The sequence below is a fragment of the Leuresthes tenuis genome, unplaced genomic scaffold (genome assembly GCF_036924035.1).
Source record: "Leuresthes tenuis unplaced genomic scaffold, fLeuTen1.0.hap1 SCAF_5, whole genome shotgun sequence".
NCBI classification, from domain to species: Eukaryota; Metazoa; Chordata; class Actinopteri; order Atheriniformes; family Atherinopsidae; genus Leuresthes; species Leuresthes tenuis.
Window position 1 is genome coordinate 20,346,455 of NW_027325359.1, and position 237,089 is coordinate 20,583,543.

At 38.9% G+C, this 237,089-nt stretch overlaps 5 protein-coding genes across 10 annotated transcripts; 3 read left to right on the top strand and 2 right to left on the bottom strand.

The window, feature by feature from the left end:
• The first annotated feature begins 11,733 nt into the window (after positions 1-11,733).
• Positions 11,734-86,718, top strand: met (MET proto-oncogene, receptor tyrosine kinase). Of its 2 annotated transcripts, XM_072386431.1 has the most exons (21): positions 11,734-11,994; positions 13,558-14,758; positions 38,674-38,877; positions 46,043-46,171; positions 46,454-46,630; positions 48,776-48,933; positions 49,555-49,669; positions 50,475-50,611; positions 50,892-51,056; positions 51,456-51,555; positions 62,078-62,287; positions 64,691-64,840; positions 72,493-72,646; positions 73,205-73,339; positions 74,510-74,764; positions 77,129-77,209; positions 79,838-80,019; positions 80,134-80,243; positions 80,843-81,008; positions 81,146-81,282; positions 84,056-86,718. In XM_072386431.1, the coding sequence occupies exons 1-21, from the start codon at positions 11,966-11,968 to the stop codon at positions 84,339-84,341; spliced, it is 4,281 nt and encodes a 1,426-aa protein (XP_072242532.1). In that variant the 5' UTR covers positions 11,734-11,965; the 3' UTR covers positions 84,342-86,718. The 2 variants fall into 2 exon arrangements, with proteins under 2 accessions (XP_072242532.1, XP_072242533.1); XM_072386432.1 differs by lacking the exon at positions 73,205-73,339.
• Positions 86,719-94,591: 7,873 nt separating this feature from the next.
• On the top strand, positions 94,592-116,050 carry LOC140307512 (F-actin-capping protein subunit alpha-2). Its single transcript, XM_072386433.1, has 10 exons — positions 94,592-94,664; positions 107,411-107,474; positions 109,399-109,450; positions 109,748-109,811; positions 110,694-110,900; positions 111,468-111,547; positions 113,483-113,561; positions 113,997-114,068; positions 114,293-114,355; positions 114,930-116,050. Exons 1-10 carry the CDS (start codon positions 94,626-94,628, stop codon positions 115,068-115,070), a joined length of 861 nt encoding a protein of 286 aa, XP_072242534.1. The 5' UTR covers positions 94,592-94,625; the 3' UTR covers positions 115,071-116,050.
• A 1,046-nt stretch (positions 116,051-117,096) lies between these two features.
• LOC140307517 (suppressor of tumorigenicity 7 protein homolog) lies at positions 117,097-175,244 on the top strand. Of its 5 annotated transcripts, none has more exons than XM_072386442.1 (16): positions 117,097-117,208; positions 126,724-126,759; positions 144,500-144,582; positions 146,386-146,545; positions 149,922-149,976; positions 150,390-150,505; positions 150,623-150,698; positions 154,932-155,086; positions 155,257-155,354; positions 155,545-155,674; positions 162,784-162,856; positions 163,335-163,437; positions 164,127-164,277; positions 164,487-164,579; positions 166,561-166,703; positions 174,496-175,244. In XM_072386442.1, the coding sequence occupies exons 2-16, from the start codon at positions 126,738-126,740 to the stop codon at positions 174,589-174,591; spliced, it is 1,554 nt and encodes a 517-aa protein (XP_072242543.1). In that variant the 5' UTR covers positions 117,097-117,208; positions 126,724-126,737; the 3' UTR covers positions 174,592-175,244. The 5 variants fall into 5 exon arrangements, with proteins under 5 accessions (XP_072242543.1, XP_072242544.1, XP_072242546.1 ...); XM_072386443.1 differs by having other exon boundaries at positions 166,564-166,703; XM_072386445.1 differs by having other exon boundaries at positions 155,560-155,674; positions 166,564-166,703; positions 174,496-175,243.
• A 4,195-nt stretch (positions 175,245-179,439) lies between these two features.
• Positions 179,440-193,053, bottom strand: wnt2 (wingless-type MMTV integration site family member 2). Its single transcript, XM_072386452.1, has 5 exons — positions 192,777-193,053; positions 191,913-192,133; positions 186,534-186,811; positions 186,009-186,273; positions 179,440-179,863 (listed from the first exon to the last, which is right to left on the bottom strand). Exons 1-5 carry the CDS (start codon positions 192,857-192,859, stop codon positions 179,658-179,660), a joined length of 1,053 nt encoding a protein of 350 aa, XP_072242553.1. The 5' UTR covers positions 192,860-193,053; the 3' UTR covers positions 179,440-179,657.
• A 2,325-nt stretch (positions 193,054-195,378) lies between these two features.
• Positions 195,379-228,424, bottom strand: asz1 (ankyrin repeat, SAM and basic leucine zipper domain containing 1). The gene is made up of 13 exons (XM_072386451.1): positions 228,332-228,424; positions 227,331-227,433; positions 226,177-226,299; positions 221,955-222,066; positions 211,640-211,751; positions 211,339-211,473; positions 211,017-211,135; positions 206,973-207,045; positions 206,425-206,481; positions 206,128-206,240; positions 203,508-203,613; positions 203,087-203,200; positions 195,379-195,788 (listed from the first exon to the last, which is right to left on the bottom strand). The coding sequence occupies exons 1-13, from the start codon at positions 228,422-228,424 to the stop codon at positions 195,582-195,584; spliced, it is 1,467 nt and encodes a 488-aa protein (XP_072242552.1). The 3' UTR covers positions 195,379-195,581.
• Positions 228,425-237,089: the final 8,665 nt, after the last annotated feature.

A 237,089-nucleotide genomic window follows, 5' to 3' on the forward strand; every position in this document is an offset into this window, starting at 1 on the left:
ATATATAAATAACTTAACAGTGGAGTTTTTGTTTGGCTTTACTTGTGATATTGAGTCATGGCAAATCTAACTGTGTAATAACTTAGAGCAGATAACTTGGTGACTGTTTTCATTCATGTGCAGCTCAGCAACCAGCCAGATGAAGCTGTAATATAAAATATATACACAAATACAAAGTTGGATAAAAAAATAATAAGAAAAACAATTTCCACGAGCAGGGCCCTCCAAACCCTCAGCAATGTTTAAATCTGACTGTGTTAGTACCGCAAAATGCCTGCAGTGCTGCTCATACAGAACAAAGGCTTTTTTTCCATGCCTTCCATGCAAGATGTTTCCATGGTTACTTGAGAAACAAATAAAAGTGTGAGCAATGCTCATAAGGCTGCCTCAGTTAACTGTACTGAAGTTGATTTACACCAAAAGCAATCACATGCTTACTCAGCTTGGCGGAAATTTTGACTCTAATTTGTATTTTTTCAACAATTACATTTTAAAAGTCAAGTCAAGTCTCTTTAACAATTTTTTTTATTACTACTGCCAGGATTGTGTTTCAGTTTATGGATAATAAATAGGTATTAGCCTAGCCCTAGTGATCCTTTGATTACCAAAAGTATGTATACAAAAGAGCCATATAAGACTAAAGCAAGTCATTCCAAAACTGCAGGAATTCATCTGATGCTTTAAAGGCCTCTTGTCCTCCCATTACAAGCACATTTCAGAAATTGGCTGCAGGTATTTCATTCAGCTAGGAACACTTGGACAATAACATGGCTCCTTTTGCACTTCATGAAGTTAGGGTTTTTGCAGATGATTCAGGCTATTCCACAACAAACTGGGAAATAATTTCTTCTCAAGACTGGCTTTATGAACGAGAAGACTATGACACAGGCTGAGGTAATAGCTTTCCCAAAGACTTTTCTCAAATTTGGAAGTGAATTGACTTAAGACAATTTGCAAATGGCAATAGGCCTACTTGAAAACATGAAAAACAAAACAAAACAAAAAAACAGACAAGCTTTTGGCCACGGAGTATGTACTACAGGTTCCTAAGAGGCTCTTCATCGGGCTATTTTTACTTAATGTGTTACTTTAACAATCCATTATCCAATTTAAAAAGCTTTAAAAGCATTTATGTTCATGTACAATAGTATTACCTGCCATTGTTTGACACTATACTGTATGTCCGAGCATCTTAGCAAACCAGGATATGCATCCTTTAAAGTCATTTGTTTCTTTTTGTTAACATTAGAGTCCCATATTGGATAGAGCCAGTATATTATCATATTATTCATTGGCAGAATATTTAATATCTAGATGGGCAGAAAATTCTGGAAAAAAATGATCAGAAATTAGTTGTCATACTGTTATGATACTATAATGATACATGTAAGAAAGATTGGGTTAAACTGGGCCTACAATGCATTGTAGATAGAGTGTAAAAAACTTTTTAAAAATCTACTCAAAATAGTAAGACTGTCAAAGTATTTACTACAACCCCTGGACATTGCTGCTTTAAAAGATACATTTGAAATTACTCTTATTCAAATGTTGAATATGTATTTTGGAATCTTGGAGTTTAGGGCTTCCATATCTGAGCACGATTTCAGAATTTTTGAGGGGTTTTTGTTTCAAAGTCTCAAGACACTTTTTGGAGATTCTAACTTTCACAACATTACACTCTAGTGGAATAAACTGAGAAGTGCATTTGTTTTATGTTGTCTGAAGTGTTTAGATTTAGAAATATTGATTAAGTTGTAGTGTCATCTTTATCAAAATCCCAAGAGACCTCCATTGTTATCACTCAAGGACTTTAAAGTACTGTGAAAGAAAAGTCTTGAGCTACCTCTCATTTCTTTTTACATTGACAGGATACTGTGAAACCGGAGCAGCAAATTATCGAAACATGAAAATAAAAATGTAAATACTTTATATAAGGCAAACATAATTTGTAGAATTCTAATAAGCTGAAAATCAACCAACCTTTTTTTGTCTTAACACAGCCTAAATCCTCTTAGACAAGCTTTCTTTTAATATTAGTAAAGTAGTGTTCTTGAAGGACATGCCAAAGCTCCTCTTTGTTGGCTGCCTTTTGTTCCGTTCTCTGTCAAGATGACACCTACAATGATGTTGAGGCCAGACTCTGGGGAGGATTCATCACTCCATAAGACCTGTTGCCACTGATTTTCAGTCCACTTCTTCATTTGGCATACCTCAGCCTTTTCTTTCTGATCCTCAAGAATGCCTTCTTGACCGCCACCCTTCAATAGAGATAATTTTTGATGAGGCTTCAGTGTAGAGTAAATGGATCAACTGAATGGTCAGATGCATCTCTCAAGTCCTGTATCCTGTAGCTTTTTTCCTCATTTGTAAGGACATCACTTTCAAATACTGTTCATCTGTTCTAGATAGTTTTTTAGGTCTGCCACTTTTCCAGTTAAGGAGACACTACACAGCAGGCTGAAATAGGCCAAGTTTTCTACTAATAGCTCTTAGAGAATCACTTTGTCAATGCATAAATACTGTTTTATGACAGTCAAATTGTGTTATCTTTGGTATTTTTCATATGTGTGACAAATTATATATCTTTGAGACAAGCAAAGTTTCTAAGGATGCATTCTAAGATTGTTTCTTTTCTAAAGTTGTACAGACTCAACAGTGATTCATCCTTTGAGCTAGGTGCTTTTCATGATTAAGTGATTCCCAGATCAGTGTTAAGTGGCTTATAAAACTAAGAAATTACATTCCTCTTAAGTCATTCAGGTGTATGGACATGGACTGGCTTACAGTCATGAAATTTATTAATCACTTGTTATTTTTTTTAATTTTGTTTGTTCTTTTGTTGGCTTCCTCAAGCAGCTATGTAACATATAAGCGATGAGGTGGACATGGAATTCAGTCTGTTCTTCCCACCTGTGGTCGGAATGACTAAGTGAGTGTTAGAGGTGTTTCTCAATGGAAAGATTGAAACTAGGTGACATAAACATTACAGCTTTCAGCACCTGTGAAAGGAGGGCTGGGGCATGAGCAGCTGTTTTCTCTCAGAGCAGAAAACATCAATCATGAGTGATTCTGTGTGGTTTATTGCTGTCAAAATATATCAAGTAGAGACATTCACTTGCTCTGAAGTTGATGTTTAAGAGTATACATACATACACGTTAGCTGTGAAGGCTTTGTTTAGGTAAAATATTCTAAGACCTGACCCTGAGACTTCTGTCTGTTGAGTTTATGATATGTTTACTTTATTCAACCATTATTCTGTCTCTTGACAGAGGTAAAGATGTTTTTCTGTCTTTTTTGTTCTTTTGGGCTTGTACTTTTCATCTATTAAGGTGAATATATTTTTCGGTGGGAGCTGACAGGAATAAAAGGTATTTAAATTAGCACACTAGTTGAAGATGAAGTGTTTAATCCATGAGCACCATGTTGGGATTTCAACCTCGTGTGCATTACATCCTGATAAAGGATGAAATGGATAAAAGAAAATGCTATCACAGAGTTTAATCTCAAAATGTCAACATTGTGTATATTGTGAAATTTGAGAAACTATTTTTAATGTTAATGAATTTGTACTTTTGGATCATAAATCAACACAAATGCCTGATGATAAACTAAGGTGTTTTATGATGCCTCTAAAAAAAAATAAATAAATAAAAATCCATTCTTTCCTTTAATGAATCCAGCACAGGATGTCTTCAAACATACAAATACAGAAATAATATCAAAAGGTGAGGTGCAATGCTACAAATACAACAAATACAAAGTCGTTGATTTTATGGATTACAAAATGTATTGTATGAAAATATCTTTGGATAGGTGTTAAAACATGAGCAGACCCTCGCAAAAAATACAAGTAAATTCATAGGTAAAGATACTAATTTAATTTATACTAATTTAAGTAATTTAATTTATACTAGTGTAATTCAAACAAATTAACTACTTACATATTTGAATTTTGTTTGTTTAGAACTACTTTTGTTTGGAGTCTGTATAATTTAATTGAAGCATGTTCCGTTTAAGCTGCTTTTCAGTTCAGCAAAGTAAAAGTGTTATTTGACTTACTACAAACTCTTGTCCCAAACAGGGAGGTCATCCACCTCATAGACAAGGTGTTACAACATTCCTATAGACTGTGAAAGTGCATATTCACAAAATCATGGAGTCTCAAAAAGTCCTCAAACCAGCCCATCTAACACCAATAATCATGGCAGGGTCAAAGTAAAAGGGCCCAGTTTATTTTTCATTGTGGTGTTTGATGAAGCTTCTGACGTGCAACTGCAGGACTGTTTGTATTGTACTGCTGCCATGTGATTAGATTATCGAGTACCTGCATGAATAAGCATGAGGATTGGTATTAGTAGGTTGGTATTAGTCTCAGTAGCCCAAAGCTTTTGCTGGTTTCAGAAATCCTTTCTGGTCTTCCTCTATAAACAAGCATCTTCACCATTTTCTTTTCTTGAATACACAATTATTTTCTTGTTTGCAAGGGTGAGCTATTGCTGCTGCTGATGGTTGACCATCAGTGTGCGCTGACTGACTGCACAAGTGTCTGCAGTCTGGGAAATCTCAGTCCATCCTGATGTGTTGACAGAAATCTGCAGCTGAGACATCTGAGGGTTTTCATAAAGCCAGTTTCTCGAGTCTAATCATACACAATACCCTCCATGGTCTCAAGCATGTCCTCTCCTTGTGTGTTTTCAACAAAAAAGAAAAAAGGGGTTAGGGAAGCTGCTGCTGGCATGCTTTGTCCCGATCCCACATACAAAGAGTTCCAGGCTGTTTGCCTGCAGGGTGTTATTTTTTGGATTTTTTTTTTCATCAAAGACAGAAATCAACCAAAAATTAATCTTTGTTCTTTTTTTTTTTATTTGAAATTGATACCACCTGCATGTCTGCATGCATGTCATAGCTTTTTGGCTGTTTTTTTTACACACAGGGCACATGAGTCTTTTACTTCATGGTTCTATTATCTGTGTGAGGTTGTTTTCGGCATTGCTGGGAACTTCTGGGCTACCAACATTAAGCCCAATGAAACACTTACACTGTATGTTAATGATATGCGGTATTAAATTCCCTTTATCGCCCCCCAGGGTGTTTTTTTTTTTTTTTTGCTTGGTTTATTGACAAGTTTACAGAGGCTCCTTTGTAAGCAGACTTGAAATGTAAACACAACTTTACACACTCACAGAAAACACACATCCAACATTTCAGAACAATCTGAGAAGTTTTTGGCATCATGCTTTGTCAGCTGTTGCAGCAGTGAATGCTGAGACTGATGAAGTGTGCTATGACATCAAGCAACAGGAAGGCTGGCAAAGATTCATCTCCTGTTCACCATACCAACCCCTTTACAGATGTTCCTCGCTCAAGCACACCTGGTTCTCAGTCAGTGACTGTGCTGTTTGAAAAGACACATCACTTTGACCAAATCTCTGTTTCGGTTTTAAGACAGCTCAGTACAATAAAGCTGAATATGTGGTGTCTTCACCTGTTGACTCTGTGTCATATTTTGCTGCTCTTGGCTAACAAAAGATCTTGAACTTGGATACGCTCTTAAAATACTTTTCTTTTAAAGAGCCCACACTTGTTATGCACATTTACAGGTTTATATCTGTATTAAGGATGTCAACCAAAATAGTTGACCTGCTTTGATGAAATCAAAAACATTATTTTTGTCGGTATGCAGATTGCTGCAGCACCTCTTGTCACTTTCTGTCTGAAAGGTTAAGTTTTAGCCTCCTGAAAGGTTCAGTCTGCAGTAAATGGTCAAAAATTGTAGACTGCAAGACATCTGCTTAATCTTTGATAAATGCCAAACTAGCCACAAGACAGGAGTTAAACAAATGCTTGTCATGGAAACATAGATAACTAACTGTAGAAAAACAGACTTCAAATGAGTTTTGGCAAGTCAAGAATCTTTTTCTTCTGTGTAAGAAAATTACTTTGTGATTTGTGACATTGTCTAATTAAATAGAAATAGTTCAAAGAAGTATGTGTTCTGACACCAAAGGCAATGCACTGCAAAGTATGCTTTTTATAGTCTGTTGGGGGATTGCTGATTATCTAAAAGCAGATGCTGGAATGCAGGTTTGAGGACATTAAGGCACATAGAAGTAATTTCTGCATCATTAATCCTGGTTCAATCTTGAAATGATTTCATAGTTGACAAAAGTTGAACTGGAGAAACTTGCTGATGTGATATTTGACTTTTGGCACCATTTGACTTTTTGTTATTTGTTCTGATGAAAATTAGCTAATTTAAGAAAAGTGTCTTTGTCCTGCAAGTTTTTCAAACAAAGCATTCAATTTTTTTTTATTATTGTACTGTCACAAACTTTAACATTTGACTTGTTAACTGAGGCCTGTAGAGTCTGAGATGTAGCTCGTGTGTTGTTTTCAATTCCTCTTTGAGGTGGCACAGATTTTGTTTTTACAGTTACGGATGATCAATTAATCAAATACATTTGATCAAAAGCATCAGACTGCTACTTAGCCTCTTAAATCGTATGGTAGTTGTAAGGGTGGACTTAGTTTTTCACAAACTGCTTTTGCATTATGGTTTAGTTTTTGTTCAGTAAATAGTGACACCTTTTAATATCTCATGTTCATCTAAGGTTGCATTTTCATAATTTTAAGACCTGGTAAGAATCAGATTGTAATATCATTATGTCATGTTGTGCAAAAACTTACCAGTGAAATACTGTGGTGGACTGTCCACCTGTTAAAGATGTATCCTGCCTCTCGGTCAATGACAGCCAGGATAGGATCCAGCGCCCCCCATCCTTGTGACCCTGAACAGGATGAGGTAGGTGTGGAAAGTTTATGGATGGATGAATGGATTGATACAACTGAAAGAGCGTGTACCTTCTTTTCAACATGAACAAATATATGTTGGTAGCAAATGTACATGCAGCATGAAGACTGAATGCTGTGCTTTGATTTCACTTGCACTTCAGTTTGGTATATTCTAGTCAAAGCTTCCAGCTTCTGAAAGTTTCCCATAAAGATGACATAGAAACACCAGAGGGGGGTGGTGGTGGAAAAATCCATTCTTCTACATTTTGCAACTTAATTTGATGACATTGTAAAAACTACATGTCAAAGGGAATAAGAGGAAGGAGAATCTTGTGGTAACTCCAGTCAAAGTTCTTTAGCAGTGGACAAAGCAGAAGTGCTATTAAAGTGAATTAAAGATGCTCTGCTATGTAGAAATTTTAAAATAGTTAAACTATGTGGAATTAGTTTTGAAGAAGCAGTGCCTGCCTTCTCCGGCACTGAGACAATCCCTTCTCTGTTATATTTATACCTCCTTTGATGGCCTTCAGTGACTCTTGATGTGAGCTGTGTTGTGACTCCATTCAAGACAGATTATCAGGTACTGATGCAGAGCACAACTTATTGACTGAGAGCTTTTTTGCCAATCTTCTGCCGTAACCACTTCCTGCGATGAATCAGGCTGTAGTCTTTTGATTTCCTTTGTGGCTAAGAAACGGGTAATGGAAGATGAGAGTATTGATCCTTCATTCTGTATATGAGAATCTGTTGTCTGTCTGCTGTACAGTGATTTGATTAAATGTGAGGGAACACAATCACCAAAAGATGAGGAAAAATTTTAGTTGAGGCAACAAACAATATGACCATCAATGAGAAACATATTCAGTCACAGAAGAATAACAGTGGTGAAGGTAATCCTCTAATCCTATTGACAATCAAACTATTTCAAAACGTCCAGAGAATTTGGTTTCAAAGGCTGAATATGTGAACAAATTTCAGCAGTTCAAATGACCTATACATTTTAATGCTTTTACTTTTATTCCAAAAATGTTCCCATTAAATGGAGACTGGAAATAAAGCACACACACACACACCTATATATACACGCAATCACAATTTTTTTCTCTTTTTTTTCCCCTTTTTTCGGTTGTCCTGTCCAGCATTATGGCAGCAGAATTGTAGTCTGAATACCTTTTATGCCAAACAGATTTGCTTTGCCAAGGGAAGTTTTATAAGTGTAAAGCTCCCCTTGATTTCTAAATATTTTTACCATTTATCTAGACAACACCAGAATAAGATTAGAAATAGTGAAAAATAAGCTCTCATTATCCCTTATGATCTTGCTGAAGAGGCCTGATTGTGAAGCTACACATGACACAGTGATGGAGGTGCTGTGCACTTAATCATCACTTTCTTTGCAGGCTAAATGAACTGTGAGAGTCCATCTGTAGGATGAAGGAGGCAGGACCTTTGGTGGGTCAACAGCATCAATCAGAGTTTACTGTCCTTATCAGCAGAGTTTGTATTGACCCGACACGTGATAAATAACCTCCACCACGCAAGCTTTAGGTGCATAAGAACTGGTCGACAGCAACACTTAAATCCAGACGGAAAGTTTGCAGCCCTGTTCCTCCCTGATGATGCCACATTTTTGTTTGTGAGATTACTCTCTTCACTTTCCATTTATTAGTTTGTACAAAAGCCTGACCAAAGGCGCCGTCAGTGTGTCAAGGGACAAACAATTTCTGTTCACCTCTAGTACCAGCAGATGGCGCCACAATGAGTCACATCTATGCTGCTGGCATTTTTAAAGGGATATTTTCTAATTCTGCTTTTGTAAAAACTATCCCTACAGACGTTTTTTTTCCCATCTTTTCAAGGTTTGGATTGTTATGTTAGGTGAGAGAACAACAAAACATTACAACCATGAAAAATGTTGATGTTGGCATTGAATGTTGATATAGCTCTGTTATTGTCTGTATAAGTTTTGTCTGAATGGGGTTGACTGGGGTTTAAACCAGCAACCCTCAGCTTGAGAGATGACCACAACATTTGAGCAAAATCCCTCCCATAATTATCTTAACTACTGTGCAGCCTCTATTGCATAAAACAGATACACAAAATAAAAACAAGTTGTTTCATGTTACAGGTGCTGTGGTTGTGTTATGCAAATCATTCCTGAAGCATGTGTCATACTTTGAGGTTACCACATTCTGTGTGCTAGCATGTGTGAGGTTCACCACAGCGCTGATATTTTCCCTCTTCTCCTTCCTTCCTTCCTGTTCCTCTTCTTTGCTGCTGCTCCCCAACATGACAACAGCTTGGGCCAAAACTGAGTTCACCACCACAGGAGCCACACAGACACACCCCTGGAGTATAAACTGAAACACAAAGACACACCCTGTCTAAGACACACCCCTTGGCAAATGCGTCAGATACGCCTTGAGGTATGGCAAAACAGTTCATCCTAAGAAAAGGCAATTAATATGGTTAGCAAGGGACTCGGTTTCTCATTAAATGGCTGAAAGTGGTGACCTTTTCATTGCTGTCTCCCCCACACAAAATCAAAATCCAGTAAAACAGCTGGATTTCTGGGCCTATTTGATACTAATTATGCTTAAAGTTTGTGAGCCCTCAATGCTGGCATCTCTGCTGGTTGCCTGGCAGCTTCAATGGCTGTACTTCCGTGAATCATGCCAGGAAATAGACTGTTGCATAAAACCACAAAAGCATGAATTGGTGCCTTCGGGTTTTGATTTCTGAAGACGAAAGACAAATATTTTAATCAGTGATTGTGTTTTCTGAGCTCTGGTTCAGAGTCTTTCTAGTGTGTGTTCTGCTCTTATGTTAACAGTTTATTTTCTTTTTTTTTTTTTTTAACTCTATATCATTCTAAATTAGTATTTTTCTTCAGTGCTCCTCTGAGGTGAAATAAAGCTTTATGATGCGCACAGCCACTGGTTGATGACTCCGGTGTGATGTCAGAGGTAACAGAAGTTGTCCACTGGGAAATGACTGAGTTGGAAAACCTCTGAGAATGAATGGAAAAAACATCTTAAAGTCAGTGGGACCATTCAACTTTTAATATTCAGAAAAGGAGGAAGAGAAAGGAAACTATTACTCTGTAATGACACTTTACACGACTGAGACTCACAGCAACTTTTAAGCTGAAGATGTCACATAGTCCATCTGATCACTCACCTACTCAATGGAACACACTCATACTCTGTCTGTCAGCCACCGTCCTCGGCAGGTCCTTACGCATTTACTTTGCATCAACACTCTGTTATCAGGCTCTGCAGTCTTCACTCCAAGTGCCCTCTTTTGAGGAAGTGGAACAAAGGAATTTTTTGTGCTGCCCGCTGTGATTCATTGCTGACACACACACACAAACACACAGAGAAAGAGAGAGAGTTGGTTTAGCCTCTACAACTTAGCTCATTATTTTTGGCTGAGTGAGACGTTTGAACATGAAGACCAGTAGTCTGACTCAGAAGGCTGCTGGAGGAGAGTCAGGTGGAAGCAGGGGAAGAAAAGACCCTCCTCTACAAAAGGTCAATCGGACCAGCACTTTTTTTCCTAATTGCCGCACAGTGTTGGATGACTAAAATAAACAAAGCTGTAATCAAGTTTTATTGGGTTGAAATTCTTTCTATGGACACAAAAATGTTTAATAAGTGCCTTCAAACTCAAACTTTCCCAGTTCTACACTCTAAAAAAAATGACACTGGTTCAACTAAGCCATTATTGAGTATTTCCCATGAGACTTTTAAAGGCTGGACTAACTCAAGTAGTTTAATACAATCAACATGATTTGTTTTGTTCTCTACAAGCTTAATTATGTTGCACCAACTCAATTTTTATGTCAAAGTTTTAGTGTTAATAAGTGGTCAAACTACTCCATTTAAGTTGCTATAACTCCTTTATTTTAAATTTCTTCTACTCAGAAAAGTCCATGCAAATTGTTACTTCAATTTTATAGAGTATAACTAACTTATTTCACTTAAGTCATGATAAATTAGACATGGTAATTCCAGTTTTACTGTCAAAATGTATTTATTGTAACCAACTTCATGCATATTTCAAGGTCCTGAAGAATGATCCGAAGTTTGGCTTGAGACGTTGGAGCATCTGTATGTGAAAACACATCACTTAAAGAATTGTTCCATTTCAATGAAAAATGTCATATACTCACCCTTATGCTGGTGGAAGGTGGAACTTTTTTGAAGCCATAAAATCTTTCTGCAGATACAGAGGAAAACAGCTTGCAGCATTCTTCCACAAAAAAGATTTTTTTCAATTGTGACTACCAAAAAATGTTAAATTTCACAAAGTTACTTTGAAGACATAAAAGCTGAGGACAAAGCACGCTGCGGACATTTCAATTTTACTGTTGTGTAACTGGACTGAGCGCTGATAGTTACTTGCAATTGCACATAAAATAAAAAGTAAAGTTAATCAAACCCTGACCTTCACTCCTTGCAGTCTCTCCCTGGCTGTTGCTGGTGCAGTCTGGCAGCATAAAATGGCCGTTGGTCACATTCTCTGCTTTAATACGTGCACAGATAGGAAGCTGCACTAACTTAAAATTATAATACAATATTAACTTAATTAAAGTTTCATTAACTTAATGCTTTTCCTTGTTAAGTGAAGGCAGAAATGCTTATCCAAAATCTATCTATTTCTGAGTTAAGACATCTTTCTTCATTTTTAATTTTGATCAACTTCTTCAAATAAGTTATCAACTTACTAAAACAATGGACATGTAACAAATTATATTTTTTTACGCTGAAAAAGCTCATGTTTTTAAGTCTAAACTAAACCTCTAAGAGTCCGCCTCGTCTTCACGGACCAAGGAGCCTGTGAGGCACCTGGACTCGTCACGCGGTGCTAGTGGAGACCAAGAGGCGGGGCTTCACGTACCACGAGAAGGGTTGAGATTTGAGCGCAGCAGCGGGTCTCCAGTGGATGCAGTCAGTGTAGTCAGAGTAGAGTCCCACGAGTTACGACGAAAGAGCCACTACTCTTTGTAACTGATTTAAAGCAGTCAAATCTTTCAGAGAATTTTTTTCTCTTGGATCTTTTTCCCTAAAGAGCGCAAAGAAGAATCCCTTGCACTCTCTTTGGACTATATGAGAAAGTCAAGAAGTCTCATTCTTGAACGAGATCAGCGGAACATGATTTGAATTAGAGATGCGAACAGCGCTCTTGCCCACTAACAGGTGAGTTAATCTCTAGATCTTTCTCTTCCCCACCCCCATTAAATCTTTCACTTTTCATTTTAAAAAGCGCAGAGGTGGTCCCTGACCCTGTAAGTCCAGACCATCATCTCCTCCTTTTCCTCCTTTGAATTTAACAGCCTGTTTTGAAATGTTTTTTCTGGCTCGCAGTACCATGCCGCCAAGTGTTTTCTGAGACCTTTCGCCATGAGTCACTTTCCTTTCAAACTCTGAACATTATCAATGCTTTCCTCTCCTCTTTTGTCTTTTGACAAAAAAAACAAAACAAAACAAAAAAACGCAGCCGTGCAACGAGAGTGTCATTTTTGGTGTTCTGTGCAGGTGCGCATTAATGTGCCCCCTGTTACTCATCATTTTCAAACAAAACAAGTTACGTGTTATCTTCCCCTTCCCCTTAATAATAGAACTTACCTTTAGTATTGTCTATTATTTTATAATGAAATTATGGTTTCAGGTTTCGTCTCCAATACATCCCCAATTTTACTTTCATTTTCTATAATGCCACCTATCCTCACTCAGTTGTGCTCCAGGTCTTTGCCAGCTGTATTTTTTTGATACGTTTGTCCATATTTCAGCTCTGTCGACGTAACAGTCTTTTTAGTAAAGTACTACAGGTATTATAAATGAAAATTGTGTTTTATCCCTCAGATTTGTTGTAAAAATGAGCCCTTAACAGTTAGACATCAGGCATATATCAGTCAAAATGAGCACACAGGGAATCCCAATAAATAAATGCATAGCTTATAAAACCCAAGCTTACTGTGCTGGATGTTATTGCCCTGTTTTGGGTTGCATCTGAGAATCCTGTTAAAACCGCATCCACATAGGGAGCATGCAAACACACATTTAGCAAATTCTCTGTTGTGGCTACCCCCTCTTTCTCTCGAGAGTGCTCCCTTCACTTAAAATCATCTCCCAGTGGATTACCATTTAGTCAGTGGGGTTATTTATCATTTTCTGGACGGTCCCCCTTGCTTTCTCCCTCCCACCTCTTTTGTTTTAATTGAGTTTATCTCCCGTCCCTTGGGCTCTTGCTGTCTAAACTTAGGCCTGTGGTTGCTTTGCCCTGTAGAGCGGACTCCTCTCTAGGTGATTCACTGCTTTGCCTTGCACTCTGGTCACTTGGGAATAGAGCGAAGCATCATAGAGGTGCTCACTCAAATCTTGCTGCGGCTTTGTTCAAGGACAGTGGTGTCACACGTGAATGTTACCACGATAAGTAGGCTGATATAAAACTTCTTTGTCACCATTAAAGCCTCCAGTCACTCAAGTATGAGTATAGGCTAATCACTGATTGTGGTGAAGTGAGTAAACCCTGGCTTTAGCCTCTGACACAGTTATATTTATGAGACTGAAAGGGAAATTCAATGTTCCACTTGTTTCTTTTCAATAGATCAGCACAGTTTGCAGCTTTTTACAAAAATTCACACTTCAGAAAATTGAGGCCAGTTATTCAGAGATGTCTGTGATGAATGCTTAAGGTCTTTGTGTTCCAACATAGATGTTTTACTAACTCATTTCTCATGTCTCTTATTTCTGGAACAGGATGAATCTACATTTGCTTCATATCATAATGTTACTGTGGGCTTTGTGCCCCAGCATGCAGAGCCGGTGTGGAAATTCTTTGGAGACCACCAAACTCAATCTCTCAGTCACTTATGAGCTCCTAAACTTCACTGCAGACTTTCCAATCCAGAACATGGTGGTGCTGGATGGGATCATTTATATTGGTGCTGTCAACAGAATCTACGCTTTGGCCCCAAACCTTACCAAGCTGTCAGAGTACCACACAGGGCCACTGCTTGCGAACGAGACTTGTGGCCAGACACAGACGAAAACAGGCAGTGGTGGAAGGGTTGACAACCACAACATCGCTTTAGTGGTGGAGAACATTTACGACAAAGGGTTGTACAGCTGTGGCTCAGCAGATAATGGGGTGTGCCGCCGTCACGTTCTTGATGAAGACAATATGCTAAAAACTGTGGATGAAGATGTCTACTGCTTCGCCGACAAGGTGAGGCCAGGCGAGGGTCAGCCTGGTGACTCAGATGTTGTTGTGAGCCCATCAGGCTCTCAGGTGCTTAATGTGGAGAGCAATGTCATCAAGTTTTTTGTTGGAAACTCAGAGATCCCAAGCACAGGAAACGTATCAGGCAACGTAACAAACCCCCACACCATCTCTCAGCGGAAGATGAAGACTAGCCAGAACGGCTTCACTTTCTTCTCAAACTTTTCACACATGGACCTGATTCCATCCCTCCGTGGAAACTATTACCTGCGCTACGTTTACTCCTTCCACAGTGGACCGTTCACTTACTTCCTCACCGTGCAGAGGGTTAGCAGGCATTCTCAGGCCTACCACACCCGCATAGTCCGCATGTGCTCCTCAGACTTTGTGATTCGTCGCTATGTGGAAATGCCCCTCGAATGCATCAGCACAGATAAGAGGCGACGACGCTCCGCTGAAGACGTGAAGGTGTTCAACATCCTTCAGGCCGCCCACGTCACCAAGGTGGGCAATGATGTGGAACTGCTTAAGCAGCTAAAGGTGGACGAAGGTGACGACGTGCTGTTTGCAGCCTTTGCTCGAGGGAAGCCGAACTCTCCGGAGCCGACCCCTAACTCGGCCGTCTGCGCCATGTCCCTGAAATACATCAACAGCATGTTCAAGATGTACATGCAGAGTTGCAACACAGTAGAATTGTATCACTTCACTGGATCAGACAAGAAGTCCTGCTACAATGTGGTAAGAGCTGGGAGAGGGCTGGTACCTACGGTTACAGGCTGACATTCCTACATCTCGCCAGTCCGACTTGGGCCTCCAATTGTCGGAATGGCAACACTTAATATTTCTATCAAACTTCCCGTCATTCCGACACTTTTTTCCTCCTATGGTCTGAATGACGGTATGTTTTTTTGTTTGTTTGTTTTGTTTTGTTTTTAACATACTGCCTTTCCGACAATTCCTTTTAATAGCAAAATGTCACTTAGAGATTGGTTTTACACGTAAGGGGAGCTGAACATATAGCTTTCATCCACAAACCAATGTGGGAGAGCCTGAAGACGCATGTGCCAGATGCACAGAGGCATGCGTAAAACACCAATTGTGACCACTTCATGCTGTTTAGTTGATATGTTAGTTTTAGTTGACATGTTTGTAAGCCTTTTTTTCCTGGATTAAATTTTCCGAAGTTGAAACAAGTGGCATTGGAGTGTGTGATTGAAAACCACCACGGTCTGCTTCCCGTTCAAGGCATCTCCTCCTCCACTTGCCAAGACTTTGTGTTTTTAATCACGCTCATCTGTAAACATGTGATAAAACATGTAAAATGCATGAACAGAAAGAAGGAACTCACCTTTTGAGTAATCCACATTTCCTTATACGGAAAGCCGTGTCGGAATAGTGGGACGTTTGCATGTCGGAATAGCGGGATGTCGGATGGGGGGGTTGTCGGACTGGCGGGATGTCGGAATGGGTGTTGCCACTCGGTGTCTACTATGCTGAGGCAGCCATTGTAGAACACCCACTGAGTATTTGCATTTCTTGAAGGGAAATGCAAATGTTGCTTTTTCTCAACTTTCAAAAAAATGTGTCGGGACAGTAACATTTGTCTTGGAAATCTCTTAGCATCTCTTCGTGATTTTTAACCTTCTCCTTGAAGGCTGACACATCCACAAATTGGGATTTGTTTGTTTACAAATAGATATTATGAGACTTGATTAGATCAATTCAAATCAAATTATTTCTGTGTGGATGTTTTGTAGATTGAATAAATTGAAAATTCCTGCAACTCTGTTTAATGTGGACTGCTGCAATATCTCCTACTGTATTGTCACGCACTTTTATTGCTCTTTAAAGTGATTTCTCTTGGTGATACCAAGTTGGATTATCATCACGATACAGTTTTACTATGTACCTTAAGACACAGGAATTAAGCCTCTATCAGTCATCTGTGTGTATGCATGACTTAGTTTTTATAATTTGGAATCATAGAGCTTGGCTTTTCATCTGCTTTGTTGGCTGGAGAGACTTTCTCAGAAACTGGGTGGTCTCAGGTACATACAGACACTATGTCTGCTTTGTTCCTGTTCAAGTGCCCTTGAGCAAAATGCTGAAGCATGACCTGGTCCTGACTCTGACCTCTGACGCCTGTGGTCATGGGTATACATGTGCATTGACCCGATTACAGTCAGGATCATATGTTTGAGGGTTCCTGCAAATCTGTGTGTGCCAATTCTGTATCCACTTAATGCTAATGAGTTGATTGTTGGTCGTGTCCAGTTAAAATGTTGTTCAGTGGTTCTTTTTTCATTGTGTTCAGGAAAATTACATTAGGGTGAGAGTGCCGAGCTTCAGCTTTAAGTTGAGGCTGTTCTTGTCCATATTTGGTGAACAATGTGTAACTTGTTGCCTTTTTTGAACAGAGTACCCCATTACTCTCGTGGACAAATTTTCAGTGTAAGGATTCTAGATAGACACAGAGGGCAACCAAGAAGATTTTTATGACCAAATAGCGGAATATTCTTGTCTGGATAAGTCAGTTACCTGACCTGAGTCCAACTGATAATGCGCCTCAGTTGCAGAGAAATAGACTGGTGCCCAAAAACCAAGAAATGAGAAAATGATGGATGACGTTACAGGCCTTGCATACCAACAAGAGACACCTCATACAATCACTGACTAGATTTGATTGGTTTCTCTCAGTTTATTTGATTTCTTTCCAAGTATTTTTGCCTTGAAATTCAGCACCTTACCTTTGCAGTTATGGTTTAATTTTTAATCTAATGTGTTGAGAAGTCTCCCTCCCCTGAGTGCTGCTGGAAAACAGTTTTGACTCTGCAAAGCCTTCCTGCTTTGCCTCTGCCCTCCAATTCATCAACAAAAGGCCCTGTCAATCAGCTAGATCATCTGATCAATAATGACACCAAGTTAACTGCTAACCACTAAAGGCCTGTCAATATTTGTGTTTGAGCTGCCCCCTGTGTGACTTCATCTTTACTTAACCTCAGCATCAGTCTGAACTGTACTGTTAATCAAAAAAGTCATTGTCTGGTCATTTAATTTTAGAATGCACTCATTTTAAAGGCAAATATCAAGGAAGTGATCTGAAGGCTGACCTCCGTTTAAACTCCTAAAACAGACTCAAACCAGCTTTTTAATTGCATGTAAAAACATCATGTGGTGGTTGGCACATCAGTGCTGTCTTGATAGCTATCAGTGGAGATCCACAGGGGAAAGTGAGGAATGCTGGAAGCTTGGCGTTGATGTTTGGGGGTTTGAGGGGTTAGGAGGCAGTGCATATCTGACTCTCAGCGAGCCATGATGAATTGCTCTGGGATAACAGGGCATCAGCAGCTGGGCGGAAGATGATCCTCCCGACCCGCTCTGGCAGCCCGCCATGCTGGTGAGGCATGTTCCTCCTCCTCTCAACCTCCACCTGTTACTAACACCTGTGAGAAAGTGGAGGTGGCATCAACATGGAGCCTTTTTTAATGAGGGTAAATGTAGATGGGGTCATTTTGTATTGTCTTTTATCAACCTTTTTTCAGCATCAAACTACCCTTTGACGGAAATCTGTGTCAAAAAATTAGATCATGTGATGCATGATTTATAAGAAACACTTTAAAACTCCATGTTTCATGGCAAAATTGTGACTTTAATTGGGGCACAGAACCACAGAACAAACCACAGACCGTCTGGCTCTAAGTCTCCCTTTGGTGAACAGATGTGCAATATTTCTTAACCACAAACAAAGTTGGGAATGAGCAAAAGTCAGAATGAGCTATCTGCTGTAGACTGATAACTCACAAGGTCTTCTAAGCTTCTGTGCACAGGATCAAAGCAAACATCCTTCTTTTGCAAATCAAACAGCTCATGTCCCTCTCCACACTTCTATAATAGGAGCTGTATTGTAGCATGGGACAAGAGCAAACCTGAAGCCCCAAACAGTAATTGTCAGTCTTCAGTTTTTGACAGTGACTGGTTGCATAAAAACTACTGTTTTGATCACTCTGAATGAGAGTGTACAGTTTCATTATTAGACATTCTTTCCTTTTGACTCACTTGATTATGGGGTGACATCAGTTTTTCTGCAGCATCTCTGTGCCTTATAATTATCAGCATAGTCCTTCTGTCTCTAACACTTCTAAATTTGATTTGTCTGCAAGTTGGATTTGAAAGTTGATTTTTTTTTTTTTGTAGCTGCCGAATACTTGACTCCATTGTCTCTGTTTGGTGCAAAGACAATTGGCACAAAATCATCTGTTTCAAAACATCTCCATCACATAGTTTAAAACTCCACATGTGCAGACGCATCAGGTCAAATGTTGAATAGCTGCTGCCAAAAGAGCTTTTCATCTTTGTCTGTTTTCCAATTTTGCTTTTATTGCTTTGAGTCTTGCTTGTAGCCTCCTGTCCTCAGCTGCCAAGTAGAGAAGCAAGCTCTGCACATTAAAAAGCACTGAACAACCATCCACCTGATGCTCTTGCTGTCAGTGTGGAGTGGAATGATCTAATCATAGCACCACCTAGATTTATGACTTGTATCCAGTGGCATATGGCAGGTAGACATTCTGTTTTCATTAGGTTAGGGAGAGATAAGCACGGCCATAAATTCATGAGAGTTGTAAAAGCTCAGAGGATACATACTTAAGAACATATGAGGTTATTTTTGTCATTTGCTTCACCAAACTGTGTGTTCCCGATGGAACACTCCCACTTGGGATCTGGATGGGGTTGAAAGCTCAGAGTAAGAGCATGTTTGAAGTTTTTAAGTGGTGGTTGTCATCTCAGATGTGCCTCTCAGCTCCATCTCAGGCAGTAAGATTTGATAAATGTTGTAATGATGAGTGGCCCTCTTTTCAGATGTCTATGTGACCAAGTAAATCTGCTTTTTTTTTTTGTAGTTTCTTTGGGGCCATCTCTGCCTTCAGGCTCCTGTCAGTTGCATGAAAATGTAGTAACAGATTAAAAGACATCTTATCTTTGCCAGAAGAAACTGACTTACTGGAATAGAAACATATTTTGATTGCCTAATTTAGATTTAATTTTCTTCTAGAGGAAAATGCACTTAAGATTAGCTCCTATTAAAATAGGAATAGCTATATTAAATGGTTTAAATGCTACACAAAGAAGTAAATACTAAAAGTGGTACACATACTAAATTTTGAGAAATTAATAAACTAGTCTTTCCAAGTATGTATGCCTGAATTAAATCTGACTGACTAAAGAGTTAATGTGATCAGCCTAACCACATTTTTCTGTGGATCTTCACCCCTCACAGAAATTCACAGATATCAAAAGCCCTCTTTTAGCTATTGATCCATCCCACAGGAAATGCTTTGGTCTGACAGTATCACTTTCAAAACAGACATGTAAAGCTATTTTCCTGGCTAATGTAGCGTGCAGAGCCATGACGAGGATTTGGAGCCCTCCCAACCCGCCTGGCATCCATTCCCATCAGCCCCATTGAAGGAGCAGGAACCAGAAATAAAGAACAGCCACATTCGGGGTCAGAATTATCATCTGATTACCATTGATTTGAGAAAACCCACCAAATGCTGATTGCTTTTAAATCGAATCTTCAGCTTGATTGATTATAGTGTGTGCATGTAATATAATTCCAGCGAGGGAGATGCTTTTGACCGACAGTCATTTTAATTACACTGCTTGTTTTAATGAACAAGTTTCAAATGCTTGCATGAAAAAATGCCAAACAAGCAACCACAGAGGCTCTTTGATTTTATGTAATGTCTGTGATTATAAAATAGAATAAACATCTATTTTTGCAAGTTCAAGGACATATTTGGCTTTCCAGCTAGTTATTTGGTTACTAGATAAGATACGACTTTCGATTTACACATAAAGACATTTGAGGCTGCACAGTGGATAGCACCGTAAACTGAATTTTATATTATCATCAGATAAAGGCTCTTATGTCTTTGTCCTTTGAGATTGTGAGACCTTGTAAAAAATAAATAAATAAAGATTTTTAAAAAAAGCAGCATAAATTAATTAGCCTTGACATAACTATATGGAAAAAAAATCAAGTTTGATTTGTTGAAAAACAACACAAAAGCAGAAAATAAAAAAGTCTGCTAAACACACATGTTGTCTTTTTTTATTGACAAGCATTTAGAAGCTTGCAAGACCTGTATCTTGAGAAGCACTTTGATTAGACTTGTCTCTCCTGAGATAATCTGAAAACCCTTCAGAGAGTTTCTGAATATAACTTAAAACCCCATTTCCACAAATGTTTGGAAGCTTTCTAAAATGTCACAGAAACCTAAATTTTAGATTTGTTTGTTCATCTCAATCTTTATTTAGCATACACAAGTATAAGCGTCTGAACTGATCAACTTCAATATATCTAGAAAATCTAAACAAAGCTGATGGCAGCAACACATTAAAAGAAAATCAGAAGAGAACTATTTTCTCAGAACATGTGTCAAGATTCAAGATTTCACCCAATTAAAAAGTCTGTGGTTGTCATAGTATGACTCTCCTTCATGGTGTGCCATACCTTTTCAATAGAAGACAGGACTTGACTGCAGGCAGGCCAGTCAAGCTCACACACTATGTGTTAATGAAGCTAAACTGTTGTAAGTCGTACAAGATGAGATTTTGCTTTGTCTTACAGAAATGACCACTTACTTCTTGGGAAACAAAAAGAAGCTGCCATGATTGGGGTTGTATTTCTCTCCAAAATTCCAATTTACTTCTTGGCATCAATGGTACCCTGACATAAATGGCATGCTATGGAGACTGATACATCACCTTATAGATGTTGAAAAGCCAAAGTTCTTTCTAATTTTGAACTGAGAAATTTTTTTTTTAACTGATGGATGAGATATAATTAGGCTTCAGGTGGTGAGCCATGACCACTTGCGTAGTAAGTCTTCAGCGGATGTTCCTTTTAAACTAGAAAAGTGTTACTTGATAATTCGATAAACTTTCCTGTCTTTGTCTCTTTCTCAACTTCTGAGTGTCTTACTAGTGTTAAAAATTAGATTAGTTTATAATTTGTAAATACAATTAACTTGGTCAGTGACGACACCAAAAATGATTTATTTTGTGCTTGTGTTCTATCAGGGTTCAAACATTTAAACAAATTCAAGGGTTTGTTACATTTTATAATTTTAGAAAGTGTATAAAAATAATTTTCATATTCCTTATTAAAAGGACTGTTATTAAAACAGTCCTGTGTTGATATACTCAAGGAGCGAAACAAAGATAAGGTGTATACAAAATTTGTAGGAACATGTGATAAAATCATCATTATTTAGATACTCGAATGTGTTTCTATCAGTTTCCTTGAAGCTCAAACACTACATGCTTCACAAGTCGAAGCATAGATCCAACATCCTTGTCTGTCATTTGACACGTGTTGTAATTTGACAGCAGTAAACTGATCAGTCATCAGTTTGAGTGTCCCTCACCTCTCATACATGTGTGGTAGTTTTCCACTGGTGTAATGAGTTCAAGTGACTAGACCCACGGCTGCCTGACAAAAGGAAATAATACAGCAAATCTCTCAGTTGTGCTGCTGATTCAGGGTTTTGTTGTAGATGTCATGGTTTTCAGTCCCACATGCTCGTACCTGTTCATGGCATCACTAAGCTGGTATTTGTTTGCCTGAACATGAGCCAGATGTGCAGATGTAGTATAGTAGCATCAAGTCTACCATCTATACCAGAAACAATTACTTCTACTCCTGCTACTATTTGAAATATTTTTTGGGCATTTTTGCCTTTCTTCATACAGTACAGAGACAGACAAGGAATGTGTGGAGAAAGAGCTGGAGAACAATCTACAGCAAAGAGAGTTTATCCAGAACAATATGAATAAGATGAAGGATGAGCATTTTTTGTATGGTGTATGCCACTTTTTGTCTCTATGTTCACGTGTTGTAATACTCTCATTTAATTAAAAAAGTTGAAAGTTGTCAGATCTTCCTCTATGTTTATAAGGTATCACTTGCCTGGAATATTACATACTTATTTATCACTATTGGCAGTCAGAATATGCTTTATCAGTCACTGAAAATCTACCGTTTTCTTTACAAGCTGTGATGGATTTAGCTCTCAAAGGATTTTCCATTCCACACACAAGTAACAGATGTTCACAGGGAGACGTTGCAGTAGAAGAATTACAGCACATATCAATTATATTATGGCAGCATGAGCATAAAGTAAGGAAAAGAAAAAAGAACATGACACAAGGCACCACCATCCCTTACAAATTCACAGATGTCGCAGATTGTGTACTGCATGCCCGAGCCTGTCCATGCCACCGCTAAGCTGGGAGCAGTATGTAACAAAAGAATGGGAGTACTACGTTCTTGTCAGGTCCTGTCCAATGTGTTTCATGGGTCTGTTTTGATAGAGGACAGTGAGTGCATGTTTGTAATGAGTACGGGATCAGATATGGTGTGTCCTGGTTAGATGCTTGTAGCTCCTAACACATGCTAACACACATCCACTGATGCCCACATGCACTCACACGGAGCAGAGGTAGGAAAACATGCTTGTTTGTTGACATCTGATGACATCAGTAGACGTCTGTAAGAAAAAGAACAAATTCACTGTGTAATGTAGCATATACTTACATTAAATAAATCCTTACATTAAATTATTAATTTGTTAATTAATAGATTATTATCTAGCAATACAACCTTCACTAATAATCAAAAAGTATTGTTTAGATTTAACCAGATATTTGCTATTGATGCAAATCTTAAGGGATCTTTTGAAAAGCTGCAAAAAAGAAAAGTGAATCAGTGACATTTCTATTAACTCACTTAAGGAGAATAAACTAAGCTATTAATGTCACTAGACATCGGTGGCATAGGTTACACAGTAAATAAGTAGTTGTCTTCACCAAAAACACATTTTAAGGAAGAAAACAACAACAGCTGTGGTGGACATGCACAAGAGGAAAATGAAGGGAGCTCTTCTTCAGTAATTTATTCACTGTAAAATGTCAAATTTAAATCTAATTTATGTGTCCTCATTGTTATATAATATTTAAACTATTATTCAAGATCCTGAATCTCTTTTAGTTGTTGAGCTGTGTCATATTAATCTTTACCAGATCAGATGCAGATTACTAAGTTGTTTACATTCCCCCTTAATGCACATCAAGTTTTCTTAAAAACAGCCAAAAACCACCTCAAGTGAGTGTGTAAACTTTTTTTTGGACATTTTTCCATATTATTACTGTTTCCATTTCCTTTTTCCCTTTCACGGCTTCTAAATTTAAATAAAAAACAGCTATGGAGCCCCAGCAACTGGTTAGTCTTCTGCAAAAATCTAAAGGTGTTAGCCATTTAGCCCAGAAGGAATCTGTTGTCTGAGAGCATATTTTAACCCAAATCATGAGTTTTTGCAACCTGACTGAGGAGCTAAACCTTGAACTCGGACACTGTATTGCCTAACCTGAAGCAAATAGTCATCATACATAAACAGTGAGTGAAAAGTAAAAAAAAAAAAAGAATCGGTGAATTAATAAAGGAACTGAAGACTGTTGTGAATTTGAACAGGAGTCTTATGAGTGAAAGCACTGAGCCTTACTTGCCTCATCCTCCTTATGAGGAGTTTGTGGCTTGTTCAATTAAATGCTTCATAATGACGATACAAAATGGTGAAAGCAGCCTGTCTATGGGCATAGTAATAAGATATGGGAGGCAATTTCAGCATGTTAAATATATTCATGGTCTTTTTCAATTCGGACTTTTACTGTATTATTACATTATATTGACCCCATGATTAATTGTGAAAACATTGGTAATCACAATGTTCATTATACTGAAGACATTGCAAAACTGCTGCTCTTGTCTGTAAGGTCTAAAAACTTTTGCATGCCCTGACGCTGCTATAATAGTGAGAGCTGGCTCCTCACTCCACACTCTCAGGTGGGCTCCTTTATCACCCTGCAGCGTCATGGCACACCAGGAATAAAAACAAACAAAAAAAACAAAACAAACATTGTATCTTAAGTCACAGCTTACTTAAATTGAGCCTCTAAATAGTCTTGATGTACTATGAGCTGTTCCAGTCATGACGAGCCACAGATCGTGCTCAAATAGAACATTAATCTCGATCGATGCTCACCTTTGTGAATAACGAATTTCACAATTCTTTGATTGAGCAAGAGGAAACCCACACAAAAACTTTTAGAACAGCGGAACAGAACAGGCGAAGACTAAGAACACTGCCCATCCAGCAGCTCTATTGGCAGCAGTGTGAGCCTGTGCATGTTAGCAGGCATTTCCTGACGATTTTCTACATGATTTCACATTAGCTCAATGCCATGGTGTTTAGTTTTGAACCGGCAGAGTTAATCATTAGCTCGGGGGTTCAGTTTCTTGTTTTGCTGCAACGCTGCAAAGGTAAATCTTTTTACACAGACTTTTGTATGCACATCTTATCTCTGTTTCTAAGATAAATAAAAGAGTAGTAAATATGCAAACCGTCAGTGCCTACAAGCTGTCTTTCAAGAAGCACACTGGGAAATCACCATCAGCCAAATCAGCCTAATACTGTACAATTTAGGACACAGCTGCTAAGATTTTTATTATTTATTATCTGTGAGATAAACATCCATCACTTGTTTCTGTTTATTTTTTTGTTTTGTTTTGTTTGCTCTTCTTGTCTATCTAACTTCCCAAATGGGATGTTTAGCTTTCTTTTTTCTCCATATTTTTGGATATTAAATATGTTTTAGACTTACAGTCTTAGTCAATCAAAGCAAACAATTTCACCTCTTATTGTACATCTTTTTATTGTTGTTCCATCTGTCTCTACAGCTGGCAAATTGCCCTTTTCCTCACTGACTGACAGTATTTTTCAATTCTATTCTCAAACTCTTTCGTTTTGAGAAATAAGAGTTTAATAGATTACATTTTTAACATCAGAAACAGTACAAACAGGTACTGGATTTCATGTTTTTTAGAAATATGTTCATGTAATTTTTCTTCTTGCCTTTGCTTTTGCTTTTAGTATCTTTAGTAATATTGGAACCTGTTCTACCTCTTGTAGACTTGCTTTTGTTTTCTTTTTTCATAAAAACTCATTTCTATAAACTAATTGATTAATCTTTTGTTGAAACTATTTCTTTGCTGCAACTTCCAGATATACATTATGTATTGGATTTTTTAATCCATCCTCTGCTTTGGTGGCTGATGTAACGCTGGGGGGGGGGGCTCTTTTTCCAGCCAATTACACAAAGTGCTTTGGTGATCTTTGTGGCAGAGTCATTTCATCTCTCTGTTTTGACACTGTTGCAAAGTAGATACTTTCCGCAATTACCATCCTGCTGACTGTTTCATCTCTGATTTGATTTCTTAAATGCTTTCCTTACAAGCACAGAGCCACTTGCCAGCAGTGCCACAAGCTATTCATGATACACTTGTTTAGTGTCAAATACGGAGGAGCTTTGCTCTGCTGAGCTTATGAGTCAAGGGCTCCAAGCTATTTCCTAATCAGCCGCATGCCTTCTACTTTTCTATTTCATCACATGGTGATATCCTGCTCTCGACTGCAATGAGGCATGTGGATGCTTATCTGTCTGCTCCAAATGAAGGACCAAAAGCAATATCCTCTCCTCCTGCTGTCCTGAGCAGCGGCCTCACCTCGACCTCTTTATTTCCATGGCTCTGGGTCCTTCGTTTTGTCATAAAGTTTGAATCTGCCCATTTGAAAAGCTCATGATCGCAAAGTTCACTGGAGCAGCAAATGATCCCAACAGACCTGCAGCAAGAGATCTCATCTCCATATTATTCGAGCTTTGGGACTTCTTGTAGTAGCTGCACAGATGGAAACCAGCGACTTTGTCTTGGAGATGCATGTTTACTCAAAACAGTCGATCGAAAGTGACAACGGGGGGCGCTTGTTTGGCCAACAGGAGTGACTTGAGGTTTAGTGTGTTGTCCAAGATAAGTATTAAGTTTATCAATCCCTGCAGCTTAATACTGAATCTCTGAAAAGTCAGTTCACACAAATGATGTCATACATTTTCTCTTTCACCTCTTGTCATATCACGTCAGAATGCTGATGGATTTATTAGCCCGAACTGTGGAACTGCCTTCGTCCTAACAAAGAGGATAACGATTGACTTTTAGTTTTGAAAAATTACATTTAAACTAAAGTGTCCATTCATCTACATGGTGTTGATTTACAGACAAAATTGCCCATTTGAATTTCAAATGGGCAGATTAAGAAATTCAGTGACAAATATCTCAAAACCTAGCTTGTGAAAACAAAAATGTCTTACATACCGCTAGAGATAAGGGAGAAGAGAAACACTACAACTCAAAAAGACTACTTTCATTTGATTGAACTGACCCTTTAAGTATATATTGGTTTGCTCATTTTCTTCCAGATGCAGACTTTATCAGTGATTGCAGCATGTTTTCTGAATACAAGCGTAATCAGTGAAGTAACCTACCTATGTTCTTACTAAATGGAAGTGGACACCTTTTCATTCCACAGGAAAGTTTCACCTCAGATGAGGACTAATCCCCCCCATTCCATTCGACCAGTAATCCTCACACAATGCAAGCAAGGAATTTAATGTATATGTCTGAATGTGTACTCAAGTAATGGAGGTAAATGGGGAACAGATCCTGCTTTCCATCTCTCTGTCCACACACTTGTATGACTTTTATCACTCTGCTGTGCACCCAAACAATACCCCACAAACACAAAGGCTATCTCTTAAATTCCTGAGACAAGGCAGACATTGTCTCCACAGGCTTTGATCTTATAGTTCTTAACGGTGATCATGGCTTGAGTCATACAGCAAGAAGAAGGAAAGCTCACACCTGAGTAGCCTGAGTAGCTTTCCTTGGGAATGAGTTGTGTGTTTTACGGTTAAAGGCCTGAATTTGTGAGCAGTGTGAGTCTGACAGGATTGTTTTGGGCTATTTTGTATAAAGAGTCCTAGAAATAGACCAGAAAAAGTAGCTTTCCTAAACAGCTTTGACAGAATTATTTCTTGCTATGTTTGCAAATTTGGCTGAATTGTTAGTGTTGTTGTTTTGGAAGAATTCTGACTGCAGGTTCTTTCAAGTAAAATAACTATTGTTATTGTTTGGTTGCATTACTCACCTTCAAACGTGCTAATTTTTAAAAATATGACATGGAAGCAAGCCTTCTTAATGAAGTCTACATGTGGAGCTGGCTTCAGGTCCTGCAGGTAGGTAGGTAGGTGAGTGAGTGAGTGAGTGAGTGAGTGAGTGAGTGAGTGAGTGAGTGAGTGAGTGAGTGAGTGCAAGCAGATACAGCGAAATTATTTAGACCCTGATCACTAAATATTGTTGATATATGTGTACAATGGAGGATGAGCAACACTGTCAAAGCCTGAAGCCAATTTCCAGGATTTTTACAAGTGTGAAAAACCAGAACAAAATGCATTGTTGCTCTCATGGTCAGCTCTCTGAGAACAGGCTTTCTTGTTAGTCTCTCGTTTGCTTCCTCATGCAGTCTTGAGGCTCACAAATGGCTGCCACCTGCAAGCTTTCACAGCATGCTGAGAAATATTTTATGATAGCTTCATAAAGATTTGCTTCTATAAAAAGAAGTGTTCTGATGAGGTTTTGACTGTGATTCAGTGGGTTTTCTGTGGGGGTTTTTTAGCTGCTGGAAAATTACATTTGCACTTGATGAAAAGGAACAAATGTGAAGGGCCGTGCGGCTCAGCAATAAAAGGCATGCTTCCTGTCAAGAACATTCTCCTCCACATTCTGTGCCACATTTCATATTCCACCCTAGCACTCCCATCAGTTTGGTGGTAGTCGTCTGGCTCTGATCTCAGCTCTGCTCTGTGTGAGCACAGTTAGTACAATGCCTGCTGGTGATCTCACCTCATCGGGAACTGTGCTGAGGTGAGGAGGCCTGTGTGTTCAGACACTGTGTTGACCCTCAGTTGATATGCTGCCTTGCTGCTGAAATGCAGGCAGGTGCTGTCTACAACCTGAGGTTATCTGGCTGCTCCTTAACGGCTGCTGTTGAGCCACAACTCAACTGGCTGCTCTTTCCCCGCCTTACCTCATGCATCAGGAAGCAGCTCTCTTCGCCTCTCATATCTGAAAAAAAGAAGCAGAGAGACACACTTATAGTCATGAATGTTTTATGCTTTAAATGGTAGCGAGAAGGCCTGAAGAGCCTTTTTTTTTGGCAATTTCTGCTCAAAATGAAAGATTTACTGTGAACATTCAGCCAAGTGTCTGCACTGGTGGCTGGATCTGATTATTCCAGACTGCTAGGAAGCAGGAATAAAAAAATAAAAAAATTAGAAAAGACAGACAGATTCAGGCTAATAACTATTAAAAATATCAGTATATATCTTTTTGGAACTTTGGTGCCTATCCCAGCTTAAAAATGAGCAGAGAGTATTTTTGACATTTTCAGTAAAGCACTTTTTCCTCTGCACGACACAACAGCTGCATTTTAAAACCACCCTCTGACTGCAGTTATCAATGGAAAAGAGTAACGCTAATGCTAATAAAGTCATGTACATAGATGATTGGTTGCTAACTCCCCAAAGCGGCGTGGACAGTAAATCAGCCTCCCCTTTACGTCCATGTGTCTTTATAATCAAGTGCACATGTAAGATAGCAACTTCAGTAAATACGACCACTCAGCTGTCAGATTGGAGATCAATGTGACCTCAGAAGGACAGTAATGCTCTAAAATAACATCCTGTGTGAGTTATGTACAGGCTGAAAAGCAAGGCACTATTGGACGCTCATTTGCACTCCCCCCAAAAGAAGACATTTTGTCATTACTCATTTAGTTACAGTGCAATGAGAAAGTATTAGGACAGGGTGTTATCCACAACTAAATGTATCCACATTACATTTGTTATCCTCTACAAAGATCTACAAAATATTCATCTGAGGAAAATGTAAACTCTTTCAAATGATTTAAAACATATTTTGCTTTTGAATGCACTTGAATAGCTATGTAGACATGCTGACAGTTTTGGCTTTATTCATCTTTGTTTTACAACTGTCTCTGAGATGAATGCCTATGCAGTGGCTGTTACTAACCTTTTTTTCTGTGGTGGTCCCAATATTGGGGGGAAAATAAATTAAGTAGAAGAAGTACAAAGCAGAAAATTCAACCGGAGGGCTTTTCTAACTTCTATCTACAAGGAAAATTTTCTTGTGAAATCCTCTCAAAGCAAAGATGGACAATTCCTTAACTTCTCCCACTTGCATTCTGTACAAGGGTCACTGGCACAGCATCCTCGCAGCAGATGTCCCAAATATCGACATGACCTCAGTATTTAAACAAATAAAAGTCAAGAAGAAAAGAATGGGTCCAGCAGGGGTGTTTTACTGTATTTCTCATGTGGAAAATGCAAGCCACGCATGACAAGCCTGAGTTTATATGGAGTAATGTATCTCCTATGTCTGAAGCGTTTATGAAACACCTAGGATAGGAGCCTCATGGATGTTGCACTAATCAAACAATGTAAGACAGACTTATCTGTTAGGTAAATGCCACATAAATAAGTCTGATTGGATCATTCCAGTGACTTGGAATGATACAAAAATGTTCTCTAGATTTCTTTTCCGTCTGTAATTTGCAAGAATGTATTAAGGAGTTGACCCAGCTAATTCCCTTTGATCTGCAGACTGTAACTTAAGCCGCTTTGTCAGTCTGACCAAAAGGTATCAAAGTCAGCTTTATTGTTAATTCTGTAATACATACTCAGACATATTCCAAATTGAAATTTCGTGACTCTGTCTCCTTAACAACACAGTAAAAGTGAAACAGTAAACACTAAATAAAAAGTCTTAGTATAAGAAAATATCAGAAATTTTAAAAGAAGTATAAGGAGAAAAAGTATAAAATAGTGTAAAAAAGTAGCAAAAATGGTAAACTATAAGTATAAAATATAAAGTATAAATACAAATAACAGACTGTGGATGCAGTAAATGATGTAGTGGCGGTTTCAGAATGCTATGCAATGTAAACAATTGAGCAGTATGTAACAATAGCTTATAACTGGTTAGATGGATAGATTTATTATGACAGACTCAAAGGCCATGTCACATAAAGAAAGCAATAAGATTAAAAGAAAAAAAAAGAAGAAGAAAAGTACATTAGAGAAAATACATAAAGACTCCTAATCTTTTAGGAGGCAGTCATACCAATGTTTTCCGAAATACAGATGTATATCTCACTGCATGTTTAATGTTAGTCAGCAGTAAGATAATTCTATTATTGGACTCATTTAGTCAGCAAATCCATTTATACATAAGATTCCTAAAAACAGTCATCAAAGAGCTGACATTAACAGACAAACAGTTCACTGGCACTGCTCCATCTGGGCTTCTTTAACAAAAATCTTAGGGCATCATTATAAGCCACCTTCAGTCTCTGGAGGCTGGCTTTTTTATAACTGCACCATAAGTGTGCCGTATACAGAGAAGCACAATATGATCTAAACAAGTTCATTTTAACTTCATTAGAACAATATCCAAATTTCCGAGCTAGGACATTAGCTTGAGCATATAACATTCAAACCTGACGGTAAATGTCCTCATCTGATAGATGAGTCAGCACATGACCGAGATATTTTACTTCATTTGAGATGTTCAGTAAGATCCCAGACAGCTTAAAATTAGGGAAAGCCCTATATTTGTCTTCTTTAGTGCGATATATCAGAATTACACTTTTTGATGGATTGAATTTAACGTCATGGAGTTCACTGTATACTGAACACACATAAAGCAGCTTCTGAAGACCAGCTGAACTTGGACTAAAAAACACTAAGTCATCAGCATACATCAAATGGTTTACAACAAATGTGTCTCCAACCATACAGCCAGTTCTACACAGATTTAACTGCTAAGAAAGGTCACTCATATAAAAATTGAACAATGCAGGGGATAAAATGCTTCCTTGTCTGACACCATTACTGACCCGAAAGGGTGCAGACACACTGGTGTCCCACTTAACCTGCATGGTTTGATTAGCATACCAATATGACAGATACACCAGCTTGACTCAATTTTAGAAATAGATTGCTGTAGTTTACACGGTCAAAGGCCTTTGTGGCATCTAAGAAACACAGAAAAATCGTAGAGTTCTTGCTATTGTAATTACTCAATACTTCCTTTAGACCATATAGGCACAGATCAGTGCCAAGGTTTACTATTATTAATATTTTTGACCTCTTTCCAAAAAGCTTTTGTGTCCTTACCTACCAGCTTTTTAGCCAATTAATCAGCCCTCACGGTCTGCTTGTTCTTTCTAATGAATCATATAGCATTATTTATATTTTGCATTTGTCACCTTTTTATGTTCAAATATAGGACCCTGTCTAGGTTTACCTGGAAGAGCCCAAGAAGTAGTAGCTTTGCAGGGTTCAGCATGATATTGAAACATATGTGTTCCAGCCGGGCCTAATTTTGATCATAGCATTACGTACAGGCAGGTTAGCCTCCAACAGCGCTTTAATTGTATCAGAAAATAACACGGATATGGCAGTTTCATGCTGAATATCTGAGCAGTTGCGCTCTCCTGAAGTCCACAACAATCTTTTTTGTCTTCTCCACATTCAGGGAGAGATTGCTGTGCCTGCACCAAGAGGTCAGACAGCTCACCTCACTCCTGTAATTTGTCTCATCGTTGTTGCTGGTGAGACCCACCACAGTATATTTGCAGAACACCTCTGGAAAGCTCTTCTCAAGAATGTTCTGCTGCTTTTTTTAAAGAAGTGAAATCAAAGCAATTCTCTGAGAGCAGCTGTAGTGTCTGTTGGACTCCATCACTGAACTCAGTGGTCCATCGTTCTTTGCTATGTTTTGAATCGCATGAATCCTCTATCTTAGACAGGAAGAGAAGAAAAATGTGTTGATTCATGCAGGACCAGAAGTAGCTGTGTCAAGCTGAGGGGAAAAATCCTCCCCGACTGTGTGCTTAGAGATGATATTTTAGTCTTTTAGAGGCGGCGGATAAGATGGGGGATGCAGAATCATCTCTCACCCAGCCAGGTTTCATATCATTAAGGTGGTTAAGTAGCGCTAAGAGTCTGGACAGTGCTTTGCTCCTATGTGAGAAATACACATACCAGCAGATTATTTAGGATGGACTGTACAAGTTTGTATGTGGAGGGAGGTAAAGGAAATAGAAAAAAAGAGTGGAAGGTGTTGGCAGAACATTTTTTGTTTGTTCAGGAAGTGATTTGTTAGAACAATAATGAAAATAATCATGCCGTCTTTCTCACTTCTTCCCTGCTGGAATATAGCTTCCATCATACGCTTGAAAACTTTCATAAAATGGGCATGAACTCTGAAATGCAAATTCTTTGTTGTGAGTGTGAAAAACGTAAGCTTGGACTTTATTTTTGTTAAAGTATAGGATAAAACAGTCAGTATAAACACTATAGTCGTTGTCTTCGTGGAATGGTCAGTTAACTGTGCAGCCTCAAAGTCTTAGATTAAAGGAATACTCCAGCAATGTGCAGTCTGCTGATTTAGTTTAACTCTGAGGACAGACAAGACCTTTTATTCTGAGAAAAGGAGCATGGGATGGATTACAAGATTTAAGGAGATCATACAGGTATGAACGAGCATGCCACTTTATAATTTTAGGGACAGAGATGGTACAGAAATCAGATGAAGGGTAGCTAAAATTGGTGCGAAACTGTGTTTAAATATAATATTTTTTTATCTTGGCTCTATAACAGGACAAGATATGCTTTAAAGCAGAAAAAAATTACAATAAACCTTTAGAAAGCATAAAACTATGTTATATTTGCCCTACATAAGGACAATATTAGGTGGTGTGACAAAAAATATGTAATTTACCTTATTTTGTGTGTTTTACTTCTCTGTTTACATTTTCATGTTTTCATATTTACAGTTTCATGAATGTAGTGCGATTGCCTCAATTGGGCTCTCTTACGGCAACAATTATTTACTATGTCAGATGTAGCTGTGTATTGACATTCTCACAGAGAGCACCTTCTCTCTGGTTCGGAGTGGATCTTAGTGGATATGGGTCTCTACAGCATTGTGAAAATTGAGTGAAGATTTGTCTTCATTGAATACGCCAAATCATTCAGCTATAAAGCCTCACACAAAAAAGACATAAATACCAGAGTCCACATTGGAATGGTTTTCCTTAGATAAAGTGATCTATGACCTGTTTGAAGGCTCCCAAGTTAGCTTTACTTTTTAGTTTAGATTCCAGTGCGACCCTCAGTGCTTTTCTAAAGTTGTATATTGGACCTTTAGAAATTGTGGGAGAAATGTGTATTTGCTGAGATTGATGATTTCTAAGAAAGAACAACAGAGACACAACTAATGTGTCTGCTGGATCTGCTGACTAATTTTCTATTTTTTTTTAATACAATAAACTTCATCTATCTATTTTTGACAAATTGGGCCTGTTAGTCCACATTTCATCTGAGATGTATTTAATTAAAAAAATCTTGTACATTATCTGATTGTGTAACCACATCTGATATACAGTAGCAGTACAAATCACTACCATAAATGTGTATAATTTGACTAAATGAATGACTTGAATGTATGAAATGTAAAATGATGACATCAAAAGGCTTGCTCATATATTGAAGGGGTTGGGTTAGGGCTGAGGAATGAAACGGTCTCTATATTTATTATTTATTATATTATATGGTTATGGTCAGTTAGGAGCCATAGCAAACTTTAGATGGACAAGAGGAGAGTAAGCATGCTGTATACCGTATGCTTCCCCCTGACTTGGCTTACTTACTTGAAAATGACCCAGTGCAATTGACACATTGCCATGCTAACTTTTGGTTATATTACAAAATTTTGTGAAACCTGCTTTTGTTCTGCATTTACTGTACATGTAAATATCTCACTTTTCATACACAGAGCAAAGATATCACTGTTGTTCCTACTTTGTTCCCATGGGGCTGATAAAAGAAAGTGGTGGAATTCTACATGAAGGATGTATTTGCACTGCACTGGGACATTCACAGTTGGCGTGAGAATAGTTTCTACTTTAGGAAACCTTAAATCTAAATGCTAAATCATTAAATGAAGCCAGGGGTATATGATCTGTGTAACTAGCAGCATGCATACTTTCAAGTTAAATGTCTTGAACTGTCAGTCTAAAAAAAAGCAGAGTTTTTGTTTCACTTTAGTTTTTTGTCTTTTTTTCATATTTCAATGGGATTGAAATGTTGTGTCTATAACTTTTGCAATAGCTGTGAAAATTTCCGCTGTCTCATCTTCAAGAATAAATATTTTATATGAAAAGTACCAAAGTACTAAATCATCAAAATCTGTTATGCAAACAGTAATTCCTATTTGTATAAAGATAATTAAAATATGTCCTAACAGCCCTGTCAGGCTATAGAGACTTAAATTTATATGTAATTTATTTAGTTCATCTATATATGTACATATATATATATATATAAAAAGTCTTCACTTTAGAATATTCATTTATTCTCCATGTTTTCTGTTGGACCTGTTCATGTGTGTAGCCATTTTCTGCCCATGGCGGTGGCCTCCTTTGCAAAACAGAGCTATAGTCCTTCTTTGCATCCTTGGCGCCATGCAAGGTCGAGGCCAGCTTCACTATTAGTGCTAGGGTCGTTCCACGCCTTATTGTCAGCTTTTCTTACTCATTGATTGTCCCCAGCAGTGTAGCACCACATGCACACATGTTAAAATACATTAACACATGACAGCATGCACTTGTTGCCACCTGTGTATTTAAACACTCACACATCACGTTTTTTACAGCAACACAGAGTCAGGTTGCAGAGTATTATGCGCCTGAGTCCAGGTGGGGTGCTGTAATGCATGTTCCAACATTACAGCACCCTGCCCCCTCCACACACACACACACAAGCATATGTGCATTTCACATTCTTTCGCATTCCGCTCTCTCTAAAAAACGCATTTCCTCACACCCTAACAACAACCAAATCTCTCTAGAGTCCACCATTACACAAACAGTCGACAGGTCTGTTATTCCAGTGAGGGAGTCAACTGAGCGGTCTGCGAGAAAGACTAAGTTTGTACATGTGTTCAAGCCTCCACATCACGCTGTGTATTCTTGAACATTAGGAACTCTACCTTTGCCCTATTTTGCACTGCAGAGATAGTATTTGTATCCAAAGCAGTTTTTGCCAGTAACCTATTCCATGGTTTATAATTCAGGCATTAGTGCGTTTATTCACACAGGACCTAGGAGCCACAGTGTGAGTAAGAAAATTACATTATGCTACACAGATCACCTTTCACCCCCTCTTTTTACTGTCCCAAGCAGTGCCGCAGGCTTTGGCAGCTCCACAACACCGAAATCCTATCGCAGTCCCGTTGTTCTGGGGACAATGGCTGCTGGTTAAGTATGGGGCAAAAGGGTGTACAATATCTCCAACATGTACCCCACGGTGCTTGTTCTATAGCTAAAAGTCACATTTACAAAATGGCCTAAAAGATGTAAACACGGAAGCACTTGCTAACTCAAGTTAACTTCAAACTGAGGTCATAATCGATATGCTATTTTGATAATGACTATGAGAGATGATTGCTTTGTACTGAAGTACTAAAGCTGCATGTGAAATTATATCTATTAAAACTGAAATTGAAAAACCATGTCATTGAAAAGTGGGCAAGATTGTGTCAGTGCAGTTTTGATGAATATGTAACAGGTTCCACAAAATCTTGTATATTTTATGAGAGACCCAACATCTGTTAAAAACTGGCTTGTTTTCTTCCATTTGCAGAGATGACTCTATAAAAAAAAATTCAAACAATGTTTAACCCTACCCCCAAGCATTTCTAAATTTATAAACTCTTGGAGCGATAACTGTGGAGAAACTGATGGACACGCACATGGCCAACTGCAGCTAACCACAGACTGAGCCTTCCTATTATTCTGTCCGCTCAGAGGATCTTGTTCTAATAGATAAGCATTCACTCAAAGAGGTGTAGCATCAGTTACGTAAACTTATTATTTGTGATGGTCAGAACAATTAGCAGTCATCGGAAGTCTTCTGCAAAGAACCTCATGCGCACCCTCTGATGACATTTATGCCATACTCTCTGGTTGTGGACATTGAAGGAATAACAACCCTACCATCTCGCTGTAAGGCCCAGTTAAAGAACCTTTATTTTACCTATAAAGATATCGTTTAAACTTGGGAGGCTTTTTGTAAAAAATAAAAATCTCCCTTTGAATGGCCAACGTTAATTGCTGTTTAAATTCAGTGGCCTTTCTACTAGTTGGTGGCTCATTTATTCTTAAATCAAGAGTATATAGTAAAGTCTTCATTAACTTTTTGGGAAATTTCACCCTCTGGTGGAAAGCGTTTTCCTTAGTGGCACGTGTTAATGTGACGCCCTCTAAAACTCTGTCTTCACAGTAAGAAACATTCAAGGATAACAGCAGCAGAGCTTCAAACAAAGCTTGTCAAAACAGCCTTTCCACTGTCCAATTTCGTTGCCTTGATCCTCAGCAATACCTTACCAGAGACAGAGGAATGCCTGCTAGACCGTTTCAGTCCTTCATCCTAACGTCCTTTTCTGCTTCAACAAACATCCCGAAATCCTGTTTGTTTGCTCTGAAAATAATCAGCCTGGGGCCTGTTTTTTGATCAGTGTGGCATAATCTTTCCAGTAATGACGTCTCTGTGGGCTTTAGTTTTTGAGAAGTCAGAAGAGTTTTTTGGCTGAATCCCATGTTTTTCATATGTGCTCAGTGCTGGCTGCTCTGTTTGAAAAGTGCAAACAGGTGTTGTGATGTATCATATTTTAGACATTTCCCGGGAAAGGTAGACATTGTAAAGGTGTTCTTACGGATACTGGGCACACATCCTGCCATTGTATTCAAATAAGATATCTTTCATCTGCCTTTCTCTCAAATGTCAGTTTTGTCCAAATCATCCAAATCATGTCCAAATCATCATCCAATTCTTTATTAGCCTCAGTCACAAACTGTTATTTCTTATCCCTTTTGAGCTACTCTTCCTTTTTAAAGCAGGGTAATTCAGTACAGATCAGCTGGATTCACCACCACCCAGCTGTGCATTTGGCTTCAAAATATTCAACCTTTTTGCCAGCTTTCAATATCTCCCACATTTCATTCTGTTTAACTTAGCTATTGCCTCTCAAACTGCAGCCTCTGGCCTTGAGGGTATTTTAATTTAACCAAGGTTTGTTGCTGCGTGCTTGTCAGTTAGCCAGGTTTCTATGCCTTGTTCGCCTCTCCTCTTCATGAGGTTTCATACGTCTTAGCTAAGTCATCAAGAAGAAGAAAAAAAAAACTTCCCTGATTTATTACAACCCCATTGTTCTCCTCATCTTCAAAGCTTGCCTAAACAAATGATGCAGTGAGGTTTACACAAACCACAAATAATGGCCCTGTGACCCCAGGAGTCAGTTGGTAGAGGGAGAAAGAAATCGTGAGAATTTAGGCATTGGAAAGATACATTTTAGGCATTTAACACAGAGTGAGAGCACATTTTCTATAAAATCTTATGATAATTCTACCTGTGCTCCCCCCACCCCCTACCCCGTCTTGTGACGCCAGTGAAGAGGTCATCATCCACTGAAGCAGAGAAAACAACCAAAGGCTGAGGCCTGGTCAAGTAGTCAGGTCAAGGACCTTAAGTGCCACAAGAGGCCTGCCACCTTTTTGGTCATTAATAATTAATGAAACCTGAGGCTGGGACAGGAGGGCATGACTAAACGCAAAACCAGACAGAGCAGTAAGGGGTGGGTAATGGAGAGGGTGTGTGTGTGTGGGGGGGGTTCTTTGATAAAGAAAGTAAGGCCTTAGATCCAACTTTGGCCACAGTCTGTACTTTCACTGTATGCTTCAGAGGATCCAGACACAACAATGTGCACAGCCCACCGATATTTGAAAACCAAAGAGGGGAGATGGACAGAGACATTTAAATCCAAAACATATGTGAGGATGCAGATGCACAGAAAGAGGAGTTTCCCAGTTGAAAAAAGTGGGGTTTCCCAGTTGGAGAAAGGAAAAACTGTTCATGGAATGTAAAACAGCATGGAAGTCTCCTTGCTGTTTCCCATGAAATTGGGCAGTCCTCAATCCATTTTCTACAAACTATGTTTTTGTCCTAGAGGTACTATCAGGCCGAGACCTCCATTACGAGCTCAGCCTGATGAAAGGGTAGCCAAGGGGGGCTTTGAAGGTTTAAATCAGAATCCCTCCCTCATTGGGTCAGATATGAAAGGAGATAGTTGAGCATGATATTATAATGAGTTTTTGGCAGGATGTGTTTGCTTGAATTAATCCAGTTTCAGTCTTAACTTCTCTGCATTGTAATCAGCAGTCTTTCGTGTTCACTCCAGATTTTACACTACATATGTGTGTCCTTGAGGATGTTTTTTTAAAATCTGGTAGCTTGTATTAGTTATCCTATGTTTCGTGTTTTGTTTTGTCTCTTGTACGTTCAGTTAGTCGGTAACTTTGTGTTTTGAAGCTCTCTCTTGTAAATGAGACCCTGGGTCTCAATGAGATTTTACCTGTATAAATAAAGGTAAATAAAAAAAAAATGTTTTAAATGTTGAACATGCTGACGTTTCTTGACTTCATCTTATGTCATATCACTATCATGTTGTAACCACAATAGAAAGCACTCTCTCACTGATGTCTCTGGTTTCTTTATAGAGTTCTTCAGATGACTGTGACCCCCATGAAGGAATCCATGAAGGGAAAGAGGGCATGTATCGCCTGCAGGTGACTCAGTTTGTCCACAGGTTGGAGTACTTGCACAAAGACTTGACAAACACATTGGTCACCTCAATTACCGTGGTTCCAGTTCATGGTCGCACTGTAGCATACCTCGGAACAGCAGATGGACACCACATACAGGTAAAGAAGTCAATAGGAAGTTTTCCTGTAAAATTATAGTAGTTTGACATAAACAAAGACTAGTGCATGTTGTGCTTGAGGGATTTTTGGGATACAACACAGTCAGTTGCAGGTGCCTCTGTTGGAGACAGATTGGGAGAATCTATGACCCAACACCAGAATCTGTTTGCACAGTTTGCTTACCATTGTACTATGTTCAGTGAGCCTCCAAAAAAGTCCATGTTCCAGTCTGCCATTTGAGCAAACAGAGTCCCTTTTAGCACATCAGTGTACACACCAGCATGTAGCCCGTTTTCCTGATGGTGTGTTGGCAGCTTTCAACATTTTTTACACAACATGTCAATACTGTTTCTTTATTTTCAGTGGGCTGATGTCAGTGATTCATTTTAATGAAATAGGACTATTCCCTCTGCTTGTACTCATGCTGAAGAATCAAATGTCAGATTTTTGATAGCAGAGAATCTTTTTAGACATATGCCAACATGTGTGTAAACTGATTTGTGGCATTTAAGTAATTTCTATCATTTCTTTGATAAATGTTTTAAGCCATAATTTATATCCAAAAGTAATTTCAAATGCAGTATAGATTCAAACCCATGTGCTGGGAAGCTTAGGAATGATTCTTGCAGTTTTTTTCATGACTTGCACATCAAATAATTTCCTTTGTTTTAGTGCCAGTGCACCTGCAGTTCATATGAGGATTTGACCTTCTGTTGGTCCGTTAGCTCCATTTGAGTCTTATTTGCAATGATTATCAAGGCGAAATATTGCAGTTTGACATTTAACTTAATTAACCCAGTGTGACAAGCTGGTGTTGCTGTATTTCAGAGTATGAGTCACTGTATTGACCTTGCTTTGCTATGTAGAGTTAAAGATATTTCTAACAATGCAGTGGCAGAGTGATACGCAGCAAGCCATGTTGCATGGTGCATCAGTAAGAAACTATGGTGAATGGAATGAAACACTTAAAGTAAAAGCTGAATTACCTCACGTGTTTTTGTAACACAAGAATGAAAAGACGTGCTTAGAAAAAAAAGCAGCAAGGGAGACATGGAAAAAAAAAAAAGGGAATGACAGCTGCATGGAAAGGCAGGGAGGGTTAAGACGGTGGTAGTGGGGTGCAAGGGGGCTTACAAGCTGAACGGCACGTTAATGGTGAACGGCAGGCTTCGCTGACTCGTTCCCTCACATGGCATTTTTTACTCGCTGAGGGTCTCGTGCAGCTGTTGCTGTGTGTTTTTCTAGCATCAACCACCACTCAACTCCACTACCATATTGCAGTTTTTTTGTGGATGGCTGAATTGGCTAAAGTTAATTGTTTCAGCTTAAATTTTGATGAGAAGTCCAGTTGTCATGCACTGCAAAACTCACTGCTCTGAAAACCTCTTTTTTTTCTCTTTTTTTTTTACTAAAACAAACTTGGTTTAGAGAAAATTTCTGGAAAAGATATTTTCGATTTTTGTTTAGGAAAACTTTTTATATACATAATATATAATTCTTTGTTTTATAACATTAAACAAAAAGGACAGAGATGTGTGACAGCATGAATTGAACAAAGATTTTTTTTGAAGGTTTAATCGATACTAGTTACATAAGAATGGCCCCCATGTGACTCCGTACAGTATGAAGCAGGTATCATGAATCTGTTGATGGATAAATATTACTAATATTATTGATATTGGAGTCCAATTGCTTGGCATAGTTTCTGCTCAGATTGTCAGGTATACCTTATTTTCAGTAAGATGAGTAAACTATTTTTCAAGAAACACAAGTATACTGAATTTTCTAAGCAAGAGACAGAAATTAAATGCCAGAACAGCTATTGTAAACATAGTAGAGGCCTTAGAAATAATTTTAAGGTAGCATAATGTAACTCGCCTCAGCTCTTACAGTTAGTGGTAAAGGCTAGGTAATATAGATATGTTTTCAACAATATGTTAATATTCTTGCAGACCAGTAAATCAGAAGTCGAGTCTCGCTATAGGAGAAAGGGGTATTAGCAATTTGCATTGGGCGATGAGTAAAGAACTCACACGATCATTATTCACGTGGTGTTTTGTTTTGTTATGGAAAATAAAATACAAAGAATCTATTAAAAAAAAACACTTGAGATATCAAGAAAACAATTCACACACTAAATCCCCAAGTCATTTACAAATCATAGTTCTGTTTTTTTTTCTTCTGGGTGGCTCGCCACAACCACTGAGTTTCCCTTCCCCTTACAACAAAGGAAGAACCTCAGTAATACATATCTCCATGCAGTCTTGGAAACAGGAACCCATACCATAAAAAATACCCGAAAAAATAATCACTCTTACTGTGAATGAACTGAACACATTTTCCAATAATAACATGAAACAAAATGGCTGAACCATCACTCGTCTGCTCATTTTTTTCTTTTTACCGCCACTCACTCTCACAAGAAACACACGAGGCGAGGGAAATGCAATTAAGCACATTAACATAAACAATTTTTTTAAATAAAACGTACATGAAAATTAACGCCTCTTTACCCCATAGTAACACTACCATAAGCACATTCTTTACTCCAAATGAGACAATATTAACAAAGTTTACTCACCAGAAGCTCAATCATTACATACACACACACACAATCTCCAGCACAATGCTGTCAAGGCCCCTGACTCATGTGCGAATGCAAAATAAAACAGTTCCCCTGGGGAAGTGCAGTTCTTATAAAGAAATTCGAGGTGGACAGTTCTTAGAACAGCGTTCTTAGAACATCTCTGTCCGAATGTGGCTAATGACGAGTGGGAACTAATGAGCCAAATCATGAGGCCTGGAGGCCACCTACTGTTAAGAACTTCTGAGGCAAACGCATGGACGTCACTCGTAGCTCACACAGAAAAGCACGATTGGCTTGAAACTTGTCACATGAAAATGGAAATGCCTTCAGGGTTCACAAAAAAATCCGACAGACCGTTGCGACAGGCTGATTACAACCAATTACAACCACACATCCACAGAATGGTCAAATTATCGTATATTTGGCCTTTTTTGGGATTATTGATCATACATCGTACACAGGGCAAAATTATTGTACAAATATGATAATTATCTGATAACACTGATAACACACGACTACATGTACACCCTGACGGCGCCTGATTGGTTACTTTACATCTTGTGAACTCCTCATGTCACCTGAATCTTTGACAGCTGTCAGCTCACTTGCAGTCATAACATATATAAAACCAGTTTTTTGTTTTTTGCAGCCATCTGCCAGCTGAGGGCAAAGACACTTCTGCTGGCAATGGAAAAACATTTAATCGCCACATTTTACATTAATTTACATTGTGTTTAAAAAAAGGTTTGGTTTAGTCCCACTTCCTTTGGTTCCAGGGAATATATTGAGGTTACTTATATGCACCCGAGTAGTTACTGATTTAGCTACTTAAGAAAATGTTTCCCTGAGAATTTAATTTTGACTTATTTTTAGTTTAATTCCAGATAGTCATTTAGGGCTGCATAGTGGTGGGGTGATTAGCACTGCTAACTTACAGCAAGGTTTCCAGTCTGTTTTTTTAGCCCAAGATTCTCGATGTTGTTAAAATGCTCTCCTTGTGTATTTTCTCTGTGTACCCCTGCTTCCTCCCACAGTCCAAAAAGCATGTTAGGTTGATTGTTGATTAGAAATTGACTCTTGGAGTGAGTGAATGTGCATACTTGTTTGTCTCTATTTTGTCCCTGTGATGAACTGATGACCTGTCCAGGGTGTATCCTGCCTCTTGCTGATGGCAGCTAGTAAGCTATTGCCCCTCTGTGACCCTGAATAGCATGAAGCGATGATTGAAAATGAGCGATAAAATATTTACTACCTGTACACTGTATCATTTGTGGGTTTTTTTTGCTCTTTACACATTAAGATGTTGCCTTGCTCCCAGACTGCAATTCCCAAGTGTGACCAAGTGTGCACTGTTTCATTCACTTTTCCAGCCCTAAGTTGCAAAGGCATATATTTGATCTAGTGATTGTCCAGCCACCTGCTGCATCAGTCCAAATCTAGGCAACAACAAAAATATGTAAGAGGGGGTCGTCTTTGTCACTGCAGCTCATTTCATTGTTAGTACGATAAAAAGAACCTGTCAACTTTTCATGGATTTCAGTTTCCTGGTTGGTCCCAGTGGATATAGCAAGAGAGAACATGGAGTAGAAGCAGGGAAAGAAAGAGAGCGGTGTTTGTAACCCCCCCCCCCAAATGGAGTCCATTCTGGCTCAGGAAGTGTTTCCCTCGACTTCAGTTAGCCTACTGTGGAAATAACACAGGGTCCGTGTTTAGGCCAAACTTCCCCCCAGTCTGCTTAATACAATAAGCTGTAATTTACACTGCTATTACCTCAAGAGAGATGCCTGTTGTGTGGCTCTGTCCCCAGCGGAAAGCCACGTATTATACTAACTGTTACAAAGCTAACGTTGATCATGGGGCTCAAGCAGTGGGAGGAATGATGCTGGAAAGCAAGACATTTTTTTCAGATGTGTTTCAGATATATACTCAACGCCCTGATGTATAATAACTTATAATAAGAGCATGAAGCAGTCATTAGTTTTAGTTCATTGTGTAGTGTTTTTGCCCAGTGCAATTAATCACACACATACCACAACTCTTCTCTCTGTGCTTCCTTCACAGTGTGTTGCAGGCAGCCAGGTGTGTGTTATACTACGTAGGATTAGTTTTTGCTGGTGACATCTTGACACGGTGCTTTGTTTTTTTTCATAGGATGAGCACTGAAGTTCCATTTAGACACACACAAAAAAAGTGTGTCTATCTATTTGTGTGTGAGTGCATATGGGTGTGTGTATAATTTAGAAGGTCTCATGTAACCGGAGTAACCACACACCCCATTAGAGACCCTGTTCTGTTCAGTTTGCTCCAAGGCCTGTAATTGTAACGTAACCACAAGTGATAAATGCTGTTCCAGGTGTGTTGACTGCATGTGTGTGTGTGGGTATTTGGAAAATTCTGTGGATTTGTCATTGCGTGTGTATGAGTGGCAGAGCTCTTGTTTGAATATGTGTCATATTTTTTTTATGTGTGTGAAGCCAATCTATCAACAACAATCTCTCTAACAATCTATATTTACTCATGAACATACAGTAAGATGCAGGTAACTCCCAAAACTGGCAAATGCACACAATATTATATGAATTATGAAATTAGTTTTTGTGTTTAGGCCTCAAAAGTGTGCTTGTAGCTGTTTCAATAGCACACAATAGGCAGTGCAGATGGATACATGTTTATATTGTGTAAGTTTTCTCCAACTTCACCTTTAGTGACACCAACTAAACCCTAAATAGTTTTAATTAACCATTAAACACAGGTCATGTATGAATGGATACATGTGGCATTTCCAGCATTTGTGTTGGAGATCCTTCGCTGAAATGACTTAGAATTTGAACAAATGTGAGACTTTCAGAGCGTTCTGTTGGCATTAATAGAATCTTGCTCATCCAACTATAGTGCAAATACTGAAAATAAGTACTTGCTACCATCCATCAAAAGACAAAATTCCCACCTACCAACAACTAAATATTACTATATATAAATGCCCTGCAGCCAACCACCCAGAGCTACATTTATAAAGAGTTGTGAAACCATCAACTTCATTATGGGGGACAGAGCTTTATAAAATGGCACATGTTACATGTCAGCAAGTTTTCCCAAGTATTCCCATTTCGGTCACAAACGCTCCATGCAGTTATATAGATTACTGTTTTTACTTGAGTAAGCTCGCTTCCCAGTCCATTCTTTTTTTGTTCTATTTATCTGAATGCTCACAAAATCATATTCATTGAATGGCTTTGGAGTTTTTCAAAGATACTAAAAAGTTACTGCAAGCTAGCCTTACCTGCTTCTGTTTCTTAAACTAAGTTTGTTAAACTTTACTAACTTAAAGCTTCTGTTTCTCCACAAGATACTTCCTTCTTAACTTGAAAGTGTTAGATGTGTTACGTTTTTAAAACTGAATCACTGTCAATAAGCTAGCCTTGTCCTGTGTACACCTATATGCATGCCGGTCACGTCTCTGCTCAATGCCCTTCAGCTGCCTCTCAAATGAGACTGTTGTCCCACAGACTGACTCTAACTGCAGAAGTTTGGACTGCAGCTGGCGTCAGTCGTTCTTGTTCTGCTCTGCATACTTGCTGAGCTTGGTCGAGCAGCACATGAGTCAGTTATCCTCCTGTTGTTGGTTCTGGTTGATTTCTTTGGAGAGTAGAAAAAGGACAACTAACTCCACCTGCATATGTGCAGAATTTACGTTTGCACATTCGCAAGAGACCGTGGTATTGTAACCCTAAATGAAACAAAGATATAATCTGTGGTATTAGTTACTGTTCTTTTCATGATAAAGCATTAGTAAATGTCTGTAGTCAAATGTAGCTTTTAAAGCTATTTGTGTTTTAGACCAAAACACTGGGGTGTGTGCAATGATAAAACACTGCTTTACACTACAAAATCTTATCAAATGGGCCAAACTCCAGGCAATACACATGGACAGATTACATTTTCGGGATACTTTTTTTGCACCAAGTAGCATCCAAGGTGCCAGGGTAACTTTCTGATGTCTACCAGTTTTTCTATTGTTAAATATTCCAGACTAAGATTTCCTTTTTATTTAGTTCTCGGCTTTTATCAGCATGTCACAGGAACGAAATGAAAAGTTGCAACTGGAAAAAAGATCCCACCTCCTAACCAGCTATCATCATCTGACCTTTCCTTTTACTTTGCAAAAAAGGGTAGGGAGGAGCAAACACCCAATGTCTTTACCAGGTGTCGTCATGCTTCATGCATAAGTAGCACTGGTTATATTATTTTTTCTAAGTATATGATATTGAGATATTTTTAGATGCTGAATATTCTAATTAAAATAGATTAAATACATGTTCCAAATGTAATTTAATTGCCTAAATTGCAGTATTATTGTGTCCGGATGGGGTAGTATTATTGCTACAGCACTAGAAAATTTCAAATGATGTCTTGTAGGTTGTTTATTCATTATTATATATATCACATATTAAGGGTTTCTTGCTCTGTTTCAACAAATTGACCTTGATTTTGAATTTTTCAGTATCCACTGATGATGGGCAGTGCCCCTTTTACAGTATTTTTTTCTAGCCCTTTGAACATACCCTCTACCTCTTCAAGGTACAGTTCTCCCGATTTACCTCTCCCCATGTGAACATCCGACTGGACACGAGACCCGTGTCTGCCAGTGTCGTACTGCTAGATGCTGACCACTCAGATGGAGCTCTGCTGATGGCCACAGGGAACAAGGTACGCTGTAAGCCACTGAAACAGGACAAACGTCCATTGATTGTGTATTCTAGATATTAGAAAAATGGAAGTTAAAAAGTTGGAGCATGCTGATGACGTATTGGCATAACGGGGTTTGGCAAATTTACTCGGCTAGAATTTAATTCTTGTAGATTATTTTTTTACACAAGTAAGACGATTACAAAAAAATGGTGCTGAACCAGCAGAAAAATAATATTGATGTGCTTAAATGCTCTTCCTTCATCCAAACAGTTTTTATACTAAATTCTGTCCACTTTCTAGATCACTAAAATTCCACTTACTGGCCCCGGCTGTGATCAGCTGACCACTTGTACGTCGTGTTTGCTGTCATCAAGGGTGACAGAATGCGGCTGGTGCAATGGACGCTGCACCAGAAAGAACCAGTGTCTCCCCTCCTCTGTGTGGACTCAGGACTACTGCACACCTGTCATCACAAAGGTAACCACAATTACTTTTCGTTTATCAGCACATCTACATCATAATGTTGCAATTTAATGATTTCTAGCCACTGTCATGAGTTTGACATCCAAGTCAGTTTGAGATTATTCATCCTCATTTTAAAACTGAGTGTGTCTATATTTTCAGATGTCTCAGTGTCTCAACACTGCAAATAATCTGAATATAACAGCAACTTTCCATTACTTTGCAGCTTCCTCCTGATTGAGTCTGCTGAGACACCATCATGAGTTCAGATATTATTGAAACTGTCTCTCACTCCTCCCTCCTGCCAACAGCTCACATAACTTGTCTGTTGAATCTTGGATATTCATGGGTTTGCAATGTATTTGTGTAACATTTAAGATGGTTATGGTGCTTCCTGAAAGGCAGACGTTTTACAGCTGGGCTTCCTACTTAACACTGCTCTGAGAATGTGCAACTTTACTGAGACAGTGTGACTGCTTTTCATTCTATCTAACTTTATTGCTCCACCCCATGCTGCTTGACTGTCTCCATGTAACAAAAAAACAACATCCAATCTCCAAGGCAATAAATGCAGCAAAAATGTGTTAGCAGGACAAGAAGCTGTAAAAATGCTTCTGTCTCTCATTTTTTTACAGGCAAAATTTTTAAAAGACTATGCACTATGTAAACGATGGATGGATTTTTCTTTCTTAACCCTCAATGTAGGATGCTGTCTTCCAAATGTTACGGTTTATTCGCTTCATCACATAAAAGAAATGTTGAACTGCTAAATTTATTAAGTGCTTACGAATAGGTGTTTAAACTGCCATTAGAAAATTTGAAAAATACCAGTATATCAGAAAGGATAATAATTAAAGTGACAAGTATTTCAGAAACAAATAAAATGTGCTCCAAATCCCCAAATTGAGACTCCATGTAAATGGAGGGGAAAAAAAAACAAAATGCAATCATTTTCAAATCTCATAAACCAATATTTTATTCACAATAGAACATATGAAAAATATTAGCTCATCATGAATTTGATGGCAGGAACATGTCTTAGAAAAGTTGGGGCAACTAAAGACGTAGTACTGAAGCAAAACAGCTTAAGTAGCATGTTACAAGTTATTAGGTTTATTGGAAACAAGCCATCATATAGACACAAGGCCTCATAAGTGAATATGGGCAGACTTCAGAAGTCTGCAAAATAATAAAAATGATGTTCCCAAATGTAATTGTTTTGAATTCATGGAACATATCATTTACAGAACATAATATCATCAAAAGATTCAGGGAATCTGGAAATATCTCTATGTGCAAAGGACATTTGTAGCCAAAAATCACTATTGGATTTCTATCATTTTTCATGATCTCAGATGGCACTGTATTAAAAAACTAGCACAATTCTGTCATGGAAATCTCTCATTGGACTAAAAGACAATTCCAGAATTCATTGTTTCTAAAGACACTGTCCCATCCACAAATGCAGGTTAACCCTAGAACACTAATGTACATTTTTCCAATACCATCACTAAAGTTGGATGTATTTTACCCGATATAATATTACCCCCAAACAAAACTTGTCTTCAAAATATATTAAAACACAGCAAGAAATGGCAAATTTAAGTACTCTTTTTTTTATCTCCAGCTTTACAATTCTTCATAAATAAAAAAAAAAGTAACTACAAAAAGGTTCTAAAATTAGGGAATCGTTCATGAGCTTCATGAAAAATAGATGAATAATTCAGCTGGGAACTTGTTCTTCGGTCGACCTGTTCCTGGGACATGTGCATCACATGGGTGAAAATCACCTGACTTTAGTGTTCCAGGGTTATAGCTCTTACATGCTGAGAAGAAGCCAAGATGCAGAAACACCACTGTCTCTTCTGGGTGAGGGCTAATTTAAAATTAACTGAAGCAAAGTTAAGAACTGTTCTGTGGTTAGACAAACTGAAATTTGAAATTTCTTTCTGGAGATAATGGACACTGACTCCCTTGAACTAAAGAGAAGAGGGACCAACTGACTTGTTGTAAACTCGGTTCACTGTTGTTAAAAGAAAAGGGGATGCTGAACAGTCAAACGTTCAAACAGTTCATTGTATTTTGTTTACACTTCCATTTTACACAGCATCCAGAAAGGAGGTGAACATTTAAAATGCCTGTTTTTTGTGCACTTGTTAGGTGTTTCCAACATCTGGGCCAGTCCGCGGCTCTACTGTGGTGACCATTTGTGGAAGTAACTTTGGCTTTGACAAGACAGAGGACTTCAAGGCCTCACTGGTCTCGTTGGAAGTGGCGGGAGCCCCCTGCAAACTACCCAGACAACATAATATCAACAAGTATGTGTGTTTGAATCTGTATGTGTGTGTGAGAGAGTGTGTGTGTTTGCCTCTGGGAGCAGACATGTCTTTAGGTTTGCATGTGTATGTGTTTCATATGAGTGCAAATTTTGTTGGCGTTCTGTTGTGTGGGACAAAAGTACTGTTCCTGCACAGTATCTGCAAAGCCAACTTTTCAGACGCAGAGAGAGACACAGTATGTGTAAAAAGGAGGATGGGTGAGACCCGTACACTGGCATCCCATAAGGGAGCAGGTTTAATAGGGGTTATTGTGCTTAAGGGAGATTGTTATGAGAAGTGCCCCTCCCTCTCTCTTTTTGCTGCAGCAGGCCACATTCAACACATGATTGCCTTAACTGAAAAATTGCTGGGAAAAATCGCTGAATCCAAACTTTCCACTCCACTGGAGCCATGTCTCATTCTAGAGTCCTTTTTTGCTACAAACAGCCTCATTACAAGCTGATGGAAAAAAAATATAAACACTGCCCACACAATCCCAGATGAAGATTGTGTCTTGCATTCCTGCAGGGTACTGCTTGATCATTGAATTAGGCTAAATGCTGGGAGCTGTGAAAGGGTATAATGCCTGGTTTGTGTGTTGTTTGGGGGGGGTGTTTATAGATGGACTGAGATCCAGTGTTCCCCAGTCTTCATTGGGAACTTCACCCCATCCGGACACACAGTGAAGGTCACCAGTGGTCACAAGGAAGCCAAGATAGAAGGTTTTACATTTGTGGTAAGAAGTGTGTTTGTTTGTTTTTTTTACAATTTTTGGTACAAAATCTGTATATTTCAAAAGTGTTGAAATATACATGTTTGGCATGATGTATGAAACAACAACAAAAGAAAAAACAGTGCCTCTGTACAGTGCTGATTGAAAAATCCTCCTGAGTTTTGAGTTTTTCACATTCTGTTACCTTTCAGGCACCTCTCAAAATCGATTCTATTAAAGGGGAACTCCGGTATTTTTAAACCTAGACCTTATTTCTGGCATGAAATACGTTTATCTACTCACCGAGAACAGTTTGGCGAAAGTCGGCGTCCTTCGAAAGCTATTTAGAAAACTCGCGATCAGCGTAAAGTTAATTGGTTAGAGTTAATTGGGCAGGGACGATGCAGCCTCTAAATAAGGCATTATCTGTCTTTATTTCACCAATACTTTAAGAAGAATGAATGATCGAACGTGTACTATAGCTCTGTTAGCACATAGCTACTGTTATGTGGCTACTTGCAGCTATAGGAGAGCTAACAGATGTCTCGATTCTGCCATTGCTGTCAAAGGCTTACATCAATGGGGTATTTCAGTCTTTTTTTTCATGACTGTACAAAAGAACAGTTTTTGAAGATGAGACTGGAACAACAAAATGTTAAAAAGGCTCTGAAAACTTTCCAGCAACACCGCATAGATTACTGGTGAAATATACTCGTGCTTATTTTACTGTGACAGTCTTTAGTCCATTCATACAGTCAGTTTAAAAATGGATAGGTTGGACTTCATAAACATAGTCTTTATCAAATTATCTTCTTGCGTCTGCATCAAGGAACCAGTAATCAACGAAATCTTCCCCACTTTTGGCCCAAAATCTGGAAACACCATGTTGACCATCAGAGGAGCCTTCCTGGATACAGGAAATGAGCAAGAGGTGACTGTAGGAAAGTCGATCTGTAAGATCCAGAGGTCAGTATACACTCTTTCTGTCTTGCTCTTACAGTTCTAGTGTATGCCTCATGCTGTCCATGATGTCCTTTTACTTTGAACATTCTTATTTTTGTTTCCTCTTTTTCTTACTGTGCTACGTTTCCCCATTCAAACAGGAGGAATTTTTCCGCAGGACTAATGCAATAGAACTGCACGAATAGCGACTTGGACAATACCTTCTATTACCATACCCAACACACCCAAAACAACAATAAATTTGTGTTGTTTTTCATCCCTCAATCCTTATCTCCACCATCAGCTTGTCGTCTACCATGCTGACCTGTAAGACGCCTCCGTATGCCGTTCCCTCGGAGCAGCCCATAAAGCTGACCGTGGATTCAGTTGAGCTCTATGCCCCCATGATGTTCACCTACAACCAAGAACCCATTATCAACAGCATCCAGCCTTCACGCTCCTTTGTGAGGTTAGAATGATATTCATTCAGAATTTGTTTCAGTTTGATTTGAAGTTTATGTCCTAAAAGTCTTCACATCTGAGTTGTGGCCAGCACTGAAGGACTTACACATTTGTTTCTTCAAGGAATGTTTTTTATATCCCTCTTTGTAAAAGTCACCTTGGCTAATCTCCTTTGAATTTGAGTTCATGCATGTTTCTGCACCTCACAGGAAGTAGAGAGAGAAAGAGGAGATATTTTGTGGATGGTCCGAGACAGATTAATGCTTTAGTTTTACAGCAGTAGGAAACGGGTGGGAGGTGATGAGTGACTAAACTCCTAACGCTAACAGCAGGTCCCTCCCAGTGGGAATCTCCTGTGTCTGTGTCTGATGCAAACGCAAATCCGTTCTCATCCCCCTCACTGTAGCGGAGGCTGCACGGTATCGGCTCATGGCTTCTTCCTTCAATCCGGCCTCCAGCCCCAGATGGTTCTCACCACCGGTCAGGATGCTGCAGTCTTCCATGTGGTGAGTACCAGACAGATTCTGATTCAGTATTATTTGTGATCTTTACACAAATGTTGGTACATTTAAATCCTCTCTGATAAATGCTTCCCTAATTCCTTTTGGAATTCAGGAATATTTCAGGTTGCATGTAGGTTACTTTGCAAACATTTTTCACAACATGCCCAGTTCCTAAAAAAAGACCAAAACCAACCTCAATAAAAGACTGGAAAATTAAATGGTGAGGAACATGTTGAACATGTTGCTGATCAGGTAAATTGACAACAGGTCAGTAACATGATTGGTTATAAAAAAAAAAGAGCACCTGTGAGAAGCATCTCTAAGAAGTAAAGATGTCATTACAACCCCTGCATAGGCTTAGGGACACCTTCAGAAATCATTGTCTGTGGACACAGGTCATCATGCCATCCACAAATGCAGGTTGAACTGTGATCATGCAAAGAAGAATACACACGTGAACATGATCCAGAAATACTGTCATCATCTCAGGGCCAAAGTAATTTGGAATTAACTGAAGCAAAGTGGAAAATTGCTTTTTGGTCAGATTAATAAAAAATGTATATTCTTTTTGGAAATCATGGATGCTACATCCTGTAGACTAAAGAGCATCAAACTTGTTATCAGTGCTCAGTTTTAAAGGCTGCATCTCTGATTGTATGGAGGTGCATTAGTGCCTGTGAAACTGGCAGCTTACACATCTGGAAAGGCACCATCAATGCTGAAGATAAATCCAGGTTTTAGAGCAACATATTGCTATTGCATATTTAATGACGACAATGCTAAACCATGTACTGCACCTATTACAACAGCATGGCTTCATAGTAGAAATGTCTGGGTGCTGACTGGCCTGCCAGCAGTCATCAGTTGAAAACGTTTGATGCACCATGAATTATAAAATACAACAAAAATGACCTGGTACTGTAGACGAGCTAGAATCTAATATCAGACAAAAATGGGATCACAATACTCTCCCAAAGGTGCAACAGCTGGTTTCCTCAGCTCCCAGGTCTTGGTGGACTGCTGAGTACTGCTGCACAGTGGTAAACATGGCCCTATCTCACTGTTTTTAAGAGTTTTAGCTGCCATTAATATTAACACAAGCAAGTAATTTTTCATGAAATACTATAATGTCTCACTTTCAACATATCATATATGTTCTATGTTTTATTGGAATAAACCGTTGGTTTATGAAATTCACAAATGATGGCATTCTTTTTATTTATTTATGTTTTACACAGCATCTCAACTTTTTTGGAATTCAGGTTGCAAACCAAGTGCGGATATAGTTCCTGCCTGCTACAATGTCAGAGCTGAAACATCAGCACTGAGCAGGCCTCATCACATGCTCAGTATCAGTATTTGCTTTTAGGCTATTTATTTTTGTTTGGATGCTGTTTTCACTGGATCTGCTTTTCTGTAGCAGTTCAAATGAGAACGAGGAATGAAAATTAATCTTGACCTGATTCACTATTTTGGATAGAAGAGCCATAAATAACACCATTAATAAGACTATTAAAGCTTTCAAGAAATGCGTCTTTCCCTCCTTGTCATGTGCATACCTTTCTGTCATCTTTCAAACACCTGTTTAAACATCCCACTTATATCACAAATAAAGCCATTGTTTCAATATTTGTGGTGTTTGAGATGCAGTAGAAAGGCAAACATAAATATGGCAAATTTACTTTTGATTCCTGACTTAGTTCCTGAGTTTAGTTGAGGCTTTGCATATCCTGGATCCATTTAGTTAAATGATAAAAAGAAAACCTATTAGTGATGATGTTGTATAGCAGGCAAAGTGGAAAAATAAACATTTCACTACTACAAAGTCACATGAATGGTATTCTCATTATACATACTTGCCCCCTCCAGAAACGATTTAGAAGAAAAAGAATTCCTGACAATGGAAAAGAGCTACAGTTTCAGACAGACATGAGAGGAAAGGAAATGGAAAATCCACAGTCTGATGTGTAGGATCCAACTGTCACCTCTGACTCACGCACAGTAGCAGAAGTGAAGCCTTTAGGATGCTCTGGCACTCCTCACCTCCGTCAGGCTGTATTTTACTTATTGCAGGGAAGAGATTCACACATTCACATATTCACGCCTGAAGGACATCGTATCTGTCTCAGCCCAACCACTCTTTACAGCATCAGTCTGGAGCTGTTTCAAATTATAGAAGCTGATATACACCGTGCTTTCACCACACTGTCTGCAGGCCTTTAAAATCTCTGCTATTCATGTAGCTCAATTATAAAAGCATTGAAAAGGGAGTTGAATCCACATAAAATGTCACCTAGGTCATAATTCAAAGGCAGCTGAGCTTGGTTTCAACTCTTTCTGTCTGGCTCCATTCATCAGGCCCTGTGCCAAAGTGACTGTAGTTTACTTGTGTATACAGCATTAAATTACCTGAACAGGAGGATCGTGCATGAACAGAGGGACGGCTGCACAATGTCATCTTTCATGATAAAACTACTTGCACCCAACATGCTATGCATACATTTTTAGGAGTACATATCTGTACATATACATATATTTATGATTTATCTTTTGGATGTATTAACATTTTTTTTTTCAATTCTCCGGCAGAAGTGTCATTCATAATAACTGTCATCTTTAATTTTGCTTATTTTTTCACTTTGAAATGTTTCAGATATTTGAAGTTCTATATTTCTCTTGAGAAATTTCCCTTATTCTTGATTCATTGAGATACTGACAGAGACAAAAACTAAGGGATTTGTTTCCTTTTGGAATTTCAATGAGATTACCTGGTGGAATGAGGTTCAGCATGCTTCCCCATGTCTGTGTTTTGGAGCTTCTCTTGACAAAAGGACATAAAGCTTTACGGGAAGATAAAGACCTCCAATTCATAACACAGACACACCATTTAAAGGGGGGAAAAGAACAACAGGCCTTTGACCAGTCTTGTGCTGTGTCAGCAATCTTTTCATGTTACAGCCAGAAAAGACTCAACACTGTCCAAAGTAATAATACTGATCACAAAACTCCCCAGCACAACTTTCTGACATTCCTATACACAGTCATAGAAACTAATGTCTAACAGATTGTTTTTTTATTGCAGCTGCTGCTAAAATTATACTCATTTGTCTTATTTTCAAATAGAGAAATTAAAAAACAAGAAAAAAATGTGTCTTCTTCTTAGGCCAACTTTATATAAGCAGAACTTAAACAGAAATTCCACAAAAACAGCTATAACATTGTCTAAAGCAACTTTTTCTCTACAAGTAAGGTGACGTCGCAATTACAAGTATCTTAAGTACGCATTCTGTTAGAGTAAAAGTGACATGTTTCCTGGTAAGTCATAAACAAGCAACTCTTCACATACAGGGAAGGTATGCTGTTGTTTGTTTGATGTTTACCTTTGGGTTTCAGTTTGAGAACAAGCAGTAATGATAGTATCTGATAATAATACACTCAGTAAACACACACTTACAGGACACATACTCTCATGCAAAAAGACTTCCAACTCAAATCCTGGTTAGGGAATATTCCTATAACACTAATCAGCCTTTCTCTCAGATACACACATGCACAGACACACATGAGCGCGCACCCCCCCCCCCTCGTCTCATCTTACAGACCCCCTTTCCCTGATCATTGACCTGTGTTCAGGTCAGTGGTTGATGGGTCTCCAAGGACCTCTGGCTACTTTACACACAACCACGAAAATTAGACGGAGGTTTGAGGCTGAATTGAGGTTTATGGCGCAAAAAAATCACGTTAATTCCTCCCTAGGTGTTTTTATCAATGCCTATTTGATCAATCAATTTCCACCCGTTCCAGTGGAGCTGCTCTGAAAGACAGCAGCAGGCGCTTTTTTCTGCACCTGGATGCGTCCGCATGGGAAAGTGTGCATCTGTGTGAGTTGAAGCAGTATGTTTGGGCGGCTCTCTGAGGATAAGAGTTAACAAAGACAGTTGAAAATTTGCTGTTTTAGGGCTATAAAAAGTTGTTTATATTGTACTTGTTAGAGTCTTCTAACATTGCACTGACCTCCCTCAGAGACAAGTCTGGGTTTTTTTTCACAAATTTCATCAGTTTAACTCATGGTTGTGTCTGTTTCACCACTGAAAGTTAATAAGTAACTAGGAGGAAGCAAAGACATTATTGCTGGAGTTAAGTGAAATAATGTAGACAGAGTCCAAAATCTCTCAAAAAATTCTAACATAAGCCACAAGCAGTAGTTGGTAAAAGTTTCACAACGCAGTGTGTTGTCTTGATACAGTACAAAACTGAAATATCACCTTACTGCTCAGAATTGAGTTACTATCGAAATGCTATACTAGGGAGTAGTGACGGACAAGGAAATTATTCCTGTCACAGACATTGTTTGCTCTCTGATTTAGAATGTTGATTAGGTCGCACTTTTTTGTGATCAAATCACACACAGCATCACTACTATTTTCATACAAACTTTCACTTCAGCTTGGTGGATGTTTACAGCATGTTGTGTGTAACAACACATCCAGTTCTAAATTCTTGTACAGTGAAGCCTTCAGTGTAACGAAAACAAACACCAAACATGCACCAACAACACATGTAATATCAGTGCTGAGATAAAAATATCACAGTTTTAGCTAAGTAGCTAGCTTTCATCACTTGGCATGGAAGTGGTCACTGTTAGTGCTGCTTATGTTTATTTGTCTGTTGGCAAAATTAATCTAAAAGTTGAGGATGGTTTGGCTTAAAATTTTCATCAGAGGCAAATGTGGCATGGCCAGACATGGAGGTGCAGAAAGGTGCAAAACACAGAGGGACTGCAGGAACTGCAAATGTTTGAACTCTCCAGGCTATTTGATGGTCAGGTTCTCATATTTTTTCAACATTCTCATAAGCCTCTTATTCTGATGTTACACTAAAGCTACAGCATTACTGGTTGTAATGTCACCTGTGGTATTTGAATAGTAGGGTCAATCAGGATTTAGTAACCTCGGGAAGTGTTACCTGGTCCTCCAGCAGAGGAGGTTTACACAATGGTAGTCATCGTTCAGTTCCTTTTCAAGTAAGTAGCACATGATGCTATTATGAATGGCTTTAAGATGACTGAAAGACAGCATGTCAAAATTTTCCCCGAGTAGTTGTTTTTTTTCAAACTTTCAAACTTGACCAAGACACTAATCTTTGTGGAAGAGAGAATGCATGAAGTGAAAGGCTTGTGTAAAATAAGTATAATTTCTTATTATTTAGAGAGGGATCATGTGCCATCGAGCACCAGCTGTCGCTTGTTAAATTCCTTCCAGTAAACGGGATGAGTTAGGGCTCAGCCTGGGAAGGGACAGTATAAGTGTCTTATTGTCTTAACCCTTGAAAATAGATGCAATGCTCTCTCACAAACCAACATCCCAGAGGTTTCCATCCCTAGCAAACTTGGAAATGTGAGCCAGCCTGTCATCCCTACAGAGGGATGTTCATAAACATAAATTAGGGCCATGCGATAAGTCTCCAAGAGGCCATTGTTTAAGAATGACGTTTGCAGTGTCCAGAATGTGTCCTATAAAAGGACAAGAAGCTATGAAATGTTCACACCAAAACAGGGTGCAGAGAAGAAAAAGAGCCACTCCAAAACACCAGCAGAGGTTCAGGGGTCTCAGCTGGAGCAAAGCATAAAAAAACAGCCAGTGTTGACTTGATATCTACCCTTGAGATCTCCAGCAAAGCCTGGTCTCAGCCAATCTCAGCTTTCCCACAAACATGAAAGAGTTTTTTGTTACAATCTGTCGTGAAAAGCTGGCATGGTTACATAGCCAAAGGAGCCTGCATATACACCCAAAAAAAGTGATCTGTGAATTTTCACATTGTAGTAGTGCAGCCCTTTCCTAACACAAAGCTCAGGGAGTGGATTTCATGATGCCAGCTTTGCTTTACAGAGCTGCACTATTACAGATATTTAAGTTTAACAAGAGGCTTCACCGTAGCCAGACACCTGTTGCTTGAACTCTCAAATGGTTTGTTTTGTGTCAGTGTTCTCTTCCTATCGCTTCCCAGAAGACTAAATCCTTCCAGCTGACACCTGAACGCCTCTTGAAGCTTCTTTCCTTTCTCATGCTCCCCACAGCTGGGGGTAGCCTTAGAACAGGAAGTCAATGAAGGTGAATGAGTAACATTTTTCCTTGGGTCATCAGTAATTCATTGCCCCTAATGTGTCCAGTGGACCTGTTGATTGGTTGACTGTGTTTTAAAGTTTACGGGATGAAAGTAACTAATTTTGTCATTGTAAAATGTGAAATTTCCTTCCAAGGGAAAAAAGGCTAATTTCTGTTGTTTGTACATATCAAACCGTGAGGGTTGTTATCTTTAGACCTAAGTTGAAAGATTATTTATTTATTTGTTTGGTTGCAGGTATTGGGTGAAACAAATATAAATAGATATAAATAATATAAATATTTTTATTATAAATGAATATGAAATAAATAGAGAATCCATTTTGATGAGATTTACGCTATGCTTTATCAATAAGGCACAGGAGTTCAGACCCATTAGCACCCTGTAATGGCAGCTACAGCTCCTTATTAAATATAAATTTTTGCTATGGAAGGTTCCTAATTGTGTGAACTGACATGGGAGTATCAAAGTGATCGATTTCTCTAAATCCTAAGGAAAGGAGCTTCATTCTGAAACAACAGTTTTGTTCTGTTGTTTCTTGCAATTTTCCAAGCAGCACAAAGTTGTGGTAACAAGGATTCATATAAATTATCACAGGAGGAGGATGATGAGTGCCTGTGACAACAATATTTTTCAGTTTTGTGAATATTTTCTCCTTTTTTTTAAAGACCAACCTTGATAATGAAATAATATTTTTCACTATATCTTATCACACTTATATGATACAAGTGGTAGAACCTCTGTGAAACAACATGATAAGATTGCATTAGAGAAGGCATCTAAAGCAGTTTTTGTACAATATCCCTTGAACATTGGTAGCTTTGGTGATCCTGAGCCACATCGCAGTTACGTGTAAGTGCGTTTGTATTTTGATTGTAGCATGGTTGTCTTTTTCCTAGTCCTTTTAGATTTCTCCTGCCATCTTACTTTAACCTCATGGCATGTTCAAGCGAGGTTCAAAGAAAAGAGCTGAAAAAAAGATAAAAGGAAGTACAATTTTTTCACTATTTCACCATAGCCACAAACTCGTGTGGCTCTGCTTGTAGATGATACTGGCAGATGGATGGTTCATCTAGTCAGAGTTAGAGTATTTTTAAGTGCCCGCTCAGTTCCAAACTGACAACTTTTTCTATATAACATCTTGGAAACTCTGTCTAACAGCTTTGCTTGAACAGCTGCTCTGTTAGAATCCAGTATGGATTCATGTCATACTTCTTGATTCATATTCAATACTTAGCCTACAAAGTACCAAGATTCTCATGAGATTTGCCTCATCACAATCATGAGAATCCATCTGACCAGGCTACAAGGTGTATGAGAAACTATAGTTCAGATCAATCAGTATCCTTATGGCTATTGGTGAGTTTTAGATGTGATGACAGTCAACAAAAATTACTCTAAGAGAGGTGGCAGATGTTGCTACGTTATCAGTTGGTCGAGAACTGGAGTATTCCTTCTCTCAAAGCAAAAGAAAGGTCCTGAAGAAAATCTGTTTTCTCTGATCTCCTAATTTGCTAACCTCAAAATTCTTTACTCATCTGTTTCTGCGTCCATCTTAGTGTAAAACTGAGAAGTTAACTTCTGGAGCAGTCTAACTTTATTGAGATGAGAGAGAAGTCTAAATTGATTAATGTTTAAAAAGTCAGAAAAGAAATAGATACAGCACAAAGTTTTTTTTCTATTAAAAAAGGAATGGGTGCAAAGTTCATAAAGTGTAAAATCAAGCTGTGAAACAGCTGGACCAGAGACATTAAATCCATAGCAAATGATCACACAACACAACATGTTAGGAAACAGAAGAAAACCACTCTGGTATAAATCACTCTAGATTTGACAAGCACTTTTGTATGTGGGAGCTCCGTTATGACTTGGCTTTTTTGCAGGCTGTTGCCACTAATGATCGTTCAGGGATGGTGGAGATTTGGGGATGGCTGCTTCTCTCATCACCCCACAGTAAACCTCTTGGCCTGCTGGCTGCCCCTCTCACGCAGCAATTGTATTTACAGCTGCTCCCACCTATAGCCCCTCACCTCCTCTCCCTAAATGAGAGGAGACATCGACTGAACAATGAAAACTGACTGAGGTTTCCTTTAATTCACTGGATATTTTTCCTTTTGCTGCACTCATGCGATGGTGGTGTGGGTGGGAAGATGGCGGGGTTGCTCTGCAGTCCAGTTCTATTTGTTCCTTATTGGTATGCGTAGGAGGGGGGTTAATTGGACTGCTTTTGTTAAGTGACCTAGTGCCCTCACACAAACGTACACACACATTTGATATAGTTGTATGTCTTTTATTTGTTTTTGATGTGTTTGTGTTTTTGCAATATATTTAAGCATTTGCAGATGTACATAACGTAGAGAGTGTGTTTGTGTGGGTCCATCTGGCCCACTAAGGAGTCAGATTGGCAAGTGTACAAGGAATTTTCAGCCATACTTCAACAGAGCCACTGCTACTGCAGTCAGTGTAACACTCCAGGGAGTAAGATATCAATCAGAGTGCTGGAAGTCACACTTCAGCCAGTTTGTCAAATGAGTCTAAAAACTTTGGAGAAAAACCTGTTTTATTTCATGAACAGTATTTTTCATTTTATTTAGTTCATCTGAAATCAAATTAGAAAAACTGTATTGACATCCTTTCTATTAATATTCTCAGCATCTAGAAATAAAATAACACATTGGGAACAAGGGTCATGACTTCTACACTACCACATGTGTAATGTTAGTCCTCACTCCTATATAATCTTTTTAAGGTTCATGACCCATACACGCTTTTCTTACCATTGGTTCCTTTATCAGCTGGCACTCTGTGTTGAAACCTACACCTATTTTATTAAACCCTAAATCACACAACAAAGATGTGTGCTGACTTAAATTATGCATGTATTCCTCCAGTTGAGGCACAAAACTCTGTGATCAGATCACTGTAGCTTATTCATAAGGAATTATGAATAATTGTACTATGAGGTTTTCTTTTCGGGATAATAAACATTTTCATCCTATTTTGGGGTTCGGCATAAAAGCATCTGCACCTGTTAATTCTCTCATAAGAATGTCCCCTTTGTTTGTTTTACCCATATATCACATCTTAGTAATATTGTTGCACAGAAATCTATCCATAGCCGCAATCTATATTTTAGAAAAAAATTAGTAAGTTGAACATCAAGAGGTTTTTATAGAGTGTGAAATACACTGAGAAAACACAAATCTCATGATAATGAATGAACAAAAATTCTCCCTTTTTGGCTGAATAAGTGGGACCATGTAAACGCCATAATTTACCTTAACTACTCACTAGAAAGATATGATCATTACTGGTTGCTTTAACAGTATTTTATCTGCATACAGAGTCTCCACTCATCAAACAGAAGTGGTACAAAGGTTGACTTCCCATGTTGACCCAAGGGTGCATATGTCTTTGCTACCTAGAAGATACACACTGGCTAACATTAGTTGCCACTGCAGAGTGAACATCAACAATATTGTTTCAGCACACGGACAAACAAATAGGCTAAGTGCACTTGTGTATATCTGTGTGGGGGAGTATTGATATTTGCAGTGTGTAATGAATGAACCACAGTTTCCACAGCTCTCTTTTCAACTCATCAGAAATGTGAAACCTGAGTATGGAAGCCGACAGAACATAAACAAAAGGCAATCTGCTGTGATGAATGCTGATTGACAGGCAGATTTATGTATATATCTTTTTATATACACCACTGGCATGTTAAGTGTAGGGGTAGCTTGTGCGGTTATCATCAACAGCAGCTTTTAAAATTGGTGGGCTCATTTATTTCACATGTCCCTGTAAATTTGCGTCTGTTGTTTTTGCCTCTGGGAGCTTTAACACAGATTTATTTAGTTATTAGGGCCCGAGCTGCAAGCAGCGAAGGCCCTATTGTATCTGAAGGCGTTACTATTATTTTTCTTTTTTAGAGGGGGGGGGGCGAGCTGCAGGTTGCCCTATTGTTTTTGCTATTTTTAGGGCCCGAGCTGCAAGCAGCGAAGGCCATGCCAATTTCCACAGCTTGCATATGATTGAACTCCTATAGATTTACTGGTAACATTTTCAAACTTGGTCAGGTTACTCTTCAGCCATGGGGGATTAAAAGTTAGGAGAATCTTTTCCAAAGTCTGAAGGGTGTGGCCGTGGCAGAACCTCAAACTTTGAATCTGACGTGGGATACAACTCTGTTGTGCCCTAAGGCCTTGTGTGTAAACACAGCAGTGGCTGCGAGCAGGTGTTGTCCCATATAATGTGTTGAGTATTAAAGTAACTGCCAAACTTAGAATCACTGCAATTTAAGTTTGTATATGGACTGAAAGCTGTTCTGTTTGTTTATGTAAAGTCAGAGGGTTCAATATATCCTTGTCTCTCTGTGGTCCCAAACATGTCTCCTCTTTAGATCTGTGTGTATGGTGAAAACCGTACCTCCATCCAGTGCACCACGCCATCCCTGGCTAAATTGGCCTTGCAGCCACCAGTGGTCACCAAGGTCGCATTTGTCCTGGATGGCTACTCTACAGATCAGTGGGACCTGATCTATGTTGAGGACCCACTGTTCCAGGACCCCAAGCTAACCTCCAAGGACAACAAGAGCATTGTGGAGCTCAAAGTAAGGATGCTTTTACATTAAAACAGCAACATCGTTTGCATTTATTTTCTACATAAGTTTCACAAAATAGCCCTCGCAATTTTGTAATCCAAACAGTAGAGGTCATCTACAGAACTGTAACCTTTGGTAAAGTTCTTGCTTTAAAGCTATGCTGCAGGAGAGACACTGGCAGAAACAGGTGCAAAACTCAAGAATGCTGCAGAAAATTGTCCTGTTTATGGATGTTAAGTAATAAAATCTCTATTTATGAGCTGTAGAAAATTTCAAAAGCTAGACAAAGTGCCCTGCAGAACAGTAAAAGCAAGAAAGGAGAAATAATAGAAACCAAACAAAAAGATATACGGGCACCAGTCTGTGATACGTGGCAAATACTTATACTACTACTAATACTAATACTGCTAGTCTGCTGAGTTTTCCTTTGGAGCCAAGTTCATGTCTGCTGGCCGGTGCATTTTACCTCATAATCTTCACACACATTCACACATACAGCTGGCCAGGATCCAGGTCAGGCTGGGAAGGAAACAATACAGAAAGAAAAACAGGACATGGAGTCTGTTTCCCATCGTATACACCCTCCACCCCAACCTCCCTATCGCTCCTCCACTGCTATACCTCTCTATGTACACTCTCTTTTGACTTGTATTGTTCTTGCTGTGGTCAAAGCTCTTGACATATTAATGCTACTTTTCAAACAAGCCACCGGAGTCCCCAGTGCCTGTTTTTGGAACACAATGAAATACATATTTCTTCCCCTTTTTTTTTTTTGGCTTTTTGACTGCGACAGTTCGTGGCAGCTGCTCTGAACCTCTCGCAAGGGATCCTGGATTTTTTTTTTCTTTTATTCTTTTCCCAGACATGACCTTGGCCCCAGTGTTAAACCCACCAGCAGCCCAAAATCTTCAGCCCATTCGACCGAGACAAACCTCCTGTTTTTATTCAGGGGAGGAATTGGTATGAGACATCCCACCGAAACAGGCCACATTTAACGGCATCTGATAACCCTGCTCTGCAATGGCCTTCAGTAAAGGGCGAATGCTGGGCTCATTTAGTGCCATCTGATAAGTCTAGCCCCGAAAATTCAAGCAAACAAAGGAATATTTACATCTAACTGACAGCTCTACAACACATGAAAGGCAGAGGTTGTTGGCTTTGGAATAGAGTCAAGCTCTTATCACTATCAATCACTATACAGAAGACTGAAAAGAACTCTCTTCCAATTATAATCCTGACAGTTTATTTAGAGGGATTGTTATTTCTGTGACACCTTTATTAAATTCAGCTCCTCCCTACATTCTGTATGCTGTTATCACACGTAGAGATGGGAATTACTCACGATAATGTTTGTATTATATGAATGTGTTTTGTCTCTGCATGAAGCTTAATTGCAAGCACAAGTGAGTGAATTAGTGAGTTGTCCTGCTGTGTGTGTTGACTGACAAAGTGCCGTGTGTTTGCGTGAGAGAAAAAGTGTGCATTTGCAGGAACAGGTGCAAAGCTCCACTCTGTGTCAAATTGGAAAATCCCAAACTGTCACGCAAGGAATGTGATCATTCTCTTTATTGCCCTCTGCTACGCTCAAACAAGTGTGTGTGTGTGTGTGTGTGAGAGAGAGACCCACACACACGCTCAAATAGTCTGCAACTTTGTATGCTTCCAGTCCAATCTCAGAGGGGGTGTTTGTTGTTAAATTAAAGTGTGATATCATTACAAGCCTAATTAGTAGTTAAAAGTACTTGTTTAAAGTTAAGTTGCATGGTTAGTTTTAGATGTTACAAAATACATGGTTAGAGTGAGAAATGTATACATGGTTAGGAATTAAATGTAAGCATAAACTGTTCATGAGTTGCAATTCTCATCATGTTGCAGGGATTTGTCCTACAGAGAATAATCACCTATGGATATGTTGCTATCCTGCAATTTATAGCCATGGATTGTGGCATTACTCTGTTTTGAAGATATGAGCAAACACACCTATAAGTTCTGTAACATTAGTTATTTAAACTGCAAAGAGCAAAATCTCTTCAAACTACTGTATCCCAAAAATGAAGGCAAAGTGAACTTTGGGAAAAATGCATCTCGTGCCCTTCCCGACCAACAACGGGGAGCTCTGATAACAGAGACATCACTGGGCATTGAGTTGTAATCCAAATTTACGTTGATTAAAACATGTTGTTGGTTTGAGTTTCAAAGTAGAAATTAACAAAATTTATCTTTTTGATCTTATCAAGGCATTCTCAAATGAACATCAACCCTTAGGCAGTCTTTGGTCTTGCATGTCTCTCTCTTCAATCCTTCTTTCCTTCCTTCTCACCTATCTGTTCTTTTTCAGTTCTTCTCTCTTCCTAATACCTTGTTCCCTTCATCTCACCCTGTCTCTCCTCTCCCACCTCCTCTGTGCTGCAGGGTGATCGGATGGACAAGGAGGCAATGAAGTGTCAGGTCCTGACTGTTTCCAACCACAGCTGCGAAAGTCTGACTGTGGTAGGAAACACCCTTGAGTGTACCGTTCCCTCCGAGCTGCAAACCACCACTGCCAAGGAGCTGCAGGTGGAGGTGAGACACACCCTCAATGAACATAGATATCGACACATGCAGTGTTTGGATTCCTAGTACACCACCTCTCCATCAACTGTTCAACAGTACATACACAGTGACACTTTAATTAAGACAGCCTTTTGTTTAATGAAACACTCAGGTTACCACAAGCACACAAACACACCCCAACCAGAGGTTTACACACACATCCATTCACATATGCACACAAGTGCTCTCCGTTCCACTCCATAGAGGTTTTGTTCCAGTGTATCAAAAAACAAAAACCTCTTGTGTGTATAAAGTGATATTTTTTGATGACAGCATAGAATGTGTGTGTGTGTGTTTGTGTGACAGTTTTCTCTTCCAACATATAAATAAAGATAACTGTTTATTAGATGGTTATGATACCTGTGCACTCATGCCCTCTTCTGATAAGTTTTCACAATTTCCTCAGGCCTTTATGAAATGTCTGTGACATTATTTGGTAAAAATACCACAGTGATTCAGTTCAACAGCACTCTTTTCAACTTGGTCTGTACTGTCCAGAAAAGTCAGTTTTAATGGGTGTAGCAAATACTATGCTCCATCCCCTCTCTTCCACAGGATGTTCCTCTTTTGAGATCAATTGTACAGTTTTGCACTATCATGCAAACTGAAATTTGGGAACATATTACACTCAATAACTGTTGAAGCTTGTTATGGCCATAAGATAGAGTATACAGCCTGAACACTCACATTAGCACACACAGCAAGCCAAGCTCACACTACTGCAGTCTACAAAAAGCATCCTCACATAGCTCTGCCGGTTCTCCAAATTACTCAGTGTGCAGGGTTATGGCGACGACGTCCTCCGTGAACTGATTTGCTCTGTAGGCAAACTGGTACGGGTCAAAGGAGGGAGGAAGGCAGTCCCTGATGTGTTGGGAAAACAGTCGCTCCAAGCACTTTATGACTACAGATGTGAGGGATATGGGTTTGTAGTCGCTGAGGCTGTCTATGGCAGTTTATTTTGGGAATGGGAATGGGAATGACGGGGGAGGCCTTCAGACAAGGGACAGTAATGTAACAGTAATGTGTCAGGGACATGTTGAACAGCTTGCTGAGGATCCCTGCCAGCTAGTCTTCACATGTTTTGACCACTGCCCCCCGGATACCTTCTGCACCAGCAGCTTTCCTGGGGTTCACTGCTGTCAGATGTTTCCTCACCTCGTGTTCCTGGAGAGAGAGAGGAGGGATGTTGGAGTCTTGGAGAGGCACTGTGAGCAAGAGTGTGGTGTGGTGGCACAAAGCGGGCAAAGCTGAACAACTTCATCCCCTTTGCCCGTGCACTGCTGTAGCTGCTGGAGGATGAGGGGTTCTGACCTCTTTAGTTGGCTATGGCCAGGATGCCCCTCCACATCTGTCGTGGGTTGTTGTTCGTCGGATAGACCTTTATCTTCCTCCTTTACGCCTCCTTTGCCTCTTTGATGTCTCTCCTCAGGTTGACTTTGGCAGTGATGGACAAAGAGCTGTCCCTCCCTGAAGGATGACTGGATAGTGTAGTGGTATGATTGCCACCTTCTGTGTGGGAGACCTGGGTTCAAATCCCCTGCATGAAAGGCACTACCTCCAATACCTCTACACTACCTCCTTAGGCAAGACCCAGATGCATTTTTGGACAGTCACATTTTACACATCACTTTATGTAAACTCAAACAGTCTTTGCGTGTCTCTTGAGGTCCTGATGTCCAAGGTTGTTCCACTTTGTGCTGGCAAAGCAGACGCTGAAGGAGTGGTGTCCCTCTATAAGCATGCTTAATATTGAAATAAACACGATCAAGTGTTTTATCCACACTAGGACAGTTGACATGCTGGTGTAACTTGAGGAGTACAGTTCGTAAATGTGCTTTTGTTAGTCCGATTCTTTCATTGGAAGCCCAAGAATAAGCTAGAGAACTCTTAAGTTAAACAAAGTATTTATTAGTGGTCACATATAAAGTATGGAAGCGCTGGACTCAGAGGGACAGAGCTCTCGCAGGAAATCCATCCAGCCCAAACCCCGATGTCTGGAAAAATTTTATCTCACAGAGGTTGTACTTACATTCGACAGAGTATAATTGGCCAGTTTTTTAGTGACATGAGCAGGCCAACTACCGTCCTCGTCATGTTCTTTAGATGTGATAAACAACAGGTTTGTGAGTGTTGTTTTAGGCCTGTATCTCCTGTACCAGACCTATCTGACCTAAAAGAGACGTTTTATCTGACCCAGTTATTTTGTCTTGTTGTGTCTTCTTAAAGTCTTGGACCATTTAAGGTCATCTATTGTGTAGTATGATCAGAGTGGAAAAGTACAAAATAGGAACATGGCTTATTTAGAAAAATACAAAATATGAATGCATAATGTCTAAGAACAAAGCCAATTCTAACACTTAAAATCCCCCACGATTATGTTGATGCCGTCAGGATGGGCCCTCTGTTATTTGTTTATCATGTGGTGAAGATGGTTTCATGCCGAGCTAGCGTTAACACCTGGTGGAATGTAAACGGCAGTAACAATGACCTACTGAGGCAGACTGAACAGCCGGTGAGCAGTGGCTGTCTATTATTGTGCTCTTTGGCCACCAGAAAATCCCTTTAGAATATCTAGAATTATTACTTGCCTATTGACAAAAGCATATGCAAATTCTTGTAATAGATGGTAACAGGCTTACCATTTACTTATCCTAACCTTAGTTACTAGAGTCGAAATGCCTATTTGTGCCAAGACTGACAATGAAACAGATATTGGCCGCGTTTCCCAGATTCGCCAGATTCGCTAAGAAGCTCTTAGCGCTAAGATCCTTCTTAGGATCAGTCTAAGTTAGCACTTCTTAGCGAATCTGAGAATCGCAGCCATTGTTATTCAAACATCTGCTGAAGCTGAAAATCCATAAAACCACTCATAATGCATTTATATGAAAATTCTTCACTGTTTATATTATCAAGCTTACAAAAGGATTTCATTTCACAGCACCTGCTTCTGCAGGACAAAGAGGTTGACCTGCCACAATAATATATAGCTAATAATATAATGATATATACACTGATGAAAGATGGTAAGTTAAGTGCTGCCTTTTGACTTATCATGGTTATTTCGTGTAGATTTGACTTAATCTATTACTACCTAATACCATCATAACATTGTTTTATCTCTAATAAATTCTTTGTCTGAAAGCTGAGAAAAAATAAAGACAGAAATGCTAAAACAGGTTAAAGACAAACTGTCTGGGATGAGCCATCACAAGGCAGTAAGACAGCTCGTCGGCCCAGTTGAGCTCTTCATTATATGTTCTGGAAATTTGTGGTAAACACCACTTTCCTTCAACGTACCAGATAATTCAAAGAAAACTTCAATAACAATTTCATAAAAAGCAGCTCAGGAAGAATTTATTACACAGTGTGCTGAGTGAAGGGGCTCAGCAACCAGCTGCCCACCTTGTCACTTAAAAGTAAAGTCAAACTATTTCAGACTTGCAAGAAGGGGATGTACAATAGGGAAATAATATGGGACCACCCCTCCCAGCGCACACAATCTTCTCATAGACTTTTCTGACTGATAAAACAGATCTGTTAACCTTCACCATGCTCTTCAACTCTTTATTTTAGTTTGTAAAAATATGGTTGATAAAACAAATTATCACTGTGAAAAGACAGTTAGTGCAGTTACATGCTTGCCATCGGATTGGATTAATGGTTAAATTAAAATAAGATTGAGTTATTTGGTTCATGTAGACACCTTAATCTGACAAGAAATGGAATCGAATCGGGTTACTTGCGATCGAATTATGAACCCGAGATAACTCGATCCAAATGCCCACTGAACTTGCATGTAGACGACAGTGGATTGGATCGAGCGTTCTGCGCATGCTCAAGATTTTTTTCCGCAATCGTCACCCGGAAGTCGAAGGAGACAATATTACTGTTGTTGCCGCCACCGTCGGAAAGAAATAAACAACGCGATGGAGAATGCGTCGTTGTGCATCGCGTTTGTGCCATTACCATGCTCATCACAAACTGAATGTAGAGGAACATAGCTTCATCTTGCTCTTCGTTTGCCATCTTTCTCGAATGCCTTAGTTTTGTTGTTGTTGTTGGTGGTGAAGACGTCAACCGGAAGTGGCTATATTAGCGATAATTGAAATGGGTACAGCGCTACCTATCGTATTGGGGTATGACATACTTTGTGCCAGTTATTCGATTCATTCACCGCCATATATCCAAGGATAATTACCCTTGTTCAGATAAGGAGTATAACCCAACTATAGCTATAATCGAGTTAATCTCATCATGTAGACCCACTGACTATTGTTTGCTTTCTGTTAATTTATTAACGAATTAATTAATTTATTAACGAACACACAATATTCATAACTTCCCATTACCAGAAGCTGAAAAGAGTGAGGACCCAATGAAGCATTTCAGGCCAGTTTTGAACCATGAAGTTTTAGAAGAGGTGGATTGTACTGAAGTAAATCTGAACAACCAAATACTGATTTCCTTAGTAACCTGTTGTTACTGCACTGTCCCAGGAGTCAAACAGCAATGTGTGAAATCAAACTGAAATAGGAAGCTTAGACCCAGTAAGAGAAAAACATTTTTTATATAAGTTAGCCTTGGAAAATGTTTAGACCCTTTCACTTCATAAATATTTTCATTTACATTAACTCATTTATCAGTCATTTTTATCCAAAGCAATGTACAGGTGAGGAAACAACATTAAGATGAGTGGCTGAGCTCCTCTGTTTGGTATATGTCAAATACAAGGAGGAACAGTGGCAGGTTAAAGAGGACATCTTTTTTTCAGGTTTAGCTGACGATGGTCATTCATGTGTCAGAGAGACTAGCTAAGTTTGTGCTGAAACTATGGAGTCATCTGGCAGGAATAATTGATGCAGTAGAGTATCATCCGTATAGCAATGAGAATGGGAAGCCATGCAAATAGATGACCTCACCTAAAGAGGTGGTGTTTATTGCAAAGAGAAGGTCCCAGTACTGAGCTTTGAGGAATCTCAATCGAGCAGCGATGGAGCACTGATGTTTGTCCATGTCATGTTTATGTTTATGCATTTAGCAGACGCTTAAAAGAGACTTACATTGGTAGCCAGTCAGGGTAAGGGGGTCTTGCCTGAGGACCCCTACTGGAGGTAGTACCTTTTAGCAGGGGATTTGAACCCTTCTCACCCAAATGAAAGGTGGCAATATTACCACTACTACACATTCACATTTAACTGGAACTACAATCTACAGCTCATCTCTCTCATTTATCAAATAATTCAGACAATCACTTGGTTTTTTTGACAGCTTCTTAGATGTCCTTAATTTTTCTTGTGAAATTCTTAAAGCTTTTGACAACAAGATTCTTACATCTTATCAAGAATTGTTCAGACGAGCAGGGTGCACCTGACCACAAGGTTTTTTATGTTTTGCTTTTTTCCTTTTTAATAAACATTTTACAAAAGTGTCGCGACTTACTGTTGAGTACAGATTTTATCACTACACTTACGTAAAGTAAGAAAAAGTATGAAAAAATGGATAAAGGTGTCTGAATACTCTCTGATATTCTGATATTGCATTGTGAAAATAAACTATTATACCATGCAGATTTTATTTAAAACCTTATTTAGTGAAACATGACTCATAACCTGCAGTCTTAGAAGTTCTTGTGAATTTTAGCATCTTTGTTTGAACATCTTTCTGAACATACTAATGCATTAAGCTTGTTTCAAAATGTCCAATGTTTGTAATATAAACTATCATAAAAAACTGAGCCACAGACCCCCTCATGTCTTCCTCTGAGATAATACTCAGGGACCGTCTCCAGACTAAATGCTATCAGGCTCATCACCGTTGACTTGTGAACTGAAAGCCTTTATCTCAGGGGAGGGTCAGCCACATATCCCCAACCTCCAGACATGCCCAGACAGTCTAAATTACCCACACGCATACACATGGACATATATCGTCCCATCTGCAGCAGGCTGTAGTAGAAACCTCATTTCCACTAAACCTAATAATGACAGAAGCAATATCACTGATGTAATCTGCCCCCAGACAGTGGTAGCAGACAGCATATGTTTGTTTGGATGGTTGTATAATAGCATATGTCTGAATGCCAGCATGGTTTGCGTGTACCCTGTACATGCCATCCATTACATACTGAATGCGTAATGCGTCGTTGTGTCCACAGCGGTTTATCAAAGGTAGCTGATTGGTAAATATAATCTTTAAAAAGTTTTGCTTTTTTTAAATATAAAAAAAATAAATGTGTATAAAGGGCAAGAGCACAAGCCTAAGCTGGACATGTGTGAGTTCTGATCCCTCAGAAGACACAGCATCAAGAACTATCATTCTTCAACAGGTGATTTACCTGTTGAAGAATGATATGGCCACGTGAAAGCCACATGGCCAAGGGATTACTGTGGGAAACCTTTGGCAAACACTACAATACAGACAATACATTAACAAATACCACTTCAAACTTTGCTGTGCGAAAAGAAGCCTTATGTTAACCTTGTCCAAATGCAGTATAGACTTCTCTTGGCTCTGAGGCATGTGGGATGGACACACATCCACAGTGGCAACGTGTATTATGATCAGATTAATCAGTATTAAAGATCAAGGCAACAACATTTCCAGGCATGCATGAACACGCAACCACAATCTCCACACAGGAAGAAAAGGGTACAAGCACTTCACCAGCCTCATCTCTGGGACGAATTAACATATGAAATGCTTCAGTGCATAGTGTCTTCAATGCCTGAACGTATTTTACATGTTATGACATCGAAATGACAACATCAAGGAGTGGTAGAAGTTTTCTGACCCCTTCCGCTTAACTTTGTTTTGGAATGTGTTGCAGATATGAAATGCAAAAATAGATGTATTGTAACAAATTAAATTGATTTAATAAAAGAAAACATGAAATATCTTAGGTTCATACTGTCTGCTGTGAAGTAAAAAAAATCTATACATTTTTTCTTCTTTTTGGTATTTCCCATATTGTTACAACTTTGTCTTATTTAATGTTGTACATTAAGTGTCAGTATTTAATTAAGAGCAGCAACAAGAAAAGGCAAAGGGGACACACTTGCCAGAATGCTGTTTCACTTGATTGGCTGCTTAATGTTTACGATCAAAGTCTTATGTCAAATTGGGGTCATTCTACAAGTCCTACAATGCTATCACAGTTGTATTTGAACATCATCAGCTGAAAAAGAACTTTAACCTCCTCCCTGTGTTTGTTAAGAATCCAGTAAGAGCTGATGCAATGAAAACCACACAATACAGTTTAAATGTGTTCTGACTCTGGTGGCTGCATTCATCCATGGAGCAAATGCAGCAATGCTATTTCAGGCAGACAACTTGGGTCATGCCATTTGACTTGGCTTGATGCTAAATGCAAATTTGAAACATGGGCATATTTAACTTTTTCTTTGCAATTAGGTGGTCTATTTTGGCCTGTGATGAATTAGTGAAATGCATTAAAGCATTCATGTTGACAAAGAAATTATAGTTTTATGTAAAGGACAGTGGAAATATAGTGCACAAACTGGGGTCCCCTGAGGATGAAAGTAGATTGATGGCATTTGTTACTGGTTTTGAAATTCACTTCTCTCTCCACTCAAAACCCCAAATCTTTTCCTATTGTGCAGTGGCGCCAGGCCGACTCCATTAGGCATCTGGGCAAGGTGATGTTGGCACAGGAGCAGGACTACACAGGCCTTATCGTGGGCTGTGTGTGTGTCAGCTTGCTGCTACTGCTACTGGGAATGCTGCTGATGTGGAGGAGGAACAAACGTATCGATGGTAAGAAAAGAGATGTCAGTTTGCAGTGTAATCAGAGGGTCAAAGGCCTCTGTACTTCTGTTGCTGCTACATATTCAGAGACTCCTGCCATTATGTATTGAGTGTAAAGTTCTAAAAGGACTATCAAGTATTGGCTGAACTGTATTTTTGTTTGTTTGTTTGAATTGTTTGTTGTGGCCTGACTACTGGTGTGTGAGTTTTTACAAGTGTATTTGTTTGTGTTTGTGATGGAGTTTATGTGTGTTCTTACATTTGTATACTTTGCAATAAGGTTCAATGCATATTTCTTAACCCGTGTGCATGTTTGTCTGCTGGGTTTGTTTTGCCTGGTGGGTTTACAGGAAATGTATGTGTGGGCCGCACTGGTGGAAACGCTTTGCCTTCCTCAGTAATTCATCTCTCCCCCCCCTTCTACAATTCCCCTCCTTCATCCTTCCTCCCCTCTTTTTTTCCTGCCCTTTTTCCTCTCCTTTTCCGTACCGCTTCACGTTTTCCATTTATTTTCCTTTACCCTGATCTCACCTTCTCTACCCTTTCTTCAACTCTCTTTGTCTCTAGATCTGTCTGAGGTGTGGTATGATGGCCGGGGTCACATCCAGCATCTGGACAGGCTGGCTAACGCGAGGAGCGTCAGCCCCACTAACGAAATGGTCTCCCACGAGTCAGTCGACTATAGAACAACCCTTCTGGAGGGTACGTCAAGCAGATAAGCCTGTCTCTCTACCCACACCTGACTCCTTCTCCTTTCACTCCACTTCACTCCCACCTACCTGCTTCCCTCCCTATTGGGCTGAGCGCTATGTTGGCAGTGCATGCCTTACTGTAAATTATCTAAACTAACACCAGCAGTGCTCTAAATTGATTAGAATTTGATTGCGTCTCATGCTTTGAATCAGCTCATCAAAAATTAATCTTAATAAATCATTGGGGAAAAGTCACGCAACGAGCCTAAATTCATTTTTATTTTTGTTAAATATTTTTTTAGATGTATTATCAGATGGGATTAACATTCTGCTAAAATTAGTACAACTCATTCAATCTTTGATCAAGATAAATTTATACTTTTATCAAAAAAAAAACTTAGTCAGAATTCCTGTAAAATATTTTCGAAAAATTCATCATTATAGAACCTACCTGATAGTCAACATGTTTGAAAAATGATAAAATAATTTAAAATTTTCATGGCGTCGTGAATAATTCAACCAAAAATGTCAGCACCGTGTGTCATTACAGTGCTGTGGTGAATTGAAAGTTTTTTTCTTAACTCGGGGATGTAAAGCAGTTTTATCCTGAAAAGCTGGAATGTCACAATTGTATTTAAGTTTGACTTGTTTTTTGACACAAAACCGGAAAGGTTGCAGATTCTTTAGGACTCTCATCATCAAGCAAACTTCCCAAACTTTGATGTAGTCTTTAGATTATGTGTTTTTTTGTTCATTTGGGTCCTGAGGGTTTCAGAGGCTCCTTGTACTGTGATACTGAGTATGACGGTCAAAGCAATTTTCGTGCTGGCTTAAAGCCTGAGAAGGTAGACTTACAAATGAGCTAATGCTTGCCTTCAGGAAGAGTTGGCTTGTAGGATCAGTTGCTAAGACTCAGTATTTAAGCTTGCTATCTCTGTCAGCTCTGCTTGACTGTTTCTGCTCGTTTCAGATGAAATTTTGCTTTCACTCTACAAACAACATCAGAACAGAAATCAGAAGCTTCTTTATTACAGCTCTGCCTGCCTCCATCACCATGTCTAATCCCTTTCTGCCTTTATATCCATCCCTCTCTGATCATATAACACACCATGACTTCTGGAGGCCCTGCTGATACAGTCGCTGACCTCTGACCCCCTCCGCCTATTTTTTACCTCTCCAGATCAGGGTGCCGACAGGCCCGAGACGTGCCGGGCTGCTCCTCCTGTCTACGGAGGCAATGGAGAGCTGCTGTCTCCTAGACTAGGGGCTCTGAGAGGTGGGATGGGTCTGGAGAGCGAGTTGGTGTCACCCCTGCTGATGGCCCCTGTCCACATCAACCCATCCTGTCTTCACCCAGACCTGCTGACTGAGGTGCAGCACGTGGTGATTGCCAGGGAACAGCTGCTGCTCCACCTCAACCAGGTCATCGGCAGAGGTCAGGCAACATTTTTACTACTGAAATGGATGCTTTCACCACTTATTCTGTTAAGGTTTAAGGCATTTTTATATCTCTTCTAATTGCTAATTTCCTCTACAGTCATGACAGAGCTACTTACTTATGACTAATGCACAAGATAACGTAGCAAACCAGAAAAAAAAATACAGAAATCTAATCAATACAACCAGTTGGCAAAGCCTTTAATGTAAATATTGTATGCAGAGCTGTGAATTCAGTATTTGAAGTGACAGTGAATCAACAATCATGATGACAGTGACATGACACTGCAAATGAATGATATCGATATAAATAAATACCTTAGATCCCCTTCCACTGACTTAACCTGTGCAGATGTCTATGATCTTGAGATATTTGGTCAATGTTTGAATTTAGGATCAGGAAATATGTTGATACTTGGGTGGATCCACATTCACTGTTCAAAAAATTTTAATCTTTAAGAAAGTATCACCCTCATCTTTAGGTCCATTTCACTGCAGCCATCACAATCCATTTAGTATTCTCAATGTTTATGCTGTAGGGATGTAACGATATGGAAATTTTGATATCTCAATTATAGTGACCAAATTATCATGGTTAACGATATTATTGCTATATTCTCAATTGCTGTACAAATGCACACATTGAAATAATTTCAGGAAAATGTCTGAAAACAAAAACTGAAAACGTCATTGCATTTTAGGAGGATAGATACTGCTCAAAACTGTGGTATACATTATTGACAAGCTATTAACAAGTTCCTAAAGCCGATGTCCCTCATATGATGTAATTGAACTGACGTTCGCTTACCTTGCATTGGCTGTAAAGCTATGGATGATGCTCACGAGATTGGGCCAGTAGATTTGTAGTTTTACTGCCTTTCATAACTTTTTTTCTTGCATGTTCTGCAGACAGGATAATTGTCCTCTGATATTTTTACACACAGTTTATGGAGACTGCAGCTGATGTCGAATGATACTATCATCACATCAGCTTAGTTTAATGCTTTTAGACTCATGTAAAGCCATACTAAAGCTAAACTCACTCCAAAAGAGTTTAATTTCCTGTTTTATCAAACCACAAGCTTGACATGCAGACACTAAATCACCTCATATAGCTACATTTAAGTAGGCAGCTCACTGATCAAATTTGATATCAAGAGGAGACCCCAAAACACTCAAAAATCCCAGAAAATAGCTCCTCTGCCTCCTTGGCTAAATTATCCCCTGAAGAAAAAAGGCTAGATTTGGTGGCTGCAAGAGCGTTTCAAAGTGGCGTAGGATGATTTGTTCACAGGATCTATTGTTCAGATCTGTAATTTAACACCCTCAGCCAACTGCAAGGACGTGATAGGAGAGCTCCGCACTCATTTCACTCTTGCACCCTTCACAGTCAGGGGAAAGCCCCCATGTCTTAAAGAAGATATATAATTCAATAAAATGCACAATAACTCAAGGAGGCTTGACACTGGTTGTTAGCTTGTGTAGGGCATTAATGAATAAAACTTCATACTGGGTTACTTGGAGGGGGCAAATTTAATGTGCCGGTAACTTGAGAGAGTTTGTTGTTTAAGGTGTGAAATGCATTAACCAGTGAAAGCCCTTGATCCTTATGCTCCAGACTTCAGTTTTTATGTAAGCAGAGGACATACACATTTTCGTCTGATTTCTGGAACTGCTGTGATCATAGTCGGCTGGCAATGCCTGTAATCATATGGTCACTTCTGTAATCCAAGATATAAATGTAGGAGGCTGATTGTACTGGCTGAAGGCTCAAAGCAGGCTAAGTAGGTAATTTAGATGCTGCCCTACAGTTATGTCCATTTATGGATAAGATTTAGAAACTGGTTTTACTGACTGAATCTTTGAACACATGAAGCAACAAGCCATGAAGCAGAAGATATGATCAGACTCAGACTCAAATTTGCTGTCCAACTGTGCTCACACTTTGCAAGTCTTAGTGTACCTTTATGTACTGCCAAAATCTATCCTGGCGCTCTTGTAGTGTTTATTGCTTATGGTGTCAGAACCATCACATTTTATGTCATCTTGGGCCTCCAGAGCTTTCATAAGCAATTGCAACATAACTGAGTTGAACAAACAGTGGGATTGTGTTCTGGCTGGATTTGTTATTAAATCACTGGTTTCTGGGGCTCACAGTTAGCACAGTGGCAAAGAACCAACTCCCCACATTCATTCTCAATGTCATTGGAACAGAAAATTACATATCTCTCAAGGCATGACCCTTGTGTGGGCTAAATGCGAATATTATATGGAAGTTCTTTACAGGTTCACACATGAGCTTTTGAACTCCCTGATGCTGACTGATTTTGACTAATGCTGTATATCATGTTGTAACCTGCAGGCCACTTTGGCTGTGTTTTCCATGGAACACTGCTTGAGCGAGATGGGCAGAAGCAGCACTGTGCCATCAAGTCCCTTAACCGTAAGTACAACCCCCTTTACATGCAGTAGATTAGCTATAACCCTAAAAAGTAAGAGCGATGATGAAGTTATTGAGGAGATAACACTCGTTTTGTTATTTTTAAGGTCAGAGGTCAGTCACTTATGAGATTTTGCCATCAAACTAGGACATTGTGGGGAGGAGATATATTCATGTGTTGATGCAATTGCTTCAGGTCCTAAGAAATTATATACTTTGGTCAAAGTAGCTCATGGATAAAGAGTCACAGCTCCATTTTTAGCCATGTATTCACAGCTTTGTACATAGCAGATGGTTTTCAGGGATGAAATGAGTCACTTTGCTCTCACATTTAATATCGGTGGTACATCTTCAAGCTACCATGCAAGAATGATTTTGGACATAAACTCATTCAGTAACCCCTGAGTGATGTTATCACTATATAAAAGAACCTGGGAGCTTACACTAGTACACATAGTAACACCAGTAACTTGACGACTCACTGAGGGAGATATTTTCAGAGATTTCAGTGCCAGGATTGTGTCTTTGAGTTGGTCGTCATTTCATACACCCAAATACACTCTCAAACTCAGAAAAAGATATTTTTTTTTGTAACAGATGTATTCCTCTTCCTTTTACATTGGTAAAGATGTGTCTGAGATTATTAGAAATAAGACAAATATATACACAGGATAAGAAACCTGGATACTTAAATTACCATGTATCAGGGACAGGATTAACCAGGTTTCATGTTCAAGGTATCACCATATATAGAATGTGGTCAAAAACCGGGTTAAGATTTAAAACTGGGATGATAATGTGCATGTGAATGCAACAGGTCACAGAATTTGGTGGCAGAATTCTTGTTTATTGCAATTGAAGAATACCTAGTTACTAGGGATGTAACGGTTACCAGTATTACGGTAAATCGCAGTGAAATTTTACACGATAAATATGTTTATGTTTGAATTTATCTCATTATCTCGGTGGATTATCGGGATATGTAATAACAGCCTCATCCAAAGTCTTGCCAGTGACTCGCAACTGTGTCTCGCGTGAATATGTAGCTTGTAACGAAGGCATAGACAATAAAAGCATGGCAGAAAACGCTGATAGCATGCAGGACATTTTCCACCCCACTAAAAGGACGAAATCCAAGGTCTGGGCATATTTTAGGTTTTTTAAGAATGCAGAGGGACAACTGGTAGAGGACAATTATCCTGTCTGCAGAACATGAAAGAAAAAAAAGTTACGAAAGGCTGTAAAACTACAAATCTATTGGCCCAATCTCGTGAGCATCATCCATAGCTTTACAGCCAATGCAAGGTAAGCGAACGTCAGTTCAATTACATCATGTGAGGGACATCAGCTTTAGGAAGATTGTGTAATTTGTTGATAACTTGTCAATGATGTATACCGCAGTTTTGAGCAGTATTTATCCTCCTAAAATGCAACAACATTTTTCGTTTTGTGAAATTATTTCAATGTATGTGTTTTTTGGACATTTGTACAGCAATTCAGAATATCGCGATAATTTCCTTAACCGTGATAATTTGATCACTATAATCAGATATCAAAATTTCCATATCATTACATCCCAACTAGTTACTATATATAACTAAAACTTCCCCACCATTCAACACACAACAAGAATCAACACACTTCAAAAGTGTTTATGTTTAGCCACAATTATTCAATCTTACATCTGTTTACATTATAATGCATTATTATTGAATGATGTCATGGCGCTCTCAATAGAATTGTGGTTCTCAGCTCAGCAGAATCTGGAATCCCTCTTGGCTTGAGATTATGGTGATGAATGACAGTCCAATAGTGAGGACGGCATTAAGGTCCACCTAATCTTGTAACCTAAAACAGCTATAGCAGGGAGATTGATGCTGGAACAATATGGAGAAAAGTCCTATACGGTCACAGGGAGCCACCAGCCACAATGAGATGGGCTGAGCTAAGCCAACGGGGGTCTGGTCCTGAGGGATTTGAAGCTTCTTTTTTATTAATTCTAGTGAACCCACAGGGCACAGTGTCATCCCTTGTTGGCTTTTGTTGCATTTGACAGCTTGAGCTCATGCTTTTATCTTAATCAAGCTGTTTTGGGGATAGTAAGTTGAAAGAAATATGACTCAAGTCATATTTTGGATATCAAGGATGATCAATGTATTTTAGATAATATTCATCCTCCTCGTCATGATAAAGTAATTATTTTCAGTAACTTTCACAGAGGCTCTGGAATTTATTGTCATATCTTTTTGTGTTTGGGGTCTGACCTCAGCTGAAGGCTAATCATCCACCTAAAGAGCTTTCATCATAAATAGATTTCAAAGTCAGAGAGGCTAAAGTGTGGGACACCAGAAACAGGGATGCATTTGGCAAATGGGAATTGGCAATTGGGTGAGGGTGTTTTTTTTTTGTTTTTTTTAGTGAGCTATCCATCATTGTCTTCATTCTTCAAAGATAGCAAAGGAATGAGCTTCCCACTGATGTCAGAACAGCAGAGTAACAGCTTATCTTCTTCTAACCTGCTCTCCTGCAGTTTTACATCTGTTGGTTCAAAACTTTTCCAACTACACAGAAGTCAAAATTTGAAACATGATGTTGTTTTTTTTTTCGTTTGTTTGTTTTTTTCTAAACAAGGTATCACAGACTTGGAAGAGGTGTCCCAGTTCCTGAAGGAGGGTATCATCATGAAGGACTTCAATCACCCCAATGTCCTCTCTCTGTTGGGCATCTGCCTTCCACCAGAGGGCTCACCGCTGGTGGTTCTGCCCTACATGAAGCATGGAGACCTGCGCAACTTCATTCGCGATGAGGGGCATGTAAGGGCACACACAGCTTCAACAAAGAAGATGTGAAAATTTAACACTGCCTGTTCACACAATGCCTTGCTTTAAGATGATGTAAAACAGTGTTATGGTGACTGTGCCTTGCAGAACCCAACTGTTAAGGACCTCATGGGCTTCGGGCTGCAGGTGGCCAGAGGGATGGAGTATCTTGCCAGCAAGAAGTTTGTCCACCGCGACCTGGCTGCCAGGAACTGCATGTGAGCTCTTGTGCAAAACATAACAAGACAAGGCAAAGTAGAGACATTTGGAACACAACAGTTCTATATCGCTGGTATTAAATGGAAGTTATGCCTTTGGACAGGTGGCAGGTTTTCTTCAGGCACATTTCAGCAGTAACTGCAGTTTTTTATTTTACATTTATGCCCAATTGCCATTACTATGACTTGGAGGCATATTGTTGTCAACACAGTGTCGTTACTGTAGATTACTTTATTATTTTGCAGTCCAACACAACATTTGAGAAAATCCTCAGTACTTACCATCAAAATTATGTCTTTATTCAAATGACACATGATAAAATTATATAAACAAGTTGGCAAGGAACTAAAAAAAAACACTCTTCAGTTAACATTTTCAACTAGCCACTTTGAAATCCCTGTTAAATCCCTTTTTTTTAGTCTTTTTCTGTTTGTGTGTGTTTTGTGAAATGTTATCATCGGACCAATAACTGAAATGTGTTCCATAAAACACAACAATGAAACCAAAAGAAAAATTGTTGTTACACAGGAATAAAAACAAGAATACCAGAGCAAAGAAGAGGAGAGCACTGAAAGTAACTTCCTCTTTGGCCTGACAGGTTGGATGAGAGCTACACAGTGAAAGTGGCGGACTTTGGCCTGGCTAGAGATGTTTATGACAAAGAATATTACAGTGTCCACAACAAGAGCGGAGTCAAGCTGCCCGTCAAATGGATGGCGCTGGAGAGCCTGCAAACCCATAAATTTACCACCAAGTCAGATGTGGTGAGGACACAGCCACATTTGTAGTGGAAACTTCGGTTTCACCTCTCTTGCCCATTTTTATATTGCAGCAAAAGAATGTGGTGTTAGTAAAAGGATAATAGTTACATAAGGAGCTAATTTCATCTCTTTTCCCGTAGTGGTCGTTTGGGGTGTTGCTATGGGAACTGATGACCCGTGGAGCCCCCCCATACTCTGACGTGAACTCCTTTGACATCACCGTGTTTCTCCTGCAGGGGAGGAGGCTCCTGCAGCCTGAGTTCTGCCCCAACTCTCTGTGAGTGTGCAGTGCAATTACTCTCTAGTTGTTGTACACCTCATTCAGCACAGCGCCACGCCTCAGTTAGCATGAGTGATATACTGTAGATACATCAGAAAAAGAGACTGACGCCAGGATGGAGGAGCAGGGGAAATGGTAAAAGTAGAAGAGCTGTATAAACAATGGAAGACATAAATAAAGAGTAGTCCCAAGTTTAGGCCATCCATCATCATCAGGGAGAGACTCAAACAAACTTCAACAAGAGTTACATCTCATCACATCTGTGGGTCAAATAAGAGTCACTTTTCTTGCTTCACCACAAGTTTGAATGGAAATCCAAGAAAAGTATGGCATTTATTTTCTGTATTGTCTGCTTTTGTTGCTAGGCACTGCTCTGGCAGCAAAGTGTTTCTAAAGATCAGCCATCCATCCGAGCAGTGTGGGCCGAGATGACCTTTCTGTCTTGAATTTGTTTCAGCAGTTTTCTTTGGACCTGCTCACATCTGAGTTTACCAGTCAAAATCTGCTGACAAGATTACCTGCGATCTTTAGAAAAATTTAATAAGTAAACACAATTCTGCAGCTACCTGAGCAAGCAAACACAAGAGAAAGCTCTATTTTGAGAAAATGGTGGAAAGCAGCAGACTATATGGTTTCTGACATGAAAATGTCAGCGTCAGGACAGTGCTCACATCAGCTCACTTAACACTACATCATCTGACTTGTCCTTATCCATTAAACTCCCACCTACTGGTACTGTGAAGCACACACACAGATGGTAATCTCACATAGTGCAGATAATGCTATGAGGTGGCCTGCATGTCTGCGGCGTGTATAGAAATCGGGGGGAGGGGGAATGGAAGTGTTCAGGTGAGAGGGAGCCAGAGGCCCAAAACGAGATGTCTGGAGGTGATGTACGTCTGCAAACATTACCGCAATTCTTCACTGTTGATCGTTCTCAGGGTGTTCTGGATAACAACAGGCATTGGTAGATACTTTTGACATGTAGTAATGGGGTCATGTTTCTTTATTTTGTAACAGTGAAAGGATTTCTGTGCAAAGTAAGGGAGAGAAAAATAGCAAAGATCAGAATTTCTGACATGTTGAGTAGTTTTGTTTGGAAATGATAAAAGCAAGGCCCAGTTTGAATGTTTACTTATGAGTCAAACTTATCTTATCAATATGATTAGATGTTGTAAGACCTTTTCAGTTTTATATACAAAACACCTGTCAGAGAGTATTAACTTGCACTTTTCTCTCAGACTACAGAGTAATTCTTTAACTAATAATAATAGTTACTGGTTTTTGGAATGAAGTCTCATTCCATGAATCTGTTCATCTTTACATTTCTGGTCAGATGACTTAAATTAAGAGCACCTGTGACTTTCCCCAGAATGCAAACACAGTCATCTTACAGCGAAATAAATCAGAAAAACAAAAGTTTTTTATTTAATTTTATTCATTTCTATTAAAAGCACTCCAACCAATTTTGTCTTTCTTTCAAGCCATCAGCTCTTTTTAATTTGATGCCAATAAGATGGCAACAAAAGGCTGGAAAACCTTTTTTTTTTTTTAAATAACCCATCTCCCCAACTGATTAGCTTATTTTGGAACAAATCAGTTACTTGATCAGTTATAGAAAGAACATCTGAGACAGGTTAAGAAGTAATGATGAGAAGAGAATGAACTCAAGGAAAACTGGTTGAGCAAATAGTTAAATTATATAAGAATAAGAATGTGATAACTGACCCTTTAATGTCTGTACTGAAAAAGAAAAGTTAAAGAAAACTTTCTTTTTTTTCATTTCCTTGGACCAGTGATTATCAGAATGAGTGTTTAGTTAAGGTGATGCTCTATGGTGAAAGTATCCAAATTTGAAAAACTTAACGCCATAACATACTTTTCCTCAGCATTATGTCCCTAAACCCAGTAGTAAAGATTGATACCTCTACAAATTTTTGATAAGATACAGTATAGTGACTGAAAAATGTGCGCTACCAAGTGATAGAGCAGGACATTAAAGGGGAGAACGAGTCAGAATCAGCAGAAATCTCTATCAACAAGAGACGAGGTTGAAAAGACTATACTGAATGGCTGTGGTGTTATAGCCCTCAGCCAGAAATGCATTAAAAACTTATTGAACTGCCTGGGCTTAGGGACACTTCTGAGAAAACATTGTCTGTAAACACAGTTCCCTGTTTTTGTTACAAACATACATACACAAAAATCTGAAACGCTACGACCTGCTGTGGGCCTGAGTTGATTAATGATGGCCTGAGGTGAAGTGCAAAACTGTCCTGTGGTCTGATGAAAGAAAATGTGATATTCTAAAAGCAAATGAATCATCTAGATCTTATCAGCCCTCATTTCAAAAACCAGCATCTGCGATTGTATGGGGGTGCATTCGTGCGCATGGCATGAACTTACAGAAGCTGGTTTCTTTAGTTCCAAAACACTCACAACGTTTTGTTATATAAAAAAAAGAGCTGATGCAACATGTGAAACATGCCCTTGTCCCAACTTTTTTAAACAAGTTGCTGGTATCAAGTTTAAAATGATCATGTATAATTCAATAATAATAAGTCAGAATTCTGAGATAACAATGGGTCTTACATCTGTACTACCGTACACTAAATATAAAGTTTCAATGATATGCAAATCACAGCATTCTGTTTTAATTTACATTGCATTTGGTGTGCCAACTTTTTTTTTACAAGGAGGATTGTAGTCTTACTCCAGCAGCTGTAACCTAGCTTTGTCACACGCTGATGTGTCTCTTCTTCTCCAACAGCTACACAGTTATGATCGAGTGCTGGCATCCAAAGCCGGAGCGGCGGCCCTCCTTTTCTGAGCTGGTGTCGCGCATCTCTGCCATTTTCTCCAGCTTCAGCGGGGAGCACTACATCCTCCTCAACACAACGTATGTTAACATCGAGAAGATGAGCCCCTACCCCTCCCTCCTTGCCTCCACTGCTTCCTCCTCCTCATCCTCCTCCTTTTCTGAGCCCTCTACATCTACATCCCTGCCTACCAACTCCTCGTTCTTTTGTCACGTGGAGCGAGACTGCTGCACCTGAGAAAATAAAGAAGAAGAGAGGAGACCTGGAAAGAGACTCAGAAAGAGAGGATAGGGTAAGGGAGAAAACGTGGGGTGATTTGAGAACTACTTTATGTACTTGCCAAACACTGGACATGGCATGCCAAGGAGAATAAAGACTGTTTTTGGAGCTTGGACTGTTCACTCAGTGTACATAGCTTGTTGACTTTTGATCATTTCAATCATCGCCTTGTGACAGGGGCCTCCATAAACTATTGGGCTGACTTCATTAGGTTTCCCAGCTGACCCCAGGGAACACAAGGGGCATATTCCTACATCTAAAAGCACAGGAATGTCTCCTCGAAGATTTCCAGCAGACTAAGCCTCCCTCACAGAAGATCCTCTCATCAACCACTGCACCTACACAAAGAGAGGATAGATTTCCACTTTCCTCTGGGTGGCATATGCTTCAACACACAGGTTTGGCTCTTGTGTTACATGTGTCACTAATGACCATGTATTTATGTTGTGCAAAAACTTTCACACATCCTCGAATCATATACGCAACTTAGTGTCATCCTGAGGGACAATGCTACCTTCTATAATAGATTTTGGTACCTTGGGTGAGCAAACTGAGGTTCACTGGAGGTCAATTTTGGCAGGCAGATAAGAAAAGCAGAAAAAACCCTGCTGCTGTGTGCAGATCACTGGATGCTTTATTTGTGTAATCATCTTTGGACTATTAGCTTTTTATGCACTTGGAAGAAAAATGTGTCGCTGTGTCAGTGTGACTCGCTTCTGTGAAGACGCCACATTCCCTGAGTTAATTAATCATGTCAAAAACACTACAATTCTCACACTTGAAAACTTTGAAACCTTCTCGGGAAACAGAAGGACAACAAATGAGAGCCATATCCAATTTTTTTTTCTGTTGGTTATGAACTAACCCAAGATGCTTACTGTATGTCAAACCAGCATTTGTTTTGCTTGACTTACATTTTATGTACGTTATAAAATAAGGGGGCTTTGCAGCTAGATTTTTAACTCACATTTGGTTGATTAAAGTTTTGTAATTTAATTGTTTATAAAATAACATTTAGTCTAACTTTTGTTCAACTACTAAAGTTTCACTAAAAATCTTGGCTAAAGCTTCCATTTTAAAGGCCTTCTGTGGACCCCTGTGACCCCAGGGTTGTGTTATCTTGCGATTTTCAGTAGCTTCGGTCACACAACTTGTTCAAGATGGGACTGTTCTGTTTGATAGGTACTGATGCAGAATGATTCCACAATGAATGCATGCTATTTGGAAGCACACACCGGACTGCTATGCCACATCTGTTTGGTCTGTAACAGCATTATTATGGCATTAAAGGGCCACTGACAGATGTGCATCACTGTGTAGTCATGATGAAGAAACATTTTAATGATTTAAGGCCATATAGGTGAGTTTGAAAATTTCTGCTGTCACCATTTCCTCCCTTTAAATGCAGCAGATCATAGAAGTATTGAGTTGTGTAACTTACTGTTTTAGGCATTCAATCATACATCTGTTACACTATAGTGCTGAAACATATCAAACTATTGACAATTCAACTGGTATATGCCTATTTCTGCAGCACCTGAGGATTTACTTTGGATTGAGGTGGAGCATGTAGTCATAAACTGTATGGATATACTACTTACTTTGAGTGGTCAACTTAGAGTAGAAAAGCGCTACTTAAGTGCAGTCCATTTACCATTTATCTTAATGAATGTAATATTTTATTTCATATGATTATATGAAATAAATGGCTACTTGGAATAATAAAAAACAGGGAGGTCGGCTGTGGTTACATTGAACTTGTCATAAATAGGCTAAAACTTCCAAACTACAATGTTGCTTTTATCTTTACTTTGTGTAGCATTTTTTCTTTTTCTTTTGAATGGCTACTGATGTGATTGGGCCATTGATGGACAGGTATGAATGTTTGCTATGACAAGAAAATTGCTGTAGTATATTTTTTAATCAGTGATGAGCCTCTTCTTTAAATATGGTTCATAGGGGAGACCAGTGGTGAGTGAATTGTGCCACAAACAAGGCCACCTACTCAACCCTTTGCTTTTAAGACAAACCACTGCCATTTTGTAAATACAGAGAGAGGGGCACTGTTTGGGTGCCCATTTGGCCTTTCTTCATGATTGCCAGATCATTGTGAGAACAGTAAAGAATGTTGAACCAACTGGAGCTAGCACACAATACTCAAAGGGTGCTGTCACTTTGATTGTGTGATTCTCCACCACTTTGTCCGTGCTTAACACTGTCTGTTCTCTGTATGTAAGTGTGAATTTGTTGTTATTAAAAAAAAAAGTCTTGAAGGTACATTTTCCAACATGATTTCCAATTAACTTTGTAAGTGTAATAAAGCTATACTATCAGAGTTAATGCCTGTTTATTTTTTTACTTAGCAAACTCCTGAGGCAAGCGTTAAACACAATAACTGTAGAAAACTGGAATTATTATGAATGGTTTCCATATGGGTGTTTTGAAGTTGCCATGCAGAATCAATTAAGTTAAAATGCAACAGGTATAATCATGTTTTGAAACACCTCTGAGATCAAGGAGAGATTGCAGGGTTTTTAAGAAGTTCAACTAAGATAATGTTTTATTTGCCAACGGATAGATTTTACATGATCTATGCTTGTGCAACATTTTGTGTGATCTTTGTTGACATTTGACACTTTTTGCTCCAGTCCTTCACTTTCCTTGCAACCCCTTCAAATATCATGGTGTAGACAGATTGTCCTTCTCCAGTTGCTTGGTGACCTAAGCATTTAATCGACATTCAAATAAGTATACAAATAAGTATATAATAAATGTCCACTTTGAAAGACAGAACTCTGTTTACTCTCTAGTCATTGACACAATGATATTGACTAGCAGGCACAAGGTGATGTGAACTGGATATCCATTTTCATTGCATTCTCTTTGGCCCAGGATGTTCTGCCACTGGTTACAACCCTCTTTTGTTTGGAATTATCTTCATCCAAGTTGCAGAAGACACTGTCAAGGTCAGTCATACATAAGCTTATGTAATTGGGTCAAGATTAATGAGACAAGATGCTGTAAACACCAGTCTATATTTGAAAAAAACTCAGCTTTCTTCCCACAATGCCCCTTTCTTCTCTCTCTGTCCTTAGCTAGGTCATATACTGAATTCATATTTACTAGAAAGTGATAAAAGCCTGGCTCTTGGCTGTGGGCTAGTTAACCCATTCATCCTTACGATGACTTTTATACTGCCTGACAAGACATGATCTGAAAAGAATGGTTGACATTTGCTGTCACAAGTTGGATTTTCTAAAGCTTGAATGCAAAGCCAAGAGGACATCCAGAGATCTGGTTTCATCTCATCTCTAAATTGCAATATGTTGAAAGTTTTTTTTTAATGGAATTTTTGCCCAGTGATGCCAAAGGGTTATTGCCTACACTTGATAAAGTATTTAATTAAGTATCATGATCAGCTGAAATATGTTTCTGGTTTGTGTGTGTCTTGTGACCATAGTATCTCAAGAGCATAAATTTGGGTGAATTTGCTCCAAATTTGCTTCTAACCTCCAGTTTTTTAATACATTCAGTAATACATTTGCAGCATCATGCCCTGCTGAACTGTTCGATACAGCTCTCCTTTCTTTTATAACTGTTTTTGGTTTTTTTGTTTGAGTCAACTAATGAAGTTTTGAGAGACTTACAGCCTATAACTCATATGTATATACCCACCCAAAGGTGAACAAACACAGATGGACTTACGAACATAAAACATACACAATGTCATGAAGCTGTATTTTGTAATTGTGTGGAGCACACATGGGCTTTTCAAAACATTTGGAACATGAAATGTTAAAAAATTAAACAAACATGGAAGTGCCTTTAACCTTGCTCCGATCTAATGGCCAGCTGGGGACAATTCCTGTAGCTGCAAAAGGAAGATTTTCTGGAAGTCATGACAACCCTACATCTCTCCTCATTAGTTACTTTAAATATTTTGCAAATGACTTTGTGGTCTCTGTTTTGTTTTGTAATTGTCATGGTTTTATACTGTATATGGAAGCATTTGTTGTTGGTTTTGGAACAGTGAGAAATATGTTTCATGTTTATCATAATAGGGATAAGCCTAAAAAACCTTGATTTTTATACATTTTTGCAAATCAAGACCCTTTGTTATTAAGAGTTAAAGAGGCCTGCAAACGAATAATTGTGGACTATTGACTGTATCAGAAGAAAAAAGATAGCAGAAGTGGAATTTTCCAGGACACCAGGAGAGCATGGACCTGATGTAGGTATCCTCGTCCTAAGGCTTAAACTATTCTAGCAAAAATCCATGTTAAGCCCCAGCTAACATGAGCTGGAGACATGTCTGACTTTGCATTTCACTCTAAGCATCCAACTCACTCCTGCCACACAAGGCTTGTCTTGTCTTTCATCACTCTGCACTTTAAATCTTTCCCCCTGCTGCCTCTAATGCTGCTTATGTCCTATGATCAGATTGATGCTTGGACAGGGTACAAGCTTGATTATATCATATCAACAGCACAAGCCTAAATCATGTATGCAACGCTGCTTGAATTAGGCTTGAATTCTGATTTTTGCAAATGATTTCAATTGAAAAAACATAAAAAACTTCAAAATTGTATTGAGTAAGAATTAAGAATTGTTTTTAGTTTGTTAACTGTCTGTAAATTTGTTCATAAGATACCAAAGTAAAAGATAACTGTAATCTGAATAATAACAAGAGTAACATAAACACATTAACCCAGACCTCTAAGTCAACTTCTCCACCCTCTTTTACTGATCCCTGCTAAAGTCAACATAACAGATTTAAATTCTCACTCTCGCAACTGTTTTGTACCTGTGTCAGTTTGGGTATTTTAGTGGCTGTGCCTGTCTCCTCTTTTAAGGGATGTTAAAAACACGACCATTCATGTGTTCAAAGAGGGGACAGGTGTGACTGTTGATAGAATCACAGCAAAACTGGATGCAAGCTTTTTCTGCAGGAGTCATCAAGTGAGTCAGTGGCATCGGTGTGCGTGTGAGCGGGATCACTGAGCTTGAGCACACACACACCTCATCAACACTCACCCTACATGCATGCAAAGATACACACATATCATCAAAATCAGTTGGATCTGACAGGAATTTAGCCCAATACTGGAATTTAGGTGTTCTCTCTGACAGAAGAATGTGTAAGCTTCAGTTCTTCCTTTCAAGCCTTGGATGAGTATCTCTGTAACAAATTTTTACACACGCAAAGACAGAGTCTTATCATCATATAAAGTGAAGTCAGTCTGTGCCATTCTGACCTACTGAGTCAACTCAAACTCATTAAACTGTTAACGGTTTTTGGCTTGAGAGAAACCTGGGAGGTGGATGGCACCGGGTGGTAGTGAACACCCGCCACCCCACAAAACAGACATGCACACACAAAGTAAACTTTAACTGTTTCCAAATCACTTTTGTGAAGATACTTTTATAAGATCATTCTGAATGTGTATCAGGCTGAAACTTTAATTTTAAAGCTGAGGGGGCTTGCTCTTAGGTTGTGAGCTCCCCCTGTTGATACTATATTGTATTTTCATCATGGAGTGGGCACTGGAAAAACAGTAATGAGGCTACCACATAAAAGAGAGGCATGTTGACTTTGAAGTATGTGGGACACATCCAGCTGCAAAGTCACAGATGGGCATCAAACTCAGTATTTATTAGTCATAAAACGTTATTATTAGTTCTTGACTTGATTTCTGAGTTCATAAAACCGCATGGAGCAATTTACCAAGATCCAGAGAAGCAAAAATTAGTTTAGCGTGGTGAGGAAAAGGAACTATAACTCAAAATTCAAGGCAGATTACTTTGTTACGGCTAAAGAAAGTATATGACATGATTTTTTCCCCCTAACATTTCACACTAGAAGCAACTCTCGAGTTTTAACAAGGCCACATTTGTGTAAATTGTGCTGAAATATACTTTATACAGTTTAGGTGAGTGTTCGGGTTAATTTGTTTCACAGAAACTACAAATATCTAATATAAAATGTGTGTTGAGGTCTTTAAGTTGGGACAGATTGTGACAAGATAAACTGCATCGGCAAAAAAACAACCAAAAACAAAGCATCCAATTTAATTCAGAGCTCAATTGCAGGCAAGAAACAGCTGACCAACCCAACAGAGCCATGTTTAAACGCCACATAAGCTTCAGCAATGATAACATAGAATCAGCACCTCTGTGACTCACAATATCTTAATAAAAGTTTATCATTCTGAACTTCACTGGGTTTGAGTTTATGACGTTGTTGCCATTTTGAAACAACTTCCATCCAAGTGCAACACTCAGTGACAAATAATATGGTGTAAAATGCACCAAAACTGGAGCCATCACATTGTAATCTGATCATTCATCTTCTCAGTGTTTGTGCACGGGCTTACTCTGTGAAAAAGCCAGTAGATGCCCTTACTCCAAAACCTGGTGTAAATTACAGAAAAAGATGGAAGATCCTTGATTATATGAATACTAAACAATTATAATAGCTATTGCATGGGCATTGAGATAAACTTAAATGCCTGTCATGATGTTTATGACCTACTTTCTGCTAAATCAAAAGCCATTATTTCATATTTCAAACTTCTTGATTAAATGCGCAGTACCTCAAGTGATTCAGTATTGCTAAAGATGGCAGCTTTTCATATTCAAACCACCATTCACTGCATATGGGATATACACAGTTTACTTCTTAAATGATCCAAGAGTATGTTTCCAGTTGATAAACATCTTACTTTGGAAAAAATAGGTTTTTCCTGGCAGTGGATGTTCATCCCAACATCAAGTTTTCCAAGGGATTCCAATTTGCTGCTCCAGGTTGTTGCAGTTTATTAGAGGTAAGATAGGATCTTAACTAAATACTGCTTTTATTTTTTACTTTTTGACTTTCATTTTAGAGGTAATCCTGACATACAAAGGCAGACACAGGGGGAGTTCAGCTGTTGTACTATCTTGGCTGGGTTAGAAAGGTGGAATTTCAAATTGACTCCTCTCAAGAAATAATTCACACAAAAATGTAATCGCTGTGAAAAGAGCCAGTAATCAGGGCTGGGTGTGCTGGTCAACGAAAGAATTCCAGGGGAGTGTAATCAGAGTCAGACTAGTGTTGAAAACCCATATCTGTGGCTTATGGGGCACCAAAGTCCCAGAGGGCCAAGTAGAGGTTATGCAGTGAGAATGGTATTACTGTGAATCATAAAGTCTCAACATTTACAGCCAGAGGAAAGTGCAAGTCCTGTGAGTATTTTTTTATCAGCAAATAACAAGTGACAATAACAAGTGGCAAAAAACAGAACCCTCTCAAAACAAACCTGTAAATGGTAATTTTAAATGAGCTTTCAAAAACAATACTTTCTTTCCTTGAGATGCAAAATGTAAAAAGTTAAAGTACCAGCATCTCTGTGAGGCGTTGATTTGAGCTAAATACTAATGCTATCATTATGTATGCTTATGACAAGTTTATGGTGCTAACATACTAACACCATGTCAAGGGACCACAAAAGTCATTAGGATTAATCCTCTGGAAAACATGAATGACTACATAAATTCTCAATGAAAATCCATCAGGCAGTTGTTGAATTTTTTTTTGTATGGGTACAAGATTTATAGGCCAAAATATAGCATCCATCTGTTTTGCTGCTGCACTCATTTCAACTTTCAACACAGCAGTTATTGAACTTGGACAAAGCAGACCACACTAGATACTGTCAGAGGGTGTGAAAATACGGTCTCTGGTTCCTTGGACTTTGATGCTCTGCCAGGAAGGCACTTCTTGCTCAGAGGACTGGAAAGCAAAGAAATACAAAATCACTCAGCATAGTGTAACCAAAATAATGCACACAAAAGTTGTACTACTTTTTGTGTAACATTTCATCATTCTGCACATGTAATGCCTCACTGATTTTGTTTCTTTTGAGTCTTCTGGGTGGTTATTGTTTAAGTGAGAACAGTGTAATGAGTATCTGAAATGACTAACCAGTGGCAGGGTGTGAGTCACAGAGCATCTCCCTTTTCTCATGCAGAGAAACTGTGTTCTCAATGCTCCTTTTGGTCGCCAGAGGGGATGAGTAGCTCTAGTGTCCACACAATGACTGCAGTGCAGGCCATTCAAGTTCAAGGCAGATTATAGGTTTTATTTTTTTCAATCCCCTGGTTTGATCCTGCATGATTCATCATCCCAAAAATAAAGTCTTACAATTATTTAACCGCTTGTGCTGATGATGGGGACTCACCAAAGAGGGTGATGCTGACTCAGTGATGAAAATAATCAGCTATAATTTGATACATAAGCACAGTAAAAGTTCAAAAAGAAAGGCAAGATAATTCAATTGATAATTTGGTATTGAATTAAACACAATGATCAGAAAAAGAGCTAAACAGAGGGTTAGAATCAGAGGAGAGTAAAACTTCATTCAGGTGTGTAATGACAGATGGTACATTAGACGGATCTATTGTTCTCTCAACGAAAAGTCATGGATGAAAGCAAGGGTTAAAGATGAACAGCGATGGGCTTGTTTTTCAGAGTTGATAACTATCATCATTTCACCACTCTTGCCCTGTAATAGTGCTACAATACAGTTGTAACATGAGTACCAAAGTGACCCCACCTACGCAAACAAAGACTTGTTGGCATGAACATTGTGATTCTTCACAAATAATAGATAAATTACAACCTTACAGAGAGAAAAAAGGTCCAAGGTATTGGAGAAGAACTTTCCAAGCAGACCGCAAACACTTAATTTGAAGAGTTTCATTTGTGGCTAAGTGGAGGTTTAAAAGTTACTTCACAAATATTCGTGTGAATAGCAGCCTTGCTAGAAAATAAGAGAGAAGTTGCAGTGATGTACCTGTAGGCATTTAAACCACAATGTCTTGTTTGAGAGCTGTAAAACATTGTAACTTGAGAGGATCAACTCAGGTAACTAGTTTGCCAGTTTGCTAATGGGTTAACTTAACTTTAGGCTATAGCAAATACAAAACACATTTTTGTTGAAACTACTATAATCTGCAAACAGTGATAATAACTTAAAGCTATAGCTGTGGTTTACTCCAAAAAGCAAGACTTTGTTAATGAGGTTTCTATACGTGTATGGATCAAGTGTTGTTTTGTATGGATCAGGAGGGGCAAGAATGAAAAAGACTTCTATGACAAAATGGGTAGGAAATAATTTTCTTCCTTTATTCTACTCTGTGTTCAAAAGAAGTTCCTCAAGTATCATACCGCTAAGAATCCGTATCCAATCCATATCTGACAAACCTCTACAAACCTTCAGTGTGACACCCTCTGGTGGTGACAGGGAAATTAATCACAGTGAAACTCAACCTATCATCTTCAGAAAATGGTCTAACCTCACCATCTAGTGGTAAAAAGTGTGGCATACACAACAAAACAGAATCTCCTGAAAATCGTAATTCTCTTTAAGATCTATGGAGCACATGACAAAATTAATAATCTTCATAAAAATATACAGTTATCTGTTACATTTGAATAGCCTTATAGTCATTGCCATATTACTGCAATGTCCACACACATTCCACCCAATGACCTTTCCTGTTTCTGCTCTAGACTCATGTCTTCTGCAGCAGTGTCCCATACAATACAAGCAAGAACGTACATTTCTCCTCATGTATGTCAGCAATCAAAGTAATCAAATTTCACAGTAGTTTAATCCTAAATGCCTTGAACTTCTGAGTATAGGTAATACTTTCTAAGGGAAAATATCTGTTTTATAACTCATATAGAGAAAAACAAACTCATCATGAACATTTTGAGATGATAAAAAGAACGTCTTGGATTTTAAGAATTAATGTATTTGGATGTGATTCTCAGAGCACATTCCAATCAGGCAGCACAAGACAAAGACTGGAAATGTAAATGAGACCGGGTTATAAATAAAACAAATAAATAAAAAAATAAAAACAAAATATAAAAACAAAAAATCGACTGGCGATGCAAAAAAAAAAAAATTTAAAATCAAGTCAGAAGTTGTCAAACATATTGCCTATAATAGGGTACTATGATTAAATGTATCTGCAAATGAATAGTGCAGTTAATATACATTTGGAAAATGAGCTTCGAATTATGCAATTACCCATGTTTCATATAGCCCCAAACTACTATGACTACTGCTACAATCATTGAGCCAAACAGTAACTGAGCATCAACGTAAACGACGAGCGCTGGACCCAGGATGGGAATCCACCCATGTAATGACGTCACGGGGAACTGACAAGTTGGTGGTGCCGGAAGAAAAGATGGCGGATCATGAGGAGCAGCTATCCGATGAGGAAAAGGTAGGATTTTTAATATTTACAGGTTGAGCTTCAATGGAAAATAGTAAAACTACAATTTTGAGTTGTATATGATTGCACATTTCGGTGCGTCATGTCGTTAGTTGGCGTAATTAAATTTGGAGAAAAAGCCAGGCCTCAGCACAGCCGCTGCTGCTTCTGCTCTTATTATTTTTAGCTCAACTTCCGCTCATTTGCGAATCTCAAACGGAGGCTCCTTGTACGGTCTTGACTCAAAATAGGAAGCGTGAACATATTCCTAATTCACCTGAGCCTACCCCCGTCACCGCTTTCGTTCGGTGGACTTGTCATTGCACCCCAGTGTTTCTAGTTACTTGTGTTATGGAAGTTTTCATACACCAAAGATCGCTAGCATGGTTAGTTTAGCATAGCTGTAGCCTGCTAACAGATAGCAAGGCATTAACACGCCCTTTTCAGTTTGAGACAGCTTTTCTGTCGTTATACATAAATACGTTGGAAGTGCTGTTTTGTCAGACTATCTTTTAGAGTAACTTATTATCAGCGAAAGCTGAGCCACCAAAATCATTCCATACACCGGCTTGCTAACTCCCGAATGTCTGGAAATTAGCGTTGAAAGATGTGGGAACTATAAGCTCGCTTTCTTCAAGGATATCCGTTAATGTTACGTTAAGCAATTATATTTTGAAACTGCATTCATAACCCCTTTCCCATGAGAAACTGTATATGTATGACTAAAGGATTTAAATGAATATTCTTGAAACAGGAAACTGAAATATAAACCTCGTAATATTAGCAGGGTTCACACCCCATGACACCCTTTCTCGTGTCTGACAGTGCAAGCTCTGTTCAAATTCTCATTTCCTTAAAAGAAGCCGCGCGGCGTACACACAAACCAGAAACAACATTAGTTCTTAATTAGACGTTTTCGTCGTTAAAAAGCTGTTCGTGCGTTCTGACCATGAATATTGGAAACAGACATCTGAGGAGCATACTAGTGTGATGGTCATCTACTTGCTGTTTTATCAGGGGTATTGATAAATTAATGAACAATTCGATCATTTACTGTATCATTCAGTTATTACTTGCATATTCAAAAGCTCTACTGGTTGCTGAGATGTGAAGTCTTTTTCACAGCTTTACAGTCATTCTGAGTGTTTTACATACGTGGAAGTCTGTCTACATGTGATACCCTGTGCTGTAAGCCCACATCCTGCTTTCAGTATTCTTAACAGAGCTTGTTAATATTACAGTAAGTCATTATGAGTATTCTTGTTAGTAGCTCGTAGTTTGCTTAGATGTTACTTTCCAGGTTATTTAAAACACTGTTAAGAGTAAGCACAAGGTTTCGCTTTAATTTGCCCTGTTTCATCAGTATGAGCCAGAAGTTGTTTTTTTTTTGCAGTGCAGACAGCTCACTTGACCACTGAGTGTGACTGCATCACACCCATCAACAAACAGACATCAGCTGTGAGCTCAGAATTTTGTTGCAGGGTGCCAGTAGTAACTCAAGGCAATTCTTTGTAATGCACATGACCTAGCATAGATATTTTGAAATGTGTGCTTATGAACCTGTGGGTAGACTGGTAACACCTTTGGAAGTTATTGTAACAAAGAGAATGGTCACTCTGCCTTGGTTCCCATCAGTGTGAAGCTGCTGTATGACATGTTTTGTTGAGCTGATAGAATGACCATTAGTGTCCTGCTTGGCTGATGGGTTAAGAACTGGACACACTGCGCTGATATTCTGGAAGGCATGAGGGCTGAAATGTTGAGAAATAAAATGGAATACCTTTGAATTTTTAAAAAAATTTTTTTTTATCCTTTTCCTGTGATCAGCACATCTCTAAAATTATTTAGTGCACTACCCTTTCTATAATAGAGGATCAGACAGCCAATATTATGGAACATTAAGTTGAGGAAGCTGTACAGTTCCTTCTCTGGTTATGTGCAGTGTGGGGCCAAGTGGCTTATTTCATGCGCCCATCTTCTGCATGTGTTCTGCTATGAACACACAATTTTACATGAAAACACTACAGCTGCATTTTGCACTTGAAATCTGTCTCTCACAGAACAATCAATCATTCTGTAACCATGTGAAATTAAAGTTTGTGAAGGAAAATAAGATTTACATCTGCCTGACACAATGAGAGTGATTGATAAATGATTAAGTTAATTGTATAGGTTACTTCATCAGTTTCACTGTCCAGTGATTTGTTTACCTTATGAGGCAGTTGGATTTCTTGTGATATTCACGGGATCACAGTCACAGAGAATCCATCTTGCCAGCCTCTAAGCTATCTACATAATTTTGGTGTGATGATGTTAGAAAAATTATATAGTTATACTATGAGAAAAGCTTCATGAATAAGAGTTTCTGTGATGGGGGGAGGACTCCTCCTGTCTTTTGGTTCTCATAATACTATGTAGCAAGCAAAAGTGTTTTGACTGTCTGAACTCGTCTTCCCATAATATTAAATGGTGAGAAATGCGCCTTTTCCCATAACATTGAATGTCCCTTTCTCATAACATTGTGTGGCCAGCAAGCATAAACAATATAAATAGCAATAGTGCCATTTTGTTAAGGAGACAACTCTGAGCCATCTTCCTGACAGGTTGTGCGGACTTATAAATAAAAATGCAGGCTGCTATTCATTCACTGTTTCTTTGTGGCTCTGTGTGGTTCATCACCTGCTGACTGATTTATTTATTTATTTTTTAATTATTATTATTTTTTTAATATTTATTTATCATTTTTAAAGTGACAGCCCTATTCTGAAAGTATTGTTTAGAGGAAGCTTTGTGAAAGAAACCATCTGGACCGTCAGGTTAATGATTTGGAGAGTAAAAATAGAACTCCAAATGTTTTTTGGTTTTCTGCCAGAGACTTGTGGAGTGAACAAAATGATGAGCCACAGGCAGAAAACCTTCCAGCACTCCACTGAAGGTACTTTCCCACACTGAATAACAAATGTGCAAACCTGCTTTTCTGGGCATCTAGATTCTATGATCTGGCATCAAGGTGAGACAGTGATTACCTTGGAGGCTTTCTTTAAGAAACACTTAATTTGTCCCACTGGACTGGATTTTTTTTGTCTTATTTTTGTTGTTGTAGCTGTGATTCTCATTTTTCAGTAAGAAAAAAAGAATCAACCTGGAAGCTCCTTGACTGGAAATTACAAAACGCTCTGCCAATTGTAAATTATTAAACAGCAGGAAGAGTGCCATCGGTGCTTGATAAATACCAAGAAAAGCAACAAAACTCTTTTAGTGAATTGTGTAGCAGCTTTTCAGCTTTTTGATTACAGCAAAGAAACCACATGAGCATTACAGGAAACCGTTATTACTCAATCTGTTTGCTATTGGTTCCCTTGTCTGTAACTCACAATGGAGGTACCACAAACAAAAACCAAGTACTTATATAACTTTACCTTCCATCTTTATTATTTGTTAATTATGGGAACGGCTTAAATAATCAGGTAAACAATAATCGTCCCATAGCATGCAAACTCACTAATCTGTATTCTATATATGAGCAGTTTGTTTCTGCTCTGCTGACATGCTGTAAGCTGTGAGTAGACAAAGCTTGTATTAAAGGTTTATATTTTAGAGGAAATGCAAGATTATGTATCAGCAGTTTTTATTGTCCACAAGTTCTACTGACTTGATGATACTTAGGTTGACACATTTTTCATTCAGCTTGAAAATGACATTGTTTCAGCAGCTTGTCATTTTTTATTTTAGTTTTTAATTGCCAAAAACACCCAGTTTCATACAGACAAAGAGGAATATGGCATGTACAGACAGAAAACTTGTTTTGTCCAACCAACAGCCCAAAATCCCAGCCCTTCCCTCTAGTTGCTGGGATCAGTTTCTTTTGCTTGAGAGGTAAAAATATTTAAATGTAACTGTTTACTTGTACAGCTAGTACGTTGGGCTTAATACTGTTAGAGACTGTTGTTTTAAGGCAATCTGCGTTTACTGTGAAGATGAGCTGAAAAAAAATAAACGGGGTTGATAAAGAATTGTCTTGCTGTGATATGCTACTAATGTTTACAGTGATAGAGGATTAATTTGCTTCCTCTGTGTATATTTGTGTAATCCAGGCTGATGTGGTAGACTCCTGGAAAAACAACAATTGTGGCCTCTGTGTTCACAGCGATGCTGCAATACATGTAATGATGCAGTAGCTAAAAAAAAGATTAAGCTATTGAAACAACCAGTGCATGAATTCAGTCGAAATATTTTAATGTTTAAGCTTTAAAATCAGAGTTTGTTCCAACAAATTGTATGCTGACTATCACTCTGGAAGGTGAAGAAAAATGGTCAGAAAAGTCAGCCAGAAAACACTAACAGTAACTGGGAAATAAGGGTGCAACGATTAGTCGACGTTGTCGACAAAAATCTATAACATAATTAGTCACTGACATATTTAATTGTCATTTACGTCGTCACGTCTTTTTCATGCTGTCGAGCTGAATGTCATTTTTCGTATGGAGTGAGTCATATCACTTCCTACCTATCTTTGCTTAGAGATTCATGACCCTTATGGTAAATAAAAGCAGGAGAGTTTTGTAAAGCCGACCTCACGTATCACGGGGTTTGTCATGCATGAACATTTGAAGAGGAAGCAGTTGGAGCTCTGGGAGACACGGTCTCACCGTGGAATTTAGATATTTAGCTTGTTAGCGTAGCCTGCTAGGTAAATAAGCGGAGTTGTCTTGGAGTTTAACATTAAAGTGCAACATTAAAATGGTATTATTCAACTTCACAGCCCAAAGTTACAACCACGCTGTATTCTTTTTTACTTGTTCACTGTTTGGTATTGATTTGACTGTTGGTGCATTACTGCCAGCCATCTTCTTAGCATTTTCAGTTAATGTTAAATGTCAAGATATAATATGGCTTGAATGTATCCTTTTTCAGTTTTGGATTGTTTTAATTAGTAATTAACCGATTAGTCGATCAATCGTTTCAATAATCGATGACTAGACGACTATCAAAATAGTCGTTAGTTGATACAATAAGGCTTTATACATAAAAACAACCACCAAATCCTAAATGTTGAATGATTATTTTCTGATGTAAAATGGTCCAAAGTGTGCTTTTTGCATGCGTATGCTGAATATCCAGTAGTTATTGTAAAGACAGAATATAAGTTACTGCATAAAGAAACTGAAAATGTGTTTAGAGTCACTTTTAAAAAAAACCTATGAGGTGAGGTTAAAACGTGATAATCAGACAGCGAAATGGGAAGCGAAGATAATTGAGAGCTGACATGTTTTAATGAAAAGCATGTAAAAGTGGCATTACTTGAAGTGGCAAAAACCTGGATTGCATCTTGGTACACGTAAATTGATGAGTTGATCTGTTTGTCTATTTTTCTTTGTATGAGAAATATTGGATATGTGTGTGTGTGATCTTGCACATTGTGTTGGTTTGTATACTGGTACATGTCTTGCCATGTGTTGGTATTTATACATGGTCTGTAGTTTGTCTGTGTATTAGCATGTATGTGTGGTGCAATGTGTCTTAGTCTTAAAAAAAATGTTAGAATTCACCAACTGAAATGGACAAATTAAGAAGGGGAAAAAAGGTTTTATTAAATAGGCTACCTTTTAAAGTTGTACGGTATTTATTTTTAAAGGGGAGGGAAAAACAGAAGCACCACTTACACTGCCTTAAATCCAACACATTTTATTTTAAAGGGTAACATCTGAGTAAAGACTTACATCACAAAAAATGTTTTGTCAAAATAAAATAGAATATGAATCCTATACTTTAAGATAAAACTGCACTTTTGTGTTTCTCTTGGTTGAGATTGACTTAACAAAAACATCTATCACTGAGGATGTTAAATAGGATGTCAAATAATAACATTTGGCATGTAGTAACTGGCAGTTCTTCCTTGACAGCATGGTATATTGAATTTTGTAATTTCAGTCCCTATTTTTAAAATGCTGCAGACAGAACTGCTGCACTTCAGTGCATCTGTTTCTGCAGAGTTTAAAGAAGTTTGAGGTTGAGTCAGCAAACTATTTATCTTTGCAAATGCTGGGCCACAGCAATAGCTGTACATGAAATACACAGCTAGCACTTCCTTCTTTGCACTGTTTTTACCTTATAAACTCTGTGACGTTTCATGTTGGTAGGAGGGAGATCTCTGCCTGCTGATTCCACTCTTATCCTCTTCATTAATTAGTAACAAGTCTGAGTGATTGTTTCTTTTGAAAAATACACCATAGTTTAAGGGACAGAGCAAAACAACGGTCAGTTCCTTTCTGAACAGACAGGTGCAGTATATGATGGAGTAACCTGAGGATGATGAGCTGTGTAGTCCCCACCCGTTGTTATGATGACAAGAGAACAGGCTCTCACTCATGCAAGGCAAACACTCACCGATTCTTCGTCCGTTCAGATGAATCATTAGATATTTAACAAAAAAAATAAAACACCTTGTGCATATGTACATGTTGCTCCTTGTTGTCACGCTGTCTCCACCAATTGCCACAAAACATGACTAAGTAGTTGTAGAACGGGTTTTTTTTGTTTTTTTTTTCTGTTCAGCTGGAGGTGACGGTAGGGTTTTGTGGCTGTTTGTCTGTGTGAATTCGTTGAAGTCGTCTCTGAACTACCAGAGATGAAGAAGGCACTTTCAGCATTGATACAGTTGCAATTGAGTATCTTAATTAGCTCCCAATTTTGGTATCAAGTAGTACTTGAGTATTGTTTTTATTTATTTATTTTTTGACAACAGAATCAGTGTTTGCAGATCATAGACTGCTTATTAACAGGTAGACTTTGTCACCATGATGCACCCCCCCAATCCATCTTTTTGAAGCAGAAGTGATGTGCGGGGAGTGAATCTGACTGAGAACCTGAGAACATAACTCTTTCTTTAGGGAGCAGCTGCATCATTCTCTTGTTACTCAGAGCTCTCATACCCTTATTAACCCATTACTAAGAGTAAGAGTTACTAATTAATACATCAGAGTTATGTAGTATTCAACTATGTAAAGTTTAAATTAATGTGAAAATAAGCCTTAAAGGCTTAAATACTGTTTTTAAAAGCAACCTGTAAACCTGTTTATTAATGCTGTCTAAATGGGCATTTTAATATATGGGATCTGTGACTCAGCTGGCTATTCAAAGAACTGCAGCATTTTGGTGTTAGCTTCATTTGTTGCAACTTGATGCTGATAGATCCTCTTTTACTTTAAGGATCCAGTCTGGATTAGAGATTTCTAACAACACTGGTGATGAATGAAGAGCAGCCAGTTCTTTTGCAGGAGAATTGTCACTCCTGCAACCGCATAACCAGACAGAAAAATAGTTAAACAGAATTCATGTGCTCTGTGATGGATTGCCAGGCAACTCTTTAGCAAGTTTCTGCAACATCAGTGCCCTTCTGAGATTTGCCAAAATTGATGGCTGCCTGAGAAAGAAGGAAATTATTTTGAAAACTTATTACTTATTTCAGATGTTGTTCATCACTTGCAGGTCTGTGTGATCTCTAGTTAACAAGATGAAACTTGCAAAATCACTGGAATTATATATGAACTCTCAGTAAAGACTGTAGAGCAGGTGACATTGTCAACCCTCTGGATATAAAATGCAGTGCTGGTATGAAAAAGAAAGACGGGTATTAACTCTCTTTAACAATGTGTCATAATTTTTGCTGTTAGGAATCGTTTCCAGAGTACAGCAACCAGTCTCTGCTCGTTGTGGTATTTATCTCCAGCGTTAATACAACATTTGGATTTAGCCCATGGCTGCCTTTCAGTCATTTTTCTCTTCCTGCCATTCTCCTTTGGACTTATTATTCATACATTTTTGTGCTCACACTGAAGAGCACCACCCAGCCCCACATATTTCACCCACATCAAACTCATCTTTGTCTCTATTAGAACATTGTAACGTCAGAGATTTCTTTAGCTTTTTTTATCTGAAAGATTTTAAACTATCATCCTAATTTTCATGCAGGTGGATTGACTTGATAAGGATTAGGATGAGTGTGGTTTCAGCATCAATGGGTATCATCTGGGATTAAAGACGGAGTTCTTCGTAAGACGGTGTATGATGGGCTCATAGGTGGGAGTTTGCTATGGGGATGCCTTTCTCAAGGAGGAGTGGTTGGGTAATATGAGGATGACTATACAGTGAGTAAGTAGAGAGAATAGGGCCCACCTGGTGTCTAGGTCAAAGGAGCTCAAAGACACAAGAACCCCTCACTACTACTTATGTCCTATGTTTTTTGTATGTCTGTTGGCTCAGAATTATTGCTCCTGTTCTTTAGTTGGTTCACGTTTCCACGCTACTTATCCAGACTCCAACCTCCTTTTAGATTCAAAGAAAACTATGAGACTTGAGATGAAAAAAGAGATGGAAAAAAGGCCTGGTTTCAGACAACAGAAAGATCATGTCCAAGATTTGTTGGTGGGGTGCCTGTGAGTCATTGAGCCATATTTAGCATACAGTGTTTTTCTTTTCTTTTGAAATGCCCAAAATACACTCAGCCTCTTCTCCAGCACAAAATAGTATGGTTTAGGGCTGTTGGACGTTTTGTTTCAGCATTACGTGACAATGTGAACATGGTGGTAGCCAAATCACAGGACATGCAATGCTCAGCAAGGCAGATATTTACTCAGATATGTCTTGCGGCACCTTATTTTTTTGCCACATGAAACATTTTTCCCACAGTGGTTTATAGATATACCAAGATAAAAGGTGAAGTTTTTTTGTTTTTATTAACTTGTAGTATCTGTATGTGCACAGCTTTTGTGCGTTGGGGGTATGGCTGCAAGAAGAAACGGTAGACTGGTGTGACAAGGCAGTTGTTTCCTGTGATACAGACTTATTTTGATTGAGCTAACCGTTCTGCCTGTGCTGGAATCAAGTGCTAGTTGGTCCATCTTCTCTTCCTGTACCAGTCTCCCTGCTCTCCTGCTGACAGACTGAGATATTTCACCTTGTGGTAACGCTATAGTTTCTTTCACAAATACCAATTTTATTACACATCTAAAATTTAGGCACTTAGTTGAAGTTCACTCAGGTAGTCTGGATTGAGGCTCTGTTGAGTCACAACACTTGTTTAGGTGCTATACCATGTTTCTATTTGAGGTAATTTTCTCTTTTTCTTAAAACTTCTCATTATTACCAACTTAAAGGCTTTATTTTTCAAAAAAGTAATTACCCTTACAAGTCGCTACTTCTTGGAGAAACCATGGCTAAAGTTCAGAAAGAGTGTTGCTGTCCTACAAAGCTGAAGCTCTCTGTTTACTGGGAATATCCTGATGTTCTGAACTAAAACGTTTTCCTGGTCAATCAGCTGTCACAATTTAAAGGAAGTAGTTAACACCCATATATGGTTAATAAACCACACATACGTATATGAAATTGTGAATTGCTCAGTGAAGCGCTTCAGTTCAGCCCTGTTCTTCTCCCTGTCTTTTTCACACTCGCCTCTCATCTTAATTCACACTCACTGGATCAAAATATGATGATAGGAAGAATGCTTGTTGGATTCCACCATCACCAACTAGATTTAGTGATTTAAAGTACTCCTCAGACCACTCTAGCTTCCTTACTTTCTGTGTAAGAAGGTCACTCAAAGTACCTCCCTGCTCCAACGCAGTTCAGTGAGTGCAGGGGGAGCAGCATGACAACTGAAGTTAATGTGAGTGATGGAGAGGGAAATTATTACATTCTGTTACTTCTAATGTTATGTAATGTTAGAGTATTGGCAAAAAGTTAGTGGCAAAGTCCTGAGGAAAACTTCATCTCTAGGAAGTGAGATGACTCACTCCGTACGAAAAATGATGTTCAGCTCGACAGCATGAAAAGACGTGTGATGACGTAACCGACAACTATCGACAATTAAATACGTCAACGACTAATTATGTTATCGATATTTGTCGACAATGTCGACTAATCATTGCACCCTTACCCCGTTCACTCCGTTATATGGATCTCGAGGAATCTAAATGTCAAACCATGCCTTCCCATCCTCTTGCAGTCTTTGCAAGTTTCTCCCATGCTCTATGCACCAGACAATTAACTGTGAAAATTTACACAGCTGTATTGAATAGTCTTCATTTGAAGTCACTGTTGTGGGTGCTCAGAGTTTTGAACTCTGTGATAAGCATTTGAAAACTTTATTAAACCTTCAATGTTTCACCTCGATTTTATTCTTGTCATTGTGGGAAAAGCTTCTGAAAAGTCATTACAATAGTTAGCTTTTCCTCATCAATGACAAGATCTAAATTCTTTGTAATAGTACTGTTAAGGGCATGCCCTGCATCTTGGCAATGACAAATTGGGTAAGTCTCAAGCTTCTTTTGAACTTCAATAAGACAGCAGGTTTAAATGATGGATTTTTAGATGCAATTAGAATATTCCACTCCAGTAAAGCAGCAAGACAGAGAAATCTAGATAAAACAGTCAAAACGTTAGAAGAAAATCCCCATATAATGTTATTTTGGACTATAACACTGTTCTTATAGTGCTCAGTGATAGGAACAGAGCCCTTGCTGTGCTTAAACTTTAGAATTAGATTTTATTGACACCACATCAGATCATAAGGAGAGTTAAGCCTGGTGTCAGATATTTGAATTAACCAAATTGCTCTCAGTTTGTCTTTTAAATTAATTTGTAAGAAGCAAGATGAAAGTTCATCAGAAGTTCTCATGGTAGTTGTTGTGTAACTGCTTTACCACACTTTCCCCCAAGATTCCCCTCAGAAACAATAGTGCAGCTTGAGCAATAGCAGCCTACACCTGAGTCTTGTTAGCAGCTTAAAGCTTAACATATCTAATTTTCTATTAAGTGAATATCACATCATTATGTGAGATTACATGAGAGTTCATGTAATCTCAAGTAAAAGCTAAATGTACACAACACACCAAGTTATTTTGCTGAGGTAAGTATTGCTGGGCATTTCCACTGAGTTCCTTTATCGATTCAGATTCACAATTGGATTTAAACAGGAAATATCAAAATTTACTTATTTAAATAATTATTACTTAATTTACATTGCAAGCCAACTGGTAAATAAAGGTTACCATACACAGATTTATTAAGCATACCTTAAGTTCATGTTGTGTACAGCTCTGAAATGCAGAGATAGCTTTTATTACCTAGCACTTCAGGTGACAGAGCTGTGACCCTCTTAGGTTGCTGCTCCAGGAGCCATTCCAGCTTGCCCAGTGCAGCTCCATCAAGTCACAGCTTAAACCGCCATCTTATTTGGAGGCAGATCGAGTACTTTTTGCTTCTCTTCGTGCTTATTGCGTTCCATAATATTGAAATTAAAAATTGATTATTGTTTGCTGAGAAAAAGGTCAACAGCTGGGATTTTTAGAGTTTCTTCAGTGGATGAATTAAGTGTGTGTGCAAAACTGGGCATATCCCAGTCAAGGTTTTTCTGTGTGCCCCTGATGCTGATCTGATCCGATCCATTTAAGATTCAGTCTCTGCCTATACCAAGCCTCAGTTTGTTTCTCGAACTGTCCTACAGCACACAGTTGCAAACCACACATAATAAATACATTAAATGTACTAGTGGACACTTACAGACTAGTGAGGATAACTAAATGTACATCTCACAGGCCTTGTGACTGAGTGGATGCACAAACCATGAAGTGGAGATATACCCAATGATGGCATGGAAAACCACTGCGCTCTGTCTCTGTTCATTAACGTGACTGTATAGAGTTGAGACTCAGGATGTGCCATGCACACACAACCTTTTTATATTATGAATTAAAATTTTTCATCATAAGTGGGTCACGACGATTTCATGACAGAGGATTATACTAATGCAAGTAAACTTTGATCCTAACATTTGGCGTGTCCACACACACACACACACACACACACACACACACACCCATGCACACACAGATATGCGTTCTCCTTTGTGACTGTCTTCCCTTTCTCTTAGCATCGCTCATTAGCAAGAATCAATCTGCCGCTCTGAGAGTGCCAGAGCTCCTGTATATACACACACTGCTAATAAGGGCCTTCGGGACAGACACAATTTTAAACACACCCTCTCTCACACACACACCCACACGTATATATTAAAGTCTGTCCTGAAACAACAGTTTGCGAGACCAGAGAGACCCAAGCTTAGCCCTACTGTCCCTGCCAATGACAGAGTCGTAGAGAGATATAGAGGTAGGGCAAGAGAGTGTGTACTAAAATCCTCAGCACATTTTTATCTCCTTATATGGTTGTAAATCAAGCGGGGGAGGGAGGTGCTGTCGTTTTGCTGTCAGTTGGACATGTGACCTGGAAACAGGAAGTTCTGTGCGTTGCAGCAGAAGAGAAGTAAAAAAGGGAAAAGGTGATTTCTCATTTGTACCACAAGCTGAGACAGACGTTGAATAGCCATACTCCACCCTCCAAACCAGTAACACAGTCTCATCTCACCCTCCGTTGGCTGCATTTCACTCTTATATCCTCTGCAATATTATATTATATTAGAGCAAGGCAGAAGGCAGTACTGGAAATAATATAAATATAAAAAAAGTTCAAAGTTCAACTTCATTTCGTGGGTCCGTTTTAACTTAAGTAATTGAGCAGAGATTCCTTCCTGTATACAGATTTAATTTATAAAAATTATATTTCATGTAATTTTATAAATTTATAAAAAAAAAAAGAATAAATTGTTAAGTTGTGGTCTTAGATTAAGGGATTTTTTGAGTTGCATTCCTCATGTGGAAATGTTACACTAATCTGAGCCCATATTTTGTGTCTTTGTTTTTTAGGTTCGCATAGCAGCTAACTTTGTCATCCATGCCCCGCCAGGAGAGTTCAACGAAGTTTTCAATGGTGAGAGCTGCAACTAATATGTGTTTAATAATATACGTTAATAAGTTTTAAGTGATGGCATTCTATCTGATGTGCCTACAGATGGTGTCCACACATTTCTATAGCCTTTTTATGACATGGCAACAAAGCTGCTTTTTGGAGCTTGTGTTTACTTGTCCAGAATGCCGTTTGCTTTTAAATCTATTCACAAATACAGTTCTCATTGAACAGAAAGTGTAACCCATTTCAGTTCAAGTGCAAGGATCCTGATTTTGTGCATGCCAGCTCATGACATAACTCACTGCAACTTTTTGTCTCTGCACTGTTAGTGGAAGGTTCAAATACAACTCATATTTGAGCGCAAATATGAGTTGTGCAGTTTAACACGATTGAGCGATTAGAAATGAAGCACAAACAATTTGCAGGAAATAAGCAAAAATGATCCCACTGACCTGCTGTTCCCTTTACTCAAGTGACTTCACTCAAATCTTCTTCCTGCTCTGTATGGTCTTAAAGTTGGTTCTTGCCCTTGCCGGATCAAACACACCCAAGACTGCTGCAGAAGTGATCATTAAGTTTTGCTTCTTTGCCTCGAACAGGCAGAATCGTGTAGCTATTTTTATTTTGTTTTGACGTCTGAATCCATGCTTTGTTGCCACACTGGTGACTGTAATTTCCAGTGCCACTTCAGCATCTGTTTTGAAGTCAAAGAACGGTTCTTCCAGGAGAGTGATCGGAGAATCTTTGAGTGTGGGATCTCCTTGTTCTCCAAGCACTTGCTGAACTCTCTTCAGCATGCACTGTCTCTGCACCCAGGATATTACTGCACCCAGGATCCTGCTGCACCCTGCTGCGACCCATAGTGGTTGCAACCATGCTTCAGGCCTCTCGTCAGTATAGTCCATTAGTGTTTTGTCAGCACAAGTATAGTGACATGGACTGAGTACAATGTCGTGGTCAGTGATGATGTTCACAGTATCCTACGCAGGAGCTCAATAATGAGAAACACTCTATCTCAACTGAACAGGAGGTCCAGGTGTGGATACTAATAGTGTTGCTATAAATAACGTGATCCTCTATTGTTTCGTCCTAGTGTTCTTATTAGTCAAAATGACTATTAGTGGATTTTTCTCATCTTTGTCAAACAAAAAAATTGGTCCGTGACACATTTAGATTCTTTTACAGTTGATTTTGTCTTTGTGGTTGCCTCACATTTCTCACGGTGGTTCAGTCTGAGCTGAAATGAGATAAGCTCATAATGAATGAAGATGCTCATTTCAAAGCTCTGATTTTCAAAAATGTGGGCAAGGCATTATACCTTGGAGTATACTTTGCAGCCAACTATATTTACTTATTTACACTGATGTACTTTGACAAAGCTGAAGATGCTCAAAAGCACCTTTTTGCTCTCTTTTTGCCATTTCTAAACACGGTGCTAAAATGAAGACTTTTCTGCTCCTCTGACACTGTGACCAGAGAAAACAAAATAGGACTGGGATATTTTGGTCAAATTGTAGCTCACCCTGTGGCACAAATTTTGACACCACACCATCAAAGTTGTGCCCCTCAGGAGATATTCTGTATACGTGTTTTGGCATTGTTACAGTCTCGTTCCTGCCTAGATAACTGTCGTCACCTCCAAGGAACACTGGGGGGGTGTCTGTCTGCCGCTTATCACAGCCTGACAGACATTCACACTCACATTAAAACACAGTCCCCTCCTGCCACTTTGCCCCCTTTCATCATTGTGATTTTGCTGCCTCTACCACTGAGCTAATTTACCGTGCCAGCTTAGCTCTCCTGGCATAAATAGCACACAGTTTGACCGGCGGTAACTTTGTTTTTAGTGTGCTTGTCATTGTGCTAAACTGTTGTGCCTCAATTTTGTTCCCTCTCCTTCTGACTCCCCATTACTCTCTAATAAACATTGCTTTTTTCTCCTCAGATGTGCGATTGCTCCTCAACAATGACAATCTTCTCAGGGAGGGTGCAGCGCAGTAAGTAACAAATATTCCATGATTGGATGTAGTTTTAACTTGAATCTGTATGCATATTGCCCAAACATTGTCAGCATTCACTGATGAGCTAACACCATATAACCACCTTTGCTAAATATGCTTTTGGTCCTTGCATGCTGTTGCATGCTAGTTCATGGCCGGCTACTGCCGACCAGGAGCACCACACAAGCTTTACAATTTCAGTTCTTATTAAAATTCTGCTTAGAAATTCTGTTTCAGAGGAAAGTAGAGTTTAACTTTCAATGTGTATATGGTAACTTTTGTTTGTCTCTACAGTGCATTTGCACAGTACAACTTGGACCAGTTTACCCCTGTGAAAATCGAGGGCTACGAAGAACAGGTGAGCTCATGTTTAACCCTTTTAAGCACATGGTTCTAATGTTCTGGGATAGAATGACAACGTGGGTGTTTTTATACTGACAAAGACATCCATCCAATCATTTATGTGTGTTACTGTAGGTAGCACACAGCAGAAGAAAGTGAGATAATCATGCACAATTCATAAGCTATGTCCATAAGGATTTCAATAGTCACATACGTATCAAAGAAAGCAACTCTGTACCTGTTCAGTTAAGTGCTGCACTATAATTAACATAAAATAGTTTACAAAAAGCTATTTTATTCTTCTATCACAGTTAATGTAGAATTCATCAAAAATAGAAATAAAAAGATAATTCCATCCCTTAGTGTGCCTCATCACCTCATTATATTTGTTGCACTAATATTCTGTCAGTGGTATTAAAACAGAGAAATTAAATTGTATGAAATGTTCAAACAAAATCATAAACATGCTTTAATTTCTGTAATTTATTCTGTCGTTTATTGCTGCGTGTGAGTTTCTGTGAAGGTTGAAAATAGCAGTGAATGAATGTGGCTGTGTGTTAGCCTCAGTAATGATTGCAGTATCTTATGTAAAGATGACATCATGTTCCTCTGTTCCTATGTCACCGACTGAAATTCCCGTATGACACAGAGCAGGATGAGCTAAGTTTTGACCTGGTAGACACAAGATGGAAAGTTCAGGCTACTGCGGTTGCTGTTTTCTCTTTTTTTCTATTTTACATCATGTTCTGTTTTTCTTTGCCTTATTTATTTATTTTTACATGCTTTAGTTCTTTCTCTATTCCTCTTTATTCCATATTACTTGCTCATCTCTTTCTTCCCCTCTTATGTCCTCTCTTCTCTTCATACTTTTCTCATTGTATTCCACCATACATTCCAGGTCTTAATCACAGAGCATGGTGACCTAGGGAATGGTCGGGTCTTGGACCCCAAGAATAAGATTTCCTTCAAGTTTGACCACCTGAGAAAGGAGGCCAGCGACCCACGGCCCCATGATGTTGACAGCTCCCTGGAAGGCTGGAGGAGTGCTGTGGACTCAGCCGTGAGGGCCTATGTCAAGGAGCACTATCCCTGTGGAGTGTGCACTGTACGTACAAGCCAGCTCCAAAAGTACAATAGTTTTTCTGACAGCCACTGAAACTAATATATTGGTATCATAATGGACAGAATTTTATTATCATAGTTCCATCCCTGCCTCCTAACAGCAAATGAATTAACACTGTGTAAAAAGGTGTAAAAAAAACAAAGCTCCTGTGCATTCAAGTCTTGTTTCACTGTAGGAAAACGGAGGCTTGTGTGTAATTTAAAAAAAAAAAAAAAAAACATGTTCAGTGACACTGATTTAATGTCACTATAGACATAATTACATTCTATTGCTTTTTTTTTAAATTTCCTAATATAATGTTGTACTCACTGAGAAAGGACAAGTTCAATCTAATTACACGACCAGTCAAAAGTTGGTCACTCATTCTCATTCAATATGTATAGGTGTGTCCAAACTTACTGATTGATCTTGTAATTTCTAATTGCCAGCTGTTGTCTAATTCTGGTTGATGGACATTAGAAAAGAAAATATGAAAACAAATAGATAGTGACCAGGTGAAACCAAAAAGCTATCACTTTTGATAACTTATTGTTTCTCTTCTCCTATCAGATTTACGGGAAAACCATTGACGGACATCAAACCATCATCGTGTGCATCGAGTGCCATCAGTTTCAACCCAAAAATTTCTGGTACGCTTGAGACATTGAAAATTAAATGTGATCCACGTTAAGACTTGATCAGCAATAGATTGTTCATGACCGCTTAGATTGTCCTTTTACCTCTTCAGAAACCTTGAACAAATGTTGCCTGATATGTACAGGATGTATACGGGAGTCTTCATTACTTTAATTGTTGCTGAAATCTGGAGGGCTAAATTGCAGGCCTTCAGAAGTGTTGCTGAGCTGTTTCTGATCGTGTTAATCTAATTGGATAAAAACTGCTCCAATCCTCTTTGCTACTGGGTTTTATTGAGCTTAAGAGTTCTTGGGTGTAATAATCTCACAACTCCTGTATGTGACTACAACCACTGACCACCCCTTTTCAATAATGAGGAACCTGCTGGGGGCATTTGGGGATTTTATTTTTAAGAATTATGTCATTATGTACGTATTATGCCTCTTTTTTTTTTTTGTTCAGTTTTTTTTTCAACCTGATTTGAGCGTCTTCCAGCTAGAAAAGAGCAACAATATTGGAATTGGAACAATAATTATACCTCAGTACAGGATTAAATGCACATATAACAGGAAGTTGTGATGGAAGTAGATTTGCATAGTGAACTTGTATCCTGTTCTTCCACTGTTCCTCATTATTGGTTTTAATGATGTTCAAAATCTCCCATGGTTATGAAACTGAATAACTGTGAAGGCAGTTAGACATTAATTTTGAGATACTTTTTATACCCAGGAAACCATTCAGGGACCCCTTTGTCCTTTATGGATACGTTGGTTAACATTCTTTAACTAATTTTCCAGGTTTTTCTCTTTAAAGGGGAACTCCAGTATTTTTAAACCTAGACGGAAGATATTTAGATAACTCGCGATCGTGTGTATCCATATAACGGGAAAGAGCAGGGCATAGAAAATACAGCCTCTAAATATCAAAATAAGGCATTATGTGTCTTTATTTCACCAATACTTTAAGCCGAATGAATGAATGAACGAACGAACGAACAAACGAACGAACGTGTACTATTGCTCTGTTAGCTCATAGGTGCTGTTATGTGGCTACTTGAGGCTATAGGAGAGCTAACAGAGGGATTTCTACACAGGCACTCTACAGGGACCACTTCATCCACACGCCCCCCTGGAGCACAGTTTATTTACTCCTTGCTCTGTGACAGTTGGCTAACTTAACGCAGAGTTTGCTACTGCTAGTTTTGTGCAACATGGCAGGATATTTATCAAATTTTGACAACGTGAACAACGACTTTGAGTAAGATGGACGTTCTTACCGGAGTGAATGAGCTGTGCTGCAGCCATGCGTGTCAATGAAGTCGTCCCAATAGAGATGTGTGTAGAATTCCCTCCATTAGCTCCTATAGCTGCAAGTAGCCACATAACAGTAGCTATGTGCTAACAGAGCAATAGTACGCATCTGTTCATTCATTCGTCTTAAAGTATTAGGGAAATAAAGACAGATACTGTCTTATTTAGAGGCTGCATCGTCTAAGCCCCGTTCACTCCGTTATATGGATCGCGAGTAATCTACATATCTTCTGAAGGACGCCGAATTTCGCCAAACTGTTCTCGGTGAACTTCTAGGGCCAGAAATAAGGTCTTGGTTTAAAAATACCTAGAGCTCCCCTTTAACCTTTATTCTGAAGATTTGAGCAGAACTAAATTAAACTGGTTATTTTATGGCATTATCAGCTTGATCACAGCTTAAATGAAGTCAACCATAATAAATGACACAGTAAGACGAGGCACCTGAAATCTGAACAAAATCTGAACACTCATCTAAGTTTTTTTTAATAATCCTAACAAATCTCCAGATTAGGTTCAATATGGTCTTCCCTGATGGAATTTTCCTGTAAAGAGATTTAAGGGAATTTGTTGCCCAGTCATGGAAGTGAGAGATTGTAACGTGTGATTGCAGTCTGGTTTTCTCTTTACATCTTTGCTCAGGAATGGACGCTGGAGGTCAGAATGGAAATTCACCATCTCCCCCTCCACCACTCAAGTTGCAGGAATCATGAAAATCCAGGTTTTGTTTTTTTTTTTATTCTATGAGGAGACAGACATGTCAGTAGTGGTGGGTGTGAGCACATGCACTATGTGTTGTCATTCAGTACAATGAGTGGAAACCTCATTTCTACTGCACTCATGCATTGTAGATGGTATCTACCTTCTACCTTTTTTTGGTACCACCTCCATCAGAGATCCAAGCCAATTTCATGCACGACAACTGCTCAGCAGCAGCAGCACTGAGGTCCTACACAAGCATTGTTTCATCAGGTTCACAATGCTCTTTGATGATAAGCTTTAAGTCTCCAATGATTGTGCACAAAAGTACCTGGTACCAAATGGCTCAAGCTGAGCCGCACCATGCTGTAGAAAAGAATAATTTTGTCACTGACTGATTCATTCATTTTTGGTTCTTGTTTTAGACCACTTACGATGTAGACTTCTATCTTGCCAGGTTCATTACTATGAGGATGGAAATGTTCAGCTGGTGAGCCACAAAGAGGTTCAGGAGTCCATGTCGATTTCTGTGAGTATATTTTAAAGCATAGCTCAGTCACTTAGCTACAGCAGTCATTCCTCAAATTAATCCTCTATATTTTATGCTTTGAGGGAGATTGTACTTTGTAATATTTTTTTCTTTATTCTTTTGCAGTTAAGAGATGATAGACTGCACACTCTTGATTTTTTTTTTGTATGTCACCTTGTTTTCCTTTGTGCTCAAATGAATAAATCTTACTTGTCATTTTTCAGAATGAGGCTTCAACTGCTAAGGAGTTTGTTAAGATCATGGAGGCTGCAGAGAATGACTATCAGGTATATCATCAAGTGAACTGGACGTAATGGGAACAACTTCCACCTTAACTTATTTTATTCCACCTTATCTTATTTCTTAAGTGAAATGTACAGGAAGATAATGAAAATATTAATTGTATTTAATATAAAATGCATATAATGCAATACTGTGAAATTTCACTCATTTTCTTATAAATTTTTTTTTTTTTTTTTTTTTTTTTAATGTGATGCATTGAGTTTCTTAAACTGAGACATCATAATAAGTTTGTGTTACATTCTTCTAGATTGAGGATAATCTTCACAATGTCACATTTTTAGTCAGGATCATTTGTGAGCTGAGTTTGTTTCATTTAGAGATGAAACAGAGGAAAAATGTTGAGTCAAGCTTACAGAAAACACTGATAAGCATAATGTGTTGATCATTTCTTGTCTTGGCTATTTAAAATAATTATAAATTAAACATTTTACATGATAAACAAGGATATGTTTCTGGCATCCTACAACTATTCCATACCCATGTATTAGTTGCTATAAATTTGAATATCCTCTTCTGTTCATCTTCTTCTTCCTCTTTCTTTTCTTTTTTTGTTTTTAGACGGCTATCAACGAGAATTACCAGACCATGTCGGACACTACCTTCAAAGCCTTACGCCGCCAGCTTCCTGTGACACGCACCAAGATCGACTGGAACAAGATTCTGAGCTACAAGATTGGCAAGGAGATGCAGAATGCTTAAAAACAGCAGAGAAGATAACAGACAGATCACCCTGACCCCCACCCCCTCCCAAACAACGTTGCATGACTGGATAGTTGTATCATTTTTGTACAAAAAATTTGAGAAAACAGGCAAAGAACGGTTTGGTCTCGCAGCCAGACGTCGCGTTACACATTGAACGACTGCCTTTCTTTACACAGAAACTGTTAACTCCTCTGGATCTATTATGATAAAGGTAATTGTATTTGGAGAAATATAACTCAAGGAAACATTGGAAGACATAGGAACGAGGGCGAACACTTGTATGCAAAAATACCCATATTAAGTACAATTTCATGTGTGCAATATTTATTGTCAGTAAGACCACGCCTCTAGTTTGTCCTGATGAGAAACGATGCAAATTTGAAATTAAGGTGAAAACTAATAATTTTTCAGAGAATGTAGTTTTCATTTCAAAAGAGCTCAGATATAATGGCTCAAATAAAAAACTACTCCCTCCACTTCACAGTTAATGTCCCATACATTGAATTACTAAGAAAGAAAACAAACAAAAAACCCCTTAAGGTTTTGGGTTCATTGACTGGTGTCTTTGGCACGAGCAACCACCACTGTCAGCCACTCGGTGTTCTTGTTTTTGGTATTTCCCTCACCGTCTGTCTTGTATGTGAGATCTCAAGCTCGCAGTGCTCCTGGCTTTTTGACTTGACATTGTCTGAACTCTCATTCAGCGCAGGGAGTTCTGTGACCACGTAACAAGCCTAATTAACAAGTCGTGAGTCGCTAAATAATGTGCATAATGTCCAATTTACAATAAAATCAAGAAGTATCACTTTCTCCAGTGCTTATTTTTATTAACAACAGAACCTGACTGTATTATATGATAAGGCACACTGTAATATATACCTGTATGAAACATCCTGTCTGTCAGTTTGGTGATTTATTTCCATGAGATTAATTGTAATTCAGCCACAATTATGTTGCATTAAATGGCAAATTTTCTATTTACCGACTCACTCATATTTCCTGACAGTTTATTGTGCAAAGGTTAGTTTTTTTTTTTTTTATAGGTTTAAAACTTCTCATACCTGCATTACCTCGTCACAGCTTGACTGAACTTTTGTCCTAAGGATCTGATCATTTTTTGGTGGGACACAGAATCATAATCTGTAGTACATACTTTGATATTGGGATGTTATGCAGTCATTCGCTTCACTGGAGGACATCAACAATGAAACTAAAGCATTGCCTTTTTATGAGCCAGTCCTTTTTCCATCAATGAGGATCACTTTCACACCTTGACTGTTTGATTTAGTTTAACTCATATATTCATTTTAAGCCTGCTCAAATTAGTTGTTTGTCATTTTAAAGAAAAAAAATCTATTTATTGTTTAAACCTGCCAAATGTGTATGTTTATATCTGAAAGTTAATGCTGATCCGTGTTTTCAAGGCTAAGATTCACCTTGTGGGGTTCTTGCAAAAATCAGGATGATATTTTAAAGGCATCACAGTAGATTTTTTTTTGTCAGATTTAGGTGACTAAATAGTTTCTGGTATTATAAACCTAAAACATTAAACTTCAGAATCATGTTAGGCTGTTTCTAAAGTCAAAGTAAACATGAAATTACTATAATCCTAGAAAATTATATAACATTCAATTTAAAAAAGTAAATATAAAATGTTACATTAACTGCACGGAATATAAAATATTTGGTTGTCTTTTTTGAACACTTAAAATTTAAGTTCTCAAACCAGTGTCACTCAGAACTTTATTCTATTATTACATTTCTAAAGAAACTTTATCATGAACGAAGTTTTTTTTTTTTACAGTTAAACGTTAAATTTGACAGTTGACCACTACTTATTATCCTATTTAGTGCATGGTTAATCGATGCCGTTTATTAAAAGCTGTATTTATTTTAACATTGTTGTTCGTTGAACTTTGAGATACAGGCAAATTAGCGACACCTCAAGACGGAGGAGGCTAATTAGCCAGTTTAGCAAGCCGGTGGCTAACTGGCAGCTGTTAGCTCACGTTAGCCATGTAGCTCAGTTTGCAGACACGTATACACACAGTGTAGACACATGTTGGAAGTTGCGGTGGAAGAAATGCTTGCTACGAATAAGGAATTCATAGGCTTCCCCACATACACAAATTAAGGTAAACTCTCACACGTATATACCTTAATATCTCCCCTAACTGTGCCATTCACTTTGCTTCATCTTTTCCGCTTTTTCAAGTTTTCATGTTTTGCAAACAGTAACCAGCTCATGTTAGCAGTTAGCTAGCGGGGTAAGTGGCTACCATATAGGATAGGATAGTGGACATCCTTTTACTTGGCAAATTTTAAATGCATGTTAGAACATCAATAGGGTGTTTGTAGCAACCGTTTAATTAGTGTTCCTTGCCAGGCACGAGAAACCAAGTCAAGCCAGAAGAGCGCTGCATTGTTTTTGATAGTTTCCATCATGAGTCAGTGGAGTATCTCTTATCTGTTACTCTAAAAGATTCAGTGTCAAATGTATGCTATTATTTAATGTTACTGTCTGACTCTTTTTCTTTTCTATCTAAGGCAAACGCAGGAAGATACTTAAACCAAACTCAGTTTTAGTGTCATAAAAATGAAACTAACTAACATGGACTCCACATTTACCATTGCCCGTTAGTCTTGTTGACCCTTTAATGTTTAATATTATGTACTGGTCAATCAACGCCGGCTCAGTGGTCTTGTTGGCATTATTAGCCTCCTCGCGCTCACAGCAGCCAGTGATGAGTCTCCTGTGACTTTGTGCTGAGCAGCAGATGGAAGAATGTGGTCTTTCAGAAAGCCAGCTGGCTGAAGCAAGAGAGCCTGTAGGCACATATTGGCTGTTTTAGAAGTTATACAGTCCTCTGTGTGCGCGTGTGTGTTTGAGTGAGTGAGAACTGAACAGCCAGGACCAAAATACATGGGCCCTAGAAGTTTATCTGACAAGTAAAATGTGGCGTGTCTGCTGCTGACTGAGAAGTGAGGTGTTAATGCTACTGCCTTCTGAACTGGCTTGCTAACAAAGCCCAGTCCTATTTGATAAATCTGGAAAGATGGAAGATGATTTGTATTATTTTTAGTTATTAGAGTCATACAGAATATGTCATATTAGTTGCAATGAATGTCATATTAGCCATTGCCTCATGACAATCAGACTTCTATGTGGAGCAAATAGTTAGCATTGCCTAATGGAACTATGGGAAAATAATCAAACAAGTAACTTCTCCTTTGCTTTTTGGCTGAAAATGTTGTTGCCTTGAATCCAGACCCCCACCATTGTGCTTGTGGTGTCTGATAACCCTTGCAGTCTTGAACTGCCAACGCAACCAGACAGGATCTAAAGTCACCTTCTGCTTACTGGCAGATAAGCATAAAATAACAGATAACTGAGAAGACTGACAGACAAGCACACTTTCACATAGCGAGGTGCTGCCCCAGGTGGAGTTTTCTCTTAACAGGTCTTTAGTTTGTAAGTCCCCATTTTGACACTTTGCACAACCTTCTCAGAATTGAGTTGTCAAATGTGAGTTTTTGTTCATATCTTAACTGTGTGATTATTAGGTAGAGAAGGATGGACAGAAATTCATTATTAGAGATTATTTGTATTCAGTGGTGGCATGAGAGCAAAAAAGGATTTTGTTGTGCGCATTTTCAACATGGCCTCACCTTATCAGATTTGACTAATGGCAGTCTCCCTCTGCTGTTGATATGATTCTTTTTAGTGGTTTGTTAGATGGAACTGAGAGTCCACAATTATTTTGTGCCCTGACTGACCTGATGATACAGACTTGAACTGAGCATCAAGTTGAAATTGAGATGATTTTTTTTTTTTGCAGTCTGTCACAAAGAATTGCTCTTGAGAGGAATTTAATGCAGTCACACTGAAATAGATGTAAAACTAAATATCACTATCCTATTTACAATACATTTTCTATTTTACACATGGAGATGACCAAAACTATTGTGTGGTATTGATGACGTACTTCAACTTCTACTTCCTCATTAGCACTACTTTATATAGCCGTTTCTTTTAAGTTCCCCTTCTCCCCCATGCTTGAGAAATTTCTAAAATCTTTAAACTTTAAAACTGTTAAGCAGATTACCTTAACCTCTTTTTTTTAAAGCCCTTTTTTTTTTTTTGTTAAAGCTCTAGATATTCTTGGAGAAAATTAACATTGCTGAACCTTTTGTTTAATAAGATATTATGCACCATTTACATGCATAATAGGATCTTAGATATACTAATCTAGCAACAGCATATTACTGAAACATGGTAAGTGAACTATAAATCATTTATTTATTAATAATCATACAGATAAAATGCACCACTTTTGTCCACACTGGCTCAACAGATGTTTTAGTTTAGACTGGCTTGCACAAACGCATCAGTGGTTTGCACCTCATTATGTGTTCATTAGAAATTGCTTAAGAAATTGTGTAAGTGATCAACTGTGCATAAGTGGGTATCGCTAAACTTGGTAGAAAGGTGTTTTTGCTGAATAAGATTGGTCGAGGGCATCAGCATTTTGATGCACAGTGATGTGATTGAAAGTGTCAGCATAAAGGAGAGACTTGAACACGGTACCACTTTATGGTATAAAAAAGTGCTGACACTGAGTTAATGTCTTGTTTGTTATACTGTTGGGCTGATTGCTTGATAGTCGACATTTGGGTTCATACACATTCATGGATCTTTTTTCCATGCTTCTTACTCTGTGGAGAATTAATTCATGAAACAGAATTTTAGATTATTTTTTCTTTTCTTTTCTGAATGCAGTATAATGCAAATAAAAGGTTCCAAGTTTGTCAGCCTGGGCAATGAAGCGTCTAGACCAAACAAGGCCCACAACTCTCAGAGCAAGAAGCATCGCATAGTATTACATGAGTTAGTAAGATGCACATTTTCTTTAGGTGTCTTATTGCAGTGAGATAATTGACACTTCTATGCATCACACAAAAAAACTGACTTAAATATTACTTTCCAATTTATACTCGAGCTGCAGAGGAATGGTGTGGGATTTTGTATCCTGAAGAATATCAAGAAACCCAGAAGTAGCTGAGTGACATGATGCATGCAGGCACAGCACACATTCACCACAAAGCCAGATCAGACTGGTCAGAAACCTTTTTTTAGAACGTGTGCAGCGTGCTGGTAATGTGATCTGAGCTAGAAATGTTTGCTCTACCTTTGATGGATCAGACTGCCCTGCCTTGCTGAGTCCCCTTTCTGTGATACCCACTGAGAACATCTATATGAGTAAGCTTTGATCATGCTTTAGACTTTAGCACCTTGAAGTATCCAAAGAGGTTATTCAAGGCAAACACTCCAAACCCTCACAGCTGGCTTTCTAATATCTGACCCACCATGCCTGTGATTGCTTGGCGAAGAGGGAAGGGTCATGGCTGCTATAAATGCCACCTGACAGTAGAAAAATGGCAAGGATATTCTACAGGTGAAGTAGTTATGTGAATCCAAGTGAAATCCACAATCAAGTATTCACTCATCTCACAAAATCTTAAACAGTTCTAAAGATTGGGTAAATCAGAAGAGGCTTAGAGTCTTAGAAGCTCCTTAGGATTCATCTTTAAGCTTGGGTGAAGTTAAGTCATCAACAGTGCAGCAAGGGCCGTAGGGAACAGTCTTTAGTGTTGTTGGTAAGCACAGTTGGGTTGAACTATGGTTATAGCTTAATTAGGCCATTTAATTGGATCCACCTTGTCCTAGTATGCATACATAGGACTCAGTAGCAAAATAAAGTTATCGACTAAAGTATGTCTATAAGAGAAAATGTTCAAGACTTTCTGCTGCTTCTAATGTTGTCTTTAAGTTACTCAAATGAGGATTTTGCCAAATGATACTGCAGTTATAAAATCAGGATTTTATTAGAGCAGAGTGACGGTCTGGAAGTACTTAAGGCGACCACAGATGGTTTTATTTGGCTGCTTTTCAGTCACAGTTTCTGGTGACTGGTTTAGCCATCTGACAAAAGTACCAGAAACATATGTGAAGGAGAGCAGCTTTATTGTGAAATCAGCTGTGTTAATACAGACTTATGCTGTACTTTGAAGCATGTGCTTAACCCCAAGGCCCATTTGAGTCTTGTTGATCAACTAGACTCAGAGTGAGTCTAACCCAAACAGCACTTAGTCAGGTTTTGAGAAGCTTGATTTTGTGCAATTTCAGTCCGACTAACATATTTAGATGCATTTTAAAAGTCTGGTTTTGGTCGAAGTAACACAATATTTTTTTTCATAGTGGCAGCTAGACATGCTTATTGCCATCTGAATGTGTTTACTTTTGAGGTAAATAGAAAGACCAGCTCTTTTGTTGTCAAACTGAAATACTAGTGAAATAAAGTAATTCATAAAATTGAACTGCCTATTAGTAAAATATCATACAGATCAAACCTCTAAAAAATTGTTACCTGTGTACATGGGGTGGCAATCTTTGTGAGAAACTTGGCTAAATCAATAAAAGCATGTTTTATCAGACACAATTGATCACACACAACTGAGTGTTAGCCCCAGTAACTAAATAAATTGACTACAGTGGTTGACTACATACCAAATAGATTAGTTCACCAGACAAGGCTAACAGCTGCAGTAAAAGGGTGCTTACATGAGGCTCGTGGTTGTTTCTCCACCCTCTGTACCCCATCTCGTCTTCCTACTTTACATACAAACACAGTTTGATGAATGGTGCGTCCAGTGACCTGTATTTAAAAGCAGGCAATATTTGAATGCCTGCACTTATTTAAATCTATGCAAACTGCACTCATCTGGTATGTTTTTTTTTAAGTTGTCTTTTGCTAAGGAGTAGTTATCTTAGGAATAGATTACATTTTCCAGTTTAATTTACAGTTTAATTTTGATCTATATATACAATCTGATTAGACCTTTTTTATGCACCTCGTGTAATGTGTCAGTTCTATTTCAAACATCTCTGGTATTACATGTGAGTCTTTGTGTAGGAATTTTTTTTTGTCTCAATGGAAATTCTGCCACTCTTAGTCCAGAAGAGTGAACTTCAGGCTCCCTGTAGTTGATCCTGTATCCAGCAAAATGCTCTATTATATTTCATTAATACATTATGAGTTTTGTGGCACAAATTTACACTATGTTGTTCACAGTGCTCCAGAAACTAGATGCATAATAGTACTATATGAGTATATAGACAGGTGATAAGTTAAAAGAAAAACCCCTGCCATGGTTTGGATCCACTTGTGTCCAATACAAAGTTTTTTGGAGTGATCACATTTATCCTACGATGACACATTTCCAACCTATCGGATATGGTGTCACCCAGGGTAACATTACCCTATCTGTTAAGCAGAAAGGGTCTGTGAAATGTTTTAAAAAAATATGAATAATATGAATCATATGCAATGGCTCAAAGAATTACCAAGCTCAGTCTGGAAGATGTTGCATTTCCCAGCTGTGACCAATAAAGGTAATGCTCTGCAGACTTAAAACTGAAATTCCCAGCAACAAAATTGATCAATGACCTTACTTAAAGCCTTGTAAGACATAAGAATAACACCACATGAACATGTTAAGCAATACTAGAGAAGTTTGTGAAGTTTAAAACTTGGTGCTTTTGACCAATTTTCAAGTATACTGACCTTTGTTTGGCACCTTCCTGGGGCCGGACACTGCCCTTGAGTGCATGGAGGCTGTGACACTGCAGTGTCCGACTTTAGTTTCCACGTCTGCAGCACCCTGTTTTGATGTACAGTTGCTTGACATCTTGTTGGGCTGTTCGTGGTCTCTTCTCCATGACAACAAATTAATGTGTATGTCTGTATACTTGGAGGACTCACAAGTAGTTTGTTTTTATGACAGAGTGTAATATAACACAACTGTGCAGGGAGCTGAAGTGCAAAAAAATGGCCAAATTCTCTAGTAATTCTTAAACCACGTGAAAAGGTTCATTTATTTATTTATTTTTGGGGGGGGGGGGGCTCCGTAGTTTAAGCCCAGTAAAAGTTTTAAAATAAAAGGCTGACTAGTTTTCTTGATCTGATATCAGAGGTTGAGCAATAAGAGCTCTGGGAGGGTGGGAAACCTGAATTTCCCATTTTGTCCAGTTGGTGTCAGCAATGGCGGTCGCCATGTTCGTTTTTCAGTTTGTGTGGCTGAACTGTATCCAATTAAGGTAGTTGAATCCTTGCCACCTCTTTCTTTTAAGGATTGATTCCTTTTGGTGGTGGTAAATTGAGGTGGTGGGTGATGTTAAATGCTGTATCTGACCAAAAGTAAATGTGTTTCTGGGTTGGTGGGTTTTTGACTCTTGCAGAAATATTGCTGAGACATCAGCCAATATTTATAAGATGCCAGTTTCTTTCTATATTCAATGAGATTTAAACCGGGAGAAGAAAACAAACAAATCTAAACATTGTGTTTGGTTTTTGATGGTCCTTTTGTATATCATGCTTCAGTAGACACTTTTGTATCAGCATCAAGTCTGCCCTGGGGTACTTCAGCTAAACCTTCCATAATAGCCTGTCCTCCTCCTCTGTAATGCTTCTCCTAATATTTCCTCTTACTGGAGGATGGCCACACTCCTTTCGTGCTTATTTTTAGTTGCTTAGCAACCAGTAAGAGATGCTTTTTTGGTGTGGTACTTTGTGAGGGAAGCGGGGGTGGGGTGAGGTGTGCATTGTTCAGGAATAGAATACAGTTCCATAGAAGAAAGGCGATGACGGCCGCAGTTTTTAGCAAAGCATTTGTTGAAGGACAGTATTGTTCCATCACTCAGTATCTTACTCATTTAGTGCCCCCCCCCCCCCCCGCCAATTCAGTGGGATTTCATCGATGTTGTGGCAATAGGTTTACATCCCTATGGCCTTCATAGAACCTTGCCCAGATGCCAGTAAGCAATTGGCCAAGTGTGACTCAAACTTCCCTTTGATTTTAAAAAGGAGATTGAATTTGCTAATGACATATTCATATTCATAATTCTGGTGTGGCCTGAGCAGCACATCAGTAGTAGCAGCTCCTGTGCTCAAGATGCACTTGTGCTCTTGTTGCCCATGTAAAATGTAGAAAAATTAATTAATAAAAGTTAAAGTGTAAAAGAATTAAAGCTTAAAGCTTTAAACTCTCATGTTATGTCCCAGTGTTGCATGAATAAAGCTACGCTGTGGGCTGATATGGAATAGTTGGATATCACTTCTTTCAACAGCACATGAAATGGACAACTTTCCGAGATGCTTGATTTTCTCTCTGTCGCATTTCATGAAGTATCTTCTTTTTTTTTTTAAGTTATTTTAGGATATGTGAAAATTTGTCTGACAGTTATGGAAGATACTTGATTCTGCTGTCAAAAAAGACCCACCAAAGGTGAATGGTGTTCTCGCTTCTGAATGGGGAAACATTGTGTTTAGCCAGAAGCCTGGTTAGTTTATTTGGTTACGAAATTAGGTTACCTCTGATGAAGGCTTATGTTGAAACTCTGTGTTGCCAAGTGTTATGTTTTCAAATGTTTGAATTAGATTAATTCAAACAGCCATGTGCACTGTTTATTTAATCTGTCCTAAGTGAAGTTTGTGATGTTTTAGCAGAAGCTACATTGACGGGTATACGGTTGTTATACTTGTTTGTTCTGTTTTTTTAATTTTTAGTTGCTAGAAATCGGCAATCAGTTAATTGTTTGTTTGATAAATTTAAAAACTGATTGGACATTTTACAAATTATTGTATCAGAAGTAATTTAATTCAGATCGAGGCTGATGTCAAACATAAACATAGAAAACCTTGTGCCTCTGCCTATTAACTGGCTTAACCGTTATTCTCTAATACACATAACAGGTCAGTGTAAGATGCAGACACCTAGATGTTGAATTAGTTCAACCTAAAATTTGAGTCGGCTCTGCAAAATACATGTTGCCATATTTATTTATTTTTTTGCGGTGTGCAACAGGAATAGAGTGGGGATGCCCTGCGCTTGAAGGACAAAGACATGAGGAGACAAGGAGGAGTGTATGAGACAAAAGAACCACACATGCATCTCTGTTTAGCAGCTGAGTTGAACCACGTTTCATCTCATACATGGTGGAGACAAGAGAACCTCCAGCTCACTGCCCATCTTTTCATTTAGGTTAGCAGACTGTGTTCATTTTCTCTGGCACAGGTGTAACATTTTCATGCATTTCATAGTTTCATACCATAATTTTCATCAAAGTTCCTATATCCTATATCCATCAATAATAGGACCTATCATTGCAAAGGGTTCAACACAAGCACAAGATGCAGCTTGAAGGAGGCAGACAGATTAGAATTTAGGGACTTTTTGGATTTTTTTGTTGTAGATTTCTGTGTTTACATTTGAAACAAATGCCATAAATTTTCATTTCACTTTCATTTGCAGTTGTTTTTAATTTGTACCACTGTTGAATGCAAGTACCATTGTGTCACTCCCTCGATCCAGATGAAGGAATCTCTGGACCACCACAGGGGTTCACATGCTGACATATTTCCCACTGATACTAGAACATATTTAAATTGCACAGTATGATGTAGTTTTATATGTATGAGTTAAAATAAGATTTTCATTGTTTAGTCACTGTAAAACAATGACAGCAAACTTTAAAAAATGCTACAAAAGAACAAGTTTAGATGAGAAAATGTGACAATGACCGCATATTTTGATTGATTTATGACGTTTCAATTTGTCAAACAGACTACAGTCCCATGCCCCCTCACAGCTTCTTGCAGGGAAGACATGACAGTAAGGGGGGCGAACAGACATACATGCCCCTCCTCATTGTCATGCCTTCCTTATCCCCCTTTTCTCTTTTTTTTCCATGTCCCCTCTTTTATCACATTTGCTTTCTCTTATTCTCTCGTGTTTTGTTTTGTTCTTTTTTCTTGCCTTTTTCTTCCATTTCTTTGCCAGTTTTGCTCTTGCCTCTTGCACCCCCTCTTTCTCCAGCTCCCCTTTCTATTTTCTCATGTTTCCCCTTTTCTTCCCCTTCTTCCTCCTTGCCTCCTTCCCTCTCTTCATCAAGCAGCAGTCAGTCTTTTTACAGCTCTCTCTCGCTCCCCCCTGACGTCACTCACTGCTTGTATAGCTATTGTCTTATAGCAGTTGCAGAGGCAGCAGCTCATTTCCAGATTTTTTGTTTTTCACTCCCCCATTCCTCTCCTCAGCCCAGGAAGGACTCCCTCTCCCCCCTTCTCTCTCTGTTTTCATTAGTAAATTTTACAGTAGAATGAGAAGTGAGGGAGTGACAGCGGAGAAGATGAGAAGGAGGATACAGACTGCAGAAAGCCGAGAGATGCAGTAGCTAGCCACAGCCACATCTCCCTGTCTGGATTTGTACACATTTTGCCATTACTGTGAAGGATTTCTGCTTATTTTTTTATTTTGATTTAGTTATTGAAATAGCTGTCCAGAAGGCCTCCTGTCTTTGGCAGCTGGACTCGCTGAGCATTTGTATGTGCTTCGAGGATCTTTGAAAGCAGCAGCAGATAGCGGAGCCAGGGCATCTGGCTGTCTGGGAGGCAGCGACGGCCGGCTGGCTACATTGTGTTGCTTTGATGACCCCCGCTGTGTAGCTGCCTGCTCATCAACCTCCCCTCTGTCTCTCTCTCCCCCTTTCTCTCTCCTCTCCTTCCTTCTCCTCCTCCTTCTCTCTCCATCACAGCTCCTGGCCCAGCCATGTTCGGCACAGAGTCCTCATGTAAGTATCACCAACCATCCTCCCGTCTCCACTGTGTTTGTATTGTGTTTGTCTACCTTTAAATGTATATGAATGTTTTCGCTGAGAGAAAGGAGGAAAGGAAATTGCTTGATTTCCTCTTTTCCCCCCATCTCTCCCCTCCGTTTATTTTATTTTCTTCCTGTTTTGCCTCCATGGTTGCTGATGGCAGAATGCATGGGGAGAAATCTGGGATGTACCATTTTAGCACGGAGGGTTGGCACTATAAGCTAGCTGGTTATGCTGAGCTTACTGCCTGCCTTGCGTTCTCTCACTCTCAGTGTTACTATGTCTCTGTGTGTGCATATGCAATCCCCTCGTATCTGTATGTATTTTCCAAAATTCTTGAGTGTTTGCAATTTGGTTGAATGCAAGTGTATCTTTGTGCATGTTCACGTTTATGAGAGTGAGCGTGTCAGAAGATGGATGCTTTTGGCAGCATAGCATCGTTTTCAGAAGCATCAGCCTCTTGTGTATTCTTTTTCTGGCTCAGTCAGATTGCTGTACAGTGTGAGCCTTGTATTTCCTGTCTCAGATTCTTCTCAAGCTAAAGTACACTACTACTGTGTATGTGTGCACGCGTTTGTCTTTAACGGACATATACAGCCCTTGACCTCCATCAGAACAGAAGTCTGTGTTGGTCTGGATGTAAGCTGATTTCTTCAGCCGACTTCCTCACTCCTCCGCCCCAGCCTCACATGAAACCTCTTATTTTGATCAATACCACGATGGCTCACTTCACTACCTGCTCAATGTTTCAAGGAATTCTGGGCTGATGTAATTGATTATGTCATGGTTGCACAGTGGGAGCCACGAGTAACTTACTTTGTTTTTACATCAGATCAGAGCTTGCACGCACCCCGGCAACAGCACAAACTGTGGTGTGTTAGTATTCTGGCTGTCAGCGTGTCAGTGTATACAGCTGCATGGAGGACACTTTGGAGTGTTTGCAGTATAGTATTCACATCTCAGTAACGCCTCTCTGAGGTTATCCCATCTTCTGCTCTGAGATTGTGAGTTCTTGTCAGAATGAAGGGTTCATGTAGCTTTTTGTTTCCAGCATTCTGGTCCTGTGTTTGGATTTTGAATGGTTTGGACCTTTTTACCGAGCACTAAGTGCATCTTTAATAGACCGCCATCAAATGTTTAGATCTTTTCGTGAAACGTTTAGTGAGGAACTTTTATGTGACAACAAGAACGGGTTTTTATTTTCTTCTGAACTCTGACAAAATATGTGCAAGGTGTGTTCTGTGCTAATCTGTCATTTTGAACTTGTTCATATGTTTAAAAGTTCTGTTTTAGCTGATACTTGCTTTTAAGAAAAAAATATATATATATTTGATGTAAAATTAGATACAATGGAATAAAAAAAATTTTTTTTAAAAAGAACAAGTTGAACACTGTAGGATGAGGTCAGTTGCTACCCATATCAGTATATTATTTTGTTAGTGCTATGTTTAAACTGGATCCCACTCTCACTGCTACCTGCACCATTATTAAATGTTTGGTTTTGTCAAATTTAAGCAGTGTCTTCATTATGAATGGCTTTGTACAAATTCATTCATATCTTGGAGATCACCCCTTAAGTAAGCACAGAGGGAATGGGGTGAAATTATTTATTCAACTCTGATGGTTTAAGTAATAAAACTAGATGCCTTTTTATCCACTTAGAAGTCAGTTGAGCCCCTTTTATATATATATTTTTCCATTGGCATAGCTTTGTTAGCTAAAGACTAGGCTTGAGGTATGTTTTCAAAGAGCCAGTCTTTCTACACAAAATTGATTTAATAAGTTTTTCTTTGTGACGCTGTTTTTTTTATTTTTTTTTATTTGACCCATGTTTATGCCTATTTCAGAAAGTGAAACATTGTGGTCATGTGAATATTGTAGTGCACTGGATGGAAATGATTTTGATTGTTTTTAAGAAATAGTTTTTGTTTCGCGTATTTAGGTCCGCCAATATCTGACAGGCTTCTGAGAAGACTTTCTCTCTGTGCAGAGAACACTAAACCGTCACTGCAGAACTGTCTGTTTTATTAATGCTTAACGTACTTATACTTTTTTGATTATACAAATCTGCTCTCAAGTAGATCCAGCAGTCGAGAAGCACATGCACTTAACAGGAAGTCTAATTCCAGACTGGATTTTTCACACTTTCCCGTCTTTTCAGTTTCAGTCTAAATCGCTGTAGATGATAGAATCATCGATAGAGCAATATAAATTATTTTATATATACAGTGGGTACCATAAGCGTTTTGGCAGTTTTTTTTCTTTTGCTTGTGTTCACTACAACAAGGGATTTGCAATAAAGCAATCATTATGTGACTGAAGTGTAAATTTTAGCTTTGATTAAAGGGCTTCAATAAAATTTTAGAGGAATTACAACCAAAAGTAATCAGACTTACCAACTTTTTTCTAATTTAAGATTTTTTTTTGTTTTTTTTTTAATACTTGGATGCAAATCCTTTGGAGTCTAAGTTTGGAATCTGCTGACACCACCAATTAGACTTCTGTTTCTGTTTGCGCCTTTCTGCCGTCAGTTTATCTTCAGTTAGTGAAAAGCAGCTTCTTTATGACTTTAGATCACATGACTTTAGGTCTGGAAACTTTTTGTCATGAGACCTTTTATTCCATCTCTATACTGTCCTGTTCTTGTCATCTAGTACAAGTTGATCTTGACTTAATATCCTGTTCCTGAACTTAGAAATTCTAGTCTGACCCATTTGTTCTTCAGTGTTGGTAGGTGTTTGCATCTTGAGATAAACCCTCTGGATTAACATTCATGAGGGGAGTTTTTGACAATGATATGCCTACCTTGAGTGTTTGAGAATTGGATAAAAGGGTGTTTTCTTCACTCAGAAAAGAATTCTGTTATTGTCAATTGTAGTTGTCTGAAAAGAATTACTGTTTGCAGTCTATTTTCAGACTGTCTTTGGAGGGAAAAATTCTAAGACAAGCTTTTTTCCACCTCTGGGCAGCATTCATCATTGTAAGGCAGTTATTAGGTGTGTGCAGAATTGCTTTCTGTCACCAAAGTGGGTTTGACTTTGTTGCTCTGTTCTAATAATGGGCAGGTGGTAGTGGAAGTAAAACTCAAGGTAAATCAATCAAAACTTGTTTTTATTCGTATAGCATTTGCAACAGAGACAAACAAATGTACTACTTACTCATAAAAAACACTGAAGAAATCTACCAGACAGTGTTGGTATACTTCAACTATGTGTATATAAAAACATATATATATATATATGTATATGTATATATATATATGTATATGTATGTATATATATGTATGTATATGTATGTATGTATATATATATATATATATGTATGTATATACATATATATATGTGTGTGTACTTAGTTTTTATTGCATGATTAAATAGTGAATTACAATGAATAACAAATTAATTCTACATGTCTTACATTTTTACATTTCTTGAAATCATATCTAAATTCATGTGTAGAATGTGTTGTTCCCGACCAAGCTTTTGAAACACCACCATTGTTTCTCTGGAGGTTGAATTACTTAGAGAAGTCAAAGTCTTATTGGCATTGCTGTGATCTGTTGGAACCAACAATGATATGGATGTCAGATAGTCTCCTCATGTTTAACCTTTGCTACATTTGATCGTGTATGAGATGAGAGTTTTTCAAATTAAGGTTAACAGTTTTATTCCTTAATTGTGAGTGTTAAGTTGCTTTTGGCAGAGCAGCTGTTTTCTAAATAAATCAAAGATTGTTCATATCAAACAGGGTGGGAGGCGTTAGCTGATTAATTGCTCATCAGCTTTTCACTTCTCCAGACTATTATTGTATTGGAAATCAGTGTAATTTTATTCTTGTAGTTTAAAGTTATGTGAGTTGGCATTACTGGTAAGATTGAAAACGGTTTGGTTTTGTCCACTTACACTTGCATCAGCTTTTGGCAAAAGGAAGTTCTTATCATGATGATATTTACTTCACTAATAGATCTTGATAACGATATAGAATTTGATTATGCAGTTAATTTATGTGTTGGTGTGATGATGAAGTTTTTAGCTATATTCGTATGTATTAACAGTTAGGTTTACAATAAACATACTTAAATAAGCAACATAATGCCTTCATAATTCCTGTCTCATTCACATTCACTTCCTTGTCAGCTTCAAGGCAACTGCACTCACTCAGGAGACTGCATTTAAGTCTGTTGCAACTTCTACTTGGTAAAATTGGCTGGAACGGGTCCGTGATGGTGCAAGCTCCTCTTACTTGTTGCCTGCAGCGGGAACAAGCAGCCTGAAGTTTCTGGCCGATGTTCTCTGTTATGTGCTTTCGCTAGAAAAAAAGGCCCATATGTTGCAACAGAAGCACACAGGTAGCAACATTTTTACTCTACAAGCCTTTCTTACATCTATCTTGATTTGGTGTATCTGTGGGGTTGATATAGCATAGGTGTGTGTGGGTTGTTTACCAAATACAGAGAAACAGGGTCTGAATAGTTGTGCTACACACACTCTTCATTGCTATCCTGGATATTCAAAGTTTACAAAATAAGTGATTACCATCGTTTGGGAGGAGAATGCAAGTTAACTCTCAGACTCGGTCTCACTCCTGGCTTCGTGCATCTCGTCGTATCCACTGATTCTCCCCTGCATGCAATCAGTCCAAATCCCTGCTGGTTGCTAAAACATTGTTTCTCCGTGATAAATGGATGTGTATTTTGACAAGATTGCCAGACACATTGGCTGTTGGTGGTATTTGTTTCGACAGATAGGCTGTTTCCTCTGTCAGTCTTCTGAAAATATGCGAGGCTTATCGCAGAGTTTGACACAAATTTAATTTGGATCTAACTGTGTGGCCCAGCCCTAGGGTACTATGGTAAAATGAAACAGATTAAGTGCTTTAGCATTGCCAGTAGTGGCATATTTACCCTCAGTGACTTTGTCAGATAACTATTAGACTACTACTTTTTTGATTAGACTGCAGACTTTAGCCCCAAATAGTGGTACAGAGGGTGAGCTGCCAGTTGTCTTGAAGACATGTTGAAATGTATCGATCTCGCTTACTTTTGTCTATTACTTGTAGCTACAATGTGGGATGTTGCGGTTGGTAAATATGTTTTCTTAAAGAAAAAGTGAGGTGTTCTCCCTCTTGTAGCCTCATACTGAGTAGAAATTGTCATGTGCACCCTCATGTTGTTTACCCATCATTGCCAAAGGGAGCTGAAGCCAATATAAACACACAACTACTCCATAGTAGGGATGGGTAATGAGAACCAGTTCCAGATTTTCCAAACTATTTGAATTGAACCTCTTGAATTTATCTGTTCCTTTATCAATGCAGCAGTGGCTGGTTATGTACTGATTGTAAATATACATGTCTTTATATATGTGTTGCTGTAAAAATGCAGTCATGGCAGTGAGAAAGAAGCAGTCCAAACCATGTCTACATTTGAAGTTCTAATGTCTGCAAAACTATTATTTGGATTATTGATTACTTCAAGTGTGGAAACACCAGCAACATGTTAAATCAATTTTCTGTGCAATATAAGATTCACTTTCCATAGTATCATGTATTTGATGCTTTACATATGTGCCATTGCTTACCAGTCAAACAGATCACCTGTAACTGATACTAACTATCACGTTACAGTAACATTAGCATTATGTTCAGCACATTTTTCTATGACTAAGAAAACTTGAAAACAATATACAATACCCTCCCCTTTAGTTGCTGACAGAGTGACTGTTGCCATAGCTAGCATTAGCTCTCAGGCTCAGTTAATCCCTATCGCATCTTTTGCACAAGCTAGGAAAGTGATGAGTGATGAAAGAAGGAACAGGTGTCACTATTGTGTCTCAAAATTAGTTGCACACAAATGCTTGCACTGTCTCGTATACATTAGAAGAGTCACATTCCCAGTAAGAAAGCTTACATAGTCTTCTGTAGTCTGGTATAAAAATAAGATGTTCATAGTAGTGATTTTCTGAGATGGGGAACTAAAGTGATTTAGAATTGTTAAATTGCTATTATTCTAACCAGTTTAGTAGTTTATTCTCATTATCGGCATGGAACTGACAAAGACACTAAACCCAAAGTTTATTCTGTAGTTTGCAGTTGTATTGATGCTTAAAATCTTTGGTGTGTGCTTGTTTTCTTATGACATATTTGGCCAAGAATTGACAAGTTACAAAAGAAACAGATCAATAAACAGTATCAATAATGGCACTATCAGTCAGTGAAATGAGTCATTTCATGCAGGAAGGAATACCAATTGACTCTGAATCCCATTGAGAGCGTTGGTGGATTTTTTTTATTTTTTATATCAGTTACGTGTGTGTGTGAGAGAGAGAGAGAATCTGTGATTTCCTGATTATCTGATGTGAAAATAAGTGTATATATATATATATATATATATACACACACTTCTGGAGTGGCAAATGGAGAGAAGCTGGTCCATATAGTGTAATCTACCAACTCTGCATACATTACTGTTTCAGTGTAAGATTACTGTTGAACTTTCAGCTGCATGCATTCTGATGCCCAGGGAAGTACAACTGGCAAATGGAGGCATGTTTTGAATGTAGGAGAATTGCTTTGGGCCATACCTTATTCATATCGCTCTTACATCATCTAACTGTTATTTCATCATAAGCAATTATGGTAATTTAGTTTTAAGCTGGATATTATTTTGTCTGTTGCCAGACAAGATCACATCATTCAGTGCAGTGATACGCTGCTAATGGGCTTTGAATTGAAGAGGCTCCAGGTTGTGTCTTACATTTGTTTGTTCCCCTACTGGTGCCCAAGAGCCGGATAAGGTGCTCACTGAAGATGGCCATTTGATGAAAGCCTTCTGACTGCAACCAGCTGTCTCTGTTGCTGTGGTAACCCCGTAAGAACTGCAAAACAGCAGAGCAATCGGGTTTCTGTGGTAACTGCTGACTACTGCTATTTTTGTCTCTTTAGCTCATAAAGAGCTGGAGGTTGAGTGAGCCAAAAATGAGGCTTATTCAAGATAAAGGATCTTCAGGAAAGCACTTTGTCTCATATCCTATGAAAAGGGCTTAATGTATTCTCTTGGATCTTCACCTGTGACACTCTTCACCCAGTAGATTGAGAAAAATCCCGCCATAGACCTTGGCTAACTTGTTAGGCATCAAATAAGGAATTTTGTAAAAGGGAACCTAAACCTGGTTGTAAAGCTCTAACTGTTCACCGTTGTACAGCAAACTACAGTTGCTCAGTCACTGCCGCTGGAGGGATTAGGGTTGGCATTTTTGGTATTGGCTGGATAATTAATTTGGATATAATTATCATCTGAGGCTGTATGGTATGAAAAGACAATGATTACACAAATACGTTTGTTATTATTGTTAAATACGTAGGCCTGTCTGTGTGGAAAGTATTTAACAAGTGCTTTAGGGGCCAGGTGGTCCTGGCAGAGTTGAGACAAGAGCAGACCTTGGGACTTGAAAACCTAAGTTCAACTTCTCTGTGGCTTATTAACAGTTATGTGAAAATCTTTTGTGTTATTTTGACTCAATCATGTCTGTTTAACTTGGAAAAATAACTGAGTATGAACACCTCAATTTAAAACACTCTTCACTGCAACTTATAATTGCAATAACTGCAATAATTAATAACGTTAATCTGACTCCTTTGACTCCTGACTAATTTAGCATTCTTTTCATTGTCAGAGTTGTGCTGGCATGTAGCTCAGTAGTATTGGTGCACGTGCCCTCCAGACTGCACATGGCATTTGGTTAAGGCCACTGCATGATTACTCTTCTTGGTGGATGGTCATGGAAGCACAGTGCTAATTGAATCAATTCAGTGGCATGCCATAGAGGAAATCGCCACATTTGTCATCATTGTGTTTAAATACAAACCTATAGCTCCAGCTAACCTTGTCAGCTTTTTAATTTCCCTTGGCTTTCTCCATTGTTATACTCCATTGTAATGCGAGAAAGAAAGAAAGCTCCTTTTTTTTCCAGAGGGTCATTGGATCAATCAGTCGATCAAATAGCAAATTAATGTCAGGTGAAAGCAAATAATGTTTCAAACTCCCCTCACAGATGCTTCTGAGGGGCTCCAGAACAATGTACTTAACATTTATTCTTTGTTGAAGCTAATCAGTGGCTGTCTGGATGAATACTGTTGCTTGAAATAAATGTATATAAATAAGTGTTAGAGAGACTGCTGTTTAAAAATGGATTTTGTTAGCTTTTAACACAGAGTGGCAGAAAAAATACAAATATTTCTATTTTATACATCACTGATCTTAAGCATCTTCTGTATCTATAAATCTGAACCAAGACACGTTCATCTATTCTCCCTTAGGGTCATTTAATGGTTGTCATGGTTACCTCTGCAGGAGGAGATTAAAAAGCCCCCTCACTCCCGCCCCACCTAATTAAAATCCATGTTATTGATTGGCTGGACTGGTATCTACAGACCACCCCCCACTGTACATATTCTGCTGGGTTACTTGAGTGAGAGAGGAACAGAGCGGTCTTACAATTGAATTGGCCTGCTGTCATTCACATACAGCAGCCAGTTGAGAAAAAGAAAACAAGACCTGATATGGGGCACTCACTGACGAACATGTCCCATGAAAGCCGACTAACTTCTGTCTAGACCTCTGTATAGATGTGGACAGTGGGTGGAGAAACCTAGTCTTGAATTCTGTTGGAAGAAAGACATCATCTCACGTTCATTGTGTTCTTTACCAAAGACATTGTTATTTCCATGGAGGAAACGTCTTGTTAGTCTGTTGTTAGCTCCGGCGGTCTCAATGGAATGGAGGGTAAGTAATGTGACTTAATTTTGTCGGCAGGTGACAATCTGTGTACTGTCAGTGATTGCAAGATTGTGTTTCTGATCTTGTAACCTCCAAACGGCCTTTACATTGTGTAGAGCAGGTGGTTCTGTACGTTTGAATTAATATTCATGAAGTCGACAGTTTGCTCAGCGCGTGGGCTGATTCTGTGTGTTTGTTTGTCCGCGTATGTTCCTGCCTCTTAATGTCTTTAGTTGTGTGTGTGTGTGTGTGTGAAAGGAATGCCAGCTGTAGCTGATATCTGTGTTTACATAGTGGCTTGTTGAGCAGGGTTAGTATAAGCCTGGTATTTATCTTTTGTTGAGGCACTATATATTTTATTTGTTTGTCTTGCTTTTATTCTCAGTGATTATGGACATTTTAAATCAAAAGTATTTTTTGATTGATTGTATTAGCCTTTGTAACTGTGTCGTCGAACCAACAAGGAAAGAAAATGAATGGCTCCTTCCTCACAGTTCTTCCTTTTTCCACTTACTTTATTGACATAAAAGGAAGCATTTCAGCTTCCTCAAAAAAAACAACACAAATTTGCTTTTAATTGTTTCTCACGCATAAACATCATTACAACACTGTTACAAAGAGAAGAGTCCTTGAAAAACTTACGTCTACTAAAACGTCTACTATTTCAAACATTTCTCCTGGCACGAAATCAAATGATAAAATCAGGTCTTCTTTCATGAAAGCTTGTCTTGGACTTTGAATATTTGTATTAGTCTTAAGGAAGATTGCAGAATGATTTTTGTATTTTATGTATTTTGGAACATGTTTTATGTTAATGTTTGGATGTTCATGTCCTTATTTGTGTGGCACAGATTTTGCTGGTATTTGTTACGACACTTTTTCATTACGTGGTTTTGGTACCATTGTTTTGGGTTTTTTTCAACCTCGAGTACAACCTCGGCTGAGGTTCCACATGATCCTAGCCAGTGCTATATGGGGATGTAGAAACGATGCTGTAAAGCGCTGATTGGTCAGAAGCAATCATCACCTGTGGGCCTAAACAGCAGCAGTGCACACACACTGTTCATTGTTCATTTGAAAGTCCAGCAGACAATTTAGAATTTAAATCACAGATATCTCATTTCTTCACATATGTGGTCATAGCTAATGATTACAAAATCATGTTTATTAAAGGCGAGTATGTATAACAGATGGCTCTTTGTTTCTCCACTGACTAGAACTGAGTTCTGTACTGTCGTTATGATTACTGCTACATGATATTCACCCTGTCTGAACTAAAAGCTTGTTGCAAACTCATTCAGTAAAAGTACTCTGCACTTCTTTGTGCACTTTGCTTTGTAAGTCCCTTTGGGTAAGTTTTATGTCTTGTCTCTCACAGCTTCACATACGCTGCGCTAAACAGCTGATCCCGCCCACATCGCAGGGTTACTGTGCAGTGGAAAGCGAAGAATGGAAGAGTCGTGCCGAGTCAAAACTGTACTGCCATAGGATCTGTAGTTGGACTCAAAATTCTTTGTTTGGAAATCTTCCTCCTAGGTTTACCATATTTTGGATGAGAGATTTTGAAGGTCACTTGCCTCAGTTTTCTTGGTTGACACACTCTCTCTGTATTTTCTTATGTTCAAGATAAGTTTGAGAAATTATTTGAAAAAACTGAGGTAGAGTCTCCATATACCTATGTTGTTTTATGGCTCACACACACACAGACAGGCTAACTTACCAGCTATTGTTGTCGCTCAAAGGTCAACAGAGGCAGTTGGACCCACACAGGCTTTTCTACCTGCCCAATCAAGTCATAGTTTTGCTGTATGAGCCAGACTGTGAGGCACTCCCTTGTCTGCTCTGCCAACAAACATTTCAGGCAAGAATAGCTGAGCTGGAGTGACTTACATCTTAGGTGGTCCCCAGGAGTTTGCAGCTTCATCTTATGTCACCCTCACATTGCTTCTTCTAATGTTTGAACTTGATGAAATTTTCAGCAAGGCTCCTACAGAGACACCATATTGTAATTACCTTCTGCTCTAAACCCTGAGAATTGCACCCACTGTATGTTTTAGATTAGTCTCTGTTTGTAAAATCTACAGAAAACATCTTCGTGTCTATTATATTTTATTCCTGATGCCAATTTCAATATGCATTTATGAATCTCAGCATCCACAAAGCCCTTTTTAAGATGCCATTCAGGTGCATTTTAGCAGTCAGACATCATGGACTGTTGAATAGTCTCATAAGTGAATGAAAATATAGTTTACAACATCACTTGAATTTATAAGACCGTAGCATCCTTTTGTGCCTCCTGTTAATGACTTGCTGTCGTACTTCACTGCAGGAAGGGGATCCAGCAACCTGCCTGTACAGATAAGTCAGATATTTTGTTGACAGTAATTTTGGACTAATAAATAATTCAACACTAATGTTACAATGAAGGGAAATTAAATTACCGTTGACCCTGGTGAAGTGTTGTCACATTTTCAGTCAACTCATTGATAGAGCAAATGGCCTGTCTCTCAGCACAAACAAACTGTGTCTGGTCATCAGGTCAAAATTCACAGCCATTTATTACCTACATACATTCTTTAAACTATCAGATGAAAGAGGACTGAAGGCACATGAGGTAGCTTTTGAATTGATTAGCTATTTTGTAAATTTTCACTATCCAAAACAACAACAAAAACTTGTTTTATTAAAGAGCACTAAATTAGTAATTAATACACTGTGTCCAAAGAATACAGAAGTAAGCTTAAAAGCAGAAGAAGTTTATGGAGTTTTCATATTTGAAATGTTTTTATCAACCAGTTGCTATATACTGTTATATGAATAGAGCTTTTTTATTTCTCTGAATTTAGTTAGTTTAAGATAATAACTTTCTCAGATTAAATTAAGTGACATAGTAGTGGAGATAAGATGGTAGATATCTCCTTCAGATATGAAATGGTTGCACAGTTTATGAGGAAAAGCTATGAATGGCGGCACACCTTGGCTCACTGTTAGCGGGAATACAAAGTTTGCAGACTCAACCACAAACTTAAAACATGAGACACTTGTGAAGGCAACAGCAGCATGTTGGATGTAACTTACATCACCATCAGTGTCAGCTGTCCTTTGCACTACAATTATGATTGTTATGGTAATTTACCAAGACTGTTGCATGTGTGCAGGAAGAAGGGGACAAAATACGACCTGCTTCATATTTGGTATCTTCAGTGCTGCAAAGTCTGTTGTTGTGAAGAGGAATGATAATGTTACAAACTCAGTTTCCCAAATTTAAATAGCATTTCTTTGGATTATGGTACTGGCCTGAAATACTGAAATGTATTATAATAACAAATTAAATGAAGCTGTTGAGAAAAACCATGAAATATGTTGAGTTCATCCTATCGGTAATGAAATGAAAGTCAAAGTAAATGTAAATGTAAAAATCAAAATTAAAATGTGCATGTTCCATCCCTTTCGACTTTTTTCTGATTTGGTGATTTTGTTTAGATGAAAAATGGAGGAGCCAATGAAATGTGTGAGTGGGTGCGTGTGTGTGTGTGTGTGTGAGTGAGTGAAATGGAGTGAGAAGGACTGAAACCCTGTGCTGTATGAAGCTATAAAGTAGTAGTTCTACCTATTTAGGTGTAAATCTGTCGCAAAATATATTTGTTGTCCATCAAATAAAGGTCTATCCCACAGATGGGACCAGAGTGAACTTGAACAGAGAGTCTTGCTTGAGTCCTGGGAAGAGTTGCAGAAATGCGGCAAGTTTCAGTTTGTTTTGGTCTGAGATGCTGGTGTGCCAGTGTAATATGCAGTGTCATATACTGCATTATACGAAGATCACATATTTTCTTCTATTGGTATGTTTGTTGTAGAGCAGATGCCTTTTTAAATATATGGTAGAAATAACTTAGTAACAAAGTAGTCTTATACAACAAAAAAAAACAGTAGAAGACTTCTCATTTGATGACATTTGTGTTTAGTGGACTGTGTGTGTGTGTGTGTGTGTGTGAAAGAGAGATTGTGGCTGTATGAGTATTATGCTAGTTTGAATGTGTGCATGGTCACGAGTGTTACTCAATGTGTCTTTTATCATTGCAGTCAGGCCAGCAGTCTGCCGACCGTCCCCTTTTCAGTAAAGGTCACGTCTCCTGTTGTCTCTGGTGACATTTAGTCCTGAATCTGTCTGATTCAATTTGTCCCTTAAATTCATCACGTTGCTCTCCTACCTTGCTACTTAACTGTTTTTTTTACGAACATTAACTCATTGGAGTGGTAGCTCCAAAAGAGGTTTAAGGGAAGTAATGCTGTGACATAAACACGCATTCCATTCTTTTCTTTCCACTGAAATGATTGATTTGTCAGTGCCTACAATGTAACAATAGGAACATGTCCCTGATCTTGGGGTATAAAGGACAACAGAATCACAAATTAGGAAAAAACACAAGAAATATCTTAGTAAGGAATTTAACTACCATGCGCTGCCAGAATAACTTAATTGAAGCTTGGTTTTGATTCTACAAGTCTCTAACTCCCATCAGGAGAGATAGCCCTTCTTCCAAAAGACATTCCTATATTTGGTATTTTGATGACGGTGATGGAAAGTGATCTTTTTCATCTCGTCTCTCCTCGAGCTTTGTGGATGGAGGCATTGTCACCCAGAAAGAGTCCAGTCCCACCAGGATAAAAACTGTCATCTTAAGCAGGGCTCTGGTGCAAAACGTTAATCTACAGTTAGGTGCATTACCAAAAAAAATATACAGATACCACAATAAATTGGGCAGTTATTTGTAATTGCTGGAGGTCAAGTTGACATTTAACCTGTTTTCTTTTGTAAGAGAATTATATTTTTCTTGAATTAATTAAAAAGTCAATGAATAAATTGTAAGTTTTAATTGGCATATAAATCAAATATTATTAATTCAGTATAGTCAGTTAAGTTTATTATAATCCCCTTTTTGGTTGTAATGGCCACCCTTCCTGAGTGTGGTTCTGGCAGAGGTTTCTTCTGGTTAAAAGGGAGTTTTTTTCTTTCCACCGTTACTTTGTGCATGTTCAGGATGGGGGTCTGAATCGAAGAGAAGTTTCGAAGCAGTCTGCTGGTTTGCCTTTATAGAGGACTTTTTTTTTCAATTGGCATTATGTGACTTGGACTAATTTGTATTTTAATTCATTTTATTTGATTGTATTGTATTACAAAGAATGGTATTGTAATTGGCTTGAATTGGACTGCATCTTTGAAGTTTTCATTGTTTGCTGGCTCTGACTCTGAAGCTTGGTCAGGATAACTGCTTACCAGGGACGGGGTAGATGGGTGGTTCAGTGGTTGGTTCCACTAACGTTGTTGGTAGGAGCTTTCAGAGTTAGCACTGGGGATAAGTATGTTGAGCAACTTATCACTTTTTTCTTTTCTTTTTTTTTTTTTTTTACAAAATACTGTCAATAATTCTCTTCATCTTGAGTTAGAGGTGGCTAGCATGTGTTTTCGTTTTACCAGCAGCTAGCACTTGTTGCCGTGGGAGCAAAAGCTATGAGTCATCACAGTTTCTAAAGCACACACCTCATTCTACAAGAATATCCAGGGTAGTCAGTTAGAGGTTAGAAGCCACCCCTTCCCTGCCTTAAATTGCCTCTGACCCAAATGTTCTTTGTTTGTGAGTTTTTGAGAAAAGCACACTCGCATTTTTCCTCCTGTCACAATTAACACATTCAAAAATGTTGCCTTATGTTAACAAGAGAAAATAACAAAAACATAAAAGAAATGTTAACATACATAAGTGGAAGTCTTATCTTTACATGTTAGAGTGCTGCTGAGGAGTCTGTGCATTCTGTGTTTCTCTTACTGTTTGGTCAGGGTGTCGATGCATACTTGCAGCAATAAACATCCTGACATCATTAGTTGGCATTTTGATGCATTGTGAATATACAGAGCAAAACTTTTAGATTGCTTTAGGGTTAAGGAACTTGCTTCCCTAAAGCTCCCGTCATCTCTCTTAATCTCTTAATACAAAATAGTCAGGCTTTGTTTTTATGCATTCTACCAAGCATGAGTGGATGTGAAAAGCGGCAATCGGCGCTCTTGGTGTAGAAGCATATCCATGAATTGTTTTTCTACTAATTTCCTGTATACAGGTTAAAAAATATTGTTTTTCATTTGAAATTAAATATTTCTTTCTACTTATGCATACTTTCCTTTACTGTTTTATGTGAATGTGTAAAGATACCAAACATTAATTATAGCTAATATAGTGACTTGACAAAGAATTAAATGTCAGCCAAGCAGCAGAGTCCTCTCATTAGTGCAGACCGATGGCAGCTGTAAGGCCTGTTTTACTGCGAGCTTATCTGAAAGACCTTTTCTGTTCAGATGAGAGCCTCCACTTCACTGCACTGAATAGCTACCCAGCTGCACTTAGTTTATACATGAGGCATGAGGCTGGGGTTCATCTTAGTGGAGTCTTTTGTCCCACTCTATCCTCCATGTGGCTGATAATAGAAATTAACATAACCCAAAACTCCCACCAAAATGCAGTGATCTGTGTGTGCATCATCATTTTAAACAGCTAAGAAAATTTGACTCATTTTCAGCAGGCTACTGGGACTGTGGTTAAAAAGTTCTTGTATATTGTTAAAAGATACTAAAAGAAACTGTTTTGTTGCTTCATTCTGCAGGAATGATAAAATTATAAGATGTACAGCTCATAAAAGTGACATTTTTCTAGCACTAAAGACAAATAATAAATAATAATAATAAAGAAAAATAATACCCTACAGCGACTCCAAATATACTCTTCTTATGAACTGAAAAAAAAACTCAAATCCTCCATTGTTTATTGTAAATCCATGACCCTCCAACACTGCTGATGGAGCAGAAGTAAATTCCTGCTATGGCCAATGTAGTAATAATTGTGGTGGGGTTGGTGCTTCAGAGGAACATTGATCAGCTCTGTAGTCAGCTTGATTGATGTGGATCACTCTCTCGTATCCTCAGCTTAAGGTACTGAATCAGTGTCAAACTCAAGTTAGAGGAGAAGCTGTATACTGGTATCTCCCAACTGTTCATCATCTGAAGTAAGAGTGCAAGCAGGTTTTTTTCGCCTTTCATTTTAGTTGTGTTTAGAAAAAACACCCAGTCATATCCTTGCAAACTGACATTCGTATTTATTCTTTTTAGCACATTAATTATCAGACTTCATCTAGATGCCATTTTTTATGCTATAAGTCCTATTTACTGGGCAGAATTTTAAAAAGCTAAGTCTCTGACTTCAGGCTGCCAGTGAAGCTTAAAGGACCACTGTGTTATAATTATGGTGATTTATTAACAGAATTGGAATATAATACATATAACTATGTTGTTAGTGCTATATATTCCCCCTATGAAACGAGTCGTTACGTTTTTAATATTTTAGATTTCGCCTTTTTATTTACATAAATCGCAGTCTTACCCAGAAGGACACCACTTGTGTCGCCATATTGATTACAGTGGCCTAGAAGGGACAAAGGGTGGTACAAGCGCGATTCGCCGCTACTTTGTAGATGAAAGAAGTTGACGTTGTAGAAGAGAAAGAAGGAGTGGTCAGAATATATATTTTGGAAGTTTTTCAATTTTGTGAAGTTATCTAAATAGACATGGCGACCACACTTATTGTTCTGCAAAACAAACCTCTAAAGACCACGAGTTGTCATCCAAGAAACAAAAACATGACGAGTCCAAAAGGATTAGAGACAGAAGACGGGGTAAAACTCGAGTAAATATCGGCGTCGCCTTTCCCAAATGGAGGTCACTGATGGGGGAGTAAGGCTTTAAAAGTGACTCCAAAGTTACCTCTTTTCTGCTGGAAAGGTAATTCAGCTCAGTGTTACTAATGTAAATGATAAATGTTGTTTGGTGGCTGTAGCCTGTGCATGTTACAGAGATCAGCTGATCTGATTAAACAAACATAACGTTTTGTCCGTGTCCCTATTGAAAACTATTGATTCACGTGAGTTTATGCACCAAAACTATTAAGTAGCTTTGTTAGCTGGACAGAAATGACTTTGTCATGTTACGGAGATCAGCTGATTTCAATCAAAGTGTAACATGATACTAAGAGGCTTTGAAGATAATGTTGGCAGTAGCGGTACTTTTTGATTATGACTGTGTTTGTCCTGCCTCTCCCTCGCCTCGCCCTGCCTGCTCCAGCAGCTCTGCCTCCTCGTCCTCTCCCTCTCTCTATTACCTCAGTCTCCCATTCCGGTGTTACACTCTGCGAATGGTGAGAAAAACGTGTTGCCTGCTAATGCTATTCCTCTATCAAACTAAATACAAACAGCCTTTAGCCTTACATAGCTAATAATACCTTTTAATACCACACAGGTGAACACTAATATAATACAGAACAACTAACAGTGACATTCACTGCAAGTTATCTTTTCCAGAATATCTAACCAAATGTAACATTTATTTTTAATTTATATCTCTAAAAGTACCCTCAGAACTTGAGATGGTGGTTTCACTTGATGGAGAAGACATCGTGACACATTTGAGTGATGGATGTGTTGGGTAGTGTGTGCTGCACGCAGCATCAGGCCACCACAGTTTCTCCGAAGCATATAGTGTTGTGTTCAATGCGCACTCGGAAATGACAGAATCTGACAAATAGCAGATCTTACCCCTTTCATTTTCACTCTGACTTTGTACCCACAGAACATCTTTTCTCTGTAGTTAACCCTGTACCTTGGTCCCCGTGTTGCGGAATTTTATATCTGAGCAGCAGGGCTCTCTGGGAAAATCTTTTTGCATAAAACATTTAATGTTCTGGAATCATAAATGTTCTTGAATCTTGAGTCTGTCAATGTTTTTCATACACTCTTCCCGATAGACTCAACTTTTTTTTTTTTTTACCTAAAGGAACTGATTCTACAGATATGTCTTCTAAACAATTTCAAGCACCTTTATCCTTTTTGTCTTCTCTGTAGTAAGCATGTTTCTCAACACCCTGACGCCCAAGTTCTACGTGGCTCTCACAGGCACTTCATCCCTCATATCAGGACTCATACTGGTAAGATGTCCTTGTTTTTAGCCATTATGACTATCCTGAAGCTGATAACTGGTCACAGTTTTGCACCTCAGCATGTTGTTAGTAATGCTTATGGTTTCTGTATTCTTTTGGGGAAAAAAAAAAAAGAATTGTCCAAACCCAGGTATCTCTTGCTAGTTCTTTACGTTAAACTCTTTATTTGATTCATCATATAAGTTTAAAAATCTCAACTTAAGGTAGATGACTGTGTGCCCTTAGTTGACATTTTCATTCATCGTCCGAAAGGGAAAATTTATTTTTAGAATTGGCTCCTCTCCTAACTTTATAAGCACAAGACGTAATTTCTTAGGACTTGAATCACTGGTTCAGATGCCACTAGATTCTGCAGTGAGAGGGAATCTATACTCTTGGTCTTTCATAAGATGAGTTGGGCAAAAAAGCCCTACCCCACCTATGCCTCTACACTGCTTAACAGCGTCTAAAGTTTTCCTGGGCTATTCAAATTACAGAGAATGGATTTGGGGTGATTTGCGTGGGATGGGGATGCAGATCTGATTAGAGGTCCTCAATGCTGTGCATTAGATGCTGATGGTTCCAGTTATTTCTTCTCTCAGGTTCTACACAGAGATGGCAAACTGCAGCAGTGTTTATTATGTAGTTTAAAATAGCCCCTCTTTTAATTAACTCACTCTCTCTGCCCTCCGGGCTATTAGCCAATTTGTGTAGGCTGCTTGGAAATGATGTTAAGCTTTGCACATGTTCTGTGAAATCATGAGGAATTGTGGAGGGCAATTGGTTTTACTGAGGTGATGGTGGCCATTTCTTGGTAATGGGAATAGATGTTTGTCACATTTATTTATTTATTTATTTTTCATTTTCTACTGAAGGTCTTCAGACGACCATGTAAAACATTTTACACCAGATAGCAGTCTGTATATGTAGAAAAGTAGTTAATAATACCAGTGTTTATCTCAAATTTAGTAATCAATACTAGAAGCATAAAAATGAATGAATATCATATCAGAATGTTTTCTAATTTTATTTTGTCCAGTTATTAAATACAACACCATTCTTCTCCTTAACAACTTGATAGGATTGTTGGTCTGATGATTTAAACCTTTTATGAAATGTTTTTGAATGGGCTTATAGAGAAGTTGTTGGATTTGCAGTTGGTGTAAATTGTTTTACTTGACTATGAAGAGAGGGTGTAGCTCAAACCCAGCACAGTAAAGTGAGGTTTCTTTTTTAGATTAGCAGACAACCTCTTTCCTCCATCTGAATCATTCTCAGACGTCATGACCCAACCTTATTTCTCATTTTCACACTTTAACTTGTTGCAGAAGTTTCTCTGCTCTGATTGAAGGAGGTAATTGGTAGGATCTATGTCTTCATATATATATCTTCATTTGTAAGTCGCTTTGGATAAAAGCGTCTGCTAAATACATAAACATAAACATCTGGAAAAGCACACTCTGAAGCTGCTGTGGAACAGGGCTGAAACCCACTCTTTCAGATGGTGTTAATCAGACTTACTCTGATAACAATAATAAAGACGTGTTAAAGGGGGGGGGCAAAGACTCGTTAAGCATTGCTTAGATTGTTTAGCTAATGATGTGTTTCTCAGCTATCTATTACATTGCACTTGTGTTAAACTTTGTAAGTATAAAGTATATCCTGTTTAAATATCTGAATAGCTGATGAAACTCTAAAGTATATTTTCTACCACTGTAGATGTTTTCTTCCTGTTTTATGCTTAACTCAAAAAACCCACAATGTTTTTCAATTAACTCAAGTCTCTTGCTGTCTCTCTGTTTCTCCTCTCAGATCTTTGAGTGGTGGTATTTCAGGAAGTATGGGACCTCGTTTATAGAGCAGGTGTCTGTGAGCCACCTCCGCCCCCTGCTGGGTGGAGTGGACAGCAGCTCTCCCAGCAACTCAAGCACCAGTAATGGAGAGGCTGATTCCAATCGGCAAAGTGTGTCTGGTAAGAACTAATAGATTTACCACCTACTAACACATAATATGATTATCAGGACTAAAAGAAAAACAACATCCTATCTTTTCAGTCCTATTGTGGCAGTTTATTAACTTCAGCTTGTATACCCAGCCTAACATCATAGGCTACATTCTGTGAGATCAAAGGGTTTGTTAGTTGTTTTAATTAACAATTTTTTATATATTTTTTTTTTTTAATTATTTGTTACCAAAGAAAAGAGACTACAAACACAAATTTACAAGGTAGTAGAATGGATGGCTATGATATTAGATAGAGGTGTCGTGGATGTTACCTGTTGATTTAAATGCTACGCAGGGCTGACTTAAAGTCAAGTCTTAGATAAAACTAACTAAGCTGCAGAATGCCAACAATTGATTTTACTAATTCCTTTTGAGGCCTGAATTGTTAATGAAATAGTTTTTCAGCCATGTTTCTTTAAGAGTTACATGCAGAGTGGACATTGATGCATCTAGTCGTGAGTTGTTATCCTGTGACACTTATTTTGAGGTGTGAATTGACACAGAAAAAGAGACTATGTTTGATTATGTTGACACAATGAGCGTTTATTTAAGGCATTCCATTTGGATGAATTTGGTTTGAATGTGTAGCTCGGCTGTGAATCAGAAGATGCACCCATATTTTAGTAAACTGTAAAGTTATTGCCTGTGGAGCAGCTTCAGGATCACTCTGCATATTACACATCACTCTTCTTGGTGCTTCAGATTTATATAATAATGATAATTAATTAAATCATACGGATAACAAACTTTTATCATAGTACTATATTTTCAATTTACTGTTTATGGACTTGTTTCTTTACATTTGTAGCCTTTAGAAAGTAGATACATTTACATAATCTTCCAAGCTTTCATAAAAAAAGTCAGAATAATTAGATAAATCAAAACTTTTCAGTATCATGAAAATCAGTTTAACTATATTTGGGTTTATTTTGGGGTGTTGATTGAATTTAAGGTGGACCATATTTCCATTAAAACAAATTAAATCAAAATATCATTAAAACAGGCTAAACAGAATAAGCTTTCTAATGTTAAAAAAGTATTTTTCGGTAAGAAAACTACTGTGTAAAAGACAACACTGAAGCTCAGTCATACATGACCATCAAACCCTGGCAGTGCGCTTATTGAAATTCAGTAGCGGCTGTGTAAGAAATTAGCGTCTGTCCAGCAGTATCCTCCACCCTGAGTTAGCTCTACTCTGCTGTTTCTTTGCATATGTTTTACGTCAGTGATGCTTTGATCGTGGTTAACCCAATGAATGCAGTTGTGCTCCCCTGAGTAAAGAAAATTTCTTAGTGATGAAGAATTCCACTGGTTTACAGAGTAAAACATCGTTTCCTACATATGTATCCATCATGCAGTACACGTTAGGTGACTCAAATTCCTTTTAGAGGAGTATTTTCCATGTTTATGAGGAATGTCATTGCAACAGCAGTCCAAATCTGCAGTGATAAATAACTGCACTCTGTCATTTTATTCTCTACAAGTTTGCTCCAGTTATGTGCTGAGTTAAAATCAACAAGTTAATCTTCTGAAGCTATAAAACTAGGAAGCATAAACATTTGACAGAGTATCACATAAGAGAGTTTTTCTTTTTCTGTTTTGTGCCTATCATTTTAAAACAACTATAACTAGTTGCACTGCTCACACAGACATGTTCAGTTAAGTTTTTGTTTTAAGTTATTGTTTTATCGATAAAACTAAGAACAGAATTCAACTTGATGTAACTGAAGCTGAGATTCTGTCCTGAAGTTCCCTGTCTAGTTCAAGCTCCAAAACTGTTGAGTGATACATTCCCTGTAACAATATTACATTCCGTCTCATGCTTAACCCTGTAAGACCCAGACATAGAAAAAAAATTTGCAAAAAATGTTTTGACCTCTCAGATTTTGTTTTAGGAGGCCTCTGATGTAGAAATTAAAGAGTTTTCATATTTTTTACATTTTAGTAAGTTTTTAGGGAAATGTTGTAAATTTGCAACCTGGGGCATAGTTGGGAGCAGAACTGTCTAGGGGCACCTGCAGGCATTTCTTCCTGAATGAATTCAGCCATGGTCTAAGTTTCCAGAGTTTGTCCTTCTTTTCCATCTCTGACACAGTCAAGTTGTTTATCATACTAAAAGGAACACACGCATTCCCCCAGAGCACTTACAGATTCACATTCAAGACCATTCACACCTGTCCCTGAACAATGCAACAGGCATCCCCCCAACAATTGCAGAACATTCAGAACCTGTTTTTCTGTACCTGTTGTTTGCTTGGGCAACATTGATCATTTAAAAGTTAAAAAACAAAGAAAAAACTACAAAGATACAGGGAGTTTCAAATACTGCTATAGATGTTGGAGTTTCAAATATCCCATACAATTTATTCAAGTGTTTAATTACGGTCTAAGCTAAACTAAGTAAACATTTAACAGAAAAGAACATCTAGCGCTTAGTTGAACAATGAATCATCTAACACTTTGAATTTCTACTACATTTTGTTTTCAATTTGTTATCATTTGAGAAGTGCAGTGTCCTTCTGTAATGTGTAAGGAGCACAGGCTATTTTGACTACCACTCTGGCCCAAGGTTGTAGAATTACAACATAGACATAACAATCTCTAAATCAAATTTGAAGTTGTGAGGAATGTTTGATGAATGTTTTTCAAGATAATTAAGTATGTACATGTTCAACACTTTGTAATAAACACAAAAAAAAAGTTTATTTAAGGAATTTTACTAACTTCAATCCTGACAAATCCAGTCATGCTTCAGTCACACTTCTTCTATTCAATAGCATTGTTAGGACAAACAATAGGCACCATTACCTATGTAAATGTGGCCTTGAGAAAAAAAAACCTTTCTAGGCTTTTTTTTTTTGCAGGCCAAAGTGATGTTGTAAATATGCAACCGTGGGACATACAGGGTTAAATAACTATCAGGGATTATCTGAGCTACCTCAAGCCACAAATCATATTACACAGCCATTTTTCAGGCTGACACCTCATCTTGATTAAAACGGTCTTGATGTGTTAAATTAGTTTCCCTGATATTCCCTGATATTTTGGTCTCCACATCATAAAGAGCCATGTAGTTAAGTTCAGTGCTTGTAGCTAAAACAAAAACTTGTGATGGTTTTAGCACAACAGTGATAGTTTGTTCAGAAGTGTGTTTGGTAAAAAAGGAGTTTTAAGACCTTTTCCCTCTCAGTTGTGCTCTCAAAGAGATCAGTGTGCTACACTGAGAGCTGCAGGGTATATGGAAGAATGCACAGTCAAACCTTTGAAGTGTGCAAAGCAGGCTCAGTGTCGGCTTTGCCCTTGACACTCATCAGTGTTGTGCTCTCTCTGTCTCCTTGCTCCAGAATGTAAAGTATGGAGAAATCCACTGAATTTATTTCGTGGAGCAGAATATAATCGGTGAGTTCACTCTTCCACCTCTTATTTGTCTTCATTTGTGTCTGATATGCTCTTTCTTCTACTCTTCTAACCCTTTGTTATTGCTTCACAATCTGCCATCTGTTTGATCTTCATTTCTTTCTTTTTTTTCTTGTCTCTGTTCCCATCGGTCTGTTGTCAGTGCTCTTTTGTTCTCCTTTGATTTGCCTGCCTCCTGCTCTTGCCGTTGACTCATCCTTCATTTTTGCATTACTCACGCTTCTGATTTAAGTAGTCAGTTGCTATTTGTCCTATGTTTTGGATCTCTGCCCTATCAGTAGGCCTGGCTCTTATTTTCTCATTCTGTGAAGTGCGTTTGGATAACAGTTTCTTTCTTTTTTGAAACAGTTGAATAATAATTAATGTCTCATTTTTTTCACTGTGCTTTTGAGCAGTTATACATGGGTAACAGGTCGAGAGCCGCTGACATATTACGACATGAATTTGTCAGCACAAGACCACCAAACCTTCTTTACCTGCGACTCAGACCACCTGCGGCCTGCTGACGCCAGTAAGAAAACGCATACGCTGAACATGAAATGGAGTCATTTTTTCTTTTTCTTTTTTTCATTGTATACAGGTGGTAATGTGGCCCATATACATATCGGTCTGATTGTGTGTTTTTCAGTCATGCAGAAGGCATGGAGAGAAAGAAACCCACAGGCTCGCATCTCTGCTGCACATGAAGCTCTGGAGCTTGAGGAGTGAGTTTGTTTCCTCTTCCTTTCTCTATTTGGTTCCCCTTTTCAACTCTCCCTTTCACCATTGTCATATGACTAAAGTGGAGATGCACTTCAAACTTGGTTTTATGTATTGCTGATGAGTCAAGAAAAATTTGAGGTAAAAGGGCCTTGGTCTTCGGGGGGCGTTCACATTGTGTTTACAACCCTCTTAATTAAGTGAATGCTTTTCTCCATGTTGTGCTTATTTCAAAACTGTAACCTATTTGTGTGTCAGCTCTATTAAGCAAATGTCAAAGTTTATTCTGGAGAATTGCATTATTTTTTTTATTATTATTGAGCTTTATTTGCAATAATATTTGCAGTAGTGGCATCACTGCGACATGAACCTCTCTCTTCACTGAAGGAAATAAAAGATAAGGCAACAGACCAAAGATACCTGCTCATAGTTGTTCATTTTTAGATACAGTCGCATGTAAATGTTAAAATAACACAATTGCATATTCACTAGAAGCTTTGTTAAAACCAGCATAAGCTACAAGTAAACTAAGGAGAATAACCCTAGGGTCAGCGAGTGCAGAGGCGGAAGATGACTCACAGGCAGACTACGTGGCAACTGACACTGGAACGAACAGGACTATGAGTTGGAGATGTGACTCAGTGAAAGATAGGGGCACGGACCTATTCTTATACTTGAGAGACTTAATAAAAATCTAAAGTGGGCTGGTATGAAAATCAAACCTAATAAGTCTAGAAGTATCTCAATAAGTAGAGGGAAATTAAGTAAAATAAAGTTTGTAATAGATGAAGAAAAAAATCCAATAATTAGGGAAAAGGCAGTAAAGAGTTTAGGTAGGTGGTACCAGGCAGACGAATGATGGAGAGCAGGTAATGCAGTTTCGGAAAGAGAAACTGGATAGAGACTGGATAGAATAGATAAATCAGGGCTTCCAGAATAGTTGAAGCTGTGGTGTCTGCTGTTTGGATTGTTTCCTAGGTTGATGTGGCCACTGTCTGTGTATGAGATTCCATTATTTGTTGCAGAAAAATGGAAAGGTTAGTTTGCTTTTACATTAGGAAGTGGCTAGATCTTCCTAGATGTACTGTGGCACTGTATGGGAAAGGCATACTCCAGCTCCCAGTATCTAGTATAGTAGAGGAGTTTAAATGTACTAAAGTTAGGACAGGGCTCCTGCTAGCTGGGAGTAAAGATGTGGTAGTTAGAAAGGTGGTTCCAAACCTAACCAAGGGGAGGAAATGGAATCCAAGAATGGCAGCTCAGGAGGCAGAAGCAACTCTTAGACATACAGAGATTTTGGGTAATGTTCAAATAGGCCGGGAGGCTTGGGGCTTAGCCCAGGCAAACCGGTGTGGAGTAGAGCAGGTCCCAAGGAGAAGAGAGAGCAGGTTGAGCAGGTTCGTAGACAGGAGGAAATCTTAAGAGGTACAAAGGTAGTGGCTCAGGCTAAGCAGGGACAGTGGTTGAATTGGGAAGGTGTACAGAAGAACAAGCTTAGTTGGAAAGAGCTGTGGAGTATGGAGGAAAAGAGTATTAGATTTTTGATGGGGGCAACATATGATGTATTGTCAATTCCCCAGAACCTAAAACTCTGCGTAAACGGAGACCCACTATGTTTGTTATGTTCAAGTACTGCAACTCTAAGGCATATTTTGTCAGGCTGTAAAATTAGTCTGTTGCAAGGCTGGTATACGTTGCGACATAACCAAGTATTAAGAAGCTTAGCTGCAGGTATTGAAGACAAACGAAGGAAGATGAATTTAGAAGGGTCGAAGGTGAAGAGAGTGGCAATTAATTTTGTTCAAGAGGGGGAGAAAGTTAATAAGACAATAAGGAGACAAGGCAGCTTAGAGGATGCTTGTGATTGGGAGATTTGGGTAGATTTAGGAGGAAAGCTTGTTGTTCCCCAGGAAATGGTCTCTACAAATCTCAGGCCTGAGATAGTCTTGTGGTCTAGGAGTAGAATGAGAGTCTATTTCATAGAGCTGACTGTTCCTTGGGAGGACTTAGTAGTAGAAGCATATGAAAGGAAAAAGCTTAGGTATGTAGAGTTAAGGGCAGAAGCAGAGCAGCGAGGATCTGTCCAGTGGAAGTAGGATGTAGAGGATTTATTGTCTCATTGTTGAGGGAGTTGGGTGTAAGTGGACAGAGTGAGGAGAATAGTAAGGAAATGTCAGATGAGACAATAAAGGCCAGTCAGTGGATTTGGATTAGAAGAAGCAATAGTAGCTGGGGGTCCAACAGGGAGAGCACTTAGGGTAACTTAGCTTGCTTCTCCTTGCTTCTTGCGAGAAGCAAGGAAGAAATCCAGGATGTATTTAAGTGGAGAGTAAGGCCCATGTTAGCCTTTTCAAACCAGGCAGCCATTTCAGGTGACTTGGCCTGTATGGCCTTGTATTTTACTGGCATTTTTAGTGACTGTTTAGGGGAGTTTGTCAACTGAATCTGCTAGTGTGTCTTGTCCTGCCTCCACCTCTGGCACCCTCCATACTTTCATTACCCCCTACACGAACCAGGGTTTGAATCCCATTCCTACTTATCTTTACCTATTTCTACCCCCTACCCGAACCAGGTTTTGTAACCCCACCCCGCTGTGACTGGTATACAGTTGGTGAGACGCTGGGGTAGCTTGTGGTTGTGGAAGAAAAAGATGGTTGTTGTGGTGTGAGGAGCAGTGATGGCTGGCATTAGGGGAGTGACTCTGGGATGCCAGTGATCACTGATGAAAGGAGATTGATACACCACACCTGATTCAAATGATCAGCTCGTCATCAAGCTCTACAGTGGCCTGATAGGGAGCCATTCATTTGAATCAGGTGTGGTGTGGAGGTGTGGAGGAGGGAAACATCGAAAACATGCAGGGCAGTAGATAATGAGGACCGGAATGGAGAAACACTGAATTACAGCAACCTTAAAAGTCTGAGGTACATATCCTGTCAACAAAGAGAGATTGATCATAACTTTTTTTCAGGGGTGGATTCAAAACACTAAACAAAATCCAAAACGAAGAGAAAGGTTGTTAAATAAAACATAATTTAATGTAGCAGAAAACCATAATACTTCCGTTCCTTGGTGAGGACAGCTGTGCCTGGAGGTATTTTGGTACATCTGACGCTGTATCTCAGTATGCTCCGAGGGACCTTCTTTAAATTAAGCGAACATTTTCACTTCAACATGAGAATGCACGTATGTTTTTGTTGTCAAGATCACTCTAAACCCATTTCCTGATTCCTGTTGTTACATCCCTGCAATTGTGACTGTGATATATCAGAAATACTAGGAAGGAATTGAATTACATCAGCTGCAAACATCCACTTTGAATCAAGGATGAACTGACTTGAATTCAGTGATACCATGACCTGACACACATTTGGTCTTACAGTAACTCCAGGATTGCAGAAGTTATTTAAACTTTTCACATCAATAATGACTGATTAGCCAAAATGATCAACAGGTCAAGTTAATGTTACTGTTCATGCCAAGCAGTCTGTGTTAGTGTGAAACATACCAGTGGTATGTTGAGCTGACCCGGTGATATTGTTGTTGTAAATCTTTACGGAAAACAGAAAGGGTACTGATACAGATATGATGCTATCACATTGGAATGTTGGAAAAAGTGAACATCTGAAAGAGGCTGTATTGTTGGTCTTTTTTGGTCATTATTCAGGAGCATTAAAAAAGGAACTCAAAGAAAGACTATGACCATGTTTTTAATTTGTTCTGGTACTGAATAGATGAGAGGAATCTCGGGTGCACATCTCGAAACTGTGTGTAGGTCTTTTGTGCTGACAGCTTGAAGATGACAGCAAAACCTCCACATTTTAAAGTTGCTAGCACAAACATACATACACACTGTTTACTGACATGGCCTCAAATCTGTGTTCCATCACAATCATCTGTAGTAAGTATAGAGTAAATAAATTTTCCTTGAGTTCTTCTTATTGAATAACAACATAATTCATACGAAAAAAATATAACTTTACATGTTGTCATGATTGTTAGGGTTTAGGCATCATGTGTTGCTCTCAGCAAATATCAAGGATGTGACTGCAGATTGACTCAGAGGAAATGTTCTTTGATCAGCACTCTGTCAGATGCTGCTTCCAAATACATGTTGTACAAGTTTTAGGTTGCAAAGAAGAAAAACAAGAAGCTCTGTATTCTGAGTAAAGAATGAAGCTATAACACAATGTGAGACAGAGTTAGATTTTAATTCCCTGGCCCTTCTTCTCCTGCAGCTGTGCAACAGCATTCATCCTTCTGGCAGAGGAGGAGGCCACCACCATCATTGAGGCAGAGAGATTATTTAAACAGGCGCTAAAAGCTGGTGAGGGTTGCTATCGCCGCAGCCAACAGCTCCAACATCATGGTACACAGTATGAAGCCCAACACAGTGAGTATAATCCATGCTGTAACAACACTGTTGGGTCAATGAGAATCTAATTTAATCTAATTTAAATACTAGTTTGTAGTAAGAGGAGTTTGTTGGTGCCGAGGACTTTAGAAAACTCCCAGTTATGTGACCGGGCTGTGTTAAATTAAATTTTTATGTATTTCCAACAGGAAGAGACACTAATGTGTTGGTGTATATAAAGAGGAGACTGGCCATGTGCTCCAGAAAGCTTGGCCGAACACGAGAAGCAGTTAAAATGATGAGAGATGTAAGTATACAACCTGCCAGAAGAATACCTTACATGGAGAAAAAGCACATAGATAAACAATGTTCTTTGTTTCTGTGACAGTAACATTCACCCAGTTTACTTTTTAACGGGACAATATAGCATTGTGATGACCCATAGCTTTTGTCTGCTGATTATGTTGCCCCCTTCCTGGTATTACATGTAACAACAGTTGTGTGTTTTCCAGTTAATGAAGGAGTTCCCTCTCCTCAGTATGTTCAACATCCATGAAAACCTGTTGGAGTCGCTACTAGAACTCCAGAATTACGCTGACGTTCAGGCAGTTCTGGCCAAGTACGACGGTGAGAGACACGCACAGTTCACTGATACACAACACATCCACCAGTGCTGGAAGCAGCGTCTCCTCTGAATGACAAAACCAGGGATTGTAGAAAAGTGCACAAAACATGTTAAATACTCATTAGGGTTAAGTTTGCTGTCACTTTTTCAGACAAAATCTAATATTTCTGTCTTGAAGACTTCCTAAAACAATTTCAGACATGTAAGATGTATAGTAGACCTAAATTGTCTTTTTAACTTAGAATGCAAAAGATTTAAGTACACACACAATCTACTTTGAATATTTTTAACTGAGCGAGAATGTCTGGGAAGTGTGACTCCAGAACATCATAGATTCATTAAGTCTTTTCCATTTCATGCTCCACTGCTTCAAAAGTGCATGCTTTGTGCTTGTGTAGCAAATGTCTTTTAAAATTTCATTAAGTTAATTTAGTAGGTCTGTATTAATCCATTAAAACTTGACCTATGTAATTTGTGTTTAGAGCACAGCTCAGGTCTTAATAGGTTCAATTTCATTCAGGTTTGTTTCAATTCAATTCAATTCAATTCAATTTTATTTATATAGCGCCAGATTACAACAATTGTCATCTCAAGGCACTTAAGTAATATAGTCCAATTCAAGCCAATTGGAATTCAATTCATTGTAATCATGATCCAATTAATTCTTATAGAGCCAATTCAAAAAATTTATATCCTAGCTAAGGAAACCAACAGATTGCACCGAAACGTGTCTTCAGTCCAATCTCCCGTCCTGAGCGTGCCTGTGGCGACTGTGGAAAGGAACGACTCCCTTTTAACAGGAAGAAACCTCTGGCAGAACCAGACTCAGGAAGGGTGGCCATCCGCCTCGACCAGCTGGGGTTTGAGAAGACAGAAAAGAGGGGGGAAAAACACCATAACACCATTCAAAGGATATCTGTTGGAACAGGGAAACATAGGTTAATAATCACAATAATGTCACATGTACATAAAATCAATTGTGAAATTAAACAGGGGGAAAAAGAGAGCAAAGTGAGGAAAGGTGTGACAGATGAGGTCCCCCAGCAGTCTAAGGCTATAGCAGCTTAACTATGGGATGTTTCAGGATTACCTGAGCCATCCCTAACTATAAGCTTTATCGAAAAGAAAAGTTTTAAGCCTAATCTTAAAAGTGGAAAGGGTGTCTGCTTCCCAGACATTTACTGGCAGCTTATTCCACAAGAGAGGGGCCTGATAACTGAAGGCTCTACCTCCCATTCTACTTTTAGAAACTCTGGGAACAACAAGTAAACCTGCAGTTTGGGAGCGAAGTGCTCTGTTAGGAAAATACCTTACAATTAAATCTTTAAGATATGATGGAGCTCGGTCATTAAGAACTTTATATGTGAGAAGAAGAATCTTAAATTCTATTCTGAATTTAACAGGGAGCCAATGAAGAGAAGCTAAAACTGGAGAAACATGATCTCTCCTGTTAGTTTTCATCAGAACTCTGGCTGCAGCATTTTGGATCAGCTGGAGGCTTTTCAGAGAATATGTGGGACAGCCCAATAATAAGGAATTACAGTAGTCCAATCTTGAAGTAACAAATGCATGGACTAGTTTCTCTGCATCACCCTGAGACAGGATGTTCCTGATTTTAGCAATATTACGAAGGTGAAAGAAGGCAGTCCTAGAAACCAGTTTTATATGTGCGTCAAATGATAAATTCTGGTCAAAAATAACTCCAAGGTTCCTCACTGTAGAACTAGAAGCCAAGGAAATACCATCTAGAGTAACTATATAACTAGACAATTTCTCCCTGAAGCGCTCAGGTCCAAAGAGAACAACTTCAGTTTTGTCTGAATTTAAAAGCAGACAGTTCTGAGTCATCCAGGTCTTTATGTCTTTAAGACAGGCTTGTAGTCTGACCAACCTGTAGGTTTCATCTGGTTTCATAGATAAGTACAGCTGAGTATCATCAGCATAACAATGGAAATTTATGCCATGCTGTCTGATGGTTTTTGTGATTTCCACTTTGGGTGGGAAAAACTGAGAATCAGAGATTCAAAAGAGCTAAAACTAATCTTGGGTCTAGGTCTGATTAGTAACCCTGATCTGAAGATAGCTGCCACTCCTCCTCCTCTGCCTGTGGTTCTAGGAACATGAACATTTAAATAGTCAGAGGGAGTTGATTCATTAATGCTAACATGATCCTCCTGCTGCAGCCAGGTTTCTGTAAAACAAAATATATCAATATGATGATCACAAATCAAATCATTCACTAACAGAGACTTCCAAGGGAGAGATCTAATATTCAGCAAACCACATTTAATAGTTTGATGTTTTTGTTCAGTTAAAGTTTTTGTTTTAAATTTTTTTTGCACAAGAGGATTTGCTCCTTTTGTGTTTTTTGATTGAGGGGGGGGCAGCATCAGGTGGGAAGCCGCAGAGAAGTGTGTAAGACTACAACTCTGCATCCTGGTCTCAACCCTGGGATGTCATGTTTTTGGATGACTAATAAATTCATCCATATTTCTAGAAATTAGAAGAGCTCCTTCCAAAGTGGGATGGATGCCGTCTCTCCTCATCAGACCAGGTTTTCTCCAGAAAGATTGCCAATTATCTATGTAGCCCACGTTGTTTGCTGGACACCATCTAGACAACCAGCGATTGAATGAGGACATGCGGCTAAACATGTCATCACTGGTCAGATTTAAAATGTTTAAAATGTCTTGAACAGTTCCATCTGTACTTTGACAGATGCACACATTAGGGCTGCAACTAACTACTATTTTGATAGTTGACTAGTCATCAATTATTGATACTATTAATCAATTGATCGGTTAATTATTAATTAAAACAATCTAAAACTGAAAAGGTACATTCAAGCCATATTTCATCTGGACTTTTAACATTAACATAAACTGAAAATGCTAAGAAGAGTGCTGTCAATACAAAAAAGTGAACAAGTGAAAAAGAACACAGTGTGGTTGTAACTGGACTGTGAAGTAATACTGTGAAGTAATACAATTGAATAATACAATTTTAATGTTGCACTTTAATTTTAAAATCCAAGACAACTCCGCTTATTTATAGCTAGCAGGCTACGCTAACAAGCTAAATATCTTAACATGGTGAGAGCGCGTCTCCCAGAGCTCCAAGTGCTTCATCTTCAAATGTTCATGTATGACAGACGTGCTCCCGTGATACGTAAGGTCGGCTTTACAAAACTTGCAGGTAATCTATTTTTTCTATGTGTTGAGGGTGAAATGCTCCTAGACCCTTGATAGTCTTGGACAAGAGGACGATAATTAAGCCGCAGCCATTTCACTATGTTTTTAGAGGTCATCTCCTGCTATTATTTACCATAACGCGCATGCATTAAGCAGAAATGGGTAGGAAGTGAGATGACTCACTCCGTACGAAAAAAATTATGTTCAGCTCGACGGCGTGAAAAGGACGTGTGATGTCATAACCCACAATTAAATATGTCGCGACTAATTATATTTTTGATTTTTGTCAACTAATCGTTGCACCCTTAGCACACATACAGATTGAGTGTATTTTGTAATGTTTGGTCAGACAAAATATTTTTTCAGAGAGCATCACCTTTGTTGGTATGTCCCGTTTTTTGTTACAATATTTCTATTCAGTTCAGTTTTATTTAGATAGCGCCAAATCACACCAATTGTCATCTCAAGGCACTTCAAAGATACAGCCCAATCAAGCCTATTACAATCTAATTCGTTGTAACAAAATCATAATCCAATCAATTCCAATTTATTAAATTCCAAATTAGTCTAATTCATATAGAGCCAATTGAAAAAATTAAAATTGTCTAGCTAAGGAAACCAACAGCATTGAAACTTTTCTTTGATTCAATCAGTGTGCACGAGGTGACGGTGGAAAGAAAAAAACTTATTTTTAACAGGAAGAAACCTCTGGCCGAGATACTTGAACTCCTCCACTTGGGGAAGGATCTCATTCCCGACCCGGAGAGAGCATTCCACCCTTTTCCGGCTGAGAACCATGGTCTCGGATTTGGAGGTGCTGATTCTCATCCCAGCCGCTTCACACTCGGCTGCGAATCGCTCCAGTGAGAGCTCAAGGTCACGGCCTGATGACGCTAACAGAACCACATCATCTGCAAAAAGCAGAGACCCGATTCTGAGGTCGCCAAATCGGACACCCTCAACGCCCTGGCTCCGCCTAGAAATTCTGTCCATAAAAGTTAGGAACAGAATCGGTGACAAAGGGCAGCCCTGACGGAGTCCAACTCTCACTGGAAACGTATCCGACTTACTGCCGGCAATGCGGACCAAACTCTGGCACCGGTCATACAGAGACCGAACGGCCCCTATCAAGGGGTCCGGCACTCCATATTCCCGGAGCACCCCCCACAGGACTCCACGAGGGACACGGTCCACAAAACACATGTAGACTGGTTGGGCGAACTCCCATGCACCCTCCAGGATCCTGCCGAGGGTATAGAGCTGGTCCACTGTTCCACGGCCAGGACGAAAGCCACACTGCATCTCCTGAATCCGAGGCTCGATTATCCGACGGATCCTCCTCTCCAATACCCCCGAATAGACCTTACCAGGGAGGCTGAGGAGTGTGATTCCCCTTTTTAAAGAGGGGGACCACCACCCCGATCTGCCAGTCCAGAGGCACTGTCCCCGATGTCCACGCGATGCTGCAGAGGCGTGTCAGCCAAGACAGCCCTACAACATCCAGAGCCTTGAGAAACTCAGGACGGACCTCATCCACCCCCGGGGCCTTGCCACCGAGGAGCTTTTTGACCACCTCAGCAACCTCAGCCCCAGAAATGGGAGGCCCCGTCTCCGAGCTCTCCGACTCTGCCTCTTCCGAGCACGTGTTGGTAGGATTGAGGAGTTCCTCGAAGTACTCCCCCCACCGACTCACAACATCCCTAGTTGAGGTCAGCAAAGCCCCGTCCCCACTGTAAACAGTGTTGACTGTGAGCCGCTTCCCCCCCCTGAGACGCCGGATGGTGGACCAGAATCTCTTCGAGGCCGTCCGGAAATCGTTCTCCATGGTCTCACCGAACTCCTCCCAGGCCCGAGTTTTTGCCTCAGCAACCGCCGAAGCCGCGGCCCGTCTGGCCCGTCGGTACCTATCAGCTGCTTCCAGGGTCCCACTGGCCAAAAAGGCCCGATAGGACTCCTTCTTCAGCTTGACGGCTTCCCTCACCACTGGTGTCCACCAGCAGGTTTGAGGGTTGCCGCCACGACAGGCACCGACCACCTTACGGCCACAACTCCGATCAGCTGCCTCGGCAATGGAGTCACGGAACATGGCCCATTCGGACTCAATGTCCCCCACCTCTCCCGGGATATGGTTGAAGCTCTGCCGGAGGTGGGAGTTAAAGCTCCTTCTGACGGGGGATTCTGACAAACGCTCCCAGCAGACCCTCACAATACGTTTGGGCCTGCCAGGTCTGATCGGCATCCTCCCCCACCAGCGGAGCCAACTCACCACCAGGTGGTGATCAGTTGACAGCTCCGCCCCCTCTTCACCCGAGTGTCCAGGACATACGGCCGCAAGTCCGATGATACAACCACAAAGTCGATCATCGAACTGCGGCCAAGGGTGTCCTGGTGCCAAGTGCACATATGGACACCCTTATGCCTGAACATGGTGTTCGTTATGGACAGTCCATGACTGGCACTTTTAGAAACTCTGGGAACAACAAGTAAACCTGCAGTTTGGGAGCGAAGTGCTCTGTTAGGAAAATACCTTACAATTAAATCTTTAAGATATGATGGAGCTCGGTCATTAAGAACTTTATATGTGAGAAGAAGAATCTTAAATTCTATTCTGAATTTAACAGGGAGCCAATGAAGAGAAGCTAAAACTAGAGAAATATGATCTCTCCTGTTAGTTCTCATTGGAACTCTGGCAGCATTATAGTAATAAAGTCTAGACGTAGCAAATGCATGACTAGTTTTTCTGCATCACTTTGAGACAGGATGTTCCTAATTTTTGGCAATATTATGAAGGTGAAAGAAGGCAGTCCTGAAAACCTGTTTTATATGTGAATTAAAGGACAGATCCTGATAAGTCCAAGGTTTCTCACTGTAAAACTTGAAGCCAAGGAAATGTCATTCAGAGCAAGTATCATCCAGGTCTTTATGTCTTTAAGACATGCTTGTAATGTAGCCAACTGATTGGTTTTGTATTGGTTGATTGGTTTCCACATAGCAATGGAAATTTGTGCCATTCTGTATAATAATGTTACCTAATGGAAGCATGTATAAAGTGAAAATAATCTGTCCAAGCACAAAACCCTGTGGAACTCCATAACTTACTCTGGTGTGTGAGTTTCTTTATTTATAAGAACAATCTGGTATCTATCAGATAAATATGACTTAAATAAGCCTAATGCAGTTCCTTTAATCCCAATAACTCGTTGAACCCTTTGTAATAGAATGCTGTGATTGATTGCATCAAATGCAGCACTGAGATCCAGACACAAGTCCGCTGTCAGAGGCTAAGAGGAGATCATTGGTCATTTTCACCTGTGCTATGATGTGCTCTGAATCCTGACTGAAACTGTTCAAACAGACTATTTCTATGTAAATGATCACAAAGTTGAGCAGCAACAATTTTTCTAGAATTTCAGATATAAAAGGGAGATTGGATATAAGTCCATAAGTAGCAAACAGTCCTGGATCAAGATTAGGTTTTTTAAGTCAAGGTTTAATTACAGCAACCTTAAAAGTCTTAAAAGTCAACAAAGACAGATTGATCAAATCCAATATGGAAGTGTCAATTAAGGGGAAAACTTTCAGTCTAGTTTGGATTAGGTCTAAAATACAAATTGATGGTTCAGAAGAAGCCTTTGTTAGCTAAAAGAGCTTGAGTGGACAGAAGAAAGAAGAAAGATCATGTTATAGCTGTAAAATGAAGGATCACACTCAATTGTTAAGAAAACTGAAAAATAAGATTTTTTTTACAAAACACTTGCAGATCCCTTGAAACCCTGAAACCTAAATTCATCATCTTCATTGACAAACCCCCACAGTGAGGCTGCAGTGTCCCCTCTAATGACAACCTGTAATGTCAAACTTTTATATTACATTCATTTAACACCCCCTTCCCCTCTGTCTGCCTTTTGTACCCTCCACAGATATTAGCTTACCCAAATCTGCAACAATATGCTACACAGCAGCCTTGCTCAAAGCGAGGGCGGTATCGGACAAGTGAGTATTGCTTTTCAGTTACAATGCTCATCCAGGGATCTGACATTCCTGCACTGCTGTTTAAGGTTTTAAAATGAAGCAGAAAATAGCCACAGGGACATTTTCAGTATGACTGAGAGAATAGGACTGGGTGGCTGTGGCTCAGGAGGGGGTGGCTGTAGCTCAGGAGGAAGAGCAGTCACCCACCAATTGGAAGGTCGGTGGTTCGACTCTGGCTTCCCCGGGCTACATGTCGAAGCGTCCTTGGGCAAGACACTGAACCCCACGTTGTGACCCTCTGGTCACAAAGGTGCAGGATTATTTATGAATGTCTAATGTAAGATACAGTCGCACTGTTGCTGCTGTTTGTATTTAGTGTTTGCTGTTAATCTGTAGATAATTTTTAATTTGTTTAGGTTTTTTGTTTTTAGTTTAAACTGCAATTCTTAGCATCCATTCAAAGAATTTTACACTATGTCAATTAATTTTGTGTGTGTAGGTTCTCTCCAGAGGCAGCGTCCAGGCGGGGGCTGAGCACAGCAGAGATGAACGCAGTAGAAGCCATCCACAGAGCGGTGGAGTTCAACCCTCATGTCCCCAAAGTAAGTTGTGGTGGCACTCCTTATACTGTACAGAAGATGTGAGACAGGCCTTGACTTTGACAATGTTTAAATCTAGGCTGAAAACAGTTCTATTTAGCTGTGCATATGACAACTGAAAGTATTTTATCTACACTCTTCACCTTTAATTTAATTAATTAATGATGTTTTTTATGTTTTATGGAATGATTTTATTTGCCTTCTTGTGATTTTATGTAGCTGTAAAGCACTTTGAATTGCCTTGTGTACGAATTGTGCTCAACAAATAAACTTGCCTTGCCTTGATGCTGTAAACAGACACACAGCACTCACCTGCCGCCCTCACAATGTCACACAGCTCTCGGTCAGTGAAGGTGGCAAACTGTTTACGAGACATTTTCATATGAACTGAGTTTTTGGGTTCATTTTGGGGAATCCATGATGCGGGGTTATGTTTGAAGGTAGACAGCTCTGCCTGGCTCTGTCTGTGTGTTTGGGCTTGTGGTTCTGCTGCAGAGTAAATGTATAACTGACCAGATGCTTCCCTGCCTTCTGCATGACATTAGATAGATAAAAATAAAAAGAAAGAAATGGAAAAGCATCACAGATCCACGTGAGATCAGGAAGTAACAGACGGATGTCATTAAATAGAAGTTCTATCTCATTCTTGTTTATCATCTTTGTTCCTCTCTGCTCCTCCTCCTCCTCATCAGTATTTGCTGGAGATGAAGAGTCTGATTCTTCCTCCAGAACACATTTTGAAGAGAGGCGACAGTGAAGCCATCGCCTATGCCTTCTTCCACCTGCAGCACTGGAAAAGAGTGGAGGGGGCGCTCAACCTGCTGCACTGCACCTGGGAGGGCAGTAAGTACACACTAATACACACATGCATACACACATCAGGCTATATATATATATGTGTGTGTGTGTATATATGTATATATATATAGTTATATGTATATATATATGTAGTTGGCCAATTCATGAGCAGTTTCATTCAGAGGTGTACTTTAACTGAACAATGACTGGCTGCAGGAAAACATCCAGTCTTTATGTCCTCTGTGTGTTTGCAGCATTTAGAATGATTCCATATCCTCTGGAGAAAGGTCACCTGTTCTATCCCTACCCCATCTGCACAGAAACCGCTGACAGAGAGCTGCTACCCAGTAAGAGACGCCCTGAGACACACACACACACACACACACACACACACACACACATACAAAGTGTATTTGTCAAGATCACTTGAGTCACTCTGACATACTTAGCTACGGTTAAAACAATAAATAAAAAAATGGCAGGCTGTAGTTGCAGTACCATCACTCAATAATTCAGCAATTCATTGCCAGATTAACAAGAGTTGTTCTTTTGTAGAAGCCAATTCTCTGAAATCAAAGAATTTTTTTGTCAGTGAGACATATTCTTAGCAGAGTGCTGAGCAGTGGTGTGTGTTTGTGTGTTTACATGGGTGATTGAAGGCGTCATCCTGCTGTCTGCTCAGCAGCTCGTCTGTTTCACACATGAGCCTTCATTTCGCCTCCCGCCACAAACAGCAGCACACTTCATTGTGTGTTTCTGACACACTACAACACACAATTGAGTTTTTAAATTACTTAAACAGCCTCATTAAACAAAAGTGACACACAAATTACATGTCAGTCAGCTGTTAATGCATGTGCCAACACAGGAGTAGCTGCAGCTGGGTCTTTTTTCCCCACAGCAGCACCACTCATGTGTGTTTGGATGTGAGATCCTGCAGTGCAGACTGTACAGAGCTGTTAGTTGGCAGTAGGCCTGGGATGATAACAAATTTTGCTGGACAATATATTGTCCATCAAATTATTGTCGATAAATGATATTATTGTCAACATGATAATACTGTATATCATAATAATGCACACCCTTTCGAATACAATAAACTTTTATTTCTGTGTTTTACACCATTGTAATTTTAAGAACGTTTAAATATCCTAAATAAATAAAACAAACAAAAAACAAACAAAAAAATTAAATGGACTTTCAGTCTCTGTTAGCAAAAATTGCACTTGAATAAAAATTCTGTGAGCGCACACCATTTTGCACTGTTCTGTTTATATTTACTTTGTTGACCAAACGCCTCAGTGACTGTCGGGACGAAGGCTCTGCATCTCGAGGTGCAGTTTTTTTCCCCAGCTGGGAAAACTGGGTCAGGTGGTTATGCTTTAGGTGGGCATGCAAGTTTCTTGTGTTGCCTTTTTTTTGTTGCCACCACTTTTGAACAAATTCAGCAAATTCGACATTGATGGGCTCATCTTGCTCATTCGGTTTAAAGTCGAAATATTCCCACACCCAGGCATTGGCATTTGGCTTTGCAATCATCTTTTTTCCTCGCGCTGTTCCACATGAGGCTCACTTGCTGCACTCTGTGTGCTCAATGCTACCGGCCCAGCCTCCCCCCACAGAGATAAAGAGACTGGATGACTGACAAGAGGGTTCACTCCTTTCATTCTAATATGGAACAAACGCGCCCAGGTGCTGAGACCGAGCACAGAGTGAACCCTCTTGTCATGCAGCGTGCTTGCAGGCGAGAGACGAGAAGAAAAAACATGCATGCGCATGGCAATATATCAGGGCCTGCAAAATTATTGAGTTCATTTTAATTTATCGTGCGATTAATTGATTTATTGATTATCGGCCCAGGCCGAGTTGACAGTAACCTAATCAGACACGTCTGCATGACAGAGAGCTTTATTCACATTGCTGCCTTCACAAGTTTCCTTAACTCAGCAGTGAAGCAGATTACCTTTTTTCTCCTCGAAATTAGCACACATTCAAACGCATATTGTATATTATCGCGTTTAAACTGGAAAAAAAGGGGACTCGTCCATCATGTTCAAGATTTTTTGTCATTAAACATGAGAACTGGTTTGTTAGTCACTTAACTTGGCAGTTTTGGGGGTTTGTTTATAGATTTTTAAAAAGGAGTAAAGTTATCTCTGGCTTCTGTGTGGGGGTGTACTTATATGTAACTTATATCGAAAACTATTATGGACAGTATGACTGTGGTGATGGTGAGGAATTAATTAATATAGCTGAACTGATTGTAGTTGATGAAAATTATTTGCTTGAAACTAATATTGTGTCGTTTGTATCTTTCCCACGTGGAAGCAGTGTTTCATGAGGTGTCAGTCTACCCGAAGAAGGAGCTGCCCTTCTTCATCCTCTTCACCGCTGGTCTCTGCTCCTTCACCGCCATGTTGGCTCTGCTCACACACCAGTTCCCTGAACTCATGGGTGTGTTTGCTAAAGCTGTGAGTACACACAGACATGCTCACAAACTTGTTTTGTAAGTTAAATCACATTAATTCCACAGCTCTCTTGTAGATAATCTCCTGACTGTGATTTTAGTGATTGATGAAACATTCCTCTTATCCTGCACTTATCCTGCGATGGCAGGTCTTAAAACTTCTATTCTATAAAACCAGCTGGAAAACAGTTTGTCTCATGGTTCTTTACCTCTCTATTTAAGTCACTTTCGGAACAAAATGTCTTGTCTTGGCTCTCCATTTTTTCTGTATTGTAGCTGCCAGTGGGGGGGGTGCTCTTCCTCCTGCCTTTCCCTGTGAACTTGGAATGTGGGTGAGGTCATCATTCATACTTGATGTGACACTATCAGCAAATAAATCTGCCTGCTGAGTGCTTGTAAAGCACACACACACAGACAGACTCACACACCTGCTCCTTCACAGAGGACTGAATTCTCACCGACATTAGTGAAGGAATCGCTCATCACTTCATTCATAAACAGACCTGACAACCTTAAAGAAAGTAAGAGCACCACCTTAGGCCCAAAACATTTTCAACTCATGAGAGCAGCCAAAAACACATGAAATTAGACCTGGTTCATTTATCAATGTCAGAAAATCTAAATTCAAACAGTTTGACATAAAAACTGAATAATTTACTGCAGCTTAGGTTTAATTCACTTCAGCTCACTTTATATTGTGCCAATTCACAAGTCATCTCAAGGAACTTTGACGAGAAAGTAAATCATTTCAATACAAGCCCAGTTAGATGCAGTACAATTCTATCCAATTGATCTATCCAAAATCAGCCAGGGGCGGTGAGTTGAGACTGCTTACCAAAGGCCACAGCGTATGATTCTTTTCTCGTACTCATAGTAGAAAGTGCTTTTGGCAATTCCCAAATAAATTTTTTGGTTTTGCCTTTGTTTGGAACTGAGTTGGATCATCTTAAGCCCATGAGAACATCTGACACTCAAGATTCTAAACAAACAGACTTTCACTGCCTCATGTCAGCTGTTGTAGCACTGTTTCACATCCATGACTACAGCAGCTGAAGAGAAACTCTTTCTCTGAAAAGTTACAAAATGCTCAGACTTCCCTGGCTGGAAAACAGTCAGTGCGGTTACATGCGGGCAATCAGATCGGATTAATGGCTAAATTACAATAAGATTGAGTTATTCAGCTCATGTAACAAGCTTAATCCGACAAGAAATCGAATCGGATCGGGTTACTTGCGATCGAATTAAGACCCTGGGATAACTCGATCCGATTGCCCACTTAACGTGCCTGGAGACGACAGTGGATAGGATCGAGCGTTCTTCGCAAGCTCAAGACTTTTTCCTGTGATCATCACCCGGAAGTCGAAGGAGACGATATTACTGTTGTTGTCGCCGCCGTCAGAAAGAAACAAACTTTTAAAATAGAAGCTAAACAAATAACTACAAATAAATATTTGTTACTAGTTCAACATACCTTTTCTTTATTGGCATTGGATTTGTGGTGCTGTTTTTGGTTAGCCACGATTCCTCTGATGTCCATCTCCGTCGTTGTGATACAAAGGACATCATTCAATTCAATTCAATTCAATTTTATTTATATAGCGCCAGATTACAACAATTGTCATCTCAAGGCACTTAAGTAATATAGTCCAATTCAAGCCAATTGGAATTCAATTCATTGTAATCATAATCCAATTAATTCATATAGAGCCAATTCAAAAAATGTATATCCTAGCTAAGGAAACCAACAGATTGCACCGAAAGTTGTCTTCAGTCCAATCTCCCGTCCTGAGCGTGCCTGAGGCGACTGTGGAAAGGAACGACTCCCTTTTAACAGGAAGAAACCTCTGGCAGAACCAGACTCAGGAAGGGTGGCCATCCGCCTCGACCAGCTGGGGTTTGAGAAGACAGAAAAGAGGGAAAAGAGGGGGGAAAAACACCATAACGCCATTCAAAGGATATCTGTTGGAACAGGGAAACATACGTTAATAACCACAATAATGTCACATGTACATAAAATCAATTGTGAAATTAAACAGGGAGAAAAAAGTGAGGAAAGGTGTGACAGATGAGGTCTCCCAGCAGTCTAAGCCTATAGCAGCTTAACTATGGGATGTTTCAGGATTACCTGAGCCAAAAGGAAAGTTTTAAGCCTAATCTTAAAAGTGGAAAGGCTGCTTCCCGGACATTTACTGGCAGCTTATTCCACAAGAGAGGGGCCTGGTAACTGAAGGCTCTACCTCCCATTCTACTTTTAGAAACTCTGGGAACAACAAGTAAACCTGCAGTTTGGGAGCGAAGTGCTCTGTTAGGAAAATACCTTACAATTAAATCTTTAAGATATGATGGAGCTCGGTCATTAAGAACTTTATATGTGAGAAGAAGAATCTTAAATTCTATTCTGAATTTAACAGGGAGCCAATGAAGAGAAGCTAAAACTGGAGAAACATGATCTCTCCTGTTAGTTCTCATCAGAACTCTGGCTGCAGCATTTTGGATCAGCTGGAGGCTTTTCAGAGAATATGTGGGACAGCCCAATAATAAGGAATTACAGTAGTCCAATCTTGAAGTAACAAATGCATGGACTAGTTTCTCTGCATCACCCTGAGACAGGATGTTCCTGATTTTAGCAATATTACGAAGGTGAAAGAAGGCAGTCCTAGAAACCAGTTTTATATGTGCGTCAAATGATAAATTCTGGTCAAAAATAACTCCAAGGTTCCTCACTGTAGAACTAGAAGCCAAGGAAATACCATCTAGAGTAACTATATAACTAGACAATTTCTCCCTGAAGCGCTCAGGTCCAAAGAGAACAACTTCAGTTTTGTCTGAATTTAAAAGCAGACAGTTCTGAGTCATCCAGGTCTTTATGTCTTTAAGACAGGCTTGTAGTCTGACCAACCTGTTGGTTTCATCTGGTTTCATAGATAAGTACAGCTGAGTATCATCAGCATAACAATGGAAATTTATGCCATGCTGTCTGATAATGTTACCTAATGGAAGCATGTATAAAGTAAAAAGAATCGGTCCAAGCACAGAACCCTGAGGAACTCCATGACTTACTCCAACGTGTGAGGAAGATTCTTCATTTACAAGAACAAACTGGAATCTATCAGATAAATATGACTTAAACCAGCCTAATGCAGTTCCTTTAATCCCAATAACATGTCTCTGTAACAGAATGCTGTGATCGATCGTATCAAATGCAGCACTGAGATCCAACAGGACAAGCACAGAAACAAGTCCGCTATCAGAGGCTAAGAGGAGATCATTGGTAACTTTCACCAGTGCTGTTTCTGTGCTATGATGCACTCTGAATCCTGACTGAAACTCTTCAATCATGCAGATGGCCATCTGTCAGCCTGGATCTCAGCTTGGATTTGCTGATGGCCATGGTGGAGAAGGTCTTCTCACAAATGTATGTGCTTCTGAATAAAGAGACCATTCTGATAGCATGCTGGCGAAGTGCAGGGTATGTGGATAGGGAAAGTCCTTTGTAGAATTCGATGTTTCTTGTCACTATATGCTGTTCTGGCCTCGGAGCTCTCCTGCAGGTTGATGAGCTCAAACTGCATTTCTCCAGGCTCTTCCTCAGGGACACATGAGAAAGGATTTTGGAGGAGGTTAAATGATCTTTTGTGGTCCCTGAAGTAGGAAAAGTGGTGGTCGAAATCCTCTCTGAGTTGTTTTATGGTTCTAGTCTGAACGCAGGTGACGTAAAACGTGGCACCCATCTGTGCCTGTGTCATCTGCCAGCGCCTTGCAGGTGGGAAAATGGTTTAGATCTCCCTGTTTGAGCTGTCCAGTTGAAGTTGAAGTTTTCGCTGGAAAGCTTTGACATTGTCAAATAGTGTGGAAATGAGGTTCCCATGGCCCTGCAGCTTCACATTGAGATTGCTAAGACAAGTATTCAGGTCAACAAGGAGTACTAGGTGACAGAGCCATTTAGTGTCACTTAACTGTGTGACTTCTTATCCTTTTGACTCCATGAATTCTCTTATTTCTTTCCTCAGGTTAAAAAAAAAACGCTTCAGTGTGGCACCTCTGCTCAGCCACCTGACGGCTGAGTATATGACGTCAACAAAAACTGCCTCTGATCACTCCAAAAAAGTTTTGAATTGGTGGTGATTCAGACCTCTGTTGTGAAGACAGTTAATTTCCTGAAGTCCAATGTCCATGACATGTTTAATTTCAAGCGTTTGAGCAGCAAGGGCTTCTTGGTGTATTATACAGTGATACTTGATTAGTTTCTCACCTCCGTTGTTGGCCACTTTCTCAGAGAGCAGCAACACGACACCAGGTTTTTGATGAAATTCAAAATGGAGGAAAATCCATTATGACAGAAATGACTGTCATAGGGTGCAATGTGTGCGTCTTGATCCAGGGATTCCAACCTCATTTGTGAAATTTGGACCAACGGGTCTTTGACATATCTGTGGGGCTAGAGTTCAGACATGAAACGTAAGCCATCAGCCAGACATGGCCTGAAGACCATAGCCACCACGTTTTGTGCGAATCAGACAAAGTGTGTGCTCTCTGTAATCATAATAGCTTGTTTTTGACAAAATTCAAAATGGTGGAAAATCCAACATGGCGCAAATTACGTCATAGGATTAGTTGAGCTCGTCTTGATCCAGGGATTTCAACGGTATCTCATTTGTGAAATTTGGACCAACGGGTCCAAAGATATGAGCAAAAATGCTACATATAGTGCCCCCTAAAGGTCAAAGGACACCAAAATTCTTGGGCCTGTCAAAGACGTGGTCATGAATCTGTCTTAAAAGTCAAAATATGTAACGGTTGCCGAGATATGGCAACCCTGTTTGGTGTTGTCGCCACCGAGTTTGATTGGCTGCTACGGGCAAATTGAAGCGAAATTAAAAAATCCACACGATAACTTTTGTGGGGCTTGGTCTGAAGATTCTATGCGTCAAAATGGCAGACAATCTAATTAGTCGGAAATTGACGTCATAGGGACTCATCATGATCCAAGGATTCCAACGGTACCTCATTTGTGGAATTTGGACCAACGAGTCCAAAGTTATACAGCTGAATGCACTTAAAACTTTGACGTGTTGGTGGCCCTAGAGTGTTCACTGTATGATCATAAGAATTCTTGACGTTGACCATGGCACTGTCCTGAATACGTGTCCTAACACCAATCATCTCATGTTTTGGTTAATTTATTCCACTCATGATACTCAGCTATTCCTGTGAATTTGAACACATTTGCTCCTTTCTTGCGAAAGTTACTTGGGGGAACAGAATATTTCCCCAAATAACCACGTGGCCTCTGTCACAGCTTTACTGGATTTGGCCAGATTTGTGAACATTGACTGCTGTGCAGTGTAGCATCTTTTCATGTGTTCAAGGTGATTTATATTGAACTCTTTTAGCATTGCATTAATCTGCTTGCAGATCAGGCACCTAACTTTATCCGACCCGTAAGGTACGATAAAGTACGCATTCGTCCACTTATCTTGAAACCGCCTTTTCTCCTCACCAACACATTTTTTTCTCAGGGGCCCGGCTCCAACTCCATCGTCAATGCTGCGGTCTTTGAGAATCTATGGGCTTGAGGCTGCGTGTCACTATAGTCAAATAAAACCAGGCTTGTTTGTCATTGTATCTAATAAGTGCATCTTTGAAACAACAATACCATCATGAGGTTAAAGCCAATCGAGATATGCAGTTTCCTCATAATACACAACTAATCCATTATTACTGTATACATGTAGGTTAATGATTGCTGGTATCAGACTAGCCATTTTCTAACACTGATTTCAGTATTAAAACAGAAGAACTGATCTGATTCCTTTGCAGTCTTTTCTTGCTTAACTGTCTCGAATTTGTGGGAATTGTTTTATAAAAGGCAACATTAAATATGTGTATTGACGTGGTCACATGTTGATATCCAGTCAGAATCTGTTGGAGGTTCCCACATTTTGACTCGCTGGCTGATCTCTCCCTGAGCGCATAGTTCAAACACACAGAACACACATCTTTGCTTTGAAGTGCTCTTTGAAGCACAAACAGAGATGTGTGATCCAAAGTGCGAGTCAGACGTCAAACCGCCTACTATATGCTCCCTTGCCAACCCTCTCAGCTTTTATCTGCAATCTGACAAAGTTGGAACCTACCTGACCTCCATGTTGCTCCTGTGGAGTCTCTATCACCCCTCTGCTCCTCTCCACCTTCTCCTCAATGGTTGTTGACATTACAGAGAGCTGCTTAGACACAGGGCTTCTGCAGCCAGATACAAAGAGGAAATAGAAAATTTGTTTTTCCAAGACTTCAATTAACCGATGAAACAGTACCATGCAGTGTTTGTAATACAAAGGATAAACATCAAAACTGCTTTTGTGTTAATAATGTGAAATCATTAACATCATCAACTGACTATAGCATCTAGATCATGTTCAGTCGGATACAAAGGAATATTAAAAATTATATTTCTTTGTTGCCCATCTCTCCTCAACATAACTGAACCCAGCGACAATCAAAATGAGACCTTGATGTGATTCTCATACATCTTTAATTCAGCTCTTTGAAAATATCCCTCCACTGTCTCAGTCCCAAGGTCTGTTTTTCATCTTTGAGACAAGCATGAGGTAGGAGTTTTTACTCCTATTATTACTCACTACAGAGTGAGCAAAATTAAATGTTTTCATCCACTGAATAAACCTTGTTCTTCAGCTAAAAAACCCTGTTTTTCTAGAGATGGTGTTTAAATGTTTTGGTTTTTGTCTTTTTTTATTTATTTGACTTACATTGTGTTGCCATAGTAAAAAAAAACATCCAGCGCTTCAGCGTATTAGACATTTAAAAGCTCACTGTGTGACCTCAGAAAACCACTGGGTGTCAAAAATGAAAAATGAAACCCAACTAAACTGTATGAACTCTGATCACATCAATCTTTTTTTTGGAGTCCTTTGAAGTTGCGGTGTGTGATTCAGTGTTGGAAAAGCTAGAAATTTACTTGCTTCAAAAAGAGACTCAGCCGTTCCATACATTTTCTATACCGGCTTAATCCAACCAGGGGGCTGGAGCCTATCCCAGATGTCATTGGGCAAAAGGCGGGGTACACCGTGGACAGGTCACCAGTCCATCACAGGACTACACGGAGACGAACAAGACACACAACCATGCATGCTGACACTCACTCCTAGGGTCAATTTAGAGTCACCAATAATAATAATAATAATAATAAACATCCATGTTAGGTTATAATATGCATGTTTTTGGGTGGTGGGAGGAAGCCGGAGTACCCGGAGAGAACCCACGCATACACAGGGAGAACATGCAAACTCCACACAGAAAAGCCCCAGTCAGGAGTTAAACCTGGAACCCTCCTTCTGTGAGGCAACGGTGCTAACCATCACACCCACGCGCAACCCTTCAGCCGTTCCAGACAATACAAACAATGACTTAAGCGTAGGAAATTTGAGATGCTAAAATATTAAGCATTAGTAGAGTTAATTGAACAAAATCAACATATTTATAAGAAATTAATTCAGCTTTAATAGAATAACTGAACTTATTCTCAGTGCTCCTCACTATTGGGGTGTTATTTAGTTCTGAGATTAATCTGTTGACAAACCTTGGCTGTCTCGCATGCAGCCACACCAGAACATTTTGGGGCTGCTGTGCATGTGTGAAAACAACTATTGCGATCCAGAGCTTTTTGACTAAAAAAGACAAACCTTTATTATGGTTCATGAAGAGTCCTGTGTGGTGTGTTTTGGGGGCTCAGTAAATTGTTTGACATTTGTGACTGCTTTTCTTCTATGTCCCTGCAGTTCCTCAGCACTCTGTTTGCTCCTTTGAACTTCATCATGGAGAAAGTGGAGAGCATCCTGCCGTCCAGCCTCTGGCACCAACTCACTCGCATCTGACCCCAACCAACTGGATCAGAATCTGTCCCAGGACCAGCACTAAAAGCAGACCTCCATGCAGACATAAACAGCTGAACTTAAACCCAGAATGATAGGTTGGACTTGACTGACGCACCTTTGTGCCAAGATCTGAGTTCAAAGCAAACAGAACATACAAGGAAAAACAAGAAGGCAGAACAGTGACATCCAGAGTTGGTTTTGACTTTATTTGATATGTTTGTGTTTTGGGGATTTTCAATCATTTAAAGCTGTTTATTTTTTGTTTTTTTGTTGTACAAAAAGAGGTGATCAGTTGCCATCATTAAAAAGTGAAGAGAAAAAAAAAATTACAATAAAGGATTTTTTGTGTACTGCTGCGAGTCAGCTTCTTCACGCCATTTAAATTCAGAACATCTTCACATATCTGACATGTGTATACCAACAAACTCACAGCTCAACACACAGGAACAAGTTTTTATGTCAAGATGATGCTGAGGGTCGCCTTGTCCTCTACTGGAGACGAGTGGCAGAGTTGAATAAATAGTTTACACTGACAACATGTACAATGCCATATATTAAAAATTGATTATGCAGGAATACTTGATGCTCACTGAAAATGTGTTGCTAGAGGTGATTTCAATGTCAAATGAACAGAAAACAAACTGCCACTAAAGTAGGATAAATGCATAAACTTGCAGATTTATTTATTTAAATTTTTTTTTAAATGCACACTTGTATGTTCCTTGATAAGGGGAAAAAAATCTTTGCTGATGTTTGAATGCTGAATTATGAGACTTTTTCTTGCAAACAGAGTGGCTTTGACTAGGGATGTTAAGTATGTGGCACTACTCACTCTTCACAACTTTTTACCATGGTTTTATACATGTGAGTTTAATTTACAATCGCATATTTACATAAAGTCTGAAACAGTGAAATCATTTTTTTGTTTCTCATACAATCTGGTTTGTTCTTTAGGGCCACATTGAAGTGATATTGTGGTTAACAGCAGAGCAGTCTCACATATAGAGATATGCAGACCTTTAATCAACTTACTGAATGTTTTATTCATTTCTGGAGACATCCTAAATTCTCCCCCAAATATTTAATTTAATTATGCAACTTTCAATAGTTGAGTGGCTGGTGGGAAAGTATCTTTTTTGTTAGCAGATATTTTTCCATAAAATCTGCAGTTAATTATAACAGGTTGTTACCAATTTAGACATCTGCATTTTAATCTTTATCATTACATTAAATAATCCGTTTTCCTACACTCATCCAGTGCTGGTTCATACTCTCAGCACTTTTTCCCAGTTCCTCCATGTGGTCTCTATTATCAGGATCCAAACCTCCAGGAGGAGGTGCTCATGACGATTTCTGATCTGTATAATCTGCTGTACGTGTTGTCCTCCAAGATACTGCTCTGCTGATATATCCACCGTTTGAGTGCAGCAGGACATAAAGCTCTAATGTAAAACTTTTATTTTGTTCTTTGGCAACATTTTCATAAATTAAACAGCAGTTCCTTATCAAGCAGGTGGCATTCAACTGGTTAGAACTAGTAGCCCTGTAATGAAAAATTTTTAAAGACTCGAGACAATTAGATTCAGGAGAACTGTTGTTGCATGAGTTCATTTGTGTCTAAATATAAAGGAAACACAAACAGAATCAACTTTCTTCCATTGAGAAGGGCTGCACGGAGAACATCAACACCTCTGAGGACAGAAGACAAATTTTAATGATGAAGATACGGTAGTTTGACTTAACTCTTCCTCGTGATTGGATTGAAATAGATCGATTGGATTGAAATGCATTTATGGGCAAAATGCTGCAGCCAGAGTTGATGAGAACTATCAGGAGAGATCATATTTCTCCAGTTTTAGCTCTTTTCGCTGTTAAATTCAAAATTGAATTTCAAATTCTGCTCCTCACATGTAAAGCTCTTAATGCCCAAGCTTTGTCATTCCTTAAAGATCTCGTGCAATATTTTTCAAACAGAGAACTTCGCTCTCAAACTGCAGGTTCCTAGAGTTTCTAAAAGTAGAATGGGAGGCAGAGCCTTCAGTTATTAGGCCCCTCTCTTGTGGAACCAGCTGTCAGTATATGTCCAGGAAGCAGACACCCTCTCTACCTTAAAGATTAGCCTTAAAACTTTACTTACTGATTAAGTTTATAATTAACCGTGGCTCAGGTAACCCTGAAACATCCCATATTTATGCTGCTAAAGGGCTAGATTGCTGGGGGACCTCCCATGATGCACCTTTCCACACTCTGTTCTCTTTTGTGTACATATAACATTATTGTTGTCATTAACTTGTGTTTCTCTTTCTCAGCAGGTATCCCTGGGGTCCATTTCACAAAGCAGGTTCAACAAACTGAGAATAATCCTAAACTCTGAGTTGATCTACTCTGAGATAGAAAACTGAGTTTTCGGTTCCAGAAATGCTGATTTGAGTTAGTTTAGTCAACTATGAGTAGTTTCACCTTGAGTTGACCATGTGCGCCAAACCTATAAAAAGCCAGCGTCAATGGAGCCACGATTCAACGAGTCACCATGGCAATGGGGAAGAGGAGGGCTACGTTTTTCACCAACCTCGAATTGGAAATCTTAATGCGCTCATACAACAAATTTCAACAAGTTTTTAGAAAGAAGTGCAACACCCGCTGTAGATGCAAAAGAGAGGGAGATGGCCTGGGAGAACATTGCTAAGTACAGTACAGTGCCTAAGTAAATGTAGTCCTTTGCAATCACAATAATATTACAGGGGAAAACTGCTCGAATGGTAGTCTATTAATTTATTTCATTTAGGTGCAATCCCACAGGGAAGAAGTACACTTGGCAGCAACTTAAGATGTAATATAAAAACATTGTTCAAACAGGTAAGACCTCAGCATGGAGGCACCTCATTTTGATCATGTTTTACACTGTAAGGTAAATATTAAGTGGCTATTTGACTGTGCAGTTCTTTTATCCCAAACATAATGCTGTTTTCACACACATAAATGTATTGTCATCTATATCATGTTCTGTTAAATAATTAAGTCTATTTAAACTAACACAGACTTCTACTCAGCCAACAGAAAGAAGGCAGATGCCCATACAAAGGGTGATGGCCCCTCTAACGGAGGCCCTAAACCAGAATATTGGAAGACCTGTGGCTGAGGGAATCCCTGGAGGGAGCTCATCCTCTGAGTCCACCCCCCAAGACACACATGCCTTGTAATAGCCCTATAGATATCTTTTTTAAGCCTATTCATACAAATATTTATTTGTCTGTCTTTTTTTTTTCTTTTGTCCAAACAGATTCTGATGGCCGCTCAAAAAGATAATTGTCTGGAAATGCTAAAACATCTATACGCTGTCTGATAACCATCTCCCGACGAATATTTAATTATATGCGCAGTAATGCTGCACCTACATCCACAGGATCGTCAGTGGCACGAACATGCCATGTTCGTGAAAAAAGTCGCTTCCAACAGTGCCAAATGGACTTCCAGAACTTCTAGAAGAACTAGGCTACACCCAAACTCGCCTGCTGACTGAATGAATGAGGAAATCAAATGGCATGTGTGGCTGAAAGAGGGCGGAGACAGAGAGAAACTCAAGGTTTACCAAGAAAAGGTTCATAGAGTCTGTTACTACAGTAACTGACCGAGAGTTTAAGTTACCTCTCTTTCTGAAACAGGCTAGAGTTACCCCTCTTTCTCTGGTTTGAGTTTCCTCCCTTTGTGAAACGTAAAACTCAGTTTCAATCATTTCAGGGTTAATAAACTCAGAGTTTTCACTAAACCTGCTTTGTGAAACTAACCTCTGGTCTAGTGTTATGGTGTTTGTTGCCCCCACTTTCCTGTCCTCTCAAACAGCAGCTTATGGAATGGGATGGCCAACCTACCTGAGTTTGGTTCTGTCAGAGGTTTCTTCCTGTTAAAAGGGAGTTTTTTTTCTTTCCAGAGTCGCCTTGTGCATGCTCAGGACGGGGGGCTGGACTGAAGAGAATCTTCGGTGCTATCTGTTGGGTTCCTTAGCTTGGAAATTGTTTTTTTTTTTTTTTTTTTTTTTAAATTGGCTCTGTATGTATGAATTGGAATTTGGAAATTAATGAGTTGGATTCTAATTGGCTTGAATTAGATTGTACCTTTGAAATGCCTTGAGATGACACTTGTTGTCATTTTCGCAGTATATAAATAAAACTGAATTGAACTGAATATCAAGCAAAGCATTTAACAGTGCTGAATGTTTAGAGTGAAGCATCTCTGATGAGAACATCTCTAATACTGCGCATCTCATCGTTTGGAGTGTGCAGTAGGAAGCCTTAAACTAGCAGACGTGAGGAAGAAAGCCTGCTGGCACGCTGGTTGAGATCGTTTACATCAAAGCTTGCAGCGATTGCTTAAACATTTTCCAACAACTTGCTGACAGGAGGGAAAGGTGCAGCTGGATTACAAGATTTACAGGACAAAAAAAAGTTGACAAACGTGAACAGGCTTATAGAAGTTTCATGTTAAATTATTAAAGCTTTGAATTTTCAGACTGCACAAGAGGAGGCTGAACATCTTCCTACTTGCTGCGTCATTTCTCGAACTACAAGAGATTCTAAATATAATTTTGTCTGTGGGCAGTCCTGTGGGCATGTTTATCAGCTCAACCTCATCAAACACTGAGGAATACTAGGAATATTAGCATGTCTGATGTGGGTTTAAGAGGAACGTGAAGTGGTTTTGAAAAACAAGACTTAGGCAGGTAACTACCTGGATTCAAGACTTTGTTTTCAGAGCAATGCAGCTCAGTCCAGCTACTCACTTAACCTTTCATTTAAACCTTTCATTTAACTCATTTAACCTTCACAAGTCAATGAAGGTTTTCAGTGTCTTGAGAGTCTGGAAGCTTTTCCAAGGGAACATCCTTGTTTGGAATACACAGAAGAAGAGCAGTGAGAGGATGAAAACCTACCTTCTAATCAATTGACAGCTGATCTTTGAGCAGAAGCACTAAATACGTTCCTTTTGTTTGTAACAACAGGATGGTAGCTCTATAGCTCAGCGGGAAAGCAGTAGTGTGACCGCAGGTGCAGTGCTCTGTTATGGTGAGGTCACGTCTGGCCCTTACAGGTGTGCACATCAACTTGCTGGTGGCAGTCGCGACAGTGGACAGCGCAGCACCAGTGGAACTTGCACTCGCACTTGGTGGTGCGACTGACGCGTGACGTGTCGTAGCCCCGGCCGCAGCACATCACCTCGCAGCTATCAATGCTGCGAGACGTCCGGTTGCAGAGCCGCCCTCCGGTTCCCATCGATCCTGCGGAGTGACACAAGGTCAGCACACTTCTCTCCAAACTGTGATCTCATCTAAACAGAATGATCAGTGTTCATTTTTGCTCTTTAAAAACATGCACAGACGAATCAACACAACCTGCATGTTTACATGTCCTGTCTTTCTTGACTCTTACTTTCTGAGCTGCTCTCTAATGGAACATTTTCTCACACAAACTAGAGCACCATTTGTCAGGTGAAAATACACAGAATGTGGAGTATGTTTAAAAGCTGCTGAAAAGTTCCCACATTTGTTTAAAGATATTAAAGTTAAAAGATCATTAAAAAAAAAAAAGGGTTGTGGCATCAAGGTGCATAATTTTACAGTTTGACCAATCAGAATAGTTTTACAGGTAATCGGGAGCCAATAGGAACAAAGTACAATGCTACTGCCAGGACAGCGAAGATGAGCTGGGGGAGGGCAGTGAGGGTGAGTAAAATGATGAAAGCGAGTAAGACGATGAAAGCTGGACGAAAGCGAGATGAAAGAATGATGATAGGAGCCATCAGCCTGCTCACCCACACTTCATCAGCTGTTAATTTTATAGGAGACATCCATTGCCCACACACACACACACTTTCTCCTGACTCTAGGTTCAAGAAAGAAAGAAACACACACAAACCTAGGTGTGTTTGTGTAGATGAAGATGAACATCTTAAGAAAACAACTGGAACCTGCCGAATCTCCTGCAAACCAACTGATGGCTTACCACCTCCAGTTTTCACATTCAGATGTAAATGCTGTGTGTCTGCTAAAGATGCTGAGCAGATCAAAATTTCACATATTTATGTTTAATGGCAGAAATGAGCTGAACATTTGGGCTGCTCTGTCTAAATTTCCAGATAACTGCTTTTTGGTAGCAGGTGAAGCAATCTGTGAACTAAAAAAGAAACATTCTAAAAAAAAAATTTTTAAAAGCTACAAAACACCTGGAAAGTTAATACTGTTTTATATTGTGTTTAATGAGTCGGTTTCCACAGATGAAGCCATATCAGCGTTAATATTTCGACAGTCGGAGCCGCTATAATGTGAATGTACTGAATTCCAAAGAAATTGCAGGTGTGGATTTTATTGCTTAAAGAGGTGAAATTCTTATGCATCAGTAGCCATAGTGTTTATAAAACCGTAGAAAACCACGGAGGAAGTGCTGAGAATCACTGTGCAGACGTAGCTATCTGGTTTACATGATATGAACTTCAGTGTGGATCATACAGCTGACCTCTGACACCGTACATGCTGCACTTTACACCTTTGGATCAGGAGTCCATGCTGGCAAAGACCTCATGTGTAAAATAGGCTTATGATTAGTATTGATGCTAACTTTGAATCACTGTAAAACAACATCTAAAGTGGCACTGATATAACCTGACTTTAAGATCACATTATTTCCACCAAGTCAAGACTTGAAATAAGGGATTTTCCTGCTTGTGGTACAGCCTGTGGTGATGATTAATTTCCACTACTGTGATCCATTATAGATTAAACAGTGAATTGGGAAAAAAAAAAACCTAAAGCCTTGATATGACGAACCCTCTCTGAAGCAGGGCTGTGGCTGCTCTGTACAGGTGAGGCACAAGTGTTACTGAAGAGGACCGCGTGTGTGTTCAGCACACTCCTGTATAAATAAAGGTTTAGGAAAAATTACAAACTGGCTTCAAGCACAATCTTCAACTTTGTTCTGGAATTTGCTCATGTTTACATTCTGCTTGCTCTGTGTGTTCACTGTCTGTGTATCATTCTCTCTCCAGGTAATATGTCTGAACATGATCCGAACCCTCTGGCAGCAGGCCCACCCGTCCTTCATCCTTGGTATGCTGTGCTGTTAGGGGTGACATCATGGCCAGAGTCCTCCTCAAGGACCTCGCTCTCTGCGTCTGCATATTGAATTAAGATGAGGGGGCGCCGAGAGATGAGTTTAGCACCTGAGCCTCGCCAGGGCTGAGGGAAATTGATTTCACACTTTGAAGAGGTGCAGAGGGGCCGTCTCACTATCTCTGTGGGCTCTGGGCCCGTGGGTTTCCAAATGTCTGTGAGAATGGATTCAGTGTGCATTTGTAGTGATTGAAGGCCAGTTTGCATGTCTCTCTGTGGTTTTTTGTGTGTGTGATGGGCGCATAGCTTAACTGTGTATTTCAAGATTGACTGCACTTCATGGTTGTGTGTCTAAATGAAAGACAAGATGATCCCGTGTACAGTGCGTGTCATGACTCAGAGCGAGTTTACATGCAAGTGTGTGACCTTGAGGACTTGGTTTTTAGTGAAGGACTGCAGCGCCTTACATTCCCAAACTCTGTCTATGTGCATGTTACCACAATCCTGCTCACAGTCGTGTGAAAAAGAACGTAGACCCTCTCCAGTAAGGTTTTACATATCAGGACATAACAAAAAATTATCTGGTGTTCACCTCACATAAACAACAACACAAGGCATATGACACCCATCAGCCACAACATTGAACCACTGACAGGAAAAGTGAGTAACACTGCTCATCTTGTTACAGTGCAATATTCTGCTGGAAAACCCCCCATCCTGGCATTCGCATGGATGTTACCTTGTCACCCACTAAAACATTTCTTCACTGAATCTTTCTCGCTGAAGAATTATAGCCTCCAGACTGTCTGGAAACGACTGGACTTATAAACCCATCACAGATTGACTGGCAGCAACGACCCACCTGAATGTTCCAGACCAGCAAACCCCTGCTTTTACAGAGGTGCTCACATCTGATGAGGATCATTTAATCAAGTGCATTTGATTGGCAGGACGCAACTCCTACTGACCCTCCTAATGCGTGTGGAAGCAATAAGGGTAGACTTGTGTTTTTCACACTGATGATTTTTATCATGTCCAGATGCATAAAAACTTATAAATGAAACAGAGTGCACTTTCTTTTTCACACGACTTACGCCCATAAAGCTTCAGTGTCTTCTGTAAAGGGTCAAAAGGGCTGATAAATGTGGGAAAAAGTTTTTAAGCTAAAGTCAGACTTTAATTATCTTAAAGTCACACTCCAGCAGTTCTGTGGTCCACACATTTGAACATTTCATAGTTTTTATTCTTACAAAATATCTCTCATGTCCTTCAAAAACTTGGATGTCTCTATAAGTCTTTCCTTATTCAGCGATTATGAATATGCTAATCATATACAAATGTAACAATACAGTTTTAGAGATTCCTGCTCAAATATAAATCCAAGAATATTTTGTAAATGGGGCCTCTATCTTTCAAGTTGTCTCTTCATTATTTAGAAAAACATTTTAAAAAACGATCTTGCAAAGGACAATCAGCTCTTCCAACAGACTTATCAGCTTAACAGCGAGTGAGTATGACAGGTTTTTTTTTTTTCAACCCTGATTTTCATTTGCATGGTCACCTCATCATTCCTCATTCTGATCAAAAAAATCCACTACAGTAAAATGGCAACTGTCAAAAAAAATTTTGCCACGCCTGAGCTTGTTAATGAACAACGCTGCTGCCAAGGAAGCATTTTGCAGCAAATTATTCACGATCCTGTGCGTTTTTTTAAACATCCAAATTTTAGATGCATTTAACATGACTGTGCTACCAGGAGAGAACATTTGCTGCATTGTGGAATTCAATCCCACTTTTTCCAGTTTGTATACAAACATCACTATTCAAGATGAATAACTTCAGTGTGCTTCTGCTTTTATCTAAAGATGCAGCATTTCCCAACATGGAAATGTCTTGCCCATTAGATTCAAAGCATATGTATACAAAAATATCTGAGCGGCTTTAACTGACACTTAAAAGTCAGAAACCTAAAGGACCATGAAAGTGCCTGATAATTTGTACCACACAGAAAATAAATTAAATTGTTTCATGACAGACCATTTTCAAGTTGGAGTTGCCTCTGCATGTTTCTTTGATTAAGAAATATACCCTATCTGCAAAGATCTGTGGCTCAGTTAAACATCAGAGGGCCAGAAGTGTTCAACCATCACCAGTTTCCCTTTAATGTCAGAGATTCCTCATTATGTTTCAGTCTCTGCGGAGCACCACAGAAAAATTCCAAACAATAATCAATAAAAGTGTAAGTAAATGTTTTCTTTGGGATGAACTGTCCATATCGAGACACAAAAAAAAAAAACTCACAGCAAACTACAATGTGTGTTTTGTGATCCTACCTGCTTCTAAAATTTGCCTCTTGGCCTTTCGTGCCCCGAGGCTGTCTGTGTGTGTCTGTGTGTGTGTGTGTGTGTGTGTGTGTGTGTGTGTGTGTGTGTGTGTGTGTGTGTGTGTGTGTGTGTGTGTGTGTGTGTGTGTGTGTGTGTGTGTGTGTGTGTGTGTGGAGTTTCCACTCGTTTCCAGTGGAGGTGATTTATAATGGTGTGTAGTGTTCTAAAGTTTCAGCCCACAGAAGTGTGTAATGGGTCTTAAACTGGCAGACACCCGATCTCCACGGATCATCTGCTGCCTGACAGGCATCCACCTCCGCTGGAAGACATTCATGCCCTTCTCTTCATCTTCTTGCCCTCTTACCTGGTTTTATTACACAGACATTTTCGTTCTCACACTCGCCCGCATGTCATAACCTCACATACATACACATCACTGGAAACACCCATCTGTCCCAACACCAGTGTCTTTAGCTACTCTACAGTAAATCGTGTTAATTTTAATATCTTTTAGAAAATAAAAGCATTTAATATCCAAGAGACTCTCAAGCATAATTCTACACTACATTTACAATTAGAAGACAAGTGATTATGAATTATGATTATTATTTCTCTGCATAGTTTCTAACTCCAGTCAACATAAACAACTACTAGTTTTTTATTGTTTTCAGATGAATAATTAAATCGTCTCCACCAGAAATTGTGTGCTTTCTTGTGGACTAAGCAGGGTAGAAAAAAACGTGTGGAGATGATAGGGCTCGAAGTGAAGTGAAGTGAAGCTAATAGAAAGCTATAATCCTCCAATTACACCAAATTCCAGAAATAAAGTAAAGTAGGATAAAACACAACCACCACTGAAAACCATTAACAAGCTGAAGCTTCAAGAAATACCAGAGGACAGAGTTTTATGGATCAAACATTGACTGACTGAATCCTTTGAGAACTGAGGACTTTCCTAAAAAGTCTGAGTGAAACAAAAATTAATCTGCATCCTAAATTTGTCACATCACAGACAAATGTGGTGTTTACCCCTCTGCCAAACACGAATGATTAAAAACAATCAGCAAGATTAAATTAAGTCTTACTCTGGTTTAAGGAAAAAACGGTCTAACAAAACTTATTTCAATGGGAATTTACTCTACATGGACAACAGTGAGAACAGCATCCTGGGGGCTGTGGTTGCTGCTTCAGTGGAAGTTAGAGAGAACAAATCAAGAAACTGATTTGAGTTATCTAAAGTTAGGCTGGCCTTACTGATTATTTCTGAATGACCAAAAATATAATTTATTCTCACATAGTGTGACTCCATCTTTTCTCATTGAGGGAAAAACTGCAAACTCCCAGCAAACCGGTGTTATTCCTGCACTCATTGCTGTGGTGGTGACTCAGGAGGAAAGCTTCTGCTACTTATTGATGCCAGACAGAAAATCCTCATAAACTGCTATGAATTTAGCTTTCAGTAAGAAGTCATCTTATATTTGTGTATAGATAAGCTGGCAGGTTACCCCAGATGGAGACCACAAAGGCAGTTAGGAATTAACCAGTCAAGTTAAATGACATAAATAATGTTGTTCAGAAAGCTTTAAGAAACTCAAAATTATTGTCTCAATATTTGTGCTATGACATTTTAGCACTTCCTGAAATGTACAAAGCAATCAATGTAGCAATTACCTTGTTTCAAAGATGAAGTGGTCCATACTCACCAAAGTTCAGGTACAGACAAGAAGGAATGGACTACACTGAACTGAGGTAAAAGTGTTAGGGGGACGCTATAGTTTGATCACCTCCCTTTTTCTTTTTAAATGTCATTCTTGCTTTTAGTTTGGCTAATTGCGCCTAATTGCAATGTAATGTCTAAACCTATAACCAACAAGCCAGATAACTGAACTAATTTCTTATCCTTTTTTTTTTTTTTTTGTCTTTTAATCTGCACATTGTCAAATCTTCCCACTTGGATGTGTGAGGTTACAAAAGTTACAGGGAGTGCAGTTTACCTGACTCCTGGTCCCGTATGCAGTAATCAGGTGAGTCCTCAAGGTAGACCAGGTCGTTCTTACTGGGACGTTTGAAGTGTGTGTGAGCAGCTGTGAATCCGGTGCCATACTGGTTAACTGCGACCTGCACAGCGCCGTTGTACCTCTTCCGCAGGTGGTCGCCCGTGCGACGGAAGTCAGCCATGGCCAGCCAGCAGGTCCTGAGGCTGCAGGACCCGCTGACGCCGTGACATTTACACTCCAGAGTCATGAAACGCTTCACTGCCTGATGAGCAAAAGATTAAGGAAGAAATGTTAGTAAACAGTAGATTGGTCCTCTTTATTATGAAAAACACTAAAATGAGCAGAAATAATATTTGTTTTCCCTCATGTTTCAAAATAGAAAATATAAATATAGCAATAAAAAGGCTGACTTCACTTTTTGAAAAACAAAAAAATTTAAATATTTTCTTGGCTGATTTGCTCAAATAATAATAATTATAATTATAATAATTATAATAATAATACATGCTCAGCGGTCCCCACCTTCCTGCCAGCTCTGTTGTTGTGCAGGTTCATGAGTGCCCGGGCGTCCCTCTCCTTTCTCTCTTTGGCATCCACAAAGATTTGGCTGAAGCGTATGGCATGTTCCACATGGTCGCTGCAGCCTCCCCAGTTGAAGGAGCCCTTGGCGTCCCGCGACGAGCCCTTCTTGGTGGGATCGCAGGAGCAAGAGTCCAGCTCGCCTTGGCTGCAGGCTCGCGCCAACGTGTAAACAACTCCAGCCGAAGAGATGGCGTAGACAAAGGCAACTTCTCGGCTGCCTGAGCAGACAGTATGACATTTGTATATCGTACTTTAGAAATGGTAGTTTGAGCAGGAATTTTTTTTTATCAGAGTTTTTCAAGGTTTTCAAGTTCAGTTGAAATTTAAAAAGACTACAGAGCAGTTTGGACACGGGACAGATCAATTATACTCATTAATACCAGTGAGTGTAACTCAGGTTGCTTGTGGTTTGCAGTTCCTTCTGAGTGTAGTACCTGCAACAATCAAAACATCCATGAATTATCTGAGTTAACTGAATCGTTAAGGCACAACTGCATTCCGTAAATTAATAAGAATTATTAAAAAGACTTTCCCTGATGAGACAGAATCAGTCAGGACCAAAAGGTAAATGACACTGCATCCACACTTATTAGATTGCTTTTGTCAAATCTATTATACTTTATTAAGCCCAAAGTCACAGTAAGTGGTGCAATATTTGAGCACAGTTAGATTTCTATAGGACATTCCCTACTTAGTAAATATAATATGGCATCGAGTTACAGTCTGCCACTCTGTCATCTCTACAAAATCCAAGCTCTTTGTGTGTAGGGGTCTTTTTGCAGTGGGAGATTATAACTCCAGAGGTAACTACAGTGGGATTTAGATCTGAAATGATTTATCATCTTTTCCTTTTGAATTTCCATCTGTGTGTGGAATTGTAGTAGAAAAAAGAAACAAAAAACACTGTACACTGTGTACTTATATAGTGAATATATATGATAAGAAGTGCTGTTCGCGTGTCTGTGTGAGAGGGTGAATAAGAAATGTATGAAAAGTGCTATAAAGTATATACAAGTGTGGACCAATCAGTATTTCCTAAGTGACAGCTTAGGAAATACCAAATATCCAATTTGTAAAATTAAAAAACCTAACAAGAAAGTGTAGAGCTGGAGCCTTCAGGTAAGAGTCACCCATTTCACAATAGCAGCAGCAAGTATGATGAAAAGCTAAACTAAAACAAACGTAAAAACCTGAATGATTAACATTATCTATATTTGTAATCATAGCTCTGTCATTTTCCCATGGTGGAATATACTGTAGAGAAACACAGGAATTATTTTAAAGTACTTTTCTGTTTCATACATCTAGTATATTAATCAACTTATGCATTTGATTTAGAGTACTTATTCTTTGAGGCAGCTGTGGTCGAGGTGGGAGAGTGGTTCCTCTACCATATGGAAGGCCAGTGTTTCAGTCCTAGATCATGAGTTTATACAATTAAGAAGTGCTGTTTGAATGTATGCGGCTCGCTCTGTAAAGCACTTTGAGTGGTCAACAAGACTACAATAACTTTTCATAAATGCAGTCCATTAACTTATTAATACTATTAAGACATATGATGACTAAGTATAGAGGTGTGGCTGTGTTAAGTCTAACATAAAGACCTAATTTACCTTAAACTCTTGTGACTATTACGACAAGTGCATGTGCTTTTTTAAAATGAATTATTATTGTTATATGTAGCCTGACGGATGATCAACTGGCCTGGCCTGTATAAAAAAAAATCATTAAAGTTTTAAAAGAAAGGCAATTCACCATTATCCACTTTTGTGAAAAAGTGTAACACTATCTCAGTACACACTGTATGATAATTACAGTGTTCATGCCCACTGGCAATATATTCAGTTGTGGGATCGTGACAGAAGTGTCATTTAAAATTCAAGTCCTTTATTAATTCATGTAGTGAATTTGTACTCTGAAGCTCTTCACTTCAACTTCATTCTGTAATTTCATTGCAATAATTCTCCCACCAAGGTAAGAGCCATTCATAACACAGATGGACGCATCAGTCACCCAACTTTATACCATCCCTGTGTGGGGTTTTAGATGCATGTCAGCATATGTGTGTATTCTGTCTTTGTAACAAACTGACCATATGTGGTGCGTACATGTGTACGCTCCTCTCCAGTCTTGCTTTCACAATCCACACAAACCTTTGGGGTACTTCTTTCATATGTTTTTTTTTTTTGTCTTCATGCAGCATCCTGGAAGCATCAACACGTGGGTTTAAACAGCTTTGCCTTGCAGTTCACTGGACTTTTTCTCTAATTCTAGTTTTCTGATAGTGACGCACAGTTCAGTTGACATTGTCAACATTGATTTAAAACAACCAGTCTTGTGTTATGTAGGAAAAGTATCATCAAGTGGTGAATTCAGGACCTGTGAAAACTGAAAATGGACTGACTGACTTTCTTTCTTTCTTTCTTTCTTTCTTTCTTTCTTTCTTTCTTTCTTTCTTTCTTTCTTTCTTTCTTTCTTTCTTTCTTTCTTTCTTTCTTTCTTTCTTTCTTTCTTTCTTTCTTTCTTTCTTTCTTTCTTTCTTTCTTTCTTTCTTTCTTTCTTTCTTTCTTTCTTTCTTTCTTTCTTTCTTTCATTCTACTGGTTTAAGGAGCTAATTTGAGTTTACTATGTGAACTTTTATAAATGTTTCTTTAAATTGATGAAGTTATCCTGAGCGTTTGAGATTTGACGATTTGTTTCTGAATATATTGTAAAGTCTGTTCTTACAGTTCAGTGTTGCAAAAAAAAACTAACCAGGACTTTACACTCATGACCGCAATCTTTGTTTGAAATCTAAAGTTCGGGATTAAACAGTCGACACTGTTATGGTTCACTGTATTTACCAGCACAGGCCAGCTGACGTCAAAAGTAGGTCATGACAAAAAGAACCATCCCGCAAATATTCAGCCACCGCTGCAACCTGTGGGACTCATGTTTGTGGTTTTTCTGCCAGAAGCTTTCATGTTAGGCTGCAAAGCTTAAAATGAAAAACACTTAATCTATCGCCAAGATAGATAAACAGCTGATGTTTAACAGCAATGCCCTGATACTAAACCCTCATCTGGATCCACATGCACAATAACCAAATAGAGATGTGAACAAAATCAAAGACAGGAGCAGGGAAAGGATGTGTCCTGTTTCTAACCTCTGTAATGCATGTCAGGACTCACACAGTGACACCACTTAAAGAAACAAATTTGTGAATTGTTCATTGGTAAAATTTTCAAACCAGTCAGCGTTCCCTCATGCCCTGTGGATGGAGGCATTGTCAAATCGATCACAACTATTACAACAAATGTCAATTTAAAAAAGGTTTATTATATCCTTAAAGTCAATGCTTACTATTTCTGACTCTTTTTTGTTATTATTTTCAAGACTCCTATGAATAATAAATAAATGTAGAAGATAATGAAATTCATGCTTTTTCATTGGAGAAAAAATGTTTTCTAAATTTGAACTCGCATTCCTTATGAAAAAAAAACAATTCAACTACAGAGTACAAAAAAAACAATAGTAATAATCGGCTCTGGGAAACAGACATATACATTCAGAGGTGAGTGTGTGTGTCCAGCTAAGTTGAACATGCCTAAAAAGGTTAATGAGGAGAATGCTGAGAGAACACGATGCCATGGGTGCAAAACTCCTGTTTAATTGTTTGAAATTAGCCAGCTGACATTGACAATAAGGAGCTTCTGACAGGGCCAGGATGTGCCATGATAATGCTATGTGACACGGTCGGGGCCCAGCTGGGAGGTCTGAATACCACACGGCTGATTAGAGGCCCCCGACATGAAACAGACTTAAGTCGAAGGATTCACCTCACAGGTTAAATATCAGGGCATGGGAGAGGAAGATCAGGCTGTCAGGTCCTGATGATCCTCTAAGTAGCAGGGAAGAAGAAGAAAGAGAAGGGGAAAAAAGAAAATAAAAAAGATTCAGACTTGTTCCAACGCGCCCTCACTGGAGAGGCAAACTGATTTTAGCTACTGAGATGTTTCTGTCACATCTGTGACAGGCTACTTATTACTGTTTGTTGCTCATTATTCTCTTCATCCCCTCATGCTGCTGATCACACAGCGATACCACATCCTTACACTTACTCTTCAACTCCACCCCTCACCTCACCATAATTAATTTTAAAAAAACTGCCCACGCCCTTGCTAGACTTCTGAAACTCTGAAACTGTTGATAAATCATGTGTCTTCTGCAACAAATAACCAGAGAGTATAAACACTGCTGATGACCAGACGTGACTCTTTAAAGTGCCCGGATTACTTTTGCTTGGAAAATAAAGTTTAAATGTCTCCCATCTCTCATTTAAATGAGCTGAGAGGAGAGTAATTAGCCAACTGAGCCGTAACATATAAAGCTCAGTTACTGAAATACAAATTAAATTCTCCACATTTGAAAATGTGAAATATTTTGTTATAAAAATATAATAAAATATAAATTGCTGGGTTTGGCAAGGAAGCATTTACACCTGAAAACCTGAAAATTTTTGCACTCTTGGTTTTGTTTTTTTTAATTAGTTATCAAGATTGTTGTTTCTACTGTCAAAGTGTTTTAGCACCAAATCTGGACACCAGAAGTCACAACTCAACTATAACAAAGTACTGAGTAACGCAATTGCAGCATTATAACATGAGAATAGGCTGTCAGAGAAATTACACGGCTGCACTGACGTGATAAATGTACGCCTGTAAAGTGAGAAGACGTGTGGAATGCGATCCAACCTCCTGGAAAGAAGAAGAAGAAAAAAAAAAGAACTTGTGAGAGAACTATCTGTTTCAGTGGCAGTAAATTTACCCAACAGCTGAAAGACCAAACACTTGTGCATATTTGACGCATTAAGTTCAGGCACATGGTTTGTCACTGCCAACTGACATGGTCATGCAGCCATTAGTTTCCAGAGGCACACAGTGACCATGTAAAACAACACAGCATACACAAGGTAATCTCGTCTACAGCTGATGGCCCCTGAAGTAACCTTATCATAGATACAATAAACACTTTTGGTACATAATCTCAGCATCTTCTGGGATTTTCTTGAAGAGTAAGCAACATGGAGGATCACGATTACCTATTGTAACATGTGACAAATCTAGCAGGCTTAAATTAAGCCCAATGGTTGGAGATTACATTAACTTGCCTAAGGCTACAAATCTTTTATTTTTTTTTTAAATAGATTGATTTGTGACCCACTCAAAGAGTCACACAGGCAGGCTTTCACACCCTCCCTGTTGGCCACCATTTCCCAGAAACATAACCATAAAACTCTTAATGAATTACAATTACACACACACACACACACACACTCACTGCGTAGCAGCAGGCGTCCAAAGAGTTTGTGGTCCCTGGCCGTTGTGTTACAGTTCCAGCGGTGATTGCGGAACTGGTGCTGGCACTCAGAGATCCAGTCCTTCATCCCAGCCCCGATGGCCTGCATCACTTTGGGGTGCTGGCGGCAGAGTTGGCGCTGCTTGTTCACCAGACCAGGGATGTTGTCGCACATTACCTGGGAGCCTAGGGTGCCCATGTACCTGCAGATCGGAGAGGCAAACAGCAGTGAGCCGAATGCTTTGAAACATTTAGGGATGCTCTTTGCTTTTATGTAAGGGGAAACGTAGAGTGTAAAATTATAAAGAAATAAGGATGCAAGAACATACAGACCTCGAGGAGAGCTTTTGTAAGGTCATTTTAAACTTCGATTCAGAAAAATATATAATAGGATGAATTAACTAAATTAGGGACATGACGTGTCTTTAAAAAAAAAAAAAGATTCAAGACAGAGCAACAAAAAGAAAAAAAAGAAAAATCATCTGTCCAAATATAATGTCGGTATCAGCATATGAAGTGTGGAATTTGGAAACGGGACCTTTGCAAATATTAATTAATGATTCTAGAGAAAGACAGCAAATAATGAGATATTAAACTGGATCAAATTACTTCAGCCTGGAAACGTATCTATCCAAATATTCAGTCTCAAATAAGCAGCAAAAATGGTTATGAAAGCCAGACGGAGAATGTAGTCTCTTAAGTTTTGTAGATATTAACACAATTTTCGTGACAGGGGAAAGATGTGCAAAGATTAGGTTATTCCATAAAGAAGGAGTTTTGACATTTTTAATACGTTTAAAAAGAAAAAAAACGCACACGGACGCCCCCATATAAAATAGTACTTACCACCAAGATGCATCGACCTTGGCCGTCAGCCAGCAGATTGCTACAGACAGATAAAAACATATTCCACTTGGCAAAAAGTTCATATTAACCAGACTTTTCTCCTTTATGGATCTGGACGGATCATTTCCAGCGATGAGAGTAAACAAGAAGACATTAGTTGGGAATAAAATCGCTTAATCAACGAACGAAGCTTATGCATACAGACAACACTCTAAGAACAGACGAAGTGCGCTGAGAGCCATAGCTGGCTCAGATCCTACACCGTGGCAAAGTGCTTGTGAGGAAGGGCACGGAGACTGGCTTAATAGTCCCGCAAAGGTTCTCATAGAGGATTGGCAGATGATGTGCTATCAGGTTCAAATTGCTTTACACGAGGGGTGGGCAGAGTGCCGTCTCTGGAATGAGGTGAAGAAATGAGATGTCTAAGAGTATCTGTTCAGGCTGGTTTGACACCAGACAGGCTTGGCTCCGATCCAGACTGGAGCTCCACATCCCGGAGATGAGGTCCAAATGGATGTTCTCCTCAAACTGCACCCTGGGTGCGCAGGGAACGAGCGGAATATGAGAGGCTCCATCCTGCGCGCTCAGCCAACGTCCGTGACCAAAAAAACCCCAACAAACCTACTTACAATCATATTCTGCGCACAGTGACGCAAACGATGGATGTTGTCCGGGGTTGTTATGATGCTGGAAAACCATAAATTTCTAAAATAAATAAATAAATAGTGCACAAAGGCAGTAGATGAAGATTTTAAAGGCGTGTCCATGCTTGACACAAAGCAGTCTGACATTTGACTTGATACACGGACATCACCCACATCACACAATGATCATTTCTACTGCAATCCTAAAAATAGATTATGGCCATTCATCGTTTTGATCGAAGGGTGAGAGCACACCGCCAAATCGACAAAACACACAGGTGTAAAATATTCCTAAATCCCAAAGCATGACGCACTGTTATTTTACAGCCTTTTACAAACCAAGCCTAAGTCTAACTCATAACTCAGGAATGATGGTTTGGAAAAACAAAACGCACAGGTTCTCCCAAAGCGGCACCTAAAGGTCACGTGTCCATTTCAATTGGCTTATCTATTGCTGTCTTTTTGAAGTCTCTTGGGGAAATCTGTGGCACTGTCACAAGGCATTTCCTCCATCTTTGATCTCGCTCATGTGTATCTGGAGGTCCGAAGACCCTGACCAGGCGAGATTAATGGGCAAATTGGATTTCTCCCATGATCCCCGTGGAAGAAAACCATAAAACAACTAAGGAGCTTTCTCTCAGCCTTTTTCATCCCATTGAACACGTTTTGTTTTTTTTTGCAGCAGTAGTGATGTGTCTTTAATGGAAATATGGCAACTTGTTCAAGATCAAGGTCATTTCTGGCAGCTTAATGTCAACAGTCTGAATTTAGATTATTTGCTGAGTTGACAGACATATACCTGTAATGACATTTGAGAAAGATGGGTGGTACAACAACAGCATGCTACTGTTTTTTTCACCAGCTTTAGCTGAATTTATGTTAGATACTGGCTAAAACATGGGAACTTAGAATTATGAGGTACTATTGAGATATCAAATCATACTAAAAAGTCATGCCAAATTAAAACTCAGAGACGCAAAGTCAAATTTGGGATATTAGGAAAATTGGTATTTTTCTAGTAATGATGGTCCCTCAAAGTGCTTTTACCCTATAGTCACAATCACATACATGTCACATGTAGTCCCCCACCCCAGTGATACATGGACACACATGAACACAAAGGCAAAGTGGGATTAAGGGACAGCGGGCTGAGGAAGCTCAGGATCAACCACCGGTCCTCTGATTGGCAGACGCGCACCTCCTAAGCTCAAAACTTTACATACCAAGTGAGGACCTAAGTCAGAATTCTGAGTTACAAAGTCAGTATTTTTTTTTTCGGATTTACAATTTTGACACCACATGGCTGCCCAAAAAAAGCCAACTTTTATTTCAGTATCAAATAGATATTGAGAACGGTGATGTGGTGGTTAGCACCGGCACCTCACAACGAGAGGGTTCCAGGTTCAACTCCTGGCTGGGGCCTTTCTATGTGGAGTTTGCATGTTCTCCCCGTGTGTGTGGGTTCTCTCCGGGTATTCCGGCTTCCTCCCACTGTCCAAAAACATGCATGTTAGGTTAATTGGCGTCTCTAAAATTGTCCTTAGGAGTGAGTGTGAGCCTGTGTGTGGTTGTTTAACTCTGTGATGGACTGGTGACCTGGCCAGGGTGTACCCCACCTCCCGCCCGATGACTGCTGGGATAGGCTCCAGCCCCCCCACGACTCGACCAACGGATTAAGCAGATATAGAAAAGATATTGAGATCAGTCATGTGTGTGGTGTTAAATTTACAGCTGAAGTCAAGAGAAGCAGCAATAGTCACATCGCTAAATGAACAGAGCGCTTTAATAAAAAAAAATGTTTTTGTTGCTAATGAAGAATCATTCCAACGGTATCCACCTGAAGTTAGTATTTCAACTAAGCTGGACTAATTGCCTCTCGGCTCCATCTCCACATTCAATGCACAGACATGAGGTTGAAACTGTATCTACGAAAAAAAAAAAAAGAAACAGGCACTCAAACATCCTGATTTCAATCTTATTTTGACAATGAAAAAACAATCCATAAAATAATACTTAATCATTTAAATCTGAAGTCTGAAGCAGGTCAGAGTAAATTGAGGAACACAATACAGCAAAACTAAAACCATCTTGTTAATCATTCCTAAAACACGTAAACTAACAATCCAACTTAGAAGCTACAGTCATTTAAGAAAGACTAGCATTAGCTTCTTTGCTGATGGACAAAACTGCAGCACGATGAGAGGATGTTCCCATACATCTGCAGGTAACCTTTGCCACTAGCAGATTTGCAGAGAAACAGAAAGAAAGTGACTCCGAGTGTGCTCAGAGCGACTCTGGTCAGGGACGTCCTCCAGCTCTTGTGGGAATCAGGTTGAGGAAGCTGACAGGAATCTCTGGTTTCATCCATCTGAGGGAAGACAACAAAGTAAGATTGATGCGAGAAACCCACACAAACCAACCAAATCTTGAGGAAGAGAGATTTTTTTTTTTTTTTTTTTACTTCATGCAGGCAGCAAAGTCATTTTTACTTGATCCACTCTGGATTGTGGCAGTTGTACTGACGGTTAGTTTCAGGCCAGTTAAACACTTAACTGGTTGAGAAATGACCACTCATTTACTGGTATCAAAATTATAATAGCTTATTTTCAGAGTGAGGGCATGTCTGGTCACTGAAACATGACTCACTAAGACTTCCTGTGCCAAAATCTTCATCACCCAAATGGAAAGTCATATTTTGGTCATAATCAAGTCATGGAGGAATGATGCGTTTCTTCAGCTCTCAGGTCAGAGACCGACAGTGTCAAACTGAATCCCTTTCATGTGAGAAAGTTGGAAAATGCAATGGGCTTAAACAGCTATGTCCGGAAAATATGACTTGGGAACCGGTGGTTTGGCAATGAATATAGATTTCTTACTAATTCCTGAATTCTGATCACCAAGAAGGAATTGCTTCTGTAATCAAACAAGATTATTTTTTAATTTGAATTCCTAAGGAAAAGAGTTCAAGTTGCTCATCGGGTAAGAAAGAAATTCAACAGTTATTAGATATGTTTAGTCAGAGTTACTGCTGTACAAGGGTTTTACACCACATAGTGGAACAGAATGTTTATGTACTTGTATGCATTAATTATGTAGTTTCAGTGCAATCTGTTGGTTTCCTTAGCTAGGATATTATTTCTTTTTTATTTATTTATTTTTTTTAATTGGCTCTATATGAATTAATTGGATTATGATTACAATGAATTGAATTCCAATTGGCTTGAATTGGACTATATTATTAAGTGCCTTGAGATGACAATTGTTGTAATCTGGCGCTATATAAATAAAATTGAATTGAATGTACTCCAACAGTCAGATATTTAACTCTTTTCAATAAATAACTTCCCAAGCATAAAATCTTTGTCCAACTTTATATTAGAGAGATAATTCTGAGATAATAAAAAAAAAAAGATTTAGTGCAAATCCCATTTCCAGAAAAGTTCCAGAAAATGACATTCCCAAAAACACAGCAATAAAGTATGCTACATGAGTCAGATATCAAACAAAGACAGCTGCAGTGAATCAGTCAATAACAAGTCAAAGTTTGTTTTTAATGGTGCATTTAAAACCAGCCACAGTGACCAGAGAGTTGCACAAGTGAAGTAATATATTGATAATATAAGCAGTTTCTAAGCCTGCAGATAAATATTAATTAAATCAAATAGAAAGGTTGTGCAAGTGTGTTCAACAGGTGCCAAACTGGATGGGTCAAATGCGGAGAGTAATTTTGTGTACTTGTAACACTTGTAACATGACAATAAAAAGTAATCTTAATGTGTTTGCACAGCAATGGAAAAACAGAAGGATGACAACATCACAGGTAAATCTTTAAACCATAAAGATTTGATTTTAGCATTATTAGATGCTATTTAACAGTTAGACAAAGTAGCAATTTGTAAATGTGCTGCACATTTTAAAAACACTGATCTTGTCGCAAAAGGTAATAGAAAAGCAGATTAAGGAAAAAAGCTCCTCAGTCAGAAAACCTCTCCAAAGAGGGAGCTCACACAGGAATAGACCAAGTGTTATGTGATATGCAAAAAGCAAACACACAGACAGAAAGATAGATGTGGCAGAATAAAGGTGCCATTTACTATGCAACCCAAAGAATTTTACCAAAGTATGCTGCAGCATTGAGCCATGGACCATGTCATGTCTCTACAGGAGGGATGGTAGCAATAATGAACAAGGTTTTTAAAGCGTATGGTTTTATTAATAATAAAGTGATAATGGGACACACTTTGTAAACAATGTTATCTTCCTGATGACAAATAACTTAAGAATAGACCTTAGAAACCACTGTGCATATCATCCACAATCAGCAGGTTTAGTGGAGAGACACAATGGAATAAGAATCAAGACTGAAGAAAATACAGAAGACTGGAAAAAATGTAGTTACTACTGTTTACCACTAGTAGTCCTAAAGACAGAAATATGCATAATACTCCAACTAGCACAGGATTAACTCCATTTTTACGACCACAGTTGGAACTATTCACCAGACATGATGAAGAAAGAGAAGAAACCTTAGCAGGATACTTGGTTAAAATGTTAAGTAGAGAGATCTCTTCTGTCTAGTCTGTTCTAAGTCTGTTCCAGGTGAACCTGTGGAGGAATCTCTAATACCCGGAGACTGGATCCTCATCAAAGTGATAAAGAAAGAGAACTGGTCCAGCCCCCAAAATATATCCTGGATTCACTTATCACACTGTAAACTAGTAAGGCCACGACTTGCAGAAGTAGGGAATGATTAATTACCCACCACCGTTCTCTGAAGCATAAGTCTGACAACAAAGAGGAATTCTCTCAACAGGAGGGGATTTGTCACAACCTCAGCGAAGAAAACAACGGCTAAAATGAGAACATAGGGTTAAAATAGGCTAAAATAAGACAGGAAAAATTGACAGACAGCAGCCGTGGCATCCATTTAAATTACCGGGATTTTGTAGGTTAAAAGGAACCAGCTGTGTATTGTTAGTCATTATTCTTATTATAGTATTCTTAATTCTATGGTGTTAAGCACAGATTAATAAAAAACTAAAAGATAATGCATTACAATGAATCACCCTCACACCCTTGACAGACTGACCACAGAGATCCAACAGACAACTTGTCAACCTATTTTTTGTCACAGGAATAGATGGGGTGGCTGAGATTGATTTATGCCCAGTTATTTTATGTAAAGACAACCAAAAAGCCCATGTGTATTCTGAAAAGTACATTTGTGAAACATATGTTAGTACAAGATTTCCGATGGATCGCCGGTGTATCGGTTGGAATTTTGTAGGAACGAATAGTAGTCCATAACAGGTTATAGTGATCGGAATAAATTATGTATACAGCATGACAAAATAATCAATCTAATTGTATTGAATGTGCTAAAGCCAGATCAAATTTAGAAATTAAGCAATCACTCTGACCCAACTGGTTTCAATGTGTTTCAATTACAATTGTATAATGAATCTTTTGTACCCAACATAAAGCAATGTAAAACTCTCCGTTGTTCCCAGCAGTTAAGAAAAGAGATGTACCGCCGTCAGCGTTGACTTATAAGGGTAATTATACAGGTTTCATCCACAGGGGTACGGGTGAGAAGGTGGGTACACTCATGTCAGATTATTGTCAAGAATCCATCAATGTCACTCAGGACGCAGGTAACTACTCAGCATCTTGGTTTCGGAACCAGACTTCCATGAGAGCAGATCTCTGGTGGCTGTGTGGGGATATGAAACTGAGGCCCGTCATTCCATCAAACTGGCAGAGCAGCAGCGCAATGGCCCAACTACTGATGCCTTTCCATCTGTTCCCTGTGGGGGACTTTAAGACCTTGGGTGAAAAGCTGCAGCGTCTCAAGCGTTCAACTGTGCCTGGAGATTCATTTGACTAGAAAGTGTACCTGGATAGCATTGGGGCTCTGAGGAGTCCCAGAATAATTTAAAGCTATAAATCAAGTAGCTTCAGACTTTGAATCTTTTCTTTTCTGGTGGGCAACAATAAATAAAAATGTTTATTGGATAAATTACATCTACAAGGTATTGCTGAACAATTAAAATAAAACTTTTTCCTGTTCCTTTATTCCTAACAATACTACCCCAGATGGCAGCATCACCAAGACGGACTCGCATCACTCTCTGCAGAGCTGATAGAAAACTCAGGGATTAACGACCCCTTCACTCAGTGGGTTTACATGAGATTAACTCGATTATAGCTATAGTTGGGTTATGCTCCTTATCTGAGCAAGGGTAATTATCCTTTGTTACATGGCGGTGAATGAATCGAATCACTGGCACAAAGCATGCAATACCACAGTAGATAAGTGGCGCTGTACCCATTTCAACTATCGCTAATAGAGCCACTTCCGGTTGACGTCTTCACCACCAACAACAACTAAACTAAGGCATTCGAGAAAGATGGCGAACGAAGAGCAAGATGAAGCTACGTCCCTCTACATTTGTGATGAGCATGGTTATGGCACAAACGCGATGTACAACGGCGCATTCTCCATCGCGTTTTGTTTCTTTCTGACAGCGGCAACAACAACAGTAATATCATTTCCCTCGACTTCCGGGTGACGATCGTGGGAAAAAATCTCGAGCATGCGCAGAACGCTCGATCCTATCCACTGTCGTCTCCAGGCACGTTAAGTGGGTAATCGAGTTATCCCAGGGTCTTAATTTGATCGCAAGTAACACGATCCGATTCAATTTCTTGTCAGATTAAGCTTGTTACATGAGCTGAATAACTCAGTCTTATTGTAATTTAGCCATTAATCTGATCCGATTGCCCGCATGTAACCGCACTGACTGACATTATGGAGAAGTGGTTTGGTCTCCGACTGTTATCACAGCCATAGTAGTCACCTGTGTTTGTTGTTGTATCACGTGCTTGAGAGGACTGTCCCAAAGACTGATTGAAACCATCCTTAACTGCATAATGTCTCAACAGGTAGAGGATGATGATGACAACAAACTACACGTGGATGATGGAGATGAGGATACAGATAACATTTAAAGTTCAGAGTACTTTGCTTGACCCCGAGTGAATTCTCAATAATTTGTTCATGAATATTTTTGGGTTCATATGAAAGACAAATGAACATGGGAACTGGACCTATTAAAAGGCAATTCCTGAATACTGAACATAAAGATGATATGTTGCTTTTTTTTTTTTTTGCTAACATTCATCCAAAGGTTAAATTAACTGCATCAGCAGCAGAACCACTACAGGACTCAAAGTCAGGTAACTGACCAGGTGTCTGGAATTCTGGAAGGGGGGCCCATCATGTCAAGATGATGGTGGAACAATCACAAATTTTATCCACATGTACAAAAGGGTGGACGGCAAAGCTAAGCACTCCACCCCAACTGAATGAAAAGCGGATTTGAAAAGTTCATTCCCCCAAATAACATTTAACAATCTACAGCCTCCAACCACTGTAAGACATATGTCTGAATTATATCCCGAAGTGTCCTAAAACAAGATTAATTAGGGAATAAGGGGTGTTAAAGGGCTCTTTCATGGAAGTGAAATGCTAGTAACCTCTCCTTCCACGATAAGCTTTGTAGTTCCAGACCCAGCTGGACTGGTGTTAAGCCAGAAGCAGATGATTGAAGTGTTGGTGATGGGACTGGACTGAATGAACTGCATTACATTATTATTATTGTTGTTTGACTATTCCTGATTTTCATTTATTCTCATCTTAATTTATTATTCATTTATTCTTATTTTCAGTGTATTGATGTCTTTCATTTCATATGTTTGCGTATTCATTTTGTGTTTATTGATCACATATGTCTATTGCCATTCATCTGAATTAACTGTTCGGAGCGTGACCTTTGATACTGAGTGAGTAAATTAAGCGGTCGGTCGCTAAGTGCGGAAGAGGCCATAGGAGAATTTTCACAAATAAAAACACGAGTACAGCATCTGGGTTTTTCGCTCCTATGCACTGCGAACAGTGGACGATTTTAATGTTAAAGATTTAAAATGATTCAATATTATTTGTACGAGATTATTAATTTTTACAGTGTTTGGTCCTTATTTTCTCATAGCATAAACAGGAGGGAAATGTTAGAAAAATGGAGTTATACTATGAGAAAAGCTGCAAGAATAAAAGTTTGTGATGGGGGAAGTTTCCTCCTGTCTTTTGGTTCTCATAACACTGTAGCAAGCAAAATAGTTTTTGACTGTCTGAACTCGTTTTCCCTTAACATTGAATGGCTAGCAATGTCCTTTCCCCATAACATTGTATGGCCAGCAAACAAATAATATAAATAGCAATAGTACCATTTTGTGAGTCAGACAACTCTGTTTGCCACAGTGAAAGATTGACAGAAATATAACTTTGTAAAAGAACATGGCTGCTTTCCCATTTTACTCCATCTTCTAACATAAGTGAACCATTGCTAATACTGTTCCCGTTTTTTCTTACTCTAAAGTTTTGCTTCAAGAAATAATGTGAGGGTTGTTATCAAAGTAGTACCAAAGTCCTGTGAAGTGTGTCCGACAGCTTGTCTCGTCAGAGGTCCTACTGATGAAGTGATAGTGTGCGTGCTTCAAGAAACTTACTCCATAAATAAAGTTAGATTTTGTGTGCATGTTTTTGAGTGCATGCGTGGAAACCCCAAATCCCTGGGCTCAGAGCCAGTGGGTCCACATGGGCTGTGTTGGTTGTCAGATTCCTATCTGACACAACTGAGGACCCCTCCACCACTGCTATCTACAACTATTTCCACCTCCTCTACTCACATCATACTGTACCCCCCACCTCTACCTGACAGCCCTTTCTCTCCTCTTAAACTCCTTCACCCCACCAACCAGTGTCCTCTCTAGTCTTCCCACTGCCCCCACCCTTACCTTCCCATCAGCTCCCTCATCCCTCCGCCTCAGCGTCTGTGTGCTGATAGGTCGATGTCACAGTGGTGCTGACTTATGGGCTGTGAGGATTCTGGCCTGTCAGTAACGACTCTCTCCTCTCAGAATACAAATGCAAATACACGTGCACAAAGAGTCAGGTGCACATGTGCAAGCACTCCAGCACATACCTGTTCGAGTTTGCCAAAATTCACATAATCCCACATCCAACACGCATAATACGTTTTGGTCACGTTTTGCTTTTAATTCTCACAAGAAAGGGGAAAACTCCCAGCAACTGCCAGCTGTGCATAAAAGGTATTTGAATTGACTTGTTACAAATATAAATGTTCTCAAGCCTGACAAATATCATCCCATAAGGAGCATTAATGTCAACACAGACAAATGCTAAATAAAATGCACCTTATTTTAGATACCAACTTTTGATTATTATACTTTTACAATTGAAATATGTTTTGACTATTCCTATATCATTACTGATATAATTTTTTAGTGTTAAAGTATCTCAAAGTGTCTTTGCCACATCTTTTTTTACCTCCAAACTAGGTCTTATCAATTAGGATCTTAATCATGAGTAATGCATTGTGTAGAAGCCTCCTGTTTAACCAGTCACAGATAGTAAAATGTATAACGTGACAACTTATATTTCATCATACTGAGTTTAACACCAACACAGTTTATGTGATTTGTGATATTCGATAAAGGAAGATAACAGGTATTAATTTTAAAATGAACATGACAGAAGCATGAGCTTCACAGTGCATGAGTGTATTCATGTGCGCACGTGTTGACCTGGCACAGCAGATTGTGGAGGCAGGTGACTTCCTTCTGCAGGTCTTTAGTCTGGATGACCAGCTGATTGCAGACTGTCTGGACATCTTTCTTTGGGTCCAGTGAGAAGACCAGCTACTTGAAGAACCACAAACAAATGAAATCTTATAGATTAAACAGGAGAGTTGGCGAGAACAATGAAGGAATAAATACTTGTTTGTATACTTATTCGTATAACAGAATCTTTTTATGCTGGCCGTAAAAAAAAAAAAAAAAAAAAAAAATCAAATAAAAAGACTTAACGAAAACTTTCAAATTGATTTGACCAAGTGCATCCTAAAAACTTCTGCTGAAATGTCAGCAAACTGGCATGAACTGAAATCCAATGTGTAAAATTGAGAAGCAACCCCTTAACAAGTAAAGCACTATAAATGACATGTACCTGAGAGGCTTGACGGGGAAAGCGACTGATGACATCCTGAATTGTTTCTGTCAGGTAGCAGCATTGCTGATTCACACTTATGAGAAAGTTTTGCAGATCCTCACTCCTGAAAAACACGAGCAATGTGAGGAAAATGCTAAATTAAAGAAATCAGATTTTTAAAGAAATTGATTCTATTTCTAAAGCTTTAATTTCATGTTGATGACTCTTTCTACATGCCTGTTTGCAGCCAGTAGCTGGTTTAGCTATATTCATTTTTTCTTATTTTAAGTTATATTCTAAATCTTTAGTTGCATACAATATTTCTGTGTTTATGATTTACCATTTGGATATGAATTCAAACATTCTGTTCCCTGTATGTAAAATTAATCACTGTTCTGACTATTTTCCTCATACTTTTTGTGGCATATGAATAATGTTCATATAATGTTTTAACACTCATGAGATTTACTTTCTTCAGAAGTTCACATATTACAGAAAAGACATGATCTGCTGAAGAAGCTCAGCAATGACAGCACAGACAGATTGATGGTTTGGACCAAACTTGGTGCTCACATTCTGTATGCATTTTCCTGGAGATCACCTCATCAAAATGAGCATGTGGTCAAGCCTTCTTCTCATACTAACCCATGCTGCCATCCCTCCCAGAAAACATCCACCTTAAATGATTAGTTATTTATATTATCTTCCCATCCCCTGAAACTGGGGCTTATTGATTGTTCTTATCTTAATGGTGCGTTCCCCTTGCTAAGGGCACAGAGCAGGCAGCCATCCTAGCCCTCCTAACACTCTGTCAGAGCGGAAAGTAAACAGTGTCAATGAGCCTCTGCTGCCCCCACACCTCCCTTTTTCCTGATGTTAGTTTATCTAGGAGCACAGAGTGATGATGGGCCTGGAAGGGAAGATTGTTAAAAGCACACTAGATATCATGTTTTAAATGCTGATAGAAGGTGCCTGTGTGTAGAACTGTATTCCATCTGCCATATAAAGACAACCCAGAGTTCTTAAGCTTGACCAACTTGTTAGAACTCTGCAATACTTCTCTTAGCCAAAAACCTAAAAGGGTTATAATAGGACAAGAATTAAATGGCACAAAAAAAACAAAAAAAAATGGCTGGTGAACAGCTTTCATTTACCAGTTCATTAATTTAGTCTTGCAGTAGCAGTAGGCCAAGTATGTAACAAGCCACCTTTTCCCTCTGACAGAGAAGGGTAGCCATAACATTAGCGGAGTTTACATCCAAATCTACAATACATTTTAACAGCATTTTCAGAAGAGCTGCTAAATAAAATGTCAATTTAAGCATTTCACTGTCCATTACTGTCAATTATCATGAAGGATTTTTCTTCAAGCTATGTGGTTGGTGGTGCCAACAAAGCATTGTCTGGAAAAATAGAAGCTCTGTTGTATACACACACACAAATGTTTTTTTTTTTGTTTGTTTTCAAAAAAAAAATCATTGATTACTTTTAATTCATCATTTAGTTTTATTTGGTACGCCTGTTAAGCTTGTCTGATACGCATTACATAGACATCTTTGGCAAAACCAAGTCATTGTTTCTTCAAATTCTGTTCATGATTTAAGTTCTTAAACGCACCTCTAAGGATTTAGTCTAAATTCAAATCTGTCAACCCTCCTCTGCTCTAGCAGGAGGCTGAGTGAAGCAATCAAGTCCCTTTAAGCAGAGGATTCAGGGAGTGTCTGGCCTTTGCTGCTGGCTCTTCTTTGCTCATTCCAACCACCCATCACCTCTCACCTTACAAATCATTAGAGCTCCACTTAAACCATTAGAGTCTGGCTCAAGGTTAGGCTAGGAAGATGGAGGAGGTAGATGCAGACAGGACAGTGAGATGCTTATAGGGTTGATGGATTACTTCTAGTGGAGGAGGACAGATGCTGCATTTTGAGGAGATGGAGGTAAACTGAATGTGGAGGGTTTAAGGTGTTTGGCTGACAAGTGGTTAAATTTTTTTTGCCACCAATGTCAAATTTGTTTTTTAATTTTGTGTCCACCGTTTATGGCATGTTTTTCTTTTTTGCAGCTGACTGCTTTTCAAAGAAAGCCAACAACAGATTTCCAATATATGGCTTTTCTAGAGGTTTTTTTGAAAGATAGCATTGCGTTGAAAATGTAAATGTAATTTGTAAATGTAATTTATTTATATAGCCCTTTACAAAAATCCATTTCGGTGTGCCAAAGTGCTTTACAGCAGATAAAAGAAAATAACAGTAAAAGCAATAAAATAAAGCAAAATTAAATAAGATAAGATAACCGTGTCACCATACTACTGGGTATTAAAAGACATCTGAAATAAGTAGGTTTTTAGCCTAGATTTAAAGAAGCCCAGGTCAGAAATAACACGCATCTCGGGGAGGAGCTTATTCCATAGCGTGGGGGGCAGCAACGGAAAAGGCTTGGTCACCCCAGTGCTTGCATTTGACCTGGGCAGCAAAAGTTGATTTGTTGACCTCAGAGCTCTACCGGGATTACGGACAGTTAAAAGCTCAGATAAATACGATGGGGCGAAGGCCGTTAAGAGCTTTAAAAACAAAGATTAAAAGTTTGTTTTTGTGTCGATTGCAATAGGCCTGCTGGGCATGAAGATATAATATCCTACCCACTGTAGGCAGATCCTAGTTGGCTGATTGTGTCTAGGTCTACTTTGTCCAGGTGCATCTGCTGCACAGCACTCAACACCTTCTGCTGGTCTACTGGGTCTGTGATACCAATCTGACAAATGAGGAGAAGAAAAATAAACAAAGAAAACAAAGTAGTTTAACAAAGTAGTTTAAAAGACTATGCTATTAGTTTGATCTAAATAGTGATGACAGCAGCTGCTGTCTTTTTCTGGGTCACCCTCAAGCCTGCCTGTAAGCTGCAGAGCTGACAGACAGATGTTACAGTCATCCTCTACCTTCTCAAAGTCCTCCTTCTCCATGGTCAACAGGTAGCTCCAGGTGATGTCATTTTCCTGCACTCATGTGTATAAAGTCAGAAATAAAATAGAATTTACCAAATCAAAACTTACAGATGTTCCTGTAACAGGGGTACAGAGCTTTTCTCCATACAGAAACAACAAGCTACCTGCACCCATCAAGCTCAGTCCTCATATTTGAGATAAGGCTGAAAACTTCAGCTGACCTTTAGTTTAATTCGGGCCATACCAAACCATTTGGAAACACCAAGTAAAATATGTAAACTACACACCTCAGGACACATTCCCAAACATGTCAAAGTCAATCTGTCAATGATGCAACTGCACTAAAGTAATTTTGGGATCACTGTATATCACCCATTGCTCGAATAAAACATACTATGTGTAATGGCATGCCGTCTCTGCTTACCATTTTGCCATCAGTAAGATAAACAAACAGAAACCTCCCTTTACCTAAAATATTTTATGCATTCAAAAACACCAAAGAGACATTGAAATCTTATCTTGGTGTGCAGGTAAGTACTTACAGTCATGATGTGTGTGAGGTAGCCCAGATCAAGGCCATGTAGGAGAAGTTCAAGATCATCAAGCTTGGTTGCACTGAGTAGGACAGAAAGGACTTTACAATTTAAAAAAATTATATTGACCAAAGTTTGGAAAACTTGGGACTATTGTTGCATTAAAGAAAAACAGTACTGCACCAAAATGTGCTAATTCAACTGAGAACTGAGTTAACTAACAATTAAAGGGGAGGCCTTCTGATCGATGGATGGATAGATTTATATAATTTATATATATATATATATATATATATACATAAAAAATAAAAAAAAGCAATCAATGATAAGATTAAAAGAAAAAAATAAGAATAAAAGTACATAAGAGAAAATACATAAGACTCCTAATCTTTTAGGAGGCAGTCATACCAATGTTTCCAAAATACAGATGTATATCTCACTGCACTATGTTTAATGTTTGTCAGCAGTAAGATAATTCTATTATTGGACTCATTTAGTCAGCAAATACATTTATACATAAGATTCCCTAAAAGAGCTGACATAAACAGACAAACAGTGAACTGAGCCACTGCACCATCTGGGCTTCTTTAACAAAAATCTTAGTGCATCATAAGCCACCTTCAATCTCTGGAGGCTTTTTAATAATTGCACCATAAGTGTGCTGTATACAGAGAAGCACAATATGACCTAAACAAGTTCAGTTTAACTTCATCAGAACAATATCCAAATTTCTGAGCTAGGACATTAGCTTGAGCATATAACATTAAGCTTAAAACTTTCCTTTTTGATAAAACTTATAGTTTGGAATGTTTGGGAGCCATCCCTTAGTTAAGCTGCTATGGGCTTAGACTGCTGGGGGACCTCATCTGTCACACCTTTCCTCACTTTGCTCTCTTTTTCACCCGTTTAAATTCTCAACTGATATTATGTACATGTGACATTATTGTCGTTATTAACTTTCTCTGTTCCAACAGGTATCCTTTGAATGGTGTTATGGTGTTTTCCCCCCCTCTTTTCTGTCTTCTCAAACCCCAGCTGGTCGAGGCAGATGACCAGCCTTCCTGAGTCTGGTTCTGCCAGAGGTTTCTTCCTGTTAAAAAGGAGTCGTTCCTTTCCACAGTCGCCACAGGCACGCTCAGGACGGGAGATTGGACTGAAGACATGTTTCGGTGCTATCTGTTGGTTTCCTTAGCTAGGATATTGTTTTGTAATTGGCTCTATATGAATGAATTGGATTATTTTTAAATTGATAAATAATGTTCAAGCCAATTGGAATTCAATTTATTGTAATCATAATGCAATGAAATCCAATTTAAGTGCTTTGAGATGACATTTGTTGTAATTTGGCACGATATAAATAAAACTGAATTGAACATTCAAACCTGACGGTAAATGTCCTCATCTGATAGACTGTCTGTCAGCACATGACCAAGATATTTTACTTCATTTGAGACGTTCAGTAAGATCCCAGACAGCTTAAAATGAAGGAAAGCCCTATATTTGTCTTCTTTAGTGCGATAGAATTACACTTTATGATAGATTGAATTTAACGTCATGTAGTTCACCATATACTGAACACACATAAAGCAGCTTCTGAAGACCAGCTGAACTTGGACCAACCACTAAAAACCACTAAGTCGTCAGCATACATAAAGTGATTTACAACTGTGTCTCCAACCATACAGCCAGTTCTACACAGATTAAACTGCTTAGAAAGGTCACTCATAAAAATTGAACAATGCAGGGGATAAAATGCTTCCTTGTCTGACACCATTACTGACCCGGAAGGGTGCAGACATACAGGTGTCCCACTTAACCTGCATGGTTTGATTAGCATACCAATATGACAGACATTTTACTATGTATTTAGGCACACCAGCTTGACTCAATTTTAGAAATAGATTGCTGTAGTTTACATGGTCAAAGAGCTTTGTGGCATCTAAGAAACACAGAAAAATTTTGAGTTCTTACTATTGTAATTACTTAATACTTCCTTTAGACTATATAGGCACAGATCAGTGCCATGTTTAGACTTAAACCCAAATTGATTATCTGTAGACATAGTTTTTTCAAATCTAAATAAGAGAATTAGTTCAAAGATTTTAGACAGTGTACTTGCAAGGGCAATGAGTTTATAATTAGAGCTGCCAACTTTTCCTGCTTTGTCTTTAATCACAGGAGATAGAAGCACCTTCACCAAGGAATCAGGAATAAAGCCATGCACAATAAAACCAGTGAAGCACAAGGCAAGAAGAGGAACTAACCTCGAACTTGCAAATTTGAGATGTTCAGCAGAAATATGATTCATTCCTGTAGATTTATTTGCAGACAGTCTTTTGATTGCTTGATAAACCTCATGTGTTCTGATTGTTTCTACAAAAACATTGTCAACCTGGTAGGGTTCACTCTGAACACAGGTAAATAGCTTGCTATAGTGCTGTTGCCAATGATCTACAATCAGATTTGCCCCAGAGATGCCATCTACTGTGCAAGGGGGAGAAGGTTTACTATTATTAATATTTTTGACCTCTTTCCAAAAAGCTTTTGTGTACTTACCTACCAGCTTTTTAGCCAATGAATCAGCCCTCATGGTTTGCTCGTTCCTTCTAATGAATTGTATAGCATATTTATATTTTGCATTTGTCACCTTTTTATGTTCAATAAATAGGACCCTGTCTAGGTTTACCTGCAAGAGCCCAAGAAGTAGTAGCTTTGCAGGGTTCAGCATGATCTGATTGTGTGTGTCCGATTATGGTTACTTGTCACATTTACAGTTGCAGGTATATGATCAAATCTAACTGACACCTCAAAAGGAACGTGGTCAACAACGGACACATTATACAAGATATCAATGTGTACCCAAGCAGCATGAGGCGCATCTGCTGTAGAAATACATTGGTCCAACCAGGACGTAGTATGCCAAGCTTCACTTGTATAAGTGTAACTTGCTGTTGGCAAAAGTTCTCTACTTGATAATATTAAATTAGAATCTGTGATTCATATGTTTTGCAAACACTTAGTTATTATCTGAGATGTCTGCATTCATGTCACCCATTAGATAGACACTATTCAATTTCTCAGTTTGCATAAAGGAACTGATAAAAGCAAGCTTACTAAGATATTCTTCTTCATTATGACGACATTTAAAAGGGAGCGTACACATTTAAAATAATGAATTCTTTGTCATTCTGTGTTACATGTATTGCAATACACTAGTCCACACCAAGTCTGATGACATTTATCACTAAGTCCAAGCTTCCCCCCCCCCCCCCCCCACAGTATAGCCACTCCTCCTGGTATCCTTCCTCTTCTAATTCCCAAACTGAGGTCAATAGAAGACACTCCAGCACCGAGGAAACTATCATTAATGGATAGTTTGGATCATTAATGAATCCTTTAAGTCTTGCTTGGCTAAAAAAGTTTTGTGTAAGCACAAGATGTCGCAGTGCTGCAACACCTTATCAACAACCAAACGGCGAGCTTTGATATCTTCCGAAGGACGCCGATTTTCACCAAACTGCTCTCGTGAGTAGGTGAACATATTTCATGAAAGTAATAAGGTCTAGGTTTAAAAATACCGGAGATACCCTTTAAGCTAAAATGGTCACAGGCACTGATTCCTGGTGCCACATATAGTTGAATACAATTTTTCTGGCTCATGTTAATCGCCCAGTGGTGTCTGAATGGACTAAACATTCACCCGAAAGTTTTATTATCGTTTCTGTCTGGTTGGACAATGGATACACAACACCGGCCCCACATGGGCATCAGCACACTGAAAATTCAACAGGGGGTGAAAGGTAAACAGGCTGCAGTGAGTATTGAAATATTAAACTGACAACAGAGAAAATTTGTGGAAAGTGACATTCTATGCATACAAAGACAAACGCATAGATCATACTTTATTATGAACTGCTGATCATCAGTATGATCTTCATGTAGATGTAGATTAGATCACAGTAAATATCTGGCTGACCTGCTGTGATTTAAATTTCACTTTAGATTAATTTACACTTAGAGAAAGCATTAGAAACATGTCTTTGCTCCTCTTACCTTTCCTTGGAGAATGCAGATTCGGAATTAGTCTTAAAGAACTTCGAGAGGGTGTCCTCCAAGGAACCGATGGCCTGAACAGCAGAAATGTTGGATGAAGAGGACAAGATCCTGGTGATCTGTGGACAGAGATATACATTAAAACATAATTTGCTGTAATAGTTGTTTAAAGATGGAAGTGATTTCTCCAGAGCATTTAAGCAAAAAGCATATGTCAAGTAAAAGAAGTATAAAAAGTCAAATAAATAAACAAAAACAAGTAAATACATTTTGGAAACTTTAATGATGGTATCTAAATGCTTTAAAGAAAAACTCGAGATACCTGTGTGTGGCTGAAGATCTCAGACAGATCAGTAGGGCTCTTGCCAGTCTTTGTCCTTACATTTTTGTCTGCTCCCAGTTGGAGGAGCTTCAACACAGCTTCCTGTCTACCATACTGGGCTGCTATAGACAAAGCCTGGCAGAATAGATCAGCATCGGTTATATAGATAAGAGTATAATTCTCATCATGAGACAATTTTGTCTGTATGGTGCCCTGTGAGGTACAGCGCAAGGTGCACATCACCACAGAGAGAATTCACTAGAATTAAAAATAAAAAGGAAAAAAAACAAAAGTGACATACAGTGTGTCCATTGCCATCCTGGAAGTTGATTTCTGCACCGTGGGACACAAGCAGGTTGATTATCTTACTGTGGCCCTCCCTGGCTGCCAACATCAAGCACGTCATTTGAGACCTGAGAACAGCCGATAAGAGAGAAAAGAGATTACAAGAGGAGGAAAACTGTAAGAAAATAGGTTTGAGGACAGACAAGGCAAAGGTAATGAGAAAACCTGATTTGAGCAGTTGAGGAGAATGAGAAGTGAGGGGACGAGACAGAGTCCCAAGGGGGAAAAAAAAAAAAGATTTAAAAAAAAAAAAAGAAAATGTTGAAACCCGGAGATGAATGATCAATTAAAATTTTCATTGAGGGAAGTGATAACATAAGAGAGCAGAGACACCAGAGGGCAGCAGACACCGCATTATAGGTTAGAATTAGTTTTAGGCTCCACATACAAACAAACATGCATTTCTTGCTTTCATTGCATAAGAAAAAAAAGCAAATAACAGAATAGGGAAGAAGATATGTTTGTATTTGTAAGTAGTTTAATAGAAAAATTTAAATGAAAGCTAGTGATCAAAAAGCTATGTGGAGGGTTATTATTCAAAATTCAAGTTGATTTCACAAAACAATATGTACAATATTTACAAAAAAACCTGTTCTTGAAATTAGATGTCCAAGTGTAGTGTTCCGTAGCGCCCATCACTATAGGCATGATAAGGTACAGTCAACGGAAGTCCAGATAGATTTTTTTTGTTAGACAGACTAGATTTGTTTTAAAAACAAAACCTTTATTAACACAAAACTGTGGAGCAAAATTATGTAGTCCCTCAAAACACGTCTCAATCTTATACAATGGGCCACGGTTTTGATACAGTTTCGGTACGTGTTTGTGCGTAAAGAGAACAATTTTTTTTCTCCCAAAATTCTCTTTATTTTGCCTGTCAGCAAAAACTAAACATACCAGTATCACTGGTGAACTGAATAATGTAACACTTTTCTTTCAAGTTAGCAGTAACTAAACAACTTTCAAATGGTACAATTAAAATTCTGACTCTGGGCTCAGAAATTCCAACGTTCGTGTACAACTTGAACGCACCATTAGTCATAGCACACAAACTATGCCCTCTCAATGCACGCTGCAATGCAAATTAGTCTAACTAACGGAACATTACTCCGCTGACTCTGTTAGTCCAGCCGTCCAGACCAGAGATCAGCCCTCAACTCGATGGCCCACCGACCATCAGCAATCACTTAGCGGGTCAGTTCGGCGGCCAGGCCACTGGGAAATGTACTGGTGCTCCCGATGGCTTGTCCACCACTGCTCTCAACTCCTCCGTTAGTGCTAGCCATGCCTCTTTGTTTTCTTTTTTCCCCACTTCCGTGTGCAAGTTGCACTTTGAACCCGCCTCCAGTTACAACAGTGACTGAAAAAGGGTGCGTGGGTGGAGACAACAGTGATTGGACATTAACGTGTCTTGCGGGGAGGGCTTTTCCCCTGCCTGGACAGGCACACACAGTGGTCTGTAAAGCATCAGCGCAAAATGAATTGCAAAACCCAAAACCCGCGGTCCATAAGGGTGTATTTTCCTGTGCATAGCGGAGTAGAAGGAGCATGTGCTGTCCAACTGTTTGGTTAATGCTGATGATGGCAAGGCCAGTCAGACGTTCTTGTGACATGGTAGACCTAAGGGTGAACTTTCAGAATACACAACACAATAGTTAACACCCAATTACCTAAGCATAACACACTCCAAATTATTCAAAAAGCTATATCACAAAGTATAGCTTACAAAATGTTAGACAGGGGCACTCTTTATTATCTATAATTAAAATTTCTATAGTTTTTAAATTTTAATGTGAACAGCTAGCTCATAGAGGAACTAATGGAGTACACACTGCCTTTATCAGGGCTTAACAATGAAATCAATGTATACAAATAGTAGCATAACAAAGCTAATGTTGCTACTTCTAGCCATTACAAGAAAGAGGCTGATAAACGCACTAAATCACATTAGGCTATTGCTATCCGTTTCATTGCATGAATACTATGCATATGACACTATGCTGTCATATGCACTATGCTGATATAACAGCATAGTGCATACCTTTATCTTTTGTCCATTTCTTTTCTTCTTTCCTTCTTTTCCTAAACTGGGCATTTGACAGCTTTTTTGACATTTTATTTTCCATCTTTCATTGAGCACACACTTGACTTGACCCTCTGATCCGCATTGGTCTTCTGTTTCTGCATGACGCACCGTACGGTTTTAGCTAGCTACACATTGTTAGAACTAGAAAAACCCAAACAGTTCATCTATAAAAATAGATTTTTATTTTTAATTTTTCTTCCCCTAGTGCACGGTGCGCCCTTTCACAGATTGCGCCCTGGGTGATTGCCCACTTTGCCCATAGCAGTGTGAGCACTGCAATATAGACTCCTTAAGTAATTTCCCAATCCATACATTCTTTATTCCTCTCCTCATGTCACAGTCCTCTCCACTTGCAAAGTAAACTGAGGAAACAAAAGGCTTAAGAATAGACAACTTTGAAGTAAAACAATGGAATTGTCATTTCAAACCAACATCAACCAAATATGACATGTAGTACAGCTGCATCATCATGTCTCTTAATATGCCAAAACATTGTGCTTCATTCTATCATTTTTTTTTGAAGATGAGCATATATATATATATATATATATATATATATATATACACATATACACACACACACACACACACACACACACACGTATACGTACATACACACACGTAGATGTATATACGTACATGTACATATATACACATACATGCATGTACACACATATACGTATATATAAAAACAATCCCTTTTACACATTGTGATTAAAGTGTCTCCTCTGTCTTCAACATGACTTATTAGTTAAGACTAGGGCTGCATTATAAATCAAAAGGATATCATCATTGTGATATAAACATGTGCAATATGAATTCTGTAAAAGATTGCTTGGTGTGCAATAAACGATAAGCGACAGACCTTTTGACGACAAGGATGGAGGAGATGAGGAGGCACAAATTAAAGAAAGAAATAAACCTGTCGTGATGTGTTCAAACCACCGTCTCCTCTGCTCTCAGCCTGAGCGAGGCACACATCCAGGCTCACTAAAGAACTCAGACGTTCAAATAAAAATTTGACAATTATCAAATAAAAAACTGCACCTTCACACGGGGTTGTGTGAACATATAAATCAGATTATATCTCATCTTATTTTGTTGGACTGAACAACAATGCTGCTCTAATCCATGTTCAGTGAGTGGGATAAGAAAAGGTGAAGTCTAAAGTTTGCAAATAGTCACCGAAATACTGCAGCTTAGTCTGTCTTAAGAGCAAAATATCTTTTGGTGCTTTGTTATTCTTCATGAAATATTTTATAACTAGTGGCCAAAGATAAGCAGCATAAGCCCTTGTGGAATTTTAATCTATAAAAGAAAAAAATGTTTGTGGTCAGTATGGTGGGAACACAAAGGGACTCCAGAGTCACAAATACCAGGCTTGTCAAAAATCAATATTCAGTATCGATAATAACATGAAGTCTCAAAATTTAAGTTAATTTCCAATCACATCAACAGCAGCTTCTAAATCTTTGCTGTCTACACTGACAGACTTCTACAGAACCTGCAAATGGACAAAGTCCTCCTCTGACAGGCAGCTGAACAGAGAAACAGCACAGAGCTGCTGCTGTCACCAGCTTTAAACTATCCAAACTGTTTTCATTCTTCAGGACTTTAATTTATTTATTAAATCATAGTCAAAGTTATGAAGCACCCAGATTAAGTGAGAATCTGTGTGTGTCTCGTGTGAGTGAGAGACCAGAGCATTATCGTTAAAACTGCAAGAGTCCTCATCTACCCGTGTCTGTCCGATAAGTGACTTGTAGTCCTCTTACCCTGCTCCTAACTAACAAGCCATCAGAGCCTCCTGTGACAGTCCACGTTACTAATGTCGATAAGCTGTGGAAACAGTAGGCAGGGATCTTTTTCCAACATGAAACTCTTGTAGTTTGTAAGGTTAAGAAATTAATGAAGGAGCACTCTGTTTCATGTACTGCCGTTTCTATGGGGATAACTAGTTTGGTGACAAAACCACAAACTGTCAACATGATAAACAAGTGAGGGCAACAGCAGCATGATGCATAAACTACACTGTTGACATGCAGCGGGTCTGCCAGCAGCATGTTGAAAGGCAGTTATCAACTTATCGGTCTGCAGGAGAAACTGCAAAAATGACACAGAAGTGACTAATGTGTCAAGCAAAAATAACTTCAGTCAACATGCAGTTCTACAGATTAATATTAATTTAATCTTAACATCATTACTGATAAATGTTTTGGCAATGAACAGAACTTTTAGCATGCAGTAACATTACATAGCTCTTTATTTTTATTTCAAAGGGTGGGATTAGTATTGAGAGATTTTTTTGGGGGCTTCTGTGTTTAAAAAAAACAAACAAAAAAAAAAAAAAAAACTGTTCAAACTGCATTTTTCCACCTTTGTTATTTTTCCTTGAAAATTAAGTTGAACGTTAGGCATTTCTGGAATTTGTTTTAAGGAAATCATCTTTTTAACCTTAATGCTGCTCCTACTTTCAGGTGGGAGGATCAGTGGAGCGAGTGGGGACAACATTTTTTTTTATCTTAAGTCGTTTATCAAAAACAATTTATGCCTCTTAATTTGTTGGTTTTCCCTCAGTTGTATCAAATATTTTCCTTGGTATCTGTATTAAGTTTGAAATTTCAGACTACACATCAAATGTAAATAAACAACTCAATCTTGAATCTACAAAGAAAAAATCAGAATGCTAAATATATACCAAAGTATTCAAAGTTTGTGCTGCACATTAACTAAATTAAATCTGATTCTATTTACTTTGATCTTTTCTGGCATTTAGTCACTCCTCTATTGCCTATTATTTGCACATGGACAAGATAAGTATAACAAATAACTGGTGACAATTTGTCTGTTTCTTATCACATGTGAACCAACACAGTGGGTGAGAAAAATACATTGATCCAAAAAGGTGGGAAAGTTTGAGGGCAATTCATCACTTCACTTCATGCTTTTACAGAGAACAGGGTGTGTGTGTGCAAGAGAGGAAACTGGAAAGAGGATTAGAGGAAACATTTATGAGGGCAATTCAAACGTACACCAACAGTGCACACATAGGTCTAATTCTTCGACAAACACTACATGACACTTTGTTATGATTTAGACCTATTCTTTTCTAATATCACTGAATTAGTTAGTATTATGGGGGAAAAAAACTGCAAAAAAAACTGCCTTACACTGCAAAAACCAGATAGATATGATTCAAGGCCAATTCCAATTTCTCCCTGTGACTAAAACTTGGCTTTAATCCTTTGCATTGCAGGGGTAAGGTAAAGGGCTCCCTTTCTTTAATCATTAATAGTGGATTTGGATGGTGACATTACCCCTAGTCCTTAATCCCGAAAATAAATTGGGCACTTTACCTTACCACTTTATAATGGAGGAGTAGGGGCAAGGGGAGGAATTGGAGGTTGTGCCTTAAATACAGAGGCTCACAAAAATGTTCACCCTCCTTGGTACTTTAACTATTTTACAATATTTCAACAGCCTTGAAGATGCAAAATATTTGTTATTGTGAAGCAAATTATTGCCCAGTCTTCAAAGCAAAACTACTTCAAAAACCTCATGTTGGAGGGGTTCCAGTTGACATAAAGTTGAAAAATTTTTAGGTCATGCCACAAGTTCTAAACTGAATTAAAGTCAGTGTTTTTAATAGGCCACTCCAACATGTTTAAAAGGTCTACTCTTAAACTACTCAAGTGCTGGATGGTGACCCACCAGGACAGTTCAAATCTCTCAAAGACTAGAGGTTCTCGAGGTCATCCTCAAGAATTTCCCTTCATCGAGCACTGTCCACCATTCCTTCAACTCTAGTAGTTTCTCAGTCCCTGTGCATGAAAAATATTCCCACAGCATGATGGTGTTGTCAGGGTGAATAGAGGTGTTGGGTTTGCACCAGACCATGTGTTAGGTTGTGATAAAATACAAGTTCAAGTTTCATCTGACCAGAGGACCTTCTGTCATATGTTTGGGAAGTTTTGGTGAAAGTGCCATCTTTTTTGGGTGAGGAATTAAATTTTTTTCAGGCCACTCTTCTGGAAAGACCTCTGTACTTGCCATTTTCGGATAATGGATTAAAAAAATAATTAAAAAAACGTGGTAAATACTTTAGTAAGCCTGCAGACACATTTCAACACACTGGTGCAAGACTCCAATACAACATTCACATCATTAATCTTAACAAGTAAAGATATAAAGATATTTCTACCTTAAGTTATTTTTGTAAACAATATTTTTCTGGTATATTACAAAACCCAGTATATGAACTCCAACAACTCATAAATGTCTATTAGAGCTGTTCCTTTTGTGCTAGGTCACTTCATGTTGAGGTGAACAATTATTGTTATGTCTGAATCTATTGACAGTACAAAGACCGATTTTTGTAAAAAAATTAATTAATTAAAAAAAAATTCTCTTGGACACATAGTAGCCCTAGACAGAGGTCATGTTGTCAAATAGGCATGAATCTGTTTTGCACATCAGAGGGTTTCAAATATTTAGAATAAAGGTGCTTCCTTTAATGAATTCCAAGAAATCTGAAGTCAATGTTCTTTCTGAACTCAAACAGATGTACAATGGCTCTGACGTGCATGACAAACATTTTTATTAACATCCCAATAATTACTCAAAACCCCAGAACATGAGACAGATGGTGTCATATTTCTTGTTACATGTCCAATGCTATTGTATCTTCCCAAGGAAGGTTTTGCTGTGGGATGGTCCCTCACATAGTATTATAGTGACTTTTCTGTGCTGTGCGTCCTTCAGTGAGTGAGTTTTGTCTAGTTACCAAACAGTGGGCTGATCAATAAGCTGACAGTTCAGTGTAAATATTATTCATCCAATCAGGACATCATGAGCAACAACTTCCTGAAATATGAGTCACTATACTTAGGCAAACAATTAATTTCAAACAGATCCAACAATACGAATCTTATGCGAATTTCATAATTACATTTACACAAGGACTTAAAAACATGTCATGCCCACATTTAGGATAAGAGAGTCATACAAATGCAGCATGTTGTCCGATTTCATGCTAAACATATTTCTGGCTGGTGTAATGGAACCTGTCTATGCCAATCAGCTTAAAATGGCTAATAGCCGACTCAATTTGGCAAAACATCATAATATATACTGTCCGCAAGCACCACAGTATATCAGGATAACAACAGGCTCCCTCCATCACTTTACCCAACACTATGTAGGACCTGAAACTGTTGCAATGAGTCACCTTTCAGCATGATAATGACCCAAAAAAAAACTGGCAAGTACCGATAAAGCAGCTTTGTTTAAAGTCTTCTTACATCTCTACAGAAATATTTTGGTCAATCTAAAAAAAAAATAAAAAATAAAAAATTGACATGAGCTTCTCTCAGAAAGGGGATAAACCGTCCGAAATCTATGGTCTATGCAGCATGAAGATGGAATTTTAGTTTCCTTAACCAGCTATGGTCAACACAGACCACTACAGTGAAGACGGATAGAAGAAGAAGAGGGCAAAAAAAACAAAACAGGAAAAACACATGGAGCCAATGGACCCCACATCGTGCGCCTACATTTCTCAGCTTTGAGAAATGACAGAGAATTCTTGTTTACACTAAAGCGGAGGGACGAGCAGCCGGTGTTAATCAACAGTTTGATATTCAGACGTAAGAGGGGCTGAGACGCACCCACATGAACCTCACATTCTGCTTTTCCTTTGGAGTTGGAGGCTGTTGGCCCCTCGCTTCACCTCATCTGCTCCTTTGCATACTTCTGTCTTTTGTTATGTTTCTTTAAATATTTTGTCTGGGAAGGAACCAATCAATTTCCTGATGCTACAGGGTGTCCGTCAGCAGGGGATTTCAGGTGGCGTGAGTCCTGCATGTGATGTGCACAGGCACGCAGTAACAGAGGATTAGAGAAAACTAAACAACAAAGCTATTGGGGGCTGCATCAACACTTTGATAGAGCAAAAATACACAGATGGTAATGCTAGAAGTGTTTCAAGAATAAACTGGCTTGAATGAATGTCCTTACTGGGGCAGGAAACCAGATTTCCAATCATTGGCAATGGCTGATGGATTTTCAACTTCCCTAGTCATTTGTGTACACACACCCACACACCTTTTCATTCTCTTTGTTAAAGAAGAAAAAAACACAAAACACCTGTCTCGCTTCCAGTTCAATTTAAGAAATGTCTGAATCAAGAAAAACAAACACTGCTTGTTGTTCCAACCACGTTGATTTTTTTTTTTTATTTTAAACTTTGTAGCAGCGTCTGTAGGCATGTTCTGATGTTCTACACTGGTGTAAGTAAGGATGTCACAAGAACCGATATTTTGGTACCAAGTTGATGCCACAATTCTAAAAACGTGACAGTACTCATTTTTCTACAGTACCGTAGGTACCATTGGTACCAGGGATGAAATTCCTCCAGACGTCACGTGGGCACCATATACACCTATAAGTGTTCTAGTGTGGCAATGGAACACAGAAGATGGCAACTGCAGCGACGGCTCCGCCTCAACTCGTCGAAAAGAAAAATAGTAAGAGTCGTGTCTGGAAGTACTTTGCGTTTGAGGCGGATGATCAGGGATTAGTAATAGATTCGCAAAAACCTATATGCAAACAGTACCAAAGAGCTTTTCAGACAAAAGGACGAAACACTTCCAATTTAGCGAAGCACCTCAAAGACAGACATCCAGATTTATTCACAGAATTCAAGGTGAGTGAGTTTCAAGTCATGTTCACTTTGTGGGCGAATTCACACCCATTGTTCTCTGTTGAACGATCCTGCCAATCGCATAGATATGAAATGCATATCACAAGAAACAGCGGAAACAGAACTTTACAAAGGGCATCTGTACTTACCGAAATAATCACGTTATGAAGACAACAAAAAAAAACAGAACAAAGTTATGTCTTTGCAAAGTACGGCTGGATAAGTTGCGAAGTCCCCGTCACTATACGATACACCGTATATCTAAATAAACAGCAGAATTTACTCTTTCCGAAAGTATTCCTTATTTCTGTGACAACGCGAGTTATCCAATTTTGAAATTGATCAAATAATGTATCTGCTTACACTGCAAAGACTAAAGTTGTGTTCAAAAGACGTGCGTAGATCACCTGTGCTCGTTAAAACTAGATGCGCGATAGGCACTAAGCAGATATTTTTTCAAGTTACTAAATTATAGAATATCCCACTATCATGGTTCTGATATTGTCTGATCCCAATTCAAATGGATCAAATGTTAGTGGTTTATTTTTTTATTTATTACTTGAACGCTACACGCCACTGTTCTTTTTTTGTAATGTTGATAGTGTCTTCTTTTTATTCATTACTTGAAGGCTACATGCCAGTGCCACTTTTTTGTAATGTTCAAATGTTTATAATAAAGAGTATGTTGAAGTACATGGAATTTATTGTTATGTTTTTTACCATGGTATCGAATTGGGTTTTGAGAATTTCACTGGTATTGGTATCGACTACTAAATGTCTGGTATGGTGATATCCCTAGATATAAGTGATATAAACTGAGTGAATAATGACTAAAAGGGGCTTCAGTGACACTTTAAAACCTCCACTGAATGACATGCCCATGTTTTTTTTTTTGTTTAGTTTTTTTAAAAACACAGAAATGCAATTTAAAAGAGAGCATGTTTTCATTATTGTAGAATTATGTGAATAGAAGGGTAATTAGTTGTAATTGATAGCTGACTACTGGTGGGTAAGCATAGATGTAGTGATGTGCATGACTCCTCCCTATTTCCTGTTCTATTATTTTCTTCCAACTACACACACACCAGCTCTGGACCTAAAAAATGAGCAAAGCCATGCTTCCATTTGAGTGTTTAAAAGACAAAAAAAAAAAAGTTTCTAAAATACTCTTGCCCACGCTTTACACTCTGTTTGTCTTTTTGTCTATCTGGTACTCATCTGTGAATGCAGATGCCAAAACAGGACATTCCAAACAAAACACACAAATATACACACACTGTATGGAGCACATTGGTGCATAATGCTATCACACGGCAGCTAAACATAAGGAGAACCATCAAAGGAAATTTGATCCAGCACCTCTGTCTTCTTTAGTCCCTCGTTCAAGGGAAGAATTTTTATGACCTTACGAAATGCGTTGAAAATCCCACAAATATTTGAAACTAAAACACATCTCTATCACCCCCCCCCCTCCTCCTCTCTCACCTGTCCACCACATTGGGATCAGCATTCCTGGACAGCAGAAGCTCTACACAATGGGCAATTTTGTCCTCACTGGCAGACGCAGTGCAACTTGCCATGAGGACAGTCCACTTATCTGTGGACAAGCAAACAACAATTCAAGAGCCAATTTTATTTAGGCAAACATTTAGTTGAGCAAACAATAAAATTTACATCTAATGTTAATTAAGCTGAAAACAATTGCAAAATGCATCATGGATGCCCTAGACCAGTGGTTCCCAACTGGTGGGTCGCGGACCCGTTTTCAATGGGTCGCCACACTCTGACTGGGAAAAAAAAAAAAAAAGTTAAAAGGGCTAAGCAGGTTGCAACGATACCCTGTAATGCTAATCGACTCCCACCATTTCACGGATAGAAGAAAAGCTATGGTTAGTTTTCATATGAGAGTGACCATGGCTAAATGCAGGTTTGACAAAGGGGGGGCACTTTTTGAATTTGAATTAAAATGCAGCCATTTGAGTGTTAAAGGGAATTTTTCCTCTCTACCGTCACACTCTTGTTTGCCTTTGTTTATCATTAAACTTGAATTTTGTGTCTATTGCCACACTGTGATATTTTATTTTATGTCATGTTTTCATTAAAGAAATTTGAGATGTTAAAAATTTTCCTGGGTCTTTCCAGCTTGTCTATAACAAATGATGGTGGGTCCTGAAGCCAGACCAGTTGAGAACCACTGCCCTAGACTATGGGAGGACAGCTTCTTTTGGAGTGGGAAAACCTCAGACATATTGCAGCTGACAAAAAACACCTGTGTGGAAGCTGAATTACACATGCACACACAGTCTTTGACGTGGCTGTTTCTTGGACATTAAACGCATCAAAAACACCAAATGCACCTGGCAAGTGAAATGCACGAAAGCTTTAACATTTCTGGAGTTGAATTGCATTTTAAATGTTTAACTTTGAGTTAATTACTTTGTCATCAAGTTTTACAGCTAAGCCATCACAATTTAACGTCTTTTCTAAGGTGAAATGGTCTCTGATTGCAAAGTTTTTCTCTGGCTGGTTATTGGTAACATCTAAGACATTGCTTCGTATAAACCCTGGTTCTTTGGATCACTGTCATCTAAATCATTGATGAGACTTATTCTTATTTAAAAATTGCAATGAAGATGTGCTATGTGTCATGCTTAAGTAAGGTATAAAGAAAATTTTGAACAGAACCAAGTGATGGAGAAGGATAACTGCATATCTGGCATCAGGAAGTGTGGCTGCCTTTATACAAATGTAGCCAAAAAGTCGTCTCCTCATCGTTCCTTGATATGAGCAGCTATGCGCTTAATTCCCGTTTAATTCCAGCAATAATTCAGTCCAGTTCGAATCCATCACATCAAAATTTGTCTGAATAATTGTGTGTGTATATATATATATATATATATGTGTGTGTGTGTTTGTGCGCACACACTTACAGGGGCCTCTACATCTGTATGTAGATTTGAGTCTTTGTGGCTGTGGATGTTTGGCTTCATATCGGTGTGTGTTTACATTATGTGTGTGTGGGTGTAAACCAAACTGCCTGGCTTGCGTCTATGGAGGACTGGAGTAAATAAATCTGAGGTCTGAGAATTGGTGAGAGAGCAGGACAGCAGCACGGAGAACATTATCAATCACTCGCGCATTCCTCCTCTCAGCTTTGCTGCTTGGACAAACGCCATCAGGACATGACCACATGTCATCCTCCCGTTTAATTGTTTCCTTCACCTGCCTTAAGCATCAAATGTTGAGCCCATGCTAAATCAGTCACACACACAGTTTACCTCGGCATTCAGGACTGAAATCTAATTAACATCAGATATCAATAGCATGACTAGTACTTAGGCTTAAATCTAGGTCCGGTGACTTTGAGCTTTTCTTTGGACACTTCAGAACCAGACTGATAATTCTTTTAAACTTTCCTTCACTTTTTGCACATGCTGAGACACATGCGCACAAGGAGGTGACATGTGGTACAAATTCATGCCAAATATTTATTGTTAATCCCCAGACTGACCATGTCTAATATACCTGAGGCTATAGCTGCAATTCACCAAGAACATGTTGTGTGCATTTGAGTATAAAACTAGAAAACTATTTTAACCAGACTGACCTCAATCCAACAGATGCCTTCAATTTTTATTGCTTTGGGCTGAGGGTGCAGTCAGCATTAACCAAGAACACAAAGGATCAGCGTGTTTCTTCAAGAGGTCCTCTTTGGCGTCATCATCATAAAGTAATGTCAGATGAAGAGTACTGGAGCATATGTCTGATCAATTCCCTGGTGCTTGGCTGGAGCAGGTGAAGAAATTGAAAAAATGTGCCAAAGGGAGAAATAGCTGGACACCAATGCAAGAGGGACCAAGAGGGTTACACGTGGCTATCTGGTATTCAGGGCTTAAGTGTAGCGATGAAATACCATTGCTGAAACAAACCATCTGTCCTAATTAAGCTAAATTCTTATTTTAAGTGGTGGGCAAGAGATCAAAGATAATTAAACCTTTACCAGGTTAGCCTTTATCAACCATCAATTTAGAGTTATTTGAACACGGCCATTTGAAAAAGAAACTAAATGATTTCTCTAGGGTTTTACATACCAAGACAGAATTAGGAGAAGAAAAAAAAAATCTTCCAGTCCTTACCAGGTCTTATAATAAAGTGAATACTTTAAACAAAAATTGAGACTAAATGTCTCAATTGTGTGTGAATAACTGAATACACCCAACGTAGCAGCCTGTAGAATCACCTTTTGCAGTAATTACTTAAAGTTATCATTTTCTCTGCAACTTTACCAATCTCTCGCAATGTTGAGAATTTTGGTCCACTCTTCTAAAATGTTTCTTCCATGTATAGATGTCTTTGGGCATTTGTTCTTTGTTAGTGACTGGTATGATCCCACAGCAAGATGGTTTCTAGTCAGTAATTAATTTATCAATAGTCTTGGTTCGTTCTCAGTGTGCACCAGCATCTATTGAAAAATAAACAGTAAAGGGAGGATTAAAGTTTGATTTTTGTCGCTATAGATGCTTAAATAGCTTAAGAGTAATGCATTCAAGTTCAAGAAAAAAGAAAAAAAAAAAAAAAAAGGGAACAATGAGTCAGTGGAACTACCGGAGCCAACCAAAAATTAAGTTAATACAGTTTAAACTTTGGCTGCAGTAAAACACAATAACTGGTGGGTTTCATCTGATAACAAGTGTTACCTTGACTTTAGTAGACAGGAGCATTCATTACCTGCCTGCTGGGAGTGGACTGGCTGGCCGGGAAAAGGCCAATTAAAAAAATTGGATTTTTCTGACATCAAGTTCAGCTTTAAGCAGCGCTGTCCTGGCCTTTAACTGACAATTTCAAATCAACTAATAATTGGTCTCATTAACTGAAACCATCTTCAGTCAACAATAATAATGAAAACCTTTTTAAGTGTATATAGAAGAGTTTATTTTTTGTTATGACAATGATTTTTTTTCTGATTTAGTTCGTAAAAAAAATTAAAAAAATAAAATCCTATTCAGGGATCATTACCTGTTTTTGCTTCTCAAAGAAATGCCGATTGGTAAACAAATTATTCTAATGTGTACTACACAATAAAATTCAACAACTTCCACCCATTTCCTCACGAAAAGAAAAGGTGACAGGCTTACGCAACCCATCCTATACTGCCATCAAGTCATAGCATTATGTATTATACTTTATTTACTATAAACCAGTAAACAGAAATGTGCTTAATCATCAGATTCTTTGTGGCATTTCAGAAATTCACCCTGCGTTCACTTGACAATTCTATGGAATAGAAATTCAAACAAAAGAATATAATCTTATTCCCACCAAACTAAATGACAGAAATCAGCATTTCTGATAAAAAATAAACAAGTTTGGAAGCTGGAAGAAAAACAAATTTCCAGCTGGAAATAAATAAAAATGTGGTCACGTCAAAGACGTGTGGTAAGCATTATTTGAAGCACGGACGAGTTTGCATGAAAATGCTTCTGAGAATTTTTAACAGAATCAGTATCAGAACCAAGGCTAGTTTCGAGCAAATGTTGCTATGAAGAGAGAAGATGCGAGCGACCTAGTTAAAAAGACAATGCCTTTTAAAACTAAAAACATTTAGCAAAAACGTAAATGTAGCCGTTTGGCTAAAACTAACAGTTCAATACTTAAAAGAAAAAAATCTTAAATCTGAATGATAGCCCATCAACTATCATGGTCTGACCTTTGCTGAAATTAGCACAAGCCCCTCTATCAAGTAGCAATTTGGCCAGGTCATAGTTCGCCATATTGACAGCATACATCAGAGGAGTCCAATCAAAGCCGAGCCTGGTTTCCACATCCATACCTGTCCACACCAAAAACAACAAATGAACACTTTAAGCTTGTTACACAATTTTTTGTCCAAAAATACAGTGTAAGCATTCATTTACGATGGTTGTAGCAAATGCCATCTCAATGGCATATTTCCACATTCAATTTATAATATCCAAAAACTCAAATGTAAAAATTATCCAACAAACAAATATGCAAATAGTCAAATATGTAGGTTTAGCATATACATGTACACACACACCATTTCCAGAAATATTTGAAAGTTTTTTTAAAAACGCAACAAAAACTCAGAACTGTCATTTTTAAATCCCTAAAACCTTTATTACGATTAAGAGTCAAGAAGTCTGGGGGATTCAAGAAACCTCAGGTAATCTTGGTGCACAAACACAATCATGATAAGATAATTCCAACCCTCCTGCCCCCAGGTGGCACTACGTGAGAAACCCTCAAATCACCATGATCAGCTCCAGAATACTTTGGAAAACAATGGTCAGTCACATTACTTCTAGAAATGTAACCTGAAACCCTGTCACACAAGAATTAAGCCATATCAACTCTGTGCACATATGCAGTAAAATTCTTTGAGTAGGAACACATCTTGGGTGTCAAGAAAGACTGACATTTGGCCCTACACACCAAAGAGGAGAAAAACATTCAGACTATATTCAATGAAAAGGGGTGCATCAGTGCTTATAGAATGGATTAAGTATATGTGAATGAATGAGGTTTATGTTGCAAATTTGGAGAGACATGCTATCATCAAGTTGTCTTTTCTAGGGAGAGCCACGGTTGGTTTTGCAGGACAATGTCAAATCTCATTCTACATGAGTCAAAGAGTGGCTTCATAGACACAGTGGGTGTGCTTTGCTAGCCTGCCTACAATACAGATCTGTCTTCTATTGAAAATATATGATACATTATAAGGAGGAGAGTCAGAAGTTGAAGACTACGGGCTTCTGAATAGGTAAGAGCTTTTATATACTGCTATTTGATTTATCACCAACAATAAATAATAAATAAAGCAAATATCAAGCAAGTACTTGCCATTGTCCAGCAGCTGTTCAACAGCATCTGTGTCTCCTTCATTAATGGCTCTTTTAAAGACTGAGACATTGTCTTCTGCATGGGGTACAACAGTATCCAGATCCTGAGACAGCACAGAAGAGTCACCATTAATCAACCTTAAATCATTTTATGCCAAGACAGGAAAAAAAAATGACAAACTGTCTCATTCATCTACATATTCATCTATAGAGTCAAAATTAACCTGTGATTTATAGGCGAGAATTAGGAGGGATGTTCAGCTGAAATTACTGCCAATATAAGGTGTAAGCAAGTCAAGTGCAAGTCATACAACTCGATTGACATTTACAATTGACTGGACCTATGAAAATGAAACTATATGAAAAATAAATTTAAAAAAAAAAAAGTTTAAAAAGGAAACAGTTTCCCCCTCCATTACAGTGATTTAACAGCCTATTCAGACTGTGAAAGGTCAAAACCAAAGAGAGAGGGGCAAAGAGCACCCTTTTCACAATTTTTAAATTGATATTTAAAAGAAAAAAAACTAGAAAAAGTGGTTCCTGCGAAACAGCAGTGAGAATGCTGAAAAGTTGAATGTGGATAGCTGACCATGCTATAAAAGCTGAAAATAGTGAAAATTTAGCAGAAAGTTATTGGCTGAAACTTCAAAGCCCCTGAAAGGTAATTTTGAAAGGACCTGGAGATAGATGAAGGAAGAAAACTACAGAAAAGGGAAGAAAAATGCAAAAAGGAAGGCAGTTGGAAGGTACTGCTGTGAAAGGTATTTGAACGTATTTGAAAATAAAAAAAATTAAAAAAATCTATAAAAACTCATGATAGGATATAACCCATTACTAATTTGTGGGTAAAAGACTGTAACAATCCTCCCAGGCAGGCAGAACAATAACTACAGGGCTCGATACCAAGCTAATGTTAGCTATTGAGACGCAATTGTTCAATGCTAGTGCTATCACTTAGCTCTACAGGTATAATCTGAAGGAATAAAAGATGCACTTTATAACCTTCATGCCAGAAGACTTCTCATCCGAAAAAAATCCAATATCCCAGTCGTCATGGCTGGTGTCGCTTTCATCTCCAGCGGGAAAATAGTCCATGGCACTGCACCTAAATCCACCCAAACGCAATCCAGCTAAGGTATCAGACTCACGTGCTCGACTCAGCTATGGAGTGTCTCAGACAGCTCGTGAGTGGGCGGAGTTTGACGCTATCAAAATTTGAGACAGCTGTAGTTAATTAACCATAAGAAATCAACAACAGGACATGCAATTCTGTGTAAGGTTGAGTAAGTATAATTTTGGTTTACTGTTGTGTATCTGCCTTCTTGTTTTGATACGATCTATTTTTATAATTTCAGAAACTGGTATGTCGTACGGAAGCTGAGAACGGCCATAGATTATTATTTTTTTTATGCACTGTTTTTCTCGACCTATTTTCTCGTTATCTCAATCTAACAAATATTGTTTTATCTTGATAACGAATGAGTTATTTTGTTATCTCGATATAACAAAGATCGTTTTTCTCGTGATAACATTAATTACTCGTGAGAAGTAACCAGATAGATAGGAGTTTGTCAGCCTCTCATCTGCTAACCGGCAGCCCCTAAACAGCTATTTAGAAATATATAAAGAGGTCATCTTCATATGACCTCATTAAATATGTCTATGACAGCTACAGAAGCCGTTCGTGGCAACTCTTGTTGGTTGAAATCAAGACGAACACATTCATTCTTTATCACAAGAAAACGATTTTTGTTATCTCGAGAAAACGAAATAATAAGTCGTTATCACGGGATAACAGTGCATAAAAAATAGATCAACGGCTTAAAGCCGTACTAAAAGCACAGCCCGTTTTGCTGAATGTGAGGACTCTTCGCTATGTTAAGCATAGACATCTAAATTTTTATTTCTGATGTTGACACGTTGGCGCCATTTTGTGAGGAACGCGTATCTGGGAAGATATAGGTTGATTTGGCTAAATCAGTCAAATCTTGTAAAGATATATGACTCTCTCTTCTCTACAATATTATAGTGTGGGGTCCAGTGAATTTTGTACAGTTAAATTTTGCAATGTTAATTTTTGGAAAGTGGTTGGAATGTCTTCTTGAGAGATTAAACTTTGAGAAAAAAAATTCTCCATTTTTCTGACAATTTTTTAAAATATTCTCTCAAATTTGATATTTTGAATCTTATTTGCACTATTAAATATGATGACAATGGTTAAAATCACTATTCTCTTCTACTAAAATGAACACAAAATCCTCTTTTTAGTTGTGATTATATTTAATAGTATTTGGCAGATGTCATTACTAACAAACATTTCAATAAAGAACACAAACGATCTTGCTGAAAAAAGAACAAAATTTCAAGTTATATAATTTTTGACCATTTTTGACCGGCAAAATTTCAAAGTTGTTTAAACATACCTATTAATATATCAATCCAGACCTGAGGGCTATTCCACAAACGTAGCTAAAGAAAGCCAGGCTGTATCGGGAAAGCCTCGCTTAGACTAACACCATCTCCCAATTAAGCCTCAACTCGTTCCGCTAAGACGTTTCAGCTACATCTCAGCGAGGTTGATTCAAGCGAGGTTTACAAAGCCTCGCTATGTGCGAGTGCCCGAGGAACGTAAGAAGCCCTGACGAGTAGATTTTAGAAAAAAAGAGATGGCTGAAAATGAGAGCAAACCAAGAGCTGTCATTTTTGTCGTCAGCTGAACAAAAAATACTGATGAAGCTGTATGATGAGTTTAAAAGTGTGATCACCAGAAAAGGTAATATCGCTGCGATAAATGAAGCGAGGGAAACGACTGCAAACAATTGCCGACAGACTAAATGCACAAGTTATACAAGTTTCATACCACTGTCAATTGTTACATGTTTATTTCACTGTCCTTGTGTATTTATGCTCTCCTCTGTGTCATGTTTTTTTATTTTTTTTTTACATAAAAAATGTTGAATTGTCTCTGTATGAGATGTACTGCATAAATATACTGGCCCTGCTCAGTTTATTGATAACCCAATAATCAACATGCATCATCATACTTTGTGACTGTATTATCGTCAGTGTGTGACCCACATTAATTCTTCACTGTTACATCTCAACAGGAGCAAACAGCCAAAAGCGTAGCTGGCAGCAGGTGAACGTAAAGTACAAGAACATATTTCAGAGTAGCCTTTGAAGAAATGTATTTGTCCAAAAAAATGTGTTGAGTTGTAAATATGTTGTACTGTAGCTACCAAAACAAAGACAGAGACCTCTGCCACTGGTGGGGGTCCTCCATATGAAAATCTCACACCACCAAAGGAACTTGCTCTAACCAGCAATCGAGGGCGGCCACTGGTGGAAGTAATAGAGGGAGGGGACCTCCTTGGGATATGTTCCCAAAAGTGTGCGGGATCAGTATGTAAAAGGTATTGATCATTTTCCCTCAAAATCTCAGTCTCTCAATTATATTTATGGTATGCCTATATCTGTCAGTGGTGGGAGACACCATCTGCCTGCTTGATCCTCAGACCACAGAGGACATCCCTAACCCATGTGTGAGTAGTTGTATTCTTTTTAATTTTCTTGGAAATAGATGCAAAGATGGAAATACTATGCATCTCATGCGTCCCTGTGATCTCCCACTTCAACAACTGCAGTGTTTCTCTGTTTGCAGTTTGATGGCCCCAGCACATCTCGGGAATTCTATGCAACTGTGTAGACACATAAATGCCATAGGCAGGCTATTTATTATTTAAAATGTGAAAAACGGTTTGGATTCTGCAGTCTACCTATTCTATACCAATAGGCCTAATTATCACCAATACGCTTTACTGCAGGTTGCAACAGGAACACAAATTCCAGCAGCAACGAGTGAAGTAAGTAACTCTTCACATTGCTATCACTACCTACGTACTTTGTTGCTCACAGGCACATTTCTTCTATCACAGGATGTCCGAACTCTGTACAAACAGAAACTTCTGTTGGGTATAGAGAGCACCAAACTAGATATGGAATACATGAAACTAGAGGAATGTAAGTATAAACTCTGACAAAGGAGAAGGTCATGGTGTGAACTGTATTTAAACCCGTTTTCTCTCCACAGCTTGAAAAACATGAATAATTAAACAATTCAATACAAGTTGAACTTGAAACTTGTCATTATTGTACGGTTCATGCAAAGTGTTAGAAAATTGTTTCGACATTTACTTGAAACAGTACAAAAATATTCTGGCTTATAGCAAGAGCATCACTGTGGACACCAGCTGAGTGCACTGACTTTGGCTGAATGTTTGTAGTTGGTCCTTCCACAACCCAGCGGATAAAGAGCATTTCGGGAATAATGGCTCTCAGCATCATCAGTACTGAGTTTCCCATCAAATTTCCATTGTTGTCTGGTCTGAGCAGAAATAGCATCTCGGAGAATGGAGGCACTATGAAACAGTTGACGAATGGCACCTTCAGTTGTTTTTGACATTGCATCATCCATTGATGATCAGCCTCATTGCACACTCTGGATAAACATACATGATCAGGCTCAATGTGCCGTTTCGCCTTAGTAAATTGGCCATCATCAATGTGAGCAGTGATTTTCTCCTTGATGGCATGTGTTGATGGCAGTACATCATGCACACCATTACATTCAAGGATCCTGGAGTATACCAGTTTCAGGTTTGTCATGGTGAGGACTTCTCTTGCCTTAAAGGGGAACTCTGGTATTTTTAAACCTAGACCTTATTTCTGGCATGGAATACATTTATCTTGATGAAGTCGTCCCAGTAGATGTGTGTGTAGAATTCCCTCCGTTAGCTCTGCTATAGCTGCAAGTAGTCACATAACAGTAGCTATGTGCTAACAGAGTAATAGTACGCCTTCGTTCATTCATGCGTCTTAAAGTATTGGTGAAATAAAGACAGATAATGCCTTATTTAGAGGCTGCATCGTCTTTGCCCTGTTCACTCCGTTATATGGATCACGAGTTATCTACGTAGCTTCCGAAGGATGCTGACTTTTGCCAAACTGTTCTCAGTGAGTAGATAAATGTATTTCATGGCAGAAATAAGGTCTAGGTTTAAAAATACCGGAGTTCCCCTTTAAGTCTATTGTGAACCAGGCTGACAAACTCTTTATCTGAGGCTATTATTCCAGCATTATCGTCTCGCTTTTAGCACTTGTTGGTTTCATCAAAACTCTTTTCACCATGTTGAACATTCTTCACCCAACACTGGAGGTGATATTTGACATAGTAGCACTCAGCTGAACTTTCCACTGTTGGTTGTTGCTTCTCTGGACAGCTTCTCTCAGCTGTTTACCTACATTGAATGAAGAAACCTCATGAAGAGGATCTTTTGTCTCCTTCTGACAAAAGAAGCACAGATTTCCAGTCGTATTAGCTGCTGCAGAACGGGTGTACCAGGTTTCACTGGACACGTTTGATGTACTTGAGCCAGCTGCAGTTTCAGAGGATAGTTTCCCTAGCTTTTTCTGAAGAACTTGACTCTTACCTTCTTCACATGCTTTATTGTAGCAAGCTTTAGCACTCTTTAGGTGCTCATTGTTGCAGGTGGAGCCACAGCAATTTCTGTGCCATGATGCTTTCTTGTGTTGCAGATCATCTGCACTGTAGGGTTTTAGTCTATCGCTGATCTGTGGATAATCACCATCTCCATACTGTCCTCTCTCATGGATAAAATGAAGAACTTTGGAATATGTCTGCAATGATGGTTCTTTTACCATTCTATCTTTCTCTGCCTTCTGGCACAGGATACGTGCAAATTTTGTTTCCTGTCTGGCTTTTGTAGTGGATAGACTCTGTGCAATCTTGGTACTGCTATCTATGGTGATATCAGATCTGCATCACAATATATTGAAGGTCAGTTAGGTTTATCAGGTTAGTTAGCTAGTTAGCTTCTGACAATGGTACTGAAAAAAATGTACAGGGATAACTTATCTGTGTAGTCTATGAGATGAGAAATGGCGGTTTTGAAATGGTAAAAGCAATGAAAATATTTCCTGTCAACTCTTGTTATTTCAAAAATAGCAGTCACTATTAAAAAGCCTTATGGCTGTGGGGACAAAGGACCTCCTGAACCTCTCAGAAATGAACCTCTCCCTGCAGCAGTTCCTCTGACCTGCCAGGATGCTGTGGAGAGGATGTTTATCATTCTCCAAAACAGAATACAGTTTCCTCCTCATCCGTTGCTCCACCATAGCACTGAGAGTGTCAAGTCTTCTACCTACAACAGAACTGGCCTTTTTTACCAGTTTGTCCAGGCACCTACAGTTTTTGTCTGTAGTACAACTCCCCCAGCAGACAACAACATAGAACAGTGCACTCTCAATGATAGTGTGATAAAACATGCATATCATATCACTACAGACATTGTAGAACCTGAGCCGTCTCAGGAAGAAGAGACGGCTCTGGCCTCTCCTATACACTGCTGGTAGATCACTCCAGTTTATTATTCAGCACCACCCCCAGGTATTTGCAGGTCTGAACAGTCTATATCTCACCTCCATCAATGCAGACTAACTGGTATGGAGTTTTAGATCTCCTGAAGTCTACCACCAGCTCTTTGGTTTTGGTAGTGTTCAGGAGCAAAAAGTTATTTTTGGTCCAGCCATAGAAGGACTCCACAAGGTCCCTGTACACCTTCTCCTGTCCACCGTGCACACATGCCACAACAGTCGTATCATCAGAATACTTCTGTATGTGGCAGGAATCTGAGTTGTACCTGAAGTCTGATGTGTCCAGAGTGAAAAGAAAAGGAGCCAAAGGTACCCTGCGGAGCCCCAGTACTGCATTCTAGTGTGCCAGAAACATCCTGACATATGACATCTCCCCATCCTGACATACTGTGGTCTGGCAGTCAAATAGTCTATAATCCACGATGCCAGGGAGGGGGCCACACATACCCAGAAGCTTGCCTTTCAGTATGGGAGGCTGTATGGTGTCGAAGGCACTGGAGAAGTCAAAGAACATGATTTTCACATATGAACCAGGCACATCCAGATAAGCATATGCCCGATGCAGCATGTACAGAATCACGTCTTCCACATGTGTTTCTGATAGGCAAACTGGATGGGGTCAAGATCCTCAGCAACCTGCAATCTCATGCGACGAACAAGGAGTCTCTCCAAGGTCTTCATGATATGAGATGTCAGAGTCACCAGTCTGTGGTCATTCAGCTCCACCGGTCGCCCTAATTTGGGCACCGGTATGAGACAAGAAGTTTTCCACAGCACCAGTACCTTTTCCATTTGAAGGCTCATATTGAAGAGCCTGTGAAGAGGGACTGCTAGTTGACCAGTACAGTCCCTCAGAAGCCTTGGATAGACTCCATAAGTACTATTATTTCTATGAAATCATTTAATCTATTTTGTGCATTACTTTGTAGTATTTCTGGGGGTTTTCAGGATTATACTCTTAGATGACTATAATGAAAGGTAGGACTTTCAGCCAAAATACATCTGTATTTGACCAACAATTATTACCACTAAATCCAAAGGAAAAAAATGGAGACACTTTTATTTGTCTTGCTAGGAACCCCAAGAACCAAGATATAACAATCTCCAAAAATGATTAAGAAATAATGACGGCTATTGATACTGGCTACGTTGGCCCTCCTACTAGTATATGTATATGGACTATATATAATCTTGTATATCTCGCAAAAAACAACACATTTTGGCAAATTTAAACAAATTATAACGCTTTCAAATGCATTCAGTAACATGTTCATTTCATGGAGTCATGTGTGGTGTATATTTTTATTTTCATATCTCAATATTGATAGTAAAGATGTATTTTTGATGTTGAGACTTGTCCTTAATCGCAGTAGATGTAGCTATATACTTAATATTTGGGCATGAGGATTAGCAATGGACAGGTGTGTGATATTTTTTTATAGGCTGATCTAACAGTTTAAGTATAGAAACATCCTGAAGTAAGAATTCAGGGACCATAAGGAAATCCTCAGAGCAAGCTAGAAACATAAACCAATAAACCAGTGCATTACAACAACTTCGCATTTTCTATTTTGAATGCATTGGTCCGTTTTTTTGTTTTGTTTTTTTGCTCTAAAAAAACTTATTGGGTACACCTGTATGTCTAAATGCTTATTATACTTTTTGTGTCATTTCTCCTTTTTTGTCCAGCTGGTTTTGATGGGTTTAGACATTCTTAAAGATGGAATGTAGAGAATGATTTCTGAGACTGGAGGTAAGGGATTAGGGGAGGGGGGCAGAAAGCATAAAGGGAGTCTAGTGTTTATAATGGCAAAAACTAGATGTTGGCAAACTTAATTGACTCCTCTCACTTGTAGCAAATCATCATACATTTTCAAAAAGGGTACAAGAAGGCTGGGGGGAAACGCCACAGACCTGATTCAGCTGTCAGGATAGTCTGTTACCAGGAGAGGGCACTCTTTCCTCTTTGCAAAGCTATAGTGACTCAGCTCAGCAAAATGACCAGCAACAAACATTTTCCTGTAATTGTCATCAGCTTGGAAAAAAAGAAGCTAAATCCTTTCTCGTACAAAGGGATAATTTCACCTTTCCATAACCTTTTAAAAGAAACCGGAAATGATAGGCCACTCTATCCCTCTCTGACCCAACTATCTGTTCATGTGTGGGAGATGAACATTTTCTATTAGACCTGATAAATGATCCCTTTTCATCACTTTGATTCAAATTTATATTTTGTATTGCCACTTTTTCCAAGGAATGTTAACCTTAATTCAACCACATGTTGTGATTTATTTTCATAGCATTTCTTTCTTTGCCATATTTCCCACAGATGCTTAAGTTCCTTTTGCCTGTGTCATATCTGCAAAACACTTTTTTGTGTGCATGTTTTTACTGTCATTCATTATATGGTGGCATTTGGACAAGGTCATTGCCACTGTTTCTGAAATTAAACTTCTAGTCTTGAACACCACTGTCAGTTTTTAACTTGATCAAATGTTCAATATTCATGTAGATCTTCCTCAATTATAAATTATTTTTTACAAAAACACGAAAGGATTATTGTATGACTTGCCAGCAAATAATTTTTTTTCGTCCTTGTTCTGTCTTGACTCTTAACTGCAGAGGGAATCAAACCAATATGGACTTAATGTTTATGTATCCCAACAAACTGACCCAGCCCATGGCTCACACTTGCAGTAATTCCTCCTAAATTGGTGACAGTGCAGGTTAGGCACTGTTTACATGCTGGTGTACACTACGCAGAAGCCAAACACTAACTGCGCTTTATCTGTGTTCCCTTTAGGAATGTCTTGAGGTTTTGATCCTCCCTCTCCTAAAACTGTGTGTAACCTGAAACTGATAAAAAGTTTCAAGTTCCTTTTAGATGTTCCGGAACTGTTTCTTCTATTTCATGATTTCATTAAGAAACAGCTGAGTGGAGCAAAATAAAAAGCCACAGCTCTACATTAAGAGGTAGTTTGTACAATTACAGCGACTTCTGAAATAACAGAACTATCAAACCTATTTTCTCTGTCATGGTATTTATGTTTGTCAAAATGATTATTCACACTTGGAATTAGAGACATACCTGATTGAGGGAAGTGGACTGGATTCAGTCTATTACAAATTTTTGGTGTTTTACATAGTTCTTACTCTTAGTATATATTGATTATAAAATTTGTTTTAACTCAAGTTGAATTTACAATCTGTTGTTTTGTTAGTATGAAAATGTTGGGATTTGCAAATTATGTACCATTAAAGGAGGGAGATTTTGTGTAAATGTGGTACTCATAATGTGATTAACAAA

Bases quoted from the DNA above. Each gene is read 5' to 3' on its own strand.
- LOC140307512 (XM_072386433.1), top strand. From the start codon at position 94,626: ATGGCGGATCATGAGGAGCAGCTATCCGATGAGGAAAAG. The intron at 94,665-107,410 runs GTAGGATTTTTA...TTTGTTTTTTAG, and splicing joins AGCTATCCGATGAGGAAAAG to GTTCGCATAGCAGCTAACTT. The intron at 107,475-109,398 runs GTGAGAGCTGCA...TTTTCTCCTCAG, and splicing joins GTTCAACGAAGTTTTCAATG to ATGTGCGATTGCTCCTCAAC.
- LOC140307517 (XM_072386442.1), top strand. From the start codon at position 126,738: ATGTTCGGCACAGAGTCCTCAT. The intron at 126,760-144,499 runs GTAAGTATCACC...TCTTCTCTGTAG, and splicing joins GTTCGGCACAGAGTCCTCAT to TAAGCATGTTTCTCAACACC. The intron at 144,583-146,385 runs GTAAGATGTCCT...TTCTCCTCTCAG, and splicing joins TCATATCAGGACTCATACTG to ATCTTTGAGTGGTGGTATTT.
- asz1 (XM_072386451.1), bottom strand. From the start codon at position 228,424: ATGGACTATTTTCCCGCTGGAGATGAAAGCGACACCAGCCATGACGAC. The intron at 227,434-228,331 runs GTTATAAAGTGC...GTGCTGTCTCAG, and splicing joins AGAAGTCTTCTGGCATGAAG to GATCTGGATACTGTTGTACC. The intron at 206,241-206,424 runs GTAGAGGATGAC...CTCATTTGTCAG, and splicing joins AGAAGGAGGACTTTGAGAAG to ATTGGTATCACAGACCCAGT.
- wnt2 (XM_072386452.1), bottom strand. From the start codon at position 192,859: ATGAACTTTTTGCCAAGTGGAATATGTTTTTATCTGTCTGTAGCAATC. The intron at 192,134-192,776 runs GTAAGTACTATT...TCCGATCTGCAG, and splicing joins AAGGTCGATGCATCTTGGTG to GTACATGGGCACCCTAGGCT. The intron at 179,864-186,008 runs GTAAACTGCACT...GTCACTCCGCAG, and splicing joins CATACGGGACCAGGAGTCAG to GATCGATGGGAACCGGAGGG.
- met (XM_072386431.1), top strand. From the start codon at position 11,966: ATGCGAACAGCGCTCTTGCCCACTAACAG. The intron at 50,612-50,891 runs GTCAGTATACAC...CTCCACCATCAG, and splicing joins TCGATCTGTAAGATCCAGAG to CTTGTCGTCTACCATGCTGA. The intron at 72,647-73,204 runs GTAAGAAAAGAG...CTTTGTCTCTAG, and splicing joins GAGGAACAAACGTATCGATG to ATCTGTCTGAGGTGTGGTAT.